General features: G+C 37.8%; 2 protein-coding genes and 3 long non-coding RNA genes across 14 annotated transcripts; 3 read left to right on the top strand and 2 right to left on the bottom strand.

Annotated features, from left to right (window-relative positions):
- Positions 41353-47043, bottom strand: LOC110255439. The gene is made up of 4 exons (XR_002335665.1): positions 46797-47043; positions 46085-46182; positions 45901-45975; positions 41353-41541 (listed from the first exon to the last, which is right to left on the bottom strand). It is a non-coding gene; the product is annotated as an uncharacterized LOC110255439 (long non-coding RNA).
- Positions 78364-142378, bottom strand: LOC106509137. 6 transcript variants are annotated; one of them, XR_002335667.1, is made up of 7 exons: positions 139324-142363; positions 101941-102005; positions 94317-94446; positions 93529-93585; positions 92565-92747; positions 90415-90544; positions 78364-78821 (listed from the first exon to the last, which is right to left on the bottom strand). It is a non-coding gene; the product is annotated as an uncharacterized LOC106509137 (long non-coding RNA). The 6 variants fall into 6 exon arrangements; XR_002335666.1 differs by lacking the exon at positions 78364-78821 and having other exon boundaries at positions 89912-90544; positions 139324-142366; XR_001306441.2 differs by lacking the exons at positions 78364-78821; positions 94317-94446; positions 101941-102005 and adding an exon at positions 94074-94189 and having other exon boundaries at positions 89912-90544; positions 139324-142365.
- On the top strand, positions 86130-104519 carry LOC106509136. 2 transcript variants are annotated; one of them, XR_002335676.1, is made up of 4 exons: positions 86130-86807; positions 97181-97224; positions 99159-99311; positions 100498-104519. It is a non-coding gene; the product is annotated as an uncharacterized LOC106509136 (long non-coding RNA). The 2 variants fall into 2 exon arrangements; XR_001306439.2 differs by lacking the exon at positions 100498-104519 and having other exon boundaries at positions 99159-99568.
- On the top strand, positions 126185-230815 carry CDKN2B (cyclin dependent kinase inhibitor 2B). 4 transcript variants are annotated; one of them, XR_301271.3, is made up of 4 exons: positions 127264-127342; positions 220539-221425; positions 223840-224506; positions 224683-230815. XR_301271.3 is itself a non-coding variant. In XM_021082816.1 (3 exons), exons 2-3 carry the CDS (start codon positions 221291-221293, stop codon positions 224098-224100), a joined length of 396 nt encoding a protein of 131 aa, XP_020938475.1. In that variant the 5' UTR covers positions 127264-127342; positions 220539-221290; the 3' UTR covers positions 224101-230738. The 4 variants fall into 4 exon arrangements, 3 of the variants coding, with proteins under 3 accessions (XP_020938481.1, XP_020938475.1, NP_999289.1); XM_021082816.1 differs by having other exon boundaries at positions 223840-230738; XM_021082822.1 differs by lacking the exon at positions 220539-221425 and having other exon boundaries at positions 126185-127342; positions 223840-230738.
- P14ARF (p14ARF protein) lies at positions 234431-259084 on the top strand. Its single transcript, NM_213735.2, is given in 4 exon segments — positions 234431-234683; positions 255970-256123; positions 256126-256275; positions 258741-259084. Coding segments are annotated over 3 exon segments (393 nt in total). The 5' UTR covers positions 234431-234493; the 3' UTR covers positions 256175-256275; positions 258741-259084.

The raw sequence follows: 288358 nt of genomic DNA on the forward strand, positions 1-288358 counted from the left end.
TCTCTCTGCATGCTTTCACTTGCCCTGGTCCTTGGTTTTGATCTCTGCTGCCTTTTATTGTGTACTTTCACCCTAAGTAGTGATGCAAATAGTGCCCCACTGAACCTCCCTGCCAAGTTGGCCTCCATTGCCTTGATCATTTGTCCTACCATATCTGCTCTGGTATGCTGAAACTCCTAATCCTGACTGCAGAGGGATAACTTTATGCTTCTGCTCTTAGGCTCTATGTGAAATCAGGACATGAAAGTGAACACCAATTTGAATCCAAAGTCTTTGCTGGATAAACAATACTTTGCCATACTTCTCAAATATTAGCCAACTAATTTATAAGTCAGCTCGATGGGAAACCAACAACACTGTGTCATTTGGCCAATTTACCGAGTCATTCATGCATCATTTACCTATTTAAGCACAACTGAAGATGAAAGAACCTACTGCAACCAGAGTAAGGGACCTCTCCTACTTTCTTCCTCCTTGTATCCACAATTCCTCCTGTTCTGGGCTCAAAACAGCCAGATACAGGAGAGAAAGCCTAGGGCTCAGATGCACGTGGAAGAAGGGAAAATCTCAAGGATACAAGGGAATGGTGTGGACTCATCTGATCCAGAAAGAAAGATCAAACCCTGTGAAAAGGGGGAACATAAAACAGAAATTTCAGAAGCATCAAAATAATAAGCACTAAGAGGCAAGAAAATGGGAGAGGGTACTGTGTGAAACAAAGAAGCTGTGTTTCTGCATAATAAACATTCAGGGATCACACAGATCAGCATTGTGAAGCTCTACATACTTTTTAGTGAATAAGAAGGAATTTGCTAGATAATCTGACCACTTTTTCATGTTAGTACCACCATTCCATTCTGATTTGAATTTTTTTACCGGGAACATTGAATAAATGGCCTGCCTGGGCAGGATCTCTGGAAGATGTTTCTACACACACTTTCACCACAGAATTACTCACGATAGCCAACAGGTGGAAGTAACCCAAATGTCTATTGATCAATGAATGGATAAAGAACATGTGGTACATATATATAATGAAATATTATTCAGCCTTAAAAAAGAAATCCTGGATTAACCTAGAGGACTTTATGCTAAGTGAAATAAGCTAGCCACAGTTTATGTGAGGTATCTAAAGCAATCAAACTCATAGAAACAAAGTAGAATTGTGGTTTCCAGGGGCTGAGGGAAGAGGGAAATGTGGAGTTGCTTTTCAATGGGTATAGAGTTTCAGTTTTATAGATAAACAAGTTTTGATGAACTTCTGCAAACATTATGAATATATTTAACATTACTAAACTGTTTTAAGGTGCTTAAGCATTTAACAATAGTTAAAATAGTACATTTTATGTTATGTTTTTAACCACAATTTTTTTTTAAAAAGAGCTGCTTGAATCTTCTTCCAGCATTTGTGTGTGGGTAAGGGTATGCTTTTGGCTGAGAGAAGTAAATCATAGTGCTCAACCACAACTATCCCAAGCAATAGCAGCCTGTCATGATACCTTTAATTAGGTGATGACAGGACAAGGGAATCACCCGTGGAGATAACCCAGCTGGAAGAAATGAAGGACAACCCTCCCCTTTCTCCCTCGCCAGAGACCTTACAATAGATGGCAGAACATAGGGGTGCCTCGTGCCAGGTTACAAGGATTAAAAGCATGTCCTACATAAGGTTTCAGCCCTCACATGTGAAACTGATTTGTAAATGATAGAGTAGTCTTATCTTTTACTATATTCTTCATCAGAGTTCAAGCTCCAATCTTTATAGAGCAGCCCATAGAAAGTTGAAGGTATCCATCTCCCCAAAGCTTCTCTCTCTCTCTCTTTCTCATCCCCACTTCTTTCTCCTTTTCTCCCTCACACACGGGCACACACACATGGGCACACACACACACACACACACACACACACACTCCCTATCTTATAATAAAGTTTAACATCTCAGGAAACTTGAAAAAATTCTAGTTCGCCATTGTGATTACATCACTGATAACTTTATAACTTTGGGACAGTTAATCTGAATAATGGCTCTGCCCATTTTTGGTGATGTTTTTGCTATCCATTCTAATGGTAAACATGCTTATACTCATTTAATGTAATGAGATGCATTCAATTTGCTCAACTTACATGTTTCTTTTTGAGTCAAGACAGCAGGCAAGAATTTAACTCATCATCAGTATAAATCACTAGTTGGAATCTTTGGAAATGCAAGTCTATTTTGTACATTTCTACTAGCTGAATTTTACTGTCTTTATAGAGTCTCAAGTGTAAACACTGATATTTTCTGACTCTCTTTTGGGACAAATTCCATTTGGGATTAATAATATCATAGCACATGGCAGCTTCATAAATTCTTCATAAATTATAGCTAAGTAGCAGGTATTCTGAAAAGCACTTTACAAACATTACATTTTTCATTTCTCAATGGAATTATTCCTCAATAATCCTACAATAAAGATATTATCATTATTAACCCTAATTTATGAATGATAAAATTAAGATGTAGAGAGATTAAATAGCCAGTCCAAATTTACACAGTAAATGATTATGACTCATCTGGCCACACACCCTGTGCTTAGTCACTGCTAACTGCCTATGTACCCAATATCCAAAACCCCAGATAACCCATTATTCATATGAATAACACATATGAATTCATATTCAATGAATAACCCATTATTCATTTTACCAAAACAACATTATAAATCCTCCATATATTTAAAATAGCCTGATGCATTCATTCATTTGTCCATTCACTCATTCATTCCTTTATTCATTCTATAAGCATTATTCCAGGTACCGGGTTACAGCTATGAACAAAGTCCCTACTTTCATAGAACTTATAGTCTAGTCCATGTTCAATGATATTTTAAAAATCTGCAGATGCGAAAAGGTTTCTCCCAGAGAGGGGCAGAGAACTCTCTATCTTCCACGCTAGGGACAGAGAGCTAGCACAAGACAGAAAGTCCACCACCTCACTGTGTAAAAAAGCAATCACTCTTTGTGAAGAACATTTCCTCTATTCCTCTTTGAATCAGGGTTTACAGACCCAATTTACCTAAGTTACATGAATTTTCACAAATATTCTCAAATATGTCCTATGACGTAGAATTAGTCGTGTGTGTGTGTGTGTGTGTGTGTGTGTGTGTGTGTGTGCGTGTGTTTGTGTCTAAACTTTCTCTTTAAAAAAATATACTCTGGAGTTCCTGCTGTGGTGCAGTGGGTTAAGAATCCAGTGTTGTCTCTGCAGTAGTGCAGGTTTGATCCTTGGCCTGGCACAATGGGTTAAGGATCTGGTTTTGCTACATTTGTGGCATAGGTTGCAGCTGTGGCTCAGACTTGATCCCTGGCTGAAGAACTTCCATGTGCCAAAGATGCAGCCAAAAACAAAAATAAAAATAAAAAAATGTACTCTGACTTCTCAACTATCTTCTGCAGCTGTGATTAAAACCTTAAAAATCATTATTCTAGGAGTATGGCTGAGATTTTTTTTTCCTAAGTGCTTCTCTTTTCATCTGCCCATTCATGAACTCAAAGATATTTCATACCCAGCAAATAGGCTTTCACAAAACATGTCACAATTAGAAACAAAGCCAAGATCTTGACTAATGGAGACTCATTTTCTCATCACAACAGTTTTTTTAAAAAAAAAAAAAAATAATAATTACAGTCCCCAAGTGGCAAAACCTGAAGAAGCATCACTCGTAAGTTCACAAGTCTTAAAGCTTAATTAAAACCGCCAACTGGGCAACTTGCATGCTCCATTTAATGTGCAGACTCAAAAATCTTGGATATACCCTTATTTTATTTAATAAGGGTTGATTAGCTTTGCAATTAAGCCATATAGTTTTTAGGCATTGCTCTGAAAGAGTACCCATCTACTTATTGTCACTTAAAAAGTCTTACTTTCAGTATAATAGCCTTTTCGGTTAGTTTCAATTGGAAAGAACAGACAATATCTCACAGCACCATTTAACACAAACTCAGTGTACGAGTACACCAAGGAACAAGCAACCCTCTCAGTTTGCAGTTAATGAATCAAAGTTTAAGGCGACAAATTGGCTCGCTGAGGCAAAATAGTTAATTAACTTTTAGTCAGAAATATTCATCCAGCTTTCCTGGCATAAACAAGTCTCATAAACTCTGTTTACTTACTCAAGTGTTTTTCTCCTCTCTTCCATTCCTAGGCATCATTCAGAGCTCTTAATATATCATGTCACAGTAGCTTCATAATTTTAATCCAATTTTTTATGTTTTCAGCCTCTAAGACAAAAAAAAAATTACATCTCTTCATCATTAATTTTGGTTCTGTAAACACTTGAGTATAAATTAGAAAAAGAAAGAAAGAAAGAAAAACCTCCAACATTAAATTCTGTACCCTCCATGACTTTGGATGCTAATTGAATCAGACTTTGTGTTTCTTGAAGTAAACACATTAGTTCTAAATTTTCGGTTAGCTCAGGCTGTTTAGCCTGTCAGGTAAGGCTTCAGATTAATGTTATAGCAGTAGCTGGTGTGTCCAATTAGCAAAGAGGTTTAATAGTAACCACTCCAGACCCTCTTGCCTCTGGTACTTTACAAATGCACCATTTCCTTAAAACAACATTTTAAATATTAGCTAATAAGAGAACTATGTCAACAGCTTTGATGAATATATACCTGAACAGCCATTACATTATGTACTCTCTAGCCACTCTTCCAAAGTCACCTTTGGCTAATTTTCCCCAATTATGATTTTTTTTTTTCTGGAGAGAACTGCCATACTTTCACTGAGGATGGAATCTATTTGTTATCTTCTGTCATTGGCTTGTATTTTCTAAAGGAAGACTGTCTGCTACAGTGAATGCTTCCATTTAACAGCTACTGACACTAAATGCAGTTTATATCTTGTTCTTTACAGTGTTGCCACAAAGCTTACTTTTTTCTAGCTCTGTGCCAGAAAGTCTTAAACCTCAGGTCATCATCGTTTTATGAGATGATTTTTCCAAAAACATATTACAAGTTCATGAATTAAGTAAGCGTTGGTGGAGAAATGGTGTTCATTTTGGGAAGTGATTCACTTGTGTGTTCATGAAAAGTCAGGTTAATGCCTCTCTACATACATTTAGGGATGGACATAGCATACTAGAGAAGGCAAGACTCAACTAAAAAATAAATTATTTTTGCAGTTTTTTCTAAGTTGACATATTGTCCCACAGGTGAGTTAAACATATTTTAATCTGTGTAATTGTTTAACTTATGTAAGTTAAGTATTTTTTCCCATGAAGCCAGTCTCAAACAAGATTGATGTCTAATTCAACAAAGCTGTACTGGGACTCTTACAAGCCATCAGGTGACCTTCCAAGAGCCAGGTGTATTCAGATGAATAAGAGAGTGCTGTCCTCAAGGTTTTGTAAAGTAACAAGACAGACTTTATTTTTATGGGAAATCCATTCATAGCTTTTCCTTGGAAGTCTACACATGTATCATTCTTCACTCTACTCCTGGACTCTTCATATCCCTGCACCTACCACCAGAACTAAGACTCTCCCAAGTATATAATTCCAATGCAGTGTGGTAAGTGCTTGGAATGTTAAGGAAGCAAAAAGGGTACTGATCCAAGATGGGGAAGGGTGATGAGGGTACAAATGAAAAGGAAGTCTTCCTGAAGGCGATGACAGCTCAGTTGAGTTACAAAGGAATTTAAGCCACTTTTTCTCAAACATGATCTGAAAACTTGTTAGAATTATTAATTATTGGTCTCCACCCCAGAGTGACTGAATCATAATCTCTGAGAGTGGGAATCAACCATCTGAGTTTTAAGAAGCCGTCAAGGTTTTTCTGATACATGGTAAGGCTTGAAAACCATTGTATTAAGACAAGTTTTCAGGTAGTGGGGCCGGTGGAGTGAAGCAAACATTTGGAGTAGTTGTAATACATCTCCCAGTTGCTCTGAGAATAGGTTGTTAAGAGCTCCAAGTTGCTTTATTCTGAGAATTGTTCTCAACCTAAGGGAAGTAGATCACCTAGGAAACCCTCGGAGTTACTACCCTTCCAAAAATGACCCTTAGCCAATGATAGACTGATATGGAGATAGAAAAGACCAGTCCCCTTACCTCAAGGTAGGAAATTTGTTGTATAATGCATGTTCCAGAGCTCCCAATAAGTTTAGCTGAACCCACAAATTACCCTGGCTTCTCTCCCTGTCCTACTCTGCTTTCCTCACTCCATTCCAGGCTTCTTCTAAAAGCACTTCCTTGGTAAAACCCTGGCACCAAAATCCCCATCTCAGGCTATTTCCAAGGAACCCAACCCAAGACAGTGGTACACAGCATCAGAGTGCCTGGAGAAATGTGGAGGGGTTGCACTGATGGAGCATAAAGGGTAAGTTCTGACTGGTGAGAAAGGAAGACAGAAGGGTAGGAGGAGTCTGTCTATGAGGTGCTTTGGGCAACAATTTATAAAAGCATCAAAACACACACACACACACACACACACACACACACACATTGAACTTCAATACATATAAATTATTGATGTGAGTAGAGAGAAGGGAAATCACTCAGAATACCACCTTGGAATGCAAAGAAACTATCTTCCCCATTGACAATGAATAATAATTTACATACTACCTCTCACCAGGCACCAGAAAAAGAGTCCTAGATCCAAGCCATAGATGTCAGGGGCTATGTGATCATTTTAGGGACTGATTCTTTTTTTTTTTTTTTTTTTGCTATTTCTTTGGGCCGCTCCCGCGGCATATGGAGGTTCCCAGGCTAGGGGTCCAATCGGAGCTGCAGCCACTGGCCTACGCCAGAGCCACAGCAACGCGGGATCCGAGCCGCGTCTGCAACCTACGCCACAGCTCACGGCAATGCCGGATCCTTAACCCACTGAGCAACGGCAGGGACGGAACCTGCAACCTCATGGTTCCTAGTCAGATTCGTTAACCACTGCGCCACGATGGGAACTTCCTTTTTTTTTTTTTCTTTTTTTTTTTTTTTTTTTTTTTGGGCGGGGGGGACTGATTCTTGGTGATACAGAAGAGAGAAAAGGACTGGCAAAGTGAAGAGCAGGGGTAACCCTCTAAGTGATGAAAAACTGTAAGGGAATAGACTCTGGGATGAACAGGGCAACCAAACGAATGATAAGGGCCAATTATGGGCTTTTTTTTTCCTTCTCTGTCTTCTTCAGCTTCTTCTTGCCTTGGCTCAGGGGACCCCTGTTTGTACAAACTGCTAGGGTCACATTTCCAATCTAGGGGAGTTTAATGGTTAAACATATCCTTTCTTCTAAGATCTTTGGCTTCCCTTTCAACTCCACCAGTGATTGCTTCTAACCAGGATCTCTTTCCAATCTTTCAAGTGCAGTATGGGATTCCATTCACCCCTTCTCCTGTCACTCAAATAAGCCACTTACCTTTACAGCATGTTTCTGTTAGAATAAAAAACAGCCCAGAGAGATGGCCCTAGATTATTATTTTGACATTTTGATTGTGTGCCTCCTCCAGCATCCATTTCCTCTTCTTATAGCAACAATCTTCAATTTTCCGTCAGGGAACTGCTTGTGCTCTGGATTCATTTGTCCTGACAGGATCTTCATTACTAGCTCCACCAAAGGAGGGAGCTCTGTCCTGAAAACAGGAAAGGATGGAGATTCTGTGGCTATTGTTCCCCCTCAAATAGAGAGAATCATCTTCTATACAAGAACTTTGAGCATAATGGTAACACTGGAGGTGGAGGAAAACTTTACTTGATCCCTGAGTTAAACAGTGTCTGAAGTCACATCTATCCTGGATTTCTCACCATTATGAAATATTAAGTTCTCCTTTTTTTGCTTTAAAACACTTTGAAACAGTTTTCCTATCCCTAACTGACATGTTTTCTATTTTTTCAGAAAGTAAGTACGACTAAATCTAATCTTTCTTCATTCTCCACTCTTGTTGAAAGACCTTTAAACATCTTCATCATTTTTCACTCATTTATACAGTATCCCAAAAATGTGTTCCAAGGAAAATTAGTTTGGGGTGTTGTTCCATACAAAATATAAAAGTAAAGAAAGGCTCCATGATTACATACATGTGGAAATTGCTTCCTTCTGCAAAGTTAAATGGACTTCTTTACTGCAAGACTTCTCAGAGCCTTTAACCTGTGACTTATGCGGAGTTCCCATTGTGGCTTAGTGGGTTAAGGACCCCACATAACATCCATGAGACACTTGGATCAGGTGTTTCTGTGGCTGTAGAATAGGCCTGCAGCTGCAGCTCCAATTTGACCTAGCCCAGGAGTTTCCATATGCTGTAGGCACAGTTATAAAAAGAAAAAAAATATATATATATATGACTTATGTGCTAAATCTCTAAGTGAGGGTCAAATGTGTCTAATTCCACCCATGTGTGTGGCTATAGAAATGTTATTTTATGGGGTAATTATGGGACAAGATTACATGAAATACACTTCAGAAAATGGGGATCCAGCTGGAATTCCAGGCTTTCTTCTATTCCAAATGGCTTAGCATTTAGGAGTCCTTTGACTCCCACCGGGCATTTGATCATTCCATCTGGTGAGCCCCAGCAGGGCTCTACATGAGAACAAGTTTGGCAGACAGGGTGAAGGAGAATGCTAAGCAAAGGAGGGGAAGAAATAACTGTGCTTCCCACCACCCCTGCGTGGAACAAGGTTTCATCACCTTCAGACAGGGAGAAGATTTTCAATGTACTATGGTCATTTTTATCTTCACCACTTCATGAGATGTCCCTTTGCTGAACTTAAGGAGAATATATCCATGGAAACTTCTAAAACACATTAACAAAAAAACCAAAAACAAAAAACAAAACGAAACAAAAACCTCTACCCAGAATATAAAATCTACTACCCCAGTTAATTATCTTGAATACATATGAGCAGAACAGATTTTAGAAAGTCACTCATAAGGTTTTGGCTGTACTTTCTAAAATGTTTTTGATGGGCTTTTAATGTTTTAAAAGTCTGACAGCTGCTCCTGAAAATGAAATACTGTTTGTCAGCAAGCTACAGTTAACTCATTTCAATAAATAGGTAATTTGTTCCCTTAGAAAACAGTTGAAAGCATTCACTAACATTTGAGCTAAAAGAAGAACTGGGTAAATTGCGGTGGGGGAGGATCAACTCTTACACATCATCTCATCCTATGCTCTCTGAAGGTAAGAGAGGGATTGGACACATGAGAGCAGACTTTTTTGGTGTTTCTAATGAAAGAGATCAAATTGCAAATGATTTTTTTTCACCCCCCTGACTTAGTGAAAAGAGACCACATTATGAAAGCCTGATTCCTTTGGGTGGCCTTTTGCATTTACTTTGAAGAGACCTATAATCTAAAGTGTGTCTCTGAACCTCAACCTTCCATGCATTACAAACTATTGTTTCTGCAGATAATGTGGAATTCAGACATTTTCTTCCAAGAGTTTCTTGGTCAATACAACACCTCAGCTAACAGACAGCAGTTTGCTGGACCAGATCAGAGACTGTTCTATTTTCCTCCAGCCTTTGCTGTTCCCAGTTGTCTGCCTATTCACTCCACAGTTAGACACACAAATACCCACAAACTATACCTGGTAGAAAAAAAAAAAAAAAAAAAAAACAGAAACCACTGTGACATTTCAAAATACAGAGGATTTAATGCAAGGAATTTGTTACAATGGGCTTGGATGACTAAAAGAGGAAAAACTGAGCTCTGAGGTAGCTCAGGCAGGAAGTAGTTACTAACTTAAGGCTGAAAGAAAAACAGGAAGAGGGTGGTTACAAGAACCTGAGCCTCAACCAGGAAGGAGCCTGTGAGGTTGGTGCTCAGACCACTAAGAAAGGGGGGCACCATTGGCCATGGCCGATATCCCTGGGTAGGTCTGAAGACACTGGTTCTTAGAGTGCTGAAAGTAATTAGAGGTTGGAACCGACTTTTGCTGCTAGGATGTCCTTCTGCTTTCCACTGCAGAAATGGGTGAAAAGGAAGAGAAGTCCTTTTCTTCCTCCCACTTTCCGGTTTCTGTCTATTGCCCCTAAAGGCAGATCCTAAAAGAGAAGCATCTTGGTAAAGAAGTCACAGAAGAGTTGACTTGCTATGTAAACAGTTGCTGGGGTACAGAAAATTCATGTTTTGTTTTTTGGAATTTTCTGGAATTAAAAAAAAAATTTAACTGAGAGTTTGAGGGTAGTAGATGCTACATTTAGAATGGATGGGCAATGAGGTCCTGCTGTATAGCACGGGGAACTGTGTCCAGCTTCTTAAGATCAAACATGATGGGGAATGGAGAAAAATAATGTGTGTATATGTGTGTGTGTGTGTGTGTGTGTGTGTGTGACTCGATCACTTTGCTGTATAGCAGAAATTGGCACAATGTTGTAAATCAACTATATTTTAATAAATAAATAAATATATATATATACATATATATATATATATATATATAAAAGAAGAGTTGACTTGGAGCTGAGAGAAAACAGGTAAATAGCCAGCTCTATAGCAGACTTCCTCTCCTCCATAGCTAGGTCCAGTCTCTATTCACTACCCTTTTGGTCTAAATATAAGCAAAAGAATAGGAGTTCCCACTGTGGTGCAATGGGATCAGCAGCATCACTGCAGTGCCAGGACACAGGTTCAATCACTGACCCTGGCACAGTGGATTAAAGGATCCTGCATTTCCACAGCTATGGCATAGGTAGAAACTGTAGCTGGGATCTCATCCCTGGCCAGGGAACTCCATATACTGCAGGGAGGCCAATAAATAAATAAATGAACCAAAAGAGTTGAAGTAAATAGAGTCTTCCTTAAGCACCAAACATTAAGTGACTTGTCCTAAGTCACAATCTGGTGTCATAGTCCTGACAAATTCCCCTAAGGAAAGGTGATTGATAGTCGAGCAAGTTGTATAAATTCACTGGCACTAGTTTCCTCTTCTGGGATAATTATATCTACTTTGGATGGTAGGAATAAGTATATAAATAGATAATCTGAATAAGGAGCTTAGTACAGAGCCTGTCCCATGATAGTGTCCAGTAAATATTAATTGACTTCTTTCTCTTCCTCCTTTATTTCCCATTCATCCTCGTGGAATAAAAGGCTTTGTACCTTTGACTGGAATCTCAGGCATCGGTAAACATCTGTAAGGTCATTGGCAGGGAAATATTTCCTCTTAGCCAGAGAGGTTTGACTAGTCTAGCAAGTCAGATTCTCAAGAGTTTCAAGGAAGAGATACACAAGTTGCCTCCAAGGATGAATTTGTTACAAGTATACATGGGAAATAGAAAGGGAGATCCTAGAAGAGCAATTTCCTGCTTAAAAATGTGTAGCGCACTTCATAAGACACCAGGAAAATTTGCCTGACTTTGCTAGGGCCAAGAACCTTTGTTTGAATGACCTGACTTTTCTTTGCTTAAAGGATATTTGTATTTCTCACACATTGTGAATTTAAATGGGTCCTTTTGCCCCTCTAGAGATAAAGCATTGCTACTGAGCACAGCCAAGTCTTCTCAAAGATTATTTACCTCTCAAACTCAGCGTACAAGTGGTAGATTCCAGCTCATGAACCATCCCCTATATAATCACTGAGCTAAGGTAGAAAGATTCAGACTGATCTGTGAAAGGCGCTCTCCTAATCCATTCACCACAAAGCAAAACATTATCTTGGCATTTTCCCACAAACTAGACCTCACTGGCTCTTTCCTTCTATCCTGATAGAAAGAAATATTTTCTACTCCTCCCTGATAATTACCCTGTCCCAGAAGTATTTCTCATGGAACAAGGCTTCATAAAGAACTGTAAGAAGAAATGCACCAAGAGTCCACCAAGATAAGTGAGATTTCTAGGAAAAAAAGATACATTGTCTTTCAACTACATCATTATATGGATCTCAGAAGTGGGGAACAAAGGAAAGGATTTCCAAACTGAAGGATTAAATGAATGAGGTATTATCAACTTTTAAGAGAAAACAGTGACAGGGCTTGCTGTGATGAGTGAGTTGTGGAAAAGTTGAAGAAGGTACTTGTGGAGTGTTCAAATACATGATTCAGAATGATATAGAGATAATAGCTTAAAATCAGAGAATGAAGGAGGGGTTTTCTGTCTTCTTTTGTATTTTAATGTAACGATTCTAAAATTTTGGTATCATATGTTATTACGAGCATCTAATGACAGCTATACACATTCAGGAAAAAAAAGCAAAGAAAAATATATAGATATTTTATAGCTAAAATTGTATACAGACTTTTATAAGATTTTCAGAACTTCCAGGTTAAGTTTCACCAACCCATCCATGTAATGAAAGTATATTAAAAAGTTAAAAGTCAAAGCCTGGAATCTGTACTGTATTAGAACGTAACATTTCTTCTTGTGGTTCACCTTCCTCATCCCCAAACAAGCTAAACTTCTGTGTATGCCAGATAGTTTCTTGCCTCACAATGCTTTTGAGAGATAATGAGAAACAAAGCAGAGCAACTCAATGATAAGAGTTTCTAACTGTTGCCAGCAAGAAAATGACCCAAGATGTTTATTTTCTCAATTACTGTAGTGCTCATTTTCTTGTTGGATGGCCAAGTGCTCCTGAGCAAATCTTGGGGCTAATTGTATACATCCTGGCATATAGAGTGTACTCCAAGCCCAGAGGCAGCAGCTAGTAATTATATTCCACTGATTAATGTGCAATCGTAAATTTACAGGCTTGATGGTCCAAAGAGGCTCCCTGCTATGTGAGATAATGAATAGGAAATTGTCAGAATATTTAGCCAAGTCAGACCTCGCAAGTCTACCTGTGAATTGAAAATAAAGAAACAAATAAACACAAGCCTGTCCTTCAACAGAATTAGAAATTAAAAGATGGGGTGTGAAGAAGGAGTGACATAGTCAAAATATGGTTTTTTGCTATTTTTGCTTCATTCAGTTCACTGGCCATATTGTCTGTACTGAATCCAGTGCAGTACCACTCAGAGCCCCCTTCAAGTTACCAGGACTTATTCCTCTTATTCCAGCCACTAGAAGTACTATTGGCTCTGCAGTCACCCTCTCCAGAATTTACCCCTTGGTAGAGTCAGCTGCCTTGGCCAAGGTCAGGCTATCATCCTAAGGAGGGAGCACGGAATCCCATATTCAATGACAGGCCAATGCCAGATTGTAAAGATCTGATCCCTCTTGTCAGAAGAAGAGACAACCCATTTTCAAAGCTCCCAAAGGGGTTGGCTGAAGCCTTGGTTAAGACTGCATTGTAGACCAACTTCTCCCTCTACCCACTCCTAGTTCTTCCCCTGAGAACACTCCCTAGTAAACTTCCTACATACCAGTTGCTATCTAAATATGCTTTTCAGAAAATCCAACATGGAGCACTGTTCAAGCACGTATCAGTGTCAGAATTACTACAAAGAAATGTCCTAAACAAGGAATGGTCTATTTAATTCCATTTAACAAATATTTTTGTATGCTTACTGTGGTGCAAGGCAAGTATACATCAAAATAAGTTTTTCCTTGAGAGTTTTCTCTTGAGAATTTTTTAATGTTTTTTGTTTATTTGTTGCTTTGGTGTTGTGAATTGAAAATACATAGACACTAACTTCTAAGGTGATTCTTCTGAGTAAATTTACCTGCTTCTGGAATATCTCACAGTTTCAACTAAAAAAAATACAGTCTTTAAAAATATAACAAAAGAGAAACTTTATGATGAAAGTCAATCACATTTCTGTTACATTTGAAGTACATAATTATGTGTACGGCTTGACTATAAATTCAAATAGATTAGAGGAAGGCATAAAAGAACTTTATAGATCATCTATAAAAGTGATATTTGATGTGAACATCATTATATATTGTCAACAAAATATAGACCACAATCTCTTAACTATAAAGACCAAGAGTGGTAAACTACATGGGTTATATGTGGTAAAGGATGACCCACTTGTCAAGTAATTTATGTATATAGTTTCAAATGATGCAGGAGGATACCACTTACAGCAAACCTGATATATGAAAACTTAGATTACTATAAAGGAGAGAAGTGATTTTTAAAAATAATTTGAGACTGGTGGGATTAAGATGGTGGAGTAGGGAGATTCTGAGCTCACCTCTCCCCATAAACACATCAAAAATACAGTTACATATAGAGAAACATTTTCTGAGAATGACCTGAAGACTAACAAAATGGCCCTCTTACAACCAAAGTGGAAGAAAGAACCACACAGAATACAGTAGAGGGGAAGAAAAGTGATCTAGTTAGGACCCATACCCCAAGAAGGTAAACCACAAGAGGAGGGGGATATCACACGCTCAAGGATCCTCCCTGGGGAGCAAGAGGTTTGTACCACATATTAGGCACCCCAGGCTGAGAGGGCTAACACCAGGAAGATCAGTCACTATAGCTGGTTTGAATACCAATAGGGCTTAACAAGGGACTGTGAGAAACCAAGATTCCAACCTCAACAAATGCATGTAGACTTGGATGCTCCCAGTCCCAGCCCAGAGGAAGCTGATTGAAAACTACCTGGTTCCCTGGCCAGCCTGTCAGGACCACCTTACATACCCTCCAGCCCACACCAGCCTCCAACTTCAGAACTTCCTGCTCTGGCATTCCTCCCCACTAAGGAGAAGGCCATCATAGCCAATGCATGTGCATGCATCAGAGATAGAGCAGAACCAGCTCAGGCTCCAGTCCTACCTCTAGCCAGGATAGAAACTGCCATTGCTGGCATGTACAAACACAACAAAGAAGTAGAAAAGCCAGTACAATGTGCAGCCCCAAGCTCCCTGTCCCTGGCCATGCTCCCAACTACAGCAGAGGCTGTGTTTGAGTCCTGAATAAGCCCTGGCTCTCACTCTAACCCCTACATCTCTAGCTATACCTTCTACCAACACACCAGCTGTCAGTGCATCCCAGGAGAATACACATCTTGTGCTCACTTCAGATCCAGCTCTCCCATCAAAGCCACTGGTAACACACAAACTGCATATTAATGCTCCCACACAAGGATATGCCTGCGAAAGCAGGAGAGGTAACTGTTTCAACTAATTTCATAGAGACAAACAGAGAAAGCTGAACAAAATGAGAAGACAGGGGAATATATTTTAAATGAAAGAACAGGATAAAACCACAGGAAAAGAACCCTAATGTAACAGAGATAAATGATCTACCCAATAAAGTGTTCAAAAAAATAATAATAAAAAATGCAAACTAAACTCTAGAATAGACAAAAAATTAGAACTTCAACAAAGAAGAGCAAAATATAAAAAAATAACCAGAGATGAATACAATAACTGAAATAAAAAAAAATACATTGGAAGGAATCAATAACAGATTAGATGATAAGAGAAGAACGTATAGATGGTCTGGAAGATAAAATAGTGAAAATCACCCAATCAGAACAGCAAAAAAAAAATTTGTTTTATGTATTTATTTTTCTTTTTCAGCTATATATTCCATATAGTATATGGAATTTCCTGGGCCAGGGATCAAATCTGAGCCCCAGCTGCAACCTATACCACAACTGTAGCAACACCAGATACTTCGCCTACTGCACCACAATAGGAAATCCAAGAAAATATAATTTTTGAATGAAGATAATCTAAGTCTTGATAAACTTTTAAAAATTGAAATCATATCAAGCATCTTTTCTGACCACAATAGTAAGAAAACAGAAATCAATTATAACAAGAAGAAAAATGGAAAAAAAAAAAAAACACAAACACATAGAGACTAAGCAACTTGCTACCAAAAAGCAATGGCTCAATAAAGAAATCAAACTAGAAAAAAGAAAATGTCTTGAGACAAAAATAAAACCAAAAATTTCCAGAATCTATGGGATGTAACCAAAGTGTTCTAAGAAAATTATTTATAGTAATACTTGTCTCCCTCAAGAAAAACAAACAACCTAACTTACTATATAAATTAATTAGAAAAAGTATAACAAACAAAGCCCAAAGTCAGCAGAAGTAAGGAAATAATAAAGAACAGAGTGGGGGAGTTCCCTTCATGGCTCAGCAGTTGACAAACCCAACTAGGATCCATAAAGATGTGGGTTTGATCTCTGGCCTCCCTCAGTGGGTTAAGGATCCAGCATTACCATGAGCTGTGGTGTAGGTTGCAGATGCAGCTTGGATCCCAGGTAGCTGTGGCTGCAGCATAGGCCAGTAGCTGGGAGATCTGATTAGACCCCCAGGTTGTGAACTTCCATATGTCTTGAATGCAGCCCTGAAAAGAAAAAAAAAATCCCAGAGTGGAAATTTATAAAATAAAGACCAGAAAAATAGAAAAGATCAATGAAAACAAGAGATAGTTTTTTAAAAAGATAAACAAAATTGACAAATTTTTAGCCAGGCTCATTAAACAGAGAGGACACAAATAAAATTAGAAATGAAAGAGATGTTACAACTAATATTACAAAATTCAAACAATCATAAGAGAATACTACAAGCAGTTATACATACCAAAAAAAATTGAACAACCTAGAAGAAATGGATAAATTTCTAGAAACATGTAATATTCAAGACTGAATAAGGAAGAAAGAGATAATCTGAAGAGACCAATTACTAGCATTGAAACTGAACCAGTAATCAAAAAAAACCCCAACAAACAAAATTCTAGGACCAGACAGCTTCCAGAGGGGAATTCTACCAAATATTTAAAAAACAGTTAATACCTAGTCTTCTCAAACTATTTCAAAAAACTGAAGAGAACAAAACACACCCAAACTCATTCTTTGAGGCCAGCATTACCCTGATACAAAAACCAAACAAAGATACAAAGATACTACAAAAAAAGAAAATTACTGGCCAGTATCTCTAATGAACATCGATGGGAAAAATCCTCAAAAAAATATTAGCAAAGCAAATCTAACAACATACAAAAAGAATCATACACCATGATCCAGGGGATTTATTCCAGGGATGCAAGGATGGTTCGGTATCTACAAATCAATCAATGGGATACCCACATTAACAAAAAGAAAATATAAAAATTACATAATCATCTCAATAGATGCAGGAAAAGCTTCTGACAAAATTCAACCCTAATTCATAATAAAAACTCCCAACAAAGTTGGTATAGAAGGAACATATCTCAATATAATAAATACCATTTATGGCAAACATACAGGTAAGTTCATACTCTAAGATTAGGAACAAGACAGGGATGATTGCTCTCACCATCTTAATATAGAATCAAGAGACCTAAAAGCAATCATACAATTAAAAGAAATAAAAGGCATCCAAATTAGAATGGAAGAAGTAAAATTCTCATTATTGCAGATGACATGATACCATATATAGAAAACCCTAAAGGCTCTCCAAAAAAAAAAAAAAAAAAAAAAAAAAAACTATTAAAACCGATAAATGATTCAGTAAATTTGCAGGATAAAAAAATTAATATGCAGAAAATTTTGCCTTTCTATACAGTAACAACAAACTATCATGAAGTGAAATTAAGGAAACAATCACATTTACAATCAAACTGAAAAGAATAAAATACCTAGCAATAAATTTAACCAAAGAAATGAAAGACCTATGCTCTAAAAATATTAATGAAATAAATTAAAGATGATAAAAATAAATAGAAAGCTATCCCCTGTTCAGGGACTGGAAGAATTAATATTGTTAAAATGCCCATACTATCTACAAGCAATTTGGATATTTAATGCTATCCCTACAAAAAGCCCATGATATTTTTCTCAGAAAAAAATTAGATAATCCTAAAATTTGTATGGAATCACAAAAGACTCCAAATAGCCAAAAAAAAAAAACAAAAAAGTCTTGAGAAAGAAGGATAGAGCTAGAGGAATCAGGCTCCCTGACTTCAGCCTATACTACAAAGCTATAGTAATCCAAACAACATGATACTGATACAAAAACAGACACAGAAATCAATGGAACAGAATAGAGAACTTGGAAATATACCCATGAATATATGGTCAATTAATCTACAACAAAGGATGCAAGAATATAAAACAGAGGAAAGACAGTGTCTTTAATAAGAAGTGTTGGGGAAAACTGGACAGCTACATGTAAAAGAAGGAAATTAAAGCATTCCCTTACACCATATACAGAAATAAACTCAAAATGGATTACATACCTATATGTAAGACCTAAAACCATAAAATTTCTACAAGAAAACATAGGTAGTGCACTCTTTTACACAGGTCTCAGCAATGTTTTCTTGGAATCTGTGTCCTCAGGTAAGGACCAAAAAAGAAAAAAAGAAAAAAAAAAGGGAGAAGCAAGAATAAACAAAAAGGACCTTATCAACTGCAAAAGCTTTTAATACAGTGAAGGAAATCATCAACAAAATGAAAAGAAAATATACTGAATGGGCAAGGGAATTTGCAAATTATATATCTATTAAGGGTTGATATACAAAATATTTAAAGAACTCATATATCTCAATTTAAAAAAAAAAAGGTTAAAAAATGGCCAGAGGACCTGAACAGGTATTTTTCTAAAGAAGATAGGCAGATGGCAAACAAGCACATGAAAAGATGCTTAACATCACAAATTATCAGGAAAATGAAAAGCAACCACAGTGAGATAAAATTTCCAAAAGATAGAAAATAACAAGTATTGGCAAGAATGTGGATAAAAGGGAATCCTAGTACACTGTTGGTGGAAATGTACAGGCCACTATTAAAAAAAAAAAACTATATAGAGGTTCCTCAAAAAATTAAAAATAAAACTACTGTGTGATCCAGCAATTTTACACCTGGGAAAGTGGAGTGAAACACTAATTTAAAAAGATATATGCACCTCAATGTTCATAGCAGCATATTTACAATAACCAAGATATGGAAGTAACCTAAGAGCTCATCAATAGGTGAATGTATAAAGAGGATGTGGAATATACAATGGAATATTATTTAGCCATAAAAAGAATGAAATTTTTCATTTACAACACACGAATGGACATGGAGTGTATTGTGCTTAGAAATAAGTCATACAAAGAAAGATAAATACTATATTATCTCATTTATACGTGTAATCTAAAAATCACAAAAAACTAATGAATATAGCAAAATAGAAACAAACTCACAGACATAGAGAACAAACTATTGGCAAGAGGGGTGGGGGCATAAAACAGAGGAAAGGGATTACAAGGTACAAACTAAGAGGTATAAAATAAGATATAGGGATCCAATGTACAGCACAGGGAATACAGCCAATATTTTATAATAATTGTGTATGGAATATAATCTATAAAAACATCAAATCACAATGTTGTGGACCTAAAACTAATACATCTTAAGTCAACTATTCTTCAATTTAAGAAAAAACTGCTAGAGAGTTTTTAAAACATTTCATTAAACCATGTCCCAAATTTTAAAATATATTTATATTCAAATTTTTATCAACATATCTTATAGATTTATCTTTTAGTATTTGAAATCCCTCTTTTGTCTCTATCTTACATAAATTATAAAATGTGTCACTGTTTTCATTTTTAATTGTGATATTATAATCTATTATAAGAAATACATATTTGATCTTTGTCCCCTTTTCTGGCAAAGAGCTCAGAATTTCCTACATGATGTGAGTAATAAAAGTATCTTTTGTTATGCTAATAAGGTAACATTGGTACACCCACCTAAGAATGGGGGCTGATTTAAAACATGGAAGCAACCTAAATTTCCACCAACAGAGGAATGGGAAAAGAAGATGTGGTACATATATATATATACAATATTAGCTATAGAAGAGAATAAAACAATGTCATTTGCAGCAACATGGATGGACCTAGAGATTATCATACTAAGTCAGACAGAGAAAGATAACGATCATACGATATCACTTATATGTGGGGAATCTAATTTTTAAAATAATACAAATGGTGTTTCTGCTGTGACACAGTAGGTTAAGGATCCTGTGTTTTCTCTTCTGTGATAGAGTGGGTCCAATCCTTGGCCCAGATCAGTGGGTGTGAGCCAAAAAAAAAAAAAAACTGAACTTATTGATAAAACAGAAACATACCCCAGATCTCCACATCAAATCTATGGTTAACAAAGATGGATCAAGATGGTGGAGGAGTTAAGATGTCACAGTCATCTTCTGCCACAAACACATCAAAAAAATGCATCTACATGTAAAATGACTCACACAGAACATCTACTGAAGCTGGCAAAAGAACTTAAACCTCCAAAAGGGGCAAGAAACCCTGGACATAACTGGATAGAACAAAAGAAAAAGAGAGAGAGAGAAAAAAGGAATCAGGAAGGATGGGACTAGCATTTCTGAGAGGGAGCTGTGAAGGAGCAAAAGAGCCACACCCTAGGAAGCCACCTAACTGACTGGGAGATCAGACAAGACAGAGGGACCTCAAAGTCACCAACAAAAGTGCAGCAGCTGGACCGAGGACAAAGTAGAGTGATAGCTGCACGGATCATCTGCACCACCTGCCTGGACACCGTAGCCTGAGATGCATGGGTGGGGGCTAGGCACTGAAACTTAGGCTCCAGAGGTCAGTCCCTGGGAGAGAACTAGGGTTGGCTGTGTCGGGACAACCTGAGGGGCTAAGGAGCAGTGTGACACAGACAGGGGAGTAGTGTGCTACAGGCTGGGGAGTGGAACACCATGGCAGAGGGAACCCGGGAGAAGGTCTGAGCCTGCAGGAGAAGCAAAGCATCATTGTTGGGGAGGGTGAGAGAAGGGGAGGACTGCCATAGGAATCTCCCTTCGCATCCAAGCTACAGCCCTCAGAGGGCAGGGTGGCTCTGGTGCAGGCTATGGCAGGGGAGAAGCCACTTGCTCTGGCTATGGGAGACCAGGCTCTTCTTGTGCAGGCTACATGTGGCTGGGAACCTCTTATGTGGGCTAAGGGCAGTGTGGGGCTAAGTGTGACATGGTGCCTCTTGTATGAGCTACACGCAGCAGGGATGGTAGTCATCTCATAGGCCAGAAGGAGGCATGGCCTCCCACCACTGGGGGCCTGTGAGTGGGCTCCACCTGTGGCCCCAGTCACCTCACAGATCGGCCAAAAAAAAAAAAAAAAAAAAAGGAGGGCACTGTAACCAAGCACCACATGTTGTTGCTCTCACCCTCCTGGGAACACACCTGCCCTGCAGCTGCCACTGCCAAATGCTCTGGGCAGAACCCAGATGTTTTATCACTGTTCTTTCCCAAGACCCTGCAACTAGAAGCAGCTGGTATAGCACCTTCTGTGTGGGCTAAGCAGGATGGGGTGCTTATTGCATGGTCTGCAGGTGGTAGGGGCAAACTGCCATATTTATCTCTGACTACAGTGGTGGGTGTGGCCCGCCACCACTAGGGGTCCATGAACATGCACCACTTGTGGCCCCAGTCACTTCAAGGGTACCACAGAGGAGAGCATTGTGACCAAACACCACCTGTTATTGCTCTCACACCACTGGGAGCACACTGGCCCTGTTGCTGCCAATGCCAAGTGCTCCAGGCAATGCTCACATGCTTAATCTCCGTCACTTCCGAGGATCCTGAAACTCGGTGTAGCCTGTGCAGCACCTCCTGTGTGGGCTAAGTGAGACAGGGTGCTTCTTCCATGGTCTGAAAGTGGTGGGGGCAAACCACCAGTTGTCTCTGACTCCAGAGGTGGGCATGGCACACCAACCCTAGGGGTCCATGAACAGGCACCAGTTGTGCTCCAATCACATCGGAGAAGGGAAGTACAATTGGACACTACCTGTTGTTGCTCTCACTCCCCTGGAAACTCACACACCCTGCTGCTGCCACAGCCAAATGCTCTGGGCACCTTGTAAATCTGCCTAGGCTCATTACCACTTCCCACAGCCCTGCAACTAGGAGTAGCCTGTGCCACCTTCCTGCAGGTCCTTGCTGTTGTTAAGAGCCCAACAACCAGGCACTGACTATTAGCCCTACCCACTGCCTCCTTCTCCCTGGAAACACACTCAGCACCCTGGAGATAACCGCTTTCTCACACTGAAGAAAGAAACAGCAAATATTCAAACTCCCACACCAAAAATAAATAGTAACCCCCCCCACCAAATACAAAGGGGTACAATTGCATAGAAGTAGCTCTCCAAGACTATAGCTTGGCTCACCTAAACTCACAGAAAAATGAATACATAGCAAGATGAAGAAGCTCAGGAACCACTCCCTGTTAAAAGAACAGAATTCACATAAAGCAGCAATGAAACAGACCTCTGCAGACAGAGTTCAAAAGGAAGATAGTGAAAATACTGAAGGAATGAAGGATGAATATCAAGCAATTAAGAACAGATATGAACAGTACTGCAGATTCCTTTAGAAAGGAACTAGAAAATATAAGGAGGAACATTGAAAATTCATTTGCAGAGATGCGAACTGAGCTAAAGTTACTAAAGAGCAGAATGAATAATGCAGAGGAACGAATTAGTGACTTGGAAGATAGAATAACGTAAATTACATCATCAGGATAGCAGACAGAAAACCAAATGAAAAACCACGAAAGCAATATAAGAGATCTGTGGGATAATATAAAGCAGGCCAATCTATGCATAATAGGAATTCTAGAGGAAAAGAAAAAGGTGATTGAAAATATATTTGAAGAAATCATGTCTGAAAACTTTCCAAATCTAAGGGAAAGTGATATCAAGATACAGGAATCAGAGAGGGCCCCAAACAAGTTGAACCCAAACAGGCCCATACGAAGACATATTATAATAAAAACGGCAAAAGTTGAAGATAAAGAGAGGATCCTAAAGGCAGCAAGAGGAAAACAAAGCATTAATTATAAGGGAATCCCCATAAGGCTATCAGCTGATTTCTCTACAGAAACACTACAAGCCAGAAGAGAGTGATAGATATAGTTAAAGTTCTGAAAGGGAAAAAAAAAAAAAAAACTGTAGCATAGAATACTTTATCCAGCAAGAATATCATTTAAAATAGAAGAGGAAACAAAGAATTTCTCCAACTAACAAAAGCTAAAAGAGTACAGCAATACTAAATCCATTCTAAAAGAAATACTGAAAGGGCTTCTCTAAATTAAAAAAAAAGAAAAAGAAAAAGAAATAGGATGGAGGAAAACACAATTGGAAAGCAATCACTTAAATAAAGCAGCATATAGATCTAAACATGAAGATGTGCAAAAAAAGAAAAAGGAAAAGAAAAAAGACTTCAAATCATAGAATGTGGGGAAGGAATATAAGAAAATATAGATTCTTTTTTTTTATTTTAATGATGTGTTTGAGTGTGTATGACTACCAGGCTAAAGCAAGCAGATAGAGGAAGGGGTTAATATACTTAAAAAACAGGGCAACCACAAATCAAAACCAAACATTACATTCACAAAAACTAAAAAGAAAAGTATTCAAGCATTAAATAAATGGAAATCATCCAACAAAAAAAAAAGAAAGAAAGGAAGAAAAGGGAAACATAGAATCGACTGAAAAACAAGGTTAAATTAGCAATAAAATATATCTATCAATAATTACCTTAAATGTCAATGGACTGAATGCTCCAATCAAAAGACACAGAGTGGCAATTGGATAAAAAAAAGCAAAAACCTTCAATCTGCTGTCTATGAGAGACTCACCTTAGAGCAAAGGACACATATAGATTGAAAGCGAGGTGATGGGAAAAGATATTTCATGGCAATGGACAAGACAGGAAAGCAAGAGTTGCAATACTCATAGAAATAATAGACTTTAAAATGAAGGCCATAAAGAAAGGCAAAGAAGGATCCTTAATGGTTCAAGGATCCATTCAAGAAGAGGATAATACAATCATCAATATATATGCTCCTAATATAGATGCACCCAGATACCTACAACAAATACTAACAGATATAAAAGGAGAAATCTATGGGAATACAATCATAGTAGGAGACTTTAACACTCCAGTCACATCAATGGACAGATCCCCTACACAGAAAATCAATAAGGCAATGGAGATCCTAAATGACACAATAGAAAAGATAGACTTCATCGACATTTTCAGGACATCACATCCAAAAAAATCAGAATATACATTCTTCTCAAGTGCACATGGAATATTCTCAAGAACTGATCATATATTGGGGCACAAAGCTAACCTCAACAAATTTAAGAATGTAGAAGTTATTTCGAGTATCTTCTCTGACCACAATGGCATCAAACTAGAAATCAACCACAGGAAAAGAAGTGAGAAAAAACTAACTGCATGGAAACTACACAACATGCTACTAAAAAAAAAAAAAAAAGAAAAAGAAAAAAAACAATGGGTCAATGAGGAAATCAAAAAGAAAATTAAAAAATACCTTGAGACAAATGATAAAGAAGACACAACCATTCAAAATCTACAAGATGTCGCAAAAGCAGTGCTCAGAGGGAAATTCATAGCAATACAGCCTTCCTCAAAAATGAAGAAAAATCTCAAATGGACAACTTAACCCAAAACCTAAATGAATTAGAAAAAGAACAAGCAAAACCTAAAGTCAACAGAAGGAAGGAAATCATAAAGATCAAAGAGCAAATCAATAAAATAGATATTCCAAAAACAATAGAAAAAAAAATCAATAAAACCAAGAGCTGGTTCTTTGAAAAGGTAAACAAAATTGACAAACTTATGGCCAGACTCACCAAGAATGGAGAGAAAAAACCCAAATAAAGAAAGTAAGAAATAAAAAAGGAGAAATCACAATGGATACTGCAGAAGTACAAAAAAAAAAAAAAGTGAGAGAATACTATGAACAATTGTATGCCAACAAATTCAACAACCTAGAAGAAATGAACAACTTTCTAGGGACTTACAGCCTGCCAAAACTGAATCAAGGAGAAATAGATCAACTGAACAGACTGATCACTAGAAATGAAATTGTATATGTCATAAAAACACTCCCTACAAATAAAAGTCCAGGACCAGATGGCTTCATAGACAAATTCTACAAAACATACAAAGAGGAACTTATACACATGCTCCTTAAACTTTTCCAAAAGGCTGAAGAAGGAACACTCCCAAAGATATCCTATGATGCCACCATCACCTAATTCCAAAACCAGGAGTTCCCATCGTGGCGCAGTGGTTAACGAATCCGACTAGGAACCATGAGGTTGCGGGTTCGGTCCCTGCGCTTGCTTAGTGGGTTAACGATCCGGCGTTGCCGTGTCCTGTGGTGTAGGTTGCAGATGCAGCTCGGATCTCGCGTTGCTGTGGCTCTGGCGTAGGCCGGAGACTACAGCTCCGATTGGACCCCTAGCCTGGGAACCTCCATATGCCGAGGGAGTGGCCCAAAGAAACAGCAAAAAGACAAAACAAAAACAAAAACAAAGACAAAACCAGAGAAAGATACCACCAAAAAAGAAAACTATCAGCCAGTGTCTTTGATGAATATAGAAGCAAAAATTCTCAACAAAATATTAGCCAACCAAATCCAAAAAGATATAAAAAAAGATCATATACCACGACCAAGTAGGATTCATACTAGGTTCTCAAGGGTTCAACATACGCAAATCCATCAACATTATACACCACATTAACAAAAGAAAAGTAAAAAACCACATGATCATCTCAATAGATGCAAAAAAAGCATTTGACAAAGTCCAACATCCATTCATGATCTAAACTCTTACCAAAGTGGGTATAGAGGGAACATTCCTGAACATAATCAAAGCCATTTATGACAAACCCACAGCAAATACAATACTCAATGGAGAAAAGCTGAAAGCCTTCCCACTAAAATCTGGAACAAGACAAGGATGCCCACTCTCACCACTGTTACTCAACATAGTATTGGAAGTCCTAGCCACAGCAGTCAAACAAACAAAAGAAATAAAAGGCATCCAAATAGGAAGAGAATAGGTAAAATTGTTACTGTATGCAGACAACATGATACTACATATAGAAAACTCTAAGAATTCACCCCAAAAACTACTTGAACTGATCAACAAATTCAGCAAAGTAGCAGGACATAAGACTAACATTCAGAAATCAGTCACGTTTCTATATACTAACAATGACATATTAGAAGAGTAATACAAAAATACAATACCTTTTAAAATTGCACCACAAAAAATCAAATACCTGGGAATATACCTGACCAAAGAGGTAAAAGACATATGCCGAGAACTCTAAAATACTAATCAAGGAAATTAAAGAGGATTCAAAGCAATGGAAAGATATTACATGCTCCTGGGTTAGAAGAATTAATATCATAAAAATAGCTATATTACACAAAGCAATCTACAGATTCAATGCAACCCCTATGAAATTATCCATATCATTTTTCACAATACTAGAACAAACAATCCAAAAATTTATATCGGACCACAAAAGACCCAGAAGTGCCAAAGAAATCCTGAGGAACAAAAACCAAGCAGGAGGCATCACTCTCCCAGACTTTAGGCAATATTGCAAAGCTACAGTAATCAAGACAGTGTGGTACTGGTACCAAAACAGACATGCACTCCAATGGAACAGAAGAGAGAACCCAAAAATAAACCTAGACACCTACAGTCAATTAATCTTTAACAAATGAGGCAAGAATATAAAATGGGAAAAAGACAATCTTTTCAGCAAGTGATGCTGGGAAAAGTGGACAGCCGCATGAAAATCAGTGAAACTGGAAACATCCTCACACCATGCACAAAAATAAACTCAAAATGGCTGAAAGACTTAAACATAAGAAAAAACACCATTAAACTCCTAGAAGAGAACATAGGCAAAACATTCTCTGATAGCAACTTTACAAATGTTTTCATAGGTCAGTCTCCCAAAGCGACAGAAATAAAAGCAAAAATAAACCAGTGGGACCTAATCAAACTAACAAGCTTTTGTACAGCAAAGGAAACCATTAAAAAAAAAGACAACCTATGAAATGGGAGAAAATAGTTTCAAATGATGCATCTGACAAGGGCTTAATCTCTAAAAAATACAAACAACTTACAGAACTCAACAGCAAAAAAGCCAACAAATGGGCAAAAGACCTGAACAGACGTTATTCCAAAGAAGATATATAGATGGCCAAACAAGCACATGAAACAATGCTCAACATCACTGATTATTAGAGAAGTGCAATTCAAAACTGCCATGAGTACCATCTCACACTGAGAGTATGGCCATCATTAATAAGTCCACAGATAACAAATGCTGGAGTGGGTATGGAGAAAAGGGAACCCTCCTGCACTGTTGGTGAGAATGTAAGCTGGTACAACCACTATGGAGATTAGTATGGAGGTACCTTAGAAATCTATACATAGAACTACCATATGACCCAGCAATCCCACTCTTGGGCATATATCTAGACAAAACTTTCCTTGAGAAAGACACATGCACCCCTATGTTCATTGCAGCACTATTCACAATAGCCAAGACATGGAAAAAACCTAAATGTCCATCGATAGATGATTGGATCAGGAATATACACAATGGAATACTACTCAGCCATAAAAAAAGAACAAAATAATGCCATTAGCAGCAACAGGAATGGAACTAGAGACTCTCATACTAAGTGAAATTAGTCAGAAAGGGAAAGACAAATACCATATGATATCACTTATATCTGGAATCTAATATATGGCACTAATGAACCTTTCCACAGAAAAGAAAATCATGGACTTGGAGAAGAGACTTTTGGTTGCCAAGGGGGAGGGAGTGCAATGGATTTGGAATTTGTGGTTAATAGTTGCAAACTATTGCCTTTGGAATGGATAAGCAATGAGATCCTGCTGTATAGCACTGGGAACTATGTCTAATCACTAATGATGGAGCATGATAATGTAAGAAAAAAGAATCTATACATGTACGTATAACTGGGTCACCCTGCTGTACAGTAAAAAACTGATAAAATCTGTAAACCAGTTATAATGCAAAAAATAAAAATCATTATAAATGAAAACAAATTATGGTTAGCAAAGGAGAAATAGGAGTCAGAGCGATAAATTAGGAGTTTGAAATTAACATATACACACCACTACATATAAAATATATAGGTAACAAAGACCTACTGTATAGCACAAGGTAATGCATTCATTACTGTGTAAAAACCTATATGGGAAAATAATCTGAAAAATAATGGATATTGTATATTTAAAATTGATTCACTTTGCTGTACACCTGAAGCTAACACAACATTGTAAATCAACTATACTCTAATAAAAATTTAAAAAAAAAGAATGGGGGCTGATTGCCAGGAGAATGTGTCAGGTAATTAGAGGGTTAGAACTTTCAGTCCCATCCCCCAACTCCTAGGATGAGAGAGGTGCTGGAGGTTGAATCAATCACCAACAGCCAATGATATCATCATTCATGTCTATGTCATAAATAAAGCCTCCATAAAAATCCAAAAAGACAATGTTTGGGTATCTTCCAGGTTGGTTCGCATGAGGAGATTTGGGGAGAGTGTACTCTGAGAGGGCACAGAAACTCTGAGCCCTTTGCCTATGCATCCTTTCCATCTGATGTTCCTGAATTACATTCCCTTTTGTAACAAACTGGTGATCTAGTAAGTAAAGTGTCTCCCTGAGTTCTATGAGCTGCTCTAGAAAATTTTTCTGAAGGAGAAGGTCACAGGACCCTCTGATTCATAGCCAGTTGTCAGAAGTACAGGTAACAGCTTGTTGTGTGACTACTGACTGAAGTGGGGGTTCAGGAGGGCAGTCTTGTAGGACTGAACCCTTAACCAATGGAACCTGATGCTATCTTTTCAGTAGAGTCAGAATCCTCAATGTAGGATTCTGCTGGTGCCCAATAATTGCTTGGTGGTTCATGAGGAAATGCCCAGCACACCCTACCACCACACACACACACACACATTGGAATTCAGTACAAGAATTTAAGAGATTAGCCTATACATAATATTCTCCTGGCTCCAGCAATGTGAACTTACAAGGGTATTTATCCAGGCAAAGTCTCAATTTCCTCTTCTGTAAAATGGAGTTGGAAATAGCTAGCTGAGAGCTGTTGAGAAAACCAAAAAGAAATATATGAAAAGATTCCTTACAGCCCTCACTGGTTTTTATATATTGTAATAATACATGTCAATGATGTAAAATGTTTGATAAAATTTTCTACACAGAGATTAAAAAGGAACATTCCAAAATAATATGGTGATTTAGGACACATTCAAATCCCTTATAATTTACATGATTATATATATTTTAACATAAAGACAGTACTTTTTTAAGATAAAGCTTTTAACTCTATATTTATAAATAATGCCCTTATTCAGAACAATTCATTATTCCTCTTTAAAACAGCCTAAAATAAAGAAAACTGCTTTCAGATTAAGAATGTCTACATGAGTTTGCTCTTCTCAAGCATTTAGTATTCCTTTTACATTATGGTGATGAGGAAAAAAATGTGACTTCATTAGAAGAGACAATAGCCTCACTAAGTACTCAAGTATTTTGTAATATAAGGATCTAGCAAGTGTAATAGGTCTTAAATAATCTTTCTAGAAGAAACTCTGTACTGTGTTTAGTAAATACTTTTGACTATTGGGATCATTTGCTTTAAAGCTGAATTTGTTGAAAAGCCTTGGGCACAATTTTAACAGTGTCCCAAAGCACTGTAATTGGGCAATTAGTGCTTAATGACATAGAAGAAGGGTGCAGCTCTATTCTACATAAAATTGAAAGATACTGCTTGAGCTGTTCAGACCATGGAGGTATGCACTTTACACTGTCAGCATTACAAGGTTTTTGTTGTTGTTTTTTAATGTTTAGCAACAAAAACATATTTACCTAAAGGAAATATTTAAAAGCAAAGATGAGCAAATAAGAAAAGAGAGGCTTTTATTTTCCTCTTCATTGAAAAGTTGAAGGTAGAGTACATTTATGTGTTTAGTAAGCTTTCATTTACTTTTTCCTGGTCCTGTTTCATACATGACATTAGGAATAAGTATGTTTTAGAGTTCTATAGTTTTAACACTTATCTAATGTAGGACTTTTCTCCTTTATGGAGGCCAAGATTTCTGTACAATTTAGGAACTTTGAGAAATGGTTTCTTAATTCAAATTTGATTTCCACAAGACCTAAGTGGTGACATTTTGAAATATTCGGTTATACAGACATTCACCCAGTACCATGCATGCACTCTCTGAAGCATTAGAAATGTAGAAATGACACCGTGTGTGAGCAAGAGGTATTCTCTCTGGCATTCTTGGCAATGGGCTTTTACCATAACTACAATCTTTTATACAACTAGTTCATACGAAATTAAGGTTATTCTTTAGTGAGGCTGATGTGAAATGACCTTTCATGGATGAATTGTTCTTCCAAAAAGTGACATCGAACAGAAGGAGTCATTCATTTAGAGATCATAAAAAACAAAAGAACTATTTTCTTCATGAGACAAACTGATTCAGAAGCAGAATTAAAAGTCCACCTAATCCACCCAAGGACTTATAGGATGGAAATACGGCCAAAAGTGAGCTACAAAAGTGATATTTAATCACAGTGATATTATTAAACAGCTATATGCTTAAAATAATTATTCAATTTATCAACATAAAGGAACAAAATGGATTTTTCTATTGTATTTAAGAGCTTAAACATCCAAATAAATGCCAAGAAGCCCACGGTGAAATCTCAGTTCTCATTTACTAACAGTATGTCTCAAGTGTTTGTAAGCTTCAATTTCCTTACCCATGAGTTTGACAGAGTAATGTCTGCCCTTTATTCAAAATACAGGCCATTAATATGAAAGCCTTTTATGAATTATAAATGCCTTACAAATGAAGGGAAGTAAATTGGCTGCTTTTAAGGGTATCTTCTTAGAAAACCACACGTATTTACTTTGAAATAATATAAAGTTCCCAGACACATAAGTCATCTTAGGAATGTACTCACTCTCAGTTCTGCTGAACCAAATTTCAGATGGTGCTGACTGTGCCCAGTGAAGAATAGAAATGTGTTGGATTTTTTAAAAAAATCAAAAAATTAAATGTCTGAACCTATTTTGAGGCAAAAAATAGACATTCAATTCTTGAGTTAGAGAATGTGTGCTTAGAAACAGAAAGTAACTAGAGAAGAAATGTACTACTTCCTTCTCTAATCCAAAACCTTCTTGTTCCTCTTCAAGTGGAGGGTTCAGGTGTTCATTATCCACCTGGGAGCTAGAAGGACGTTCATGGAAAAATATTCCATGGTGGTATGCTTCCAGAAGAGCCTTCTAAGGCCTATATCCAGCTCCCTAGAGAGTTTTTCTCCTCATTAATTAGATTTTTCCAAACTAATTTTGAACTGAAAGATTGCTTTGTATTCTGTGAATAACTAGGAGAAGAAATTATGGTTGGATATATCACATTGTGAAAGCCGATGTCTTCATCACACCAGCACTTGAAATCAATACCCTTTCAAACCAAACTGCAACATAGCTTCCTGTGATATCAGGGCTACACTAAGATCCAAAGCTAATTGTGTTTCCAGAGTTCCCATCGTGGCTCAGCAGGTTAAGAATCCTGCATAGTGTCCGTGAGAATGCAGGTTTGATCCCTGGCCTTGCTCAGTGGGTTAAGGATCTGGCATTGCCACAAGCTGTGGCATAGGTCGCAGATGCCGTTCGGATCCCATGTAGGCTGGTAGGTGCGTCTCCAATTGGATTCCTAGCCCGGGAACTTCCATATGCCAGAGGTATGGCCCTTAAAAAAGTAAATAACTGTCTTTCCAGGGACTGTCTCTGAGAAATGAACACCTAAGCCAGCAGTTCATTACCTAAAATCTATGGAGTTTGGAGGAGGAAACGTGTCAAGACTGCTTCAAAATAGTGTGTTAAATATTTGTAAATATGAGCATTTTTCTAGGGAGAGGATCCGCTCATGTCATTACTCTCTCAGGATGACATAAGACACACAAAAAGGGAAGAACTACCATCTTAGCCTAAACAAGAGTGAGCATTTTAGGCCTGTCGAAAATCCTATAGAAATTGCATTTTTATATGCCTTTTATCCTGTAAAGGACAAATTGGTAAACAATCAGCAAAAGCTGCTCTTTCCTTATGTAAGCTTTTTTTTTTTAAACTATGGCTTGGCTCTTTAATTTCAAGTGCTGATCAAAAATTATGCATTAAACTCAATCAGACAATAGTTCTCCAGCCAGTGTATACAACCTGGGCCCTAACTCCAGACATTGCTCATCCCAGGCCTTGTTGGCACAAAGAAATGAGTGTGAAGATTCTTTTTACCCCGTTTTTAATATTAAAATATTTTTAAATGACTTCTCTGATCAATGCTTACTGACATTTTAATGAATTTTTTAAAAAATATATAAGGTCCTTGCTTCCCTAGCAAAGAAAGCATGATTATAATACAAGAAGGCCATTAATAAATCTGTCTCTATTGCTTAAGCTTAACCCTATGAAACCATTTGTGAACTAAAGTTAAAATAAAATTCTCTAGAACTGCAGCAAATGAAGTCATTTCGGATCAGGAAAAATATTTTTCTCCCTTTCAAAGGCATTTCCTTCTTTGCCCATGCATGGAATTTCATAGAACCTGAAAATTATTATCATAACTCAAACCTATGAGTTTTAAAAAGAAAATATTTTCAAATTAAATTTGAGAAAAAGTAGCTCTACAATTTAATGTTTGTATTCAGAATGACAGACTGCAGTAGCAATGGTAGCAATAACTAACATTGATAAAGGACTTTCTTGTGGGAAAGTCTTTTTCAAAATTTTATTTCTACTCAAGGTTCATAATAACAATGTGATATTAATGCTATCCTTTATTTTACAAAGGAGAAATAGATTCCACCTGTGCTCTGATCCTACATCCTCAGAAAACTTTCACATTTGAATGTTTCTGTCACCAATAGCTTATTCCCCTCAGCAGTGATATAGTAAAATAATCAATTAGGAGACAGAGAGAGGAAGGGAGGGAGAGAGGGAGACAAGGAGGAGAAGGAGGAGAGGAGGAGGAAGAAGCAGCAGGGGAAGGGGAAAAAGGAAAAGAAAAAGAGGAGGAGGAAGGAGGAAGGGAGATGAAGCAAAGGAAGAAGAGGAGGAAGAGGAAAGAAAGAAGTAAAACAGAGTAAGAGGAGAGAAAAGGGAGGGGGAGGGATGAAAGAAGGAAGGAAAGAAGGGAGGGAACGGGAGCAAAGAAGGCAGAGTGAAGAGAAAAATCCTCCCTGGGCCAATGCTGCTTTAGAGTCCCTCCTATCTCTCTCCTAAGCTTCAACTTAAACTTTTTTATTAGAGTAATTAGTATCCATGGTTTCTTGGTTCTCCCATCTTACCCACCCATTAATTCACTCCATCATGGCTTCCATCCTCACCAGGCCATCCGGACTATTCTTACTAATGTAATCACCCATCTCTAACAAATTCATATGGAAATTTTCAGTCTTTTAGATGCCTGAGCTCTGTAAAATCTCACGGAAACCTCCCTAACATTTCCAACATTTGACTTATGTATTGCCATTTTTATGAAGATCTGATTGTTACTTTTGAGTCTTCTGTGAGATTCCTTCCTTACCCTTTTCCTTTAAATGTTTGCATAGATCAGGAATATACCCCTTAGCACTTGACTTTTCTCATTGATCTCTCTATACACTTTGAGTGATCTTATCTATTCTGATGGTTTCAGTCACTGTTTTTGATGACTCCCAAATCTTTATCTCCATCACAAAAATTTTCCTTAATTCCTATTCAAATGATAGCTGTAAATTAGACACTTTCATCTGTATGTTCTGTAGTCAATCTCAATATATCCAAAGTTGAATTCAATTACTTTCCTCATCATGCTCTCTACTCTTGCCACATTCCAAATCTTTTTGAAGCACACCAACTATCCAACCATTTGTCCCAGTAGGAAAGGTCTTGGACTCCTTCTCTCCCTTGCCTCACATTTAATCAGTCACTCAGTCCCATTAATTCTTAAATATATAACATCTTTCGTCTTACTTTCTGTCTTCGACTGTGGCAACATTACTATCACCAGTTACCTACCTATGTTTCACAACATTAACAGAGAGATCATTCAAAAAATATGTTCACATTTAAAATCCCTTAGTATCTTCCCCCCATTAATTTTAGGACAAATTCTTAAATCTTTAACATTATAAAAATTTTGCCTATCTTTCCAAATTCATTTCCCATGTTCCACAATACACCTTGAAAACTAAACATACTTTATTTCTCTAGTTTTATAATACTTGGCCCATCCTTATGTCTTTGCATATGCTGATTCCTCTGCCTAGAACTTTCTTCTACAAATAATAAAATTAAGAAAACCATCATTTTATAATCCCTAGTGAAATAACTGATTCAGGCAATGGTTATCAATGGATATTAAAACTATTAGGCATAAGATTAATGGGGAATAACATATTTTCACCATCTCTTTTTACAAATATACTAAAAATGAGACAACCAGACATTATTTGATCACAGTTGTGATGGAATATGAGGTCTTTAGCATTGCCTATGAAGAATTTTTGACCACTCTACCGGTTCCCAAGAAATACTAAATCAAAAACAAACAAAAAAACAAAAAATTGAGTTCTAACTCCCCTGCACACACAAACCCACACACATATCTATGTGTATAAATAAACTAATGAATTAAATGAAATCGTGAGAATTATTTAACCAAATTTAGATCATAGATAGCTTGGGTTGCCCTAAAAGAAGACATTGAGATAGTTTTATATTTTGTTTATGGTATACTCTTTGCAGAGAAATGAGAAAGCAAAACAAGCAAGGGAAGGGAAGGAAGCCACATAAAGGGGTATTACTGAACAGGTTACTGCCAAAGGTAACTGGGGTTCAGTCCCATTAAAGAACTCTGAAAGACAGAGTAGAAGCTATCTCAGGACTATCCCAAAGGTTAGGAAGCTGAATCCTTTATCCTCTCTCATCAGTCATTTGGTTGAAGCATATTCAGGGATTGTAGAGTGGGAGGAGGGTGCATGGCTAACAGTGGGAAGAGGCAAGAAAGCCCAAATGCCATGTCACAGTTAGCTGCTTTCTTTTGGAGGCTATTGGGTCAGAGTGCATGAGAAAAATGAGTGTCAAAGGAAAATGAGCAGAGTATTAATGTAGCATTGGCTACAATGAAATAATCTATAGGACAAAACTGATACTTCAACAAAACTGGAAAAGAGCATGAGGAAAAGCCACTATTCTAAATTAAAGGAGATTGTAAAAAGACTTCAGTCAAATATGCAAATCATCAAGTGGTTTATCTGGATCCTGTTTTGAACAATCCAAGGCATTTTAAATCAATTAGAGAACTCACAGATATTTCACAAGACATATTCAGGCAATTTAAGTCCCATTTTGCGACATAAAAAGTAAAGACTCGATGCCTAAAGTGAATGTAATATTATTGCAAAATTTTCTACAAGCAAGAACATTTCAGGATGAAATATTAACATTATAAGAGAGAAGATGAACTACAATCCTGTTGTGGAAAAAGAGAGAAAACCTGTTACTTTCATTGTGACTACATTCCCCTGGCATGATCACCATCTGGAGAAACTTGGGTTTCATTAGGAACTCATCTTTTGTTACTCATCTCCAAACACTAGGAAATGGAGTGAGTGCATTTGTTGCAAGAGACTAAACTTAGGACTCACATATTTGTTTTTAAATATGTCCCAGGACTCTGACTCTGAAGCAATTTTCAACTTCTGTCTCAGGTTAATAACAAAGGAAATCATCTCCTTATCGAAACTGCCAATGGAGATCATGTATAATTCTGTGATACCCTATAGTTACTAAGGAACCTATGAGATCCAAGCTCTCTGACCTTTATAGAAGCATAGTCTAAGGGGTTTTGCCATTTCCTGACTCCAGGCACAGAGGTGGGCCAGCTACTGTCTTCCAGCTAACCACCACAAATGACTTCCCCCTATGCCCAGCTTTGCTAAACGCCAATGATGGAGTCACATGATTATTGGAAAAAACTCTTTTAAAAAGGAAAAAATGAAAAAGAAAAGGAAAAACTCTGCACTGCTAGTCCAAAGCTTTTTTCCCCCACAATACATCATATCTTTGGTGTCTGTAACCACAATAACCAAAGTTATTGGTTTTTGTACCTTGGCTTCCAAGCCAGCCCCCAAATGACAAATAAACATTATAGATGATAGACAGCAACATGGTTATTAAACACTCTATCAAAAATTGTTGACTTGAAACATCATGCCATCTGGAAGGGTTTTCTGAGGAGAATCTCTTGCTTGGCTATGAATAAATAACAGCTGGTCAGATTATCACTCTACCTTACAGTACACAAAAGCCCTAATAATGTACATTGAGCTTCATCTCTCATCACACATACCTCCTCTCCAAACTTGCATTCTATCCTTTTGGAATTTCTGTCAATTATTTATATGGCTTGCTGCCTCTGACTATCACTTAGGCTGTTCTCCAGCCTCCTCACCAAATGGGTAGCTCTGATTAACTTTTCAGATCTCAACTTTGATGTCAACTCCTCCATGAAAACATCCATCTGTGCCCCCAACCCAAGTTGGATAAGTCTGGTCTTGCCTCATCACTTCCCCTCTCAGAGCACCCAGGATGCTCTTTGCTTGTCCTTCTATAATTCTGATGCCCACAAAAAGAGGCACCATACATAACTAACTTGCTCAACACCGCATCTACAATAATTAGCACAGTACCTAGAAGACAGTTGCCACTCAATTACTATTTATATGAATGAATCAGTGAATAATTAACTAATTTTAAAAATACAGAAGAGAAAATAAAATAGAATTTTGACCAAAAATTAAAATATGATCTGGAAATACTTGCCTTGATTTTACAGAATTTATGAGTTAAGTATTTCTTGAAAATGTTACATTTTGATGATGAGGGTGCTGGGGAGAGGTTGATGCATCACCTCTCCATCACCATCTAAGCACAGCATCAGGAGCATTGATTATAATAGTTCACACCATGGAAGATTTTCCAGGAAGTGCTCCAGGTGCTTTGTGCTTTGTGTATTCACATATCTGATCCTCACAACAACTTCATAACTAATATTACATACTAATATTACATCCTTGTACAGATGAGAAAAAAGAAGTACAGAGAAATTAATTAACTTATAAAAAGGTACAAACAGGAAGTAAGAATTTGAACTCAGTGATTAGATGACAATATAAGTCATTTCAATTAAATATAAGGAAAAAGATTTAGCATCAGGGGAATGGAAACGTGGGTGAATTATATCATGGTTTTGGTCCAGAATTGCCTTCCTCCATCATATTCAGAGTAGAAAACAGATCTACTTGGTCTACTGATAGCAGTCAAGAATTTTGGACATGAAAATCTCCCTCAGAATAGAAGAAACTATTTGTGTTGTTTAGGGTTTCCTTTGCTGTGCAGAAACTTTGAATTTTGATTAGATCCCATTTGTTTATTTTTCTTTTTATTGTCAATACTCCGATAGGTGGATCTGAGAAGATGTTGCTGTCGTTTATGTCAGAGAGTGTTTGGCCTATGTTTTCCTCTAGGAGTTTGATAGTGTCTGGTCTTATATCTAGGTCTTTAATCCATTTGGAGTTTATTTTTGTGTATGGTGTTAGAGGGTGTTCTAATTTCATTCTTTTCCATGTGGCTGTCCCGTTTTCCCAGCACCACTTACAGACAACCCACAGAATGGGAGAAAATCTTTGCAAGTGAAACGACTGACAAGGGATTAATCTCCAAAATTTATAAACAAACAAACTTCTGCAGCTCCATACCAAAAAAAAAAAAAAAAAAAAAAAAAAAAAAAAAAAAAAACCATCAAAAAATGGGCAGAAGATCTAAACAGACAGTTCTCCAAAGAAGACATACAGATGTACAAAAAACACATGATAAGATGTTCAATGTCACTCATTTTTAGAGAAATGCACATCAAAACCACTATGAGGTACCACCTTACACCAGCCAGAATGGCCATCATCAAAAAGTCTACAAACAATAAGTGCTGGAGAGGGTGTGGAGAAAAAGGAACCCTAGTACACTGCTGGTGGGATTATAAATTGGTGCAACCACTGTGGAAAACACTATGGAGATTCCTCAGAAAACTAAACATAGAACTCCCATTTGATCCACCAATCCCACTCCTGGGCATCTATCCAGAGAAAACCATGGCTCGCAAAGACACATGTACTCCAGTGTTCATTGCAGCACTATTTGCAATAGCCAAGACATGGAAACAACCACAATGTCCATCGACAGAGGAGTGACTAAAGAAGATGTGGTACATATACACAGTGGAATATTACTCAGCCATTAAAAAGAACGAAATATCAGCATTTTTTGCAACATGGATGGACCTAGAAACTATCACGCTAAGTGAAGTCAGCCATACAATGAGACACCAGCATCAAATGCTTTCACTGACATGTGGAATCTGAAAAAAGGACAGACGGAACTTCTTTGCAGAACAGATGCTGACTCACAGACATTGAAAAACTTATGGTCTCCGGAGGAGACAGTTTGGGGGGGTGGAGGGATGTGCCTGGGCTGTGGGATGGAAATCCTGTGAAATCAGATTGTTATGATCATTATACAACTACAGATGTGATAAATTCATTTGAGTAATAAAAAAATGGAAAAAAACGAAGTTAGCTACTTCAACAACAACAACAAAAAAAGAATAGAAGAAACTACACTTTAAAAATACAATTTTCAACTCTAATTTCACTTTTATTAATTACTAAGTAAATATATCCAAAGAGCACTTAAATTCTGAATGCTCTTTTTTGGTCCTGAGGATAAATATGGATACTGGCTATTATAAGAAATTAACACAAACACCTGCCTTGAAGAAAATGTTGAGAATAAGGGGTTCTCTTGTGGCTCAAAGGGTTAAGGATCTGGCGTTGACACCACTGTGGCTCAGGTTCTATCCCTGGCCCAGGAACATGTGTATGCTGTGGACACAGCCAAAAAATAATAATAATAATAAGAGAGAACAAGTGTAAAATATGTTCCATGAATTCCAAGCTTTGCACTATGGGAAGAAAAAAATCACAGAAATTTAGGGATACAATTAAGGTGAAAGTCAAACAAGAATGGATACTGCCAATGTTCTCAGAGCATTTAATATGCTATTCAATGTGAAATCCCATACATAATAGCCAGTGTTTTCTAAGCTATTTAATCATCAAATTATTTTCCTCAAGAATATTTTCAGGATTGGTGGTTCAAGAAACTTATTGGAGGAATTTTTGGCCTAGTAGATAGTATTATTCTTATTTATAAACACCTACAACACCTACAAGGTTAGCCATGGGAGGACTATCAGCTGATTTCTACCAATCAAGTATAATACCATATAAAATGGTATAAAAACCATCTATTAATTGCTATGAACATTGAAATTTGGAAAAGCTATTAGAACCAATTTGTTCCAACCTCCCACCTATGGTGAATATTATGAAAAGTTGAGGTTTGGTTCAACTTTCCCGTGTAACAATCTTACTGTGAAGGATAAAAGGAGATCTACAAGGAGATCATCACATATTCCACAGAAATAATTAGAGGCCACATCAGCTACCTCAATAAACTAATTATAAAGGGGAAAACCTAGGGTAACAATAAAATGAAATATGAATTTCTATTATTGTATTCTGTTAATTCTACTAAATAGGCTGAACAATAACTCTAAATCCTATAAGGAACTTATTCCAGGAAAGCAACAATTACTCAAGAAAATATAGAGGGCACATTTCAGTTCTCTAGCAGACCATTACTAATGAATGTTTACTAAAAACCATAATTAGCCAACATCTAAGAAAAGTTAAAAACATGTGCTAGACAAAGACACTGGAAAACAAGTCAATGACACAGCACAGGAGAATTTAGGGGAAACATTTATGAAAAATGAAAATATAAATGGTCTTTCAAGTAGATACTCATTTCTGCCATTTTACAGGTGAAAATAGTAAGACCCAAAGAGAACAGGTGACTCACCAAGGTCACAAAGCAAGTCAAGGCAGAACCATGACTTTGAACCAACTGCAGTTATTGGTATTTATTGTTTTTGAGCTACAGAGGGGGAGGGATTAAAAAAAAAAAGAAGAAGAAAGGAAAGCTTCTCACTTCTAGTCCAGGGCTTATTTTCATTAAAAAAAAAAAACAAAAAACAAAACAAAAAAAAAAACACCAGAGCTTTGGTGTCTGAAACAAAATTGCACTAAAGAAAGGAGGATTGAGAGTGTTGGGGCAGAGAAAGATCTGGGATGTTGGGTCTCAATTACCAAATAGAGACTTCACCTAAATATCGAAAATCGACTCAAGTATTAGGAAACTAGAGGAAATAAACTATAAGACTTTTCCATTTAAAAAATAAGATAATCAGTGGAGTAAAAAATGAATTGGAGAATGAATGCAATTAAACATCTGGCTCAAATAATGCTGCAGTTTGCAGATCTTAAAAAATAATAACCTTTAAAATTATTTTGAGCATAGTCTGAGAGTTGCTAACAGTCATTCAGGTTTCTTTTGCGTTTTCCTCCAAGGCTCCCTGGCGCCACCTAGTGCCAAGCAATCAAAAAATTACACAATACACATGACTTGGAATGTATAGCCTACATTGCCAGTTTCTTCTTTTCTTTAGGCAAACAACCTGGGGGATTACTAGCCTTTTCTCCACAAACAGAAGCTGTGAAGTGTTTTAACTCCTTGCAAACCTCAACATTTATGACAATCATATACGGCTGGATATATCTACACACTCATATCCTGGAAGAAACTCAGCCCCAATACACAATTCATTCTTTCATTCCACAGGCCTTATCAAGCACCTCCTTTGTACCAGGCACTGTACAATGGGTCAGGGATGGAAAACAAGACCTAACAGTCTGGTGGAGAAGAGAAATAAGGAATCAAACACAATCGAGTGTAATAGGTGTTTACTGACTGATTTACGGGAGGTACCCAAGAGAAGAACAAAGGGGAAAACAAGTCTTATAGCATTAGCAGACTTGTGATAGCTTGTAAGCAAAAACTGGGAGGCTTTCAGAGAACCGATTATAGTAGGAGGTTCTGAGAGGCCCAGTCATTAAGAAGCAGACTCAGAAGCCAGAATGGCCTGATTTAATCTTGACTCTACTACTTTACATGTCTGTGCCCTGGTTTTCACATTCCTTAACCTGGGATAATAACCTTATCTCTCACACAGGGTAATTGTGTGGGTAAAAGGAGCTGACACACATGGAATGCACATAAAAGAGCACCTGGCACAGAGCAAGTGCTCAGCGTTTTTTGGCTGCAACTATTTCAGCTGGAGTATAAGTGCTTATAGACTGGAAAGGGAGGCAGTCACCAAATCATGCACAAACGGGAGATGAGACTTTCTCTCCCACCACACAGGTTCTGTAGTGAAGCCAGCCCAGGGGTGCTCGTGAGCAGACATTTCCTTCCTTTATCTGAGGACCCTGTGTGGACGTCTAGAGAAGCAGGCACCTCAGGGACGATCACTTTCACCTTTCAACCCTAGTATGAGGGAAGAGGCTGCCAGAACCTCGCGATAGTCCTTAAAGTTACCAGGAGCTCAGTGGTTACATAAGACTAAGAGTCTAAGAGTGACGCCTCCCCTGTCAGGACAGAATATGGTTGACATAGTGGACAGAGACTGTGAGAGAAAGACCTTGGCTTACCAGCGGCATCTCATATCTGTCTGCCTTCTTCTGCTGAAGTGTCATGCATCTCTTGGTACTACATTCTCATCTTCTATCCACTGAGAGACTAAGGAGGAAGAGAAGAGGACAAAGAAGAAAGAAGAAGAAAAGAAGAAGGACAGAGACTAATGTTTAGTGAGTGCTTATGTCCTAAGCATCTTATATATATTTCTCATTTAATCAGCACAATGTCCTATGAGATGGTACATTATTATTCACATCTTACAAATAAGAAAATAAACTAAGGCCCAGGGAGATTAAATAAATAATGTACCCAAATGATCCCACATTGCTGTGGCTGTGATATAGGCCAGGAACTGCAGCTCCAATTCAACCCCTAGCCTGGGAACTTCCATATGCCGCAGGCATGGCCCTAAAAAGAATAAAAAATAAAAATAAAAAAATTTAAAAGTTATCGTTGTTTTGTGGCCACTGCTACACACTATGAGAGAAATCCCAGGCAGGCAATGACATCTCATTCTAAATTTAATTTGACTCATGTAGTGCATTTTCTATGTGTTTTCTCATTTCTCACTTCTGTTCAAATAGCCTGAGTCACTATTTTGATTTAAAATTTACAAAAGAAATGCTGTCTTCTGACACCTAGCAATTTGAGTTATTGATATTTTTATAGCTGTAGTTTCTTAAATAGAAATGCAATCTGTAGATGCCCAATGACTTGAGACAGAGCTGTTTTATAGCCTCATTTTCTTATAGACAAAAGGAGATTTGGGGGGGCTCCCTTAATATTAAACAAATATCTTTAAAGTATGCACTATGAAAAAAATTATGCTTGACTGTGAAATACAGGGATGAATAAGACATAATCTCTAAACTTGAAGAATCTGATGTCTAGTTGAGGAAATAAAACTCATTAATTTTATTGAACATGTATTATATTAAGACAATGAATGCTAAACAGTCCATGTTCCCTTGAGAAGCACTGTCTGAGGGGTGAGGAGATAACTGAAATTTATAACACAGTGTAGGCAATCTGGGAATGCGATGAAGGGAGGGGAAAGATCTAAATCTTAAAGCATTGGTGGGAGTTTGAAGTTTACTAGGTAAAGCAATAAGGAATTAACCAGATTTTTTTAAAAATGGGTAAAGGCAATTCAGAAAGTAGAAATAGCACAGAAATGAGTTGAAAATAACTGCCAGATATCTGAGAGATTCTGATAAATGCCATTGAAAATGTAACTCCAAAGACTATAAGAGTTCAAAAGATGGAGCAATTACTTCTGACTAGAAGGATCTGGGAAAGCTTTCCTTGAAATGTGGTATTTGAAGATGGGTAAGACCATGGATGTACAAACTAAAGGAATGAAGGCAGCAGTAAAAAGAAAATTCAGGGAAAATAAAGAACAGAGTTAATTTCAATTTTAGGTTCTGCAAATTGCAACTGCATCTTAGGCAGGGCATGGATTCCCAAAGCCCATATACTCACCTATTTCCACTTTCATTTATTGATTATAATAATAATAAATAAAAATAAAAACAAGGAAATATTCTATGTGCTAATTTGTGGTATTATGTAAGTAATGTATACATAATGTATTAATGTCTACAGTGAATCTATCAATAGGAGGACAAATAGTTAGTAGCAGCCTTGTGTACCCAGAAGCACAACCCCCTGGCTACCTCTGATTTCAGCCAAGCAGCAGGGGGACAACTTCATTCAAGTTTAGATGCAAGGCACCAGAAGCCCTGTGCATCTTCTCATTTTCTGCCCCAGAACCTTCACTAACTCTATGCTGAAAAGCCCAAACATGCCCTTAAGTCCCTGGGGTCAATCTTCAAATAAGAAAGGGTTATATACTGGGTGAACCTGGGAATCTGAGGAGGGTTTAGAATCACCGGAAGGCTTGCTTCAGCTGAAATTTGCAGGTTCTCAAGAGGTTTCAGGGGAATCTAGGGGCTCCGTCGATCACAGCAGCAACTCAATAGCATGCCCGAATATTGGGTTTCCCTCCTTCCCTGTCTCAATTTTGAAATCATGTCCCCAATAAACTACTTACACAAAAGTCTTTGTTTCAGGCTCTGCTTTCTGGGAAGCCAAAACAAGACAAAATGATTCATATTTTAATGACAACATATGCAAATCTTAAGGTCTAGTTGTTGAAAAATCGTAAGCTGAAAATCCTGGTGATCTAAATATACCTCCCTTCACACTATAGGGTTCACCAAACAATTCACAAGTCATACTGAGATTGATTAAGTTGTACAACAACTTCTAATTTTAAAAGAGCAATATTAATAAGAAATGAAATGTAAAATCAATGTCAAAACCATACTATGATGGGAGTTAGTATAGTGGCTCAGCGGTAATGAATCCGACTAGTATCCATGAGGATGCAAGTTTGATCCCTGGCACCACTCAGTGACTTAAGGATCTGACATGGCTATGAGCTTTGGTGTAGGTTGCAGATGAGCTCCGACCTGGAGTTGCTGTGGCTGTGGTGTAAGCCAGCAGTTGCAGCTCCAGTTTGACCCCTAGCCTGGGAACATCCATATGTCTTGGGTGTGCTTCCCCCCCAAAAAAAACCCAAACTATGATAACTAACAATATGTACTTGTGGAAATTCCAGTTACCCAGGAGCTTTGTAATTGCCAAAAAAAATGTGTCAGCCAAATACGTTCAAAGAAGTAGAAATTCAAATCCTGATGAATTTTATTAATACACTGGTGCTTGTAACACCAAATTTTAGAAATATCCTAATACCCCCCATAATAGTATGGCCTAGCCACATGTAAATAGTAAGAACTATAGAATTGTGTATTATTCACTAATGAACAGACTTGGATTTTTGGACTAGTTTTCAACCTACAAACTCAGGGCATGAAAAGTCTTTTCATTACACAAAGCTATCTGTTGTGATGGGAATTTTTCCCAGTGGAATTTGAGCTATTATAAGTTTACACAAAAGATATGTAATGAATATTAACTGAATTGCCTGTTTTAGGGAGAAAAAAATATCTTCTGAATGGTAAAAAGATAAAGATTCTTCCTAGAAAGCCTTCTTAGGAACAAATTTTTGTTCATTTGAAACTGTCAATAACCAAAGATAAACTCTGAAAAGGGGATTCCCCAGAAGCCTACTAAACAAAACAAGTACTTTGTCAAGGAAAATGTAGGGCAGGTTAGCATTTGGAAATAATCCAGGGACCTTCCTCATTAATAGAGTTGGTTTCATTCACTCAATAATGAGTGCCTTGCCTGAGCCAAAATCTTGCTAGGCACAGGAAGTAAAGGAAACAGGCATGTCCCTATTTTCACTGAGTATACATTTCTAGTGCAAACACAGACAATAAACAAATAAATTTAAATGCAAAACCACAGCTAGAAATTATGACAAGTGCTAGGAAGGAGAAGTATGAAAGAGAATACTGGAGGAGACCACATTTAGATTAGGTTCAGAAAAGAACTCTACAGGGAAGCCACATTTGTGTTGAATCTAAAAGAATGAGTAGCAAGGAGCTAGCCAAATAAAGAGCAGGACAATGAGGGGTCCAAAAAAAACACTCATGTGCTAATTTCACAAGGCAAAAAAGAGCTTACTTGGGGGTTCCCATTGTAGCTCAGCAGGCTAAGAACCCGATATAGTCTCTTTGAGGTCGCAGGTTTGATCCGGCCTTACTCAGTGGGTTAAGAATCTGGCATTGCCACAAGCTGGGGCATAGGTCATGGATGCAGCTCCCATCTGATGTTGCTGTGGCTGTGGCATAGGCCTCAGCTGCAGCTCTGATTCAACCCCTGGCCTGGGAAACTCAATATGCCACAGGTGCTGCCCTAAAAATAAAAAATTAAAAAAAAAATTTAAAAGAGCTCACCTGGTTTATGGAAGATTTTTAAAAACTAATGACTAGCAACATAATAAGCAAGGCCATGGGTGGCAGATGATGCAGCTGGACAGGTGAGTAGAGTCAGCTATGTGGCTCCCTACAGGCCATATTAAAATGTTTGGACTTGATAGTAAATGCAGTGAGGATTGCAGGAACCATCTTGTCTAAAGCCAAAAAAGGGTCAGGGAGGGGCATCAAAGGCTTTTAGCAAGGAGCTGATCACACCATCTCCTCTTGACTGTCAGGGAAGAGCCAGTCTTGATGCTAGATATCATACCCAACAGGATACTCTGCTTAGAGATTTAACTGTGTGTGATTTATCTATATCTAACAGGACAGGATTGTAAACTGGATCCAGGGCAAACCAGTAGATCTGTATTGCAAGTGAGAATCAAAGTGGTGAGACGTGGTTAGCTCCAGGGACTGAGATGGGGATAGATCAGAGTAGCACTGGCAGAATTCTGTAAAGCAGTGAATACTTCTAGCCAGAAGACAACTAGAAACCACAAGGACCATGCTGCAGGTCTGAAGTAAGGTGTGAACAGTAGAGAGGGAAGGACCTTAACAATTATTTAGTATCTACCTTATCTGAAGCGCTGTGCGAACTATCTGGCAATTTCTTGTATCTTCACAACCACTTTAAGAGCTCACTGCCATTCTACAGATGAGGAAAAGGAAAGTGGGATTAGGTCATCGATTCTGAGGAAGCAGCTGGGAAGAAGCACTTTGCTACCAGAAGTAAAGAGGTGGAAAGAATTCCCTCTTACCTAGATCTTTGCGGTATCTTTCTAACCCCCTCGAAATGCCAAAGCCAGCACTATGTTCCCCAGTTGATGAGTTGACCTGATTGTGGCCATTCTGCAGTCTTTTTTAAAAAAAAAAAAAAAAAGAAAGAAAGAAAAAAGGTCATTGGTGTCAAATAAACAATGAGCTCATTAGAAACCACTTGTGAAACAATTAGGCTGACAGGATTTTGTATGATAACCCTGCAAGGTGGGGGTGGGAAGTTGGCTGCAGAGCCTGGCAAGGGCTTTTATATCTTTCAGGGCCAGGGCAGTTTTGTCTTCAGGCTAAAACCAAGTCCTGGCTGTGTTGGGCGGGAAGGTGTTGAGAAAGATAGGCGTCCCCACCGTTACTACCATCGTTTAAGTTCCTTTCAGTTCACCTTTAAAGAACATAGACAATAAAGGGCCACTAGGTGTCCTCCAAGTAAAAATAATCACAGCTTTAAAAACATCGGCCCCTATAAGAACTACAGTGACTTCATTGTGCAGGTTATTTGACACTCGAGCACTAAAGGATAGAGTGATATTTAGTACTTAAATAGGAATATCTGATTGCTATAAACGTAGTTCTGTTAAGAGAAGGACATCTCAACTGCTGACTTTCATTACTAATTAGGATTTGTATTACTCTGCCTAGGAGAGGCAAGCCAGGGAGACCTCAAAAGTGAAGTGGAAAGCTGTTGCCCAAACCTACCAGTCTTCTGGAGAGCTCCGCAAAGTAGAAAACACCAGGGGGTTCCCTTCTTCTGGGCTCCCAACTCCTGAGCAACTGTAAAAGTAGAAAAGGCACTGGAAGATTTTTAACGTCAAAACCCTTAAAAATTTAAATTAGGTAAAGCCAGCGATTGCCTTTCCCTGAAGCAGCAGCTACAGTAGCCTTTGTCTTCTTTAGTTGCAGTTTGGCCAAATAGAAAAGCACAATTTAGCAAACTATGTCCCCAGTCAATCTTTTAAAGGAACACAGACTTCCCTTCTAACAATTGGTCTCTGCAGGTTTGGCATCTTCTTCCTTCTCCCCTCCCTCCTGCCCCTTCTTCCCAGTTCTTTTTTCCAACTCCACCTCTTCTGCCTCTCCTCTTCCATTTTCTCCCTCTTTTAATGATTTTTACACAAAAATATCAATTTCCTGATTATGATTTTTTATACATTCAGCATAAATAAGTATTTGGTTGTAAATGTCAGAAAAGGAAAAACAAAAACAGAAGAGGAAAGGAGGAAAAGAAGATTAGAAAACAAGTATCTGCACCTGTCCAAAACTTAAGAAGGAATATTAGGCTTCCAAGGAGTGGAGGTGTTGGCAGAAGCCATAGAGGGCTGCCCCTCTTCATTTTCCCTGTCTCAGATGCTGGGCTCCTATATCATGTTTTAGGAATTTCTAATCTGACCACAGTCAGATGACTCATACCCACTGACTGACTGTTTAGACTTCTACAAAACACCTGGAAAGAGAGAAAACAACCTCTCACTCCAGGTTAGCCTTTCAAGATGGGTAGGGGAATTTTCAGCATTCATTTCCATTTTGTTCACCAAAGACTCATAGGTCTTAATCTAAATTTCAGACATAGTTGTATCTGACAGTCAAAAACAATTTCCAAATCAAGTGATAGACTGGCATGGACTCAGGTTTGCTTCTGCCTGGGGAGGGAAACTGAAATGAGTCAAAGATGACCTTATTTGGTGCTAGGAAAAAAACCAAGGTTTCCAGGGGTGGTGGGGCCCTGTCTGTTAGTGGTAGCTGGCCCCTGGCTCCTCAGACCATCCCTCCCCTCACTGGCCCTCACTGGCCCAGGCTGCCTTTCAAGGACATGTCTTCTTCTCTGTCCCACTCAAAGGTGACTGAGATAATCTTTGTGACAGAAGTCTCTCTAAAAGCAAGCCAGAAGGGAAAGAGGAATTGGGGTCCACAGAGTCTAATTCAAAACTTAAATGTTAACTAAACCCATAAAAAACACCATATTCCAGCACACCTCTTCTTTTTATATAAGAATCAGAAGGGAAAAGGAATCAAGAAAATACTTTTCTGACTCAGGAGTCTTGAATTTAGAAACCCTAGATGTAGAAGTAAACCATACAAACAAACAAATAACTATCTGTTCAACTCTTGTCTCTAATATAACAGCTAACATTAATCAAGCACTTAAAATATATACTCTATACTAGGAGCTCTACAAACATTAATTTAATGCTTTCAACAACCCTACCAGGTGTATATCACTTTTGTAATTGAGACATAATTGACATATAACATTGCATAAGTTTATGTTGTACCACATAAATACATACACTTATGTACTGCAATATGACTGCCATCATATATCACTATTACATCCATTGCCAGATGGGAAAGCTGTTGCTCAGAGAGGTTTGAAACATTTTTTGTAGTAAACAGCAATTTCTTCTGAAATAATCTGCATGAGGCCCTCATGATGCTGGACAGCCTGAGGAACCTGGGAATTAAGAAAAACTGAATTAGACTTTAAGATGAGAAATTAAGACCATTTATTAATTTTTGAATCTTCATAAATGAAACTGATAATTCTCAGTATACAAAGGAGAGAAACATACTCTCTGACCATCCCCTGGTTTTGTCTTTCTCTTTTCTAGAAGAATATCCTATTCTTTCTCAGTAGACTCCCTTTCCCATTCAAAGTATCTAAGTGCATAGAGTTAGTGGGCAAAGACCCAGGATTTGAACCCAGGAAGATCCAGTCTACTAGGCTGACATACTACTGTTGACACTCCCTCATGCCACTGCCAAGTTCAAAGGATGGACTTGAGACTTTTAGAATAAATCTGAGTGCTCTTGTGTGAATGAAGGGGAACTACTGTGAAATAACAAAGGGATGGAAGAAAATTCACTTCTACAGCCAACGTCCATTAGAAACTAACTTGTCTGTAGTGCTATTTCCCATTCACAAGCCTTTCCCTAAGGTTATTTACTATCATGCTACTCAGTCTGCTCCAAGGACCTCTAAATGAGAAAAGAACAAAACTTGAGAGTGTGTATGAACTTTTGGTAGTAATCACATCATCCAAGAAAAAGATTCTATAAGTCCAAAAACATGCCTGCCTCAGATTGGAAAAAGAAGCAACTGGTAAGCCAAACCCATTTAAAAAGCATTAATTTATTCTGTTAGGATCTTGGTAAATGTCTTCATGTCTCCCTTATAAGGCTTAAGCATCATTCAGCAAAACCTAAGTTTATTGTCTCCTCTCCACCTAGAAGCTAAGTTACCCAAGTGCGAGACTTAGTTTTGTTCATTGCACTATCCCTAGTTCTTAGAACCCTGACTGTCTGTCGTTCAATGAATCTTTGTTAAATGACCAAAATACACTCATTTTCCAGTAGGAAATGCCCAAAGTCCTGAATTTAGCTGTTTAAAACAACAAACGGTTGTTTCAGTATGTCAGGAATCTAGAATCAGCTCAACAGAGAAGTTCTGGCTCAGGGTTTCATGAGGTTGTCATGATGCTATTGGCCAACGCTGTAGTCATTTAGAGCTTAACTAGTTCAACTAGCCATGATGTTATAAACATGCTAAACTTGTATATAGCTATTAATAGAGTCATATAACATATAAAGCAAAAAACAAAGTTGCAAGGAAAAGTTGGCAATGCACCATTAATGCAGGGGAAGGGTGGATTTTAACACACCTATAAGATGAATAGATAAATCAAACCACTATAGTCATAGAAATAAAGAAAATTTGACAACATAATTAATGATTTATGTAATGGGCACAACTTAAATCCTACAACAGGACAATCAGAGAATACACATTCTTTTCAAGCATGTATGGAACATTAATGAAACCTGGCCACGTCAGTCCATTAAAAAAAAATTTAGTAAATTTCAATGAGTATCATTCAAATCATGTTCCACATTTTCAATACAATTATATTTGGAATCAATAAAAATAATCATTAGAAGAAACTTTGTGAGGGAGTTCCCACTGTGGCATAGTGGGTTAGGAATCCAACTGTAGCAGCTCTGGTCCCTGTGGAGGAGCAGGTTTGATCCCTGGCCCGTTGCTGTAGGTTAAAGGATCTGTCTTTGCCACAACTGTGGAATGGGATGGGTCACAGCTGCAGCTCAGATTCAGCCTCTGGCCCAGGAACTTCCATACGTCATGGGTGCAGCCATTTAAAAAAAAAAAAGGAAATGTGATATTTTTATGAAACCCTTTAAGAATCTCATGTATATACAGAAAGTAATAAAATGAAAACTGGCTTAAAAACTAAAAAAAATAATTATTACAAGAAAGTACATTTTGTAAAACTTACAAACATACTTCATTCAACTAAAAGATCAAGGAAAAAAATCCTAATGAAAATTAGAAAAAAGCTAAATTGAACTGCAACATGTCTAAGGGCAAGAGTCATGTCTGTTTCTTTAATAACTATACATTCTGGTATTTAGCAGGGACCTCATTGATAACTGTCAAATAAATACATGAATAGATTTGAAACATGAAAGTCAAAAAGTATTTACAGGTAATTTTTTAAAAAACCCTTGTTGCTGCCTGCATTTTGCTGAGGTAATAAAATGTCCATTAGCAGTTCCTACATAATAAAATGTCCCTAGCTGAGCTCTTTAGAGTCTGCTTACTGGGAGATTGGTTAGGCTATTCTTTTTTTCTTCAGCTTTATTAAGGTGTAATTGGCAAATAAAAATTGTCTATATTTAAAATGTACAATTTGATGTTCTGATGCTCATATACATTGTAAAATGATCACCACATCATGCAATTAACATATTCATTACCTCATAGTTAATTTTTCTAAATTTATTGTGAGAACACTTCTGATCTAGCAAATTATAAGTATACAGTATACAATGCAATATTTTTTGTCTGTTTTTTTCCTAGGGCCACACCCGCAGCATGTGGAGGTTCCCAGGCTAGGGGTTTAATTGGAGCTGTAGCTGCTGGCCTACACCATAGCCACAGCAAAGCCATATCTGAGCCGCATTTGAGACCTACACCACAGCTCACGGCAACTCTGGATCCTTAAACCACTGAACCAGGCCAGGCATCTAACCCGCAACCTCATGGTTCCTCGTCAGATTCGTTAACCGCTGTGCGCAACAGGAACTCACTACTATGCAATATTGTTAACCATAGTCACTATGTTGTAAATTAGATCTCCAGAACTTATTCATCTTGCATAACAGAAATTTTGCACTTTTGACCAAATTCTCCCCATTTCTCCCATTCCCCAACCCCTGGTAACCACCTTCTATTCAGCGTTCCTCTGAATTCAACTTTTAGATTCTACACGTATAAGTGTAGAATCTAAATCATGCAGCATTTGTCTGGTGTATCTGGCCTATGTCACCTCACATAATGTCCTCCAGATTTTGTCCATTTTATTGCAAAATGCAGGATTTCCTTCTTTTTTTTTTTTTTTTTTTTTTTTTTTTTTTTTTTTTTTTTTTGTCTTTTTAGGGCCATACCAGCAGCATACGGAGGTTCCCAGAGGATCCCAGGCTAGGAGTCCAACCAGAGCTATAGCCGCCAGCCTACGCCACAGCAACGCTAGCTCTGAGCTGTGTCTACAACCTATACCACAGCTCACACCACAAGGCCGGATACTTAACTCACTGAGGGAGGCCAGTGATCGAACCCACATCATCGTGGATACTAGTCTGGTTCATTAACAACTGAGCCATGACAGGACCTCCAGTATTTCCTTCTTTTAAAAGGCTGAATGATATTCCATTATATAATCCCACGCATGTAAATTTTTAAATTACCAAAAAAGGTTGAAGCAACCATTTTCATGAAATTCATTTGTAATTAGAAGAAAGAAAAAATGTTAGTTTTAAAAATAAAGGAAAAATAGGAAGCAACCTATTTTTTCTCCTGGATAAAACTACCCACATAAAAGCACTATTGTCTCAGAAAGTGACTCATTATGTCATAGCAAGTTAAATGGTATGGAAATATCATATTCAGTCAAATTCCCACTCTACACCTAAAACAAATAAGAGAGTGTTAATTGTCTTTCCTAGGATATTAAGCCCCTTATTCTTCATAATTTCTACCATTTTTATCTGCTTTCAAGGAAACATTGGTACAAATATTTCAGAATTACTTACCTATGTGGTCAGGAGACAAAATAGAATACGAGAAGTAGGTAATGAGCATCTATTTCAAATATTTCTGAAGTCCTGAGCACTGGGTTGTGTTTTCTCAAATTTCTTTCCATAGATTTATAGTTACACTGTGAGATATGATATGCAACATACATTCAGCCCTCCTCCCAAGCTCAGTTTCAAAACTGTCTGTCCCGTTCTCCCACCAACTTTGGAAGTGCCTCTGTGAACATGCAGTTTGAGTTCAGAAAGACTGTTTAGGAGTCCATTTGTTTATGGAAAAGAAATTTTCTAAGGATCAGGAGAGGTGCTACATTTTGAGTATATCAGTACTCAGCATGTCAGAAGAACTCTTTCAGGATTAGGAAGGTGATTTCATTTTCAAAATTTTACATTATTTTTGAAACACATCTTTTTTCATGTTTCTAAGATCTATTTACATGCAAAAAATCTAATCTATTTTTTTTTTTTTTTTTGGTTTTTAGGGCCACGCTTGTGGCATATGGAAGTTTCCAGGCCAGGGCTTGAATCAGAGCACAGCTGCCAGCCTATGCCACAGCCGCAGCAACACGGGATCTGTCCAAGCCACATCTGTAACCTACACCACAGCTTAGGGCAATGCCAGATCCTAGACCCACTGAAAGGGGCCAGGGATTTAACCCCTATCCTCAGGGATACTAGTTGGATTTGTTTCCACTGCCCCACAATGGGAATTCCCTGAGAACTTTTAGGTGTCACCAATTATCTATGTCTAAAAGTCCCCATCTTTCTTCTTTAAGAAATTAACATTTCCTCACTGCAAACTGATGGGAGGTAATAGCTGGTACCTGAATTTATTTCATTATTGTAAGATTCTATGTTCCCCAAATCAAATCCTTTTATATCTATTTTAGTGCACATATGGTTACAACATGCTAAGAATAAAAGAATTTTAAATAGTTGTCTTCAAGATAAGACTATATCAAATGATTACAACAATGAGATAGATCACAAGAAGTTATTTCAACCTCTGATTTTACTATGGTCAACTAACTTCAGGGGAAAAAAATCTTGCCCCTGGGAGCAATATCAACTTTCCAGTCTTATGGATTAATTGACTTACCCATTCATGTAACCATTTCTTCATTTTTAAAAGTATGTATTAAGTGCTCACATGTAGGTGCAGGCACACATGTAGGTACTAGAGAAACAGAGCTATAAACAATAAGAGGTTCCTCTCACACCACCATCCCATCCCATTGGGTTTACATTCTAACAGAGAAAAAAAAAGTAGGTAAATAAATGAATGTGTAAGTACTGTCCAGTTTTATGATGAAAATAACAGCAAGGCTAGAGTTGGGGGATGTGATACTATAAATGAGGTGCAGAGTAAGGTGTCTCTAAGGTGGTGACACTTGAATAGAGTCCTGAAAGTAGTGAAGGAACAAGTCACGGCAATATCTCAGAGAAAGGATTCTGGATGGAAGGAATGACAAGAGCAGAGATCCTGAAACAGGAGTATAAATGATGTGTCAGGCTATTTTTTAGGGGACATAATCCTTTCTGTTTTTAGTAATATTTTGTGTACCTAATCTTACATTTTTAACCCAGGATTGATGCATAAATCCAAAAGATTGTCACAGAGCACCTACTATGCCAATACCAGGCCGATTACTCCAAAGATGCAGTCTCTGTTTGAAGGAACTTAATGGTACTCTCTGTAAATTGGAAGAAATCTTAGGATTTGAGTTCAGTCACTCAACCTTAGTCTTTGAAACTGGGCAAAAATGCGCTATATTTTGCATTGTGTAATCTAAGCTGAATTTTTTTAAGGAACAGCAGGGATATCACTTGCAAAACAGAAATTGAAGTTTATCTTTCACAGTCTAAAGTATTCCAGTAAGTCATAAATCAACTTGTCATTTCTCTATTTAATGATTTACCATCTTATCAAAGTCATCTCCTTGTTAGTTTTCTTATGAGGCTTATCATCTAGAACCAGCCTCAAAATTAGAGGCTAATAAATGATTAGCTACATGTCTAGAAGTCCAACAGCTGACTGAGGAGTAATAAAAGATCCCTCCCATCTTACCATTTAGCTGGATGATTTGTCTGTGTCCACAGGCACAATCCTGTAAAGATCTGGAAATCACTCAGCTAATATGTTCAATACAGGCAGCTGGGGGGAAAGCCTCTTTGAAGTGGCTTTGAAGAAGCTCAGTAATATAATTTGACAGCTTATACTGATCACATTTAGAAGTCTCAAATCCCTACCTCCCTTTGCCATCTGATTACAGAGAGTGGCAGATGTTTATATTTTGATTTTTATTTATAATTCAAAAAATCATAGGCTTTTCAAATATGCTGTCAAATTTTACCCATCTTGATGCAGACTCCACTAATTTTGGAAGTCCAGGTAATGCTAACAATAGCTGCAAAAAGGTAATATATTTAAAGCAAATCCTTTCTTTCCTGGTAAAGTTACAGGCAAGTTATCTAAAAATATTTGTAAGGGGCAAAGACATTTTATATTCCATTAGAAAATAAAAGTTTCATGCACTTCAGAAGTATCCTTTCTAGCTCAATCTAGATATGTAAGTATGTCCTGCCTTGGAAGATGATAGATAGATAGAGAGGTAGAGAGATAGATAGATCAGATAGATAGAAGGAAAGGAGGGGATAGAACAGAAAGGAGAAGAGGAAAGGAAGGACTCTACAGATCAATAGCATCTAGGACCTACTGCTTAGTTTTGCAGGTCTAGAAACATGACCTGCTTGATTTTCTCAGGATCGATGAGCCTCTTGGAAGCTGAATAATTATAACAATCTCACACCCAAGAATATATATTAAAAGTTTAAATTGAGTCATTTTAAAATTTCCCTGGAAGAAATCTCCCTGACCGAGATCTTAAGCCAATCACCTGCCTTCCTATGAAAAGATGCATAAGATGTATTCAACAATAAAGTTTGGTTGGTGGAGAGAGAATTTGAACCAAAAGAGTTGGTATTTTCTAGCAAAGGTCACCATTGTCACTATAGAAAGAGCAGAAAACAAAGCTGCTAAAGTAAGTGAGCTGACAGCTGAAGCAGAGGATACAAACATACCTACATTTATAGGGTCGTCACATGCAAGATTCAGTCCACAGATCTGAAAGTGCAGAAGTTCGATGCAGATGGTACAAACACTGAAGATTTATCAAAGAAAGAATAATGCTTGTTAATGTAATTCACAATACATATGTGTATATGCTAGTTATAAGCACTCTTTACAAAATAATCCTGGCTCTCCACTTTTCTGGTACATGGTAGAAATGCATTTCCCCACTCCATTGATATTAGGCATGCTCATTATTTTAGCCAAAAAAAAAAAAAAAAAAAAAAAAGGATTGAAGTGAAACGTGTCCCTTTCAGGCTGAAGCTCTAAGGCAATATACAACTTGCCACTTCCTCTGTTGTGAGTGTCATGGACAAACAGGTTTTAATGACAGCAGTGACCATGCCCCATGACAACTTTTGTCCGGCACATGCATAAGAAAGAAAGAAATGATTGTTGGGTTAAGCCACCAAGATGCTGGGGTTGTTTACTACAGAAATATAACCCAACCTATGCTTTCCGTTGTGGTATACAGCCCAGAATTTTAAACTATTTTAAATTAAGGCATATCTTCTTGGAGTCAAGGTGTATTGACAACCCAGCTAATAGGAGTAAGTTGACTTGTTTCTATAATTAGAACAAAGAGAACTGAGTGTTGTGAAATGCTTGCAAAAGCACAATGAACATAGTACTGCACTGTAATAGAGCATCTTTTTGGTGATTGCATTAGATCTGCCTGCCAAACACCACAGCTCATTCATTCATTCAATCATTCACTCAACAAATACATAGAGAGTGCTCACTAAACATCAGACATTGTACTGGATCCTGAGGATACAACCATGAAAAGACTGAGACAGTCTCAGCCCTTGTAGCTGTACTTATTATCCTAGCCTCTTTCTCCCCTTCTAGATTCCACAAAGACCATGTACTTTTCAGTACATGGTATAACATAACTGCTTAGGCTGCCACTTACTTGTTCTAAAGATATGCTGTCTATCAGTTCTTCTCAAACTATCCAATTTCTTTCCTAATCCATTCTAGGCTAATACTTTTGTAAAATATAGGGGAAAAATACAATAAAAATAAGTTACTAGAAATATATTTCATAAGTTTGGATGTCAAAGTAGTGTCAATGAGCTATGAAAGTTTCTAAGTGATTTCTTGTAATTTCTCTACTTATCTCCTTCCCTATGCACAAACAGTTCTCAGACATTTGCTCATCTGTGGACTACACTTTGAGGAGGACTGCTCTGAACAAGCAGGTAAGACTTAAGTTAGCTATGTTTTCTATATTCATCTGTGAAAGCTTCTTTCTTTTACCAAAGTTATTAAGATTTATATGCTGTGTAACTGCTTCAAGTCAGTCTCCTACTCCCCATTCAGTACACCACTTGTATTATTATTTAGTTAATATTTTGAAAATCAGCTCACTTATTTTTGGCTGTGCCCTTGACATACAGAAGTTCCTGGGCCAGGGATCAAACCAGCACCACAGCAATGGCAATGCTAGATTCTTAATCTGCTGTGCCACCAGAGAACTCCCATGAACTCACTTTTTTATGTGGTTACATTTTTTAACGTCTGCTCCACCTAAATGGAAAACAAATTTCACTTGCCATAAATAAAATGTAACTGTACAAAAAAGTGCTATGAATAAGGAGTTATTCAAGTCTAGGGAGATATGATTGCCTGCTCTGAGAAGATTTAAAATCTCACTAATGCCAAACTGAACCTCCCTATTTGACATAATCAGAAAAGTGAGAGGAAATTAAAAAGAGGGCATTTACTCTTATATATTTCAATGCCCTGTTTATGTTCCATCTAAAACCATTTTAAGGACAAAACAGTAGTCTCTCTTTACTTCAAAGAACAAGGCATTGGAATTCTCACTGTGGCACACTGGGTTAGGAATCCAGCTACATGGCTCAGGTTGCAGCTGCAGCTTGGATTCTATCCCTGGCCCTGAAGCTTCCATATGCCTCAGTGCAGCCATAAAAAAAAAAAAAAAAAAAAAAAAAAAAAAAAAAAACAAAACCCAAGGCATTATTTTAACTCTCTCAATTTGAGGACCAGCTCCCAGTTGTCCTCCATGACTATGTCTGCCTGCAGTCACCAATCAGGTGGTCATAACCAAATGGATAACTGTGACTGAACACGACACTGAACATGTCAAATGTTACCCTTCCTTTTCTTGTACCCCTGTCTGTCTCATGGACCACGGATTCTGTAGACCATAGACTCATTCAACTTTTAAAAACAATATTTTCCCCAGATGTAAATAGTCTTTAGGAGACTTTTTGGTGTCCTATTGCAGCATCTGGTGCAACATAAGTGCCCAGTGAACTTGTATTTCCTTCCTTCTTCCACTACACTAAATCAGTTTCTTTTCCTGATTAAAATATATGTGTGTGTGTGTATAATGACTGAAATTCCCCCTTAGGCTCCCTTGTAGCTACAAGGAGAAAAACAAATTGTTACCCACTTATTTTTTTAACTGTTATAATTATTTAGTCATAGTCCACAATTATAATATTGATGATATTATCCAACAGACCTCGGGGGTTTGGCTTGGTCACTGTTTTCATTTATATCCACAAGTCTATCCAACTGAGAGCATTACTTTCACTCATATTAAGGAGCAGGGACTCCAAGGTCAGGGGAAGAGTCATTCAGTTAGTTGTTTATTCTCTGCGAATCACCCCCAACTAAATGCAAGATCAGGGCTTCTGCATGCAGTAGGTCAAGCTCTGACTATGCACAGGCTGGGGAATTAAATCTGTGTGATATTCTCAGAGATGTGGAAATGAACTGAATATTTATAACAACAGAAAAACCCTTTCTCAGGCCTTTCTTACCTAATGTTGAACTTTTATCAAATAATTTTTTTCCAACTAGCTGTTTCAAATAAATGCTAACCATACAGTGTCTCTTCTCTCCCTTCAGGATATACAAACCACAGAATTCCGATGACTCACCCCAAAATAGCTTATGAATATGCCAGGGGCGGAAGGGCATGCTGTTTGGTTCTTTAAAACTTCCTGTCAAACTGAAGAAACTGAGAAACTGAACATACACAGATATTTGGGGACAAACTGTGAGTAATAATGAGAATTTAATCCCTTTTAGTCTTTTGGGTTAGCAACAGCTTGCCTAACATGTCCGGTTACATCCTGTTTGCTACACGTGACTCCCCCCCAAAAATAATATTAATAGCACAATGTTTCATTGTTAAGATTGCTGTTATCTATGTCAATGGTTCCCAAACATTTGGCACCATTTGTAGGTTAAGGTCATATCTCAGAAGAACTACAAATGAATGGCTTTATGGAACAAATCTGTTATCACTGTAACTTTGAAATTAAAAAAAAAAAAAAGGATTCAGTGTATGGAAGTTTAAGGCAGCATAAGCCCTTAAAAAGGAAAGGCAGTAGAGCATTTGATTAAAATCTGGGGTTTGAATCCCAGTCCTTACACCAGCTAGGCCACCTTTAGCAGTCACTGGCCCTCTCCAAGTCCTAATTTCCCCACATGTAAATGAGGATAATAATAGTATGATTATGCCTAGGGTTAGAACCCTATGTTGTAGGGTGAGGATTAAACAAAGACATGTATGTAAATAAGGGGTACTGCTAAGTAAATGAATTAGCTAGTGCTTATACTGATCTGAAGACCACAGGCATTAAGGGACCTAAGAACGGTCACACGATCATCAGTCCAGTGCCACGATAGAGCATTTCAAGGCTGTGGTTAAAAACAGCCTCTGGAGCCATTCAGTCCAAATTCAAGCCCCAGTTTTCCTACTTCCTAGCTGTACCACTTTGGGCAGGTCACTTAATTTTTCTGTGCTTCAGTACTCTTATCTACACTACTAAGATAATAATAGTCCTTTTATCTCAGGGGTTGTTGTGACAGCATAAAAATAATACATGTTAAAAGTGCCTGGTACATAATAAGTAATCAATGGAGATCCTGTCGTGGCATAGGGGAAACCAATGTGACTAGGAACCATGAGGTTGCGGGTTCGATCCCTGGCCTTGCTCAGTGGGTTAAGGATCCGGTGTTGCCGTGAGCTGTGGTGTAGGTCGCAGACGCAGCTTGGACCTGGTGTTGCTGTGGCTCTGGCGTAGGCTGGAGGCTGCAGCTCCGATTGGACCCTTATCCTGAGAAACTCCATATGCCATGGGTGCAGCCCTAAAAAGACCAAAAGACAAAAAAAAAAATAAAATAAAATAAGTAATCAACAAATACTGCTACCCCCAAACTGGGAAGTTCTGATTTCTTCCAAAAAATTTTTGTTATGTAAAATAAATAAACAGTGATAGACTTCTTAAAACACTAAACCCAGAATAGCAACACAAATTTTAAAAAAATTAGAATATTTACAGATGTCTTTTCAAATCAAGGTACACATCTTCTTCAACCCTGTTGATGTGTCATATTTCCCTTTTCCTATAGAGGAAGGATACAAAACAATTTAAAAATATTTCAAACAACAACCCCCATTGCTGAAGAATCACTTGAATTGGAGTTTTAAAAGAATGCCAACATCCAGCTGCCCTTGACATTTGTGGAAGAAGCATAGTGCCATGGGAAGAGTACTGGACTCCTTTTCCAGTCCAGGTTCCTCCACTTGCCCACTACAGGTTCTAAGTTGCTATCTGTAAAATGCAGGCAGTAGACAGTGCCTAAAATAAAATGTAACATAGTCTAGTCATATTAGGCCACTGTTATGTCACTTTGACTAGTTTATTCAGAGCTATTCTGGAACAGTTAACAGTCATAAATATACTTTCTTTTTCTTTGATTATTAAATACTTAAAAGACAGAGAGAGAGACTCTCACTTTAAGAAGCAGTAGAGAAACAGGAAAAAAAACTTCAAATCTCAGAGAAAGAAAGAAATAATTTGAAACTTGCCAATCTTGACATGATAAAAAGATGTGCAAGACTACATATTTTTACATTTCTTGTAAAGAATTAGTACAGAACCCACACACATAGTAGGTTCTTGAGACATATTTGTTTAAATAGTAAATAAGATACAACTTAAAAGACTTTAGAATTTATTGTGTCTAGCACCTAACTGACACCACTGTATCCCACCAATTAGTACCTAATTTGAAAATCACTGATCTAGGCCCAGGCATTGATGGCCTCCAAGAGTTAAATGCCTGTAATTGCTAACACCTTAATAAAAAGGTTTACCTTTTATTAATACACAATATTGGTGGGAATATAAATTAATAAAATCACTATGGAAAATAGTATTCCTTAGAAAACTAAAAATAGAATTGCCATATGATGCAGTAATCCCACTCCTGGTCATTTATCAAGACAAAACTATAATTCAAAAAGACACAGGCATTCCTGTGTTCATTGTGCACTATTCACAATAGTCAAGACATGGAAGTAACCTAAATGTCCATTGATAGATGAATGGATTAAAAAGATGTTGTGTATGTGTGTGTATATATATATATATAATGAAATACAACTCAGTCATAAAAAAGAATAAAATAATGGCATCCACAGCAACATATATGCTACTAGATTCTCATACTAATTGAAGTAAGTCATAAAGAAAAAGACAAATACCATATGATATCACTTAAATGTGGAATCTAAAATACGGGAAAATGAATCTATCTACAAAACAGAAACAGACTTAGAGACATAGAGAACAGACTTGTGTTTGTCGAGGAGTGGGGAGGGAGGAGGGAGTAGGATGGACTGGAAGTTTGGGGTTAGCAGATACAAACTGTTAGATTTAGAATGGATAAGCAATGAGGTCTGACTGTATAGCAGTCTAATCTAATCTCCTGGGGTAGAATATGATGGAAAATAATGTTCTAAAAAAGAATGTGTGTGTGTGTATACACATACGCACATTATAATATATATAGTATGTATTTTATATATATTACTGAGTCACCTTTCTGTACAGCAGAAATTGGCACAACATTGTAAATCAGCTATACTATAAATAAATAAATTTTTTAAAAAGAAAAAAATATAAAAAGGTTTAACTGGGGCAGTGGTATAGATAAAAAACTTCTCCCCAACCCATTGTTTATTTTTCAAGTAATAGAGTACCTTCATATTGTCTTGAAGTTCTGCAAGTGATTCCAACCGCAAACTGAAATCAAGTGGTCAGAGGACCTTAGAAACTATACTCCCTACCCTCAATAAACATCATTTCCAAAAATAAGAGAAAAAAATCTTTACATGGCCTTTGTACTCCATGCATCCTTAAAGCACCCTGAGAAACAAATGGGAATGTTTTGTGGTTTGGGAGTGGGATGTGAGTTTGGACAGGTATGGCCCCTCACAGCTCTGCACACCTTCCAGGTGTAGATAAAGAAATAAAGAGTGAGAGAAGAGAGAATCGGGTACCTTTTTAAAATTAAAGGACTTTGTTACTTTAGCTGCAAAGCTAAAACATCATTACCTCAGCTCTAAGCTAGCCTGGAAGTTTACAGATGTGACTTTGTAAATGTACTGTTTTTCTTTGTTGTGATGTCATTTTATTTTTTTTCTTTGAAAACTTCTGTCATATAAAATAAAATGTAAATTTCTGACAAACATAGTAGTAATGATGCTTTTAATACAAGTGACCCATGATATGCAAAAGAGAGAGAAAATCCAGGGCATGCTAGAGGGAGACCGAGAAAGCTCTGGCAATTGACATTCTCAGCAAGTGGCCTTGGGGTACAAGCCTCAGCAGTGAGGAAGCAGAGTGAGCAGGATGTGCCTCCAGGCTGCACACACTACAGAGGGCTCTTCTTTGGGGCACTGCCCCACCTGGAGAGGCCTATGCACTGGGCCATGCAGGGGGCTGAGGGCACATCCAGTTCCACCCTGCTGTTGCTTCTGGCTGAGGGAGAAGAGAGACCGTAGGCACAACCAAAGATCAGGTGGAGATTGTTCTTCAGGGCTGCACATGTTTGCTGGCGCTGCACTCTCAGAGTCAGAGCCTCACCTGACACTGACTCATTATTGGATAAAAAGCCAAGGCCTTATAGTGTTGGTCATATGTAACTTGCCACTTCCAGCTTAGTACTCCAAGCCCTTTCAGAAATAGTCCACCAACTTGCTTCCCCACTATACCCTGAAATACTTCTATGAACAAAACCACCACAGACTCCTGAATTCTCTTGCCACCATGAATTTACTCTGGTCTCTTCTGATGGCTCTCCTTCCCCATCACAGCCATCTTTTGAATCAAACCTAATGTGGACGTAGGGAGGCTCTTCTTTGTGGGCTCTCAATAAATATTTATTCAACTGAATGCAGTCACACTAGGAGATAACAGATAGCAAGGATTGCCAGATTTACTAAATGCATCTGAAACGCATTACCTGGAGTCAGGGTGATAGGGGGTTGTTTCCTTACAGAAAAACCAATTTTCTCAAATGTACTGCATTAAGCCTTACTACAGAAACTGTGTCTTATTCAAGCTTTATAAAAAATTCAACATGCCTGTCATTGCAGCTTAAGGCTCCAAGGCAGAAAATCCAAATCAATAACAAAATTTTCCCAAAGTAATAGATGGTCCACAGACATCAGAGAAAGAGTTAAACCCATCATGAAATACATATTGGGCAAAAATAGCATAGAATCAGTTCTTGTTTTTTAATATATCGAAAATGACCTTCCATCTCCCATGGTAGATTCCCTGTCTTATTAGTCTGTATACACCCCGTGCCTGCAAAGTGCTAAAAATGTAAATACATATTTTGGTTTTTTGATACAGAAATAAAAATTAATTAATATGGGGCTACAAAAGAGGAAGTGAAAAAGGAAGCAAACAAAATAAAACAAAACCTGTGGCTAATCAACCTTTATTCCATGAACGTAAGCACTTTAGTATATTTTTGTGTGTATTAACAACTTAAATCTAAAAATGAGCCTCTGAAGCCCAATTCTATGCTCAACCTGGATAAAGCTAAACTCTTATCTCTCCTCTGCACCTGTAACCGTTTGACTTATAAATAGTTTGCCCTTTTATTTTTCTTCACAGTCAGCTGCACAACAGAAGGAACGCCTGAGATCACGTTGCTGTTGTGACTAATTCGTACAAATAATAGTGCGGAAGATGAAAGGGAAACCACCTCCAAAGCCCTCAAAACCAGGGGCAGGGAGCCCACCAGGGTAATGTGGAGAGTCCTGATGGAGGGGCATCATGATGTGACTTGCCAGAAGAAAAAAAAAAACAAAAAATAATGTCAATGAAAAGGATTTGGGCCACATGGACAGAGATAGTACAAGAAAAGAAAATAATTGGCCAGTTTCTTAGAATGTTTGTACTTAGAAGACAGATAGTGTCTTAGTATAATGTTTCCAATACATTGCCCCAATTAATCAACTCATTAGTGTGTTATACAGTCTCAAAAATCATCACTATGAATTTTATATGGTAACATAAAAATTCACCTGTTCATCTGATGAATATTTATTGACCTTCTTCTATGTGCCAGCTTTGCTTTAGATGCTGAGTGTATATGAAAGGGCAAAACAAACATCTCTTCCAGAATGGACCTAACATTCTAGTATCATGCGCATGATATAATGCTATGTCAAGGCACAGTGTAAAATCCAGGGTGGCAAAAAGGAAAAAACATGAAGTTTGATGGCCTGGCAGATATAGTTTTAAATCTCAGTTCTGCCACTGACCTGCTATATAATGTAGCCAGTTCGTAGCTGTCACTGATTCTTTTTTCTACATTTATAATGAAGGGAGACATAAGAGCCATCTCATAGTATTGTTGTAAAGATTAAATAAAATAAAAGGTCAATCAGAACCAAATCTGGAGTTCCTGTTGTGGTTCAGCAGCTTAGGAACCCAATTAGTGTCCATGGGGATGTGGGTTCAATCCCTGGCCTTGTTCAGTGGGTTAAGGATCCAGTGTTCCCATGAGCTGCTGCATAGGTCACAGATGTGGCTCGGATCCCGAGTTGCTGTGGCTGTGGCATAGTCCGGCAGATGTAGCTCCAATTTGATCCCTAGCCTGGGCACTTCCATATGCTGCAGGTGCGGCCACAAAAAGAAAAAAAAAAAAAAAAGACAATACAGTATTCTTTTGTTTACTTGTTTGTTTTTTGATGGGGGGTGGGGGTTGGGAGGGTTTGCTGCACATACACATATGGAAGTTTCCAGGCCAGGGGTCAAATCAGAGCTGCAGCTGCTGGCCTTTGCCACAGCAATGAAGGATCTGAGCCATGTCTGCTACTTACACCATAGCTCACTGCAACACCAGATCCTTAACCCACTAAGCAGGGCCAGGGATCGAACCCGCATCCTCATGGATACTATTAGGGTTCGTTACCCCTGAGCCACAACATGAATTCAGCAGTATTCCAGATTTCCAAAGAAATCCTTCCAGTGGAGAATCCCTCTCTCTCTTTCTCTCCACCCACGCCCCCCTGCCCCCCGCTGCCACCTCACACGCACACACAGCTTTATGAAGTAATTTTTAAAAATCAATGCATGACTGAGTATGCATAAGGTCAGGGAAATCCGCAGAGGCCAGAAACAAGAAGAAAACACATATGCAAAGAGGGAAGCAGGTGCTTGGGACAGCATTTTTCTTATGAGCATCTGTTACCCCACAGTGGACCTATGATCAGGGAGCCAGTAAGGTGGGGGGTGGGGGGTGACCTAAATCCAAGATTCTCAAAAGATCACACCTTCAAAGGAGCATTGAGATATTTCCCATCTTGGAGTTCCCACTGTGTCACGATGGGATTGGTGACATCTCTGCAGCTCCAGAATGCAAACTTGATCCTCAGCCCGGCAGAGTGAAAGGATCCTGTGTTGCCATAGCTGTGGTGTAGGTAGCAAATGTGGCCCAGATCTGATCCCTGGTCTGGAAACTCCACGTGCCAAACGGTGAACAAAAAAAGAAGAAAAAAGAGAGAAAGGGAGAAAGAGAGAGAGAGATTTCCTGTCCTACACTTAGATCTGGGTGAAAAAAATATATCCACTCAGAAAGATAACTGGCCATAACCCTGAATGCACACAGGTTTAGGACCTTCTGGTCACAAAACCGTGTGGACCTTAAAAATCAAAATAAAGCTGAACATTTAATTTACAAGAGTCCTGTGCAAGTGATACCTCTCTTCCCTCCTCCCCCTCCACCTGCACATGACAGAAGTAAATATAAATTCTTTCTAGGAAAGCACTTTAAACTCAGGCCTCAAAGAGTTCTCACAGATATGGTGGCAAGGCCTCTAGTGTTTACACACAATAAAATCAGGCAGTATAAATGAAAGTCAGTAGAAATAATAAATTTTAACAAGTAGTCAAAATATTAAGCATTTAAAGAAATAAATATAAACATATATCTAAGGAAATGAGATATAAAAATTACCAGGCAGATTTTTTTTTAAGTAAAATTCCTAGAAGGGAAAAATATAATAATTGAAATGAGAAATGGGCCAGGAGAAGTGGCCAGTGTTTATTTGTGTAGGATTGTATTGTTGATCCATACTTTTTAAAATTGTTATTGTTAACAGCTTTCTTAAGGTATAATTGGCTTATACAGAAATGCACATATTTAATGCTGTACAATTTGATGAGCCTGGTGATATGTAATTACTACAATCATAGGGAAGAGACGTATCCAACACCTCCTAGATTTTTCTCAATTCTTCTTTACTTTTCTTTCCTTTTTTCTTTTTTCTTCTTTGTTTTTTTGTGGTAAGAACACTTAACATGAGATCTACTGGCGTAATAAATTTTGAAGGACACAATACTGTACTGTTTAGTATAGGTACTCCGTGGTACAGCATATCTTTAGAACGTATACATCTTTCATAACTGAAACTTGCTACACATTGGACAATAAATAACTGCTTATTTTCCCCACTCCATCCTCAGACCCTGGAAACCACTATTGCATTTTCTGCCTCTGTAAGTTTGACTAATAGATTCCCCATATAAGTGGAATCAGGTAGTATTTGTTCTTCCATGACTAGGTGATTTCCCTTAGCATGATGTCCTCCAACTTCACCCATGATGTCACAGGTTGCAGAATTTCTCTTTTTTTATGACTGAATGATATCCATCATATGTATATACCACATTTTCTTTATCCATTCATCTGTTGATAGACACATTGGTTTTTTTCCATATCTTTGCTATTCTGAGTAATGCTGTGATGCACATGGAAGTGTGATTCCCTCCTTTTTCTTTTTTTTTCCTTTTTTAAAAATTTTGTTGAAGTATAGCTGACTTACAATGTGGTGTTAATTTCTGCTATACAGCAAACTGAGTCAGTTATATATATATATTCTTTTTCATATCCTTTTCTGTTATGGTTTAATCACAGGATATTGAATATAGTTCCCTGTGCTACACAGTAGGACCTTGCTGTTTATGCATCCTACCTATAATAGTTTGCCTTTGCTAATCCCAAAATCCCAAGGAAGTGTTGAGGGAAAGGAAAGATTGGGGTCCCCTACTTTTTCTATTGCAATATCATAAAATATAATGATTCCTTAGAGCAAGAGTTCTAAAGTGGGGCCCATAAATCATAGAATTCAGGGAGTCTGTGAACTTGAATAGGAAAAATTTACATATTTACTTTCATTAACTGGAATCTAGCATTTAGTTCAGTTTTTAGTGTACACAAAAAAACATGGTAGTGATAACAATAACGTTGGCTTTATACTCATATATCTACGATATCTTCATTATCACATACATAATAGTTGTTGCATCTATCACAAGATGTTATTTATATTCATCTTAGCAGATTCATAATACCCATTATAATGAGCCTAAACACTTCCCTGTTATTTAATGAATAAATTTTAGAGTGATTTATATTACTATGTCACAATTTTTATATATTTTATATATATTGTTTAATTTAATTGGCTCCTTTTGTAATCTTTCACATTTTATCCTATCCATTTCAAAATCATTATTTAGGAGCTCCCATCGTGGCTCAGTAGTAATGAACCCGACTAGTATCCATGAGGATGAGTGTTTGATCCCTCCATATGCTGCGTGGGTGCAGCCCTAAAAAGCAAAAATAAATAAATTAATAAATAATAAAAATCATTATTTAATGTGAGAAAAAGAATATATATATATATATTTTTTTTGACTGGATCACATTGCCGTACAGGAGAAATTGACAGAACATTATAAATCAACTATAATAAAAAAAACTTTAAAAAGATAAAAATCATTTAGAAAAATCCCTAAATTTCACCTGCCAGACAAATATGTCCATGGCACAAGCAAAGTCAGAGCAATACTGCAAAAAGAAACTCAGAAAAAATAATGTTATGACCATGTGTAAATTTAAATTAAAATTAATTCCCTTTACATTTTTAACTCTAAAAATGGCCCCTAAATATAGCCCTTTGACAAACTTTACTAAGTGTATTTTGTTTTGGTTTTCAAGGCTTTGTTTGTTTGTTTGTTTTGCTTTTTGTCTTTTTAGGGCCACATGTGGGGCATATGGAAGTTCCCAAATAGGGGTCAAATTGGAGCTAGAACTGCAGACCTACACCACAGCCACAGCAACTCAGGATTCATGTGAGCTGCATCTGTGACCTACACCACAGCTCACAGCAACTACGGATCCTGATTTTCAAGTTTAATGTAGATGTTTGTCACAATTTTAATAGTGAAAAAGGAAAGGAGTGAAGAAAGAAGTGAAAGAATTGTTTTGCAATTTATCAAGCTACACACTCCTACTTCCTATCTTACCAAAAGAGAATCTTTGAATGCCTCTACATTCTCTTACTTATTTTCAAAACACTCATCTAAGAATTTATACTGGAAACTAAGCATATTTTCAATCTATTGAGGAAGTAAATTATTTACATTTGCTACCTCACATTTAAAATATCATTTAGTTTTCAAATGTTTCTACACAAGAGTCTGAGCTTGGATATTCTGGGGGTTTTTTGGTTTGTTTGTTTGTTTCCAGCAACCCCACTCTTGATCATATATCTGGACAAATTTTTTCTTAAAAAAGACACATGCACCTTCATGCTCATTGCAGCTCTATTCACAATAGCCTGACATGGATACAACCCAAATGTCCATTGACAGATGATTGGATTAGTACGATGTGGGGTATATATACACAATGGAATACTACTTAGCCATTAGGAAGAACAAAATAATGCCATTTGCAGCAACATGGATGGAACTAGAGACTCTCATCCTGAGTGAAGTAAGTCAGAAAGAGAAAGACAAATTCCATATGAGTCCATTCCTTATATCTGGAATCTAATATATGGCACAAATGAACCATTCCATAGAAAAGAAAATCGTGGACTTGGAGAAAAGACTTGTGATTGCCAAGGGGGAGGGAGGATGGAGTGGGATGGATTGTGAGCTTGGGGTTAGTAGTAATGAAGTTGGTTACCTACAAGGAGTGAGGGGAACAGAGTGGAAGGGATATGCAAGGTAGTGTCCTTCACCTGTGAATTTCTATTTTTTCAGTTTTGACTTGAAATTATGTTAATATTCTACATACTCAAAGAATGAACATATTTTTTAAAAGAATAAGAAGAAAAAAAACTAAAATTGAAAGCAAACTGAAACAAAAGAACCTAATGTTACTCAAAAGAAAAACCTAACACTATAGGAGTGGGATGGCAATGAAAGAACTACTCCAAGAAAGTTATGATCACAGTATTTGACCCTCAGCCTTAGGCAAGGCTTAATGCAGAGGGTGAAGAAAAGTACACACATTTTGAAATTGTTTTCAATAGTTTGGTATGGGCAAAGTAATTCTGAAATTATTTTATACCTGTTAAATGATTTGGCAAATAAAAGAAATGTATCAAGGTTGTTGGCAGCCATGGTCTTCTCACTGTTGAAGAAGGAAACAAACTTTAATACAGAACAGAAAAGACAAAACCCTTTGAGGATGGGTCTAAAATGTGTCAGCATGGACTCAATATGTCTAAAATATATGTATTTGTATATGCATGTATATGTGTCTGTATAGATGTTTATGTGTCTGTACATACATACACATGTAGCCTGGACATAGATATCTCTAAACCTGCACACGTGTCTTAGCTATGTTCACAGAAAGGCTTAAAGGCAAAGTTTATCATAACAGCATTGAACTCCCCAAGTGCTCAGATGTTAGTCTCTAATACAGTTCCCCACTAAAGAGAACCAGGAATTCTAGTTTCCTGGACACCAGATTTCACTCAACCACTCAAACTAAACCTTTTTACTTAACCTTAAAAATTAAAGAACAGTTATCATTAATGATTAAAAATTTCCAAATGTTCTTTCTGTTCTTTTGAAAGGTATATAAGGACTCTCAGCCTTTAATGTTTTTAAATCAAATACAATTCCTGAAGTACATTGGCAAATAACATGCTCAAATCTTTAAAGAACACTATTTCATAACTTAAAACATAAATGACCTGTTGATATGAGTTTACTGGGTTTGGAAATAACAAAAATGTCAGTGTGCTTAGAGACATACTACCCTGTCTATACCCATGTCACCAAAGAAACTACTTAGGAAATTAACTGGTAAATAGAATAGTCTTAATGTGGAAAACACACCTATCTTTTGCTCTGACAAACTTTTCCTAGATTAGGTAGATGTTATCTCAGATCTATGGGTTAAACCAAAGTATATCATTAATGCTTTTTCTGATTTCCTTGAGAATAACTAAGTGAACTTCTTTTTTTCTTGATACGAGAAAGTTGACCCTATAAGGAGGTCCCAGTTGCACACTTTTTGTTCACCCCAGGCAACCTTATGTTTTGTATCCTATCTCATATGACTTAACTTTTTGGCACCAAACTTATAGTTTCTTTGTCAAAAATAGCAGCCTTAGTAGGCCAGTATGTTTTGAAGAGTGGCTTCTTATAAAGGGAAAAATTGTATGGCCTTAGCCTGTTCTTTTCATACTGAGGTGTGACTATGAGTTCCTTCCTGGGACTTAGGTTCAGATGGTATCTACAAGGAGCTCTGTGAACCCCTACTAACCCATCAGCAAATGACTCACCCTGCTTCCTATTGATAAGGTCAATGAAGAAGGGAAAGCCAAAGCCCCAAGGGGGAAAACCTCCAGTAGGAAGCCAAGGCACCATCCTAGGCAGTTAAAACTGTATTCAACCTAGGATCTGACTATAACCAGCTTCCCAACAGTTCAGCAAGCGTGGGTGTCCTGAAAACTCAAAACAGGAAAGAGACCTGGATGTCATTCAGGTATTCATTCTTCAGAGATCAAAAGTGAGGTTGCTCAAATGAATTGCTCAAGACAAAACAGTGGCACACCTAGTTCTATTAGGCACACCTAATCTTTGGTCTAAATTCTAGAATTTCCTCTGAAACAGAATTTGTGTGGTGATTTATTTTTAATTTCAGATGCTTTAATCAGCTAATGGGTATAATGCACACAAGTTATTAAATGTATACAAAGAAATTGCTGAAATAAATTTCCCAATTTATGAACATCATTACAGATGACAATAGATGGAAGTGATGTGTTGTAATGAAAATGAAGAAAAAATTTGAAAGCATAGCATGTTAGCTTTGAAAGAACACTGGGGGTTATCTGCTTCAGTGATTTTACAAGGCAGTTTTTTTGTTGTTGAGTTTTCTGAGGTTTTATTTTCTGGCAGGGAGGGTAGAGGGGGAAGTGTTTTGTTGTTGCTTTGGTTTGGTTTTGTTTGTTTAGATTGTTTTTAAACAGCGCCCCCGAGTTTCATTCCAAGGAAGTCAATCACAGTTTGAAATCTTCCACCTATTTCAGTTCTCCTGTTACTTAATGGGAACTGCAGACCAGACGCCATGATGTCTTGGTCGCTGGATAAAAAGCAAAGACATTACTTCATGAAATAACAAAACAAAAAGACTTTCTGAATACATTATTACTATGCTGCAAAGGAAGGCTGAGAGAAGGGTGAGAAAGGGGAGGAAGTCGGGGAAGGGGTCCATCCCCTGCTCCCTGCACCGAGCCCTTGGCTGGGCGTTTAGCACCTGACCCAAGCCAGCGAGCCTGGACAGAGCTTGGTGAAGAGCGGCCCCCACCAAGCGGAAGAGAACAGTGACCCAGCGGGGCCTTCTTGGCCTTCTTGGCCTTCAGGGAGGTGGCTGCAAAGCCTGAGTTCGTGGCTCTGCTCCTGGTCGGTCGGGAGGAGGGCAGCAAGACGCGGTCTCCAAGGAGCAAGCAACTATACAACTACAGATGTGATAAATTCATTTGAGTAATAAAATAAATAAATAAATAAATAAATAAAGCAAATGCACTACAACAAGAGGTTGCAAAAGCAAGAGAAGATCTGGACTCCTCGGGGGATGGAGTTTATAGCGGAGTTAGGATGGAAATCCTGCTGGATTGACAAAACAGTGTGAAATCTTCAAAGGTGTTATGTAAAAAGTGTCTTTTGACACTTTTTGAGAAATAACAGGTGGGGTTCATCACAATTGTTCAGAAGAACGATGAATTCAAATGCCTTGAATCCCTTATATTTATACGTATAACTGATTCACTTTGCTGTATGCCAGAAACTCATACAACATAGAAAGTCAACTAGACTCTAATAAAATTTTTAAAAATAAAATAAAAAATGAATGCCACATGAAAAATTGGCAGAGAAATCTTAATGCTAAAATGTTGATGTAAAAAAAATTAAAATGTTTGAAGTAAACAAATTTTTTTTAAAAAATCACATGCAATGCTCTTGGTTATTGAAGATAAAATATTGTTTTCTAAATATGAAATATATATATACATATATATATATATATATAAAGAAGAATTAATCACCCTATGATCCTTTACAAAAAAAAAAAAAAAGCTTTGGATCCAAATGTTAACCCTGAATCCGGGGACCATAAACTAATTTGGTGCTCTGACGCGGAAAGTGACTGTGTCCATAAGAAAGAATCATGAACTGGAGGCTTAATTAAAGACCTGTCAGGCCCAGTGCCCTTTTTTCCAGAAGTTAAATATTTAAATCAGCCGCAATAGACATTTGTTTATCTTAGAGTTAATACTTTGCCAGGTATATTAATGACATTAATTGTTTATTTCATACAACAAATTTTTTATTGACTACCATGTTCAAGGCACTGTAGAGATACAAAAGACTACAAAGAGGGTCCTCCAACAGTCTACTAGGGAAAGGTAGTGTATAAAGAGATGATTCACTCATAAATCAATGCACTATTATGTGCCAATATGAACATGAAAGTTTAGTATGTGATAGTCAAAAATTAGGAAGGAAAGGAAAGGTTATCTTTTATATGATATGGAAATGAAATTACTGAAAAAAGTCTTGTCAGTGTCTCCCATTACACCATCCTTCTAAAATCAATTCAGGAAGAATAAAGAATTAAGTATTTTTAAAAATCATAAATCAACATAAAGCAAATTTAGGTGTATATTTATTATCTTAGAATGGGAAGGACTTTCTAAGTAAAGTTTTTGAAAGAAATAACAATAAAAATATTGATAGGCTTGACAGTAAAAATGTAAAACTTCATTAGGAAAAAACAAGTGAAATTAGAAGAAAAAGCCAGGAAAATATTTAACAACCTGAGACACACAAAAAGTTTATATCTTTACTACAGACAAAGTTTTTACAAATCAATAAAGTAAGCCTTCAAATAGAAAGTTGGTCAAACATCATAGAATAAAATTTGAAAAAGAACTTTTTTTAAAAAATCAAAAAATAATTCATTCTCACAAAAAGTTAAAGAAAAAAATGCAGTATTTCAAACATCAATTTATTTTTAAAGTTACATGTTAATATTTTGTATCAATGAAGTTAAATTAAAAGAAATATTTATATTCTGGAAATTAAATTGGAAAATAATTTCTTAAGGATAATTAAGCAATAGATTCTAAAAATCTTACAGGTATCCTTACTCTTGTACACAATTATTCAATTTAAACTTTATGAAAATTAAAAAGCGAAAACTTTGAAATTAACTTCCTAAAATATTATGCAATTAAAACTAAAAATTTTTGCAACTCGATCCCAGAGACAATAAATATTTTTATGATAATAGATCACAAATCTTTCATCATTATCATTATCAAAACATTATCATTAGCATGAATGTTTCTTCAAATGTCTTTTATGATTTCCAGTGATAGCTCAGATTTTTGCTTAATTATAATAGAGGTGTAACTTTAAATGTCTGAGACAAGTACATTTGAATATGGATTTAATATTAAAAATTGTTTTTGGAGTTCCCATCACGGCTCAGTGGAAACGAATCTGACTAGCATCCATGAGGATGCAGGTTCGATACCTGGCCCTGCTCAGTGAGTTAGCCATCCAGTGTTGCAGTGAGCCGAGCCATGGTGTAAATTGCAGTGGCGTCTAGGATCCCATGCTGCATGTGGCTGTGGTGTAGGCCAGCGGGAACCTCCATATGCTGGGGGTGCAGCCCTAAAAAGGCAAAAAAAAAAATTGTTAATTTTGTAAGTTGTGATAATGACATGGTTGGTACATAAAACTTTTTTTTTTTTTGGCGTTCCTGCTGTGGCTTAGTGGTAAAGAACCTGTCTAGTACCCATGAGGACACAGGTTCCATCCCTGGCCCCACTATGTGGGTTAAGGATGCAGCCTTGCTGTGAGCTGTGGTTTAGGTCACAGACACAGCTTGAATCCCATGTTGCTGTGGCTCTGGCTTAGGCTGCAGCTCTGATTCCACCCCTAACCTGGGAACTTCCATATGCTGCAGGTGTGGCCCTGAAAAGAAAATATTTTATTCAGTTAGTGATACATAATGAAATATTTACAGATGAAATGAGACGATGTCTGGAATTTGCTTAAATACTCACTCCCCTCCAAAAAGTGAGAGTCTAAATGAAACAAAGTTGGAAAAATATTGACAATTCTTGAATCTGGATGATAGGTTCATGAGAATTTATTATACTTTTTCCCTCTACTTTTGTGTATGCTTTAGATTTTTCACAATAAAAATATTTTAAACATCAGTGGAATGGTTTTGGCAGCTACTAATAAATATATTTTACAAAGAGAAAAGCATTGTCCAAGAGAAATCATACAGAATGTCAACTTCTAAGGCACGAAAATTTTTTCTCAGTACCCCTTATCTTGTTAAAGTGTAAAATATCTATGGCTTTTGAGTTATCTCCTTTCCTCTGGACACCTTACACATCTAATAACGGTGCATGTCGACTGCATGAATACTAGAAGTAGGTCTAGAACCATGATGAAAATTATTCTTAAAATCTCAATAGAGACCTGCTGTATAGCACAGTGAACTCTACCCAACATTCTGTGATAATATATATTGGAAAATTCTTTGAGATTTGAGATGGGAGGCAGTAATATAATAGATGAAACCCCTTGCTCACGAAAACATCTCCTCAATTCAGAAGTACTATGAAATTTGTGCTTACTTATGGCAAGCATTTTCTCCATTAGTAATCTGCCTTGTCCTAGAGTCACCCTTAAGCTAGTTGGCCTGGTTTAGTGGTGGATTTGCCATGCATGATTTGCAAATATAATGGGATTTGAGGCCATCAGCCTTGTTTGATTCTTACACATCCTCACGGTCCTTACTCTGCTCTAAACTTTTAGCTCTATGACCAAGCCTCCTCCATCCTTGCCTGTACCTCCACAGGTATGGACATTTACAAGTTCCTTCCCTATTGTTTGTACCTTCAATTTCTTCCAGCAGACCTTGGTTTATTATGCATTCTTTCAGGTACTCTGCTGTCCTTTCACCTGCTTCCAATAAATTCTACACTGTCACTACCCCAGTCTTTCCAGCCTCTTCCTTCAGGCCCCTCCTCCAGCACTCTAACCACAACCCAGTAGAGATCAAGAGATCAACATGGGTATCTGATGTGCCCAAGGTTACAGAGCTGTGATAGTTCATCTACCAGCTCTAAACAAATGATTTTCACAATGGTGTCATTTGGGAAAGATTTATAAAATAAATACCGACAATTTGCATTTTCTGTGCTGTCTTTACCATCACCTTGGCCAGAAGGAAAGGATGTGGGCTTCATGTACAGCTGTGGGGTCTATGAATCACCTTTAGAATTTGGTGCATTTCGAAAGTATGGCTTCCCTCTCACCCACTAAGTTCAGATATTGCTTCTTGGTAATAGGGGAAATGAGTAAAACTTAAACCTGAAGCTAAAGTCAAAGTCTTCACTTCAGTTAATGATTTCTAACATTGCCATAACCAAATATCACACTAGAAAAAGACCGAATTTTAAAAAATTTAAATTGTAAATTTGAATTTGAATTACTTATTTCCCCCAGGCTCAAATCCAAACATTGTGTAACTACAAATATTTTCTTTTCAACTACTCACCTCTTCCATGAAATGTGTTCTCCTTGTGGCCTAACAACTCTGTTCAATTCAGCAAATATTTCCTAGACATCAGGTCTGTTCAAAATATTGGAAATGTAAATACATCATAATAATCATAGCTAACAGTTCTTAAGTGTTTACTCTGTGCTAGAAGAACAATTGTCATGTATTATTTTATTTAATCCTCACAGCAATTCTATGAAGTGGAGGGGTTAGTATTTCAACTGCCAAGCAAAAAATTTCTTCTAAAATTACAAAATCTTAGACATATAAATTTGATGTATTTTCTGAATTTTTTTATTAAAGTATAGTTGATTTTCAATGTTGTGCCAATTTCTGATATACAGTATAGTGACCCATTCATACATATATATTCATATATATATTCATATATATTCATATAGTTTTTCTCATACTATCTTCCATCATGTTCTATCCCAAGAGAGTGGATATAATTTCCTGTGCTGTACATATATTTTAAAGTGTTATAAAAAATATATTTATTAAACTAATAAATGACATGTAAAACACAAATATGCAAATATTTAATCTTAGAGGAAAATGTGCAGAAGACTAGCTCTCACTTATTCAGAGTTTGAATTCATGAATTGTCCTTGCTATTGATGTCCTACTATTGATATTTCATTGTTAGCATTTCTTCCATGAGTTGGAAAAGCATGAGGGTAGAGAAGAAAAGAAAGACTAAAAGAATTCATAATTTTTCCTCAGCTACATGCTATGGTGAGAAATTAGTTAAGGGATAATTGGAAGTGAAAGATTCAACGAAGATTCTGAATTCCCTCTCTCTCCAAGATCTAGATTTTACATAATGAATTTGGAAACTGAACTAGAAAACACTCACAATTTTTGATCACTTATAAACGCTAAAGCGTTTCTGTGTATTATTCCATTTAATAGTCACAACTATGTGACACAGTAGATATTCATATCCCTATTTTATAGATAAAGAAACCAAGATTCACAAAGCTAAAGTAATGTGTTGAAGATATCAAAGTTGTGATATCTTAGGGGAAGATAGCAGAGAACCCTTAAGGAAAGATTGAGTTTTGAAGTCAGGTTCAAATTAGAGCTCTCCTGCTATGTAATCTTGGACCAGTTCCTTAACCTTTCTGAATTCTCCTTCCTTAAGTAACTATAGTACCTATTACATAGACTTGCTGTAATAATTATGAGATAATATGCATTCAGTAGCTTCTCAATAAATGGTAGTTCTTCACATTCCTACCCACTGTGATTAGTGCAATAAGGGAAAATCCAAGTCTGCCTCAATTGGGCCAAGAATCTTCTTCAAATGGCAATCATTATACCCTAGAGGCAAAATTTAGTGAATAATAGAAAAGAGAGGTATAGGCAGAATAGGGAGGGCCAGAGACGACTATTCATATTAAATGCTACAATATCAGGGATTCTTCGGTTTTAAAAAACATAAACCACATTTTTAAAGGGTTTTATTGGCAAGACACAGGATGAAATAGCTCACAAAATCAAAGGAAACTAACTTATTACAGGACAAGAAAGTCGGAAGCAGGACCTGTCCAGACAGGTTGAATTATCTCTTTGGGACACGACCATGAAAATGAAGCCTCCAATCATTTTTCTTCCTGAGACACTCTAAGATCCAAAATCCTAAGAGAGAGTGTCAGATAACCTATCTTGTTTCACATACTTGCCCCCTTGGTTAAAAGATCCAGTCACCTTAAATGACAGTGTGGTATACCTCAAATGACAGGTCATAGTTGGGAAGGTTTCACTAGGAAAAGTTGAGATCTTGTAAAAGAAGGAGTAAGGAGAGCCGAGCAGGCAAAAACAATAGGGTCCATGACAAATTAGATGTGGGTAATATGGGAAAAGGTACAGGAGAAAACACAATTCTCTGCAAACAACTTTTATGCCAATGATCGAAGTGTTTTACAAGTAAGTGTTCTTTTATCTCAGTCTCCAATGACATTTGAGAACTTGAGGCAGGAGATGACTTTGCATGTTTGTCCTCAATTCCTGTCACATAGGGGGCTCTTTGCAAATCTTAAACACATGAAAATTTTCCATTTCACAACACAATATTGTTGCAATGAAACCATTAGGGGTTAGGTCCCATAAATAAAGGACAAATAGTCACTTACATGAATCCTGCATATAGATAAGTAAAATCCAGGATTAGATGAAAACTCAATTTACCCATACCTCTTGCCAATTCTCTTAGTGAGTAAGGACATATTTTAGAGGTTTAGAGGTACAGTCTAAAACATTGGGGTGTATTCTAAAACATGGGCCTTAAAACCAAATGGCTCATGTGGGACTCAAACTTATATCAATTATTGTTGGACACTAACAATTGATAACACCCTTCATGATATTTGTTTTGTTAAAATCTGATGTAAGCTTTAAAGTCACAGTTTAAAGAAAATTTATGGAAGATTTTAAAAAATTGTTATGACTTTTTATTTTGTATAATTGATCACAAAATAACCTTTAAACTTTAGGCAATTAAATATTGAGTTTCTAAGAAGTTAGAATTTCCTTATCAACCTTAGATGATATAACATGTACTCCAATGTTCATTGTAGCACTATATACAGTAGCCAAAGACATGGAAGCAACCTAAATGTGCATTGAAAGAGGAGTGGATAAAGAAGATGTGGTACATATGCACAAGGAGATATTACTCAGCAATAAAAAGGAATGAAATAATGGCATTTGCAGCAACATGAATGGACTTAGAAATTATCATGCTAGGTGAAGTTAGTCAGACAGTGAGACACAAAGGTCATATGCCATTACTTACATGTGGAATCTAAAAAAGGGATACAATGAACTTCTTTGCAGAACAGAAACTGACTGACAGACTTTGAAAAATTTATGGTTACCAAAAGAGAAAAGTTGTGGGGGGAAGGATGGGCTGTGTGTTTGGGATTGAAACGTAAAGTTGGGCTGTAACAAAGGTTGTAAAATTATAAATATAATAAAATTCATTGGGAAAAAAAAAAACCTTACATGATACATAATGAGCTTGGGACTATATATATGTTTCTCTTTGGTTAGTATATTTATCACCATGGCTCCAAAATTTGTAAGGAAAGACTTTTTAAACCAGAAAGTAGGAAGGAAACTCTTTTCCGTCATCAAACAAAATTGTTAACAACCTTCCAGAACCCCATTCCAGTGTCCTTTTTCATCTTCTTCAAACATGGTCCTTAGGGTTTTGTAAATAGTCCTTCCTAAGGGGGGAAAAAAGGTTGTTCATTAGAAGTGAAGACATTTGTTTTAAGGTGAAAAATTCCAGTTAATTTTTAAAAAATCAATTAGCGGTTTTCCACAGTGTCAAAAATGAAGCTAAAGTCATTAGTCCTTATCATATAGTTGTCAACAAAAGGATTGAGTGATATTGGGACAAAAAGGGAAGTGTTCAGGAGTTCCCGTCGTGGCGCAGTGGTTAACGAATCCGACTAGGAACCATGAGGTTGCGGGTTCGATCCCTGCCCTTGCTCAGTGGGTTAAGGATCCGGCATTGCCGTGAGCTGTGGTGTAGGTTGCAGACGCAGTTCGGATCCCGCGTTGCTGTGGCTCTGGTGTAGGCCGGTGGCTACAGCTCCAATTAGACCCCTAGCCTGGGAACCTCCATATGCCGCGGGAGCGGCCCAAGAAATGGCAAAAAGACAAAAAAAAAAAAAAAAAAAAAAAAAGGGAAGTGTTCAAATAATGGTACTTATCACCTTGGATTTCTAGGAGAGTATAAAATTCTCCAGCTACCTTATATCTCCACTTACAAGTGTGAAGCAGATAAGAAGCCCTCTCTCTTACTGATTGCAGGCCTAAAGCAAGAATGGTCAACTGACTTTCCTAGGCTAATAAAGTCACCTCTAAATTAAAGGTAACATCATAAATTCTTTATTATCTTCAATGGTTAATTTTATGTGTCAACTTGGCTAAATGCTTGTGCCTAGTTTTTGGGCCAAACACCTGTCTAGATGTTGCTATGAAGCTGGTTTTTTAGGTGTGATTAACATTTAATCAGTAGAGGTTGAATAAAACAGGCGGCCCTCCTGATATGAATGAGTTCTAGCCCATCAGTTGAAGGCCTTAAGAGCAAAGACAGCTTTCCTGAATAGAAAGGACTTTCCCTTGGGATGGCAACCTGGAAATTCTGCCTCAGTCTCCAGACTGCTGCTCTGTAGAATTCAGATACAAGAATGTAACATCAACTCTTATCTGAACTTTCAGCCTGCTGGCTTGCCCCTCACAATCATAAGAGCCAATTCATTCACACACACACACACACACACACACACATACACATACATACATATATATCCTCATATGAAATATATATTATTTATTTCTATTATCTGTTTCTCTGAAGAACCTTGGCTAATACACAGTCTTAGAGTGTTTCTAAAGTTTTCATGAATGGAAAGCAAGTGACTCTTTTTAATTTAAAATAAATAAAGTAGATGATTTTTCTGATTTCCCTATTTTATAGACATATAAATAGTGCCACATATTCTCCCACTTCCTTGTTTAAAACCCACAAATGGCTTCACAGCCCCCAAATCCTTACCATGGCCCACAAGGCCCTGTGTTTTCTGCCCCAGATAGAAGATTCATCTAACAAGATTACCAACATTAGAGTTCCCGTCGTGGCGCAGTGGTTAACAAATCCGACTAGGAACCATGAGGTTGTGGGTTCAATCCCTGGTCTTGCTCAGTGGGTTAAGGATCTGGCATTGCCATGAGCTGTGGTGTAGGTTGCAGACGCGGCTCGGATCCTGCGTTGCTGTGGCTCTGGTGTAAGCCAGCATCTGCAGCTCCGATTGGACTCCTAGCCTGGGAATCTCCATATACCATGGGAGCGGCTCTAGAAAAGGCAAGAAAAGACAAAAAAAAAAAAAGATTACCAGCATCAAGTATTGACACAAATCACTCCTACTGTTGGGTATGAATAGTTAGTGGGGGAAAAAACAAACACCCCCTCTATGCCCCTGGGATGACAGAATTAAATCAGCTGGGAAAAGATGCTCTTAGTAGTTTCAGAAGAATAGGTAATTGGGTTGTTCCATCCCTTACTAGCTATCTCTGTCCAGGCAATGGATCCTGCCCTCAGGATCAGGTTACTTTGTACTCTGAGAACTGCTGGCTGCCTAGTGAGAAGGCTTTACTCACTGGTGCTCAATTCCCCAAACTCCATTTCATAATACGATCTGTTTTGATAATACAAGATTCCCATAGGTGTGTTGAAATACTACTGTCCTGTTCTCATAGGTACACACCCTGAACACTCTGATGCAACTTGAGAAACACCCTGGTGCCTGTGAATAAATAGAAAAGACATCTTGGTCTCACTGAGAGCACAATTAAAAATTATTTCTTGGGTTACTGCCACAGAGGGTATATTACACCTACTTTGGATCTATTTTTATCTTCTTCAGTTTGAATGGGAAATGTTTTCTTATACAGTCTCTGTGTCTGAGAATAATGCTTCCATTTGGGATCAGTGCTCCCTGTGCACTGCTTTGGTCATCCTATTCCTGAATAATTTGGCCCTGTGATTTGACCCTCTGAGTTATTCAGCACCCTCTCCTAAACTTAATAACCCTCTGTTCCCAACACATTTGAAAGAACTTAGTTTACTTCATTCCCTCTCCGCCCCCACCAAGCAAAGTGCATTGTTTACATTTTGAGAGAGATACTAATAACATGTCCCATAACAGAAGAAAAAAAATCTGTAGAAATTTCCTAGCAAAAGACTAGTCATAAAATGGATGTGTGGAAAGTTGCAGCTACATGAAATTCTATCAGGGTGATTGTACCACTGTATCTCAAGACCAACACATACACACACACACATACCACCTACACAGGACAACCACCATCACCACCACTACTATCACAACAACGAGTTAAAGGGACAAGGCAAACAGGATAAACCTCACAGAATTCTAGTCAATTACAATCCCAGGAGGAAACCTTGACCTGATTAAGTAAAATCTGGATTGTGTGGCGGTTTTACATGTGTCAACAGAAGAAAAAAGGTCTGTATAAGGCCTAGAAAAAGAGAAGTAAAAAGTAAGAAGTGGTCAGTGTATCTCACGCATTATCCAAGGAGGAAGTGCCTTGAATCTTGAACTTGGAAATTCCATTCCTCTAAGACAGATAAGTATCATAGCTAACACCGTATAGTTCCCAGTCTGTGGCAGAAAAGGTTCTAAGCACTCTGCATTTACTAATTCATTTGATATGCATAGCAGACTATAAGTAGGTACTATTATTATCCATATTTTCATATAAGGAAATTGAGACACAAAACTTTCATTTATATCAATTGCCCAAAGCCAGGAGAGGAGCTGGGCTTGAATCTAAAGAGCCTTACCCCAGGATCTGCTCTCTAATATTATAATACAGTAAAAGTGGAAAAGACAGCTTCCCTTTCTCTTTGGGAAGAGAGAAGAGAAAACTAGCATTTGTTAAGCATATGTTAATTGCTAAGGATTGTGCCAGCAGTTTTACATACATTGTGCTGGAAACAACCCTATGAGTCAAACCATCTGATCTGCATTTTACAGAGGTAGAAGAAACTAGACCTCAGGGAGGTTCCTGTAGAATCAAGGATTTTCTTGAGGATCACTGAGAACTTGTTAAAATCAAAGCCAGTGTGTTGGTTCCCTTTCACTCATCTTGAAACTAAGCAGCAAATTTAGTATGTTAAACAGGTCTTCACAAGAAATGCAGTCTTGAGATTGTGGTCCATCTGTTCACCTGATAGGGACCAAGAGACCACTCTCTCTCTCTCTCTCTCTCTCTCTCTCTCTCTCTCTCTCTCTCTCTCTCTCTCTCTCTCTCTCTCTCTCTCACACACACACACACACACACACACACACGCACACACTATGGGAAAGAAACAGAAACAGGAAATTCAGTTTTGTTGCCTTCTGAACTGATCAAATTGAGTTGAGCATGACTCAGTTTACTAGCCCCCATTCTACTGATTGTGTGAGACAACAGGGAGTGTTATGTTTAATGGAAATAGAAGTCTCCAAGTCTAAGGAAGGGAACCCATTTAAAATCTCTGCAATTGAATAGTTAGCACCATACAAATTCATTTAGATGTAGAAAAGAAGGTGCAAAGTTAAAACAGAATTCAAAGCTGAAGCTAAGATCACCCTGTACCAGCCCCTTTGAGTATGACTTATCCAGAGGCCTTTCCTTTAAACAAATTTACATTTTCCTTTAATGTTAAAAGTAACATATTTATAGGAAGTCCAACAAATAAAATTTCAAGACACTAAAACTCACTATCCTATGACAATCCTAACATCTGAGGCTGAGACAGGATTTTACAGTGTATGTATGTAGATAATATTTTGATGACAATATATGCATATTTCTGTGTCTTTTTTCACTTTATATTTTATTTGAAATATTTTTCTATGCTATTTAATATTCTCTTAAATTTAAAGACTGCACAGTATTTATAGCATAAATACATCACAGGATATCTTCTATTACTGGTCATTTATGTAGTTTCCAGATTGTACCATTATAAACCAATGAGACAGAGGTAGCAAGGGCACTAACACATTACTCTGAAAAACTCATAAATAAGCAAAAGAATCAAGCATGTATCATGACTTTCCTGCATGAATTATCTTAGGGTAACCAAATTGTTAGGAAAGTTTTTTGTTTATAGAAAAATTCCAGTTAATCAACAAAAATAATTGGCAGAATTAGAAAATTATCATTTTAGACCATTGGGGTGCATGTATCTTTAGAAAAAAAACTAAAGGTTACTGGGAGAGAGAGAAGGGGGATGGGCAAATTCATAGTATAGGATTAAGATACAATCTACTATGCATAAAATAGACAAGCAACAAGAATATATTGTATAGCACAGGGAATTATAGCCATTACTTTGTAATAACTTTTAATAGAGTATGAGCTATAAGAATACTGAGTCATTACACTATACCCTTGAAGCTAATATAATATTCTAAATCATAGTTCTTCAATAAAAAATTCTAATGAAGTAATGGATGTAAACAATGATCATTAGTGAATGTTATAACTAGCAATTATGTAAAAAGTCAAGAGAGAACTTGGTAAAAAGGGTTCACCAGAACCTACAAACTGATCTTAGCATCATTAAAAGTAGGGCAACCAGAAATGTGTGCTCTGGCATGATACAACAGGAAATACAAAACAACACACATACAGTATTCTTGCCAAAAAATAAAAATAAAAATGAACCTGACTCTAATCAAGCCTCATTCTAAGTACACATTTACAGGAAATAAGAGGGATAGAAAAAAAAATGAATGAAACCATGAAGCAGGTATCAGCTATATCTAAAATGTAGGACATTCTACAGGACAGATGACCTAGTTTATTTATCAAATAACACAGGAAAGATAAAAGGGGAACTGTTTTATATTAGAAGAAATTTAAGAAACATAACATCAACATATGTAATGTGCAGACCTCTTTTGGATTCTAATGTGAACAAAACAATAATAAAAAGACGTTCCTGAAACAATGAGGAAATATGAACATAAATCTATTCGATTCTCTTAGACTTAATAATGGCCTTTGTATACTTGTAAAGCTTTTATAATACTGAAATATTTAGAAATAAAACAATAAGATGTCTTGGATTTTCTTTAAAATACTCCTGGGGGCAGAGAGAGAGACAGAGAGCAAGCAAGAAAATGAAATAAGACTAGGAAAACATTAATAATTGTTAAAGCTGGATGATGTGTACATAGAGATTCATTGTAATATTGTCTCTACTTTTACAGTGGTACAAGATTTTCCATAATAAAAATTTGTCCTAAAATACTGAAATAAAAATCTTCATGTGTGTGTATATCTTTGTTGGAGATCTTTGCTAAAACCACAGAGTATTTTCCTAGAAAGAGAATTATGAAGTTAAAAGGCATGAGCTTCTTCGAGGTTCTTTGAAATATTTTTAAGTGCTCTACAGAAAGTTCATACCAGTTTATAACCCCACCAATAGACATGTGTCCGTCTCACGAGACCATCACCAAAACTGAATACATATTTTGGAAGCTTCATTCCATTTGGTGGAAAAAGGGTACCTTGTTTTAATTAACACTTTTCTTAAAAAATGGGTTGAGAGCTTTTAATTTAAATGAGTCATTTATATTTCTTCTTCACTAACTTGTCTGGTTATATCCTTTGTCCATTTTTTGTTGCAGTCTTAGTGATTTTGTCTTTAATTTGTAAGAGCTTTTTATATATTAAAAATAACAGCCCTTCTTAATCTGATGCCAAATATTTTCTCTTATTTTGATTTTTGTTTTGTTTATGTTCTGAATATTCAGAAGTAAATTTTTGTGAAATCAAATCTATAGACATTTGTCTGTGCTTCTTTTATTGTCTTGATACTTAAAAATCCTTGTCCTCTCACGCAATGAGGTAAGTTCATGTTCATACAGTTTTTTTAAAATGGCTTTTTACTTTTACTTCTTATTTTTAATTTATCTGGCTTTCACCTTGGTATATAGCTTATGGGGTCAATCAGGATGTTTCTTTATTATTTTCCAAATAGTAAGCCACTCATTTTTTCTTCTTTTTCATTTTTTCTTTTTCAGGTTTAATATATAGCTGACATGGAATAGTTTATCTTTTCATATCATGCACTTGTGTGTTTCTGACTTTCTTGATAACATGGCTTCCTCTTACTGTTGAATTTTTTGCCTCAGTCGTGTTATTATGATTTTATACCTGGTGAATAGACTTGTTAAACAAACTAGGATAGGAAATGAGAGGAACATGGAGAGGTCAAAAGATTATTACAATATGGAAAGTAGATTCACTTCATATATAGTATATAATCTATATTACCCAATATTTTGTGAGCATCTACACAAAAGCTGTGTGCTCTAGAAAAGAGAGCAAAAACACTGGAGTCATTGTACAAAGATTCAGAATCTAGTTTTACATGTTTACTGGCTGTGTGTTCTCAAAGCACTTAATTTCTCTGATCCTATCTCCTCCAGAGCAAAATGAAGGTAATAACATCTATATCATGAGGTTATTATAAGATTCAAATGTAGATGAGAGGTAGCTGAGAAATTCTCAGAAAATATAAAACAGTGTATTTTTTATGTTTTTAGTTAAATGTTGATAATGTCCAGGATACGAAAGAGAGAGAGAGAAAGAAAGAGGTAAAAGTAACAATAAATTCATTGGGAAGATGCAGAAAATGTTTGCCATGTCTTTTTTAGTAATTTCTGCAGTAAAGATGTCCACTTTTAGGACAGATGAGTATTATCAATCTACAGCTCTACTGAAGTGAGTTTAAAAACACACAAAAGCTTTTGCGAGCACTGCATCATTAATAGAATTTTGCAGTTAAGGGAGTTCACATCATGGCTCAGTGGTTAATGAATCCGACTAGGAACCATGAGGTTGCGGGTTCGATCCCTGGCCTCGCTCAGTGGGTTAAGGATTGGATCCCACATTGCTGTGGCTCTGGCATAGCCTGGTGGCTACAGCTCCGAATGAACCCCTAGCCTGGGAACCTCCATATGCCATGGGTACAGCCCTAGAAAACACACAAAAAAATAAATAATAAATAATTTTGCAATTAAGTTCAATTCTTTGTGATCAGTTTGACTGAAGCATGTGATAGACCAAATCAAACTTGATTGACTTTATGCCCTTTGACAACTACCACCTTGGCTTCACCTGTGTAATGAGGAATTGTGAGTAGAAGAGAAAAAAATCCCCCCCGCCCACAGTTCTAAACAAATGGAGCAGATATTGTCCTTAAAGTGATCCCTTAAAAGTACTTTCGAGTGAGCTCTGTATAAACTCTCTTCACTGGTATCAGAAGCTGTGATCTGTGCCTTTAAAAAGACGGAGGGGCTTGTGCCTCAGTGCTACAAGGAGGGATGAAACACAGCTGGGACTTGGGGAAGTAGCCAAGCTTCCAGCAGCATTTTAGAGAGCTTGCCCTCCCTCCTCCTGTGTTAACAATTTTGCAGCTACCTCCAGCTGAGCACCCTGCTCTCATAATTATCAATCCTCAATTTTACCCACGTTGGCTTCTCCTCTCTTCTGCACAACCGGGCACTGATCCTAGCTGGCTGCCAAACTTCTGCTGTCCTCGCTTGATATGGCCAGCTTCCTCCCTTGTGTCAACAAATATCAGCATGTGGAACACAAGTAAGAGCAAACTCTATTTGGTAAGTAGAACCGAATTTCAAATGGATAGCAGGAAAACTGCTACTAAAAAAGTGAAAAAAGCCAAACTTAGGAGTCCTCTGGTGGCCTAGCAGGTTAAGGGTCTGGTGTTGTCACTATTGTGGCTCGGTCACTGCTCTGGCACAGGTTTGATCTCTGGACTTGCAACTTCTGCACACCATAGGCACGGCCAAAAAAAAAAAAAAAAAAAAGATATGCCAAACATAAAGTGGAATAACGCAGCCACAGCCGGTAAGATTTATGAAGGTTGAATCATAGTGGAACATAAATTTCCTAACTGCTCACATATCATTTCTCTCAGATCAGAGAAAAGTTTAAGCAAAAAGAATATGTGCTAAAATAAAGCAGGTACAAATAACTTTTCAGCTCAGCTTGGCTTTTTTCACTTTTAGTAGTGAAAGCTCCAAAAGGATTTATTATGAGAGTCTCAATATGAAAGCAATTAAAAGGAGAGAATAATTGTGGAAAGATTATATACCTTTAGATATGAACTGTCATGGAAAACTATATACCATCCCATACTTAAATTTAATTCATTCAATGTATGCCTTGTTGATTTAACTAGATTCATACTTAAATGCATAAAATTGAGTTGAATATAAACAAAATAATCGTGTGTATTCTATGCTAAAACCACCAAGCATAGACCAGAGTTTCAACAGACTACAATCCAAATTTTAAAAACCATACTCTTTATTCCTATGTTTAAGTCTTGAAACTAGAAGTGTTTCTTAATTATATTTTCATCTAATTTCTCAAACCCCTATTAAATACCTACCATATGATAAACATAACTAGGCTTTGCCCATGCATTTTTCTCATTTAAATCATATAATAACTCTGGAAAGTTGGTATTATCATTTTGAATTCACCAAAGAACATTAGGCTGAGAGAGATCAGGCAGCTATAAAGAGCAGAACTGAAAATTTAACTTAGGTCTTCTAATTCTAAGATCTTTCCATAGCTTAGCATTCCTTTCCTCAACTTCTTGCTAAATTCAGTTAAGAACTCTGGATGTAAAGTATTATCATTACCAATATTAATAACAGTAAGCACACAATGAGAAAGTATCATTATAGAATACACTTTAATATATAAGATACTATTTTCCCTCATGGACTTTAAAATTGGATCATGGACTTTCAAGTAGAAAAAACTCCAAATCCAACCATTCTCATCATCATGTGAAAGCAGAGTAAAGGCAAAAGCCTAGCAACAGGGATAGACTCTAAAAATAAATAGATGTTGCTGAGAGCAAAATCTGGCTCTGATTTTATTCACACTCTCTAGATTGTTTCTCTGGATAAGTCACTTCACCTCCTAGAACCTCAGTCTCTTTATATATAAAACGGAAAAAATCATTTCTCCCACAGAGTATTGACTCAAGGATTAAATAAAATTGCACATAAATTTCCCCTAGAACATGCCCAGAAAATCATAGCTGATACGATAAACTTTCCATTTTTTAGGAGCACATTAACTGATTGGCAGAATAAAGATGGATCAAGTTAAAAACACACATATACTAGATGTGTGTTTATAATGTGTGTATATGTGTATAAATTAGGAGAATGCACACCATATTTGTAGAATATGGTGAGAATTGCTGCCCCAGGGTGAAATACGAAGTACATTGACCTACAACTCCAACCACACCCACCAGTTGCTGCTTTGTTTGCTCAGCCAGCTCCTCTTCCTTCAGTCTTGCTATCCTCCACCCCCACTGCACGCTCTCTACCAATCGTGGTTAAGATTTCTCCTCTCCCGCTTTTATAATTGCAGCTGTCTAATTTGCCAGTTATACAGGTCATCTCCAGAGGTGATTAGAGTCCAAGCCACCTCGGCAGCCACCAGAAGTTCATTTGCACCCACATGATACAGAGCTAATATGGTTACATTTAGAGGTTATTTGGAGTTATTTGTGACCTTCTAACACCTCACCTACTCTAAGCCCTCATACATGAATTCACTTTTCTCTGGGTTAATTTATATTTGAGCCCTTTTTACACCGTGCCTTCCAAGTGGCCCTTCAGCTATGTCTCTAGACACTTAATGACAGGGAAATAATTTCCTCTTGATTCATTCTATTTTGATAACTGAAAATTTCCTTACTAAGCCAAACTCTCCTTTTGGATAATATTAATCTGATCTTTTCTTCCCTTTAATGATCCTTAAAAAAACTCTCCTCTAATCCCTTTTCCATGAAGTCAGCTCTTCAGATAGGATTCTGTAAATATCAGGTTGTATCACAAAGCATTATGCTAAGTGAAAGGTGTCAGTCTCATAAAATCACATACAATATTATCTCATTTATATGACATTCTGAAAAAAGGCAAAACCATAGGAACAGAAAACACATCAGTGGTAGCCAGGGATTAGGGTCTGGGAGATGGAGATTAGCACTAGTGTCTGCCTACAAACAGGCAGCAGAGGGGAATTCTTTGAGGGTATTCAAATTATTCTGTATCCTATTGCATTGGCGTATTGGTAGTTATAGTAATCTATGTATATATTAAAACTCATAGAACTATATCCCAGAAAGACATGAATATGACTGTGTGTAAATTTTGAACTCTATTGATCTTTTACAATGTGCCAAGGGCTTATCATGATTCATTTTAATCTTCATAATAATGCCACAAGATTAGTAATATTATGATCATCCCCGTTTTACAAATAAACTGAAACACAGAGAGGTTAACCAAATTGCCCAAGGTCACAAAATTTGATAGAGACAGAGTTGTGCTTTTAGCCAAAGTAATCTGAAGGCAGAACTGAATATCCTTACCACTGTCATATGCTAGCCCTGCAAAGAGAGTAAAGGGCCATCCTCTGTCGATGGAACTACATGAGCTATTTGACAAGTAGGACATGAGATAGGACTATGTAAACACCATCAGCTTTCAAATGGAGCAGAACAGCCGTTCCTGTCATGGCTCAGCAGAAACAAATCTGACTAGGATCCATGAGGATGCAATTTTGATCCTCACTCAGTGGGTTAAGGATCTGGCGTTGCTGTGAGCCGTAGTGTAGATCACAGACACGGCCTATATCTGCTGTTCCTGTGGCTGTGGTGCAGGCCAGCAGCTACAGCTCTGATTTGACCCCTAGCCTAGGAACCTCCATGTGCTGTGGGTGTGGCCCTAAAAAGACCAGAAAAAAAAAAAATGGAGCAGAACACATGCTACCAAGACAAATGTATTTCTGGGCCCCAAAAAGTCCTAATTGCTTTTTTAATAACTAATATTTAAACTTTCTAATTTCCAATTTTCTTTCAAATAAACTGCCTTTTTGTTTACATACTAAATAAATTTCAAAAGCAACTTTTTCATGCCTATGTACACTGGTATGAAAATCTTTCTTTAATTGTCCCTGAAGAAACACTGATTCTGATGTGAAGAAAATAGAATATATCAATTGGAAGCTCAAATAAGCTGTTTAAAAATTCAAAGATCTTTATTCCACTCCTTCTCCCTCCCCACTTCCCCTAAACTAAATCCTTCCGGATATTTTTTGGAACTAAAACCTCTTAGTAATGAGACAAACGGATAAATACACCCACGCCTGGTGCCTTGTGGTCATTCTTACACATTCATTTAGATCTTTCTGTGCCTGCAGTCTACATCCCCACAAGTTTCATTCCATGCACTTTGCAAAAATAAACTATCCACTGCAGGAGTTATGCATGGCAAGCCTCATAATTCAGAAGTAGCAGCAGCTGGAAAGAGAAAACAAAGAGAAAAAATTATGACGGCTTATAAATACCAAGAGTTACAAGGAATGCCTAATTTGATAAGCACAATCTTGAGATAATAAAGGTTGTTTAGTTTTGATGCAAAGAGTTGGTTGAAGAAATTTTGCTTCTGGATTTTTAATGTTCAGTGCTTATTCCTGATGGATTTAATCATTTCAATACTGTGGCCAAGACAAATTATATACATAGTCATGTACACATTCTGCATATCCAGGTAAGAATGATCTGAGGTATGTGTGACATTTCTGCCTTGGATATACCTTCCCTGAAATGTTTAAGAGTTTAATGGAGCTGTTCTAAGCCCACTATCATCATCCTCCAAACACTTTTAGCCTGAACCCCCTTAATATTCAGTGGCAGTTCTAATAAATTCTACTATACTTTATGTAACCTACAATTAAATTTCTTGCAGAGTAACATCAAAAAGGGAACCAAAAAGAGAGATCGGGGCAACAACACAGGATAACCTTATTTGAATTCTCTGGTCTTCTATTAAATTGTTTCAGTTATATTTACCTTTCAGGGGTACCACTTAAAAGAAATAAGATGATGCTGACCTAACAGAGTTCGTGCCATGGAACTAGGCTCTCTATAAGTGGTAGTTGTAATTACAATCTAGGAAAGAAATCCCGCAGATGGAACAGTGTTCATCTATGGCTATTTGCAGCTTGATTTCACAATATTTCCTTAGGCAAATTTCTCTACTCCTTGCCTCAATATCAGGTTTGATCTTGTTATAAACTCATGGGCTTTTCAGTGTTAATTATTAGTTACTAGCACATCTCCTATGGAATACAATGGCTCTTGGTTTATGAAATTAGGCTTGCTGGAGAAATACTTGAGATGTGAAATGACTTTGCAACTTGATGCAGCTAGCAGGGAGATTGCACAATCTTAATTCACAGGCGCAAGCACACACACCCACACACCCAGGAAGTGTGGGGGGTCTTGTGGAAATCAGTAGCTTATCTATTATGTGCACTCCGGGGCTGTAAACAAGACCATGTGAGGACTCAGCTAGAATGCTTCCTCTGAGTCAGTATTAAACAAACTTCCGAAATGTTAGAGAAGGAAATAAAGCCACTGTACCCCAAAGACACGGAGGACAGAGAGCCAGGGACATAGAAGTTGTGTTCAACATTCTGTTAGAGACTGATGCATTAAAGTTTTAATTTTAAAAAATGCTGCTTAATAATCAGTCACTAACATGAATTGTAACAGGTTATAATCTCCATATGGAGTACCCTATCAAAACTTTTCATGACTTAATGTGTGGAACAGCAATTTTTTTTTAATCTTTGGTATTTTATTCTATGAGAATGCTAGCACAACTTTCTATTTGTCAATAAGAACATTAGTGTAATGGTCTCTGATTTTGGTTCAGAATGAATCAGAGGCAAAAATATTGTCAAGATACGAAAAAAAATAGAACACCGGAAGATCACAGATTTTCACAAAGAGCATAGCATAGTGCCATGGAAAAGTCACAGGCTTTGAAATCAGAAGTGCTTCTAACTCTACATTTTCAAATTTTATGATCTTGCACAAGTTACACCTCCTTACTGAGATTCTATTTTCTCATCTATAAGATCATGCCATTCATGAGGTTCTTATTAAGATCATATTAGCTGAATAAGCACTTTGACAAATTTGAAGAGCTCTACAAACAGAAGATATTGTGATCTACCGCTTTAACCTATAAATGTCCTGAGGTCAACAAAACAGAGTTAAAAAGAAATCAAGTTTAGAAAACCCTGAAATTGTTTTTTCTTGAGGTAGATAATGAGTTCTATAAAACTTACGTCCATTTTGACCTGCAGTACCCTTTGGTTTTTAGGAAGGAAGAGAGACATCACCTATAACTGAAAATCTGAATATAGAGAACACAGCTCCTACTTACATATAATTTTATTTAAGTCTTCTTAAATATAGAAATCATGGATTACAAAGTACAAGGAAATAGATAAAGCACTTAAATCCTTACCAATGTCCACAAAGTAGGATGTTTCATTAAGTGCTGTCTGGGTGCTCAGACAGTAAAGGACATTACCATTTCCGGCAACCCAAGGCTTGACCTCACACTTGGACTTCTGAAGGTAAACTTACGGAGAGGAAATTAAATACAGAGAACCTCTTCCAGTTTGGAATACCAATTCTGCCAAAAAAACTTTAAGAAACATGTAGACTAAATTACTTTTTAAAATTTTACCCTAAAAATACTAAAGTCAACAGAAAGGTCAGTGTTGTTTTTTTTTTTTTTTTTTTAGTTTATTTAGAACAGGAAGTGTAATAAAAATTAAATTGTCCAAAATGTTTTTTTTCTCCTTACCTATGTCCCTGTAAAAATATGCTCTATAAGTAAGATGAGTTCCTCCTTCCCTCTCTACAGTATTTTTACTTAAACCCTAATCTCCAAGCCTTAAAAATGAAAACACTCAACTGAGAGGAAAAGTAAGAAGAACTGTAACCATCATAGTTTACATATACGACATAGGTAAATCAAATTAAACATGAAATTTATTCACCCTATTTTCATATCACAAGCTACCCACAGTAATTCAAGCTTACTTCCTTCTCAAAGGTGTATGTGCCTTCTGAGTTCAGTGGATACTCTGAAAGGTCAAACAGAGTCCATCCTTCAGGCAGATGAGATGCTGTTCTATTTTTAAACGACCACTAGAGAAGGAAATTCCACAAGCTTCCCCAGTTACACATTCCAGTGTCTATCAAATCTCACTGTCTGAAAATTTTTCCTTTTCTCTTATCTAAATCCCTCATACTGTAACCTAAATCTGGTGCCTCCTGTCTGGTCCCTAATGGAGATGGTCATCACCCTTTGTAGATCAGCCTCCTCACATAAGTAAGTCTCTTTCCAAATTCTGCAACCTGGAAACCACTTGATTTATAACTCTCTTTATCACAGCTCTTTAATCATTGTTGTTACTCACCTATCATTTTCTTCCAAGTTTTCTTCCTCCTCCAACATTGTATTCATTTTGCATATCCTTTAAAATGTTTTTTTGAAAAAGCAAAAAAAAAAATATAAAGATTATTCGGTAACTTTATTACACTAAAACAACCTATTTTAATTTTTTTGTTCTTGTCCCATGTACACATATATACATCATTGTAACCATAATGTGTATTTTATTGTATTTATTCCAAGTTTTTAAATTACTCCTTTAGTTCCACATCCCAAAACATGCCTAGAATGAGCCAGCTTATCATTGTAGCCTTGATGACATTAGTATAAAGTTCAGGATTTGAAGAATTTCTTTTTTTATTCAGTAGAATTAAATGATTGATTACCAAGTCCAGAAGCACTCTGTTAGGTCCTAAGGAGTCAAAGCATTTAACTTTCAGTCCTTGCCCACAAGCAGGTCATAACAAGACACAGCCAAATAATTAAAGTGAAAAAGATCCTGTATAGCTATTCCTGCCTCTGTCTACATGGTGTATACCTATACTATACAAACTTATGGGATCAACGCACCTTGGGGGAGGGTTGACCCTGCAGAAGGCAGGATGGAGGAGTCACCCAGCAGGTGATCTGGAGGAGCAGGACCTGTGGGTAAATTGCCACAGCTTCCACCATCTGGATTAGAGTACCTAGGAGAGAATGCTTAGTGCTATCTAGAGCTTAACTGGACCTTTGTGGGATAATATTTGGTGCAAGACTGAACTCAGTGGCAGCTGCTTCCCCCAAATCTTTTGTAATTATAAGAACTTTGATTACCAGAATGAAATGGCAAGTTTGTGCAACTGGAAAAAAAAATTAAGGGTCAGGTGTCTCCGGGGTTAAGTCTGACTTGAGGATTAACTTAATAGTTGATGAAACACTCTAATATCATCAAGACAGCAGAAATCTGAAGGACAAAACGGTTGTCATACGGTAGTACCCTTGGACAATCACTCTTCAGAGCTGATCCTCAGTTTCTTTACCTGTAAAAATAGATGTTTTTTTAATCTATTTTTCAGATTCCAAGAAATAGCAAATATTAAAAATAATGTTTGTGTTTCTGAAAACCAAACATACAATTACTTCTTGAAAGAAAAAACATTGATGCCAATTTTCACCATATCTTAGGCTTAGATTTTAAAAATGAAACAAAAGACTATGCTCTCAAGAAGTTTAGTTCTTTAAGAAGTTTTAAACCTGGAATCCTAGTTTAAAAATATTAAAGGAGCTTGCAGCTTCATAGATTCTGTTTATAGAACAAAAATGTCCCATCATTCATTCATGCAGCAAAAAGATACTGATCATTACCTATACCAGGCTCTGGGTTAAGTACTGCCAATACCATGAAGAACAAAGTTCAAGGTCCCAGAAAGGAGTTGGGGTCCTTGAAACAGATAATTAAAGAGTTAAATGAAGGGTCTCTTTGTAAATGATGTGGGCAGCATTAGCGAAAACAAGCATCCTGGGACTAACAACAGCTAGGAATAGAAGCCAGGTAGCCAAACTTTACCACCCATGCCTAAATCTTCAGAGAGAAGAATTGGTGATAAATCTAAGAGCTGTAGGAAAGGACTGCCTGAAAGGAGCTGTGACCTTTGGTAGGAAAACACAGATACCACTAAAACTTTCCCTCTGCCCTCTGGTCTCCATTTAAATGAATTCAATAGAAAGCCAAAGGGCTGGGAAACTCAGTTGATGCAGCTTTTAGAAGTCAGCCTCCCAGGACATTGAGCAGGTTAAAGAATATACAGCGCACCCCTGCTTATAAAAATAATATGGTTCTGGAGTTTGCCTTGTGACTCAGTGGTTTAAGGACCTAACATTGTCTCTGAGGATACAGGTTTGATCCCTTGCCCAGTGGGTTAAGAATCCAGCATTGCCGCAGGCTACAGCATGGTAGCCTATGCAGCTCAGATCTGGTGTTGCCATGGCTGTGGATTAGGCCACAGCCACAGCTCTGAACTGACCCTTGCCCCAGGAACTTCCATATACTGTAGGTGTGGCCATAAAAAGAAGAAAATAAAGAATATGGTTCTGGTGGGAGAGAGATATCAAATAAGTAAATAAAATAATTTGAGATAATCAAAGTGATCTGAACAATTTAAAGTGACCATCTGACTGAGGAGGTGAAGGTCCCTCTCAGGAGATGATATTTTTCCTAAGAAATTAAAGATAAGAAGCAGCCAACTATAAAGACTAGGAGGCGAGTACTCTAGGCAGAGGGAATAGCAAATGTAAAGGTCCTATGGAAGAGGAACTCTTGGAGTGTTTGAGAACTGAGAAAAAGGCTTAACATCTGAAGCACATTAAGGCAGAAAAAAAGCATAAAAAATGAGGTCAGGATAGTAGGCAGTGCCCATAACTGGAGGTATGTCCAGGTGGTGGAGGAGGTCATGGCAAGGAGTTCAGGTTTTATTTTTAGTGCCATGGGCAGCTACTGAATGATTGTGTGCAAGGGAGCAACGTCATCTTGTTTACATATTCCAAAGATCACTTGGGCTGTGGAGTGAAAACTGATGTTTAAGCGTACAAGAATAGAAGCAGGGGAACTAGTTATAAGGGCATTTCAGAAATCCATTGCAAGTTGGTGGTGATTTGGACTAAGATGGTAACATGGGAATTAAGGAGAAGGAAATGTACTTTCAGAAGAATTTGACATAGAGAATGAAGAAAAAAGGATGACTTCAGATTTTTTCCATTCACCCACAATACACTTTTTGCAAGTTATATAAATAATTTGCATTTCTCTAAGCATGCAATATTCATGCTTACTTACCTGCCTACACATTTATAGTTTTCTCTTTAAGGAATGTTCCTCCTTCATTGTTCAAGACTCAGGTCTAGGAATATTTGACTCAAGGAGCTGTCCCTAATACTCTAGTCTGAGTTTGTCTTCCCTCTTCAGAGCTTCTCCCCACAGCAACTTCTGCATACAGTACTTATCACATTCTGATTGACTTGGGTTTCTCTATCACCTTATGAAGAGGTTTCTCATGGATAGAGATTGTGTTTTATCCATCTTTTATTTATTTATTTTTTCTTTTTAGGGCTGCACCTGTGCCATATGGAAGTTCCTAGGCTAGGGGTCGAATCAGAGCTGCAGCTGCCGGCCTACACCACAGCCACAGCAACACCAGGTTTGAGCTGCATTTGCAACCTACACCACAGCTTGGGGAAACACCAGATCCTTAAGCCACTGAGTGAGGCCAGGGATTGAACCCGCATCCTCATAGGCACTATGTAGGATTCTTAACTCACTGAGCCACAACAAGAAGTCCTGTTTTATCCATCTTTTAAACCTCTGCGCTCATTATGGCTTATGACACTTGCATGGCTTATTAAATGAATGGAATAATGAACTATAAGAAAATAAAAAGATAGTTTAGTGGGAAATGATGTCACTTCAAACTGGGAGATAAGGATGGCTTTCACGGACCAGTTGACATTTGAGTTAGATCCAGAAAGACAGTCAAGATTTGGACATACAAATATAGGAGAAATGCTATTCTAAGGAGCTATATGGGAAAGGAGAACAGTGAAAAGAATGTGTGGAGACCAGTTCAGTTTGGCTAGAATATGGGTCTATTGTGGGGAAATTTTTTTAAACAGTCCAGTCTAACAAATCTATTTTTATTCTATAGACAAGGAAGACCCACTGAAGTTTTTTAAAGAGATACATGACAAGGTAAGAGCTTTATAATAGTAGAATCTGCTTCTAGGAATGGCTGAATGCCTGTATTAACCCTCAAATTCTGAACCATGTATAACTGAATCACTTTGTTGTAGAACAGAAATTATTACAAGCTTATAAATCAACTATACTTCAATAAAACTTTTTTTAAAAGCCCTGAACCAGAATAAAAACAATTACATAAAGATATTTGAGTAGAGCCAAATGGAGTCCAAAATGGAGATTCTTCAACCCTTGAATGAAGGCAGTTTCATTGGGTCGAGATTTACTTTTATAAAACTTTTCTTCTGAGGATATTTCTCAGTCCATGTAGTATAAGATGGCTGAAATTCATAAAGAAAGGCATTGTCTTTCTGACTTAAGGAGTCAGGGAAGGAATTGAGGGATGCCACAGTGACTGGATATCAAACAGAGAAAGCCCTAAAAGGGAGAAACCACAGAGAAAGCCCCAAAATCTCCATATAAACTCCTTTCAAATCCTTGGCTAACCACTTAACTATACACACATGGAGTAGATTCCAAATAACCCAGCAGAGAGCAACTGTTGAAAGACTGAAAAATTGAGCAGAGATTTCAGCTAATGTTGCCCTTTCACAATAAAATCAACATTCTTGTTGACAAAGGTAAAGATCTAAAATCTCTACAACAAATTATCTTCAATGCATTGTATATAATTTAAAAATGCTGGAGAGTTCACACTGTGGCTCAGCATAGCGAATCTGATTAGTATCCATGAGGTTGTGGGTTCAATCGCTCGCCTCGCTCAGTGGGTTAAGGATCCAGTGTTGCCATGAGTTATGGTGTAGGTTGTAGACACGACTCGGATCTGGTGTTGCTATGGTTGTGGTGTAGGCTGGCAGCTAGAGCTCCAATTCGACCTCTAGGCTGGGAATTTCTATATGCTGTGGGTATAGCCCTAAAAATAAAAAAGCTAGAAATTAGGGGAAAAAAAGGAAAATGTGACCTATAGTCAAGATACAAAGTGGTTAAGACAAAGCAATTTTTTTGAAATGACTCACATGTCATAATTAGCAGAAAAGGATATTCATAATATGTTCATAAATATGCTCAAAAATTAAGAGAAATTATGACTGTAAAGACTGAACAAATACGGAATAGCAAATAAAAAATAAAAGCTACTTTAAAAGAACAAAATGAAAATTCTAGAACTATGTCATATAATATCTGAAGTGAAAAATTTCTGAATGAATTTAAAAACATATTGAAGATTTGAGGTGTAAAATGTGGATCAGCATCGAAAACTTTAGGATCAATTTATTTTTAAAAAATTGAAAAAAACTGAACAAGACCTTCATGACTATGATTTAATATCAGAAGTCTATGTCCATATAATTGAAGTCTTCCATTAAAAGGAGAGAGAGAATGAGGTAGAAAATATTTGAAGAAATACTGGCCTAAAATTTACAAATATTAATATGTCTTTAAAATATTAACCGACATATCCAAGAATCTCGGTGAACATTAAGCAAGATGAATATAAAGAAAACTATATCTAAGCACATCATAATCAAACTACTGAAAACCAAACCAAACATAAATCTTGATGGCAGCTAAATGGAAAATTAAAAATTACATACAGAAGAAGAAGAATACAAATAATGCCTGACTTTTCATTAGACACAATGAAACAAACACAATAGAATATATATAAACATGGGGATCTTTTTAAACAAAAAAATATATCAAAACAACATTATATGTTAAGTGAACATAGCCTTTGAAAATGAACTTTTTGAGATGAGTGGAAATAAAATTTACTACCCAGTAAGTCTGCCCTGCAAGAAGTTATTCAAGTTGAAGAAAATGACCTCAGATGGAAACTCATATTTATAGGAAAGAATGAAGAGCAATAGAAGTATTAAACATGAGTAAATATAGACTATCTCTTTTCTTTCTTCTTCTTTTAGTTTATTTAAAAGACAATTGAATAATTTAAAGCTTTCTGAGGATTACCAAACATCTGTGGAAATGAGATCAGAACCAAACAACAGACCTTCATCAAGTCACTTGAAATTTCAGATCATGGGAATTAAAGAAGATTCTATAAGCTTCCAGAGAAGGTAAAAAATAACATATAAAGGATTCTAAACAAAACTGCTTTGGAATTTTTCAATAATAACACTGAATATGAGAAGACATTGCCTTCAAATATTTGAAGAAAATAATTTCTAGCCTGTAATTCCATGTCTCTTTAATTGTGTAGAAGAAAAAAAAATTAGGAGTTCCTGTTGTGGCGCAGTGGTTAACGAATCCGACTAGGAACCATGAGGTTGCGGGTTCGGTCCCTGCCCTTGCTCAGTGGGTTAACGATCCGGTGTTACCGTGAGCTGTGGTGTAGGTTGCAGACGCGGCTGGGATCCCGCGTTGCTGTGGCTCTGGCGTAGGCCGGTGGCTACAGCTCCGATTGGACCCCTAGCCTGGGAACCTCCATATGCCGCAGGAGCGGCCCAAGATATAGCAACAACAACAACAAAGACAAAAAAAAAAAAAATTAAAGGTTTCTTCAGAGGGTCAAGGATGAGAAAAAAAAGGAGCTACCTCCTATGAATCCTTTTTAAGATTATTGAAGAAGTGCTCCAAGAAAGAAAGTGTGAAGTGTAAGAAATAGATGTTTCGGCACATGAGGATAATAAAAAAAACCCTCAGGACGACAGCTGTATACCAGATGTAGAGATAAAAACAGACTTTTCATGGAGAAAAAACTTCAAAACAATCTATTTTTAACCATTTTCTGGGTTACTCAGTGGACCCTTGCAATTGACAGCTTAAGTCCTTGTGGAAACTCTATTCAGTTTGTTGAATAAATGATATTCAGTTTGTTCTGTTTGTTGATGGTCCCTCCCTTCTACTTATCCATTTATTTCTTCGGCATATAAGAGAGAAGCAGCAAGGAAAAGCAATATTTAAAAAGGAGTAGAAAAATGAAGGTTAGAGACATATTGGAATTTCAAGACTTTTTTTTTAGCTTGAGTTTTCCCAAAGGTAGTGCCTCAGGTAAGAACTTATAAACATGGAACACAAATGAGGGGCTGGGAAGAATGAGGAAAATGAAAAAGCAAACACAGATATGCATTACTAAAATCACTATTGCAGACAACTAGCACTGAGTCCTTCCTAGAATCTTCTAAAGAGGATGTAGAATACTTAAGAATTATTTCCCTGAGGGTTGGTGATTTTTATCTATAGCTCATAACCTACATTAATTGAGATTTACTTTGGGGTAAATAAATTCCTATATACCTCCAGACTAAGCATGCCTGCTTGAACAGAAGGCTTCCCAAAAGCAACTGTGGCACTGGAAAAATCTGAAGGCAAAAGTGCAAAACATCCAGTGATTGAAGAAAGATGTCAACCTAAGGTAAACCAAACTCCCCACCACATATGTTCTGACATCAGAGACAAGGCTAAGAGGATATGAGTCTAGAATCCAGAAGCAATTCAGTCTATAACTTTGTAACACTAGATATACCTATGCCCTAGAATAAGTGGCATCTGCCTCTAAGTCTTCAAGGTGATGGTCAGTCACAATCTCTACATGTGATCAATAGATAGAAATTAATACAGTAAGCTGAAGTCTTCATTGATGAAACTGATCTTGAAGTTATAAAACCTACTTGTCTAGGTTTATAGACCTGGGGGATGAAGCAGACATTCATCCCAGAGTAGGTTAAGCCCCTGGAGATCTTGCTATTATCAGGCCACTGTTGCTGTAATTGTCATTCACCATTATCACTGAGCATGTGAATGCCAAGAAATGCCCATGATTGACCTACACTTTGCCAGTACCCTAGCTATCTCAAATTGCCCAAAGCTTCATGCTAATTCACCCCTAGTGAGAGTCCAGTACTATATACGTCTTAGCTTTGGTTGTGCCAAAAAGCAAAGCCTCCGTCAAGGAGATAATAATCCCAGAGTATAAGTGGGGGACCAGAGAAAATGGGGAAGGGGAAAATGTCTATAAAAATCTGTTTTTTAAATATCCCAGCTTTGACATACTCTGGCTTAATTTTTGTGTCTGGGAAGCACAGAACATCTCAGAGCTAGCTGCTAGAACAACTGAGGGAAGAATTTACCAATAGGTTTCATCCCTCAGTGGCTGAGGATTTCCCTCAGAGTTAACTTTCATAAATGTGAGGGCTCCCCTTGTGAACTTAACAAGTAGGGTACCATTCCTAGTTGTGGCATTGGAGAAGTCCTAGAGTGAAAAGTGAAAAATGCATCATGTTCGTTTGAGATGAGGTTCTGTTGAAAGGAGGCAAATCCAAATGCCTATTGCATCCAGGCTGGAATCAGAGGTGAGGTTAAGAAGATGTGAGTTAGGGTCCCAAATGCTCTGGTACAGCCTTAAGAGCTTCTCAAGGAATTTGGACTTAAGTTGGTAAAACATAGCAAATATCAAAGCCTTTTAAGCAGAAGAGAAACACAATTTAGGTTTGTACTGCAGGAAGCTGACACTGGAGATACTGAGGAGGATGAATTAGGCAGAGGATGGGATGGTGAAGTACAGGAAACCATTTTGGAGACTTCACACATAGCTGATTGTACCCTAACACAGTGTCAGTGGGGATGAGAGACAGGAAGAATGAACGGCTATTTGAGATAGTGGAGAAATTGGAGGAAAATCTTCATGTTGATAACTGGCTCAAAGATATTATCATAACAAAGTATCAGTTTTTAGCCATTACTTACCAGTTAGTAGTTTGTGGATGGAATCAATGTGGCATCAAACTTAGGCCAATGAATGGATCAGGAGGCTAGTCATTGTATGTGCATGGGGAAAAAAGAAAAAAATGACTCATGCTAACTGTGGTAATATCCAAGGAGGTAGGGAAAGAAGGAGTTGATGTAATTTTTCACTTTTATTTTTAAAATTATTATCTTTGTGGCATTTTTATCTCTCAAAACGAAATGATAGTCAATATTAGGTTCTAAAATCAGGGGCAGGGGAAAGGAAGACACCGAAAAGAAAAAGAAATAGAACCATTTCCCTATACACACACGTATGCCAAAAAAAAAAAAAAAAAAAAAAAAAAAAAAAGAAAAACAGAAAATCTTTTATCTTACACCAAGAAAGTTTGATGTTATACACTTGAAAAGGGAAGGAGGTTGAAAAAAAATGACATAAAAGGAAGATAAAAATAACTAATGACTAGAACTTCTGCAGGAATGAACCAAATGTCACTGAAATATTGAAAGAGCCTAAATTTGTCACTTCATATGATGGTGAGAAGGGAAATGAACATATAAAACCCTTTAGTTTCTGGGTTTATCTGATGTGATTTTGTGCTATCCTGAATCTCTTTATTTATTATTTGAACACTTATCAAGCTGTATACTTACCTTTTTTTTTCTTCTGTAGAATTTGTGTTCCTCCAAATACCTGGCACGTCTTTCCTTTTCTTTTCTTTTCTTGCTCAATGATATTTAATAGCAGCTATTATGTACCATTATGCTAGTACTGCTGAGACTATCATTAGGATCATAGACAGGGTACTTGCCCTTCTGATGAGTAAGGTCTAGGTTTGTGTCTGACTTTAGCATTTAACAATATAACTTCAAGTAATTCTTTATCTTTTTGAGCCTCAACCTTCTCATTGTTAAAGGGAGAGAGGACTATTATACATACAGGATTGTGCTGAGATAGATAGATATTATTTACCTACTCTTTAACTCAATAAACACTAAGTTCTCTCTGTGTCTAATATGCATGTGCTTTGTGAATCAAAAATAATGTCAACAGTGTGACATATGTGTGCATGAACTGAGCTGGCATTTTTTGTTTATTGGCTTGTTTATTTTGTTTAATAAGTTTTTCAGCCATTGTATTCTATAAAGTCAAGCATCAAAATATCATTTTCTACTTGAAGCGTAGTAACTACCTTAATGTCTAAATTCAGTGAGTTGTTTGTGAATCTGATGAAGACCATTTACTTCTAAATGGTCAAATAGACACTCAGCCAACAAAGTTAGAAACCAAATTGAAGCAAGAAAAACAATGAGTAATGAGAACATAGTGAAAAGCAGAACATTTGGGGGGATGATTTTGACATGTGCTCTGTCAGAATCTCATACACTTACTTTTCTCTCCTATTATTTTTAATGTGAGAACTATCTCAAGAAAGCCAGATACTTCCTTGATAGTGTAACTGTTGATTCGAGTTCTGTGGAGCATTTCATAAGATGACAGCATGAGATGTCTGTGATATTTATGTTTTGATATTTGTATTACCTGATTTTTGAGACTGAATCCCACACATATCTTTACATCACATTATGTAATTTAAGCAATAGCCATGGCAGAAGGTTAGTGGTACAGAAGTTATACTCATTTTGCTGAGAATACTAAATTTAAAAGAAGAGAAATATTTTAAAGCCCATGACTTCCATCCAACTTTACTTCTTTACATGTATTGGTAGGATTTATCATTCATAAACATTTTTCCTACCATTTGTTATCTGAAATCTAATATTGGGTTTTCTGCTTTATTAAGTCTTTATTATAAATATAACCACATGCATATTTTATGACCTCAAGAAATTTGAAATTCTCTCACATATACCACCTGTTCTTTTTATTACCATGTCAATTTCATGACTGACAACCAAGAACAGGAAGTAAATATGGATAGAATATGCAATAGAATAAGAGTTAAAAATCAATGGACAGACAAAATAACTTTTGAATGAGTGGAGTCTCTAGGACTCGAAGTGAAAGGTATCCCACAAAAACACTCTAGTTATTAAGGTTTTTTTCCATAGGGATACTGAATTAACAATCTGATACTGCTCTACTTGTATGGTGGAATTGGCAGATGGTAGGAGCAAGGTTTCTCACTGTTGGAGTGGCAACATACAGATTAGGAAGAGGAAGCTAGAACTGTACATGGGATAATGGATTAGAGTTGGTAACATAAACATGAACTCATGTTTAGGTTACTTTTGATACCAGTGATTACATATAGAAATACTTATATATGTGTATATTTGCCACTTATTAGACACCCATACTTTACCTCGCTCTGTCAGTTGAGAAATTCTAAAAGCAACTGCACCTAGTAGCAATAAGTATGCCTAGTGGCCAGATCTTGGTTTCTGAGTAAAGGAAACTAACTACAGGAATCAGGGCTCCTTGGAAAGATGGCTGATTCTGGTACCAAGGAACAAAACATGCAAGATAATCTTGGAGCTTCTCATAGTATCAGGAACTAAGACAGTTATTAAAAAAAAAAAAAAACAACCCTATATTGATAGAGGTCAAAGACATACAACAGCCAACTGAAAAAGCTCCTAATGGCCAAATCTGGAACAATTGGAGCAACCAAATAAATAGAAGTTTTTGATTATAACCCTAAGTACAAAATAAATATCCATGAGTACATACTGATATATAAGAAATGAATGAATAAGTAAGTGAGTGAGTTCCCGTCGTGGCGCAGTGGTTAACGAATCTGACTAGGAACCATGAGGTTGCGGGTTCGGTCCCTGCCCTTGCTCAGTGGGTTAACGATCCAGCATTGCTGTGAGCTGTGGTGTAGGTTGCAGACGCGGCTCGGATCCCACGTTGCTGTGGCTCTGGCGTAGGCTAGTGGCTACAGCTCCGATTCAACCCCTAGCCTGGGAACCTCTATATGCCGCGGGAGCAGTCTAAGAAATAGCAAAAAAACAAAAAAACAAAACAACAACAACAAAAAAAAGTAAATAAGGAAATAGAGAAAAATCTCCCATGCAAAAGAATTCCAAATAATCTATGCTCATTACTCCACCCTCAAGGAGGGGGAGAATAACTCCCCATGTCTTTTTAGTTAATCTTTTGATATGTTTTGGGTTTTTTTAATTTCACCTTTTTGAGGTAAAACTGACATCTTAAACTGTAAGATATTTCAAGTATGCATCATAATGATTTAATATATCTATACATTGTGAAAGGATTCCTCTCACCTAGTTAATTAATACATCCACCATCTCAGGTATTTATCTTTTTCTGTTTGGGATGAGAATATTTATGTACCACTTTCTTAGCAAATTTCAGTTATACAATATAGTACTACCAACCATAGTCAAGTCACAAATTTTACATTAAAGCTTCAAATCTTACTCATCTTATAGCCGAAAGTTTGTAACCTTTTACCAATCTCTCTCTATGACCCCATCCCCCAGTCCCTGGCAACTATGTTGTTGCTGTTGTTTAAGTTTTATTGAGTGTAATTAATTTAAAAGGCTTGATAATTTCTGATCTACAGCAAAGACCAAGTCATACATATACACATATCCATTCTCTCTCATTCTTTTCCCACATAGATTATCACAGAATACTGGATATACCTCTCTGTGCTATACAGCAGGTCCCTGTTGGCCAATTGTTCCATATATCTCAGTGTGCATGTGCCCATCTCAAAACCTCAATCCATCCCTACCACCCCTGCACCTGTCCCCTTCGGTAACCATAAGTTTTTCAAAGTCTTTAAGTCTGTTTCTGTTCTGCAAATAAGTTCCTTTGTATCTTTTTTTTAGATTCCACATCTAAAATCACCTTCCACACATGTGATATCATATTATATTTGTCTTTAACTGCCTAACTTCACTTAGTATGATAATTTCTAGGACCATCCATGTTGCTGCAAATGGCATTATTTTGTTCTTTTTTATGGCTGAGTAATATTCCATTGTATATATGTACCACATCGTCTTCATCCATTCCTCTGTTGATGGACATTTAGGGTGCTTCCATGTCTTGGCTACTGTAAATAGAATGAACATTGGGGTGCATGTATCTTTCTGAATTATGGTTTTCTCTGGATAGTTGCCCAGGAGTGGTATTGCTGGATTGTATGGTAGTTCTATCTTTAGTTTTTTGGGGAACCTCCATACAATTTTCCATAGTGGTTGCATCAATGTATATTTCTACCAACAATGTAAGAGGGTTCCCTTTCCTCCACATCCTCTCCAGCATTTATTATTTGTAAATTTTTTGATGATGGCCATTCTGGATAGTGTAAGGTGGTACCTCATAGTAGTTTCAATTTGCATTACTCTAATAATTAGTGATACTGAGCAGATTTTCATGTGTTTTTTGACCATCCATATGTCTTCTATGAAGAAATGTACATTTAGATCTTCTACCCATTTCTTATTGGGTTACCTCCTGCAGCTCAACATAAAAAAAAAAAGCAACCCTGCCAACTATTTTTCTACTCTCTGCTTCTATGAGTTTGACTTTTTTTTTCCTATTCCTTAAATGTGGACTGCACATAGTGATTTATTTCCAAATAGTACAATATGGAAAGGGGGAGAAAAAGAGTAACTTTACAGTGGACAAACCTGACAGACACTACTATAGCCAGGTAATCAAGGTCCACATCAATAGTGATACATCATCTGATAGTGTGTACTGTTGATATGATGTGATGAAAATGGTACTTTATTTCTGTGGTCTTCCTCCCAAATCCCATACCTCAGTCCAGCCCTGAAAAAAACACCAGACCAATTCTAACAGAGAGGCATTCTGTAAAATAACTAATCAGTACTCCTTAAAACTGTCAAAATCAAGGAAAGTGTGACAAACTGCCACAGCTAAGAAGAATCAAAGAAACTTAACAACTAAATGTGATGTGTCATTCTGGGAGTTCCCATTGTGGCTCAGTGGTATGAAACTGACTAGTATACATGAAGATGTAGGTTCCATCCCTTGCCTCAGTCTGTGGGTTAAGCATCTGGTATTGCTGTGGCAGTGGTGTGGGCTGGCAGCTGCAGCTCAGATTCGACCCCTAGCCTGAGAACTTCCATGTGCCACTGGTGTGGCCCTAGAAAGCAAAAAAAAAAGTAATGTGTCATTCTGGATGAGACCCTGAAATGTAAAAAAGATATTAGGTAAAAACTAAAGGAAGCAAACAAAATATGGATTTTACAATATTGGTTCATTATTATAATAAATGTACAATTCTAATTTGATATTAATAATAGGAGAAACTGAGTGTGGGGGTTATGGGAACTCTTTATACTATCATCTTGATTTTTCTGTAAGCCTAAAACTGTTTCTGAAAAGTATCTATTTAAAAAAAAAATCAACAGATACCAAAAAAGGCATTTGATAAATTTAAGTATCAATCCCTTTTTACTTAAAAAATAATTTTATTTAAAATAAAAAAAGGAGTTTCCTGAACATAATATACTGGAGAAAAGTAAAATGCAGAAGCTTGAAAGAATCCACAGAAAAAAAAAATTTATGTAGATTAAATAACTTACAAGTTTCAAAATAGATTTCCCAAAGGGAAAAAAAATAAAACCTTAAAAAGACATATTCAGAATTCTAATAATCTGTCCTCAGGGCTGGCCAACTGTTTCTGGAAAGGGCCAGAGAGAAATATTTTAGGCTTTGGGAGCCCCATTGGCTCTGTTGCAGATATTCAATTCTGCCCCTGTAGCGTGACAGCACCCATAGACAGTTTGGCAAGTGAGTGAGTGTGGCCGTGTTCTGCTAAAACAGACAGTGAGCCAGATTGGGTCCATTGTTTGTCACCGGGTGATCTCTCCTAAGGAATAACGAAAGTGAAAGAAAACGCGTGAAACAAAACTGCATGTATCTTACGAGTTCAAATATGTAAAGAAGCATTTGGTATAAAAACGTTAGCAGAAACAACATTAAAATGTTCACCAGGTTTTTCTCTGGAGAGTGGAATAAGGACTTTTTCCCATCTTTATTCCACAATTGCGCTGTTTTATGTATTAAAAATAGGAAAAACCCTAAAGGCTTTTTCTTTGAATTTGTATTTGATCAGTAAACTAGAGATTCCCAGACCAGCTTAAGATTTGAAAGTAGTCTTATTTGTGTTATCTATGTACATTCAAAAAAATATTCTGGTTAATCTTCATCCAATTCTCCATAATCATGGACTTTTTGTGGACACTCAGAAATTACTTTTTTTTTTTTTTTTTTTTGCCTTTTCTAGGGCCGCTCCCACGGCATATGGAGGTTCCCAGGCTAGGGGTCCAATCGGAGCTGTAGCCACCGGCCTACGCCAGAGCCACAGCAACGCGGGATCCGAGCCGCGTCTGCAACCTACACCACAGCTCACGGCAACGCTGGATCCTTAACCCACTGAGCAAGGGCAGGGACCGAACCTGCAACCTCATGGTTCCTAGTCAGATTTGTTAACCACTGAGCCACAACGGGAACTCCAGAAATTACATTTTAAAATATTATTCATGTCTCATCAATTCAGATTATGATTCTGAATCCACTGTAATTATTCACGAAATGCTTCACTTCTTCCGGAGCTGCTGATACTTTATGGAGATCACCTAAAGCCACAATATTGGAAAATGTTGCCTGTTTTTCTAAAGCTCTTTTTAATGACTTGTGTTCTAATAACCTCTGTTTAAGTGACAAAAGAACCACTGTTGTTAGGAGGGATGTACAGTGCATTACACAAGTTTACCCTGGCAAGCCACAGGCCCTGATCTGCAATTCTGTGTCAGCACTTTTCAGTCCCACTAATATGGATACAGATGGGTGTGTGAGCTGCTCCAGGCTTCTCATGGGGCCAACAAAAACATGGAAAACAAAGGCCTTTATGAGCACAGTACTGACCACAGTCCCTACAGTATTGCTAAAAATCACATTTTTCTCTTGACTTTCCATATACAGAATACCTCTCACCTGAGAGAAATCAGATTTCATTCACAGCCAAGGATCTAAGTTTGTTGTTCTAGTGAGGGTAAGTAATTGCTCCCTTTGGGAAAGGGAAAATGAAGCTTTTTGCAGCCTTTCTCTACCAACTTGCAGAACAACTCAATAGCCCTCTGAACACACAGGATGCAAACTGTGGACAGCTAGTTAGCTAGAGCAAAGGCACACAGTTGGGCTGACATGACATAAATTTAGAAAAATGAAAAAATGAAACCATTATCTGAGACCATTCAAGCGAGAGAAAGATGTGCTTGCTCAGCTCCACCAGCACCTCCACAAGCCCTACCCTGGCCTCCACCAATGTCATCATCTCCTGTCCTTCACCCCACCCATTATTTACTCTCAGAAGGACATATGTGCTATTATAAGAGTTTGACATTATATTAGGTTTAAATTTACTTGTTTTTGTCTGCTTCTCCCACTAGAAATATGTTCTTTGTGAAGGCAGAGACCACATTTTGGGTTTCATTGTTGTGATTGTCATTGTGTCCTGTTTTCCACAGTAAATGTATGATAAATATGTGATAAATGCATAGGTGAATAGCAGACTAATTTGATATAAACATCAGATTATTAAGGATTATTGGATTACAGACCATGTGTGTTCTAGTCTAGCTGGCTCATCAACTAGTTATTCATGAGGTTCCCACTGTGACAAGGCTGTATAACACCCACCCCAAATCTCAGTTACCTACATTAGAAAGCATTTGGTTTGCTTACAAGTCTGCAAGTTTCTGGGCTGTACTAGGCTTGCTTACAGTCAGATTGGGGTCAGCTTGGCTTCATATATCTCTTCATTCTGGCACCAGCATCTCCTTGGAGTCTGCTTTCCCAGCAAACGGCAAAAGCAGAAAGAGGATGCTGCTTTCTGTGCTTCTTTCAACTTATCATTCTGTGTCTTTCACAGTCGCCCACATTATGCTCTGCCTCACACCAGCCCACACAGGGTGACTCACCATCTTGCTCTACTGTCTTTCATAGAACAGTTTCAGCCTCTAAAGAAAAACCCCTCTGGCTACTACTACCACCCTTTTGGTCTGCAGTGCATTGCCCCGAAGGTGATTTTTCATCCCAGGCACTCCAGAAACTCACATGAACTCCAAGATCTGGTATCAATGGTCTTGCCCCATATTTCCATCTCTGCTTTAGGAAATTTCCTTAATAAACTCTTCACAATGTATGATTGCTTAGACAGAATTTTCAGTCCCTTCTAACCTATCTTCCAGTTTACAACTATAAAAACAGTGTATTGTCTCAAATCAATTCTTAGACTACTTGGCACTTCCCTTATTTTAACCAAAACTTTTCTATCTATATAATCTAGCTCTTGGCAACTTCTCTAATCTCCATCTCACAGCACTCTCTCCTTTGCTCACTATCCTCCAAATCCACTTCTTTTTGTTCTTTCATTGTGCCAAGGCCTTTTATTTTTTAACATCCAGGCCATTCCACTAGGTTCTTCCAGTTCCTCAACTGTCTGCTCATCCTCAAACTGCATCCTCACTCTCCAATATCACTTTTCAGAGATGTTTTCTCTGGCCAACCCATCCAAAACAACTTCCTCCCATTCTCAGACTTATCATGCTCTTTATTTTCTTCTAGAGTCATTTGTCCATTTCTACATTTACTGATTTATTGTATGTCTCCTTTAAAAAGAGATAATATGTCTGCCTAGTTCAGTAATAGTCTCTGCTGCTCCTATAGTGCTTAATAATTAGTAACTGTCTAAAAAATATGAACTGAATGAAAAAAATAAAACTTTGGGTGCGGGCCTTCTAAAATCCTCAGAAGTTTGGACTCTAAGCAGGAAACATTAGAAACACTTTAGTTGCCTGTTAGTGTTTGTCTCCTTGGCCCCTTGTTCTGTAACCTAAATTTTTTGCCTGGGTTGAGAATATTGACACAATATTCTAAAGTCTCTTATCTTGGACATTTGACTTCACTCCAAAGTTCTGGATTTCATACTCTGTTTTCAAGAAACAGGAACCTAGAGTATCAATTGGTATTTCTGAACTTGACCTTTTGTGAGCAATGATATTTATCTTACCTGCTTTAGATAACAAACACAGAATTGACTCCAGATCTGCCAAAGTCCTCCTTGTCTGATTGAACTCCTGTCCATTTTATTTCTTAACCCTGTCTTTCTACTCTAAATCTTTCTTCTTCTCTTTCTACCCTCATGTGGCATGACCATAGGTATAAGGAAGGGGTTAATGTGACACATTTATAAAAGCCCTCCAATTTTCCCAACTCACAGTACCCTCTCTATTAAAGGCTTATGCAAAACTCCTAGTATATTTGTCTCACTGGATACAATAAACCTCTATACCAACAATTAGGATTTGTGCATTTGCCAACTCTAATGTAGATAGGAGCTACATCTGCAACATTTCAGTTTTAGGTGCTTTCAAACAATTTTTAGATACAATTGAGACCATTTATGGCATTGACAATAGGAATGCCTTGAAGACTCTTCTCTGTACACCTAATTTTACCACTTTTCTTAAAAATCTAGTGTCCGTAAAACATTTAAGAAAAACTACTGTGAGTTGCCTGGATATTTTCCAAGCTCTGGATGCCATAGTTAGTCACATGGAATGTGGAATGGGCTAGACATCTTGGAATTGTTCTTGTTAAACTGGTGTAAGCGATTGACCCAACAGCTTTAATAATCACTATTTGTTTAACGAGTTCCTGTGAAGAAAGCTATGCAGTTGTCTTGTGAAGTAGCTTCTTAAAAGGCTTTTATTTTGTCTGGATATGATAAGGATCATTACATGGTATGTCTAACTGATGACTTAGTGCTCTTTCAGTGCATAGAAACTTCTATGGGAAAAAGAATTAGACAATAAGTACCAATGACTTAATACATGCCATGTTTCCAATTCAATTTGCTTTGATAAAAATCAAATAATCTCCAGGAACACAAATATTTATCTACAGCATTGGACAGTCTGTTAAAATTGGCATTTTAGGTCCCTCCAAAACATTCATTTGTCCTTTATACGACCCACACATTGTCAGGAGGTTAATAATGTTGAAAAATTCCTGCGGTGTTCTTAGTTTCTGTGCTATCTGGCAGAGAAACATCAGAATCTTTAATTTTCTTTTCAACACAGCATGTTCTTTATTCACAATCAGTGTTCCTCTGTCTTAATCAACAAAGTGGGAACAGATTTTAAAATTAAAAGCACTATAAGTTCATAGCATTTTTCCTTTGAAGTAAAATGTTTTATAGGACTACAAAGAAACATGAAAAGAATTCATATGATCAGAAGGCTTAACAATTAAAAGCTTAATAATCTGTCCTCTGTGGAATATTCCAAAATTTTAAAGGCAAACAGGTATTATTAAAGAGTTTGGTAAAGTGATTTTTGAATGTACTACTTTTTATATTATAGAATATATTTCAAAATACGATTCAACTCTAAATATAATTATATGCCACACTTCCTACATGCAAAGATTATTCTTTCCTGTTTAGACATTGTTTCTAAGTATTAACATTTACCATGGTATCAATTACCCTGGCACCAAGGTAAAAATGTACTTGAAAAAAAGATAAGTTATCTGCTATTATAAAACCATAGCAGATAAACCCTTTTATTGAAAAGTTAAGTACATGTTAAATGATAAAATGTCATAGGACTAACTATAGAGGACACCTTCATACTTTCACAGTTATTATCTTTATACACATACCTAATGTGCTTTCAAACAAGACTTTGAAAAAGGAAAATTTATAAATTTTAAGACATAGCAATTAATATTAGTCACCAAAGTCAAGAGAATAGGTGTGTTTCACTTTCTTCAATAAGTGTCAGGTGCTTAGAAGAAAAGCACAACAGGAAGAAAATCTCTCAGATCATAACCTCAGGAAAGAAAGTTAGAACAATTCTAACCCATCAAGGAGATAGAAGCCTCTGTAAATGGAGTACTATATAGATTCCCATTAGTCTGTAGGATAAGAATGGTGTTACTAAAAAGTAAAGTAATAGAGCACCATTTTTCTCAAAGTGACTCACAGCTTAGAGATGTTTCCATTGTCATCTCTTGTCCTCAACTTCTTTCTTGGACCTTGAACCCCCTCCACCACATTTTTCTAGTTTATCCCAACCACTCTTCCTCTCCTCCCTACTACAATTTTCCCATCTCCTTTGCCTCCTTCAACTTGGTCTTGCCCAGTTTGTCCATCCTGATTAACCCAACCAACCTTGCTTACATCTAACCCTAGGCAAGCACTCCAGCTTCACTCTCACACACTGCTCCTCTACGCAAAGATATTTTGGCTTGGGTCTCTATTCGGCAGTTGTTCTATGGGTGTTTAAGAGCTTGGGTTCTGGAGTCACTCTGCCTGTGCTCAAATCCCAACTCTGCCCTAACTACTGTGAGGTAGGTAGAGTGACCCCATTAAGCCTCAAATGAGATAATGTAAGTAAAGCACTCAAAACAGTGCTCACAGAGAGTAAATACATAATACTGATTATTATTATTCTTGTTGTATTTATTATTTCACCAACACAGAGGCAATTCTCTTCAGTGCAAAGGCCAAGTATTTTGTTACTTTGTATCATCCTGTAAATACAGTGACTGCACTCTTTGAACTGAAATCTAGACAAATGATCCCACAAATCACCTGCACTTATGTGGCAAAAGAATAGAAGCATTGAAATAAGAACAGTACCAGTGGATTCAGGATGGGAAAATCACTGTGTATATAAATCTTGTGATTTGCTTTTTTAATAGATTGAGTCCTCAGATAAGAACATGCCAGGTCTACACAAGTGAAATACAGGGCCGATTTGTTTGGGGTGGGATTGTGAATTTACAGGCATGTTAAGACAAGCTGCTTTCCTTCCATCTTGGGGAACATAAATACAGACACTTGTGCAATGTATTAGATTATTGCTCTTAAAGAAAATCTTATCCTCACTTCTTACAATTTACTGTGAGGACAATATCAGGAGAAAAACCTTCCCAGTTCCAGGTGGGAGGGGCCAGCAGACAAAACAGGGGGAAAGCAGATTTACAATCATGTAAAAATGAATCTGGAGGGATATTGTTGATAGAACTGAAACCCCTGTTGACACAGAAAATGGTGCATCAGGGCTATGGTGTCTGATGTCTTCAGGAATTTTGTGAGGACTGATTTGACACGTGCTTTCAAGTGTGTTAACTGGTTGTTTTGGAAAATCCGAGCTTAACTCTTAGCATCTCATCTATTTAGTTGCACTGTCGTCAATATTTTAAATCTGTTTTTATAGTATATAAGGACCGGGACCTTTTAAAACCTTATCATTAAGGTAACACAAGGGAGAGAGACAAACAGACAGGACAGAGAGAGACAGAGAGGGGCATGTAGCTGAAGGGAACAAGAAAGCAGCTCCAACAGGGCCTGCTTGTAGTAGAATGGCCCCCTGTGTTCTCTAAAGGGAATTGCCAGATAGACACATCCCCTAGACAAGTGTAAGTACAGCAGTACATTCCAAGGTCAAATATAAGTGCTTTTTATTATCTTCTATCTTTTGTAATCCAGGCCAGTGGTGGATTATTGAAAAATGACAGCATAACAAATGTCTTTCCTTGAGTATTCATTTCTCTCAGGGCATATGAGTTACAATACCCAAGGCAGGCACTCCATGTAGCCAAGGACAGTTGTGTCTTTCAGGTAATCCAGTGGTCTTATCCTGAGGGTTGTGCCCTTTTACTGTCCTTCCCAACCTTGAATGAAACCAATACGCATGCACTCTTGGGAACAGAATGGGTACAAATGGTCTTTTGTTTTCACATTCCTAATCCTCATAATCTTCACACCCTCCTCCTGATTTAGTTTTCAAGGTGAAATATTTATATCCCTATTGTATCTTATTCTGATAGCAAAGGTTTTATTATCTCTCACATTGTGCTTTTAAATAAAATGTCCCTGCTAGGAATTCCCACTGTGGTGCAGCAGAAATGAATTCAACTAGTATCATTGAGGATGTGGGTTTGATCGCTGGCCTGGCTCAGTGGGTTGGGGATCCAACATTGCCATGAACTGTAGTGTAGGTCACAGACACAACTCAGATCCCTTGTTGTGGCTGTGGTGTAGGCCGGCTGTGGTGTAGCTCCGATTCACCCCCAGTCTGGGAACTTCCATATGCTGTGGATGCGGCCCTAAAACGCAAAAAAAATAAAATATAAAATTTCCCTACTGGTTGGTTAGTAACCAGTTAAGACTTGGTGTTGGAAGAAAAATAGCCATCCTGTACCTGGGGGAGAACCAGGGAATAAAAGATAAAAGTATATGGTTTGTTATCTACTTATCACCAAATATAGACACACCATAATTTATGGCAGTATTATACAGAGCATAAAATTAGGGCAGATATTATTGGAGCTGGGTCTAGGTACCCAGTTTTTTTATTATGCTACTTTCTTTACTTGAGTGTATGCTTGAAGTTTTCCATCGTAAAAAAGCTTTAAAAATGTATAAGAGATCAGAGGAACAATCTCAGAAAGGGGAAAAAGGGATCTGAATGATGCCCTCTGATTTCAGATTACTAGGCAGCACTCCTAGGCTTAGCAGAGCTCCTGTGTTCCTCCCTTCAACCTTGGGAGGCTCATGGGAGGAAGAGGGGTGTTTATTTTTAGTGTGAGTTACTTCAGTGAGAAAGTGCCCAATTGTTTTGTTGAGATGGTCCAAATATGCAATGCTATATATTTGATTTTTATACTAGATGGAGGCAAGGCAATGAAAAGTATGGAGGCATTGGTGTTAGACAGACTAGATTCAAATCATCCTATCTGTACAATTTAAGGGAAATTACTGTCTTTTTATGCCTTGTAAAGTGGAGTTAGTATCAGCCTCACAAAGTTATTACATGTAAAGTGCATACTGATATGTCTGGCAAATAATAGATTCTTCATGTTTATTTCCTTCCTTCCTGCCATAGTTTCAGTTGCTTATCATATAACATGTTAAAGAAACTCCAAAGGCTTTCTAGATATAACATTGAAAAATATTTTCAGTTCTCCAAAACACCAGTAAGAACGAGACATATCCAGTCACTGAACATTATTAATAGAAGGGCTATTAATAGATGAGAGACAATGTCTTTAGACAGATTTGATACCAGATTGTGTGATATAATGGGAAGGACAATGAACTCTCTGTTAAGAACCTCAATTAGCATCTCCATTCTCTCATGACGAAGCTGTTGCCTTGGAAAGAACACCTAACCATCTCCAACATTTGGAAAAGGAATTTTTCAAAAATCTTTTTTTTTTAATTTTTAATTGACATATAGTTGATTTAAAATGTTGTATTAATATCTGCTGTACAGAAAAGTGACTCAGTTATACATATATTATGTTCTTTTTCATATTCTTTTCTATTATGGTTTATCACAAGATATTGAATATATTTGCCTGTGCTATACAGTAGGATCTTATTTATCCATCTTATATATAATTGTTTGCATCTGCTAAACCCAACCTCCCAGTCCACCCTTCCCCCAACCTCCTCCTCCTTGGCAACCACAAGTCTGTTCTCTGTCTGTGAGTCTGTTTCTGTTTTGTAGATTTGTGTCATATTTTAGATTCCATATATAAGTGATACCATATGGTATTTGTCTTTCTCTTTCTGACTTACTTCGCTTAGTGTCCATCTGTGTTGCCACAAATGGCATTATTTCATTCTTTTTAATGGTTGAGTAATATTCCAGTGTGTGTATATATACACACACACAGCACATCTTATTTATCTATTCATTTGATGGTAGACATTTAGGTTGTTTCCATGTCTTGACTATTGTAAATAGTGTCAAAAAGCATTTTTAAGTTCTCCACTTTCTAAAACATAAAGAATGATGGGCATAGAGACTGACTAAAATATGTGAAATTAATAATTTGTTGTGTTACTATATTAAACCGAAATAAGTTTAGTTTTCCTCAGACGTGAAAACTTCCCTTGTTGGAGTTTGACAAAGTAAAAGCACTATACACATGTGAGGTTTCAATTCTGACTCAATAGCTTAGTCAGAAACCACTGCAAATTGTCATGTTATGTGATTACTACAGCTTTTACTATGATGAAACTAAGATCATGAATTTAGTGCTGTGCATTGAACAGCTGAAAATTAGCTAAAAACCAGCATGGAGAATAATTAAGAGTGTAGGATCTCAGGTGTCAGAGATAGCAAGCCCCTGGCCCAGCTCTGCACCTTACCATGGCCTTGGCAAGCTACTTCACATTGCAGAATCCCAGGTGCCTAGTCTCTTAGATAAGATATATCTGTATTTAAAAGTTGTTAAAGTTAAATGAGAAAAATGCAGGTTAAATGTTCCTGGCATTTAGAAAGTGCTTAAGAATCTATTTTCTTCCTGAATTTCCACTTTTAGAAATATACCAATTCTTATCAATAACATTGACTTTTCTTCTTATCAATAACATCGATTTTTCTTGGAGTTAAAATTTGAACTTATACATTTCATGTTTATGGAGTCACTCATCGGTGTGTCTCTATGTGTGCATATGAAAGATAGAGAGAGATTTACTCATTTATATGGCTTTAAAAATGGGAAAATCTTAACAAAATATCAAGAGGACAGTATTCAGTATGGCTGAGGAGTCATAGAGGCAACATGAGATTCAAGAACAAACTAAAGAGATTTGAAGATAGGTGACTCTCAGTAGGAAACTTTTCTTTCATCAAAAGCCACAGACGTCTTTAAAGCCCTTCCCAATATAGACCTGGTCACAGCCAACATGTGTGTGGACATTGGCTGAGACAATTTATTCATCCTTGAATAACAGGAACCACACCTCCGGCATATTCCATATCTAGGAGATTCAAATATAAGATCAGAAATAGCCTGAACAGGGAGTTTCCTTCGCGGCTCAGCAGTTAACAAAACTGACTAGGGTCCATTAGGATGCAGGTTCAATCCCTGGCCTCACTCAGTGGGTTAAGGAACCAGCGTTGCCATGAGCTATGGTGTAGGTCATGGGTGAGGATTGGATCCCATGTTGCTATGGCTGTGGTGTAGGCTGGTGGCTGTAGCTTCCATTCGACCCCTAGCCTGGGAACTTCCATATGCCTCCCTAAAAAGCCAAAGGAAGGAAGGAAGGAAGGAAGGAAGGAAGGAAGGAAGGAGGGAAGGAGGGAAGGCAGGGAGGAAGGGAGGGAGGGAGGAAGGAAGGAAGGAAGGAAGGAAGGAAGGAAGGAAGGAAGGAAGAAAGAAAGAAAGAAAGAAAGAAAGAAAGAAAGAAAGAAAGAAAGAAAGAAAGAAAGAAAGAAAGAAAGAAAAAGAAAAGAAAAGAAAAGAAAAAGCCTGCACAATACATGTAAGTACAGCTGAAGAGTCTGAACTTGAGATGCTACATTTGGCACAATTGCCAAAGGCAATTCTCTTAAGTGGAAAATTCAGCATTGATTCAAGAAAGTGACCCCTAAAACCTGTGACCCAGTACTGTGACTCTGACACAGATCAGCAGGCGAATCAAAACCCAGGTGACAGGAAGAAACAAACCCATGCCCAGAATAACCCAGATCAAGCATTCCCCAGACCACATTTACCACCATCCTAGTAGAGTGAAACAGAGGACACAATGTTGTTAGTGTCTAAAGCATTTTATAGTGTGTGCTGGCTTTACTATATGTCAATTAAATGTGCAAATAAATATGTTTTTCCATTATTTCAATTGAATATATCTCAAAGATGGCCTGTGGTTTTGTTAAGAACAAGCAAGCAAATTGGTGTGGTACCACACAACATTTACAGAGAAACACACCCATAACAAAAGACGGCCAGGACAGGTCTTAATCCTCTGAGGGCACCACCTCATATATATACACTACAAGTATTGATTCTGGATATTATAATTTTCAAGTCTCTCAGCACAAAACTGGATTTAGAACAGTTGTGTGAATTGGCTATCTTTATTTAGAGATTCAGTATAATCATCGGTGTTCCCAGAGCAGAACAGACACTAGAGCTGTATTGATTTACAGAGAAAAGATTTTCTTACTGTCCCCATGCCAAATTGAAAAAGTGAATTATCTACATTTATGCTCCATCTATCTCACAAGGCTTCCTCAGTGTTTAACTTCTTATGTTTTTTCTTTCCTTATGTCCTGTTTCTTTCCTTAAAAGCTATTCATCTTTTCCTTACCTCATATGAACAAGGAAATCATTTAACTGATGAAACTGGTTGCCCCAGTTTACTATTTTGTTTAAAGACAGACTTTCCCCACAACGGAATCCGTGCTAGAAAGACAGCTCCAGAGCCACCCCTACCTCCTCATCCTCAGAGTAAGAAAACCCAGACATTTATCTGGAACTGCCACTGCCCTTGACTGAGAAACATGAACTTCTGAGACAAAAGAGGAAATGCTGTAGACAATAGCAGAAGCTGCACAGTCCACAAATGCTCAACTTTTCACCACACCCATTGGTGGAATTTGTTACCAGTAAACACACTTTGCTCTCAGCGCCATTATTTATTACACATGAAAGAGAAAAATCATCTGCTTTTAAAGTCAGCTTAGCTCCAAACAGGAGCCATATGAAAAGTGAACTGTTTTCTTTCTCATTGTCTGAACTAGAAACTAGAAAGGAGAGCTCTTTGGTACCTTGAGCACAATTTCTCTCTTGAAATGCCAAGATGGACAGTAATTTCAAATCATATTATAATATAACGAGGGCAGGGAACATGATGGAAAACCCATGGAACACTGGAAATCTTAAAATTCTCTATGGAATATACGTACGAATGAAATTTTAGTGTATAATATTAACCTTCCTAAGCAACAAGAAATATTTAACATCTAATCTAGGTAAAACAATATTGAAAAGTATAGTGAAGAGTAAGGAAAAAGACCAATGTCCAGCCACACTCCACATCCTGAAGAGGTCTGTCCTGTCTTACCTTAGCCTGCCTCCCGGTTGGAAATTCGCTCAGAATCCCTGTTCCAGGATATCTCTCAACTCAGTCCAATAGCCATATATCTGCCCATTTCTCGCTCCTGTCTAATCATGAGCAGACCATTCGGTCTTCCCAGCTCTCAAATAGAGTTCACCTTCCCAGTCTGTAAGGCTCCCCTTGTTTCATGCTCTGTTGCCTGTAGATCAAACTAATGACCCTCCCTGTCACTCTGGAACCTGCTCCTTTGCCTTATGCCTCCAGTTATTCGGAAGAGAGAGTCAAACTTGACCTCCCTGCTTATTCCTTGCTTAACCTCTCTGAGCTTCAGTTTTCTCTTTTATAAAATGGGCTCAACCTATTAATTGAAATGGTTATTAGGTTTAGAAACATTTCATATAGAATATTTAAAGCAAAGTTTAAAACACATTAGATAAATAATACTCCAAAAACAATTATACTTTATTGGAAGTAAACAATGATGTATTGTGAAGCATGTGCTAACTCCAAAAACAAAAAGTTGTTCCCCTATTGCAAAATATGTAGCCAATAAAATTTATTAAAATTTTAAGTATTATATCTAATCTTTACAAATAGCCCATGAGGTAATATGATTAGCATTTTCCAAATGAGGAAACAGAAGCATGAAAGGATTAAAAAATTCACCCAAGGCTAACCATTTGTCTTGTCTTAACCCTTTTCTGAACCCAGTTCTCTCTGAGCCCATGCTCTTATTTCACCATACTCTTTCCCTTAGACTGAGACAGTTGCCTTTGTTTCAGTACTAGAGAAATAGACAAAAGCCTTCTGCTATCAAAAGCCAGCCCAGTTTAGCTTGAACTGCCCTAAAGATTGTTTTCTTAGTTCAACCTCTCAGTGAATCAACAATCCTTTCCCTCCACCCTTGTTAAAATCATGATGAGGTCAAAATTGATCTTTTGGATCCTCCTACCTCCCTTTCCCTACCCAACATCCTCAGTGGACCTAGGAAGAAAACTAAATGCCCTCAAAGTCCCCCCGAAACACAAAAATGACCCCCAAATCATCCTCTCCTCTAAAAGTATCCCCCTTCTTCCCTCATTAAAGTTCTGATAAACTCAGCCTCTCACTACTCTAACTGCTGCAAGAAAGGGGGTCAATTTAATGAAACTAATTCATCCCTAAGAATTATTTGATAAAAAGGTCCCAAGCATACTTACATTACTTAAAAACAAAAACATTTAGCATTGAAAGACTAATAATTAGTCGTGTCCAAAAATAAATATTTTTTGTTTTGTTTAGTTTTGAAACAAAAGAGGTCTGACAGACCTCTTTGAAAGACAGATTTGATACAGAATATCATTCTTCTAGGCTCAGTACTTAAGCTTCAAATAAAAAGCTATGACTTCCTTCATATTCTGGTTTGATCACTGTTTTCACTACTTCCCAGAACTCATAACTTCCTTCCCCACCCAAGTATACCTGTAGAACAAGAATCAAAAATTTTGTTTGCCACTTCTGAAAGAAGATCAGATCTTGTTCTCAACCATACCTTAATTAATACATTCATCCACTGTGTATTTTATATTTTAAAATTGTTTTTAGTGTTTTGAAAAGAATATAAGGACACAATAAAAAATTAAGCACACAGGATAGTATATAGTAAAAAGTTGTTTTCTCACCTGTAATAGGTGAGAAAATTTTATTTTATCCCCCCAATGTAACTGCCATCACATTTTGTCATGCACTACTTATCATGTATATGATGCAATTTTTTCTAAATTGAGAAATATGAACAGTTTTTTTGCTTGGCTTTTTCCTTTGACAGTATATGTTTTGTAGATCTGTATACATAAGCTATTTTATTTTTTCAGTTACTGTATCTTATCCTGTTCTTCAAATATACCATACTTTATTGATCAGTTTCCCTATTGGTAGACATTTGGTTTGCTCTTACTATTTTTTTTTTGTTACAAACAATAGCACAAGGAACATAATTTGCATATATGTTTGTATATATTTGTGAACATATCATAGAACACAAGTTTAATTATCAAATCATAATTACTGAGTAGACTAGTAAGTGCATTTTGAATTTTTATATTTTCAACTTACTTTCCCAAAGTTTTCCCAATGTATACTTCCTCCAATGAGTGTATAAATGTGACTGTTTTTTCATACCTTCACCAACACAGTATTTACCATAGATTTTCCTTACCTTTGGATGTGGAACTCTTGGTCATGTATTCAGTGCAAGGAGCAACAGCAGAGTAGTAACCATAAATTAGGAATCAAGTGGTACCATAAAAAGTATACCAAACAAGTTGGAATATAAAGTGGGTCTCATCTGTTCTCATTTTATAAACATTTTAGTAATTAGACGTTTAGATAATATTCTTCAAAATAGGATTATCATTTCTCTCAAGCTAAGGTCATTCTCTCAAACTAAGGATACTACCAGTATCTCAAATATCTTTGTAAACCTCCATGGTCAGGACCACATTATTATTTTTTTTTACCTCTTCAGTGGTAACACTTAGTCTTTCATGATGAATTTGATTTTTCTAATCGTTAGAGGCATTCACAGCCAGTCCTCTGGGAAATAAAATTTTGGATCAAGCAAGATAAAACATGTTTTTTTGGTTAAAAATAAAGTGTACCTTTAAAATGTGTGTGTGTGTGTGTGTGTGTGTGTGTGTGTGTGTGTGTGGAGAGAGAGAGAGAGAGAAACTGAGTCCAAAGGATGTTTCCAGTGAAGAGTTTAAGTATGTTTTATTCTAATATATAAAATTTTGCCAAGGTCACAGCTCTAAAGGACATTTTGCATTTGGATGTAGACATTATGGTATGTTTGCTTTAAAAGATTATTTTATAGCTACGACCCATAAAGTTGGTGATTGTAAAACACCTCTCCATTGGAGGCAGACCACAGTTGTTGTGTAAATAATGGTGTCATGTTCAACCTCAGCTAAGAGCACTTCTGGCCCTAACACTACTAAACTCCACTGCACCCAAGTAGCCTGGACCCCTTCTCTTAGCACATAACAAATATGACTTATAGCTTACATAGAAAAGTAAAAGGGGAAATTATTCTTTTATTTCAAAAGAATAAGTACCGTTAAAAGAAGTTACTAAAAATATAGCTTTAAAGATAGAAATAACCACAATATTGGCATGTGGACATTTTTGTGTGTTATAAAGGACTTTAAAATTAATGAGAGAGAAAAAAAATTAAAGAGACTACACTCTATCTTAATTCCATTTCTGCTACTTGCCAGGATGACCACACCCTGGCTGCTGTTTCTAACAGCCCTGCTTTGTCGCAATTCAGTTCCAACTGACTTAACTGCCCCCTTTGTCACTTTGTAGTTATACTCTCCAAATCTGCTATTTGCTGTTTTATAAGCTCCTAATCTCCTAAAACATAGTATTCTATACCTACTACCGCCACATTTTGCCTACTCATTCCCTTCTTTTTTTAAATTTTTTGTTAAAGTATAGTTGATTTACAATGTTCCTTCAACTCCTTCCCTTCTTTATCCTGTAAAATGTGGAATTGTGGGGTTTTAAATTTAAAAGAAAAAAGATTAACCTTTAAATCAGAGAAGGATTTAAACCTTTGCATTTAGTCGTGATCTCAGTAAATATAATTAACCTTCGTAAGCTTCCCAAATTAAAAAAAAAAAAATTATTGTAGGTTCTAAATTATTTATGTTCATAAAAATGAAAAAATAACTATACAAGGTAAGGGTTTATGAGTTCAGTGTATTTTATATGCTTATAATACATGTATAAATTTTATAAAACTGAAACAGTCTGCAGTTTGCTTCATCTCCCTTTACAACATTACCTGTAATCCAGCCTCTGCTTATACACCAACCTACTGACCAGGAGTTACATGATTGCAAAAGTAGTCCTTTTTGTCCTTGCTGCTGTTGCACCACATTGCAGATGATTTTGGAACGTTCTTCTCCATTTTGGTTTAAAATTTTCCACCTTCCCCTTGCATACATTTGCCCTACCTCTGTCCTCTAGAACAACCTAGATATTCTAATCCCCTTGCCACATGACAGCTATAAAGTACTAAAAGTCAGCCTTCATATCTCACTCTTTTCTTCTCCAACTTAAGCAGGATTTTTCAAAATTTCTTATTCATTTCTCATCTGACATTATTTCTTGGTCATCCTAGCAATAGCACATGCCGACTCTCTAGCTTCTCCCACCTCTTGAGGTTTCTCTTTGTCTCATCTCTAACCTGAAACCCTTACCTCCTCAGTGCAAAATCATTTCTCTTCCCCAACTTCTACTAGACTTTACTTCCTTTTCATTTCTCTCCTCAACTAGACCACAGAAGATATGTCTTATAATTCTTTTGGAACAAACCTCCTATCCACTCTTCACCTCTGTCATCATCAGCCTCATAGAAGAGTTCTCAAAGTTATCTTTAAATTGGTTTGGTTGATGTTAGCAGCTATTTCCTTGTTTTATGTAACCAGTACATTTTGTGTGCATTGTTTTCATCTTTAAAACATTCTCAAGAGCTAACTAATAAATAAGAATGTGTTATGGGGTGCAAAAAGAAAGAATAAAACATAAAAGAGAACTGTATTCATCATCTAAGCCCATTTTTATTTTTAAAGGTGTATGTGTATAACGTAGTTGTCAAAATGGTTACTCTGGAGTCAGACTGCTAAGGTTCAGATCCCAGCCTCTTAGTAGCTGTGGGATCTTTCTGTGCTTCTGCTTCATCATTTCTAAGATGGGGATAATATTCACCACCTCATAAGGTTGTTATGAAGATTGCCAGTTACCAGAGTTACTGGTTATACATGTAATGTGTCTAGATCAATAGTTGGCACTAAGCAAGCACTATGTTTGCTGCTATGAGGATGAGGGTGATATATGTGCTTGGGAAAATCACTTTTTGTCTTTCTTGATCTCCATTTCCTAACCTGTAAAATGAGAAGGAAAAGTAATTAGTGGTGACAATAATAATACCACTACAAAATCCTGGAGCCCTCAACATTTTACAAAGCACTTCCATATTCAGTAGTTCATTAGGAAACACTTGTTAGCATCTCCCAGGCTCTCCAGCTGATTTGCTGAAACAGCTGCCCAATGTGCTGCAAAACACAAATACTGACTCTGGCCCCTGACCTCTATTTAGCAGAAAGTTTCAAAGTTCTCAAATAGCTTATGCTTCCTTCAGGGCCTGACATGCTATATGCAAAAAAAAAAAAAAAATAGGCCTGTAAAAACTAGTCTCCCAAGTGTCACTAAGAGACTGGGGAAAAGAGACAGGGAAAGAATAAAGCAAAGACATTCATTTTGTTGAGCACCTATGATATAGATCACTATAGTGTCAATCTCACTGAGTCCTCACTACCACTTAAGGGGAAGGTTTTACTGCCCATATTTCTGAAATAATTTCCTCATAGAGTTCAATACAGTGCCAAGGTCATATAGCTAACTTTCAACCGGGATTTGAATGAACTGACTGAGCCCAAAGCTTGAGCTCATGCTTAAGTTCATGCTGCCTCACAAAGATTTACAATCTGCTGGAATTGGGATGTTGGTTATCATTTTAACTTCTCTCTAAATCTCAAGCCCCCTTAAGAGCTCTGCTCCACAAAGGTCCAAAGAACATGGTGAGGTGAGGTAAGGGAATTTTTTTTTTTATTATTAACAACTAGTCTGCAGATAGCTCTATCTTTTAATCCTGACTGATCCAGTCTGGCACCTGTCATGAAAGCTTCCATGGACAAATGACACCGTATTTTGAAGGCACGCTGAGATAGCTGTACCTCAAAAAACTACCTGAAAAGTGACCAAGACAGCTATGAGCAATGATATTTCCTTCATATTTACAGTAGAACAGAGAACAAACTCTTCTGAGGAATGATCATTGTATAATAAATATTGCCAGTGAATAAGCTCCTGACATTTTTTTGTCCTTGTTCTTCCTCATTTATTTCCCAGCAACACACTTCTTTGTTCCCATGATTTGTTGATGGTGATAGCCTGAGGGCACATGAGGGTGAAGTCAGCATAACATAGATTGCCGAAAAGTATTGAGTCATTAGCAGGGACTTAGCCTGTTCAAAGGAAGTAGCGTTAAAATGAGGGAGCAGTGATGCCAGTCTTGAAAGCCACAGAGACTTCATTATGTTTGGCAAACTTGATTAAATTAAAATATGTGGCCTTGAATAAACAAAATCACATGTTAAGATACATCTGCATTATCTTTTTTGCCATTTTAACAAACAATGTCTAGTTGCCAGGCAAGGTATACTATATATTTCACACTTAGACTTCACAAAAATCCTATGAGTAGGCACAGTTATTATACCCATATTTAATGAGGAAACTGAGGCACAGAAATGTTATGTAACTTTCCCATTGTCAGAGAGTGAAACAATAGTAGCCTGAGGATTCATACTCCAGCAGCCTGCTTGTACCACCCACGCTTTCTCAAAGCAAGTTACTGATTAAGATGGTTAGATATACCCATAAACAGGAACTGTTTAGGTTAATGGTTTTCATGAGATTTCTCAATCTACTTAATTCACTACTTAGTAAGCAGCTGGTGTGAAGAAAATGAACACAACAATATGTATGTGCTAAGAAAGCCAAAGCCACCATGACCACATGAATTTCCTCAGTGGGATCACTTACCTGTTGGATCACAGACCACACTTGACCTGGAATTACACTGACAATTTTGGTATGGTTGGAGCTACCCCTGTGGTAAAGATACTTAAGGGATTACATTATACTCTTAATTTTACTTTTCCTCTAAGTCTCTGGCAATGAGATACATAGCTACTAGAAAGGAAAGGTGAGGAGGAAACTGTCAGCTGATAGAGCAGCTCATCACTGATTTGTTTTAGAGCCTAGAGTGCACTCACCTCAGCCCCTCCTCCTTTTTCCTCCACAAAGGTCCCTCTCCTTCCAGAAAATTCCTCCTCCCCAAGCCAAGGACTGATAAGGAATGAGGCCAGAACAGCTGGTGCCTTGTTGTCTCAAGTGGATTTTTGACATGGTTAAGATTTTTCAGCCTGGGTAACACTCATTGAGCTTATTATGCCCCTCATAACAATAAGCCTCTTTAGGTACCTTCTCCCTGTTAAGAGGAGTGGGGTAGGGTGAGGTGGGGAACATATAATAAGAATCAGGTTCTCTCTCTCTCTGTCTCTATTTCTCTCTATCTATCCCCTCTCCCATCTTCAAGTTTAATGTGGCTCAACCTATGTTAGACAGGGCATGACTCCATTCCAGGAGCTAAATGAAGGAAGCCATGTGGTACAACTAAAAGGCAAAGAGAAAAGAACAGCTTATGATGGGGGAGCTAAGAGACCCCACCCCGGGCAACACTCCTCTGTGTTATAAACATCTATCTGCCAAGGAGCCATGATGAATGGAAGATGGAGTCAGAAGGTCCAGATCCAAGTGCTGCTCACTTCATGGTCCTGGGAAAGCTCCTTCTCCTGTTGGGACCCCAGTTGTCTCCCTCTTATAAGGTAAAGGGTCAGAGGGTTGGAGCAACTGATGAGATCTCATAAAGACAAATTCGTACTAAGTCACTCTAGGGTCCTGGGTCGAATGCTGCTTGTGAGTTGATGTTTCAGTCTGCCCTTGCCTCTTACTCTAACCAGGGGCTTGTCCTTGATCCTTGAACCTCTTGCCAAGCCCAGTAGAGGTAAACCTCTGATATTACCTTGGGTGTGACCCCAGGCAGGCTTATTAACAAACAACACTTCCTGTTTCTCCCACAGTGAGAAAGGAGGGGGGAGGCAAGGTCTGAAGAGAGCAGCAGGGGCCACACAGAGCACAGCCCTCGGCAGGGACAGTAAAAGCTCACTCAAGCTGAGTCAGTCCCTGTTTTTTCCTGTAAAATGATTCACATGCTGAGGCAACTGGGCTTGAGAAGTACTAACTCTACTCTGCCTTTCATGAGCTTCCAAATGAGTTGGTGATTTTTGTTTTTGTTTTTCCTATTTGACTTCTCTTTCCTTGGGAACATGATTGCAGTGTTTTCCATGTCAGGTTAAAACCCCTCCCCCTCCCCCATTTAATACCCTGAGGAAGAGGGTGATCAAATCAAAGAAACGCTGTGCTGATACTCTTGATTTTGAATCTATTTACATGGCTGTTTTAAATGTTATTCAGATTTCTTCAACTTCCTTGTGATTTTGACTCAAGTAGGTTAAAATATAAATAAACAAAATTTCCTAACGTATTATATACCATGTTATATAAGAAGTCTGACCTCTTTAGAGATCAAGCTCTAGGTGTGTGAATTTTCCATGTATCTTAAAAGGTTTTTAACTGTAAACATCCTAGACTTTTTTCAATTATTTTGAATGGGAATTCCTTTGGGGATGTACATAACATTTTTCTTCATAATAAAACTCAACCTTTCCTTCATTATTTATAGTCATTCTTAGATCTTGTAAACACTGCTAGCTACCACTTTGTCCTCTTCTTGTGTTGAAGTGAGGTCAGTTTTAGTTGAGGCCCATGTTCTTCCATGTTATGCTTAATCTTCATGCATATCCATAGCCATAATATCCTTTTTAGCCAAGTAACTCAGAAACAGATGGTTTTATTATCTGGATAATCTGGGTAGTGATGACATTCCCCTGCTAAGACCCTCCAGTAAATTCTCACTGTAGTTAGAATATTAGCTAAAGTCCTTTCGATGACCAACAGAGCCCCATGTGGCTAAGCCCCTGCTTTTCTCACCAGCCAATATCCCCTTCATCCACTGTGATCCACACACAGGCTTCTTCTCTATTCCTCCCAAGGCCCAAATTGTCTCTTATTCTTTGCACTTGCCATTGCTACTTCCTGAAAGATTCGTCCCTAATTTTCATCTGACTGCCTCCTCCTCCTTATTTAGATCTAAGATCAAATATCACTTCCTCAGAGAAGCCATAATTGTCTCCTACACCAAGGAGGCTAGAACCATTTCCTGCTTTATTTTCATCCCATCAGTTAAAGTTATTGGATGCTTTAATTTATTTTTACTATTTATTAGTTGGTATCAACATTCATTCTCTTTCAGGTTTGTTATGCTCCATGAGAGAAAGGCATTTACTTGTTTTGCTCACTGCTATGTCACAGTTTCCAAAACAGCTGCCAGAACATAGGAGGCACTCAATGAATACTGTTGAAGGAATAAGTCTTGGCTCATCTCCATCTATCATGGGGAGTTCTGGCTGCCTTTGTCTTATTGCACATTGAGTAATCAGGACTGAATTATCAGTTACAGTGGTATTCTCAGATGACTGTTCAAACAATAAAAAGCTGGTAATGTCCAATGCCATTTGATCCAATTTTGAAAAGAGACAAAAAGAGCTAAGAGAATGTTAAGGACACACTCTAATTTCTTGGGTAGATCTTTCCAAACTTTTCCAGCAAGATATAACTAATAACCTGGAAGAGTGAATAATAATACTTAGAGGAAGATCTAATCAAGAGTATGAAGTGCCCCCCAAAGACCGTATATCTTTGAAGTCTCACAATTTCTTTTTTAAATCCAGATGACTTTTGCATTCTAATCCATTAGTATATATCTGAGTCTGATTTAATATAAATGAAATTTACTCTCAAATTGGGGGGAAAAAAAGTGCCTCCAAGATGTGTGTTGTTTACCCTGGAAAACAAACAATTATCCTCAAGTATGTATGGTCCAAGCTGAAAATCATCTGGAAATTCTCCTGGAGAAGCCCTGAAGAGAGCATAGCCCCCACTCACCTGCCCCCACCTTCGCCCCAGGGAGGAAGAGCTTTGGAGTAAATACACCTAAGTGAACCAGGAGTCCTAAGAGGTATCATGTTTTGAGAAGGAAAAAAGTCTAGAAATTCCACCTTTCTGCATCACTCTTTTTGCAAACGATTCTTTTAAATCATTGTGCAGCTACCTTTCTTATCATGTGCTTGGTGAGGTAAGAGGTACAAGTTCCCCTCACTCCTCAGGGGAGAGACCCTAAAGTGACCATATAACACAGTTTTCTCAGGACCATCCTGGTTATGATTGTGGTTCTGGCAATATTAATAGTGCTCCTTTTTCAAATGTACAGTATACAGTCACTTGAAAGGATGCCTTCCCTATTCTTCCCCTCTCTTAAAAGAACAAAAAGGAGTCATACACAGAAGCTGTAAGTCTTCTTCCAGGCCAATGTCAGGCCACAAAAGAAAAGGAGTCCTTGTGACTCAGATCAGTTGTCCATTTCATACATTAAGGGAATCTCAAAAGCATTCAGGATCCAAACGCTGGTTCATCGTAATGAAGTGTTTTGTCTGATGTATTTGTGCAGTTAGAAATCTATTATCAGGGAGTTCCTATTGTGGCTCAGTGGTAACAAACCTGACCAGTATCCATGAAGAGGCAGGTTTGATCCCTGGCCTCTCTCAGTGGGTTAAGGATCTGGCGTTACTGTGAGCTGTGGCATAGGTCACAGTAGCAGCTCAGATCCCACATTGTTGTGGCTGTGACAGAGGAGCAGTTGTAGCTCTGATTGGACCCCTAGCCTGGGAACTTCCATATGCTGCACATGCAGCCCAAAAAAAAAAAAAGAAAAAAAAGAAAAAAGAAATCTATTATCACTACTACAAGGTCACTGAGGATTAAAGGTTGAAGATCCAGGCCACAGGGCAGGTCTTACAACAGTAATATTTATAAGGAGAAGACAGAGGAAGCAACCAGGATGATAAGGGTGAATTGAATTCATTAGTAAAAGTATTTTTAAATAAAATAAAAATATGATGAATGTAAACTATCCAGCCAGAGATGCCACATGAATTTGAATAATCAGCCCCTTCAGTGACCTAGCTTTTGAGGGATGAAAGAGGAGAACATTATACCATGTATATACTGAAAAACAGATTTCTGGGATAGTAATTATAGTGACCACTGTGGGAATCATAATAGACTAATGATTCTGGCTCCTGCTCTCTGAAATCCATCACCTCATTTGTTCTGAGGCCATGCTTTCCGTGGCTGCTTCCAGCCATGGTTAAGCACAGCAGGACTGCTAATGCAGATCCATTCCTAGAAGATGCAGGTGTCCTCTGAGAGGCAACTTTAGCTTGAAGACTCCCAGTTAGCCTTGCCAAAACTTTCTCAGAGTTGAAATCTTAAGGTCTTTATTCCTCCCCTCTCTCCTTCACAGGGATCAGTCCTGCACTGTGGTCTAACAGTCCTCTCAGCCTCCTCCTGCTCCACTCCACTTTTTTGCCACAAGTTCTCTTTCAGCAAATATCTTGCAAATCTAATCTCATCTTAGTACCTGCTTCTCTGAGGACCTGAGATCCAAGTAGGGACCTATCTAAGGAACAGGAAGAATTAGACCATTTAATGCATTTAGGGTAATTTGATCCAATATAAATAATAAAAGCAGTAATGCATTATCATAAAGAACTTTGACTAAATTTAAGAGAGAACTTTCTGAGACCTGGTAATGACATAAGGAGTTGTGATGGTAGGGGTAGAGGTGAGAATTATGAGGGTCTAAAGTTATTCATTTGCAAATGTAATACTATACTAAGACCAAAAGCCAATTTGAGAATTTGAAGAAATTTCATTGTTTTTTGGCAACATGGATAGTTTTGTTCATATATGTGGACTGGAGCCCTTTTAAAATAACTACTGTTTTTGGATTTTTTTTTTTTTTTTTTGGCTTTGGCTTTGGAGTGTCTTGCTTACAGTAATTGTGATTACAAAGTTTTACATAATTCAAAAACATTAATCAGTTAATTCTTTGCATCAGATATGAAATATTTCAGAATTTATTATAAAAACAATAACTTATATTTCCATAGTCCTTCTATGTCTTCAAGTGTATGGAACTTTGTAGCCTCAATGACATATGGTAATGTTTGTACAACTGAATCGAAAATTGTTTGGCATCCACTCTTACATTTAAGCCTAACATATGTCATATGAGGTAAGTAGGGGCAGTAGCATTAAAGCTCACTTTTACCAAACATAAAACTGAGGCTCAGGGAAGTTAAATAGGTAATTCATGGTAAAGTCCAACCCAGAAACCAGGTTGTAGTAGACAGAATTTCTGGGAATGAATGCTAAGATTCCACACCACAATACCTACAATGTGTGAATGTGATGAGGTATTACTCCTTCTCATGATTGTGCTGTGTCTGTCATGGTTGGCCTTTAAAAAAAGATTATTCGGGTAGACCTAATCTAGTCACATGTACCCTTACAGGCCTCTCCTGCCAGTGGTAGAAGAGAAATCAGGGAGAGGGATGTCAGAATGTGGAAGTCAGAGAGATTCAAATATACTATTGTTGGCTTAAAGATGGAAGGACTCATGTGGAAGGCAGGAGAAGGAAATGAATTCTGCTTACAACTAGTGAGCTTGGAAGGGGATCAAGCTCCAGGTGAGAGCTGCAGTCCCTTGACTTTGATACCTTGACTTTGAACTTGTGAGACTCTAGGCAGAGAACCCAGCTGAGCCACATTGTGCCCAGACTTATGACCCCCAAGAATTGTGAGATAATAAATGGCATTTTTTAAGCCCTAAGTTTGTAGTGATTTGTTACACAACAGAAAATGAACACATGAGTTTTCTGATTCTATATTTTACAGCACCCTTCCTCTTAGCCAATGCTAATAGAAATATATGAGTAAACTGGAAAAGGGAAGTAACAACTTGCTAGTTTGCTAATTTAATTTTGATTAAAATTTTAGCTTTCTTGGAGTTCCCCTCATGGCTCAATGGTAATAAACCCAACTATTATCCGTGAGGATGTGGGTTGGATCCCTGGCCTAGCTCAGTGGGTTAAAGATCCAGCATTGCTGTAAGCAGTGGTATAAATTGCAGAAGCAGCCCAGATCCCACATTGCTGTGGCTGTGGTGTAGGCCAGAGCTGTAGCTCTGATTCGACCCCTAGCCTGGAAACTTCCATATGCTGAGGGTACAGCTCCAAAAAGCAAAAATTAAATAAATACTTAAATACATAAATTAATACATAAATAAATAAAAATTAGCCATTAGAGAGATTTATTTTAAGCCTAGCCTCGTGTCCTTTAGTTCTGAGTTATGGGCTTAATAAACTCATCAAGAAGACAGAATATCCATTTCTTCATGTTGATTGCTCACCTAATAATTCAAGTAGATTATGAATAAAATAATCCAAGAAGAAAATATTGTAAGATTAAATTTGCTGTTGTGGTTTGGGAACATTTTTTAAAAAGCTCTCTTTATAAAATACTGAAAATATATGGGGATTGTTTGAACTAGTGAAGAACTATACTTTTACCTGTCCAGTGTACCTCTTTCTGTAAAACTTACTCCCATTCTTATGGAAATGCTCTTCCCCCAGTCAAACCAAGTGGTTCTGAGAAAATGTCTGTGTTTAGATATAACTCCACTCCCCTCCCCCAGAGAACAGTAAATTGGTCTAGAGAGGGACAAAATCTCCTAACTGAAGCAACAACATCTCCCTCCCCTGGTACTTTTTAACCTTTCACCAAAGAAAGTGTGGTTTAATCCATCACCCATGGTAGAAGTTGCAGGATATAGAACTCAGGAAAGTATTGACAGCAATGTTCCTTGCCATGGTGAAGAAACCAATTTCCAGTGGAAGAGAAGTGAGCCATCAAAGAGAAAGAAACAGAAACAAGAGTTGGAAAGAGGCCTCAGTAGGGTTTGACCAGTTGTTCCAGTTTTTCTGGAAGTCCATCTGCACCCCTGAAGTTCCCATGGTTTGATTGTTCTGTTCTTCATGACATTTCATGAATCAGCATTTCTCATTTTACCTAAACAAGTTCAAGATGGGTTCACTTGCAGCTAAGACAGATGTGACTCATACAAGGGAGAAATTTCATTTCATTCTCTCTTGAAAATTATTTATTACCATGTAGTGGGAAAAACATCTAGCAAAGAAACTCATTCAAGTGTTTCCAAGAGGCTGGTGATTCAGCAGGGCTTACATTTTGATTCCTTTCATGTCCCAACTGCCACACTCACTTGGTTGTTTTTGCTCACCACACCAAATGCTCCTTCCCAAGTGCTTTGCACATATGAAAAAACTTTTAAGTTATTACTGCTATCTTGATTACAGCAGCCTATATTCTGCCAGTCACATCATAAGCATTTATTGGACTTGTGTCTCACTTGTATAACATATGTACTTTGGAATATTTTTTACAACTGCTACATATTGCTAAAGAGATTTGGCAAGCTGAGAGAGAAAGAGGGAGGGAGGGAGGCAGGGGGAGGAAGAGAAGGAGGGAGAGGGAAAGAGAGAGAGATCGCTAGTCCACTATAAAAAAATGCTTTTCTTTTCATTTCTATTTCTATTTTTAAGGGGAAAAATAATAATTCTATGTCAAATTTATATGGATAATAAGAAATTATATTTTTACATTTTGATATCTGCTCACTTGTAAAGAGATAAGGGTGCCAAGTATAATCTCATTTATTTGTGATTGGTTAATGTTTCACAAATAGAATCATAATATGTGCTTTAGATGATAAAGAAATAATGAAAGGTTTTAGGGTGACCTTTGTTGAATCCCCACTCTTTGGGCAAGTAATTTAAAAATTCTCCATGGCTTAAGGATCCAACATTGCCACTGTAGCATTTTGGGTCACAGTTGTGGCACAGTTTTAATCCCTGGCCTGGGGACTTCCACATGCTGCAGGCACAGCCAAAATATATATATATTCATGGCTTCTTCTCTAAAATGGGGATCCAAGGAGTTTTGTGTTTAAGGATGCCAACTCTGACAACAGATTTCTGGTTCAGACTTTGACCTTACCACTTTGACCTTAAATGAGTTCTTTGGAAATTCTGGGCCTGGGTTTTCTAGTGTATCCTAAGATAGACAGACATATACATATACATAAGTATGTGTACATATATATGTATGTGTGCATGTACATACACACACCAGGCATGTATAAGAATATTCAAAGCCACATTGTTCATAACACAAAAAATAAAATGAAAACAATCCAAATATCCACCAGCATAGAATAAATTATTGGAGCAAAATCATTCAATGGAATGTTAAACAGTAAATAAACTACAGCTGCGCACATCAATGATAATAAATCTCAAAATAAGATATTGAGAAACTAGTAAGATATGGAAGAATTCACTTTGTAGGAGTCTATTTTCATTGAGTTCTGAAACAAGAACAAATAAACCATGTATTATCTAGGGATACATACAGGGATGGAAAACTAAAAAAAAAAAAATGTTTTATACAAAATTTAGAATAGTGGTTGCTTCTAAAGGGAAGAGGGGGTTGTGACTGAAGAGGGCGTACAGGGACATCTGAGGACTGATAAGGCTGTAATTCTCTATCTGGGAAGTGTTTATAGGGTGTTTGCTTTCTAATTCTACAAACTGTACATATATATGTATATGGTATGCACTTACATATGATAATTTCAAAACAAAAATCATAATTATGAAAAATACCACATTTTGAGAACTAAGTAAAATTACAAATGTTTAGCAACAGTGTCTAGCATATAGTGAGCTCTCAATAGTGATAGGTACCATTATGATGATGTTAAGACATGGAGATGTGTGTACCAGTTAGAAGAAGAAAACACTGAAAAGTATGTCTTCATCTGTTTACACTATTGTACTCCAAAGTGCCTAAAAATCTATGTTTGAACCTAAAAATCTATGTTTGAACCACAGTCCTATTAAAGAATGAAATCTAATGGCTTTCAACCTTCAATAATTCAAGGGATATTACCAGAAAGATTCTTAGATTCTCAGCCACAGATAAGAATTCTACTTGGTTAAATATCAGTCACCTAATGGATATCCACACTGATGAATATGAGTTTTTAATTTCCTAATATCAGAGAATCAAACCCAACCTTTAAAGAAAAGTGATTAATATCTGCATCTTAGTAAAGGATCAAGTATCTAATTTAAGCTATTATAACTAAAGTCTAGTCACATAATAGAATCATAGAATTAGTAAAGTCACTTTGACCATCACTTAATTCAATTATTTACTTTACAGCTGAAGAAGCTAAAGCTCAGGGAGGTTAGTTGACTTTTTCAAGGTCAACAAAGAGTTTATGACCCAGTCAAAACTTGAACACAAGTTAGAATGGAACTTCCAGAAAATGTTCTACTATTGGTGTTCACCAGACCAAATAGAAAGGAGGATAGAGGAGGATGGGTGTAGAAGAGAAAGGAAGTGAGATCAGAAATACTCAGTTCCTTTCAAAAGAGCATAGGCACTGGAATCCATTGACACTTCCCTGGGACACCAGCCCAACAACGATTTTTTGTGTTACACCTATGAATGAACTCCTTTTGGGCCAAATTTGTGGGAAGAAGACAGACTCATCTCATTCTAATAACAGATAACATCCCATATGCAATTTCAAAGAACTCTAACACCCTCAATCTTACCCTTATCTCCATCAGCAGCAACTGATCCATTTTATGGGCATGCAATACAGTACTTGATCTTACTTAATCATTCTTCTCTTGCATCAATGTTTATCCCAAACCAATTACCAATCTAAAGCTAAATTTATAATTGTTTTCTTCAATAAATACTCACAGGAAACCTGTTAGGGATAAAGGCTCTGTACTGGGTACCAGAAATTTGATTAAAAGTGTTTACCCAAACTCCATTTACCTTGTCCCCTCAGGGGAGACAGTAATTTATTCAAAAGAAAAATAGGCAAACCAGAAGTAACTCTGTACAGACTAACCCCCAATCCTTATATCACAAGGACAATTAAATAAAAGCTCATAAAGAATCTTTGCTTGCTTCAGGACCTTATCAGCTTGAGCCAGCTGATAGGGAAAGTAGGTCTTATGGTTGAACTCTTGAACCAGGAAAGGATCAGTCCAAAGTTTCTGCCAGGTGACGTGACCTACAAAAGTATTCCCATTCCTTGGCTTATCTTTATGACTGATGAATGATTGCTTCTTATTTGCTCTATATGCTTGGAAAATGTGCTTAAATTGCTGGGCTGTCACAAGGAAGAGGTCTCCTTCTTGGAAAAGAAGAAAAATAATCCCCTAAGTGGCAAGGTTTAATTAATAGGAAAGTAGATTAGATTATCACACTGTCATTTTTTGTTTGTTTGTTTGTTTGTTTTTGTCTGATGTTTGGTGGTTTGGGAGCTTTTTTAACAAGCAAAAAAACTTCTAAAACCAGACACTTCCTTAAATTTGTTATTCTAATCTGTTGCTACTTTATAGTGCTCAATTAACAAGAAAGTATGACCTTATCAGTTGTTCACTCATTTTCATTCACTAATTTAGAAATTTCCATTTAAGGGAAATGTCCTAATCATAAAACAGCTGATAAAGTTCTTTATAAATGAAAAAACTGTTGAAGTGTATTCAAGGTACAGTGGGTGATTTCTCTAAAGGCATCATTTGGTGGGCAAAGCCAAGTTTAAACCTCCATGATGATTAAGGGAAGAGAGGTCTGAGATCCTAAAGCAGTTCTGTGTCCAAACTGGGAGTGCCTAGTAACCTCATGTACTGGTATAAGTGAACTAGCTTATATCTTCAGAGACTAACAGGGAAAGGCATAATTAATAACGGCCAAGCAACATGCACAGACAAGTGTTCAAACATTGAGAGTAGTAATCTCTCCTCAGGTGATTTATTGTCTGAATCAGGGAGTTAAATGGATCTCCCACTATTATCTAAAGGCACCAGTAGGTGGACAAAAATTGTTCAATCAAATGCCAACCTCATATGTATGACTGGGTCACTGTGCTATACAGCAGAAATTGACATAACACTGTAAAATCAACTATACTCTAATTTTTTAAAAAAGAATGTTTATTCCTTAAAAAAAAATGCCAACCTCCATAGTCCATTGAGGGAGACAGTAATTTATTAAAAATGCAGCATCAGAATAAAATTACTTTTCAGAAATTTGAAATAGAGAAGGAAAACAGAAGGTACAAACAAGTAAATAATAGTCAATAAATCCACCAGATAAAATCACAACCATGTTTTTAATTTCAGAAATTATTCCAATTTAAAGAAAATAATTTGAAAAGACAAATATTTTCATAGAGCAAAACTAGGTATAGGGGGTTGCCCGTTGGTTTCTTCACTTGTTTTAGTTAACTTTTTCATCAAGGGCCAGTTTATTTCTCAGACCTTGACCCAGAAATAGATTAAAGTCTTTACGGCCACATGTAAAAGAATGAAATTAGAACACTTCCTAACACCATACACAAAAATAAACTCAAAATGGATTAAAGACCTAGATATAAGACCACATACTATAAAACTCTTAGAGGAAAACATAGGCCAAACACTCTCTGACATAAACACAGCAACATCTTCTCATATCCACCTCTTAGAGTAATGACAGTAGAAACAAAAATAAACAAATGGGACTTAATTAAACTTAAAAGTTTCTGCACAGCAAAAGAAACCCTAAACAAAACAAAAGACAACCCACAGAATGAGAGAAAATCTTTGCAAATGAGTTGACTGACAAGGGATTAATCTCCAAAATTTATAAACACCTTCTGCAGCTCCATACCAAAAAAAACAAACAACCCCATCCAAAAATGGGCAAAAGATCTAAACAGACAGTTCTCCAAAGAAGACATATGGATGGCCAAAAAACACATGAAAAGATGTTCAACATCACTCATTATTAGAGAAATGCAAATCAAAACCACGATGAGGTACCACCTTACACCAACCAGAATGGCCATCATCAAAAAGTCTACAAACAGTAAGTGCTGGAGAGGGTGTGGAGAAAAAGGAACCCTAGTACACTGTTGGTGGGATTGTGAATTGGTTCAACCACTGTGGAAAGCAGTATGGAGATTCCTCAGAAAACTAAACATAGAACTACCATTTGATCCAGCAATCCCACACCTGGGCATCTATCCAGAGAAAACCACAACTCGCAAAGACACATGTACTCCGATGTTCATCGCAGCACTATTTGCAATAGCTAAGACTTGGAAACAACCTAAATGTCCATCGACAGAGGAGTGACTAAAGAAGATGTGGTACATATACACAATGGAATATTACTCAGCCATTAAAAGGAATGAAATACCAGCATTTTTTGCAACATGGATGGACCTAGAAATTATCATTCTAAGTGAAGTTAGTCAGACAATGAGATACCAGCATCAAATGCTGTCACTTACATGTGGAATCTGAAAAAAGGACAGACTGAACTTCTTTGCAGAACAGATGCTGACTCACAGACTTTGAAAAACCTATGGTTTCCAAAAGAGACAGTTCAGGGGGTGGGGGATGCTGAGGGTTTGGGATGGAAATGCTATATCATTGTACAACTATAAATGTAATAAAATCATTGAGTAATAAAAAAAGACAACATTGTTATTTAAAAAAAATAGATTAAAGTTCTAAATCAAAGATATGGAATGTCTTATCTAATGACAAATATTCATTCTCTGTCCTTCAAAGAGCATACTGGCCCTCCAAAGGGAATTTGCATGAACCTAAATGACACAACCAATAAGTACCTCATTTGGAGATCCCTTGGCTTCCTGAAGACCACATCACAGCATCAGTCAGCATCCTTTATAAGAACCAACAGATTGCATGTTGTTACAATACTGGATAGAGGAAGTAAGGACGGGAGAGAGCAGCCTTAGTTCATCGTTCCAAGGCCCCTGATGTGGAAGGAATAGTCACCTAGTACACACAAATGATCATTGTAATCCACAGGACAAGGGCTTGGCGTGTGGGAAAGGAAACTAGGCGTGGAATTCAAAAGCTAGAATTGCAAGGTGAGAGATCTGAGAGCTTCAAGAGGAGTCTGCTTTGTTTGTTTTCAGTCTAGACTGAGAGTGCATGGACTTAGGAAATATGCTTTAGGTTAGAAGGCACCCCAGGGGGTTGTTTTCTTTCTCTACTTAGATCCCTGAGTAATAATGCACATGCCAGTGCCTGCACTCAAAGCGAACTAGTGATGATGGAAATTCCCTCTCTTTCTTTCCACATCCAATCAAAAATCAAGGATGGGTGCCACTACTTTCTTAGACCCTCCTTCTCTACTTGTGTCTCCCACACTATATCTAGGTTCAATATTTCAGATGTCTCAATATTTCTCATTTAGATCAGAGCCATCATCTCCTAACTGCTCTCCTCACTACCAGCCCCTAATCTGTTTTCCACAATGCCTTCTAAAGAGCAAGTTTGACCATAAGACTGCCCAGTTTAAATTTTTTTAGTAGCTTTGTATAGCCTTCAGGTTAAAATCCAAACTATGGTAGTATAGGCTCTGCTAATACAATCACCTTGATTTATATCCTGTCTTTGCTACTTACCAACTTATGAAAGTTTTTTAACCTCTTTGATCCTGATTTCCTCATCTATAAAGTGGGATAACAATAATCCTTCTTCATAGGTTTGTTGTGAAGATTTAGGGAAATACTCCTTTGAAAGAGCTTGGCACTGTGCCTAGTTTTCAGTAACTTTTGGCTATTATTGCTATTATGATTTCACCAACTTCCTATTAGCTATGAAACCCCTCCCACAACGGGGCCTCATCTCCCTCTCCAATTATCTCTCTTTCTGTTAGCAAACCAATAATCCTATGTCTTATGAAGTAACTATTTTGTCCCAGTCTCCAGTGCCAAAGGATTTACATGTATTTTTTTAATCATTAACAATTCTAACTACTAGCATCCTTATTTTACAAATTAAAAAAATGAGACTTCAAACAGTTAAGCCACTTGGCCAAAGTAACTCAGCTACTAAGTGGTGGAACCCATTATTGAAATCAAAGCCTGTCATACTCCAAATCTCTTTTTTATGATGACAGTATGCTGCCTTTATCTTACTTTATTTCCCAAAAAAAAAAATGATGCCACAGTATTTCTGATCCCTACATGCCTTTCCAGAATCTTGATACTCTGTTAAGAACTAAAATCTATGTCTTCTCCACTTGAACTTGGGCAAAGGACCTTTTGACTGCCTCAACTAATTGAGTCTGGCACAAGTCAAGCTATGTAACTTCTGAGGCTAGGTCATAAAAGGAAATGTGTCCTCTGTCCAGCAATCTCTTTAGGAGCACTGGTGCTTTGTTATGCACCAATAGAAAACCAGATCACCCACAGAAACCTCCCACACTGTTTAATCACTTTCATTTCCCCTGACAGCACACCTTCCATGGTCTTCAAATATGCAGCTTTCTCTGCCTACAAATCGCCACCAGCACCATGATGCTCTAACCGGTTACCCATATTCTCACTTAGAGAATTATTTTTCTTTCAAGAGTCATTGCAGGTGGTTTTTATTGTAGTTTTAGTTATATTTCCTAGGTGGTTAAGGATTCAAACTTCAAGTCAAAATGTCTAAGCTTAAATTTTTGTTGTTCACTGCTTCCAAGCTGTAGGACTTCATCTCTTCAACCTCTGTTCCTCCAAAAAAGAGTAATAGCCAAATCCATATCTTGGTATTGTATGGGTTTATTTATAGCTCTGAGAAAAGTTCCTGATATTTAATAAGAATTCAATACAGGTTGCAGTTACTACAGCACTAATTATATTGAACTGCAATTATGTTTTTCTTTCTGTGTCCTCTTCTGAACAAGAAGTAGCCTCTTGCTTGGAACCTAGGCTATGAAAAAAAATAAAAATTAAATAAAATATTTTTAGTCACTGAACATATGAATGAAAGATGGACAAACTAATGGATGAGTGGATGGATAAATGAATGAATGAATATGTATATATAATCTAGCCTTCCTTCAACTCTTTTTGTGCAGCATGTAGGAGAAGATGATTGAGATCTCCAGTCCTAGGGGAAGCAGTCCTAGTGCTGGCTGCATGCTTTTCCTCATGTCCAATTCTCTCTTTTCCTAGTGGTGCTATAGTACCACAGGCATGCAGAGAGCATCCTCACTTGGCCTAGTGAACCTTTTTAGTCTTGACAATCCAAACTAGATGGCGGGACTGTAAGGAAAGCCAATGCCAAAATTTCAGGTAGCCTCCAACTACAGACTCCCTTTCCTCTTTTAACCATTTTATAGCATTTTATAGCCTGCCATCGAGATACCTGACCTTGCCAAGTAAAACCAGTTAATCTTTTACAATGTCAGTCCCTTTTATGGGCTTCACGATATGGCAGTGCCATATGGTAGCAGTATTATAGAAGGACTCTGCTTTTACCTGACAAGCAGGTTTGTGTTGCACTAAGCAAATAATTTACCTCTTGCCTCGTGATGATATTTCCCCACTGACTTCTGCTCAATAGAAGAAATTGAGAGACATTATTAAACAGGCAACACAAACTTGATTAATAAAATGAGATGTGTGTACTTTTCATTTTCACCATAGAATCTACACATATGCATATTTATAATTCTCATTATAACAGCTAAAAAAATCTAGATATGCTGGCTGAGTTCCAACAACTGCCAGTGGAACTTAGTGCTATTCTAGGATGTCTGTGTCATATATGTATCTCAATTTTAATATCCAGAAAACCCCGAAGCACTAGTGAGTCTTTCAGTATGCCCCCTTGCCTCAGCATAAAAGAAAAAGTTTAAGCTTTTTTTTTTTTGGTTTTTTTTTTTTTTTGGATTTTTTGTCTTTTTATGGCCGCATCTACAGCATATGGAAGTTCCCAGGCTAGGGGTTGAATCAGAGCTGTACCTGCCAGCCTACATCACAGCCACAGCAATGCCAGTTCTGAGCTCCATTTGCAGCCTACACTGCAGCTCACAGCAATGCTGGATCCTTAACCCACTGAGCAAGGTCAGGGATTGAACCCACGCCCTCATGGATACTAATCGGGTTTGTTACTACAGAGTCATGAAGGGAACTCCTAAGAATTTTTTTAAAATAAGTGAAGTCCAGGATGCAAGTTGTCTACAGTCCTAAATTCCTTTAAAATTTAATGTGGAATTTATGTTTTTATTATTGAAGAGTCTGGGCTTCTTACAAGTTTAATCATCTCGGCATTCTTTTTCTGGAAGGAGCTATTTGAAGGCTGCAGAATGCTGAGGGGTAGAAAAAATTTTGAGGTGTGGCACCACTGTCTCTGATTGGGCAGCACGTCTCGAACGATGTGAGCTTTTTGCTGTTGACTCACCAGAGGGCAGCAGCTTTGCAGCTTGATGTCAGCAGGCAAGAATGTTAGACACTTCTCTCTGCCAGCCACTCCCCCCCACCCCCAGCAGTAGCCCAAAATTAAGCAAAGTTGTTTGGGTTAGCCTCTGACCAGCCTCCAGGCTGGGCTTCTTGCTGCCCTGGTTACCATGCTCCAGCAAAGAAAATCCCCATCAGATATCCACAGGGGAATGCTAAACTCTTCCAGCTCTGTGTCTCTGGGGACACCAATATAATTGCCCAATTAAGGTGTAGATTTGGGGGGGACAGAGTATGGTTTTCTAGGCACCCCTCTTCAACACACACACACACACACACACACACACACACACACACACTTCTCTAGAAGGAAAACACCAAAATGCCAAAAGAAATCTATAAACAGGCACTAGAAAAATTTCTAGGTTCTAAATGGATTGTGTGCTGTTTGTACTCCTCATATTTGATCTGCCTCAATTTCCCCCACATTTCTGACTGTTCTAACTAAAGCCTCAGATGGGGGCTTGAACTATCCCCAAGGCCTTTTCTGACCTAATTTACTAAGATCCCATGAAATTAGACAACAACAAAAAAATCTCAGGATTTTTCTGAGAGGACTGACTTCCTGGTGCCCATGAGACATGGCAGCATTGCCTGCCTCATAATAGCTAGTCCTGGCTCCGTGAGTACTTATTTTTATTTATTACCTAGTTTCAATCTCCTCTCCTACCATCCTTCTGTTTAGCAGAAAAGAGAGTCTTATTTGTAAGTTAATTAAAACGTTCACATTTGTTGTAGCTTTTAGATGATTCTGGTAGTTTTAGGCAACTGAAAGCTTGCACAGACAGTATATTATATATCATTGCCAAAGTCAAGCAACCAGTTAAACCAGTATAGTTAAGCCAAGGAGAAACTGAATCACAGAAACTTAGTGTGCCCTAATTCAGCTTTCCAAAGTGTGGGTATCCCAGATTTAAAACTGTTTGATTCCCTTGGTACACTACAATATGAGGCAAAAATGCTCTCTAAGGTCTTGTCCTCGGTCCATTTCTTTTTCCTGATGGATGGTACCAGCCTCAACTTCTCATTCTGTTTGAATGCCCTCCAGAATTGTCTAGTTTGGTTATTCTAGTGAGCTAAGTTATGATCCCTAAAAAGATATGTCCATGTCCTAATCTCCAGAACCTGGGAATATGAGCTTATCTGAAAAAAAAATTAAGATCTGGAGATGAGATTTTCCTGGGTGATCCGGGTGAGCCCTTAATCCAATGATGAGCATCCTTATAAGAAACATTCGGAGGAGGGACACAGGGAGAAAAGGACAGGCCCTATAAAGATGGAGGCAGAAATGGAGAGATGCAGCTACAAGCCAAGAAATTCCCGGAGCCACCAGAAGCTGGAAGAGGTGAGGAATAGATTCTCCTCTGGAGCCTCTGCTGGGAACACAACCCTGCTGATACTTGAATTGCAGACTTCCTGCCTCCAGAATTGTGAATACATTTCTGTTGTTTTAAAGGAACCAAGTTTATGGTAATTTGTCACGGCAGCCATAGAAAACCAATGCATTTACTAACTCAAATGTCTTATAGAAATCATACAAGTAATGAAATGAGCAAGCAGTCTAGATAGGGAAATTCTAGTTTGAGCAACCCATATAGCTTTTCATCTCAAAGCAAGGAAACAACAGAAAGTGCAAGTGGTCTGTAATAAATGTAAGAACAACCATCTTCCCAAAAGAAGTACCCACCACTCAGATCCAACCAATTGTTACTGTGGGAAAACATGAACCCAGTATGGCCAGATCTTTCCATTTCTATTGCATTTTTATTTTCAATCTCCTGCACTTTCAGTGTTTGTTCAAAAATCAAACAGGCCAACTGCACTCTGTGAGACCAAACCCAATATGTTTGAGGTCTGAATTATGACAACATGTGACCAGTTGCAGCCTCTGGAGCCAACTGACCCTTCTGACAGTATTTAAGGTATATGCCTCAGACTTTTCATGACAGAACTAAGAATAGGACCTTTTTTCTTCCTACTTCACCCAGTTTGTCAGCCCAGGCCATTTACATTCAAAATCTCTCCCCTGCTTGGTGTAGGCAGAGAGATTTTTGGACCCTTGACCATTTAGAATCTAGAAGGTGGGGAGTTCCCGTCGTGGCGCAGTGGTTAACGAATCCGACTAGGAACCATAAGGTTGCGGGTTCGGTCCCTGCCCTTGCTCAGTGGGTTAAGGATCCGGTGTTGCTGTGAGCTGTGGTGTAGGTTGCAGACGCGGCTCAGATCCCGCGTTGCTGTGGCTCTGGCGTAGGCCAGGGGCTACAGCTCCGATTCAACCCCTAGCCTGGGAACCTCCACATGCCGCAGGAGCGGCCCAAGAAATGGAAAAAAAAAAAAAAAAAAAAAAAAAAATCTAGAAGGTTTGTGTGTGAGTTTGTGTGCATGTGATTTGAAGAGGATCGGGGTAGAGACTGAAATGCAATGTCTGATTACTTTAGAAAGACAAATTTATTCACCAGGGAGAATTAAAAATCAAAAGGCATTTTTCTGTGTTTATTTTATCACAAAGCATTAAAATATATTGTACTGAAAGGACTGATATTTAAATCAGATAAAATATAAGGTAAAAAACAGATATAATTTAATGTTGACACAGTTTCTGAGTCTAGTTTATTAGAAGTCACTATTTCTGTGATAATTTATCACATCTCTAGAGCTACCCACTTCCTAATTCCAGACAGTAAATGTCCTTTGAAACACTACGAAGTAAAACAGAGCTCAACTAGATTGAATTTTTCAGTCTGATTATAAAGATGATTAGGAAGATAGTCATGATCTTTGCAAGTACTACAAAAATGAAAGTAATACAAAAATATATTATAGCTCTTATTGAGTTTGCAGTGAGGAAAGAAAATTGTGATCATTTTTTCCTGTGTTTTCCTTGAAATGCTCTGAAAATAATTAGGGGAAGTTTTTGAAGGGTCACTCTAAAGGGTATAGGAATTGAAGATGTTCAGGAATAGATAGAGAAATGAGTCTCCTTACTGAGAGGTGGAGTCTCCTTACTCCTTAGTCATATTAAAGTTAAGGATACAAAGAATTTTAACAACTCAGCAAGAAGAAAACAACCCAGTTTTAAAATGAGCAAAAGATTTAAATATACATTTAACAAAAGAAGACATATAAATGCCTGATAAGCATGTGAAAATGTTCTCAACATCATTAGTCACTAGGGAAATGCAGATCAAACCCGTAATGAGGTATCACTTCATACCCACTAGGATCATGTCTATCAAAAAGACAGGCAATGAGTAGTATTGACAAGGATGTGAAGAAGCTGGAAACCTGGTACATTGTTGGTGAGGATGTAAAATTATACAGCCACTTTGGAAAACAGTTTGACAGTTTCTTAAAAGTTAAATATTAATTTTCCATTCAATATAGCAATGCTGCTCCTAGATGTCTACCCAAGAGAAACGAAACAATATTTTCACATAAGACTTGAACATGAATGTTCAAAACAGCTTTATTAGGAATTCCCACCATGGCACAGTGGGTTAAGAATCCTATGACTGCTTGGAGTTCCCGTTGTGGCTCAGTGGTTAACGTATCAGACTAGGAACCATGAGGTTGCAGGTTCGCTCCCTGGCCTTACTCAGTGGGTTGAGGATCTGGTGTTGCCGTGAGCTGTGTTGTAGGTTGCAGATGCTGCTAGGATCCTGCATTGCTGTGGCTCTGGCTTAGGCTTGGCAGCTACTGCTCCAATTGGACCCCTAGCCTGGGAACCTCCACATGCCATGGGTGCGGCCCCAGAAAAGGCAAAAAGACAAAAAAAAAGTAAAAAAGAAAAAAAAGAATCCTTTGACTGCAGCGATTCAGGTTGCTGTAAATGTTTGTGTTCAATCCCCAGCCTGACACAGTGGGTCGAAGGATTTGACGCTCCTATAGCTGCAGTGTAGGTCACAGCCGTGGCTCAGATTTAATCCCTGGCCTGGGAAGATCTAGATCCCATTGGTGTGGTCATAAAATTTTAAAAAAAAAAGCCTCATTAAATCATAGCCAAAAAGTAAAAACAACCAAAATATCCACCTACTGGTGAATGTATAAACAAAATGTAGTATTTCCATACAATAGCATATTATTCAGGCTTAAAAAGAAATGACATATATCTAATATATGTGACAACATTTATAAACCTAAAAAACATTATACTAAGTGAAACAAGTCAGACACAGAACACTGTGTATTATATGATTTCATTTATAGGAAATGTCCAAAATAGGTAATGCCATGAAATCATGACGTTGGTGTTTGCCTGGGACTGGGTAGGGAATAGGGATTAATTACACAGGCAGGGGGATGAAAATGTTCTAAAACTGTTGTGGAAATGGTTATATACCTCAGTGAGCTTATTAAAAATCATTGCATTGTGCACTTAAAATGGATGAATTTGACAATCTTTTGCACAGCAAAGTAAACAAAAAAAGATGAAAAAGACAACTTACAAAGTGGGAGAAAATAATTTCAAATGATGCAACTGACAAGGGCTTAATCTCTAAAACAGACAAACAATGCATACAACTCAACAGCAAAAAAGCCAAAAACCCAATGGAAAAATGGGCAAAAGGCCTAAACAGACATTTCTCCAAAGAAGATATACAGATGGCCACAAGCACATGAAAAAAATGCTCAATATCACTGACGATGAGAGAAATGCAAATCAAAACTACCACGAGATACCACCTCACACCATTCAGAATGGCCATCATTAAGTCCACAAATAACAAATGCTGGAGAGGATGTGGAGAAAAGAGAACCCTCCTGCACTCTTGTGGGAATGTAAGCTGGTACAACCACTATGGAGAACAGTATGAAGGTACCTTAGAAAACTATATGTAGAACTACCATATGACCCAGCAATCCCACTCTTGGGCATATATCCAGACAAAACTTTCCTTGAAAAAGACACATGTACATTCATGTTGATTCTCAATAGCCAGGACATGAAAACAACTCAAATGTCCATTACATATGATTAGATTAAGAAGATGTGGTATATATACACACAATGGAATACTACTCAGCCATAAAAAATAACAAAATAACGCCATTTGCAGTAATAGGAATGGAATTAGAGACTCTCATACTGAATGAAGCAAGTCAGAAAGAGAAAGACAAATACCATATGATATCACTTATATCTGGAATCTAATATACAGCACAAATGAACCTTTCCACAGAAAAGAAAATCTTGGACTTGGAGAATAGACTTGTGGTTGCCAAGGGGAGGGGAAGGGAGTGGGGTGGATGGGGATCTTGGGGTTAATAGATGCAGAGTATTCCCTTTGGAATGGATTAGCAATGAATGAGATCCTACTGTGTAGCACTGGGAACTATGCCCAGTCACATATGATGGAGCATGATAATATGAGAAAAAAGAATGTATACATGTATGTGTAACTGGGTCACCATACTGTACAGTAGAAATTTGACAGAACACTCTAAACCAACTATAATGGAAAAAATAAAATCATTATATATAAAAAATTAAAATTAAAATTAAAAAGAAATTTAAAAGAAAATAAAATGGGTGAATTTAAGTTATGTAAACATACCTCAATAAAGTTGTTTGAAAGATTAAAGCTAGAAAATCATTTTTAAAAAGCATAACATGTTTTAAAAAACATGACATATGTCATGACATATATCACATCATATATCTCTTTTATCTCATAACCAATCTGTAAAAAAATTCATCAACTTTTCAACCAAACACCTCCTGTTTCTTTTTAATATTTCAAGTGCATAATGCATATAGTTCAAAATACATATACAAAATAGAACACAATGGAAATTTTTTCTTCTGTTCTCGCTCAACCACCCAGCTCCTCTCCCTGGAAGCAATCAATGTTATCAGTTTCTCTTGTATCATTCTAGAGATAGTTTATGCATTTTCAGAAATATATGTGTGTGTGTATTCTAACCCCCTAACAGACACATACACACAAACACACACACACACCTTTTATTCCACAACTTTTAGTGTTCTGCACATTAACTTCTTCCTTGGAAATCAGTACCATAACAGAATTTAAACATCACTCAAATCTTTCCCTCTTAACTATCCCATTGCCAGGATACTGGGTAGGACCCTAGACCATAGTATTTCATCTAATTTGAAATTCTATCAATTATAGATACAGTGGTGTTTGGGGGCTATTAAGAGAGAAAATAATACTGCCAATAAAATTAGGACATGCCATTGATCATTAGATGCATCCCAATTTTAGAAAACATATTAAAATATATATATGTATATCCATCTAGAAACAATAAAATATGGTATAATTCTCCCAACCAGTTCTCCAGTATAACACCTTGCCCCTTTTCAATTCATAGTCTCCAGAGAGACAAAAAGGATTTGCTATATAGCACAAGGAACTATATTCAATACCTTGTAATTAACTATAATGGAAAAAAAACAAAAAAGAATATAGAAATATACATACATATATATAACCAAATCATTTTGCTATATGCCTGAAACTAATACAATATTGTAAATCAGTTATACTTGAGTTTTTTTAAATGATCAATTCATAGACTCCTATCTTTTTCTAAGCTCTAGGTTTAATCTTTTCATTCCTTTATTTTAAAAAATTTTATGATCTCCCATTGCTACATGATGAATTTTAAAGAACTTAGAGTGACTTATAAGATCCTCCTGTTTCTGGCCTCATTTCTCTCCACTATTCTATGCTCTAGACATGCCCAACTATTGACTATTCCTCAAAAATGTAGTGCTCTTTCAAAACATTGTGCTTTTGTACATGTTGTTCCCTCTGCCTAGAATATACTTCACCCTGTTTCCTCCTAGCTAAATACCATTTGTCCTCTAAGACTCATCTCTGGGAAAACTGCCATGAACTTCTCCAATTCAATTAAATGATCTTTTTGTGCTGCCACCCTCTGTGCTTAATTCCATCATAAGCACTTCTTCCCTGGTATTAGGCTTCATTGTTTCTTTGTCTGTCTTCACTACTCTTGTTTTTCTCAAATCACAAGAGATTGCCACAGCGCCTAGTCCATGGAAAGCATTTAATATGTATTTATTGAATGTGTGTGTACTTTGGCCCTTGGATATAATCAGCACATCTGCAATAATGGAGGTGTGGTCAGGTTTGTATAGGGGAAAGTGCACTGGGTCTGAAGTCAGAAGATGCCAGTTATAGGTTCTGAACTTTCTAACTCTCTGATCATTGTTTAGTCAGTTAATGTTTCTGAGGCTTGGTTTCCTCATCTAAAAACATGAACAGTATTGGCTACCAGGGACTGCTGAAGGGATTAAATGAGGGAAGCATCTAAAGGCACTGGCACAGAGTTGGTGTTCTCAACATAGCAACTTTTATTAGAGTGATTGGAATATTGTACACTTCCAAACATATATAATATATCCTGAAAACAAACACTACAAACATGTGTTGCAATACTGAACAGACTTTGTTTTCCTATTTTTTAAATTCATTTGTTGTTTTTTTTATTTATTTGTTCGTTTGTGGGTTTTTTTGTCTTCTTGCCTTTTCTAGGGCTGCTCCTGCGGCATATGGAGGTTCCCAGGCTAGGGGTCTTATCAGAGCCGCAGCCACCAGCCTACGCCAGAGCCACAGCAATGCAGGATCCGAGCTGTGTCTGCAACCTACCCCACAGCTCACGGCAACGCCAGATTCCTAACCCACTGAGCAAGGCCAGGGATCGAACCTGCAACCTCATGGTTCCTAGTCAGATTCGTTAACCACTGCGTCACAACAGGAACTCCTAAATTTATTTGTTTTTAAAAAGGTGATATAAACCATGTTTCAGAAATCAAGGTGATAAACACACACACACACACCCAATCCTTTCATAGCATTACCTCTAACCCCTGTAGGTAATCACTTTTAAGAGTTTTAGATTCTTCCTGTTTTATTCTTAACACAAATGCAAGCACATATGAAGACATATTATATTCCCTTCTTTTTTGACACAAAATGGACCGTGTTATTAACACATACACTGTTCTGAATGTTATTTTTTTCACTTAATAACTAAAGGTGCTTTGTGACCTACTAAGTTTGCCCAGAATTCTAATCAAGGAGACAAGTATGTGGAAGGAGGGATTTTTTTAATTCTTCGAATCATAATTCTGAACTCTAACCAAAAGGTAAAATCTTCGATTCATAGCCTCGCCTCCTAAAGGGGCTCAGAAATACTACATATCTAAACCTGAAAGACTAACCACAAGCAAAGACATTGCAATCAGACTGAAAGATCTGCAAAGTTCTCAGTATAGTACCTGGAAATTAACAGCTGCAAATAGCAGACTAGAAAGGCTTCAGCACAACTATCGGTTTGCTATCGGTTTGTCATCGTATGATTGATATACTCCCTAGCGATCCTTCACTTTTCAATAAAATGATTACTCTCAGAATTGCAGACAGTTTCCATTTTAGGGCTACAGTACAGGTGCAAAACAAGATTTGCATTTTTTTTTAAGACTGTGTCTGTTTAGAAGTCAAGAGCTAGTAGTTATAGGAGATAGTTTGGGCTTTAGTTACTATTCTTTCAGTTCTGTTGATCACATAAATGATAAGGTTATAAGTACAAGGTTATCAAAATTTGGTCTAATTTGGATATTAGAAAAATAGACCTTTGTTTCATTGGCAAGTTTAATTACAACCCAGATTGCCCATGTCCTCTCTTCCCTTTCTCATCTATCACCTGAGTTGGTGACCTGAAGTCCTTAAACTCTCCTATGAATGGCCCCAGTTTAATGACTTTGCTCCCCACTCCTAAGCACCTTATCTGCTCACTGCCTTTACTGAAGCTATCCACTTGAGCAGGAAAACAGACTAATTAGGAGACATCCAATGAGTCAGTAGTCACAGACAGCAAATTCACCACTCATGCCCAGGAAATTAGTGTCATTCTGATGCCATCTGTCATGTATACACAGTGCAGAAAATTTAGCAGGAAGATGAAGAATGAGCAGGGAAGAGAACAGAAACTCCTGATGGTCTTTGATGGGGCTAGGAGAACAGGATTGTGTCTGACCACATAAGCCTAGTGAGCTGGAAGTCTGAGTCAGCTCTCTACACTATACCAGCCACAAACACTGCAAACCCTGCAGGCAAAGAAAAATAAATGCGAAGAGTTATGGGAGCCAGCAAGCAAAGGCACCAAATCTAACAAAGGAGGACAGGGAGGAGGGAGAGTTATTAAAGCATTCAGGTAAAGCCCATTAACAACCCATTTCTCAACAAACCAATATATTTACTATTTGGTGCTTGAGCCAAAGTAGTGGCATAGTCTGATGAATGAGCTGGAGATGGCCAATGGAGAAGAGCAAAGATTGCATAACACAGAAAAAAAATCAAGGCTCTAAGTCATGAAATAACAGGACATTTTAATAACTCCAGACAGTTTCCTGTGACTGGAGATGGAAAACAAGGATGACAGGACCAGGAGTTCCCGTCGTGGCACAGTGGTTAACGAATCTGACCAGGAACCATGAGGTTGCAGGTTCGATCCCTGCCCTTGCTCAGGGGGTTAAGGATCCAGCGTTGCCGTGAGCTGTGGTGTAGGTTGCAGATGCGGCTCGGATCTCGTGTTACTGTGGCTCTGGCGTAGGCCGGCGGCTACAGCTCCACTCCTGTTAGACCCCTAGCCTGGGAAACTCCACATGCCGCCGGAGCGGCCCTAGAAATGGCAAAAAGACAACAACAACAACAACAACAACAAAGGATGACAGGACCAGCATCACGGTGAGAGATGAGATGAGCCTGGAGAAAATGGCCACAGCCAGATGGTGAAGGATCCTATAAGACATGCTGTGGATATTAGATTTTGACCTAAAGGATCAAAATCTGGGAGCCACTGCAGGATTTTAAACAAAGAATAAGAAGATCAGGTTTAAGTTGTGGGAACGTCACTCATAGCATTTAGATCATAGATTGCAGTACTTCTTCAATAGCATCTACTGTACTATATTGTAATAGACATTCATCTGTCTCCACTCAAAACTATAACCTCAGTGAGAGCAGAAACATGTCTGCTTTCTCATTATTAGATCTCCAGTACCTAGCATAATGTCTAGCACATAGCTAGCTAGGCATGGCTGGATGGATGGATGGTGGTTATCCAATCTTATCTTTTTTTCTCCTATGCTTATGTGGTACTTAGCACAATGTAGGTAACTGATAAAGGTCTGCTGAATAAATGAATGAAGGCTAACTTCTGCCTCACTCTTCAGACTCACTTCCCAACACTCCCTAAGACTTCGTATAGTTTATCCAAATTCCCTCTCATACACTATTCCCTCTGATTAGGAACTCGCTATCCTTATCTCCTACACATCATGTGGATTCCAATTGGAACTCAGCTTAGATTTTACCTTCATGGGGGGGGCCTTTTGTAATGCTTCCCACCACCATGTGGACCCATGTAAGATTCCTCCTGACTCACTCTTTGGTTTTCATTGTGTACCTTCTCATTTAGGTGGTTTTTTTATTGCATTTAATTCATTTTATATTATAATGTATTTACATACAGCTCTAGACTTTGAGCTTCTAGAGGACAAGGACTGTCGCATTTTGCTTCCTAAACACCCATCCTGAGCCTTGATCGTAAAGAATACTCAAATAATAATGTCTTCTGTAACTTAATTATTTTTTGAACTACTTATATTTTATCACCTCTAGAGTTTCTTAGCTTCATGGTTTACTCTCCATTGCATTAAGCAGTTCTTCCTTTTCATCCTAAAGTCATCTTGGGCTACCTTCAGCAAAAGCCCTAAGAGTTGGTAAATAATTCAGTGTCTGTAGAATCCATCACCTTTGTGATTTCCTCTTATCCTCCCACCTTTCATGTCTGCAGATTGAAGGGTCCTAAGTCCGATGAGGCATTCCCTTAATCATCTTTTTTTTTAATTTGCCCTTCAGATCCTATCTTTATCCCAACTATCCTGTAGGAAGCTTACAGAGGCCAGAACTATACAGTATTCTAGGGACAAACATAAATTTCCTATTGTTATATAAATGAAGGGTAAGTTATTTTTGCCTCATTTTTAAAATTTTTCCAGTGATGATCATTATTTTGGTGGTTTCTGAAGTAAAAGCAGTAGATCAAATCAAAATCTTTGCAATGACCTCTCACTAAGAGCTCAAAGCCCAATACACTGTCCTCTATCAAGTGTCTTTTCCAGGATTGTAATCAGGGCCACCCATCCTCCTCATCCATACCATTATTATCCCAGTCTTACAAAGGAAGAAACTGAGGCATAGAGAAATTGTTATTTATCAGTAACACATATTCCAAAGCCAGTATGTGGCAGGGTAGAGATCTTAACCTGTGCAATCTGACTCTCAGCCTAGAGCTAGTGTTTGGTGGAAAGGTAAAGAAAGAGAACAGACAGAGTTATATCTGAGCCTCTACTCTATTAGCAGAGACTTTGGGTAAATATTAAAATTTATTGAGTCTCTGTTTTGACATCTGTACTGTGAAAATGGAAATAGACACCTCATGGTTTATTGAGAGTAGTAAATATAACCATGCACGTAAAATATCTGGCTGATAGAAAGTATCATTTCTCTCTCTCCTCCACCCAGTTAGTTCTGTTTTTCAGGTTATCACAACTACTTGAAAGCCACTATTAGAAACAATATGGTGTACTTCCCAGCCCTATCTTGTACCAACTGTATGAACTGAAGCCCCATTTCCTTAACTATAAACTGGCAATTGTAAAATCCATCTAAGATTAAATGAGATTATGTTTGAAAGGCAATTAAAACAGTGCCTGGCATATGGTAAATGTTCAATAAATGATAGCAGCTATAATGATGGGAACAGGAGGGAATTATTAAGGATTATGATGATGATATTTCCAGCTCAATTCTTCCTCTTCACCTAAAAAGCAAAAAACAAACAAACAAACAAAATGCTATCTACCCTCGAGTACTATAAAGAAATAAAAAAGCTTGTCCCTGTTACTTCCCTGATGGAGAGAAATTACTTGAGCCCCCAGAGACCATACTCAAGCTCAATAGTCCCAACCTTCTAAAGTATAAAATCATCTGGAATACTTATTAAAATTTCAGATAGCAGGGGTCACCAAGTAATTCTAGTCAATAGGAAGGTCATGGAGTGCTGAGACCCAGAGATTTACAGTTTGAACCAGCTCTCTGATGACTTTGGGTTGGTAGGCCCTGGGAGCACACGAAAAAAAAAAAAAAAAAATGCTGCCCTGGAATTAAATTAGCATATTTATTGCCTTGAGCCAAGATTATTTCTAGTGAAATTTTTAGTGAGAGTTAAGATTGATTTTACTTTAAGGGGATTATTTATTGGTAAATATTTATCCAGGCTTTGCCACAGCTGAGGCATAGGTCACAGCTGTGGCTCAGATTCAATTCCTGGCCAGGGAACTTCCATATGCTGCAAGTGCAGCCACTTAAAAACAAAAACAAAAAACAAAAACAAAAAAAACAAATAGCATTCCAAATTTAAAGAAAAAAACTAAGAAATCTAGTTTGTGATTTCAAAACCCATTAAAATATGTTCGAAAAACTATTCTGGGTCTTATTAAAATGGTCTGTTTCATCTTGTTGTTTATCCTATGCCTTCTAAAGTTAGAATATTTAGCTGGGAAAAATGGTGGGAGGTATTTTTAAGGACTGATGGGCCATCATAAAATAGAATCATGTGAGACCTTTGCTCAGTTGACAGTGTAAGAAATGACAGCCTGTTAGGTTTCTCTTTGGTTTAACAAGCAGGTGTGTGGTTTGCTGCTCTTACTGATCCATCCAGATACTCAAGTTCAGACAAAGGCAATGTGAAGTTCTTGTCATTTTTTTTTATCTAAGGAGCTCTTGTGACTCCACCCAAGTCTGGGAGTCTGCTTGCCCAAAGACAATTTTACTTGGTACAGTCAGTGGTGTTTCAAACTTCAGAAGGATGACTTTATAGAATTGGCTGATACTCTTTTGATAGAACCTGACCTCATCTGTTGTAGCCTCCTGGAAGGCAGTATTAGTGTAATCTATGACTATTCAAAGCAGATGTTTAAGGGAAAGTAAGTCTCCAGTTCAGTGCATTTAAATTACCCTATTGCTCTTACTCATTGATAGACATATTCAGAAAACCATGTTTTGAACTCGACCGCAGTTTTCATTGAACTGAAGCACCCGGTGAGCTGTAGGAGGACATGTGTGAAAAATAGGGAATGAAGGTTCTTAGCCTAGAGTCTGTGGACCTTCTGATCACCTCTGAAAATTGCACGTGTGTGTGCAATTTTGCATTTTCCTGAGTAGAAGAACCATAGTTTTCCAAAAATTTTCAACAGGGCATCTGACTGTGAAAACCTAAACAAACACTGACATGAAAAGAATAATAAACAGTTACTTGTCTTTACTTTAGTAGCACTTATAAAAAAACATTGCAACATTGGCTTCTTATGACCTTTCATAATCACCACAATCAAAGGCTGATTCTTAGTCATTTCTCCCTTGCCTTAAGGTTCCCATGATCCTCAGTACAATGGGTATTTTTCAGGGGCCAGGCCCCTGAAAGAGCTCTCTGCCAAGTCAGTTTTAGGGGCATTCAGAGCAGTGGGAACACCAGGTGACTTTTTGATGGCACAGGCATGACATTTAGACAAATTCAAACAGTAGCAGATACCCTCCTTAACATTCTCTATTAGTTTCTCTGGTTATGGCAAGGAAATAGTGCCAGTTGGCACTGGGATTACTTTACCACTCTGTAACTCTCCCGAGTGTCTACTTTCAACAGAAATCACAGGCCTCCAGCTCAGTCTTCACAGGAAACTATATCTGGCAAGAATTTAACAAGATTATTTATCTAATGTTATTTCTTTTTATAATTATCTTCTATTTTATGATTATTTTCAAATGATCTTGGTTTTCACTTTTAGTTAGAAAGTTTATTTTTTTGCCCCCCCCAGTTTATTTTTCAAATAAATGTATTTAATATTAAAAGAAGAAAACAAAACTATTTTTATTAGTACAGATGAAACAAAGATATGACAAAATCATGAAACTGGAATGTAAATAATAATAGAAATTTGAGAAACACCAGAATAAGCAAATGCCAATCAAGTCATACTTTTATTTTTAGAGAGATCAGCAGTATTTTAGAAAATTCAATCTATTTAGGAAAAATCTTATAACAAGCACTAGAAATTTCTAGTAAGCATTTCTGAAAAACAAATGTAAATTGTGACAGATACCTTTAACATTAATTACTTAGGATGCTTTTACATGCTTATAATAGAAAACACAACAAAATGTGACTAATTTCTAGTGGTTGATGTCTCAGTGAGTCAGAAACATCAAAAATCTTACCATATTTTCCTCTGCCATTCTTAGCATTTCAGTTTTGTCCTCATTTGTTTCCTCATGACATCAAGAGAGCATCCATGGGACCCATCCTCGTCCAACAATGACCAGATTCAGGAAAGCATGAACCTTTTGTCCATTTCAAGAGCAAAGAAAACCCAGATGTTCCTTTATTTGCCTTCATACTTTTTTTAATTTCTATTTTTTTTATTTTTTACTACTGTTGATTTACAATGTTCTGTTAATTTCTGCTGCACAGCAAAGTGACCCAGTTACACATATACATACATTCCTCACACTTCTTAAGCAAGATTGCACCAATATTAAAGCAAAAATTGCCAAGAAGAGAAGTAATTACACCAGAATTGCATTAACTTAATCCTCATTCACTCACCGGGGCTAAGGAGGGACCAATGAACATCATGGGCCTAGTTACTCAATCAACAGTATTGGGGTCTTGGCAAGGAATTATGAGAGGAATGGCTATTGGGTATCCAGTCCACCCCATTTGCTTGAGTTTCCATTAACCCAAGATTTTAACAAGTCAGGGCATGCAGACAGGCTAAGGATTAATGTTGGAGAGAAATCTTCAGCATCACAAAAAATGGAAGCCTGAGACAAACTGACAAAATACACACAAATGATGGTAGTTTGGAAGCTAACAGCTTTTTTTAAGAGTCCAAATAAACATTTTCTCTCAGGGATTTAAAAACATTAATTGGTGGAGTTCCCAATGTGGCTCAGTGGTAGTATCCAGCTAGTATCCATGAGGATGCAGGTTCGATCCCTGACCTCTCCAAGTAGGTTAAAGATCTGGCATTGACACAAGCTGTGGTGTAGGTATGGGGTGTGGCTTGGATCCCACGTTACTATGGCTGTGACGTAGGCCAGCAGCTGAGGCTCCAATTCAACCTCTAGTCTGGGAACTATGCCACAGGTGCAGCCCTAAAAAAGCAAAAAAACAAAACAGTGACAAATAAAAACACTCATCGACTGGTTGATCCTTCTCCCCTATCCACCTCCACTTCAGATATTGTGAGCAGAAAAGGCCTGCAAGGGCAACCCCAGGACAATTTTTTAAAATAGATGTTGTCGTTATTGTTTTTAAGAATTTGATATTTTTTAAAAGCTGCTGAGGAATCATTGTGGAGTGAAAATGAGAACATTACTAAACTTTGTTAAATATTTTTATTTTTTTTAATTTTAACTTACATGCGGAATATGTGGAGGGGCATCTTTATCTTACATGTGCATAGGCCTCATCAATGTTCTAATCTGTCCCTGACAAATAACTTTAGCACCAGTAAATGAAATGATTTATAAACCTCCAACCCAACCTCTCTCAAGTTGCTTTTTTATAGTGCCTTCTAAGCATAAATCTTGGCTTTATTCCCTACTCCAGAATGAATGGAACCAAATAAATGACTGAAGCAGGGTCTGGACTGAGACATAAGGAGACAGGAAATGGCCGTGGAACACATAATGAAATATTCAATGAACAACTAAAGAGTGCCAAGTTCTTGATATTTATTCTGGTTTTAACCCCCAACAATAACTCTACAATACAAATATTTTTAACTCCAATTATCATGAGGTAAAATTGAGGGCCAGAGAAAGCAAGCGATTTCTTAGAGATTACAAAACTGGTTAAATTCTGAACAAAGATTTGACCTTGAGTCTTTCTGATCCCACATCCCATCTTCTTTCAACTGAACTATCCTGAGGGTCTGTGCAACTGAATTCCAGAGCACAAAATCAAGAGGTTATGAAATGAGATCAAAGACAGAGGCTAAGAGATGTAGAGGAATAGAAAAATGAGTCAAAACCAAACCTAGGCAACAAATATATTTAACACCTACTGTGTGCCCGTTGTGGACTAGAAGAGAGGTGGGATTCTTGTCTAGACACGATGGAAGAGGGGAAGTAGGTCAAGATAGTGACTCCAAGATACTCTGACGTCTAAAGGGAGGGGCCTTTTAATATATTTTTTGATGTGGGGCCAGAATAGGGAGTAGGTGTGTCTGGGACTTGGGGATAAACAGGCACACCTGGGCAAAAGGAATGCACTTGGCTGGGTGGGGTTGGGGAAAACAAACTTTATGGTCAGGTTGCCTTTTCACAGCTAGGTGAGATTTCCCTACCTTACACTTTTGTGGATCTGGGGGCCAGTTCTAGCTACCTAACTCTTAATTAACTGACATACTTTTTCTACTTGATAGTAGCCCAAATATTTCCATATTTTAAATACTGGTAGTTTTTTTCACCTTGAATTTTAGTAACCAGAGTTTATTGGAGATTATTAAAACTATAATAATGCTACCATATTTGAGATCCCTCTGAAAAAATAATTGCTTCTGTTCTCATTCCAAAAAAACTGGCCTATTGTTGCCTGAGCTGTCATTCAGTATAGTGTTATCTTAGACATCTGTCACTTATGGAGACTAAATATCATGATTATGGTTGTTGGCCCAGAAGATACCACACAGTTTCACCTGTATGTATGACTCATCTTGTGGAAAAGAATGTAATTTCTTTTAGTGTATCAACTCTAACCTGCCAATCATCATTTTTAAAAATGCATATTTTTTTTACAAGGCCTTCTCATATTTACTAGTGCTACCAGGAGGATGTGGTAAATGTCTGTATTTAACCAAATCTAAGGAAAAACAGTATTAGTGCTGAGACATTTTCAACTTGAGTTTACCAAGAGCCCATTTTAGTTTCAACCCAAAGTTGGATATACAACACAAAGCAAGTGGGAAAATCCTAGAAGGCCAAACAATGCAACAGAATTTCCTGAGACATAAAACCAATGCCATACCCCTCCTCAGTCTTTCTCTGAAAGTACAGGAAAGGTAGACTATTCCACGTGCTATTGGACACAGGTCAATAGGTACTTTAATCAATTCAATCCTACTGATCCCAGGAAATGAAACATAAACTCATTTTTCTAAGTATAATTTACTAAGCATCCAATATCTCAAAAAGCACTGAACTCATTTTTTCTAAATGTATTTTTCCTGATCTAGGAACAGCTCTATTGTGAAATAGGCAAAAAGCTCTGAAGATGGAGTAAGAAAGGTTCTTAGGCTCAAATCCTGACTCAACCATTTGATTCTGCATTACTTTGGGCAAGTTACACAACCTCCTTAACTCTCTTCATCTAAAACATAGGGATCATAAATTTTACATTAACAAGTTGTTGGTTTGAATACAATGAGATGATGCAAATAAGTAGTGCACGACTCTGAAGGAACTATAAAGGAGTAGATAGACTCAGTCAAGGGTCAGAAAGGGAATATATTTAAAATGTAGAGTGACTATTTGATTATTGAAAGAAAATGGAAGGTTTTGGGTATTTCAAAGATGCTGTGTAAAATACACAGCAAACCACCCTCCAAATACCAATGACCTCCATATCCAAATTTGCAGCCTTGACACCTCCTCCAAGCTTTAGACTCTGATATCCAACTCTACACAGGACTGGACATCTTAACATGTCCAAAACTGAACTCAGCATCTTATCCTTCTAAAATATTGTTATTTCCTAACTTAGTGGAGCTTGCCCATAATTCACTCACTCACAAAATTTCTGAATTTGGATGTCATCCCAGAATCCTCCATCTGTCATGTTCCATCCCAAACATCAGGGTCAACTGAGCAGTGGTTCTTGATCCTGGGGGAACTACAGAACTAGGGTGCTTTGTAAAAAAATACCAATCCCTGCCCTAAAGATTCTGATTAAGAAGGCCTGAGGTATGCTGTGGAAATATACATTTAAAAAAATAAATATATAAAACTTCCACAAAGAATCTGATATTCATTGAGATTTGGATGCCACTATTGTAGTGTACCTTCTTATCAGATTTCATATCCATGCCTTCCTCTCTATACCTACTGCAGTCCCTTCTTTTAGATGCTCATATCTCTCCTGAATCCTGAAATCACTCCTTAAGTGGCCATCCTGTACCCCTAGCCCCTACCCCCGTTTAATCTATCCTTCCCAGTGCTCCCAAATCTATTTATCTGAACCTAAACTTTAGAGAAAAACAGATCTAAAGTCAAACCCCCACTTTGCTAATTACTAAGTCTATAACTTTGAGCAAGTTAGTTCATCACTCTAGGCTTCAATTTTCTCATCAGGAAAATGAGAATGATACTAATATCTATTAAATGAGATGTGGATGGATAACATATGTAAATTTCTTGGTATAGGGACTGGCATATAGCAAGCTATTAGAATTATTGAGCTGAGGGAGTTCCCGTCGTGGCGCAGTGGTTAACGAATCCGACTGGAACCATAGGGTTGCAGGTTCTATCCCTGCCCTTGCTCAGTGGGTTAACGATCCGGCGTTGCCGTGAGCTGTGGTGTAGGTTGCAGACGCGGCTCGGATCCCGTGTTGCTGTGGCCCTGGCGTAGGCTTGGCAGCTACAGCTCCGATTGACCCTTAGCCTGGGAACCTCCCATATGCCGCGGGAGCGGCCCAAGAAATGGCAAAAAGACAAAAAAAAAAAAAAAAAAAAAAAAAAAAAAAAAGAATTATTGAGCTGATATAGTTGTTGTTTTTGCTATTTTGACACAAATCTAGTTATGTCATTCCTATTTCACATTCTTCTCCTGCACCTAGTCTCCTTTTCAGTGAATAAATCCTGCAGTTAGGGCTTCTTCATCCCAACTGCCTTTCTCCAACCTGGACCTCTGATAATTACCAATCATAAAGCATCCTCTGATAATTTCACTTGTCTTTGCAGACTTATTCCCATGACTCAAACCTGAGCACCGCCCCCCCCCCCAGATTCTACAGCTTACCAAGTGGGAATATCTGGTTTGTGTAATTTGGTTCATCCACTGCCCAGGCCTGAATTATCCAACTACCACCTAACCAGAGTTGTGTATCCTGACTCTAAATAAAGTTAATAAACACAATTCTCTATAAGTTCTGTATAGTGCCCAACTTACCACAGATATATGGTATATATAACTGGACATTCCTCTCTAAACATAAAGTTCTTACACATAAAGTTTAAGCTAAACAGAAGTAAAGAAAGGTAGAAGCTAGGGTAAGCTCAGGTAGAAGTAAAGGGAATCAGTCTGGAGAGATTCATTTTCTGGAGGTGGGTGAGTCTGGTGGTCATCAGCTAGAGTGCCAATATTCTTTATGAGGAGGTGAAACATCCTGATTCCAGAAAACCTGTGGCTTTGAAGGCCAGGGGGAGGCAGAGTGAAGCCCTTGGGCAAGAAAGCAGCAGGACAAAACAACAACGATGATGATGATGATGGCTAACTTTTATTGAATATCCATTATGGATTGGGTGCTGTATTAATTCTTTTACAAACATTTTCTCTAATTGTTACAAGAAAAGGAGTACCAGATGGAAAAACTGAGTCTCAGGTTGGGGGCAGGGAAGAGGCTTGCCCAAGAGTACACAGCTAGTAAACAAACCCGCTCCCGCCATCTGATCCCCAACAGGAGCCTAATTATAAGAACCCTTGAAGGAGGGATTTCAACTCACTGAGCACAGGCCTGTCCCAGGGGCTCTCATGCATCAATTTGCATACTGCACTCAGAAGAGCAACTACTTCCTGTTTCTTTAAGATCCCCTTTCATACCAGCCTAGACAATACTACCCTCTTAAATATCATAAGAATTCACTTATAAATCCACTAGACACTGCCCATCACAGAAAAGTAAATAACCTCCCTAAGAATGAGTTGTGAGGAATTAATCCAAAATATTTAAGACACATGGCCTTTACAAGACAAAAATAAATAAATAAATAAATAAATAAATAAATAAATACAAGCCTAATAGCATCAGAATAAATAAGTAATTTTGGGCACAAACCTACAAAAGCATCCATTAAAACTTACATGACAGGGAGTTCCCGTCGTGGCTCAGTGGCTAACGAATACGACTGAGGTTGAGGGTTTGGTCCCTGGCCTTGCCCAGTGGGTTAAGGATCCAGTGTTGCTGTGAGCTGTGGGTAGGTCGCAGACATGGCTCGGATCCCGAGTTGCTGTGGCTGTGGCGAAGACCAGCGGCTACAACTCTGCTCCGATTAGACCCCTAGCCTGGAAACCTCCATATGCCACAGGTGCAGCCCTAGAAAAGGCAAAAAGACAAAACAAAAACAAACAAAAAAAAAACTTACATGACAAACTGTGCTTGCCAACTTTGAAACAAGACAAAATAGACTTTGATAAGCTAAAATTTCAAAGGAGTCAAAATTATATCTACCATATGGACACAATTATGATTTTGTTCAAAGCATATAAAACAAAACAATAACAAAAATATTGCACCACAGTGTAGGGTTTGACTCTAGGTGGTGGAAGCAGAAATTATACTGCTTAGTTTTCTGCTTATTGACATTTTATGACATTTTTTAATGAGCATAGGTTAATATCCAATGCAAAAAGAAATTTAATAAAAAGAACTAGCCTCCTGGAAAATCATAGTGCATTTTGGAATTGTTTCTGAGTCTGGCTCAGCCCACCTCCTATTTTCTTCGTCATACAGCCATGATCCCATGACCCAACAGCCTGGTGGCCTGTGGTAATCAGAGCTGTTAAGTAACTTCCCTGAAATGTTGAGGGTTTTGCCATTTTCGCCACTACCTTATAAAGAGTTTTCAACAGGTTTTTGGCTTCATAAATTATCAGAAATTCAGTCCATTTCAATAGAATGATGTGGTGAAACACAGGACCACACAAGCAAGGGCTGGTTTTAATTCTTAAACATTCCTGTTGTGTTTGGTTTCTTTCTGCTCCCTGATGGGCTCCACTAAAACTCATCTGTAAACTGCTTTTCCTTAAGGATTCCCAATTCAAATAAGGTTTTTCCCCACCCACCCCTACAGTGTATCCTGAACAGAAGTAGTCAAGTCACAAGCCTGTATCAAACAATGATATCTCACAGTCCTTACCTAAGAAGAAAATGAATGCCAAGTGATCGTTATGAACATAAAAAATGCCAAAGGATCCTTGTTGCTGTCTTCCAGGGTTTGGTACATTTTTAGGTTCTGTTCCAAATACCTTGGCAGCCATTTTACTCCAGGGGAAAGTCTGTTCTTGCGACGTCACCAAAAGCTTGGGGAAAACCCAGTCCTTTCACATACAAACAGGGCTGGGTACATTTGATTGCATAGATCCAGCCAAGCTGGGACTCCTTAACAGCTCATGCCTTTGGCAAGTTATTCACTCATACGGCCTCCAATATTTAGTAGCCAGCAGAAAACACTCCAGTGGGCTCCTTTCAGTAATGTAAGTGTGAAGGACACCTGGTTTTTCTCACCTCCTGTCTATCTTGCTTTGGTGAACAGAAAGTTTCAGTCAAATTCATTTCCATAAAGCAATGCTGCTCTATATGACTCTACCAAAACCACATTAAAGGTATTGGGTGAGGGCTATCTGTATTACTAGAAAGACACTTTGATAAACAGTAGATTTTCAAAGAAATGTGACAAATGCTGTACAAGGTTAGATGAACCCAAGAAGAAGAAAAAAAAAAGTTACAAAGAAGGGACAGGGGCATCAAAGAGAAATGTAGATCTAGAGATAATTAAAAAAAAAAAAAACTGGAGCAAACTGAAGGAAAAATAAAAACTTTTTAACCACACTTTGGGTCTGCATCTGAGAATATAAATGATATGGAGGGAGCCCCAAACTGTCCAATAGAACTGAATTCACTTTTCCAGAATTTTTCCCTACCTAGGACAGGAATCATCATACCCTCTTTCAGCCTTCCTCTCTCTTCCACTCTCCAATGAAATTAAATGATCTCCACTATTTGTTTTGCATTATTTATTTTTAATTTTGAAAGACTGAATTAGAACTGAGGAAATTAAAAATGGAATCTGAAGGAGTTCCTATTGTGATTCAGTGGTAATGAACCTAGTTAGCATCCATGAGGATGAGGGTTCAACCCCTGGCCTTGCTCAGCAGGATAAGGATAAGGATCGGTCATTGCCGTGAGCTGTGGTGTAGGTAGCAGACTTGGCTCTGATCTCACATTGCTGGGCTGTGGCTGTAGGCCAGCAGCTGTAGCTCTGATTCAACTCCTAGCCTGGGATCTTCCATTTGCTGAGGGTGTGGCCCTAAAAAGAAAAACAAAGTAAAATCTTGGACCCTACCCTAGATCTCCTGAATCAGATTTAGCATTTTAACAAGATCCCCAATACAGATATGAATTTGAAAGTCACTTCCCTAAGACCTCTCAAGCCCCTTTACACTCACCTGTTCAAATGTAATGCAATATAGCTTAAAATGTTGAATGGGTAAGAAAAGATATAAATGGTGCAGAGGCAAGATCAGCTGTTGTGTTTTTGTTTTAAGCATTTCAGAAGCATTTCAGAAAGTGCAACAAAATTAAATAAGTACAGGAAGAGGGAACATGGGGGTTTCAGTTACTGATAAGCTTGATAAAAGTCAAGTGACTGGCTACCAAAAAGAAAAAAAATTGAAAAGCAAGCAATTACAAAAGCTGGTGACCGAAATAGTAGAAGCATGAGATATAGATCAGGAAGATGACTGCCCTGCTCTACCTTACACTTGGTCAAGTCTTACCTTAAGTACATTCGGTTCAAGATAGTACAATTAAGAAAAAAATAGAGACAAACAACAACATGTTCAATTGATAAGAACCATGAAGTGAAATTAAAATCATGACCTGCAAGGAGGTGGGAGGCTAGAGAGATTGTTGAAGGAATTAGAGTTGGCAAATTCAATTAAGAAAAGTTGAAAAAGTAGTTCCCATAGTGGCTCAGTGGTTAATGAATCTTACTAGGAACCATGAGGTTGCGGGTTCGATCCCTGGCCTTGCTCAGTGGGTTAAGGATCCAGTGTTGCCATGAGCTGTGGTATAGGTCAAGGACACAGCTCGGATCCTGCGTTGCTGTGGCTCTGGCGTAGGCTGGCAGCTACAGCTCCAGTTTGACCCCTCTCCTGGGAACCTCCATATACGGCAGGAGCGGCCCAATAAAATGGTAAAAAGACAAAAAAAGAAAAAAGAAAGAAAGAAAAGAAATGGAGTTCCCGACATGGCACAGCAGAAACAAATCCAACTAAGAACCATGAGGTTGCAGGTTCAATCCCTGGGCTCTTTCAGTGGGTTAAGGATCCAGCATTGCCAGGAGCTGTGGTGTAGTTCAAAGACGTGGCCGGAATCTGATGTTACTGTGACTATGGCTTAGGCAGGCAGCAGTTGTTTCGATTTGACCCCTAGCCCAGGAACCTCCATATGCTGTGAGTGCAGCCCTAAAAAGAAAGGAAGGAAGGAAGGAAGAGGGAGGGAGGAAGGAAGAAAGAAAGAATAAAGTTGAAAAGTTTAGGTGAAAAGAAAAAAGCTTAAAAATATGAAGTTATCACGTGGGACAAAAACTTGGTCTATAGACAAGCATTTGAGAAACATTCTTATCATTCAAACCATTGATAAGATATTTGAGGATCATTCAAACCCCAGAAATCTGCTATTTATGGACTTCATTAGATCTTTAAAGCATCTTCTGGAAAAAAAAAAAAAAAAAAGGAAAAAAAAAAACACCAAGGCAAAGAAAAAGGCAAAACAGGTATCCTTCTCAAATTACAGGAGAGCATGATTAGTGACAAAGCCTCTTCTAGAACAAAGCTTTCTGAACCTTTGTCAAATGTGCTTTCATTACTCAGCTTGCCATGAAATCCTTCACTGGTTATCGTTACAGAAGAAAGGGAACTAAAAGTAACCAAGAAAAATGATTTTTTTTTCCTTTATCCTGTGATCCAAATACAGTTTCCACTAGCCTTACGTGCAGTTGTATACCTGCAAACATGCCTAGTGGAACTGGGGACCTGAAATGTTGTTTTCATTTAACTTAATTGAAATAATAAATATAATTATTTTATATTAAACTAATATTTACTTCCATTATTGGAAAACTTTAAGCACTGTTGAGACATTTTTGATATTTACCTATTGGAAAATTTGTAAATTTTGGAAAACATAATTTTCAACATTATAAAATTCAAATATTATTTTGAATGACAGTTTAACATCCTGAATGACATGTGCTTTAAATGGAAAAATATGCCCCAGATATCAAATAGTTACACGAAAAGGAATGCAAAATATTTCAGTATTTGTTATATTTAAGTGCTTCAGTGCTCAGTGCTTCAGATATACTGAGTTAAAACAGAAAATATTATTAAAATTAATTTTATCTCTTCATTTTTACTTTAATAAGGTGTCTACTAAAAATTTTTCATGATCTATGTGGTTCACATTATATTTCTATTAGACATCCCTCTTCTATGTCATTCTCAAAAGTCAAGAAGGAACTCAAAACTCTCTCTCGAAGCTAAGGCTGCCTGTAGTGGACTTTTCTATCAAACATGCCTGACTTAAGAAGAAAAGACACAAACTCTGCTGAGAAGAACAAGATCTCCAGCATTGCTCCCCCTCACCCCTCCAAGTACTGCAGAGATTTGAGCAGAGCCCCATTTGTAGAAAGGCAGTTTCCCTGCTGTAAGACACTCCCAGATAATGAACTGGGATATTTCTAGGATGTATTAAGTACAGGGAGAAATTCTTTCTCAGTGCTGCTCCTTTATTTCAGGGGAGTGGTTGTCCCCTAGGAGGTCCACCTCTGTTGCTGTTGCTGGGTCTGCCCTTGAGTGGGACTGGTCATATAGGAGGCCATTGCACTCTTCCATTCTCTGCAGGAGAAGCAGTAAAAATAAAGATACATACACTTGAATGTCTAAGTTAGGAATGAAGTTACAGATAGCCTGGTCCTTGCCACCTCCCCCAAACTCAACTGGGAGTTGTGGCTTAAGAAATGAACTGGAAATGCATCATTCCTTTCCTCTTCTTCACCTGGCTAGCTCCTGCTCATCCCAATGAAGGCTTCTTTCTTTGTGTTTCTAAACCCCAGCTGCTGATTTTCAAGGTCCTTTTCTTTATTTCTCTCATACCCTGTAGCTCCTTTCATATTTATCACCACTCTCTACTATAAGGATCTCCTATAATCTCCTGAGGTATATTTCTTCATTATTGCCTGACATTCTTTTTTTTTTTTTTTTTCCCCTATATCCACCACACCCGCAGGCATATGGAAGTTCCTCCACCAGGGATCAGATCCAAGCTGGAGCAGCAACCTACACCACAGTTACAGCAATTCTGGATCCTTAACCCACTGCACCAGGCCAGAGATTGAACTCCCAACACCACAGAAACAAGCCAAGCCGGATCACTAACTCACTGTGCCACAGCAAGAACTCCTCAGCCCAGCACAGTGGGGTAAAGGATCCAGCATTTCCACCAGCGTTGCTGCAGCTGTGACATAGATCCAAGCTGTGGCTTAGATTCAGTCCCTGGCCCCAGAACTTCCATATGCCATGGGTGCAGCCACGACATTTAAAAAATTAAAAAATAAGCAGCACGTTCTGTATCCCAAAGTGACCAGAGGCTCTCTCAAGTGCTTCTCTGCCTCCCTCCCAGGCACCTTCTCCATCAAAGCCTTTTTTCAGTGATAGTTTCATCCTCCTTAAACCAGGCTCTGCAGATAAAATTAATTCAGCTTGACTTTTTCTTCTAAGTCCTCTTACTTACTTGGGAATTACTTTTTACCAGCACAATATAGTTGCTCTTGGTCCATGCACATGAAATGAAACAAAACTTCTCCCTTTGGAAAATGATCTTAAAATTCTAGGAATTCAAATTTCATTAAAATACCCTCTGTGCATATAGTGACTTCAGATCTAGACTACATTGCAGTTTTATGTCATGATCTATTTCAACCAACTCTCAAATAGAAAAAAAAAAAGAACACTGGAATAAAAAAAAAACTAAATAAAATAAACATGGATTTTACATTATATATCCATAAGGATTTAGGCAATTAGGATGGCAAAGAAAAAGAGTTTCTGGTAGCTAAATGGGTAGGCAACAAGCAATTTCCTTCACACCCAATAAATCTAAGGGTGCTGCAAAGAGGTTATTTTGAAGGCAGATTTCCACGAACTGTCAATCAGTTAACAGAAAATTACACCCATATATTCTTAGAAATCTTTCATTTCTGTTCTAACTACATCATACTAGGGTAGTGATGTTCCTCTTTGAGGTGGTATATTAAATACATGTGGCTTGATGTGAAAATGCTGGGGGATTTTTACATACTTTGTGAGACTAGATGCTCTTAGAAATATTTTGCAGAGGTAAGTAAGGTTTGACAGAAAATCTTTCTGAATAGCGAAAATTTTGCTCTAAAAATTAATACATCTTTAGAGGGAAGGGATTATTTTTCTTGGTAGAAAAAATATATGTATTGATAATAGCTATTTTCAATGTGAATAGCTATTCCCTTTTAACTCTTTTTGCTGAAACACCTGACAAGTATTGTTTTTCTAGGACCCTTTACAAAGTGTGAAGGCAATATTAGTTAGCCTCACAGAAATTAATAAGCAGAGAAAATAATATTTTAATAAGTAGTAGGGGCCAATACAGAAATAAAACAATTGAGGCCAAAAAAGGAATGATCTGTAATAATATTGAATTTTAATGTAATTGTACTAGAGCAGCATGAACTTTCAATTCATGTTTTCTCTCATACAGACTTTCATATTTATTATCTTCTTTCAGTTTCTATGAAATAAGATAGCAACAGTATCCTCAATTTAACTGTGAATAAATAGAAGTCTAGAAAAGTTAAATAATTTTCCCTAAGTTACAAAGTGAGATACTAGTTAACTAGGATAAATCCTACAACTTTATCTTCTGATCAAATGAAATTATCAAACCATGGCATATCTTCATACAATGTATCAACCTTCCAAGTAAGGGTGTCTTGTGCTTCTGCCATTTTTCTTCTTTGGAATTTAAAATACATCACTTGAACACAGTTGGAAGAAAAACCTCACCAATACCATATTATCTAACAACATTTATTCAGACGATGCTGTAAATAATCACTGTGTTGGGCAGTCCTTTGAAGCAGTTATCTTTCTCACTTGACCTGTGACAAAACTAAGGCTTAGAGAGCTTAAGTCATGTGTGCAAGATCACACAGGCAAGAATGGCTAGAGAGGAAGTGTAATCTGGCTCTAGCAAACTTCAGGGCTCCATCTTTGTCCCTCCCCGAGACTCCTCAAGGGAAGCTGTAGAGCTCCAGTGTCATTTTCCAGCCAATGGAATTGCTCAAATGTGGACAGGCTAGGAGACAGACCAAAACTGGTCTTTATCTGAGAATACACAAGTAAATAAGCAAAACTGATTATAAATAATCATTTTCTTTTGCAACACCTAGCCCATAACTTGTGTCAGTGAGTATCTGTTGAAACTGAACCCAATAATATCAAAACAGTTCCAAAGGAAGATATTCCTAAGGTATAGAACCATATGTAAGATCCACAGCAGGGAGTTCCCGTCGTGGCGCAGTGGTTAACGAATCCGACTAGGACCCATGAGGTTGCGGGTTCGGTCCCTGCCCTTGCTCAGTGGGTTAACGATCCGGCGTTGCCGTGAGCTGTGGTGTAGGTTGCAGATGCGGCTCGGATCCAGCGTTGCTGTGGCTCTGGTGTAGGCCAGTGGCTACAGCTCCGATTTGACCCCTAGCCTGGGAACCTCCATATGCTGTGGGAGCAGCCCAAAGAAATAGCAAAAAGACAAAAAAAAAAAAAAAAAAAAAAAAAAGATCCACAGCAGATAATTGAAAACCAGGTATACTTATGCTTAGAATCATAAACATGGAAGAGGATTTAGAGATAATTACATCCCATGAACAACTAAGGCCCAGAGATAGAGACACAAAGGTAATTAGTGGCAAAGTGGGCCATGGACCAATAATGCCAGAGCCTTAGTTGAATGCTCTTTTTAAAACATTGTCATGTAGAAATGTATTTTTAAAATAAATTCGATCACACTCTCAAATATATGGTTACTGCAAAACAGATTTCTAGGTACGTGTACAGTTAGACCCTGACAAGCAGATAATTTTTAAATGCTGGATATTCCTATACCCAGTCTGAGTCAAGAAACTTGAGTGCAAGCCTCAATTTTTTTTCTCTGGCTGCCCCACAGCATGTGGAGTTCCCAGGCCAGGGATCAGATCCAAGCCACAGTTGTGACCTACACCACAGCTGCTGCAATGCCCAATCCTTTAACCCACTGTGCCAGGCCTGGTAATCAAACCTGCATCCTGGTGCCGCAAAGACACCTCTGATCCCATTGCACCACAGTGGGAATTCCTCAAGTCTCAACTAAGTGCTTGATAGCAAGTCACTTTGAGATATTGGATATTAGTCTCCTGAACAGTAAAATGAAGAGGTCACATATATCTGTTAGGTTACCAAAAAAAATTTAAAAATAAAAGTGATTTAAGCAAAAAATTCAAACTGACCTAACCTTTTATAATTGAAGAGTCCAGAAGTAGACACGCTTCGATGTGTCTTAATCCAAGGCTTGAGGCATGTCACCAGGATCTAATTCTCTCCCATCTGTCTGATAGGTTCCTCTATATTGGCTATTCTTTCAGGCCCCATGTGTCACAAGATGGCTTCCAGCTACTTTAGGCCTATATCCTCCCAAACTCAAGTTATCTTAATCAGGCAAAATCAATCACTACACTAGACAAAATGCCTTTAGGGTCACTAGCCCTTTGCATTGATTTCTGGTTCTCTGAGCTACTATTAGTTTCTATCTTAGCTTGTAAGAATATAGGAAATGTTTGCAGGCAACTTGGTACATGTCTGTGCCCCCAAAGGAAGGCATTTGTTACATTTTCCTGTGCCATGGCCATCACATAACTAGCACTTTGTGTGCCCCACAATTCAGCTCCTCCTATTGTGGTTTCCTCCATGTCCTCTATTGTCAAATGTCGCTTTGCCTTTGTAAACACTCTTCCTTCTCTCTGGGATGCCCATTCTTCCTTGTCTGTCTGAAAGTGCTTGCTCACTGAACCAAACATCACTTTCCCTGGGAAATCTTCCCTGATTACAATCCTGACCTCAACTAAAATTGACCACTCAGTTGTATTGCAACCTTCCTACATACCTGCACTGGAATACATATTATATTGTATAATGTTCATTTATTTACATATCTTCTCCAAGAACTACTAACATTTGTAGGTGAGGAACCAAGCTTTATTCATCTTTATGTCCTCAGGGCCAAATACAGTGCCTGAAACATAGCAGTCATTCAAAAAAAAAAAATTGATGAATCAAATCCAGTTCCTCTGAACTAGAACATTACTGATTCCCATTCTAAAACGCACTTTAAAATAATGTATCTTCCTCCCACACCCAACTCCAACCCTCTGACAATAACAAATGATTCTGCATTTTTATATGTTCATAAAGCAGAGTTAATCCTGCTTTCTAAGCATTTACAGGACAAATGTTTATTGGGTTTTCACAAATAAATGAGATTTCACCACCACTATATCTGAGGCATCTAGGCATTAGAAAAGGTTCTCCCCAGTACCTGTACAATTATATATGAATATCTGTGTGCTTACCACTGTGGGCTGTGTACTTTAAAAGAGATGCTTTATCCTGCCATCATATCTCAGCTTTTCTTTCACATCCTTCCTAGATGCATAGCTGCTTGTGTTGGTGTGTTTATCCTTTTGGTTTTCCTTTTAAATCAGCATTTTGTAATTGCAGTAACACATTTTCTGCTGTGTTGGGTGACGAAGCTAAGATAGTTGCTTACATGACTCAACCAAGTTTATGTTCTCCTAAGTTTCTTTTGTTTGACATTCCATCCTCCCTTTGACCACACTGCCTTGGCAGCACCACCAAGTACCAAAGATGACAATGATTAAGTCCTGGCTTCTAACAGAAGATACAGTACAGATTTCTTACAGTAATAAAAATAATGCTAGTCTCCATCTGAATATTAGAGCCTGTGAAATTCTACAAAGAACACTCATGTATTAAATTTCCACTGGCCTACCAAAAAAAAAAGGAAGATGATCAAAAAATGTGTTTATGCTTGACGGTTGGAGTTTTTCTTCCAGAAGCTGGCTCTGGAGGGTGGCAGTGGGGAGGACTGCTTAAAAAAAAAAAGCCCTCTCTTCCCTATGCTTTGATGAGGACACCCATGGAACTTGGATGTGATTAAAGATCAGCATAGGGTTTGGGAAATTCTCAGAAATTCAGGAAAGTAGCTATTACTGAGACAGAAAATGTAAGTTGAACAAGAATTTTAAACAAATTAATGTTTGCTTAGTAAATGTCAACTCTTCATCACCCAGATGGTGCTAATTCTAGAGATGCAAAAGAACTTGTGGTTGACTTAAATGGATCAAATAAGAAAGCTGGCAGGAACTCAGTTATGAGCTATCACAGAAAGAAGGCACTGGCAGTAATCTGCCTTCCAGGGGAAGAAGTTAAAGCCTGAAAAAAAAAAAAAAAATCAGTTACAGTTCAGAGAACTGTGTCCAGAGGGTGCTCCTGAGGCAGTTTATACATGAAGCCCAAAAAAATGACCCTTTTAATAATATTTTTTAATTGTCCTTTTTCCCAGGATAAAGTATTGGGGTCTAGACAGATGCTGGATAGAAGAATACCTTCTCTTCTTTTTCAATTCTTTGGAATGTTGTAAACTACACGAGTAAAGGAAATACATAGCTTAGTTTTTTCTCCCAAGACTGACTCGTATTTTACTAAAAATAATTTGTGTGCCCCCTATTAGTTGACCAAGTGTGTTATACTGCACTGAACAGTCAAGATGGGTGTGCCCCATTCATCCATTTGCTGAACAGTCTCCGTATTCCAAGCCATGAAAGAGAAAAATTCACTGTCAGTAGAAAAGTGATGATAGAACAAAGCTAACGAATCTACCTGGAATTACAGCCCCCTCCTCAAAAAAAAGTCTATTCTGTCTCAAGAGCATGTCTCCCCTTCCAAGAAAATCTAACATCTAAAAACTCAAGTACAGTCTCAGTTAAATTTCAAAGGGAGGTAGAATGTATTAATAAAGGAATGCCTTTTTCTTGGTTAGGATCATATCTGCCTCTCTCCAAGAAAATCTAGAAGACTTTGGACATTGCAAAACTGCAGTTCTCAGAGTCTAGTACCGCTTTCCCATGGATGCCTTTCTGTCAAATCATCAAGGAGTACCTGGAAAACTAGACTAGATTGGCATCCCTTGCTTAGGGCGTGTCAGTCAGCTCTATTCTGCAAATGAGCCAGGAGCTGGAGGCATCCTTAAGATTGGAGTGAAGAACTTGGTGGGTGGCCTAGAAGGGAATCTGGGCTTTGTAATAGAAAGACACAGTGATGGTGCTTCTGGCCATGAGAATCTACTGAAGAAGATACTCAGAAACCAGGGAAAGACGCCAGTCCACATCAAGACTATGTAAACACTAAAAACAATCAGCCCAGCTGCCGGCCTAACACTATATATAAAGAATCTTGGCTCTGTCAGAGGCAAGCCCTCATTATCTTAGGGAATACGTTATAGATACATGGAAAAGCACAAAGAGAAATACATCAGAGATATGTGGTAACAATAAAAATTAGCATATCTATAGCAATTACAGCTGTTTGTGCATTGAACATTCACAACTCCAGGGATGGAAGGAAGGCAAATATATCATTATCATTATTTTATTAATCTTTATTGCTGTGCCCAGCTTTCAGGTTTATGGTGAGGCTAAAAATGAAATGTTAAATGACAACTCTTCTGCTGTGTCCACTCAGCACATCTTGAGACCTCCTCAGGGAAAAGAGGCTTGATCCTCCATCCTGCACACAGGACAGGTCTCATGTTCAGATCCTTCATGACCCCAGTTCCCACACAGTAAGCTCACCCACACATGACTGGGCCAGATCCTACCTCAGACCCTCAGACATCTTTGTTACCAAATGACTCACTCCATCTTTGGAATGTCTGTGGTCAATTAGTTCCAATTAAGTCTTCCATTCCTATAACCCTCATATACCAAGAGGAAGTCAATTTACTTCTCCTGTTTTTAACCCCTTAATGCTCTTGTACTTCTCTTTGGCTTCTCTCTTCAAACCACTAGACCCTCTGGACTCTTCTTCCTTTACATAAAAGATAAATAACCAATAAACACAACACCTCCCCCTATTATGCTGTATATTTTACCTTCCACAGAACTAAGGTAGGGGTGACAATGTATTCACTCTTTAATGACACTTTAGAACAACCACATTTCTATCCTGGTTACATATGTCATCTGACAACACCACTATGTACAATTCTGTTTCTATCATCTACTGACCTCCAGGTCACACTCTGTAAGACATAACACTTCCAGGAGTTCCTATTATGGCACAGCAGAAATGAATACAACTAATATCCATGAGGATGCAGGTTCAATCCCTGGCCTCACTCAACGGGTAAGGGATCCAGCGTTGCTGTGAGCTGTGATGTAGGTCGCAGAGGCAGCTCAGATCCTGAGTTGTTATGGCTATGGTGTAGGCTGGCAGCTGTAGCTCCAATTGGACCCCTAGCTATATGCCACGGGTGCAGCCCTGGAAAAAAAAAGACATAACATTCCTCTTCTCTCCTCAAACCCAACTTCTCCCTTTGTTCTAGAAAACTTCTGTGTCTTTGGGAGTAATCCATCCAGTACCTTCCATCTTCTATTCCTTGACCTCAAATACACAATAACAATTCTCACCTCCACCCAACTTAGATTCCCCCAAACTGCCAGGGTACATCCTAAAACTTGCCTTTGTCCAGAATGCTTCCATGCCAAAAATTTTAGCTATAAACACCATGTTCTCTGACCCAGCTGTTTTTCCCCTAGTGCTCTCAGGACCCTCACTTGAACATACCTTTTCTTCAAATTCATTGAGTCTTCTAACTCCTGGATATTCATTTCCACATAGTTCATCACCCTTCCCCTAAACAGACTAGTAGTAGTTGGTTATCTGAACTACTCACCACCAGCACCTTCAAATCCATATATGTCTCTTCCTGTATTGCTCTCACTGCCAATGCCCAACACAGGGTCAATGCCATCTTGGTACCAAGAAGGCTGAGCACTTCTAAGTAAAATATTAAACTGTTCAGATTATTGTTACAACAAACATATGGTCTCTGATCTTGAGACTTCAATACACTTCAATCTTTTTACCCAATCAACATTCCTTCCTAATCTCTTAAATAATTATTTTAAGGCTGTACATCTCTATTGAGGAACACTACCAAAGCCTCCCCCGCCCACTCTAAGTAGACAGCATAATCTTTTTCTTCATTGAAAAAAAAAATTGATGTCCACAGAGATAAGAGGAAAAGGAGGGAGTGTGCTGTCATAAAAGCTAACTTTTATTAAAGAATCCTCTATTCTCTCTACAGACCATTAAATAGAGAAGTTCCTAGGGTGAATTCCAGGCTCTCTTCTCTGCTCATTTTTAGAAGTATATCTCATCTACTCCTATAGCTTCAATTATCTTCTTTATGCAAAGGACTTTGAAATCTCTGTTATCAGTCCAGACCACTCTCCTATGTACCATTAAATTTTCAAGCCAACTTTTCCACTTACATATCTAGAAAGTATCTCCAATCCTCATAGCCTACACTGATATTTCTCTCTCTCTCTCTCTCTCTCTCTCTCTCTCTCTCTCTCACACACACACACACACACACACACATACATATATATACACATATTGCTTCTCTTATCTCCTCCTCAGTAAAAGGCATCACCACCCAGTTGTTCAAGATAGAAACCTGGTAGTCATCCTTGCCTCCTCCCTCTGCCTCACCCAATTCATCAACAATTTCTGCTAATATTATCTCCTGGCTTTCTCTCAAATCCAATCACTTTTCCCTGTTCAAATAATGAACAACAGCCCTGTTCAAATGAGGAAACTAAAGTGGAGAAAGGTTAAGACATTGCACAATGTCACACAACTAGTAAGTGGCAAAGCCAACTCAGACTCCCATCTGCTTCCAAAGCCCATGCTTGAAATTCAAGAACACTGCCTCATTGGGAGGGAGACAAGATATCTCTAAGAAGCACAAATTAGACTATTATAACTGCAGGATGGCCTAAAACCAAAGGAAAGAAAGAAGGCAATGGAGTTCCCATTTTGCCTCAGTAGGTTAAGAACCTGACATGGCATAGTCTCTGTGAGAAGGTGGGTTCGATCCCTGGCCTCACTCAGTGAGTTATGGATCTGGCTTTGCCACAAGCTACAGCATAGGTTACAAATGCAGCTCAGATCTGGTGTTGCTATATGGCTGTGGCATAGGCCACAGCTGCATCTCCGATTCAAACCCTAGCCCGGGAATTTTCGTATGACTCAGGTATGGTCATAAATATAAAAAAAAAAGAAAAAGAAAAAAGACATTGGGGGTAATCAGCCTTCCAGGGAAGCATTTAAAGCCCCAAACAAAATCGATGATCATTCAAAGAACTTCTTTGTCTGGGGTCTTCTTCTGAGGCAGTTTCTATATGAAGATGAAAAATGGCCCTTGTGCTCAGAATGAAAAATTGAGGTACAAAGAGATGCTGGAGGATATATCACAGAACATGACCACTGATGGGGATATGTCATGAACGAGAATAATCTTTTGTTTTAAAGTCACCAAAATTTCGAAGTTGTTTGCTAATATAGCATAACCTAGTTTATCCTGACTGATTCACTCTTATTTCTGTTTTCATTCAGCCTTATATGGTACTCACTCGGTCAAATTCAGAAAGAAATAAAGGTTTGATGGCTGCAGGGACTCTTCTTCCTCTGTAAAACTTTTCTAATAATTCCTTTTATCCTCTTGTTACGTTCATGCTTCTCCCTTGTATCTCTCTTTACACTTTTGATGTCAGTGAAAGTATCCATTGGAGGTACTGAGAAGAGATGAATGTTAGAGGGGAAGAAACTAATGAATGGAAATTTTTCAGCCTCCCCCAGAATGAAATTACCTTGAAAATTATGTAAAAATAGACCATGAGACCTATGGAGAGGTGACGTAAATTGGTCTATTTTTTATACTATATCACCTTTCTAGGGCTTATCTTCCTAAGTGTGGAAGCCAAAATATTCTTGAAACTAGAAGCTGCATCCACCTCTCTTCAGCAGCTCAGAATTTTAAATTACTTTTGGTTAAAAGCACGGGCTTTGAGTTTGGCAGAAATGGGTCCACGTCCTACTTCTCTGCCACTTCCCAACTGTGTGATCTGGACAGGTCTGAGATGAGGACAATAATAGTAACATCTTCTAGTATCACCGTGAGGTTTAAACTATTAGTGAATATACAGTGCTTATTGCAGTGCCTGTAGGGCTTAATAGGTGCTAATTATTAATGGTATTAGTAATACTCTCATGTTCATCATTACTGTTATTTTTCCCATGTAACAGATGTAAGGGACATGTATTTGTGTGTCTAATCCATAGCAGCTGGGTCTGAAAAGCAAAAAATATGAATGCTATTTTAGATGAGAAAAATAAATCTTAATATACACACAAACTAAAGAATACATGGCTTCTCTGGGTAACTTATGATCTAATTCCTAGAACGCAATCAAGAAAACAATCTCTGTAAGAGTAATATTTAAATTTAACGTTTATTTTTATCAAGATAATTCATCGGAGGCAAGTCTTATGACCATAAAATTTATAACAAAAAATAATAGTCACTTGTTTGGGGTAGGGTAGAAGTGAACTCAAAATACTTATTATATTGGAGTTGCCATCTTGGCTCAGCAGAAACAAATCCGACTAGGAACTATGAGGTTGTGGGTTCAATCCCTGGCCTCACTCAGTGGGTTAAGTTTAAGGATCCGGTGTTGCTGTGAGCCATGGTGTAAGTCGCAGAGGCGGCTCGGATCTGGCATTACCATGGCTCTGTTGTAGGCTGGCGGCTACAGTTCCAATTCAACCCCTAGCCTGGGAACCTCCATATGCCGCAGGTATGGCCCTAAAAAAAAAAAAAAAAAAAAAAACTTATTATATGGTAAGAGTGAGAGAAAAGGTTATATCTACAATAACTCCTAGTTTGTAGGTTGGGGGTTGGGGGAGCTAAGCAACTAGGTGGATGGCAGGCCCATTAACTAAGATGGAGAAGACTGGCGAACAAGCAGGATATCGGCAGAGGTGGCAGGCAAAGAACCAAGAGTTTAAACCTGATATTTAGCCATCAAAAGTGATGATGTTGAGCAGATAATTTGATAAAGAGTCTAGAGGTCAGGGCGTGGGTCATGAGGAAAGTTACTGATTTGGAGGTTATTGGCAGGTAGATGTCAAATATTTAATATTTAAATGATAGCAATTTAGGTGAAGAAAGCTAAAAAAAAACTGATGCTGAAGCCCTTCAACATGTAGAGCTCAGACTGAGGCAGAGCAACTGGGAAAGTTGACTGAGAAGCAATGGCCAGTAAGATTGTCAAAGAGCTAGGAAGGTGCTGTTACCCTGGTATAAACAGTGGTTCAAGAAAGAGGGGCAGGAGTTCCCATTGTGGCGGAAATGAATCTGACTAGTAACCATGAGGTTGCGGGTTCAATCCCTGGCCTTACTCTGTGGGTTAAGGATCCGGAGTTGTGTGGTATAGGTTGCAGACACGGCTTGGATCCTGAGTTGCCGTGGCTGTGGTGTAGGCCAGCAGCTGTAGCTCCCATTCCACCCCTAGCCTGGGAACCTCCATATGCTGCAGGTTCAGACATTAAAAAAAAAAAAAAAAGGAAGAGGGGCAAGGACAACTGTGTGCATGCAGCCTAGTAATCACAGTATAAACCCAGCCACTTTTTATTTCCCTGCTTCTACCCTCAGTGGACCACTGTGCTTTTGCTATTATTATTCTCTTGCATTAGAAGGCCTCCTCCCTGCCAAAATCCTGCATGCCCTTCATGACCCAGAAGGAATGTCATCACCTTGGTAATGCATTTACTAATTCTAGTAATAAAAGTGCTCTTTTCCTCCATGATATTCCATAGCCCATTGTATATTATAGTTCATTCTGCTTTGTTCTATAAGAACATGTATTCTCTCTCATCCTTCCTGTATTCCAACTGGACTAGAGCATAGTTTCCCATACCCTATAATGCAGCATAGTGTTTGACCTGTAGTAGGTATTCAGTAAAGATTTTCCCTGAGTAAAATACAAAAATACAGAACTCAAGCCTGGAACAATCTCCTTTAACACTTTAGATTTCTGCACCCAAGCCCAGAAATTATTTATACATTTTCCCTACCCTCTATAGAAAAATAATGGGAAGAATCATTCCCCCAAAATAAGTTTTGTAATGACATATTATTTTCGTTTTTTTGTTTTTCTTGTCTTTTTAGGGCTGAACCCACGGCATATGGATGTTCCCAGGCTAGGGATCTAATCAGAGCTATAGCTGCCGGCCTACACCACAGCCACAGCAACGCCAGATCCGAGTCTGCAACCTATACCACAGCTCACGTCAACACCAGATCCTTAAACTTAACCCACTGAGCGAGGCCAGGGATCAAACCCGAAACCTCATGGTTCCTAGTCAGATTCATTTCTGCTGTACCCCTACGGGAACTCCTATAATGACATTTTAAAAAGAAACTATGTTACCAAAAAAATAGGTAACATAGTGTGAGCAAAGCTCCTGTCACACATCTTTGGCTGCATCTCTCCCGAGCTAATGGCTGTTTTAAAAACCATTTAGACTAAAATTTCCCCCAGATCTCAGGTCTGAAAATGGATGACACAACATTTGTGATCCCTGAATTTCATACTGAAAAACTAAAAAGACTATACTAATCCAAACCTTGGGTTAGTAGGCAGCGATTCTTCTTGCTTCAAACATCAGCATGTGCTTGCATCCTCTTATACTGAGGAGGAGGAGAATGGTAAAAGAATTATAGTTCTAGCTAAGAGTTGGAGGAAGAGGATAGAGAAAAACAGGTTATCAATAATAAACAGAGTCAAAGTCAATGCTTTATAAACCAGATAGAATTTCTACAGGCCTAATGATGAAGAATTATTTGCCAAGCTGCCATGTGCAACATGCTGTAAAAACAATTGGAACTTAATGGCAAGAATGTTAATTCTTATGATTTCCTTATCTTCTCCTCTGTTTTGCACAATAGCACAAAATGATTGTTGAAACGAATCATTCTTTTGTGGTCAGTGGTGATTTACAAATTAGATCCTCAAATTTTTGCTAAAATATTTAGGCCTTTACATAGATTCGTAAATAAACAAATAGCCTAGCAATGAAAGGTCTACATTCTTTTTATTTTCATCTTCCAGATCTACTACATATTTGTGATCATCCAAACTGGGCATTTTTATGTTAAGATTCCTACTTTCTGCACTTTCAGACCCACATATTCAGAGTTAGAAAACTTGTTGAGAATACAAGGTGACGACTCTTGCAGACACCCAGCAATAGACTACACAAGCCTAAATAATCAACCTAGCCTCCCTTTGCTGCTACACTAAAAAGTCCAGTAACCTCTTTTTCTTAATGGTGGCGCCAGTTCAACCACACTCTGGAAGGTATTGCTTTCCTTAAGTACAATGTGGAACCATCAGAATAAAAGGGCAGCATGAGGAAAAACGACAGCGTGGGACTTTGTGGTCTATAAATTTAGTTGCTCATACAAGAACCTGGGAGGGGGGAACCCCCAAAAGATTAGTCACTTTGTTTTGTGTTGCAGAACTCAATTCAGGTTAACAAAGCATTTGCCAACAAAGGAGATGGGAGAATGGCAGCATTCACTTGCTCTGGTCTGAATAAATAAATGTGGGATTTGTGGGCTGACTAATGTCCTGGGATAAACCAGGCAGTCAGCCAAATTCTAGGAGTTTTGATGAAAGAGAGCAAGCCCACACTTTTCTTCATAGAAAGTGCTCCGTGGGAGTATCAATGTCCACAAGGGCAGCCTGGGTCTTCAACTTGCCTTAAAGATTCACCCGTATTCAGCCACAGGGAATTCTCGATGTTTCTGTAATCAAAAACCTAGATCAAGTGATAGAAGTGGAATTCCTTCTTCTTGGGAAGTGTTAAATATGCCATTCATTTCCTTTTAGAAATGCGCTGTCACTATCTCTTTTTAAATACTAACTACATTACCCTAAAAATACATAATTGGGTCACTAAAATATGACTCTGTTTCTTTCCTTTCTTTCATTTGTTGAGTGCTTTTTGTATGCTCAAGGCATAAGGCTTTATGGATAAAACAGAGATTGAGTCAGACCCAGACCAGCCCTTGGGGAGCCTCTGGGCAGGCTTTGACAACTTCAAGGGCACTGGAGGAGTATTACAATCTTATAATTTTATTTTTGGTTAGAGGAAAGTATTAAAATTTGTAATTTTTTTAGTTGGAGAAGCAATTAGCCCTTCAATTCAGGTCACAGTAGGAGTTCCTATTGTGGCTCAGTGGGTTAAGGACCCAATATAATTTCTGTGAGGATGTGAGTTCTATCCCTGGCCTCTCTCAGTGAGTTAAGGATCCAGCACTGCTACAAGCTGCAGTGTAGGTCCCAGAAGATACCGAGATCCAGCATTGCTGTGTCTATGGCTTAGGTCTCAGCTGCAGCTTAGATTCTACCCCTAGCCTCAGAACTGCATATGCTACAGGTGCGGCTGTAAAAAGAGTCACAACATAAGTTTGTGGGGAAGTCAAAAATAAAAGTAAGGGGTTTTCCTTTATTTGGCTATCAGGGACTCCCATCATGCTGTGTGGGCCATAGTCATCACTTTACCCTACTAAAGTAGATTTTATTACAAATGACAGTGAAATATCAAGGACTATTTTCACAAGTTCTTAACAAAGTCAAGAAAAACTTCTCAGTAGCAGCTGATGCAAAAGCTTTTAAATCTGTAAGACTGGTTTATCTACTCAGATCAGAAAAATACATGGGAGTTTCCATTGTAGCTCAGAAGGTTAAGGACTTGACGTTGTCTCTGTGAGGATAGAGGTTCAATCCATGGCCTTGCTCAGTGGATTAAGGATCTGGTGTTGCTGTGGTATAGGTCACAGAAGCATCTTGGATCCAGTGTGGCTGTGGAGTAGGCTTAAGCAGCAGCTCCAATTCAACCCCTATCCTGGGAGCTTCCATATGCCTCAAGTGTGGCCCTAAAAATAAAAGAAAAAAAGAAAAAAAGAAACATGCTTGGTATATGTAGGCTAAAAGAAAATCTCTGGAATGATTCAATGTAAATATAATATAAACTAGAGGGAAAACTCACTGTGGTAACTGATATAAAGGGAGTATTTTATGGGTCTCCAAAAAAACCTCCAACCTTCCTTATAATGCAGGGTCTTCTTACATAGCATTCACCTACATTGGAGCCTTCATATTTCCCGTATGAAGACCTAATCCCCACAACTTATTAACCCTCGAGACTCCCAGAAGGAGCCTGCTAAATTGTAAATTTTGAAAATTCATTTTAAGAGGCACTGTATATAAGTGCCTTTAGAAGGCAATTCGAGCAGACTAGCAGAGATTTCAGGTGAGCTCTTTCACAAAAAAATGAAAACAAAACAAAAACTGTTAAGGAACCTGGGGTTTATGAAGTCATCGAGTCTGTACTGAGTTTACCATATTTAGGTTACCCTCATGAACGTAACTCTTTAGGAATAAAGGTATTACAAAGTCAAGGTCTGGAAAAGGTGCATAACCCCTGCTTATTACCATGGAGAGAGGAGTGAAAGCTATAGACACCTGGAAAAGAGATATTTGGGGTATAAAAGACAGGGAAAGAAAACCTGAGCTTGGGATTGAATGATAAGCAGATAGCAGAAGTCACCACAGAAACTCTGTTTGACCAGTGGCTCAGAGCTCGCCTTGAAGAAATCAAGATGAAGTGCACAGCCCACAAACCAGAGGAAGCCTGCACAGGAAGCGGAGAGGAAGATAGAGGGTTATGGACTTGGGGACAGGATAAAGCCAGTCCATGTGAGGTTCAAGAAAACCAAGTAGGCAATACAAGCATCAGAGTGTTTCCTTGTGTCATTAACTCAGGACCACAACCTGATTTCAAAACACCATGGAACCACTGATGGGAAAACAGTGCAAACTGGGGCCATTTTTTTACAACTTCTCTCTGCCATCTGCTTGTCGGAGATGATCAGAACCCAATAGGATTTTAACTTTTAACTGGATTTCAGCCTTGCTATTTCCTTTGGTTACCTATCAGCTGAAACTTCCTTAGCAGCCAACTTATAGTGCATTTCCATGGTCATCAGAACAGACAAAGGAAGAAAACCTGGAAAGGGGTCAGAATGCTTCAGCTCTGTCCCTAATCAGCTGCAAGGCCTGTAGCCTAGCCAGCCTAGCCAAGTTGCTTCCTTTTTCCTTTAATCATAAAATAGGATAATATAAAACCTACCTCATAGAGTTATAGGTGAGAACAGATGAGCAAATCATTATAGAATGTATATTTATATATAATTCTTGTGTGTGTGTACTTACATTTTATTTTTTTATTTTTAATGATTTCTATTTTTTCCATTATAGCTGGTTTACAGTGTTCTGTCAGTTTTCTACTGTACAGCAAGGTGATCCAGTCACACATACATATTATATATACATTCTTTTTTCTCACATTATTATGCTCCATCATAACTGCCTAGATATAGTTCCCAGTGCTATATAGCAGGATCTCTTTGCTTACCCATTCCAAAGACAATAGTTTGCATCTATTAACCCCAAATTCCCAGTACATCCCACTCCCACCCCTTGGCAACCACGAGTCTGTTCTCCATGTCCATGATTTTCTTTTCTGTGGAAAGGTTGATTTGATTCCAGATATAAGTGATATCATATGGTATTTTTAAAATGTTTTCTAATTGCATAAAAGTGAGCTGTAAATCTGGCAAGTACCTGGTAAGTAAAGTGACATGGATAATCTGGATATTTAGAAACAAAAACACCTCCCTTCATTTCAAGGGAAAAGACAATTAATTATCTCAATTGTTCAGACTGTTTTTCTTTTCCAAGTCCTAATCATGGAATCTTTCTAAGACAGACATCCATGATTGCTGGCAGACAAAATATCTTAAGGAGAAAATAATAATATCTACTGATTATTAAATGTTTACTAAATGCTGACCAATCTATGTGAAGCACTTTATTATTTTACTTCCTCTTCATTACAATCTTGTGAAATATGTATTATTTAATGCCATTATACAATGTGCTTAAATCTATGAAGAAATTTATTGCTTGAACTAATATTTAAATTCAGGTCCTCTGTCTTACTGGCCCTTCAACTTAATCAAAAAGAAACTATGTTTCTCTTTGCCCCAACTTTTCCCAGTTGCTATTAAAAGTTGGCTCATGTGCTCTGGATGATTGGCTAGCCAGTCTTTGTGTGGCCCTTTGTGTAAGAGCCAATGGTTACTGGAGGTCCATGTAGAGGGAGTGGTGTAAGGGAAGAGTTCTAAAAGGAGAGGGCAAAGAAGCTTCAGGAGTAAAGGATCTGTGGAACTTATACTCAGTTCTGAAAAGCTGCCCTTCTTGGGTAAAAGCCACAGAGGTTTGTGTCAAACAGAACAGGAAGGAGTCCCAAAAACAAACCACACTTGTATGATCAATTAACCTACAACAGAGGAGGCAAGATTACATATACAATGGAGAAAAGACAACCTCTTTAATAAGTGATGTTAGAAAAACTGGACCACTACATGTAAAAAAAAGAAACTGGACTACTTTTTCACACCATATAAAAAAATAAACTCAAAATGGCTTGAAGGCAAATATAAGATCTAAAACTATAAAATTACTAGGAGAAGGGGAAAACATAGGCTATATAGTTTTTGACATTGGTCTTAGCAATATTTTTTTGGATCTGTCTCAGGCAAGGGAAACAAAAGCAAAAATAAACAAATAGGACTACATGAAACTAAAAAGGTTTTACTCAGCAAAGGAAACCATCAACAAAATGAAAAGGCCACCTGCTTAATGAGATAAGAAATTTGCAAACAATATGTCCAATATGGGGTTAATATTCATACAACTCGATAGCAAAATAACAAACAACCCAATTTAAAAAAATGGGCGTAGGATCTAAATAAACATTTTTCCAAAGCAGACATACAGATGGTATATGACAATATGCTCAACATCACTGATCGTCAGTGAAAAGTAAATCGAAACCATTATGAGATTTCACCTCACACCTGTCAGAATGGCTTTTATCAAAAAGACAAAAGATAGCAAGTGTTGGTGAGGATGTAGAGAAAAGCAAACTTGAGCACTGTTGGTGGCATTGTTACCTGTTGTAACCACTATGGAAAATAGTATAGAAGTTCTTCAAAAAAATGAAAATAAAACTACCATATGGCCCACCAATTCCACTTCTGGATATTTACCCAAAGAAAACAAAAACACTAATTCGAGACCATAACATGCACCCCTATGTTCATTGCAGCATTATTTACAATAGCCAAGATATGTAACTAACCTAAGCGTCCAACAATAAATGAATGGATAAAGAAGATGCGATGTGTACACACAGAGAGAAATATTACTCAGCCATAAAAAATGAAGCATTGCCATTTGCAACAAGGATGGATCTAGAAGGTACTATCCTAAGAGAACACCTATGAATAAATATTTTTAAAAGAGCAGGAAGGAGTTCCCATTGTGGTTTGGCAGGTTAAGAATCTGGCTAGTATTCATGAAGATGCAGGTTTGATCCCTGGCTTCATTCAGTGGGTTAAAGATCCAGGGTTACTGCAAGCTGCAGCACAGGTTGCAAATGCAGCCTGGATCCCTTGTTGCTGTGCCTGTGGTATAGGCCGGCAGCAGCAGCAGCAGCAGCTCTGATTCGACCCCTAGCCTGGGAACTTCCATATGCTGCAGGTGCAGCCATTAAAGTAAATAAATAAATAAATAAATAAATAAATAAATAAATAAAATAAGAGCAGGAAAGAGCTTTTACTATATGATCTAGTGATTCCCATTTAGCCTGGGAACTTCCATATGCTGCAGGTGCAGCCATTAAAGTAAATAAATAAATAAATAAATAAAATAAGAGCAGGAAAGAGCTTTTACTATATGATCTAGTGATTCCCATTTAGGCCAAAACTGTTCTTCAGATGTGGCAATGAGCTGTTCACAAATTTTATTCAATTAGGTTGTCTAAAATTTTTTGTATTCTATCTCCTACCTGTTACCTCAGATATTTTCTCTGTAGTTAAATACTTCCCAAATAGGTATCCCAATTTTGTCCTCAAAAATAGTACTGTCTGAGGAAAGGTTTCTAATACCCTTCACCATATTGTTTGAACCCTAGAAGAATCACATATCATATTAGTCTAATTATTAGATTTCATTTTAAAATGGTGAGTGGGAAAGATTTGAACAGTAGGATTTCATAATTGAGAGTAATAAAAATAGCTGAAGAGCTGATATTTGTTGAGACCTTCTAGAATAGAAAGCATAGTGCCACACTTCCTTTGTAAATTATTTCATTTGAATCTTGCAATATCCCTAAAAGTTTAACACTGTTAGGATTTTCATTTTCAAATAAGACTAGAGTTGTCATCAATATTTCTTAGGGTCCAAATGGCCACCAAAATGACAAAAGGGTAGAGTTGGGACAAGTTAGAGTTGGGAGTTAACAGAACATTGAAACATATTTCCCCCCCAAACTCCCCATCTTTCCAGTGTTCTCTCATATATCTTATTCCATCACCAGAGGTGGATCAGAATCCATTTATTTGTCCTATTACTTCCCTGACATGGATTGGTTACTAGGTATAAACAAAAAAGTCATCCAGGAAATAAAAGAGTAGAACCTTGAAAGAGGCAATTAAAGACATTTAACTTTTTAACAACCTGAGAATGAACTATGACTCCAAGGAAAAAAAAGTATATGCAAATTATGAAACCATGAAAGCTAAAAATTCAGTGGCGAACCCTAATTGCCAAACTAGCCCCATGAACAGACTCTTCCATGTAATTCAATAGAAATGATTCCACTGGAGGTATGCAAAAGAGAAGGAGAAACAGAAATCTCTTGAGAAGTGCAGGATCAGGAGAGTTAGGCCAATATAATGAGGCGCTTTGATTGTTATGCACCCTTTGGCCAGCTCCCTCCATCCAAGAAAAGGCTGCAGCTGAGAGATTTCTTACAGAGGCACATGACTGCCTAAGGCAATGAGGTTGGCACAGAAAGACATTTACAGGATGACAATGACAAGCTAGTTGTTGATGAAATCCAGTTCTAAAATATACCCAATTACTTACATCATCCTTGGAGTTTCCAGCTTAGTATTTTCTCATCCAGTGTCTAACCGCAGAAAAGCTCCATCTCAAAATCTTCTTAAAGGGAAAACATTTAGGAAGGAGTTACAAAGTAGGTCCTTGTTTCTATTTTTATGGTTGTTGTTATCATTAGCTATGATTTACAATATTTCTTCTTCTTTTTTTTTTTTTTTCCTATTTTACAGCCACACCCATGGCATATGGAAATTCCTGGGCTAGAGGTTGAATCAGAGCTGCAGCTGCATGTCTACGCAACATGGGATCTCAGCCGCATCTGCCTAGCAGCTTACAGCAACGCCTGGTCTTTATCCCACTAAGAGAGGTCAGGGATCAAATCTGCATCCTCAGAGAGATAATGTTGGGTCCTTAACCTGCTCTGCCATAATAGGAACTCCCTAAAATATATTTTCTTTAACAGAGATGGTGCGAATCCTAAAATGATATAAGAAATTTTGTACAACAATATAAACTTGAGCTATAAGAATCATAATAAAAGTAATTATTGTAGTACATTTTAGCACTTGTAATGTAATATTGTGTTATATACTAGTGTTATATACTGCTCATTTTAGTCTTTCTCTTGATTAGTCCATCACAAGTGATAAATTCTTCAACTCACCGTTTCTTGGAAGCATAGGATTGCAACAGTGGTGAAAGGGTATTTCTTTAGCCCTCAAGTCAAAGGTAAAATAAGTGCTTCTTTTTGACTAATCCACAAGCCTCCAGACTTTCCCTCTAAAACTTGTGAGGATGAAACACTTATATTAGTATATAAATGGATGCAAAGAATCAGTGTCTCCTTTATACATGGCTACAATAACAATATTCATATACAGAACTCCAGGGCTTGTTGGAGTTCCTTGTCAGCCTAGCAGTTAAGAATTCAGTGTTTTCACTGATGTAGCTCTGGTTTACAGCTGTGGCACGGGTTCAATCCCTGGCCCAAGAACTTCCGCATACCGTGGGCACAGCCAAAAGAGAAAACAAAGAAAACTAGGGCTTGTGAAAAACTGCTGGGTACTGAAAAAAAAATAAGAAGAAAAAAAAAAAAAGAAAAGGGGAGGAGAGGAGAGGGGAGGGGAAAGGAGAGAAGGAAAGGAAAGGAAGAGCAGAGCTCAGGCAAATACAGGAGATAGAAAGACTTCATTTGCTTTATGTCCTGTAATGTCATGAGTTTATCTGTATTACATGCAGTATATCTTTATCATAACTCTAGAGGTAATTTGAATCACCCTCACTCTTCAGAAAAAAAAAAAAAAGAAGAAAAAAACATGCTCAAAGAAGTAAAGTAGGCTGTTACTAAAAACAGTCAACTCCAGGATTTGATCCTAGATTTCCATGATTTTAAAAATACCCTTTCTCTTTCATTTTATCTCATTACCTTTCTTCCCAAGAGAATGTTCCTTTGATGTGTACACTTTCAATTCTGTAAGTACAGATAACATATATCTGGTGACAAGTAGACAGCAGTCTTTTCATTGATCCAGGATGAGGTTATCTTCTTCTCATCAAAAGAGAGACTGGATGTGGGAGCAAGAAGAAGCAAGTGTTCATCATTTGGTTCTGACCTAAACATGGAAGATATTTCCTAATCCCTCTTCCTTCCTAGGCCCCTTTATCACCTGGACAGCGTGTGAGTAGAGAAATACATTAAATACGGTATACCTCCACTCAGTACCTAGAATACAATCATTCCATCTTTCAATTTTAGCAATTTCAGCTAGTTTAAACCTATGCACCAGATCTTCTTGCCTTTTTCCTCTCTTGAAGCAACTATATACAGTCAAGTCTCTGTAAAAAAAAAAAAAAAAAAAAAAAAAAAAAAAAAACTTAGTAATTCCTTGAGAGGGTAGGCAGACATTCTAGTAGTTAAGTCCATGGGGTTTGACATCATATCCAGGCTTAAATTCAAGTTCCATCAAGGATGTGACTCTGGGACAAATTACTTCTCTGATCTTTCTGTGGCTTCTCAGTCTCTAAAATTGGAATAATAATATTGCATGGAGTTGCTATGAAAATTTTAAAAAATGATGTGCATAATGTTCCTAGCATAGTACATAGATACAGAGAGTCTATATATTTTTCTTGTTATTTCTCTGATCTAGCTCAATCAGCTGTCAAGGAGACAAATTACAATATTCTGAGGTAGCTTTAATGTATAGGGAGTTATTCCAATGTCTTCCATTTGCTACAGGGAAATTTATCTGGAGGAGAAGAAGCTGTTCAAAAAGCTTTTTCAAGAGATCTGATTTTTTTCCTATGTTCCACGTCTAGTGCAAACCAAATTGCTCTCTGTTAAATATGTAATATCTGATATAGCCAATGAATTTGTTTTAGGTCCAATTTGTAACACTGCAGTATGGTATTGTATTATATAATGCATACATTGCAACATATACAGATACATACACACAAAAAAAACCATTACATACATATAATATTGTTTAATGAATGTGCATGGTGATTTATGAGGATTTTAAAGAGCACTGACCACAGTTTTGAGCAACTTACATCATAGCAAAATTTTATATCTTCTCATAGTAGAAGTGTCATATCTTCACTTTTACAGCATACTGCTGAGTCTTTATGGCTTAGTTTTTCAGATCTTGGTGAAGGATACAACTCCCAAGGACAACATTAGACTTTAAATGATCTACTTGTTGACCTGTACTGCAGCAAAGAGCAAGGACAGCCTGTGTATTTTACTACATCCTCCATCAAAACCGCAATTGCCCCCAGTACCCAACAATTACTGTTCCTCCAACCTATTCCACTTCTTAAGCACTGACATTTGGAAAAAATATTGACTAATTTAATTAAGTGAAGTTATTTGTACATTTGCTGAGACAGTACTGTAAATTACCATTATCAATAATAAACTCCTCGGAGTTCCCGTCGTGGCGCAGTGGTTAACGAACCCGACTAGGAACCATGAGGTTGCGGGTTCGATCCCTGCCCTTGCTTGGTGGGTTAACGATCTGGCATTGCTGTGAGCTGTGGTGTAGGTTGCAGACGCGGCTTAAATCCCACGTTGCTATGGCTCTGGTGTAGGCCGGTGGCTACAGCTCCAATTCGACCCCTAGCCAGGGAAACTCCATGTGCCGGGGGAGCGGCCCTAGAAAAGGCAAAAAGACAATAATAATAATAATAATAATAATAATAAACTCCTATGCCAAAAGCAAGCTGTAGAAGTTGTAGTGGCGAATCTGGGTGAGACTACCAGAGATTCAAAGCCCATCTCCACCACTAATTAACATCACGGAACTGAATAAATTAATCTAAGCCTCAATTTCTACATCTACAAAATCTAAACATATTCAAAACAGTAATTATTCCATTAGATTGCACTAGATATTTTTATTAGATTGTGTTATGTTTTATACACAATAAATGTTCAACAGGCAGTAGTTACTGTATTCTAGAATACAATCAATTCATTTTCAACTTATAATTCTACCCCTGTTTCCCCTCTCCTTTTTGGAAAATCTACATATTTTTCCTTTCCACCTTTTATCCTAAAGTACTACTATTTGTGTTTGTGAAACGTCTTTAAATCTTTTGTGGAGGGAGACTAGGTATTAAGAAAAAAATGCATGCAGACAATAACATTTTTCTCTTTCTTTCTTCAAAGAAAAACGTTCTAACATGAGTATTGATCTTTTGATTTCAAGATCTTGTGATTTTTTTGCACAGTAGCAGATCATATGGTACTTTCTTTTTTTTTTTTTTTTCCCACTGTACAGCAAGGGGGTCAGGTTATCTTTACATGTATACATTACAATTACATTTTTCCCCCACCCTTTGTTCTGTTGCTACATGAGTATCTAGACATAGTTCTCAATGCTATTCAGCAGGATCTCCTTGTAAATCTATTCTAAGTTGTGTCTGATAAGCCCAAGCTCCCGATCCCTCCCACTCCCTCCCCCTCCCATCAGGCAGCCACAAGTCTCTTCTCCAAGTCCATGATTTTCTTTTCTGAGGAGATGTTCATTTGTGCTGGATATTAGATTCCAGTTATGTGATATCATATGGTATTTGTCTTTGTCTTTCTGGCTCATTTCACTCAGGATGAGATTCTCTAGTTCCATCCATGTTGCTGCAAATGGCATTATGTCATTCTTTTTTATGGCTGAGTAGTATTCCATTGTGTATATATACCACATCTTCCTAATCCAATAGTCTGTCGATGGACATTTAGGTTGTTTCCATGTCTTGGCTATTGTGAATAGTGCTGCAATGAACATGCGGGTGCACGTGTCTCATATGGTACTTTCTAACTTAAATAAAAAGGGACCCTAGGAGAGGGTCTGGAGGGTTGTATGAGCACCCTAATGAAGCATATTCAGGCATCTTTGCCTTCAAAACTCTCTTTTCAGGAATTCCTATCATGGTACAACGGAAATGAATCCGACTAGGAACCATGAGATTGTGGGTTTGATCCTTGGCCTCACTCAGTGGGTTAAGGATCCAGCATTGCCATGAACTGTGTTGTAGGCCAGCAGCTATAGTTCTGATTGGACCCCTAGCCTGGGAACCTGCATATGCCATGGGTGGGGCCCTAAAAAAGCAAAAAAAAAAAAAAAAACCTCTCTTTCCAGCCAAGATAGAAAATGTGGGTTAAATATTTCCATTCTAACAGACTCATTTGGCAGAAAAAGAAATCCATGTGCCAAGAGGAATAGAAAAAAAAAAAAAATGGGGGAAAAAGTCAAGGGAAGAAGGGGGAGGTAGGAAAAGCATGACGTATTCCGCCAAGCTATTAAAAAAATTTTTTTTTGAGGATTAAAAAGGAAGATGCATCAACCTTCACAGGTTAAAAACAAGGTTCTGGAAATACAACACTTCTTAAAGTGCATTTCACACCAAAGTATCTCTCAAATACACTATCTTTAACACTTTTATAGTGAAGATAAATAATGGAATAAGGTTTAAGTATATAGAAAGTTTATGTCAAAGAAAAAATAAAAGGTAGGTTTTACAGAGTATATTATTCCATTTAGTTAATCAAAAAAGCAATTATTTAGCATCAACTAAGTACAAGGCATTTTGCTGAAAATGCAGGTGAGAAAACAAACAAGGCATGGTTTGTGCCTGGAGTTCACCACATAGTGGAAGCAAAATTCAAGTACGGAGTTCCCATTGTGACGCAGCAGAAACAAATCTGACTAGTATCCATGAGGATGCGGGTTCAACCCCTGGTCTCACTCAGTAGGTTGGAGATGCAGCATTGCAGAGAGCTATGGTGTAGGTCACAGACACAGCTCAGATCATGGGTTGCTGTGGCTGTAGCATAGGCCAGCAGCTGTAGCTCTGATTTGATCCCTAGCCTGGAAACTTCCATATGCCATGGATGCAGCCCTAAAAATAGCAAAAAAAAAAAAAAAAAAGAAAAGAAAATAAAAGAAAAAAATTCACATATGAAAATAAAAACATGTGCATGTTATAAACTTTATGATAGAAATACCAATTATGCAAACATGGGGAAATTTTTTTCTTGTTAGGTTGGAACTTTTTTTCCTCTGTAAAGTTTTCATAGGCCTCGCAGGTCTTTTCCAACCTTAATATTTTGTGATACTATGTTTATAAAAATACTTATTTCACTATATTTTGGCAAAGAGCTAGAAGAGTTTTGTCTTTAATAAATTAAGTGCTTCTGCCAGAGAATGAAGAAGCTTTTGAAAAATGCCTTGGTTCAGTAGGATAAGATATTCTCACTGATTAGCTACTAGGAAAACAGAAAACCATTAGTCAAAAAAAAAAAGAAAGAGAAAAAGAGAAAGAGTTTTATCTGATTTCTCCCACTCAATCCTGCATTCCTAGAATGAGTTTAATTGACACTAATATCCTTTTTCTGAGATTACTATTCTGTTTGACTAACAGCAAATATATTTGATAAAAAGTGTTTTAGCCTGCCACCATCACGTTCCAATTTTCATAAAACAATCAAGTCTGAAATCTCAGCTAACTCAAGAATAAATACTAAAATAGTATTATGTGTGTGTATCAGTTACATCTGCTCTAGGCAAAATGAAGTTTCACTTCCACTGTTCCCTTTTTCTTGCCCTTTTGCCTCACATTGTGATAGACATGCCTGTGAGAGTTGCAAAGATTAAATAAGATAAAATTAAATCACACATGTAAAGCCTTCAATAAATAATAGCTCTTGTTACCATTATTATGGTTATTATCATTTCTTACACATTTTTTCTGCCACCCCTCACTTTTAAAGGTAACTCCTACATGGAAAGCTTCCCAAAGTGTGGTGTGTGTGGTACTAAGGGCACTTGAGAAGATTTGGGGATGCACACAGACACACATAAAAATATTTAATTTAGAAGTCATGTATTTATAGTGAAATATATTTGAAAATTTTATAGCTAGCCCATTAACCTAGCAATATTAGTACTACTGCTTGTATTAGATAAATTTAATTAAGTTAAAAGTAGTAGTATATTTTGTGTATACTACATATGTATTATGTATATCGTGTAGTATATATGTATAAATATAGTATATTTACAGAAGTACAATAGAACAGATGGTATGTGAATATAACAAAAATTAAGAAGATGGTACAAGAGAAACTGAAGCCTGGAAAAATCAATAGAGCATAAACAATTGCTTTCACAGTCTAAGGAGCGGGGAAGGAGTATCACATTTTGAAAGAGGCAAATCTCCCACCTACTAAACTATGAATTTCTTGAGAAAAAGTTCAGTGTTTGTCTAGGTCAGTATGTAACAGGTACTCAGTGACAGAATGCTACCAAAATTTGAAGATAATTAAAATTCTGTGTGTGTGTGTCTTCAATCAGGACTTATTATCTACCTTATCCAGATAGCTCTTTTTTTTTCTTTTGTCTTTTTAGGGCAGCACCTGTGCATATGGAGGTTCCCATTCCAGGAATTGAATCAGAGCTGTAGCTGCCTGCCTACACCACAGCCACAGCAATACGGGATCGGAGCCGCATCTGCAACCTACACCACAGCTCATGGCAATGCCAGATCCTTAACCCACTGAGAGAGGCGAAGGATCAAACCCACAACCTCATTGTTACTAGTTGGGTTTGTTAACCACTGAGCCATGACGGGAACTCCCAGATAGCTCTTAATGGAAAAAAATATAAAGGCAACAAATATGGAAAAGTTTTAAACTGTAATTCACACCTTAACATCAATGATTTCTTACTATTGAGTAAAACCTAGGACTAGGAGACAGTCTTTATCAATATTTAAAATGCATAGAATTATTTTAATTTTTTTAATTTATAATATATGTGGGAAAACTTAACCACTCACTCTTCACAGCAATGGAAAAGTCCAAGCACAGATTAGCATTCAATAATTTTTCATTGAATGAATGATTGATATGGATATTGTACTTATAAACAAACTAAAGGTTCACAATCATATAAAGTACAGATCTGATAGTCCATTACAATTGGAGGAGGGGGAATTCCCCCTGTGGCTCAGCAGAAATGAATCCAACTAGTATCCATGAGGATGCAGGTTCAATCCCCGGCCTTTCTCAGTGGGTTAAGGATCTGGCCTTGCCATGAGGTGTGGTGTAGGTTGCAGACACGGCTTGGATCCCGAATTGCTATAGCTGTGGTGTATAGGCTGGCAGCTGATTTGACCCCTACCTGGGAACTTCCATATGTATGCCCTAAAAAGCAAAAAAAAAAAGGGGGAGGGGAGGGGAGATGTTAAAAATGAAAAGAAACAAATGGAATTAAGATTCCTGTCAAAACAATGCTAGAATGGTGTTACAGTGACAGCCTATTAATAGGTGTGTCATAAAAACTATTGTAAATAGGTTTTTTCAAAGCATGTGTGTGTGTATGTGTGTGTGTATGTATATATATATATATATATGTTTTGGCTGTACCTGCAGCATGCAGAAGTTCCTGGACCAAGGATTGAACCAGAGCCACGCAGTGAAAATGCCAAATCCTTAGCCACTAGGCCACAAGGGAACTCCTTAAATCATGTACACACTTCATAAGCAAGGCAACATATTACCTTATCATAAATATTACAAACAATTTATTAGGAGAATTTAAACCTATCATTTAACATCAATCATTCTTGTATGATTATGCGATGAAAGAGAACTCAGAGACTTTTGCTGAAACATAAGGGCTTTTTGAGAGGTTCAGTCATATCTGTCTTTCTTTAACATGATAAGGCCAAGGTGACTCTTATGGTAAAATGTTTTATCTTAATACTGGGTTTGAGTACTTTTGAGACAACACCCCGAAGACATTCAAAGACAGTGTGGATTGAGACCCTTAAAGGTGGTGATTCCAGCAAGGCTTCAGTGTGGCCTTTGGCCAAGGCAGAGCTGGGGTGCATCAGGGAGGTTGGAGTTTACTTTGCACTCACAGTGAAGCAGATGCACAGGTCTTCACCCACCCATGAATTTGACATTTTCAAATCTATATAAAACTCATTTTCATGCCATACCTTCCCAAAAAGCATTTGTGCCACTTTCTTTTTAGGACAGCAATGATAAAGACTTGGATTATTGAGCTCTGTGAATGGTAACATTTTTCACTGAGTATTATAATTATTCATTTATAAATCCTTGAAGGCAAGAAATGTCTGGTTCACTATGATATTTCTAGAGCTTGGGTTTGTACCTGACACATTATAGGTATTCAGTAAATATTTGTTGAATGAATGAATGAATGAGTTTATAAATGAATATTTCAGTCTCTGGAGAGTTAACAGAAGAAAGACTTTGGGAAAGAAAATAGGAAAGAGGTTTTCTGAAATCTGAAGTCAGGCCCTTTACTTTGTGGCTTCTTCCACCTACAAGGCCCAACAAGGAGAGAGCCAGGCAGTGATCTCACCTGTAGAACCTGCTGGGCTAGTCCAGTCAGCAAAGTGAGGTGAGTCCAACCACTCATGTCAAACACAGTAAACTTGGCTAATAGATTCCCAGAAGTACAGTGTAACTGCTCTCTCCATCCAAATCTGCCTGCTAAGCTAGGTCTAATTATCAGCCATGGAATTGGGCCAGTTACACTGAGATTATGGTATGTTGAGAAACTTGAACTTTAACCGCACGTAAATAAAAGCATGGGGATTGGGCCATTGCTTCTGGGTGATTTTCGAATACTTTTTTCAAAAAGAAAACAGTTGCTTTGGAGTCTGTGAGTTGAAACCAGAAGGAAATACAAGTCAAACTGATCCAGTTTTTAATTGTAAACTGTCTTCAAATTCTTTATTAAAACAACAATTTATAATAATATCTGGAATCTAAATAAAATACAGCACTCTTTATTAATCATCAAAAAATGCATTAGGTGCAGAGAAAAATACAAAATAAGATACAATCTCTGATGCTGCCTTTTCCAGTAAGATTTCAATTGACATAGTTCAAAACCCTAAGAAAATGCTCTCCTTCCCCCCTCAACAACAGATGCAGAAAGGTTAAGTCTTTCAAATTTACAGCAGAAGGTCATCGTGCACATGTCACATGTCCCTGAAGTAAAATTAAACAATTTTAATATTTCTCTTTAAGCATATTTTCCTGGTAAATAAAATTTGTCTCAGGGTTATGATCGTGTGGTGTTCTCAAGCTTTCTGGGTAGAGCTGGGCAAAGTCCTCTCCATAAACAAACTAGTGGTTGATCAGAGTTTTCTTCATTTTGAAAAAATGGTTTCCAGTAGGATCCCAATGGCTAGATAATTTCCACAGTTACACTTTTGTTTGCCTTATATGCAGCTCTTCAGGATCATACCTGTTGAAGAGGTTCAAGTGTATGTCTAACATTTGCTTTTTTCACTACTTCAGAACTGACTCAGAAACTTTAATTTTCTCTTTTCCTTTCCTCCCAATATATCCTTTTCTCTTTTGCAGTAATGGATATCATTTTGCCACATGCTTTCTCCTTATCTCTGTTTTATCTCTTATACTGTCCACCTCTCATACATTTGCTTTCTGTTTTCAAGGGAATTTCTGCCTTGCCTGAGAGCTATTTAATGACAAGGAGGGAAGGATATAAAATCATAGGAGTGACCAAGAAAAGTTAGAGAAAGCAAAGCCAGTTCTACTGACAGTGAGAAATGATAGAAAGAATGCTGGATTGACTTCAGAAAACCCACAATTGGTTCTGGCACCAAAGGATTACCTCCAGCCTTTGAATTCAGGAACCTCTTGTATTTCAGTTTCCTCATTTACATAACCAGTAGGCTAACTCTGGCTGTCTACCTGACAGAAAAGACAATAAAATTGAGTCCAACTGCAGAAGAATTTTATGTTGCATTAATTTTAAATTGTCTATCCCTATATTACAGGAGATGTGGCTGTGGATAATGTTAAACACCCAGCTGCAAAGGGAGCACTCATGCACACTGACTGTCCCAGCCTTCTGTTACTCTTGCTTAGACTACACTAATTCCGGGGTATTTAAGAGTTCATTCCTTAGGGTACAAGGGATACATATGTATGAGCAATCCTACCACCTTTAGTATTACCCTGTCTAGTTGGTTGGCTTCATAAACTTCTCTCAGCTTGCTTTATTGACAGTCTGATCCTGGCCATGATCTTTTTACAACCCATAAGTGCTTCCAGCTCCCTCAGGTGTAATCTGGTTGTTTGTAAGCACCTGCATTGCACTAGAATTGAGCAGGGTGAGGTCACTCTGGAGTCCGATTGGCTTGCATTCAAACACTGGCACTACAATGAAATAGCTGTGACACCTTAAATTTGTTATTTAATTTTTCTGGGGCTACATTTCCTAATTGTATAGGGGAGCCATATTTGTAAAGGGAAGCCATATAATTAGCATCTACACTGTAGATATTACAGTGGGATAAATAAAAAACAATAAGATTTATTATAGCCCAAGAGCTAAGTGCAGTATACATTACAAATATGCATCTTTGGAATTGCTCAAATACTTGAATTACAGTCTTAAAAAATAAAAGATTTTAGAGACAAGTGATTAAAGTAAGATACACTTTGTAGTTTCTTTTAGCTCATAGCTCTTGAGTAGATTATCAAATCTGCACTGGAACAATAATTAAGCCTAGTAGGTACTTAATTTTTTGATAAATTAAATGAGTAAATAATGAATGAATGAAAGAATAAATGAATTCCATGGAAGTTAAGTTTGGAGAAATGTTGAATTTCATTTCTCTCCTCTAGGTGGCGAACCAATACTTCCTACAATATCACATTTCCTTGTCTCAACAACTGACATGAAAATTGTACTTAAAAATCTATAATTTTATGTCAGTCCTAGTGTAGACAACCATAAAAGTATTTTCTTCCAAAGTTATCTCTTTATTTGTACATATTTAATCTTTTTGTCCAAAAAAAGTTTATATGAAATCATTCAGAAATATGATTGTGTGGGTACTATAAAGAAATTGAATAGTGCAGGAGACTTTTCAAAGCACTTATACAAGATTTCTTTGGGCACTTTCAATTTTCATGGAGTACTTACTCTTAGGAAAACATTGTTTTGTCCAAAGTCATTATTTTCTAGGGAATTCATTTTTCCATAAATAAAAATAAATAAATAAAATTGGGGAAGAGGAGGGAGTGGAATGAACTGGAACTTTGGGGGTAGTAGATGCAAACTATTGCATTTGGAGTGGATAAGCAATGAGATACTGCTGTATAACATAGGGAACTATATCTAATTACTTGTGATGGAACATGATTGAGGATAATGTGAGAAAAATAATTTATATGTATGTATAATTGGGTCACTTTGCTGTACAACAGAAATTGACAAAACATTGTAAATCAACTATAATAAAAAAATTTTTAAATAAAAGCAATTTACTAAAAATGATTTTTTAAAAATTAGCCCTAAATATATTTTTCCTGTAGTTTCATTGTGATAGGAACAAATAAAATTGAATAAGAGCTGAATTAGGAGTTCCCGTCATGGCGCAGTGGTTAACGAATCCGACTAGGAACCATGAGGTTGCGGGTTCGGTCCCTGCCCTTGCTCAGTGGGTTAACGATCCAGCGTTGCCGTGAGCTGTGGTGTAGGTTGCAGACTCCGCTGGGATCCAGCGTTGCTGTGGCTCTGGCGTAGGCCAGTGGCTACAGCTCCGATTTGACCCCTAGCCTGGGAACCTCCATATGCCGCGGGAGCAGCCCAAAGAAATAGCAAAAAGACAAAAAAAAAAGCTGAATTAATTACTCTGTAATTTGAATATAGAACAATTAAATGAGCTAAATTAATCCAAATACCTTGCTTTAATTTTCCTTCAAGCCAAGATATGAGTTCCCTGAATGATTTAAATAATGTCCCCCAGTTTCCATTTCCCTTTATGATGAAATAGCCTATATTTTTTTATACAAGAAATATGACTGGAAAATATCTTGGAGTGCCATGAATGCTAAAAGACAAAGCCAAAAGCCACCTAAGAGCACACCAAACAGGAACAGCAGGAACTGAAGATGCTTACCTGTTTCCAAATACAAGGGGAGAGGATGTGTAAAGAGAACAATGACATGTTATAGCCCAAGAGCTAAAAGTAAATGCATGTAAACAATTCTTGTTGAAACTAGAAGCCAATGTAGATTAGGCAAACCAGGTACAGAGTTCTTTCCTGTCAAAACATGCCAGGCTAAGAGTCACCTAGCATTGAGATGTGGCTAGTGATACAAGTGAGGTTACACTTGAAAACCACAGAGGATTCTGAACCTGTGTGGCAACTCTTAAATTCTGCATTAAAGTATAGGTTGTACCTAAAGCCTGTATTTCTTCTTTATCCCACCCCAAAAGCTGAAAGCCAGTTCAGATACGGAAATCTGAATGAGAATTTCTAGCTGAGTATAATTATTTCTCTAACACACACTTCTTGAGTAACCACTCTGGGCCAGGCCCTGTGGTTGTCTTAATATTTTTGAAACTTTCAAAAATATTAAGACAAATAAGACATGGTCCTTACCCTTAGAGAAGTGAAGAAGCCAGACATGTATACAAATAATTATATGACAGCAGTCACAAAAAAGGTAGAGAAAGTGAGGAGCTAAGGCCAAATTGGTATGTTGATGTGAGAATGTGGAGGAGTCACCTTTAAATCCCACTCCACAGGTGAGTTAGTAGCAACTTGTCTGACCAGAGTCCAACCATAGTATTAGTTTTCACCAAATTTCAAATGAAACCTACACTACTGGGTCTCTGATGGAGCTAAATCACGGAAATAGATCTGAAGTAGATATAAATATATATATAACCCCTTTCTAAAAGCATTTCGGGTTTGTTTCATAAGATCATTCTCAAAGGTATGCAAAAGGTCAGGAATTATGGAAGAAATACCCTCCATTAAATTTTAACATAAGATTTCTAATTTTATCACAAGAAAAAGTAAAATGAGAAGCAAGTAAATATAAATTAATAGGGGAATATAAGTAAATCATAGAATAGCTCATACAGTTATATTTTATTTTTTAATTAATTAACTAATTTGTACTTAAAGTATAGTTGATTTCCACTGTTGTGCCAATTTCTGCTGTACAGCATAGGGACCCAGTCATATATATGTGTGTGTGTGTGTGTGTATGTATACATATTTTTTTCTTTTTCTCATACTCTTCCATCATGTTCTATACCAAAAGATTGGATATAGTTCCCCTCATACAGTGATTTTAAAAGAATGAGGTAATTTGGCATAGAAACATGTCTACACATATATAAGTGGAGGAAAACAATCAGAAGGAAATAATTTAGGTTATAAAGTTGCCTTGTTATTTGATGCAACTTAAACCTTCTTTCCAAAGGTTAAGTAAAGGCAGAAAAATGGCACAAACATGTTAAAATGATATAAATCATGCACTCTTTACTTTTTACTATAATGTTATTAATCTCTAGAATTATAGGGATTTAGAGTAAATTTTTGATATAAAAAATTATTGTGGTTGGATTAGTCATTTTACCTACCAAAAAAATGTCTTAAAGTTTAGTTTGTGAAGACTTTTAACATTATTCTTAAATATTAATAGGTTGTTTTAGACCCTTTCTCTGTAGCCACTTTTGCAAGCTTTATCTTCATCAATGTTTTAAAGCCTTCAATCTAATTACCTGTACACACTATCATTTCAATTCAGAAAAAGTGAACTTTGACCCAATTCATGCTACCAAGTGGATATCTTGCCTCCATACCAACCCAGAGCACATTTGTCATCATGTGTCTTCCTCTTCATTGTAAGAAAAGAGAAATAAAAGGAGAGGAGGGGGAAAGGTTCAAGAAAAAAAGAGAAAAGAACTGACCATCTTTTCAATAGCAAGAATTGAAAGTCATCTGTTAAGTGCAGTCTTTATAGTCAAAAACCTAGGCCCCATTCTATACCTTCTGTTTTGCTGTGATTAGTATAATCTTCTTTAACAAAAATTTCTCTTTGAGTAAGTTCATGTCTATAATGACTCAAGACCCTCAGATGTGATCATAGCCTTCTCTCCTTCTAGGGAAATTTCATAAAGGTGAAAAGCTAAAGTCTTACTTTTATGAGCCAAACTAACCTCTAGAAATGAGACAGCATGCCACCGAAAGAAAGCCAGTATAGCATGCACAGGATGTGCTCAGCCCAGCAGCTCAATGCAGCCAGCAACTTTTCTCAGATAAGACAAAGGCAAATACACAGAGAAGCAGCTCCTACACTGATGCCAATGTTACACAAGTAAAACAGGTGCATCCACCATCTCCTGGTGCCACAGCCCAAGCCAGACACACCCAGGCTTTCCCATTCACATGGCCACTAGGGCTGGTCTGAACTCAAGTCAATAGAAACTTATGGTATGGGGAGAGATGAGAGCTACTTTGATGCAAATCAACATATGCATCATTACTCAACAAGGAAAGTAAAGAAGTAAAGCAACACCTGAACCCATTTCTATACAACTCTTTTTCAAAGGACTTGAGGTAGAGAAACTGGAACTAAGAAACAATTAGGTTAGTAAGTATGAAATAAGCACCAGCACTCTCTGAAGTAATTTCCAATTCCAGTAGAAGAATTTTCAGGGATGAACCAGCAAAACACAGTTCCAGCTGTCCTTAACAGCACTTACTGGTTTGCTGTAAATACATTAGTTAGAATACTGAAACAACTGAAAAATCTAAGAGAAATTAAAATAATAATAATAATAATAATAATAATATGATAATAATAATAGTTACTATTGAGAAGCACCTATTTGATGCAGTTTGCTATATTTAGCTACTAGCTCAATCTTCATAGCAGACTGTGAAGTATGCTTTAGTATCCCCATTTTACAGATAAAGAGGCTACCTCATATCTAAACTTAGTATCTTTCCTAAGAATATTAGCTAGAAGGAAAGAGCTGTAATCAGGAGTTCCTGTCATAGCTTAGCAGTTAACAAATCCAACTAGTATCTATGAGGATGCAGATTCTATCCCTGGCCTCACTCAGTGGGTTAAAGATCTGGCATTGCTGTGAGCTGTGGTGTAGGTTGCAGATGCGGCTCGGATCCCATGTTGATGTGGCTGGGGCTACTCGTGGGCCGAGGGCTACAGCTCCAATTTGATCCCCAGCCTGGGAATTTCCATATGCCACGGGTGAAGCCTAAAAATACAAAAAGAATAAATAAATAGATTTTTAAAAAGAGCTATAATCAAACTCCAACTGAACAGTTTCCACTATACCAGGGGTCAGCAAATTATGACCCTTATGTCAAATCTGTACTGCTGCCTGTTTTTATAAGTCGTACTGGACTGCAGACATTCTCATTCATTTATGATATATGGCTGCTTTGGTGCTACAATAGCAGAATTGAGTAATTGGGACAAAAACCATATGGCCCACAAAAGGCAAACAGTTTACTGTCTGGCCCTTTAGAGAAAGTTTGCCAACTTCTGCAATGCAGTATGCCATTTAGAATTTAAACTCTAAGAAAAGGGAGTTCACTACAACCAATTTCATTGTTAATATCTACCCTAAGAACATTCTGCCTGTGCTCAGAGCTTCCTTCCACTCCTTAAAAACTCAGTTGGGGAAAGAATATTTGAGTTTCAGAAAATTAGAACCTGAATTTTATTGACTAATTCTTTTGTCTCCTTCCCAGTCCTACTTCCAGCTTCTTCTCACCTCAGGTTCTCACAGGATATCTCACCAAACTAGGCACCTAAAAGAGAAAGAGATGGAGGAACACAATGAAAATGCAGTGCTACAGTTTCATGGAACCTCCATTCCATTCTTAGACCCTGACCACCTGCGACAAGTGGACTCCAAAGGAACAACATGCCAAGTCTCAGGGTTTACTTAGTTTATGCTTGTCAGATTGGTGTACCTAGGTGGATAATTTAGAGACTAGAATAGTAGAGTTTTAATATGGAAGTCACATTAGTTAATAACCAATCAGTTTGAAAAACAAAAAAGAAAAACAAGAACCCAGCTAAGCTGGGTGACTTGTCCAAGGTTAAAAATGTAGTAACAGAGAGAAGGCCTCTCTTATCCATTCTGCCACACATTCAGTAGGGTCTTGTGTAAGGCCTCAATTGTATCCTATTCACCAGCATCCATATAGTTACTAATTTCATGTCCTTTATTAAGGCCACAACTTTGATGGCAAAGAGCACTCTTGGGGAATCAGCCAGGCTTGGGTCCAAGCCCTGATCTGGTCACTTACTACTTATATAAATCTAGGAAAATCAGTAAACCACTTTAAGCCTCTTGTTTTTATAAGGAAAATATAATTAATTATTGCCTGACTTTAAAGAAAATCAAACGAGATAGCACATTCAGTGCCTAACAATGTATCTGGCACATAGTAGGAACTTGCTCAATATAGGGCAAACACTAGCATTATACTTACAAGACATATAAAACTGCATCACTTCAGTATCCTCTTAGACCAAGATCAGCAGCAGCTGGACCTGGTAGCATCTCACTGTTCAAGTATAGATGATAACCTGCCAGCTGCACATGGTAGAGGTAAAGAATTTACCTGAGAAACCTAACTTTTAACTTTCTAATGAAGTCTTGTACCAGTTGCATGTAATTGTTATTATATGTTATAATTTATGGACAACCCTGTTTTTAATTACAAGGTTTTTATTGGAGAGACAGGTTTCGGGGTGAGTCTGCCATCTGACTTGCCAGCACTTGTTAAAAGTTTTTATAGCATGACTCATTTACATGTGTGTGTGTGTGTGTTTAGGAGCGCTATTATTAAATTTTGCTGGCATATAGTGAGGAATCTGTGATTCAAATTTGTCCACATATACTCCTCCCCCCCGCCACTCACTCTATCCTTTCACACACCCTCACCCTCCCCTGTTTATCAAGGGCTAGTCTCAGATTATTTGCAAGGATTTATACAGAGAGACTCACTTGAAACGATCCTTGACTAATTATCTTTAGCTACTTGTGCATGTGAAATAGAAGCAAACACTGTTCAAAATTGAAACTCTTTTATGTAATATAGCGAATGGAAAAACCAGGGGGAATTAGTAAGACAATGTAAAGCATGGATGTTATTTCCTCATATTCAATATTGTTAAGAGGGAATAGCTGCAGGAAAAACCATCTTCGTATCGAAGTCAGCAAGTCATACTGATAGATCAGTGCTATGAATTGCCTGCAGAGGAAAAGAGAAAACATCTTTATACAAAGCACCCAAAGGAATAAAGGCACTCTCACAAATATAAAAATGAAAACAAAATGAAACTGACAGCAATAAAGCAACTCAATGATGATTAAATAATACCAACAGCCAAACTACTGTTAAGTGCCTCCCACAAATGCACATGAATACTACGTATGAGGTCCAGGGCAGGGCATTGTGGAAATGTATAAATGATAATTTTTTACAGATGCAGGAGTTTTCCATTGTATTGCTATTGACTTTAAGTTTCCAACTGCTCTACTATTAAAGTTATAGGAAATAATAGAAGTGAAGAGAAGGAGGGAATGAGAGAGAGAGAAAGAAGAAAGGAATGGAGAATAAGAGAGAAAGAAAAAGTGTCCACTGTTAGATACCACGTCCATTAGGACAGCAGGCACCTGGGGCCCATGTACATCCATGTTCACTTGATCCCATCTCCCTCTGAATCACTTCTGAAAATGAACCCTGTGGATTCATTATACATTGCTGAATAACAAATTAAATCACCCCCTCAAAAAAAAAAAAAAAAAAAGAATGGCTTAAGACACCTGTGGATCAGGTTCTGAAGATGGCAAAACCAGGTCTCTAGCTTCAGTCTCTTACCAGGCTGCCATGAAAGCACCCATCAGTTCTGGGGTCTCTCACTAGCTCACCTAGGGCAGAAGCTGTTTCCAAACTAACACATGTGATTACGGTCAGGATTCATTTCCTTGAGGGGTGTTGAACTAAGAGCTTCAGTTCCCTGCCACTTTTGGCTAGGGGCTTCCACCATATCCTCTCTTCTATGGCCGCTTTGCTTCATCAAAATCAGCAGGAGAGAGAATCTTCTTGCAAAGTAGAAGTGACAATCTTTTGTAAACTAATCAGGGAAATGTTCCCATTATGGCTCGGTGGAAACGAATCTGACTAGCATCCATGAGGACGCAGGATGTAACTAATTCTCACAATAGTTCAAACTTTTGCATAATTATTATATTTATTATGGTTATCTGTCATAAGTTGTCTCTGGTATTCCTGTTCTAATTGTTTGAGGGCATCACAAACTGTGCCCACATAAAGCGGGAAAGCTTAATAGATAAATGGGTCCTGAAGGCTCCACCAACATGCTCTTCCCTGTCTCTCTCTCTCCCCCCTCAGGCCTCCCTATTCACTGAGACACAACTATATTCAAATTAGACCAATTAATCTTCCCACAATAGCCACTAAGTGTTAAAGTGAAAGGAAGAGTCACATCTCTCACTTTAAACCAAAATCTAAAAATGATTAAACTTAATGAGGAAGGCATGTTGAAAGCCAAGATAGGCCAAAAGCTAGGCCTCTTGCACCAATTAGTCAACTTGTGAAAGAAAAGGAAAAGTTCTTGAAGGAAATTTAAAGTGCTATTCCAGTGAAGACATGAATTATATGAAAGCAAAACAGTCTTGTTGCTGATATGGAGAAAGTTTTAGAGGTCTGATCAAAACAGCCACAACATTCCGCTAAAAAACTTAACCCAGAACAAAGCCCTCACTCTCTTCAAGCCACCTGAGAGAGGTGAGGAAGCTGCAGAAGAAAATTTGAAGCTAGCAGAAGTTGGTTCATCAAGTTTATGTTTCCATAACATAAAAGTGTAAGGTGAAGTATCAAATGCTGGCATAGAAGCTGCAGCAAGATCTCCAGAGATTTGGCTAAGATAATTAACAAAGGCAGCTATATTAAACAACAGACTTTCAATGTACTAGAGGCCGTGTACTAGAAGAAGATTCCACCTACGACTTTCATAGCTAAAGAGGAGAAGTCAATGGCTGGCTTCAAATCTTCAAAGGACAGACTGACACTCTTGTCAGGAACTAATGCAGCTGATGACTTTAAGTTGATAGCAATGGTTACTCACCATTCCAAAAATCCTAAGGCTCTTAAGAATTATGCTAAGTCTACTCTGCCTGGACTCTATAAGTGGAAAAATAAAGCCTGTATGACAGCATTTGTATTTATGACATAGTTTATTGAATATTTTAAGCCTGCTGCTGAGAACTCAGGAAAAAAAGACACTTTTTAAAATATTATTGTTCAGGAGTTCCCGTCATGGTACAGCAGAAACAAATCTGACTAGGAACCATGACGTTGCGGGTTTGATCTCTGGCATCGCTCAATGGGTTAAGGATTCGTAGATGCAGTGAGCGGTGGTGTATGTTGCAGACACTGCTTGGATCCCATGTTGCTGTAGCTGTGTGTGGGCTGGAAAGCTATAGCTCTGATTGGACCCCTATCCTGGGAACCTCCATATGCCATGGGTGCAACCCAAAAAATAAATTAATTAATTAAATAAAATAAAATATCATTGTTCATTGGTAACTCACTCAGTCACTCAAGAGCTCTGATGGAAATGTACAAGATTAAGTTTGTTTTCATGCCCTCTAAGACATTTATTCTGCAGCCCATGGATCAAGGAGTAATTTTGACTTGCAAGCCTTATTTAAGAAATATATTTTGTAAGGCTATAGTTACCATAGTTTGTGACTCTTCTGATGTATCTAGGCAAAGTCAATTGAAAACCTTCTGGAAAGGATTCACCATTCTGGATGCCATTAAGAAATTCATAGTTTATGAGAAGAGGTCATAATATCAACATTAACAAGAGTTTGGAAGAAATTGATACAAACCCTCATGGACGACTTTGAGGGGTTCAAGAATTCAGTGGAAGAAGTAACGTGCAGATTTAGTAGAAATCGCAAGAGAACTAGAATTAGAAACGGAACCTGAAAATGTAACTGAATTGCTGCAATCTCATGATGAAACAGATGAGTTGCTCTTTATGGATGAGAAAAGAAAGTGGTCTCGTGGCATGGAACCTACTCCTAATGAAGATGCTGTGAAGACCATTTAAATGACAACAAAGAATTTAGAATATTACATCAACTAGTTGATGAAGTAGGGTTTGAGAAGACTGACTCCAATTTTGAAAGAAATTCTGTGGGCAAAATGCTGTCAAACTGCATTTCATCTACAGAGAAATCTTCCATGAAAGGACTCAATGGATGTGGCAAACTTCACTGTTGTCTTATTTTAAGAAATTATCACATCTACTCCAGCCTTCAGCAGCCACCACCTGATCAGTCAGCAGTCATCAATATGTATGTAAAACTCTCCACCAGCAAAAAGATGGCTTTCTGAAGTCTCAGGGGATGGTTAGCACTTTTTAGCAATGAAGTATTTTTAATTAAGGTATGCACTTTGTTTTAAAGATATAATGCTATTTAAAAAAATAATAAAGATATAATGCTATTTAGTACTTAATAGACTACATTCTAATGTAAACATAACTTTAATAGGCACTGGGAAACCAAAAAAATTGTTACTTGCTTTATTGCCATATTCGCTTTACTGAAGTGATCTACAACTAAACCTAAAATGTCTCTGAAGTATGCCTGTATATTTATATCTTGGGTACTGGTCCTTATATATAAACAGTCAAAGAGAATGTCAAGCTTACAATTTTTAAAATTAAAAAGAAAACATTAACAATGTAAAGAAATGTAAAAAATATCTTCAGAATGATTAAATTTAGGGACAGAGGAGGTAGTATCAACATATTTTATCAGATATCTTTTGCTGAAAAAGTTTCAGAGCTAATTACTATTATTTCCACTATTCTTTTCTTAAACAAATGTTCCAAACTAAAATTTTGAGAGACTATTACATTTGTCATACAAATTAGTCTACGTTAAAAATTTGTACTCTTCTCTGAGCTCCAGGCCCATCTTTCTAATACTGAACATCTCTACCCTGGACATAACACCATGTCTTAAGTTCAAGCTCTCTCTCTCTGAATTCAAACTTGTGATCTTTACCTCAAACCGCATCCTCATCCAGTGTTCCCTATTTTGATAACCATAGTCACCAACCTCTTCAGTTGTACAAATTGGCCTCATATTTTCCTCCTCCATTATCTGCTATCTCAAATTTATTGCTAAGCTCTGTTGAAGTTGTTCCCTAAATATATCTTAAAGTCTTCAAATTCTCCCCATCCTGGTACAAACCCTTTAGTTCAAACTACCTTAATCTAGCCTCTGAACTCCCAGCCCACCAGTATCCACTCTTGCTTCTCCTCAAAACCATACTCCAAAGTACACCTAAAGTGTTTTCTTTTTTTATTTAACTGAAAATATGATCACATCCTCACTCTACTTAAACACATCAATGTCTTCTCCTTTTCTTAAGATAAAAATTCTTAGCATGGCCTCCATTGCCCTACAAGATTTTGCTGTGCTTATATCTCCAACCACAGCTAGCCATAACTCTCCTCCTCCATCCCTATGCTTGACCATCACTCCTTCAATATGTCCACATTTTTACCTACTTCAGAGCCTGCTACATGCAGTTCCTTCAGTTTGGGATGTTCCTTTTTGCAACTACTGCCCCATTCCTTTGATTAATTAATACCAACATAATCCTGCTGATCTCAACTCAAGTATCCCTTAATTTCCTTGACCACTAGAGCAGATCAGCTCCCTCACTATGCATTCATATAGCATCCAGGACTTTTACTTAATGGAATTTTCCATGTTTTATAGTTAACACTCTCTGATTTGCTCATCACACATATCTAGCACATAGAATGATATTTAGCAGGGACTTGATAAGAGGGTGAATTGGAGCTTTAGCTGAGGGCTTATGCCACAGCCATAGCGACAAAGTATCGAGCCAAATCTGTGACTTATGTCACAGCTTGTGACAATGCTGGATCCTTAACCCACTGAGTGAGACCAGATCAAACTCACAACCTCATGGCTATTATTTGGGTTCCTAACCTGCTGAGCCAAAGTGGAAACTGCCCAAACTTCCAAATTTTTAACATGAGCTCAGACCTCTCTGATAAATTCTAGACTTGAATGTACAACTTTCTACCTTATTAAATTCCTCAAGACTAAACTCACGATATCTACCGCCAAACCAGACCTTCTCACAATCTAAGAATCAATAAAATCAATCTTTCTAAAATCAAAAAAAAACTTTTTAATGAACGAGTAAAGATTTTACAGACAACAAATAGTTCAATATTTTATTTTAGCAGTTACTAACATTTTTGATGAATGAAATATAGATTAATAATATATTTTTAGGTGGGAGTTCCCTCATGGCCTAGTGGTTAGGACTTGGTACTTTCACCACTGTGGTCCAGGTTTAATCCCTGGTCTGGAGACTGAAATTCCACATCAAGCCACTGCATGCAGTGACAAAAAAAAAAAAAAAAAAAAAAAAAGGAATATATTTTCAAGAGGATATGAACATGTTGCTATTTAAATCACACACATGACATATGTTATTGGTAATACATGAGAGGATGGTTTCATGAGAGGCAAGAACGTTAAAGCAGCAAGAGTTAATCAGTATCCAAAGCTTCAGAAAGAACCCACAGTTAGATGAAGACTGAGATTACTGGATCTAGCAACAAGAAAATGATTGATTACCTTGACAACTGGTTACCCACATTCTGAATAAAAGCCAGATTACAGAAGATTGGGAAGCAAAAGGAAATAGAGATAACATTCTTCTCCCGAGGATCTTAAATTCTGAATACAAGTAGCTTCTCTAGCAATGCAAAAGGTAATTATTTGATTGTGTCTGTGCTATGTTATTAGATCTATAAGAGCAACAGTTTCAGATGAGAAAAAATCTACTTTCCATTTCACAATAACTCATAAGGAAGGAGGCTTGAGTGTAGGGCTGGATCCACATCATATCAATCAAAACTTCAAGCCAATTCATTCTGCTGAGATATGTATACATGTGCTTGTATATGCACATGCATTTTCTAACAAAGAAGCCTCATAAATTTTTTAAAATATTTTTTAATTACCACATTTTATAGAGTTTTATGCCAAGAGACCTGGGGGAAAAATATATGTTATCAGAAATGTATGAGTTATCCCTAATGAAAAATTAGCACTGAACATAAAACCATAAACTAAATATGTAATTTATCCTAAATGACAATCTTCAAAAAAAAATGAATCTAAAGTAAAATTCTCAATTCATTGATCTTTTTGAGAATATTTCAAGAAAATTAGCAACAATCTCCACTTCGAGAAAATGTTTTCAACTAAGCCTCTCATTCTCCCTCCTTATATTCCGTCTATAATAGTAAGAACTGTGAAATGCACTAGATCCTAATGTTAAAACTAGACATCCAATATAAAAGTGAAAAAGAGAGAAGTCTGGATATACAGCATCATTTCACATATAATTATTGACTCCTGTATCGCTGTATTATTGAACATGTCTAACTTGAGCAGTAAGTCCCCTGAACATTCATGTAGGTTAAAATAGGTGTAAATATTCTGAGCCAAGAAACTAATTATGTTTCATGCATGAACATAAAGGCCTAGAAATACAAAAACCAACTGGGTAGCAAAAAGACCCGTAGCACCAGGTGGTACCATTTTTTTTTTTTTAATGGCTACGCCTGTGGCATATGGAAGTTCACAGGCTAGGCGTCAAATCAGAGCTGCAGCTACAGGCCTAAATCACAGCCATAGCAACATCATATCTGAGCCACATCTGTGACCTATGGTGCAGTTTGTAGCCGCACTGGATCCTTAACCCACTGAGCACTGAGCAAGGCCAGGATGGAAACAGTATCCTCAGAGAGGCAGTGTCAGGTTCTTAAGCCACTGAGCTACAATGGGAACTCCTAGGTGGTGCTTTTTAAATACCATTTCCCACTAAAAAAAAATAATCAGTGTTTCTATGAGGAATGGTTGATTATAGTGCATGAAATATACGAGAAAAAATTGAAATATATTGTCATACAAGAAATAAAGGATTCTGTCAAGACTAAAGGATTCTGTCAAAGTCATGTTAAAAAGACTCAGGACCCATTTGCAGGAGTTCCCAGTGGCTGAAGATAGGGCTTGAGCATTAATAGTGCTTATAAATATAGTGATGTTTAATTGCATACATTTTCAGTAATTTAAAAATCAGTAATCATCTTTGGCAGAGGCTAGGAATTCAACTCATCATTTTAAAAACTTGAAAATAAAGGATTTATTCTGTCTTTTATGTGTACCTGAGGGCAACCAAGTACATAAAAAATAAAATTTTCTTTTTATAGAAATATTCCAGCTAATAGATGGAGAAGGGTTGATAGGATTAAAATAATAACATTTTGCAAACCCTAAGGAAATAATAGAGCTAAGAAATAATTATTGATGGCTATTGAAATCATAGAAAGAGACAATCAGATTATGTGCCTCTTGGTGGAAGTTTAGAATTCTTCTTATGCAGCACTTTTGCCAAAATATCAAACCTGAGTCACATCCAAACTCTATGTCTAAATGACAAATTTTAAGAAATACAAGTGACAAAGAAAAACATTAAATGTCATCATGAAGAAGCATTCTGCGAAGTCCAGACTTCAGCAAACTATAGAACCAGCAACCCAATTCCTGCAACAAATAAATTGAAAGGAAAAAAAGAAGAAGAAAGAAAAGGGGGACTTACAAATTAAAAGAGACACAAGAGACTGATAAAAATTTCAACCAATTTCAATTTATTGATTTTATTTTCATCTTATTCAAATAATTGACAACAGTTTAAAAAAAAAACAATGAAAGTGATATGTGTAAAAATTGGAAGAGACTCCATATGGACTGAATTGTGTCCCTCAAAATTCACATGTTCAATCTCTAACCCCCAGTATCTCTGAATGACTGTATATGATATTATGGCATTAAGGTGATCATGTTAAAATGAGACTGTAGGGGTTGCACTTAATCCAATCTGACTAGTGTCTTTATAGAAAGAAGAAATTTGGACCCACAGAAGAGATACCAGGGGCTTACATGCACACAGGATAACTATATAAAGTAGCAGCAGAAGAGAGCCCCTGATTATTTTTTTAGTGGAAAATAAACAAAATCCTTTACTTTTGTATGACAATATATTTCAATTTTATCTTGTACATTTCATGCACTGTAAGCCAAGGAGAGAGATACAAAACTTAGAAAATAAAATTCTGTTGTTAAAGCCAGTCTGTGGAATTTTGTTATGGCAGTCCTAGAAAACTAGTACAGATACTGAAATGTGTGTGTCCATCATTCAATTAAACTTAGAAACATATGTGGGGCTACAGAAGGAGATATTCTGTGGGTCCTGGAGCAACAAATATCAATGGTTGAAACAGAGAAAGTCAAGCCTCCTGGTGAGATATGGATCATACGAAGCTTGGAAAAGCAACAAAATGATTGGATTTCTTTCTCTCCACTCTTAGAATCACTGTCTTAGATCCAACCAAATGCCAAAAAAAAAAAAAATCTTAAGTGGAGGACATGGTTATGTCATTACTTCTCTTAGTCATTAAACTGATTTTATTCACACTTTATAGTGAGTTCCTATATAGTTTCACCAGCTAGAATATAAACATTATGACTAGGGATCCAAAATTATTTATAATATTGGAACTGATTCTATTCCTTCCCTTCTATTTACCTCCAAAAGTCTATGCCAATTTACTCTTTACTTTCTCTCTCTTCTCACTTGTAAATAACCCACCCTATTAAAAGGTAGAGCTGTGTCAATTCCAAATTTCAAGTGCCACTATGTTCCCATTCATTTCATCTCTTAAATGTATTTAAACCATTGACAACAGGTTGTGTTTCATCCTAGAGACAGCTGGGTTTCAGGGAGAGGTAAAATGTTTCCTTATCTCACTCTGTTGTCCAAGACAAAGGTGCTATTGTTTTACCTATGAAATGTCATCTTTGAAGACTATTACAGATGTGCTGTGAGTTGAGCTATCTGAAAAACACAATTTAGACTGAAAAATAATTATAAACCAGTTTATTATGCTTTTCTTCCAAGTTAAGCATATTGTGACAGCTGCTAAAACCTTACGTAGTATAAATGGTAAAGACTGAAACCACATGTGTTAGGCCATACCTCCAACAATGATAAGCTAGTATGCAAGTTACTTAACTACTCTTTTGTTTTGCCTGTAAAAGTGAGATATGAGTGCATGTTGCATAGGACTTTTTTATGAGGATTAAATAACAGTTGTAAATCACTTGGAACAGAGTAAACAATAAATGTAATTCCTCCTCTCTTAAGTATAGGGGATAATTAATATTCTTTACATAGAGAATATTGTAATCCAATGATATTTGGAAAACAAGTGGAGTTGATTGGTTTTGTAAAGAAGTCTATTGAGCGTTCATGTGGTTGCTTTAAATTTCAGGGGTGAAAATAGCTTTGGAAGATTGAATTTGAAGCTTCCTTAGGAATTCCCAATCTGGAGTGGGTTAGGACCACCCAGATTTTACTTACTAGGGAAGCGCTGTCCATGGTGCTAGTAACCATGCATACCCAGGCAATATTTTCCCTGCCCAAAGCTCTTTTTCAGTTTCTCACGGCATATTTAATACTTGCATATTTGCCTCTGGGAAGATTATCAGTCATTCTGCTCTTTGTTTTTGTTTTTGTTTTCCTATTTAACATTTTTATCTATGTAACCTAAACAACAACAAAAATTCTCTTCTGGAGTTCCCTTCGTGGTTCAGTGGTTAACAAATCAGACTAGGAACCACGAGGTCGCGGGTTCAATCCCTGGCCTTGCTCAGTGGGTTAAGGATCCAGCATTGCCATGAGCTGTGGTGTAGGTTGCAGACTTGGCTTCGATCCCACATTGCTGTGGCTCTGGCGTAGGCCAGTGGCTATAGCTCCGATTCGACCCCTTGCCTGGGAACCTCCATATGCCATGGGAGTTGCTCTAGAAAAAGGCAAAAAGACAAAAAAAAAAAAAAATTCTCTTCCATCGTATCAACTTCAATTTTTTTTTTTAGTTTTCAGACACTTTGCCACTTAAAAAATGTGACTCAAAAACTGTCTCAGCCTTTATTTTACTAACTTTTTTGTTAACTTTTAGAGAAATCCAAGGCTCCAAGCAAGAGCACAGGAAACAGTTAACTTCCAATGCATTTTTTAAAGATTCTCTTCAGCTACAACACCTCTAAGAAAATTCTCTGCACTTCCATCTTAAGTTCCCCTCTTCCTTATTCCTAAGGTACCCTATACATACATCTCTCAGTAAATTTATCGCATTAAATTGAAACTCTCCATTAGTTTTGAGCATCACTAGAAAGAATTTCCTAAAATCTAGAACCTTTTTCATTTTTAAGCACCAGCTCACTTGTACCCATTCTACTCTTCCTCTCTTCTCCACCATGTCACATCTACCTTTACTGATGAAGCAGGCAGTTTCAGAAGACTAGGCCAAGGAAGTTCATTTCAGTTTAAGGAACATTCATGATCTTATCTTTTGTGCTCAGCTGGGTGTATAATTTTTGCAGCCATATTTTTATGCAGTCATTTAACTATCCATTTTAGAATAAAGTTATATACTTATACAGTAGTAGCAATAGTCATAGTATTGGTAGTATGTTCAAGCACTATTTTCATCCATCCCTACATTTACCTTTTCAAAAATGAAATCTGCAGGTAATCTGTTGTTTGACATCTGAGTTCTTGAGTACCTTGTTTATCCATTCCTCAATCCTAATGCTTCTGACACTGTTCCTTGTCATAAGACAGAACTCTCATGAGAGTAAATTCTACCCTGAAGTCATTGTAATTGGGAAACTTTGCCTCAATTTCCTCTGTTGTTCTATTCATGAACTAGGATTCTTTTTCATCTTGGATGGTCCTCCCCTGACATTGCTACCTGTGTGTCCATTGATAGAAGTGGCTCAATTTACCATATTTTTAAATTCACATGAAGAATTTATATTTTCATTTCTTACAATTCTAACATCTGTGGCCTGGAAATCTTGGTTCATAGAGAGAGAACAATTTCACCGTAAGATGCTGGAAGAGTCCCATTTAAGCTCCAGATGCTGCCCAATAACTTTAGGCTCTTCATCCTAAGATACCAGATAAGAAGGAAAGGAGTCATCTTTCCTAAATGGTGTAATTTATCACATTTATCAGGAGAAAATAGGGCTTCTGAATCTAAGAAAGGAAAAAAGCATTTGATATCCAGGTAATACACTGGGATATTTATCTGCCCAGTTATGACAGTAAATGGACAAGAATAGCATCCATGGTCTGAGAAGGACATGGTGACTAGCTCTCAACTCTCAGGAATAGGGTCTATTTCACCTACCAAATTAGACGTTTAGATTACTAGATGTGCTAAGAGTGAGGGAATCTAAAATGAGTAGTTGAAGAGGGAGAGGAGAATTATTAGCAGTAGCTTTGCAGCCAGCTGTGGCAGTAGAGATTATCATTTGTCCTAACTTCACAAGAATTCTGACTTGCTGAAGGGATGAACTAGACTTCAAACATGAGAATATATTAAAGGAGAAATTATAAAGCTGAGAAAGAGGATGTTGTTACAATAAAGTGGGAAATACAATGTTTTACATTTATTTAAGTAATTTATTTAAACTAAAAAAAAAATACACCTATTTTTCATACACCCCCTTCCCCACATCTGACAAAAAACAATCTGTTTTCTTCACTAATGAACATGATTATTTTTGTTTTGTCTATTGAGGGGAAAATTGGTTTTCTTTCTGTTTTAGATTCCACATGTAATAGAGAACATATGGTATTTGTCTTCCTGTCTGATTTAATTCACTTAGCATAATGCCCTTGAGGTCCATTCATATTGTCAAAAATGGCAAGATTTCATTCTTTTTATGGCTGAAATATATATATGACAGGTTCTTTATCCATTCATCCATCAGACACACTTACGTTGTTTCTATTTCTTGACTATTGCAAATAATTCTGGAGTGAATATAAGGATTTATTTTGGGGGGGGGGTCACCTTAAGATAAATACACAGAAATGGAGTTGCTGGCTCATTTAGTGGTTATTTTTAATTGAGGACTCTCCATACTGTTTTCCATGGTGGTTTTATCAATTTACATCCCACCAACAGTACACAGCAGTTGTCTTTTCCCCACATCCTCATGAACACTTATTATTTCTAGTCTTTCTGATGATTCTAACAGGTATGAGATGATATCTCATGGCGGTTTTGATTTACATTTCCCTCAGGATTAGTAATGTTGAGCATCTTTTCACATATCTGTTGGCCATCTGTATGTCTTCTTTGGGAAAATGTCTATCCAGATCTTCTGCCAATTTTCTAGTTGAGTTGTTTGGATTTTTCACTACTAAGTTGTATAAATTCTTTAAATATTTTGGATATATCAGATATGGTTTTTTCCCATTCATATGTCTTTATTTTGTTGATTATTTCCCTTTCTGTGAAGAAGATTTTTAATATGATATAGTCTCACTTAGTTATTTTTGCCTTTATTGTCAGAGTCCAAAAATCAATGCCAAGTCCTATGTGGAGGAGATTACTGCCTATGTTTTCTTCCAGTAGTTTTATGGTGTAAGGTCTTACATTTAACTCTTTAATTAATTTTGAGTTAATTTTTTTGTATGGTATAACATTGTGGTCAAGTTTCATTATTTTGCATGTGGTTGTCCAGTTTTCCCAACACTATTTATTGAAGAGACTGTCCTTTCTACATTGTATATTCTTGGCTCCTTTGTCATAAACTAACTGATCAGATATTTGTGGGTCTATTTCTAGGCTCTTAATTCTGGTCTATGTCTGTGTTTATAGCAATACCATACTGTTTTAATAACTGTAGCTTTGTAATATACTTTAAAATCCCACCATGTGATACCTCCAGATTTGTTCTTTCTCAATATTGCTTTGCTATTTTGGGGGTTTGTTGTCCTGTGGAAATTTTGGCATTATTTGTTTTTTTTTTTTTTCTCTTTGAAAAATGTCATTGGAATTTTCATAGGGATTGTATTGAATCTATTTGTTGGTTTGAATGTCACAAGGGAGAGTTTCTTAAAATCTAGGACCCATATCTTATTCAACTGTGAACACCTGTAATATAGAATATGCTGTACCAAGTTTCATTGAACTAAATTTAATTACTGAATCCATTATAGGGTAGATCCAAAAACACTCCTTTAAAAGGTAACCTGCCTTGTTACATTTGGCTGTGCACTAAATTTCAGAGTAATTAGGCTGTTCTGATGAAGATATTCTTGACTGAGCACATTTGCCACCACACCCACTGATGTCAGTCTGGTGGCTCAGCCCTTCAAGGTAACTGACAAATAAGCAATGCCATTCATTTCAAAGACTCTGACTTGCTACTATCCATCTTTCTTCTTCCTTCTCCCATTCAACATGCAAACTTGTAATTCCCAATACACTGTGCATGGGAACTGGCCACCAAAACTAGACAAGAACATCTCATCCATGCTGTTCATCCAGCAGTGGACTTCGTTCATCTGGCCAGACCAAAGAATGGACTCATCATCAAAAAATTTAAAAACAAGTCTTTTTTTCAGATAAGAGTGGAGATTCAAATATGAGTGAAAGTAGAGGAATTAAGAAACTGAAAACTAAGAAATGGTGTGATACGAGAGAGAAATTGTTATTAATGCTGCCCCCTTCGCTTCCCATCATGGTGAATTTCAACTCTGTTGAGACAAAGTCAACAGATCTTTAGCTCTAACCACCACTTCCATGCCACACACCCCTGCTCCACCACAACCCTGGTCTATAAAGAGCTCTTCTTTCTTCTACAGTGGATTGTGAGGAGGGAAGTCCAAGTTAAGCTATGCTAGAAGAAACATGTGGAGTTTCCCATTTGTGAGTAAGCAAGCTACTGCCCTCCCTTTAGGACCGTGTTCCTCTGCACTCTAAACCAAAAATAAGGTTATAGATAAGAGTTGTTAAGTGTTCATTCTCATGTAGCTCCTCACCAAAGTTTTCAAGCAACAGATACATAACTTATAGTTCTTTTCCTGTTTCAATAGAGCATCGGCTGTAATTTTTTAAATCCTAAAAGCAACGCATATGTTAGTACAAACTCACCTAGAAAGATTAGAAAGAAAAGCAAAGCACTTGGCCTTTAAATCTTCAGAAGTGGATTTAATGACAGGTTCAGCCTGTTTAATGACAGGCCCAGTACCACACCCCTGTTTTATTATGTTTCATTATTACTGCATAATTTCTTTTATTACTCATGATAAATGTAAATCGAATACTTGCTGAGGTGGGTTTAAATAGGTAAGAGTGCAAACAAAAATAGGCCGTTCAAATATCATGAAACTGGGATCTCAGATTATTAAAATATATATTTATATTTTTTAAGTCTGATGTGTACCAGGTTGCAACTCTCAATCTCAAACTAGCTGGGGGCGGGGGTGTGTGTGTAAGGATTGTATACTTAATTTGAAGATGAAAATAATAAAAAGCACATTCAAAACAAGAATCTCAGGTCACTGAGACTGATTTTTGGCTGATTCAAATAGAAAGATTCCCCCCCACCCCCCAACAGATTACTATAGTTGATTCAAGATATGAAGCTAGTAAAGTTCAAGTTTCTGCCTGAGGATGACTTTAACCTGCATGACAGGTGAGAGTTGTCACTTTTAGACATCTAAAGAGAGATGATTTTATTTTAATAAATGCCTTTTTCTCAGCCTTTTGATTATACAGGGAGCTACTAAAGTCTCCAAATGAAACCAGCTAGTCCATGGCTGAAGGAATAGAAATCTTTTGCTCCGCCTGCTGGAGGGAGATTATTAGAAGCTGAGTGCATTGGTTCAGCCTTTCCAAAAAGCTTAGCCTAGGATTGCTGGACACGCCGCTACGAGTTGCACAGAGGGCTCTGATCTGCGGTGCCTGGCGCATGCGTCCCAGCACGGTCCGGCTCAGGCCCCACGCCCCTACCCTTGTCTTCCTGCAGCCTGCCAGGCCTCCCAGCCAGCGCAGTGGGACTTGGTCGCGCCAGCCGGATGGACAGGGGGCGGAGCCTAAGGAGGTGGGGAGAGCCCAGCCCCGCAGCCCCAGCTGGGAACCGTTTCAGCTCCAGCCCTCTCCACTCCGCCAGACTGAAGCTCGGCGGAGAGGACTTTACAACGCGCCCGCACTCTGAGGACAGAGCCGATTCGCGGGAGGTTGCGGCTGCGCGAGGCGCCTTTTCCTGGGCGCCACCGGGAAAAGCCCCACTTAACTACAGGCCACTCAGCCATTGTACGCCTTCCCTCCCCCCTCCCTCCTCAGCTCGCGGAAAGGGAACTGAAGCTTAGTTGAGCTCTTCCCGAGTGGGGAGAGCGGGCTAGAGAGAGGTGGGAAGAAAGCAGGAAGGGTGTTGCGAAGCTCACGGCGAGCGGAGGATTATCGGGGACAGTTTGCGTCTGGGGGCTGCAAAGTGAGCGAGGAGGACAAGGGCATGCTCAGTGGCGGCGGTGGAGATGCGGGCCTGGCCAACGCCGCGGCTCGGGGGCAAGTGGAGACCGTGCGTCAACTTCTGGAAGCCGGTGCGGATCCCAATGGACTCAACCACTTCGGGAGGCGCCCGATCCAGGTAGCTGGGGCTCTCGGACCTCGCCGACAGGGGGCGCACGACAGGTCCCTCCGTGGAATGCGGCTGGGACTGAGATCTCCCAGGCGGTGTGTCTCTCGCTGGAGTGTGGAGCTTAGGTGTAAAGCAGGTTTTCACCATCCAAAAAATTCTAAAGAAAGGGATTGGGAAACCCACTACTTCAATTTGGTTTTCTTTTAAATGGGAGGAAAAAGGACCAATATTTTCTCTCCCGTCGGAGATGCAAGGGATAGATTCAGTTGGGGAAGAAAGTGGGAAAGGAGAGGTTATTTGGCAAGAACTATTTGTCTTATGTTTGTCTTTCACCAAACAGCGCTCAACTTTCAATGACAGAGGTAATTAAATTACAAGTTACGCAATTTTGATTGGATTTAAGGAATCATACAAAATCATCATACATGAAAAAAATCACCCTGAACACTGTAATTTTTAAGCTATGATATGAATTTTTTTATTATTTCCTCATACAGGCGAATTGAATACAAAGAAATGACAGGATTCTTCAACTGCAGTACTTAATTCCTTCTTGTTAGCAGTATCTCTTGAGTGTTACATTAGACAAACTATATGTCTATCGATTTTTATTATCGTAATGAATGCTTGGATTACATAAGCTTCCCTGAAACTTTTAAATGGCAAAGGCCTCTTCATCGTTAATATTCATTTACTCAGTATGTTTAATTATTAATCCCGCTTTAGTGCTGATTTTTTTTATTTCTTTAAAATCTAAGGTAATGTTTTGTGCTTTACTGTTAACTATGATGGTCATATTTAGTATTTACCTCACTCACCTTCCAGAACCAAGCCATTATTAAGAAATCTTGTTAATTGTGTAGCTTTTAAAGAAAGTGTGTTTGTTCATTTTGAATTCATAGAAAGTGTTAAAGAAAATGAGGGACGGGTTAAAACAGCAAAAAATATTTAAAGTAGTTCTTAAAGACTTCAAATTATATTAGTAATTGTAAAAAGAGGTGTCTTTGTCATTTTAATTCACCATATTCTGGGATATTAAGAACCACTTTTCCCCCCTTCTCTATAGCTGAAATGCTCTTTACATCATGAGTAGAAATGATATAATTTTTAAAGGGAAGACATGGATATTTTTAATATTCATGAAACAAACAAAAATAACATTCCTTGGTACATTTTCAAACAAACTCATAAGAACAAACAACTCCATTTGAATATCAAAAATTGTTTATTGTTAAAATAAATGCTCGCATAATGTGCATATATACAAATGGATACTATAGGAGTATTTTTCCCAAATTATCCTTTTTCTAGATTATGCGTTGCTCTGATTTGACTAAGATCTTTTCATATAGCAAAATATTTACTACCTTTATAAAATCCCAGCACATTATAAACTCCTGTTTAATGTAAATAGTGTTTACATTACATCAAATATATTAATCTCTAAACTTGAGCGTTTATCTGTAATGCTAGATATTAAAAGTGGTGAACCATTCATTAAAAACTGTTTTCATCATCTTATAAAACTGCACCACTTTATTTACTTTTTCCCTTCAACCTCCAATTTTGGCTCTTATTATAGGACTATATTCCCTTTATGAGCACAGACATATATAACAGCTAAAAGCAAAAGCTTTTCACAGGGGATTTACTACAAGAACTAAACAAAGTAAACCTTTTTTTAAACGTAGTTGTTTATTTTCTCTCCTAAAGCATTACTCTACTTTCTAAAAAATATATATCAGCTGGTAAATATTTTTGGATTGGGACTACAGCTGGGGTAGAGGGGAGAGCAAGGGGAATAATTTCAGACTTTAAAAGTCTTTAGGAGTTCCCTTAGTGGCACAGCGGAAAGGGATCCAACTAGGAACCATGAGTTTTCTGGGTTCGATCCCTGGCCTCGCTCAGTGGGTTAAGGATCCCAAATTGCCATGAGCTGTGGTGTAGGTCCCAGGTGGGGCTTGGATCTGATGTTGCTGTGGCTCTGGCATAGGCCAGCAGCTGTAGCTCCCATTGGACCCCTAGCCTGGGAACCTCCATATATGCCGCGGATGAGGCCCTAAAAAGCAAATGATAATAATAGAAGTCTTTAAACTTCTCTCATAAATCATTTAACAAAATCTACTCCCCTCTTTCAATGTAAATTTTAAAATCTCCACACCGGCGATAAGCACTTTATCATCAGCTCTTTCTGGTCTTCCCGTCTTCCCACGTTTGGAGAATAAAATGGAACTAATTAGGGCTGAGTAGAGTATAACTGGGGCGGAGCCGGGCGGAGCAGTATTGAGTCCTCAAACGAAGCTTTACCAGACTCCAGAGGCTTTAAGCGCCTCTGTCAGACGGATACTTCTAGAATAGGTATTTCTTTGAAAAGACTTCACCTGCCCCTACCAGCATCTTGACCACTCTACTCTCTCCCGCAGGTCATGATGATGGGCAGCGCACGTGTGGCGGAGCTGCTGCTGCTCCATGGCGCGGACCCCAACTGCGCGGACCCTGCCACCCTCACCCGACCGGTGCACGACGCCGCCCGGGAGGGCTTCCTGGACACTTTGGTGGCTCTCCGCCGAGCCGGGGCGCGGCTGGACGTGCAAGACGCCTGGGGCCGCCTGCCGGTGGATCTGGCTGAGGAGAGGGGCCACCGTGACGTTGCCCGGTTTCTGCGCGCGGCAGCGGGAGACTGATGGCGCAAGCACACAACCGCCCACAACGACTTTTCTTTCTAGTTCCCCACCCCTAGTTCAATGAGGGCTGCAAACATGGAGCGTGGGAAGTCTTCCTGAGCAACTGGATTCCCCGCAGGGAAGGAGGGGCAGACAGGGAAAAAAATGCCTTTTTTTTTTTTTTTTTTTTTTGCTTTTCCTCTAGTTGCACCCCTAGACACTCACTGTGAAGACAAACCAGAGAGGGGCAAATGGATTTCAAGGAAGATCTAGGAGCGGAATGTGGAACTCTTAGTTTACTTTTCAGGATTTTCTGGAGAAAAGCGGCATGTGAAGAAATCAACGAACGACCCCAGATGCGGCGAGTTTTACACAGAAAATGCTGGAGCAGAGTAGGAGGCGGCGGTAATATGCGTTCGGGTGAGAGGTAGGTGATAACGTTCGCCATGTTGACCTCAATGACCCCTCAGTAAGCCCCCACTACGGGAGTTAGGTCCTGGGGGTATGAGGGAAAAAAGCTGAAGACCGAGGACCAAATAAGGACAACGGTTGATGAGGGCGTCAGTGGACACCCAACACTTTCTTTTTGTGCTGTGCGGCTAGGAAAAGTCACGTGCAAAACTGCTACTTACTGGAAACCTGGAGACTCGCGTCCAGCTCCACCGGAGAGTGACTGGGAAGAGAGGATCCTGGAACTTCGAATTTGCCCACTTATTCTTAAGTTTCCATGGTCGAGGTGGTGCTAAACAGCTCTCCAGAGAACTGTTTGCTGTTTTTCAATCCTGGTGAAATTCCTGTGCTTTCCAGAGGTCCGCGCGCAGACTGAAGTGGATTGTAGCGAGAGCAACTGTTGACAGACTGTTAACTGCAAAGATTTGTTTTATCTATATAGGATAGGATACAGAAAGCCGCCTGTGAATTACCACTTGAAAAGATTTCATGATATTTTGTAAATTGTTCTTCAGTAACAGTTTTACCTAATATTTAAGACTTACTTAAGACTTTAAATAACAAAGTAACTTGTGGCCCTGTGGGAAAGAGGGGAGGACGAACTACAGCTTTTATATGAAGATATGTCACAGTGCCAACGCCCAGATTACTTTCATCCTTAACCTATTTATTTCTTTGTTAAATTTTCTCTTTCCTTTACTAGAGTATCTCAGTATAAAAGAAATATGAAACATTACAAACGTATTTTAGAAAATCGATGCACTTACCCTGTAAATTATCTTGCGATATTTCCAAAGAGTTGCTGAAAGAGTAAATTGAATATAAAACTGTTGAAAAAAGATGATGGTTCATTGAATATCATAATATTTGCTGGAAAAACTAAAGGCACACTGTTTGGAAATTTAATTTCCAGTGTTGCTTGATTCATTACAGCATTGTAATGAGTCATTCTTCACTGCTTTCATTTTTTTCTTTATGGCCATGCCCTTGGCAAATGGAAGTTTCCAGGCCAGTCAGGGACTGAATTATACATGTGTGTGTGTGTATACATACATACTAGGACATTACATTATCATTAAACATATATACATATATAACAGTACATTATACATTATACATTATTGGAAGTTAAATAGCACCTGGTTGCACTGAAATAGTAATTTATGTGTGCATGTAAAAGTAAATTCAGATTTCAAATCCACCTGGTAGGCAGGTTTGACTGGTGTGTTTTATCAGCAGCACAAGTATATATACTGTTAAATTTGTTAAAGATTTCACTTTGAAGTACACATGCAAATAAATACAGTTCTATATACATGAGTCCTTCTTCTGGCTCCATTGTACAAATACAAGAAATACATACATATTAATTTCTGTATCTAAGTCTAAAATATTACCAAGGTTTGTAGAAATCTTACAACCTGATCATTGCAAGATCTGGAAGTGAGATAAACTCAGAATTCAATAATATATTCATTTGGCCTCACTTTCATATTTTCTTTTTCAGCTGAGAGAATGGATGAGAAAACAAGGATGATTTACTATGAAAGTGTAATCCATTTAAAATGTTCTGTGTTCCAATGGCTAAAGTTAGTAATTTCAGATATAAGAAATGAAATAGGCTCAAACAGAGAGCTCAAGATTCATGCAGCTCCAGGAAGTTGTGTTCATAGGAATGCATTTATATTTTATTTCTGCATTATGACAAAAACAATAGGAATGTGGTGTCCAGGACCAAATTAGTTCATTTTATGAAGCTAGGTAACTGACCATCAGCAAATAAATAAAACCAATTTAACTTACACTTATGCTGAGATTCTATATTACCCTTCCTTTATGGGAAATGTTAAAAACAAACAACATGTATGTTAATAAGCAATAGCCAATAGGGATTTTTTTTAACCACCTCTGTAATTCTCTCTCAGTTGTTTCAAAAAACAAAAGATATGCTTTTTTTCCTTTTATGCTTTGCCAGAGGATGATTATTTTTATAAGGTATAATTTTTGCCACTCTAAACCCCCCCAAAAATGCAAAAATGATAAAAATCATCTTGGAAGCACTCTTGTGGATTACCTTCTGAAACATGCAAAAGCTGGTGTCATCTACAGTATATAAGGTCTGCTTTCATGTTGATGTCAGCTGCTAACCAAAATCTAACATGATCACTAGGTTTTCACTATTAGCAAACTATTTCATTATCTTGTGAAAACTTGAAGGATTAATTTTAGTCTGGTGTAATTTCACAGTGTTCAATTACCAAGCTAAAAATTAAGACAGGAGGTGAAGAGAACACACATAGGAAAATAAGAACATTTTAATTTTAGAAATTACTTGAAGGAGCAGCAAGTTGAATCACAATACTTCCAATATCTTCTCCTGTTGTATTTTTAATCCCAGGGAAGAAAGAATGAGGAAGGAGAAATTAAGACAATTAAAAGGTAGAAGACCTGTGTTCTGGTATTGGCTCTTCAGCTAATTCAATATATGACCTAAGTTATGTGACATTGATTAGCTTCAATTTCCTCATCTATAAAAGATGGGAATTGGTCTAGATTATTTTTAAGTCCCTACTATCACTAAAGTTTTATCCCTTTATAAATTCATTACACACATGACTTGTAAGGGGGTCTTATATTTTCTTGGTAATGATTTTGTCATGGTCTGAGCCAAGAAAAGCTACTTTATGGAATGGGGAGAAGGGATTCTGTAGCCCAGTTAGTTGAAAAATTACCGACAAGTTTGTTATAACTAGCACAGAAAAGATGCTTTGCAAAATAGTTTAAAGTTCTTTCTTACTTCATCTTTCCTCTGATTTTTTTTCCATTGCATTTTGCATTTCTCTCATGTCACTCAGAGCCACTAAAAGAATACACTTCTTTAAGTGAGAGAAATGAGTAGACCCAATGAATTTATTAAAACAATACTGAAGTAGGTAATTACAAACTAAAATAAATTCTCTGAAAGAAATGTTTTTTAAGTAAGCATATAACATATGGTTCTGACCTAAATGAGGCTTGCATAGGAAATAGAACTAGTTGGGGATAGTAGATGTAAGAGAACTTGCAAAGGCATGAGAATGCTAAAATATGTAGAAAAGTCATTAGAAGATGAATAACTCTGTAAATAGCTATTGTGGATTCTACAGACCCATTTCAAAAGGTCTGTACTTTCTGGTTTGTTTCTATTGAATTCTGTGAAATTTTAGGTCCCTAAATGTTGCCTGGGTGATAGTAGGAACCAGCTGGTCAGGAAAGAGCTCTGTACCACCTAAATATATACAAGTCAGCCATTTCAGGAAAGCAGAGAATGAGATGAAAAGAAAGCAACTTTGCTATAAAACAGAAATTGTCAAAACATTGTAAATCAACTATAATAAATTTTAAAAAAGAAGAAAGCAACAAGAATAGAAGGAGAAGCATGGTGTTTTGTGGAAGACAAAACAATAGTTCAATGGAATTAATCAAATCAAACCAAAACAGTTTACCGTCTACATGCTGGTAGTATTTGTGAAATATTTCCAGGCCTAAAATAATGGGAATCTGCTTATTTCCTACTGTCTCAATTTTCTGTAATACTTTTCTTAAAATCAGCCTTTACAAATGGTAGGAGTCCCTTTTGGCCTCTTGAATTCCTCACTCAGACTTTAATATCATTCCTTGCATAAAGAAAGAGAATACTTTATGGACATGATAACTTTTATATCATTCCTTTATTAATTACATAATAAAGGAAATTTTGCTTTGAAGCCAGTGCTGCTAATGAAATAATATGTAACTGGCATGGATTACATATTGAGCACAGTAAAATTAATCAACATATATGTCATAACTAAGCACCCAATCCCGATTTTCTAATTTGAAGTTTGAAATCAATATAAACCAAAGAATTTTTGGGGAGAGGGGAACTATGAGAGATCATCTCATGCTAACTTACAGACATCTACATTTTACTGGAAGTTTACAAAGGAACCCCAAACATCTAATCCTCTACCCATTTAGAAGCCCCTGACATTAGACCTCCAATAGATCTATAGAGTCAATGCTGGTATATAAAATATTTTACAACAGAGTAAAAGTGAAAACTTTAAGACCAATAACAGTAATTGAACCATGCTTCATTTCCCTTTCAAATTTGGCCTCCTCCCAAAATTAATAATCTTTGTCTATCTTCTCCTAATTATACTTTATATTATGACAGGGTTGGTGCTACTTTCTTTGAAACTCTTCTTGTGCGACCTCTGTGTCTCCATTTCATTTTAAATAAACTTCTACTTTCTTATTCCTTCACAAAGGTTTTCACCCCTTTACCTTAGCTGAAAAATGGGTCCCTCTCAGAATTCCACTTTCATTATGGTCTATCCCAGGAGATTGGCTCTAGTTTCCTGTGCTACACTGTAGGACCTTACTGTCTATCTATTCTAAGTGTAATATTTTGCATCTATTAACCCCAAACTCCCCAAACATCTCTCTCCCTTCCCCCTCTCCCTTGGCAACCACAATCTGTTTTCCATGTCTGAGTCTTTAAATGGAAGAATATAATGTCATCCCCTTTCCAGGGAAAAATTACATGACATTTCATTTTACATTCTCCTACAGGCATTTACTATATCTATACAATGATGGTGCTGTCCCCACCAGTCATTTGTGACCAGCATATAAGGAAGTGGTTCTCAACCCTGACTCTCAATCACTCCTGTTCTAAATATTGAATTCACTGACCAAATTCAGGACTACAAAATTAGAATCTCTAGATTTGGAGCCCAAAATTTCTGTAGTTCTTACTTTAAAATTCATATGCATGGTAAACTTTCAAATAGTACAGAAAATAAACAGAATTACAGAAAAATCTCCTGAAAACTCCCTACCCATTATTGTCACTATCCAGGAGTAACCACTATTTTTTTAATTTTAAAATTTCCATAAATATAGGTATATATAATTGTAAACGCCCCTGCCCCAACACACACATTGAGAAAACAAATAGGATTATGCTACTCTGCAACTTGTTTCCCTTGGTAGTACATCTTTGACAACTTGCATTAGGACATACAGATGTGTTTAATTTTTTGTATAACTGCATAGTTTTATATTTTATGGATGAACTCCAATTTTTAAAAACCAGTCTCCTATTGACAAACATGTAAATTATTTCCATTTTTTCCCCTTTTGCTACTACATATGATGCTATAAAGAACCTTTTTTTCATCCTTATATAAGCAATCTGTAGCAATTTACAGGAGTGACATTGTTCAGGCTAAAGGCACGTCTCTTTCTCTCACACACAAAACACACACATACAATGTATGTCTGCACATATCTATGTATGTAAAATTTTTCCATACTTATGCGTGTATATCTTCAATAACATATCCACATATGGAAGCACTAGTCCAGGCACTGGGAACAGAGACATGAAAGGTTCTATTTCAGAAATTTGGTTTCCAAACCTCTGCTCTGCCCACAGAGTCAGGGGCATGTTTTCATACTTACATAATTCCACTTATAGGAGTGGAATTGCTGAGTCGAAGGGTAATGCATACATGCATACATATGTAATATTCATTGCTATACATATATATATGCACACACTGCATATATAATATATATTTCCATACATATATTTATGTGTGTATATATTTGCATAATTATGTAGGTTCTAGGAGTGGAATTGCTGAGTCAAAGGGTATGTATACGCACATACAGTTTTGATAAGTACTGCAAAGTTGCCTCTCAAAATGAATGCCCCAAGTTACAATAGTATATAAGAATGATTATTTTCTCACAACTTTGCTAATGTTATCACTCCTTTTATTTTTGCCACACATATAGGTATATGTCAGCATTTTTTGTTACATTTCTTTACTAATGAGTAAAACAATATATTTTCCTAATTTTGGCCATTTGACTATTTGTATATCACTTAGCCATCATATTATTTGCTAATTTTTCCAAAAGGTATTTTTTTCTCATTTATGTATTTATTTACATATTCTAGAGGTTGATGTTTTGTTATATATGTCCAAATAATAGTTTATTTATCTTACAGTGTCTTTTGTCTTATACCTTTGGAGCTTTCAGTTTGAGCATGTGCAATATTTAAGGAAATTTCTCACAGAATTTTGATAATCAAGGGATATCTGAAGGAAAAAGCCAATGTCCTGGAATGTCAGGGCTGGAGGTTGGGTGGGGTGGCACAGACAAGGAATGTTAAAAAAAAATGCCCTCTCCTGTCTCTGCCTGAGGGATGAATTTGCTGATCCAAAATAGAAAATCATTTTAAAAAACAGAAAATCATTTTCCTCCATTCTCTGAGTCAGTTTTTAGGCCAAAGGAAGAGAACAAAGAAAAGCTCCAATATTCAGTGATCTTCTGTCTGCACAAATGACCCATCAATAGCTCACTCCCTATTGACTCTGGTCTTTAGTAAAACAGAAAGAGCACAAGACTTGTAGTTCAAAGACCCTCTTAGTGATTCCAGTCCTGGCACCTGCTGGCCATAAAGTATCCAAGATATGAGTTCCTCTAGGCCTCAGTTTTCTCACCTGTAAAATAGAGTAGTAATCCCAAATCAGCCATGGTGATGAGAAAATAATACAAGTGAAAGTGCGCACAAATAACACAGTTCTTGATCACACTGTTTTTGAAGAGCACATAGCCAAAAGTCATTTGGAATTACAAATGTCTTTGGCATGCCACGAATTAGTTGTGTTGCTAAAGATTCATCTTCATAATTGTATTTTGCTTAGTCTAATATTAAAATTAGATAGAATTCCCCTGCATACCACAACTAACAAAAGACAGGTGTTGGGCAGTAGGGGAAAACCAAAATGGAATTAAGTTTTAAATTTTATATTCATTGAACACAGAGCTTACTTTATAGTAATCTTAATGCTCTTACTTAAATAGCAGTCCTCTGAAGTAGGCAACTCCCCTTATCCCCAGAAGAAGTTTGAGTGGAAAGGAAATGGTTATAGGTTAAGCTATACAGACCTAATCAATACAGACAGATCTCTTAATTTAAACTTCACTGGTAAACTGAGGCTCAACAGACCTTTCAGGCATAAAGGGATAATGAGATGTTTAATTTTATGTTTCAACTGGGCTAGACTAAGGAACCCAATTGTTTGGTCAAATACTATTCAAGATAGTGTTATGAAGTTAATTTTAAGACATAATTAACATTTAAATCCATAGACTTTGAATAAAGTAGATTATCCTCCATAATATATGTGGGCCTCATCCAATCAGTTGAAGGCTTGAAATGAAAAGAGGTTGCCAAGAAAGAAAAATCATATCTTCAAGCTGGCTTTTGACTCAGAACTGCAACACTAGCTCTTCCCTGGGTCTCCAGCTTGTCTACCTGTTTTGCAGACTTCAGACTTGCCAGCCCCCATAACCAGGTAAGCCAACTCCTTAAAATAAATTATACACTCATACACACACACACACACACACACACACACACACACACACACTATTAGTTCTGTCTTTCTGGAGAACCTTGACTAATAATTTAAAGAAATATGTAATATAAGTCTTTTCACCCTCACTCACCATGGTTTATTGCTTTGACTAATTACCCTGCCTGGGTCCAGGAATCCCTTCACGCTTCCATTTCTCCAAGGTCCTTAAATGATACTATGCTACAATTGGGCAGCTTTTTCCTCCAGGATGCTTCCTCTGATCTCCCACCTCCTAAAGTACCCCTCCTCGCTTTGCCACAAAATGAAATCCTTTCATTATAATGGTATATTTTTATTACTTCATCTCTCCTATGAGATTTTCTTTGGTGGGGTGGGGGTGGGGAATGAGCGTAATGCAAGATAGAGCAAGATCACCCTTCCATGGAGTTTACCTACTAACTACGGAGAAACAAACGAGTGACCTATTACTTATGATAACGTCTGTACGGTAAGTGCCTTAGGGGAAACAAAACCAAAAACGGTAATATAATGATGCCTGAGAGGAGAAGAATTTCTGAGCCGGCAAATCTGAGAAGAGACCTGAAAAAGGAGCTAGCCTTGCAGAGAGCGAGAAAGTTCATTTGTTCCGCCAAGGAGGTGTGGCAAGTAGTCTCACCATGGAGCCTGGTGTTTGGTAAATTCTGATGGAGTTCTATTAGGAGAAGGGAGAGGTGCATTTGTTAAAGATATTTAAAATGGTTCTTAAGCCTGGTCCCTAAGTCTCACTGCAACCAGTCGTAGAGGCTACTTAAATCCACCGCCGAGATGAGGGAGGAGAGTGGAGGCCGCCTGCTTGCCTCTGGACCTGGTTTCTCAGTTCCAGTTCGGTGGCTTGTACTATCATTTGACTCCTCCAAATGTGAGGGGCTTAGTGTCTGATCCATAGGACCTAGCGTCTCTCTCGCTACGGATCCACTTCTATAGCTCAGCCACTAGGGTCGGGCACATGTAAAATAAGCCACTTCCAGGCAGGCCACCTTTCAGCTGCGAAGGCTGGGCCTAGTCTCCACATCCTCCCTCACAGGCCCGGCGGGCCAGGCCGCGCCTCCAGCCCTCGAAGCTCTGGGTCGATCAAGATTGACTTCAGACCCCAGGAAATTGGGGCACCCGGTCAGCGTCGCCCGCCTTAAAGCGGCGTCCTGGGCTCGACCGCCCGCCTTCGGGGAGCAGGCGAGTCCGCGTCAGAGCTCCATCCAGCCAGAGAGCCGAGGACCCGACAGACTGTGCTCTGGAACCCGGCTCCCGCGAGTCCTAAGGCCGCCTCGGTGTCCTTAACTCACCCTTTCTTTGTACGTCTCTTTCTTTTTTCTTCCCTGGCTTTTCCTGTGCCGAGTGGACCACAGTGGCGCAGGGAGGAGGGGGGTGTCCAGAAAGAAAGGATTAGTGATATGGAAAAAAAAAGAGGGGGGGAGAGGAAGAAGGGGGAGGAGAGCGGAGAGGGACCACATTGAGGAGGAGTCTGGCAGTCAGAGAGAAGGGAGGAGGACGAGGCGGCGGCGACCGCTACGGGAGGAACGGCCAGCGGACTAGGGGACACCAGGGGAGTGGGGAGCAGCCGTGGGGGAGGGGAGCACCGAGGGAGGAGGAAAGAGGAAGAAGCGTTCAGATGCTTCGCCGCGCGGGAGGTTAAAACCGAAAATAAAAATTGCCTGGTGAATGGACTGTTGGCCTAACCCAGAGCCCTCCGCTGCTTGAGAGCAGGGTGGGGAAGGGGCGCCCCGACCCAGCAGGGGCTGAGGTTCGGCTCCGCCTACCTGGTCCGGCGCTGTGCCCGCTGCTCCAGCGGCGCCAGCGCCACTCAGTGTCCAGATGTCGCAGCAATTTTCTTTAATTTCGCTCGTTTCCCAAATCTAGAAGTGGAGAATAGCGCCGTTTCTTTCAAAACTGACATCCAGCCTCCTGAATGGCGGTTAGAGCAATGAGATGGACTTTTTTCTTTCTTTCTTTCTTTTACTCTTTTAAATAATCCGGTTTGGAGAAATGGAGGACCCTTGGCGAGGGGCGCGAGAAATAAAGAAAGGGGGACAGGCAAGCAGGGAGGCGAGCGGGACTGCGGCGGTTCCTGATCTGGCAGGGTCAGGTGACGGATGTTGCGAGGGGCGGGCTGCCTGGAGATGAGTGTGGCGTAAGGACCTTGAGCTGTCACCGCGTGGGGCGCCCGCGCGGAGGGTGGGAAGGTGGCGGGGGGAGCGCAGACAGGGCGGGAAAAAGGAGGTGACGGGGAAGGAAAGAAACCTAGACTCTAGCCTGCCCGCGCGCGCGCCGCTGGGCGCCTGAGCAGTTCTTTCCCGCGCACGCTGGGCGCAGAACGGTTCTGAGCTCTGAGGAGGTCGGGGGCGAGCGGGCGCGCGCAAAGAAGGCGGGGGCGCGCCTGTGGGGGCGGGGATGGGCAGGGGGCGGTGCGTGGGTCTCGGTTTGCGATCGGGGGGCGGGCGTGCAGTTGCCTACCTCTGAAGTCAAAAGGCAGCGCAGCGCCCTCCGAGCTCCGCGGCGGCAAGAATATGGTGCGCCGTCTCTTGATTACTGTGCGGATTCGGCGCTCGTGCGGCCCGCCGCGAGTCAGGGCTTTCGTGGTGCAGATCGCGCGGCCAGCGGGTGAGTGGGCAGCGCCGGGTGTGAGGGCCGCTGCGGCCCGCGTGCTGTTGCTAGTGAGGAGCCAGCGCAGAGCGCAGCAGCCGCATCCTAGACCAGGTAGGAAAGGCCTCGAAAATCCCGGGCGCAATCGGCCCTTGGATGATTTGTTTGATGTAATCTAATACACAGATAAATCTTCTTCCGGACGAGGTTGGAGGGGGTTGTTACCGAGGGTGGAGGCTCCTTCCACTTTCTCCCCATACGGATTACAGTTACTTAGAGGTGCAGTTCTTCCAATATGTTGAGCCCGGAGCCCCCTTCACACACCTCCTGAATCCCCTGAGACTCTAGAGAAAACCGGGATATTCTAAACCCACTTTAGAAGTCAGTCACTCCTGAATTTCCTGGGTAGGAGTCAGTAAACACATACGCACATACATACATACACACACACACACACACACACAAGGTGTGTTTCTAAGACACTTTATTGCGCCCTGGAGGAAAGTATTACTAACGGTCTTAGTTTGCTGGAGGCCGCCTTTTTTCTCCCCAGCCTTCCTGAGGGGTCAATCCTCCCTCCTTCCAGTCGTGGAGGACGTTTGAATTTGGGGGCTCACACACAGTTTGACTTCCCAAAATAGTAACAATGATCGGAGGATCAGTAACTGCTAAAAGGAGCAAACACTTGCCTTTGCAGTCAGTAGAGAGAATGGCTTTCGTGGTGGGATGGAGGTTTCTTCTTAGCGGCCTGGTATTTTCAAAGCACACGGGACAATTCCCGTATTTTCAGCAGACAGGACTACAGTGGGGAGTCTGAGGATCACACCGGCCATAGTTTAGCCATCTCAAATCTCAATTAACACTTAAAAAAAAAAAAATGAGGCCTACTTCTTGAAAAAAGAATTCTAGGTAGTTTTGTCCTCACCCTAGATAAATCTTTACGAAGTCGATGTAATTTCCTATGACCAGAATAATTGAAATATATATACTACAGATAAAATATGCAGAATCCTAATTAGACCTTGTATTACAAATCCAAAAAAATTTAATGAGGCTTCACTTTTGTGACCATCCCTGTCGCATTATTTCCGGAGAATAAATGTCTTGAAAAAGCAAAGGCGGGCAGAGGGGTTTTTTTTTAAATTATTGTTGTAACGTTAATAGACTTTTTGACATGTAAATTTTAACTAAGTTTTAACTATTAAAATTATTAGTGTTTAATCGGGTGCCTCAATTTCTATTCGCAAAATCAACAATTTATAGGGAAAATACACATTTTCATATTACTATGAAAGTTCAGGGTTTTTTTTAAGAATTACTAGAAGGACCTTGTAAAGAATTTCATGGCGTGTTGCTGGCTTTGATTTTAGTTCATTTTAAGGATAAGCAGGATCCTTTTGTCAAAAAAAATGGTGTTTATGAATACAGGCAAGCATTGAGCCACTATGACTTTTTTTAATGTCTTAGTTTTTACTTATTCGCTCTTTATTTAAATTATTAGATTGCATCTAAACATCTATAGTAAAAAACTAGAAGAATTTAATCTATGTAAATAGGGTATGTATTTTCTGTTTTAGGGAATACACAATATAATATTGTGATTACTTAGAGACATATTGATTTTATAATACATTGTACAAAGTGTTAAAAACAAAAAAATGACAAGTTCATTGAAAATAGTCCCTTATTTCTTGTTATTAAAGTATAACTTTTCAGGAATGATGTGAAAGCTATTTAAAAATGCTATGACTATGAAAGCCCAATTTTCAGCAAATATCTGAAGACAGAACTAATGACTTGAATAGAGTAAAATGTTTTGAAAATATGTGCAATTTTCCAACTTGATATGTGAACTAATACACACACATAAACATCTGGAAATATTATGAATCACATGTAACTATGTATCTCACCTTAATATATGTCTATGGTTATATTGATTTTAAAATGTGTATGGATGGTAATTATATTGGGATTCATACAATTCCTTGAGAGCCAAAGTGCTGAAAAAAATAACTTCTATAAATTATCTAATATTAATGCAGACCTGTAAGGTGTTATTATTTTAACATATTTTTAAAATTTCTGCAAATATGGTCATTATGATTTTTCATATGACTAGAAACTGTATACAATAAAATTCCACATTACTGGTTTCTTATCCACATATGCCTGATGAATTACATTAATTGATTCATTACTTCTACTTTGATGTGTTTCCAAAATAGTCATATTTTTATGAAATTAAATATTTATTTGTTTACTGCTGTCTGGGAACTCTTAGGGGTTTTCCCCTCCTTTAACAGCATGGCGTCCTCTCAAGGCAAGCACTGTACAGCTAGTATAAACCATTATTCCCAGTCTGTACCTGATCCCTAGCTTGTATTATGTTCTAATGAACAATAATTCTTTCAGAAATCACAGCTTAATATTCATGTACTTCTTTGGGGTCTCTTGGATTTTAAAAAGTCTGTTCCCATCCTAAGGTAACAATGATCAAGCCAGTTGCTGTCTATGTCCATAATATTTTACAGGTCTGCTATTTATATATTAGTTCATCACTGGTAACAACTATAGTAGAGTTAAACAATTTTCTCAACATGTGAGAAAAGTGATCCACATCATCTCAAAAATACTTTCTTAAAGAAAGGCTGAACATTCGACCCAGCGTTTTTGCTGTTTTAAAATCTTTAGTCCTTTTTGAGAAGCATGACAATCTCACTTGCCCCCATTCTATCCTAAAATACCCTAGGCCTGAAGAAACATCTGTCTGCTCCAAAATCCAATCTGATAAAAAGTTTTTGTGGTGTTTTATTTCTACAGTTTAAATTATGTAAATAATAGGTATAGTTTCATTTTCTAAATATAAAATTATAATATTAAATAGCTTTAAGAAAAATTATAGCTCTCTAAATTCTGATTTTCACATACTTGGTGACTAATATTGTGTCTGTTTATTGACTGAAGATCAATGCACTTTCCTAAACATCTCACTGGCAAGAAATTTTTATGGTATATTTCAAGAACTTGTAAAATATCTATACACATTTATTCAGTTTTTCTATATGTAAGCATTATCTTAAGAAAGATTCTGGCAAAGATCAATATAGACAGATACATAGAACTAAAAAGTTGAAAATTCCATGAAGTTCTGGGAATCAGGTTGTTAAATTATGGTATACCTATACTCTGGAATTATGATCTGATGTATTTCAGATCTGCAACATTATAAACAAGCATTTTTTTGAAGTATATTTAATAGAATGTAAAATTATTACATTATAAAGTTAGGTGACTTTTTAAAAAGCAAGATTCAAAATAGTAAACAATTCTTATTCTTGCTTTTCCTCTCCCTCTCTACACACACGCATACACACACACACACAACTAAAATATTTATAGTGGCTTCCTCAGGATAGTTGGTGATCTTTTATTTTATCCTTATATTTTTGAATTTTCCAAAGTGCTATTACAAATCACCAGTAAATTTTTTTTCAAAGCCTTTGAAAGGACTATGGTAGTATGGATGAACTAAGAGCTTGCTGAACATTAGTTGGGGAAGCAGTGAGAAAGGGTGAGGAAAATGAGTTGAATAAGTATCCTATATAAAAAGGTGGCTTTAAGGTCTGAAGAAAGCCTTGAGGGTTCTGACTTCAGACTCTAGTGCACGCTGCGCCTATTCACAACGTAGTTAGTTTTCAAAGAAATGATAAATGGGTGGCTATACCCTTTCTAAGGCTCCTGTGTGTTAGGCCTCTCCCGTCCCAGCAGATGTCCCCTTCTCAGTATTCCTTACCCAAGTCCTATCCAGATGACTTCAGAGTAGGGCTGGACACCATAGTTGGACTGGGTTGAAACGGGTGTCCCCAGGACCCCAAAATAGGAAGTGAAACTTAAGAAGTTCAGACCTCCCTTCTCCCACCTCCCAGCTCCAACCACCCTCCTTGACTCATCTCCCCACCCTTTCAATTCTTAGAGATGCTTTGGGTGCCCATTTTATTGGGCGCTGGGGTAGGACCCTCCAGGAAGAGTTAACACTGGCCCACTTAACTCCCCACTCTGCAAACGTAGCCCTTCTACATTTAGCCTCCTGGGCCTTGCCCCTCATCCCAAGCATTTCCCCTCCCCCCCACCGGGGTAAGATTTCCTCAGAGTAATGGAGCCCAGCAGGGGTTAAATGAAGAGTAGAATGGGGCTGCGCAGGGGTTGGGGGCAGGCAGATTTAGTGGGTTTCTTTGGCTTCAGGAGGGGTGTAGGGAATGACAGGGTACTATCAGGGTCACCTCCCCCGCTTGGAACTGGTTACGCCTTTTTTTCTGGAAGGGAGGGGCCAAGTAGGTCAGGTTCACTCTGAGGGTCGAGGGTTAAGGGATCCTGAGGAAAATGAACTTCTAAGACTCAGGGCTCTTTTATTCCCTTCCAGGCCAGGTGGCGACCGGAGCGTGGAAAGGCCTCATCCTCTTTGTTCCTCTGTCTAGGGTGCAATTTGGTGTGGCGATAATGTCCCTCAACAACTTTCTTCTTATACTGAAGTTTTCCTCATGTTTGAAAACTTTCTCCCTCATTTAAGACATTTCAATTGAAGTCATTTATTAGAATGAAAAGAAAGTCAGTAAGTATTGAAATAAGGTCAATTTTTATGTCAGCAAGCCAACCATTGGAGAAAATCTTGAGAATAAAGACTTCATGCAGTTAGGAAAATGAAGGTTCTTTTAAAGACTCTGCTCTATCTTAAAAACTTGCCTACCAATTTGGGACCTCTCTAGTCACCATATCCTAATTCATGGTATTTCACTGTATGTTCAGCAATCTCATGTGTATTAACAATTGTTGAATTTACTAAGTACCAATAACATTTGTGTATGTATGTGTGTTTGTTTAAAGGGAAGATTGAAGAAAATCTCTGCTTGTCAGTGCAGTTTTTTATTTCACAAACCCTGGAATGATTGTTGCAGTTAGGCACAACAGTGTAATCAGAGAGAAGTAATAAAGGGGGAAAAATTAAAAACGTCAACTACAAGACTTAAAATGACAGTGCCTCAGCGGTCCTTTGAAAAGAATAAGTTGATTTTTACTTTTTATCACAAATGACTTTTTAATTCTTCTTCGGCTAGCTCTGTTTTTCCCTTTACCTTCAAAAAAATCACAGAACTCATTTAAATGGTTGCGAAGCCAATTTTATTTTGTTTTTCTTCAGGGAAGAAAAGTTTTATAGATCGTAGAGATTCAGAACTATATGAACAAAGATATGTAGTCTATTAAATAAATTGAAACTAATTAATTTATGCACTCAGAGTGGTGAAAATAAATATGCCCTAACTGTCCTAATTTAAGCATGAAGATAACAAGAAGTAAAGCAAAGGTTATCAACAGCATCATTACATGGGCTTCTGTTTAAAATACACATTTCTGGGGTGCACTCTCAGATTATCTGACTCAGTAGATTGGCTGTGGATCCCAAGAATCTGCATTTTTAAAGTATTTGAGAGGGATTCTGTTACAGGTGGCTCATTGGGACAAACATGGCTGACATTGCTTCTTTAACCTTATTTTTGCTTATGTATTTTAAAATTGAGTTTCAGGCTTCTAGATAAGATTTAAAATTTTAGAGTCAGTCGGTCACACTTTGAGTCCCTGGAAGGACACTGAGAGTCCAAATAAATCATTGGAGGAGATACTATCAGAACACATTTTGGTTGAAAGATATAACAGGATATACTTGTGCATTAAAGTTCATAGCACCAGACAGAAAATTTCCACAAAAGACATTTTTTAATATCTTTTTGAAACATTATATATACTTACCCCTGTTTACATAGGATGTATGGTGCCAGATAGACAGGTACAGAGTAATAAGTAGTAAGGTATTTCTTTCATTTTCCAAACAAGAAACCAGGCAGTAAACATACAACCTAAAATTATGTAAGAGAAGAAAAACATAGAAATATTTCTCAGGTTTAAATTATATTCATTTAAGATAAGACAATATTGCAGTAAACTGTAGCCATAACAGAATAAAACACTTATAGACAAAATGATCAGGTTTTATGTCTGTAAAATCTCATTGATGAGGGAGAAAAATATCTATGAATAATGTAAGCTAAAAGTAATTTGCAATTATAAGAAAACTAAAGTATTATGCCTTCCAATTATCATCATAACTTTTCTGCTTTTAAACTATATTTTTCTGTGTTACACCTATTAGTTAGCTGAAATATTAGGGGGAAACCTTATGTTTTACTTTCTTTTTTTGAGTGCCACCATTTTCTTGCTCTGAATCTCTCAGGCTGCCAGATCATCTGACTCAGCAACTGTACAACTCTTTCACTCAATTTAAAGAAACAGCAACTATCCAAAGAACAATGAATCCCCCCATTTGCACAGCTTTCCCAATCTGGAGAACAAACAGTATATTTTAACTCTGAAATAACTGTTAACTGTGCATACAACACACAGCACTTTGAATTTTACTTCATTCGGTTTATGCTGAATATTGAAGCTGAATATATTTTATGTAACACAATTTTTTAAAAGAAGCTTATTGAAACTTTCTTCCAAAAACATATGGCCAAGTTTGCTTTCTCTTTTCCTTCAAAATAATTATAAGGAGCTTATATAAAGCATGTCAGCTTACATTATCTCATTTAGTTGTCACATTATCCTTATTTTTCAGGGATTTTATTCTCTCATTTCATAGACTGGAGATTGAAGCTTGGATAGGTTGCATGGTCTGTCAAAAGTCATTGACTAGTAACTCTAAATGTGTTCCTTGCCCCAAATGCCCTCACTTAGCACTTTATAACTGCCTCTTGAGTGAATATATTATGTATGTATATATGTAAATATATAAATAACACACATATATATGGTATATATATATATATATATATATACATATATATAGTTTCAATTCCATCTCATAGTTAGTTAATTATTATTTTGTAAGTTGCTTAACTCCCTTAGATCTCTGTTTTATCAGCATCAGCCACATATATTCCAGTAAATGTATATTGATTGGGCGAATGAAAAAGTTCTGAAAAAATAAGGCTGTATAATAACTGAAGTCCTTATAGGCTCTAAAAGCCATTGAATCTCATAATGAAACAAGATTGATTTTTTTTTTCAGAAATATATTTCTTCCACAGAATAGATTTAATTCAAAACTTCTTATAAATTAAATATAAATAACTCACTTCCATTTCAATTTAAGGGTAATAAATGTACCAGCATAGGAGTCACTTGAAGAACAAAGTAGAAATGTCACTTTCTTGGGACATATGATCTGTGTTTATATTCTGTTTCCTTTACTTACTAGTTATGTGATATTAGGACTAAATATTTAAAGCCTCAGTGTTTCCATTTTCGCATCTGTAAACCTGAGGTGGTACTCTATAATACCTAGTAAAAACTAGATAAAGAAATATATGTAAGATACATTGTTAACACTTTTATTATAAACTTTGATTCATCACATATATTTGTCAATTATTGTTAAAGTGTCTTATTAAACCACATCCTTAAAAACACATTAGTTTACTTTTACATTAAATGCCTTCTCACTTATAATATAGAGTAGCTAGAAATTACAGAACTTCTTTTTAAAGAATATACATATTATAATAACAATATTTAATATATTCAAATCCTTGGCTTATGAAAAAGTGTCAAGTAAAAAAATCAGTATAAATTTGAACAGAAGCCCTATATGATGGCCTTTACAGTGACTCCAAACTTTTCTAGTATTCATAATTATTAAATAGATATTAAACAATATTCATGAACCTCCATTTTCTAAGATAAGAAATTAAATTAGTTTTAGAAAACTGAAAAAATGATTTCCCTTCAATTTATCAAAAAATTTAATAACTCAAAATAATTTCTGGAGGAACCACTGAGGTAATGGGCTCTTGATTATTTCAGAATAGTTTGCTGCATTCTGAGTATCTGAATAAATATTTTCAGGGCAGAATTTTCTAAAAATTCTTTAGTATAAAAAGTATGTGTGAGAGAGAGAGAGAAAGAGTGTGTGTGTTTGTGTGTGTGTGTGTGTGTGTGTGTGTGTGTGTATGGTGGAAGGAAAGAGGGGCAGAAACATTTAAGTCATCCTCAAAACCTTCAGAATATCTTCCCTGGAAAGTGACCTCCAACTATTCTTTTTTCATTTACAGAGTATCAAAGAGACAAAATACATTAAATATACTTTCTTAGGCAAAACTGGCTTAGTTATATAACACTAGAGCAGAATAAACAAAGTAATTCTGTTATTGCCTTTTAAAAATAAAGTCTGGGAGTTATCCTAATCATAAGAAAGAGAAGTATAAAACTATACCCTCAACCCAGAGACTCAAAGGAAAACATGAGTGGAAACATTAAATCTGTAAGTGAAAGGTGCTAAAATATGAATAGGAAGCATTTTCTGATTTATTCAGTTTTGTTGTATATCATCATAAAATTGATTCCTTCCAGAGGAGTTTAATCACATATTGGGTAAGAATGTGACTCCAAGAAGAGTGATCCAACACAAAATTTTCTTATGATTTTTTTATAATATTAGGGGATAGTTGGCTTCAGAAGTGCAGGAAAGGGGGAAGGAAGAAAGGGAGGAAGGGAAAAAGGAAGGAAGAGGGAGGGAGGAAGGGAGGAGGGAATTAAAGATAACCATTAGATTCTAGAACCCCAAGAAGGCAGGCTACTCTTAAAGGATAGTTGTAGGGAAGGGGCCAACTATGTCTCCCTTTGAAGGGGAAAGCTTCAATATAGATGATTTTCCTGAATTAGAGTATCATAAATTATCCTTAAACCCAGTCAGTCAGCCATGAATACTCAACTCTCACCAAGAGAGAAAACTGAACAAAATATTACTTCTCTGTGAGTTTCCTTTTCTCAAATCAATAACAGCACATACATGTAAGCAGAGGTAGAATATTATGTGTGTTCAAGGCTAGCAATTAAGAGGATGATACATGTTTGAAAGGAGAAAATCTATCCCATCAAGGAGGGATAGAGGGAGGAAAAAGAGGGAGGTTAGGAATAAACGTTTAGAGAAGGTAAACTTTACATTTTCTCTATTTTACCTATAGTTTCCCCATTGTACTTTCTATTTGAACTGCACTCCAAGAGCTAGTAGTGGTTGACAATGAATGCAGAGGGAACACTGAACATAGTGACATACTCCATTGTCACTACCCATGATTTAGTGGAAGTTTTTGTAGAAGTACTTTTATTATATAACACAGCCAACTTTAGTATAAAGAAGCTTTTGTTTTCATGGGGTTAGAATTCGAAGAAGAGAGAATTAATCACACCTTTTGGAAGGGAGTTTGCTTGTTCAAACCACAGATACCTGCCAGAACATACAGTAATAAGAAAAAAAATACCCAAGAGGAAATTGACTTTGATGGCCTAAATGAATAAAATGATAGTAAATGTCATATCCTTTAAGGGTTTCCCTGGTGGGAACATTCCCTTAGTGGTTAAGGATTCAGCATTGTCACTGGTATGGCTCAGGTTTGATCCCTGGCCTGGGAATGTTTGTATGCCACTGGCACAGCCAAAAAATAAAAATAAAAATAAATAAATTAAAGAGATAGTATCATGTTTTGAGAGCTTAATGTGTGCCTAGATTTTTGTATATCTGACATTCTTTATTCCTTATAATAAATTTACTCAAGTCTTCAGAACTGGTAAATGAAGGATAAGGTCTACCTGAGTATAAAGACTTAGATTTTCCTGTTACCCATGCTGCATTTGTGTCTCCTCCAAGATTGCTGTTGAAGGATGTAGTTATCCTCACCAATCATATCTGTCCCAGTCAGAGTAAGTAGCTGTAGCCCTAGAAGGAATATGAAGAAAAAATTGAGTTTAAGGTCTTCAGGGAAATTTTATTTACTGGGTAACAATGGCAGTGCACTACCCCTCCATTTTCTTGCAACAAATCAAAGGGGATAGCTTTTTGAAAAGCAATTTTGCAATATATGTTACAAGCCTTAGATTCTTTGAAAACCTGCAATACTCTTTGTTGTAGCAATTAGAAACACTTTAAATATCTGACAACAAGGGCATCAATAAATAAACTGTAACTTCCTCCTGACCCCCACTAGAGTGTATTGTGGCTATTAAAAGTGGTGTTCATAAAGCGATTTTGAAGAATTTGAAAAAATGCTCTAATAGTGAGAGGAAAAGATCATTTCAAAATTGTATTATACCCATAAGAACTGAGCAAAGAAAATGACAGGAAGGAAATATTTCAAAATACTAGGTTATTGTTACTGTGTAGTATAATTTTGCATTTCTTTATGAAGCTCATTTACATTTTTTACGTGTGTGAAGTATAATCAGCAAAAAGTCATTCAAAAATGAGAGGACTGGGTTAAGTGACTTTGAGGGGATGTAAAGATCCAAATTTCTATCAGTATATATTATTATTCAAAAATAATGGCTCAGAAGCACAGTAATTTCCAAATGTGGAGATCCTGTCACCTTGGTCTAGAATTTACAATCTGCTTGAGGGATAGACTGGGAGTTTGGGATTGGCATATGCACAATGAGGTATATGGAGTGATTGTCCAGCGGGGACCTGCTCTATAGCACAAAGAACTCTACCCAGTATTCTGTGATAATCTATGTGTAAAAAGAATCTGAAAGAGAATGGATAGATGTATATGTATGACTGATCACTTTGTTGTACAGCAGAAATTATCAAAACCTTGTAAATCAACTATACTTCAATAAAACTAAAAAAGGGGGCACAGTTCTCAAAGAAAGGGAAGCATTGCTGAGTTGTCCACCATGTACTGTGTAAATCAATCAGCAGGGAACCATAGTGGGTAGAGTGTTCATCTCTCAGACAGAACTGGAAACCTTGAGTTTGAACTCATCTCCTTGTGCATTGTGACTTAAGCGCTCTGGGCTTCCTGTAGGATAGATAATAATCCATCCTATAGGAGGGTTGCAAGACTAGAAATGATATATGGAAAGCTACTTAATGCTTGTCACATAGTCAGGATTCGGTAAATGGTAGCTATTATGATTTTCTTGGCAACTTGAAATGAATTTTCTATTGATTCTATTTCTGTCTCTCCTCTAATTATGTGCTTCACTTATTTTGTCCCTCAGGATTAGGCTAATTCTAATCCTCCATATCTGTGTATGTATACCAATTATGCATGTATGCACACGTGTACATATATGTGTGTATATACATATATGTATGCGTGTATATGTATATAGAAAGAGAGAGAGAGAAAGATACATGTATGTATATGTACATAGAAAGAGAGAGAGAGAAAGATACATATACTAACAGAGAATGCCAATCTTTTAGTTTTTTCCACTGGCTGGGTAGTTACTGATAAGCATAAGTAATTCAACAAAGGATATTTCTCAACAAACGCAGTCTGATATTTACAAAATATCAAACAGTTGAGTTAGAGAGTGGTTGTTTTCATGAGCTGCAAAGATTCCTCACTTCACAGGAGTCCACTCTAGAGATATTTTTAAAAGTAAACTCCTTACATAGATTTAAAAGCTCATTTGTTTTGCACACAATTTAGAAACAACATCTGTCATATAACATGTAATACACTTCTAAATTATCCTCAAAATAATCTTGGGAAGATGATGATAAATACTACAGATTCTATACCCAGTTGATATTTTGGAAACTAAGATTGAAAATTTGACTTGCCTATATTTACGTACCAGGTTTATAATAAGATACTTTGAGTTTTGTGCTCTTTGCCCAAGTCCTATTTGAACAGAAAAATAAATTTTTACAATAATTCAGAGTGAGAGTGAAAAGAGATGTTAGAGAGTTCCTAAAAGAGTTACTTATTCATAGCAGATATGCAATAACTGTGCTGTATTGAATTTAATTAGAGAATAGCAAAAAGAAGAAAACATCCTCGATCTTGAATTTTCCAAAGATCTAATCCCTGAGACCACATTCCCTTTTTTTAACTAACCTGTTACAGAATTCTCCTCTTTTTCTCAGGGGTCTCCTTTTCATGCTAAAGTTATATTTTCTTCTTGTGGAAAAATAATTAAAAGCAAACTTTGTATTCTTTGCCATTTTTCACCCAAGAAAGTCCTTCTTTCCCATTTGAAATATCCAGATTGGACAGTAAACCTTCAGAATTCTTACCCAGAGGCACTTTGAGGGGCACTTTTCTTGAGTGGATAACGATCTTTTGAGGCACAGTTGTTATTATGCCTACTTTGCAGAATACAGTATTACTTTCTCAAGGTAATGAAGTTGGTGGTGGAACTAGGCCTGAGGTCTTCTTTTCCTGACTTTATTAACTCATTCTAAATTGAAAGGGTGAATGAAGTTATTCTTCCACTGCTTTGGTCTTCAAATAATCCTCTACTGCACACAGAATTCAACCCTAGAGACCATCTGTTCAGGCTTAACCCAGGTATGTCCAGAAGCTCCATTAAGAGAACATACCTGCTTTAATAAGCTATTTTCTAAGGAGATCTCCCTAATTATGGGATCCTCGCCAAACTCTGAAACAGAACATCTTTTGCCTGGTCACACAGGTCTGGGGTATCAGTTGTCAGAGTGTATCTTCCTTCTCCTGTACTGTTAATATAGACTCCCCAAAAGAGAGCATCCTATTTCCAGACCACCTCCCTCTTCCAGAGAATCAAAACATGTTAATATTTGGTACCAATTTACCCTCTTGACTAAGGGCCCCTCTTTTTTTTTTTGAACCCACAACTTAAGGCCAAATGCCTGGCATATAGTATGAACTCAGCTACTCTTTTTGTCAAATAAAGTTATGAATGATAGTTTTCAGAAAAACAATGCTCATGTATTATGTTTCGCTAACTAGATGGCTAATGTACACATATAGTAAAAAATGCCAACTATACTTGTTGCAGAATGTGAAAAGAAAAGCACATGCCCATCCCAGTTCCCTATTTCTTCTCCCCACAGTTAACAGACTTTTCCGTATTTGGCCAGAGATATTCTATGCATATTTTGTTTTTAACTTCAAACTATATTTTAAAATAATTCTTTTATGACAGTACTAATATTGAATATGGTAAAGATAAGTGTGATTTTAAAATAGCTTCTGTGTGTATTGCTTCATTTGACATAATAACCTCATGAGATACAAAGGATAGAACAAAATAAAGTCCATTTTAATTTCACGTGGAAATTGAAGCTAAGAATAGTCTAGAGGGATTTCACAGTCAAAAAAAGCTTTCCATTAGATAGTCAAATCAGGACTGTCCTTTGGTCCCAATTCAGAGCTATTTCTCCAACACTCCATATTTTTCTGATACAATAATGTTATCATAAGATATGTTTGCATATCATGCATATCATACTGCAGTGTCTTATCAGAACCAGACCCTAATTTCAGACTACTTTCTCAAATATCTTTCTCATTCTGGTGATGTATCAAATTAATGCTTACATTAGAATTTCTCTTCTTTGATTTGTATAGTCACTGGAGTACCATCATTTTAAGACTTTCTTTAATTTAAAAAAAATAGATAATTGCTCCTTTAGTGTCACCTACCCTCAACTGGGTTCCCCAGGCTGATGAAAAGGATTCTCTTTCTAAGTCCTACTGTAGCCCATCTGTCTTTCTTCATAACATATATTCTAAAACCTTTGCCACTCTCACTTCCTAACCCACCATCCTATCATTGCTGCAAACAAGCCAGCTTCTTTGTTCACGGAAGGAAGTTGAAACACTTCAACTTTTTCTCCCTTCTCAAATCTAGCTGAATCTCCTGCTTCCAAATTTATGACCACTCTCTGTGCATTGTGTTCCATTGCTTCATGACTTTTTAGGGACCTCAGGTCCTCCACATAACTCTTATCTTACCTATGTCCTCAATTTCTCTTTTTTTCTCTCCTAACTGTCCTTCCTGTCACCTGGCACTTTTCCTTGAGGGTACACGTATATTGAGGCCCTTCCAACTTCCCTCTGCCTCCCTTTACCACACAATGCCTTGAGCTATCACAGCCAATCTGTGAAAGAGTAGCTCCCCACTTCCTTGACATCCTGTTAACTCCTGGTTTTCCTTCTGACAATCTGAGCAGCACTTAGCAGACTCTTTTGTAGCCTCTTCTTCTAGAAGTTTATTTTTCCAGCTTCTCACCATGCATCCCAGGAAATTACTTTCAGTTTTCCCAAATTTCTATGATTTTGCACATGCTCTCACCTCTGCTTAGAACATCCTTCTTCTCCTCCTTCTCCTCCTCCCCTTCCTCTCCCTTCTCTTCCCCCTCTTCTTCTTCTCCTTTTTTCTTTCTTTCCCCCCTCCCCCCTCCTCCTCCCCGTCCTTTCCCTCTCTTCCCTCTACTCCTCCTCTCCCTTCTTCTTCTGTTCTCCTTCTCCTCTCCTCCTTCTTCTTCATCTTCTTCTCCTTCTCCTTCCTCTCCTTCATCTTCTTGCCATGCCTGAGACATGTGCAAGTTCCTGGGCTAGGGATCAAACTGGCACCATCGCAGTGACAATGCTGGATCCTTAACCTGCTGAGCCACAAAGGAAATGCTCTTTCTTCTTCTTTTCATCTTTGTCCTCTTACACTTTTCGAGATTAGAGTCAGCTTTCAACATCCATGGAGACCTTGCCTAAGCCACCATAACAAGTTTGGTTCCGTTTTCACTTTCTTGTGTTATCTCTTGCTTCCCTATGCTCTTCTACACACATTACATATAATATTTCATTTCATCCCTGTGACCGTTTAAGGTAAGTACTGTAATCTCAGTTACACAGATGAAAAAACTGAGGTCCAGGTACATTAAGTTACTTTGTTATAGAGCAATTATATGAAAAGTCTAGGTTTGAACACGGGCAGTCCAACTCAAGCCCATATGTTTAACACCTCCTCTCCCACCCCACCCTCCCATACTTAATACCCTTACTTAGCTTATTGGATAAATACTCATTTTTTAAAAATGAATAATCTTTTTTAAAAAAAATGATCACAATTGAGACAAATTTTAATTTCACAGTATAGATTTCAAAAGTGCCCACACAGCACAAACCTAAACAGGGCCATGACATTCTCAGGGAAGAAAAGAAGGAAGTTTGAGGATGGCAATAGCAATAACCAAGAAGCTAGAATTTAAGAAGCTCTTTGACATATATCATCTTATTTGATCAATCCATGAAATATATTATGACTCCATTTTACATATGGGGAATATGAGATTGGCATAACCAGCACCAGAATCCTGGGCTTTAGGTCTTTTGAGGTTTTTCCTCTCAGGTCAGAGGTTATTTCCATGAGTAAATTGGGAGTTTGGTAGTTTCTTTAAAAGAAAAACTAGAAAAGCTTTCAGATTTTTAAAAAATTTAACAACTTATTTATGCAAGATTTCTAATGTAGTACGGGGTTAATTTCCAGAACAAAGAAGTCACACTCAAGGATGCCATAATCTTTGGGGAGCTCTACTGTAAGTGCTAGAGGTAATACATACATGTCTAAAACCTGTTCTTAAGAAAGTCAACCTCCATGTTGTATCCAAGGATGGTTTTGTTTTTTGTTTTTTGTTTTTTGTTTGGTCTTTTTAGGGCCACACCCAAGGCGTATGGAGGTTCCCAGGCTAGGGGTCCAATCAGAGCTATAGTTGCTGGCCACAGCCACAGCAACCTGGGATCCAAGCCCCGTCTGTGACCTACACCACAGCTCAGGACAATGCTGGATGCTTAACCCACTGAGTGAGGCCAGGATCGAACCTGCGTCCTCAAGGATACTAGCCAGATTCATTTCTGCTGAGCCACTACAGGAACTCTTCCAAGGGATGTTTTTATATGGTTCCATCACCTATTTCCTTCGACAACTGTCCAGGATATTGCATGAGAGTTTAAAGAGTTCTTGATGTCAGAGTCTATAGGTGAGTGTTCGAGGAATTTCTGAATTCCCTAAAAGTTATATGTGCCAGTGAACACACTTTTTAAATGAAATTGTATACTTTATTTTTTGAGGAGAAGGTATATAGCTTTCAATAGGTTTTCCAAGGGTCCTACTCTCTCTGCCCCAAGATTAAGAGACATTATTTTAGAGATGGGAACTAATTATGATATTAGTCTAAAAAGTGAGACATAATACAAGGGAATTCTGTTCCATTCATCCCATCACCACAACTGCCATTCTCCCCTTCTCATCATACAATACATTAAAAGAATGTTATTATCTCTACCACAGTTTGAATTTTCCACACCATTGTTGCCCTAATAATTGAGAGGTGACTGGAGGTAAATAGAGATGGCACAGTTATGCATTGTGGGTTTTTATAATGGATTTGCCATCCCACGAGTGTTTTAACAAGCATCATTTAAAACTTCATAAGGTGCCTGAGCTAACTGTGACTCAAAGTACAGTCAGATATTCTGGGTCTTCAAGAGGAATCAACTAGGGCTTGAAACATAACTTTTAAATAGAGCTGGGTTATCTAGTTGACAGATTAAGTAGGTGCTTAAGGCATCTGGAAAGTCTGAGAAATCCAATTTATATATATGTATACACACATATACATATATATGTATGTGTGTAATAACCACAGGGTAAATTAGAACCTTGTTGGATTTTCTTTCACTTATTATCCCCTAATTTCTGTTAAACTTTTCATTAAATATGTCAGTTGTTGGGGAGAATGTCCATCATCGTTTCAGTGATTATGGTCTTCTTGCCTTCCATTTATATAATATTGATAATTCTATCCAAAGCATTTTCTTCTCTGTGCCTCATAACAAGATTGCAAGAGAATTCTCAAAAGAATCATTTAAGAGGTAATTGGTATTAGTTTAGGATGTGTGGTGCTCTTCTAAATGCTTGTATGTATATCAATTCATTTAAAATTCAGAACAGTCCTATGAAGTAAGGACCACGTTTATCCCCTCATTCTAGAACTAAGAAAATTGTATGGTTTTTCCAGTAGTGAGGAGAGCTGGAGCAGGGGGCGAGAAGAGGAGACCCCAGGACAGTGTGTGAGCCTGGTCTCTGTATCAGTTCTGAATGCAATTCTGCCTCTAGAGCTCTGAGCACTTTTTCTGGTTTAGGAGGAAGTATTTATTAAAAACAGAATCTGTCAGCCCAGTGACTCTCTTGCCACTTTCCTATCTGCTTATAGGCAGAAATCTCCACTGTCCTTGTTAAATAAACATCTTCTGGGAGCCAGCCCGTATACTGGGCACGAGAACCAGTCATTGTGCATGGAAACGCTCTCCCCCAACGTCCGTTGAACACGTGTGTGAAGGGAGGGAGGCATAGGCTGGCGGGCGAGCAGACTCTTCAAAATGAACGTTTGAGTTAGGATTTCTGGCAAAGAAAAAGCGCCAGGTGCTGAGTGTTGGGGGGGTGGGGTGGGGATGTGTGGCCTAAAAGAAGGGCAGCCTCATAGTGGTACGGGTGATACCGATCCTGGTAGGGACTCTTACCGAGAGGACAGGCTGGCCATTTCTTCTGATTAAAAGAGGAAGCAATACTTTGCCTATGACACCAAACACACTGGTTCAAACTTGGCCGTTAGGAATCCTATGCAACTCTCTAATGCCAGGAGGGTGTGCATAGGAGGAATTTCGTTTTGGTGGCGTAAACACGCTGGGAGCCGCGCCTGCGCCAGTGGGGAGTGGGGGCTCTGAGCAGGGAGGAAGGCTGCCCGGCGGCGGCCGCGTGGGTTCGGGGAGGGGGCGGGGGCGGGGGCGGGGGGGGCAGGTAGGACAGCTCAAGCCCCCGCCCCCACCAACCCCTCGGCTTCTTCACTCTCCAGACCGCTTCCTGCCCGGGCTCGGGGCCAGCGGTGGACCCGTGACTGAGGACGCCTAGCGTGGGGCGACCCCAGGGTGTTTCATTCGCAGCACTTTGGAAGCAAAGGGCGCTTCCTGTAAGATCGCGTGGAGGGCGCTCCTCCGGGTGGAAAGATACCGCGGGAGTCGAGGGACGGAGTCTGGGGGCTGCTTCCGCCGACCTCGGAGGAGGAAAGAGGGAGGGGCGGGCTGCTCCTGAAAGCTCCCGGCGGGCCGCGCCGCTCCACAGTGGCGGGAGGGAGGAAGGGAGGGAGCGAAGGGGCGTGCTTTGGGGAGCAGTATGGAACCCTCGGCCGACTGGCTAGCCTCCGCCGCAGCCCGGGGCCGGGAGGGCGAGGTGCGGGCCCTGCTCGAGGCCGGGGCGCTGGCCAACGCACCGAACCGTTACGGTCGGACCCCGATCCAGGTGGGTTGACCAGTCAGCTGTGGGAAGGGGAGGGGGCGACCTTGGAGTAAAAGGTTGGCCAGGGAGTCCGAACGAGGTGAGACTTCCTGAGGAGTCTTTAGACCGAGTTTTGAGTTGGAGCCCTCCTCTTGACGACATCCAGGGAGCTCAGAAATCCGTCGGAGGACAAGAGGAGGCCCTTGGGATTCAGATCTCTAAAATGATGTAAAGATCTAAAGGGGAGAGCCTATTTGTGTTAATATAGACTGAGAAGTGTTCTTTATCAGATGTAAAATTTACGAATGTTTGGGGTAAGAGTTTAAAGAAATCTAAGACTTGCTGGGCCGCTTAACCCCGAACTCGCTGACTTGAACCGAGGAGATCGTCTTCTTTGTTGACGGTGGGGGAGATTTCAGTGAAAATCTACTGCTGAGTATGTTGGAATAAAGGTCGATTGAAATTATTCAGAAGTAAATGTATATCTTTTTTTTAACTGAGTAGGGAAAATATATGCTTAAGAATTTAGGAAATAGACATAGATTTAAAAAAAATTATTGTGACCTTGCAGAAATAATGCTGTCAATTTAGTTACCATTTGGGGAGTATTTCCTATTATTTTTGTCATTTTAAGTTTACTTGAGATAGATTAATTTATTTGGGAGTTTTTAATTCCTCATTGTTGGAAAATGTCTTTTCTCTCCTCCCGGCGCCAATTGTGTGTATGTGCGAGGGTGTGTTGTGAATTTGTTTTTCTTGTTGGTTTTCACCTTCACTGACTTTCTGAATCTGAGGCTAAAGTCGAATTCTTCCTGACAGTCACTACCCTAATGTTAGTCCCAGTTTCGACAATGATTTCTGATTCTGAAAAATAAAATTTATATGAAACAAATGCACACTGCAAAAACTCCAGCATAACAAATAACTATACTTGGAACTGGATAAATTTCACAAGTGAATCTTCTTTTCCTGAAACTATGCTACATAGGATAAATTTTATACACTTTTAGATACAAATATAAAAATAAAACTAAAATGCCTTCAAACTTGAGATTTTTGGGGGTTTGAAATGTGGAGAGATTTTAGGATAGAAAGGTTGTAGAAGAGAAGTATGAGTCCTTTTTAAAAATGCATGCATGATTCATAATTTGCTATCTCTAAAATTTTTCCACCAGCTAGCAAATTTTCAGTTCTGGAATATGTTAGATGAGACCTTATTCGTTTAAATACAAAAGTAAAGTTGGATACTTTAATTTAAATTTTTTTTAATGGAGAGGATAAGAGCATTACCAAAAGGGGGTATGATTTTGGTTTAGAACCCTAACCAAATTTGTGCTTATTATAAAAATATTTAGTTTATAGAAAAAATTATTTGTCTTATCAAATTGACTTAAGCACCCTATAAATATTTGTTTAATTTACTTTTTTTTTTTTTGCTTTGGATTCCTATTATGGTTTAACTATTTAAATGTTCTGTCACTTTTGAACCTTTAATAATGTAAAATATTATAAAAGCATTTAAAATCAGTTTTATGATTAAGATGGACTGAATTTATCCAATTAATCTATTGTATTTTCACCTGAATTTTATACAGGCATGGAAGTAGACATACATATACTAGCTCTGGCAATTGTAGGAGAGCTCCCAAAATATTATGGCATCACTTTTTTTCTCAAAATTGATCCATAATCTATTAGAAATCTAATAGTGTAAATAAGTAGTTTTAATAATGTGAAAGTTTCTTCAGTTTTTCTTTTAAAACAGTACATTCTTCTAATGCACTGCAATAGATTTTCTTTCTTTTTGTAGCTATAATTTGATGCACTTATATTTTCTCACTGTCTTTTTGAAAATTAAATCAGTTTCATTTTTCCTAAGACAGGAACCAACAAGCATAGTATAACTTGTTATGACTCCTTGATTGGAAAAAATTTATGTTTAATACAGAATGTAACTAAAGATTAGTAATTCCTCTTTATTATGGTCTAGCTAATATAACAAAATAATGGTTACCCTAAAAAAGAATGATCTACCACCACCACCCACTCAAAGTGTAAGATAGTTGTGATTGCAAACACTATTTTTAAATTCCTCTCTGGTAATGGTTTTGCATCAAAGATGATTGGGGAACCAAATGAGGTGACCATCTCCTTTTCAGTGAATTCTCCGAGTGGAATCTTGGAAAAGGTCTTAGTTTTCTCTTCCTGCTATTAAAAATTACCACAAATTTTGTAGCCTCAACCAACATAAATCTATTATCTTATGGTTCTGGAAGTTAGAAGTCTAAAATGGATCCAAAGGGCTGCACACCTTTTGGAAGTTCTAGAAAAGAATCCATTTCCTTGCCTTTTCCAACTTCCAGTGATGTCACCATTCTTGGCTCTTGGCCCCTGCATCGTCTCTTTGACAACTGCTTCCATTCTTATATCTTCTCTCTCTGATACTGACGGTTTTTTTTTTTTTTTCCTTACTACCTCCCCCCCCCCACTGTACAGCAAGGGGATCAAGTTATCCCTACATGTATACATTTTCCCCCACCCTTTGTTCTGTTGCAATATGAGTATCCTGACCTTTTTTTATAAGGAAATTTGTTATTAAATTGGGCCCACCTGACAATCCAGGTTAACCTCTCTCAAAATCCTTAATTTAACCACATCTGCAAAGTCCATGTTGCCACATAAAGTAATATAGTCACAGTTCTTGAGTATCTTTGGAAGGCATTATTTAGCTTACCAAAGGAAGGAATTTTAGGACTTGATAGACAAACTTTCTCATTTTATACTTAACGAAATTGAAGTGCAACGTTCAGGGTAACTTAAAACAAGGGTAGCTTAAAAGGTTTTCAAGAATTAAGTTGAGGTTTTTGTTTGTTTGTTTGTTTTGCCACTTAATTACCACGTTCTGCGCTCAGATATACAGCTGAACCATACAAAATCTCTGGGCCTTACATAATTTCATATCAAAATGAAGAAAATACAGGAGGTTAGGCTGCAGTAAAAGCCAATTTGTTCCTCACACTTTTGCTGTCTGTGACTCTAACAGTATTTTTTGTGTGGCTGGAACTCCACAAAAGTTTGGAAAATATAACAGAATGTGTTCAGAAAAGAAAAATGGAATACTTAGAAGAACTGGCTACATGAGTAGGTAACTGAAAGAAGATAGTAACTAGACTGTGGCTTGTAAGGGCATCCGCATGGGGTGGAGGCTTCACAGTCCTGACCACTCTGCTCTCTCTCTCAGGTCATGATGATGGGCAGCACCCGCGTGGCGGAGCTGCTGCTGCTCCACGGCGCAGACCCCAACTGCGAGGACCCCGCCACCCTCACCCGACCGGTACACGACGCCGCCAGGGAGGGCTTCCTGGACACTTTGGTGGTCCTGCACCGAGCCGGGGCCGGTTAGACGTGCGAGACGCCTGGGGCCGCCTGCCCGTCGACCTGGCTGAGGAGAGGGGCCACCGTGACGTCGCCGGGTACCTGCGCGCGAACGCAGGGAGGACCGAAGGCGGTAGCCACGCTCGCTCAAACTCTGGAGAAGATCCCGCAGGTGAGCTGGCCCATTCAGCTAAAACAGCTCAACGCATTCGTTTCTCAGAAGAGAAAGTTGGGGCCAGAATGGTAGAGTATTTGGTCTTACCTTAGCTCACTCTGCAAACCCATGGGATAACTCCAGTTGCGCTGCCTCCTTACGGGAGCAGACTGGAAATAGCCCAAGATAGACTTCCGCGTGTTAAAGCCCATTCGATAAACATGCTCCACCCCCACCCCCAAACACTCGTGCCACAGCTCAAGGACCAGACTGTGGCGAATTGAACACTTAGGAGGCTAGAGGTCTAGTGGCCCCTCCTCCTGCAGATTAACTGGCCAGCCTCATCCATTTAATGGCCCCCAGTTTCCTTATGAGCTTACCCAGGAAGCTGAACCAACCCTGGAATTTACAAAGCCAAGTGCGCATGGCACCGTCTGGCAGAGAACTATCATTCTCGGCTCTTTCGCAAAATTCTGCTAAATCGAACTCTCGCTCTATGCTGTGGAGTTTTCCAGAGCTCCCCCAGGAGGTTTCCAGGGCTACTGGAATAGAGACCTCACCGACACTCAAGTCTGCACCATGGAATTTGCTATGGGATTTCCTGCACTCTCTGAGAAACTGAGACCCTCTCTTAAGCTTATGTGGTCCTCCTTGCCTTTTCCTATGACTGCAAGGACTTTTTATCCTTGGCCTCATTCCCCTACCTCACTCCTACCTGCCTAAAAAGTACCAGCTATACTCTGATTTTTTTCTGAAGGGGGAATCAATATGAAGCAATATACAAAATTAACACGAAAATTTAAGGTAGACTATGTCTTTGAAGAGACTGATATTAAACCTATTTTGGCTCTGAACTGGGGCATCAGGCTCTGTGTGCCTTAGAGGAGCCTAGGAATATAGAGTGGAGAGGCTCACTCTGGACCTTTAACTGGGACATGTCTGAAGTGTAGCGTGCCTTGGGTGTGAGAGGCATGAATGTCTCCTTCCTGTCTACTCTCTCTCTCCTCCAATTGAAGCTTGAGCTTGGGACCCTGGTAGGACTAGGAATCAAGCACAGGGCTGTTGGGCCTTGAAAGAACTGGGAGGAGCTGAAGAGAAGGATTTAGAAGTGAGCCAAGCAAATGAATAGAGTAAGCCTTTATAGTCAAACCTAAGGTATTTAACCCAAGTACCTATGATCTTTCTCCCTTCTTTACTTCCTTCCTGCCCAGCATACCTAGCTGCCGGCTTCCCTTCCTGCCTGCCTTCCTTAAGTTCCTACTGTGATAAGCCCCATTCTATGTAGGACACAAAAGTGAACAAGACATAACAGGAGTCCTGCCCTCACAAAGCTTAGGTTCTGGTAAATAGACTTCAAGGAATGTAACGATGTATTTCAAAGAATGAGTTTTTGATGTAAAACAAATATGGTGGAGAAGAGTGAAGTGTTAATGGGGGGAGGCTGTCTTAGAGTGGTCAGAGAACCTAACCTATGAGAAGAGATTAGCTATTGGAGGCAGAGAAACTCTCAAGTGCAAAGACTGCCTTAAAAAAAAAAAGAAGAAGAACGTCGTGGATTAGCAGGATGGAGGTGAGCTGGAGCGAGTTGCACAGTGAGATCAAAGAGGAGGGCCGAGATCAGATAGCATAGTGGCTTGTAAGTCAAAGAAAGGATGTTAGAGCAAAACATGTATTTTGTGCTAGAAACGTTAGAGAGCCTGTTTGGGAGAGGGAATCTGGGAAAGAAGACGGTAGAACTGGAACCGAAAAGCCGCATACTTCGGAGTGCGCCTGAGCTCGAGGTGCCCTCTGGTTACATGAGTTTGCTGAATCTCCCCAGTTCATGTGCAAGAGATACTTGGGGACTTGCGAAGAGCGAGGCGACACCTTCACGTCCAGTCGCCTAGCGTTATGTATGGCAAATAACTTGGCATTCGTTGTATACCCGATTTCTTCTTGCAACCCCTCGGGCTGAGCCGTTGCTCTCTCCCGGCCCTCCTCGAGCGGGTCCGGAGCGGGAGCGGCTGGCGAGCAGGAAGCAGACCAGCTGAACAGGCTCCGGAGTGCCTCGGCTGCTGAGAGGGTCCAGACTCGCTAGAGGGTTGGTGGATGTTAAGAAGAGGTGTCGGAATTCCCGCCGTGGCTCAGTGCTTTACGAATCCGACTAGGAACCATGAGGTTTCGGGTTCGATCCCTGGCCTCACTCAGTGGGTTAAGGATCCTGCGTTGCCCTGAGCTGTGGTGTAGGTTGCAGACGCGGCTCGGATCCCGCCTTGCTGTGGCTCTGGCGTAGGCCGGCAGCTGTAGCTCTGATTAGACCCCTAGCCTGGGAAACTCCATATGGGAGCGGCCTTAGAAAAGGCAAAAAGACAAAAAAAAAAAAAAAAAAAAAAAGGAAAGAAAAAAAGGTGTCCGCATAACCAGTGGGGGACTGCAAGAGAGGAGGGAGGGAGGGCTCACAGGGCTTCGAATTCAGGTTTCTAATGTCCTTTTTCTTTCTACAGACATTTCCAACCTTCAAAATCATTGAAACCCAGAGATACTGCAACTATGTGAAAATTTGAAAAAAAGAAGCACACCACCACCACCACACCAAATTCTTCCCTGGGTTGCCTTTTAGAAAACTTGGAACTGCTGGTGTTCCCCTATGGCGCCACGGGTTAAGGATCTGACATTGTTATTTCAGCGGGTGGGGTTCATGCTGGGGGGTGGGTTCGAGATTCCTGGCCGGGAACTTCCACATATACAGCGGGCAAGGCTAATGGGGAACAAAAAATTGTCATATAGATTTGCTTTCCCCTTCCTTCGAATTTACATTCATAAAAGGGTTAAAAAAAAAAAAAAAAAAGCCAACACTCTTCTTGTCTTTTCATCAGGTTGAATTTTCTGGATCGAGTGAGTATTCAGGCCCTGGGAACACATCTATGTGGGCACTTCCTCTTTCGAGCTTCACACCCGCCAGGCATGGGGTTATAACAGCCATTTTGTGAACTAGGAAAACGAATCTTAAGTGGATTACACTGTCTTTCTTGTGTCAATCTGCCAGCAAGTGGTGGAGCCAAGGCTCAAAACAAATTAAAACTAATAGTGTTTTTTCTTTCACTCATTCAGTCAACATTGACGGAGCATCGATTTTGGCACCATGCCAGGGATATAGGTGGGCTGGGGTGGAGTATTACATCAATTAACCAACACACAAACATGTAACTAGAAATTTTAATGCCTATTTCATTGAATTGCAGATATAGCGTAGACTCACTGTTTTTTCCTGAACCGCTTGGAAGAAAAACACTGCATAAGCACACACCATGGATTGTAAGGCACATCTGGATTTCCCATGATAAAAGGTTAAAAGCTGGGTCTTAAGATATGAAATGGGGTAAAAAGTGATAAATGGAAACTCCGGAGAGACCTCAGATTGACCCTTGGCTTTCCCTTATGTGGCTCCAGGATCTGCCAATAATTGGCAGAGCCTGCAGGACATGGTCCGCAGGGTTCTGCACTAAAGGCCTGCATGAGCTCTCCTCCATGCCCGCCCAGTACTCTGGGACTCTCCAGCAGCGGTGAGATTGCAGCTGTGATCACCACCCAAACCAAAAGCAGCTCCACGCTTCTCTGCCAGAGCAGGGATGCTGCAGGAACAAGGCCTCAACTTCAGCTGGTGCTGCCTTGGCTTCCTTGCTTATATTTATTTTTGAGGTGAAATTCACATAAAATAAAATTAAAATTTTAAAGTATATAATTCACTGGTATTCAGCAACCATCGCCATTTATCTTGTTCCAAAACATTTTCATCTCCGAAGGAGACCCCATTCACATTAAGCATACTTGTTAGAACTTCCCTGTCCCCAGGTCCTGGCAACTACTAATCTATTATCTCTATGGATTTACCTATTCTGGACATTTCATATGAAAGGAATCATTCAATATATTTCCTCTTGTGACTCTTCTTTCACTTAGCCTAATATTTTTTCAGTTCATCCGTGTTGTAGCATGTATCAATACTTTCACTCCTTTTTATGGCTAAATATTAATCCATTATTTATTCCTTCATCTGGTGATGAACATCTGGGTTGTTTCCACCTTTTGGCTTTTTTGAATAGTGCTATGAATATTCATATACAAGTATTTGAACACTTTTTTTTTTCAATTCTTTGGGATAGACCCAGGAGTGGAATTGCTAGGTTATATAATAATACTGTTTAACTTTTTGTGAAATTGCCAAACTGTTTTCTATGGTGGCTGCACCATTAAACATTCCACCAGCAACGTACAAGAATTACAATTATTTCTATATCCTCAATAACACTTATTATTTTCTGGGGTGTTTTCTATAAGCCATCCTAGTGGGTATGAAGTGGTAATTGGGTTTGATTTACATTTCCTTAATGACTACAGATGTTGAGCATCTTTTCATGGGTTTAGTAGTCATGTGCATATTTTCTTAGAAGAACTGTCCCTTCAATTCCTTTGCCCATTTTTATTATTATTATTTATTTATTATTATTATTATTTTTTTGTCTTTTTGCTATTTCTTTGGCCACTCCCGTGGCATATGGAGGTTCCCAGGCTAGGGGTCGAATCGGAGCTGTAGCCACCTGCCCCTTTGCCCATTTTTAAATTGATTTGTTTCTCTTTTTGCTGTTAAGTTGTAAGAGACCTTTATATATTATAGATACTAGATCCTTATCCGATATACATAAATATTTTCTCATTCTATCTGTTGTCATTTCACTTTCTTGATAGTGTCCTTTGATGCACAAAAGACTTTAGTTTTGGTGAAGTCTAATGAATTTTGCTTTTCATTTGTCACCTCTGCTTTTGGTGTCATACCTAATATTCCATTACCAAATCCAAAGTCATAAAGATTTACCTCTGTTTTCTTTTATGACTTGTGGAATTTTATGTTGCACACTTAGTCTTTAATGCATTTTGACTTTTTTTTTTTTGCATATGGTGTAAGGTAAGGGTCTCACTTTATTCTCTTGCAAGTGGATGTCCAGTTGTTCCAGCATAATTTGTTAATGAGACTATCCTTTGCAAACTGAATGGTCTGGGATCCTTGTCAAAAATCAATTAAGTATGGATGTATTGTTTTATTTATGGACTCTCAATTAGACTTTGCAGTGTGTTTTGAAATTAGGAATGTGAATACCTCATCTCTGTTCTTTTAAAAATTATTTTGATCTGTTTCAAGTTTGTATCTGGGGCCTATTGCAATTCCTTGGAAGTCTCAGATCAATTTTTATATTGCTACCAAAAAATGGCCATTGAGATTTTCATAGGGATTGCACTGGTTATGTAACTTTAGATACTATTGCCATCTTAACAATATTAAGTCTTCTAATGCATCAACACAGGATGTCTTTCCATTCATTTAGGTCTTCTTCAATTCAGCAGTGTTTTGTAATTTTCAGTGTATAATATTGCACCTACTGGGTTAAATTTATTTCTAAGCATTTTATTCTTTTTGATGCTACTGAAAATTGATTTGTTTTTGTAATTTCCCATCTGGATTGCTCATTGCTAGTGTTTAGAAATACAAGTGATTTTCATGTGTTGATCTTTTATACTCCAGCTTCATTGATTTTTTTTATTAGCCCTATTTTTTTTGTGTGTGTGGATTCTTTAGGATTTTCTGTATAAGATCATACCATCTACAAAAAGGGATAATTTTAGTTGTTTCTTTCCAACTTGGATGGCTCTAATTTCTTTTTTCTTCCCTTATTGCTCAAGTTAGAACTTTCAGGACAATGTTGCTTATACAGTTTTGAATAGAAGGAGCAAAAGCAGGCATTTTTTGGGTTGTTTCTGATCTTAGGGGGAAATCTTTCAGAGTTTCACTATTGAATTTGATGTGTGTGTGTATATGTGTCAGATTAATCCTTAATCAGAGAAAGTTCTCTTTATTCCTAGCTTGTTGAACGTTTTTATCATGAAAAAGTATTGGCTTTTGTCGAATTGTTTTTCTGCATCAGTTGAGATGATCATAAATTTTTTCCTTCACTCTATTAATATGGTATATTACATTGATTGATTTTCATATGTTGAACCCATCCTGAGATAAATATCATTTGGTCATAGTGAAATTATTTTTAACATTCTACTGGATTCAATTTGCAAGGATTTTGTTGACAAGTTTTTTGCATCTATACTCATAGGGGATATTGGTCTGCGATTTATTTTCTTGCGATGTCCCTGGTTTGAGTATCAGGTAATGTTGGCCCCATCAAATGGATTAAGTATCATTCACTACTTTTCTATTCCTAGAAGAATTTGAAAAGGATTGGTGTTAGTTGTTCTTTAAAAACTTGATACAGTTCACTAGTGAAATCATCTGGTCCTGGGATTTTCTTTGTCAGAAGTTCCCTGCCCACACACAGATTCAGTCTCTCTGAATGGACTTTTTATGAGTTCATTCAGATTGTTTTTTTCTTGAATCAGTTTTGATGGTTTGTGTGTTCTAGGAATTTGTCCATTTTATCTAGGTTACCCAATTTGTTAGTGTATGTTGTTCATGGTTTTCTCTTATAATGCTTTTTATTCCCTAAAATTTGCTAGTAATGTCCCCATTATGCTGTATTGAATCATTTTTTTTCCTTAGGATTCACTTGGATTCTATAAACCGTCAGCTATTTTCCAGAGTTCCCACAAAATCAATTATTAATTTTTTAAAATCTCACTGGTTTATGAAACCTTGAAAAAATTACATTTGATCGCCTTTCTCAGTGACAGGTTTTACATTCTAATTTATCACTTGGACCCTAAGCTTGTTTTGTTTTATTATTTTTCAAATGATTTTTATTTTTTCCATTATAGCTGTTTTACAGTGTTCTGTCAATTTTCTGCTGTACATCAAAGTGACCCAGACACACATACACATATACGTTCTTTTTCCCATATTATCCTCAACAAAGTCAATTCTGACACCTATCTTCTTAGTGTTTGCGTGTAGGGATGGGCCCTTGTAGCTTCCTATTCTGCCATTTCCACTATCCTTTGTTTTGTTTTGCTGTCGAACAGAATGGCTGGCGAAATGCCTCTGATGTGTTAAGTTCCTTCCTGCATCTATCCCCAATGACTGGGAACCAGTCCTCCATAGCCCACCTTCCTACTCTCTGAGTTACCTGTCCCCTCTGGTTCTGTGAATCCCCCTCTGGTTCTAACTCCCCTCCAAATATTCCCCACTACCCCCTTTGCACTTTTAGCATTCTAAGATCTTTTTCGCACTCTAAGATCTTTTTCGCACGCTAAGAGCTGGCTCTTCTCCTTTCTTCAACTCTCTCTCCCTCCACCCTCCTTCCTCCTCCTCCCCCCCTTCCTTCTTCCTCCTCGTCCCCACCACGTCTCTTTCTCTCTCCTCCTTCAGAGATTCAGAGCTACTTCACAGTCATTCCCCTGCCGCTTGCCCCAGACTACGCGCCCTGAACCTGGGCAAGGGAGGCGGGAGGGGTGGAACAGGCAGTCACTTGAAGACCCTAGGGCCTCCCGCCCGGATTAGTTTGTTTTGGGCTGTTGCAGAACAGGGCGTGCACGTGCGCATCTCAGGAACCCGCAGAGCGCGGGCCCCGCCCCCGCCGCCGCCGCCGCCGCCGCCGCCGCCGCCAGGATGTGGATGTGAAATGCGCGACTGCGCCCGGGCCCCTTGCGCGGGCCGAGAAACTGGAGAGGGGTGTTCTCTGTTTAAAAAAAAAAAAAAAAAAAAACCCCAAAAAAACAAAAAACAAAAACCAGAAACGAGCTAGCGAGAAAGAAGGAAGAGGAGAGAAAGGATGAGAAATTATAACCAAGGTTATAGGGGCCCAGAAGCTGGAAGGAAGGCTTCGGGACCTCCGCTCGGCTCTGAGGCCGGAGGAGGGGCTTTTCCGTAATAACGGACGAAACTTTGGAGCCAGCCAGCCGTTAAGGAAAGCAAAAAAAGGTACTGTTGGACTGAGGCACATTCCAGCTTCAGTGGGGAGCGCCCCGAGCGCGGCGAGCTGGGAACCCGAGGCCCGGAGAAGAGCCTTAAGATTCGGGCCTCCTCTACCAGGTGACCGCGTCTCCCAGCTGCCCGGGCAGCGCCGGCGCGAAGGGCGGCCGGCGCCTGCTGCCAGATCTCACGTACTCGATTTAAGCAATAATGTTCAAGCTATAAGCAGACTTACATATTTTTAAATGAATGTTATTATTCCCTTTTTTCTATTTGAACTTTTCTTGGAGTGAATTTCTTACAATAATTTAGTCGTTTTCTGACTTGTCTCAGTTGTCTTTTCCTTAAATAGCTGACTTAATTATTGGCTGTTACCACGGGTTCTATCTGTAGACGGCTTGGTCTTAAAGAATTGTTTCCCCTGAGGGGTCGCAGCCAAGGAACAAGGCTTTCTATGGACCCCTCTCTGAAATTATTTACGTTATCCCCTGTGTTTACTAATATTTTTAAGGTATTTCGGAGCAAATTGAGAATAATATTCTCTAACCTCTGTCTCTGTTCAGGTGGATAATGTAGCTGTCCCAGATTCTGTTTGCACTCCATTTACTATAAAAATATATGTGAGATCTGGGGGAGAATGTGAAGAGTTCTGCCTCCGTAAGTAATTTTCTTTTCTTTGATTCACTCAAGAAATATTCAGCACCTCTTGTATGCCACGCAGTGTGCTACGCAATAAGAGTACAGGACTCACCGTCTCTAAGGAAAGATAAAACAAGACAGAAAGTACTGGTGGTGGTCGTAAATCTTTCAGTGTTCTGTTCTAAAGCTACCTTCTTAGGAAATCTTTCCCTTTATACAAAGACAAATGTCTTAACATACTGAAACCACACTTGTTTTCCTACCAAGCCAAACACCCTTAATTTGGTAAAGATTGTCAAAAAGATTTTATAATAAATAAAACAACGAATCAACATGTAAACTCTACCTAGAAGCTACTGGTAGTATTTTTTCTTTATTGGAACTGAGGAGGGAGAGAGAAAGAGAAATCGTGCTCCCCTCATTATGAATCATGTAATGAAATGACTTTTGTTGTTGTTAACTCAGATGAGAAAGCTCTTGTTACACATAAAATTTGAAGTTAGCAATCCATGAGGCAAATCTCAGGATTCTTCTACCTGCCAACTTCTAAATCACCATTAGTTGGCATATAATTTTAAAGCTGCTTTAACATGTAAACCGTTTTTTATTAGTTGCCATACTTTCAAGCCTTATATAGGAATAGTAAGACAAAACAGATTTGGCCTTAGAAATTAAGGAGTCTGTCTTTGTAGGGGGGAAGGGGAAACTAGTTTGCACAAAGCTGAATAATGAGATAATGTGTTTTCCTAAGGACAATTGAGATGTGATTGATAAAAGGAGGGAAGAGAGAAATGGGGACAGTGTGTTACTTTTTTGCCAGGAAAAGTACCTCAAGTAAATAGTTCCCAGGAAGGGGAAGTAAACCTAACCCTAACCCACAGAGTCAAAGGAGGATATTTCTGGAAAGTGCAATCAGAAAGTGACCCAGTGTTGTCAGGGGTTGATCAGCTTGAAAGAAGAATTATCTTTGAAACAGAAGAGCAGAATTAATATTTTCCATGCCCAGTCCTATATGAAGTAGATTAATCAGGTATAAAGTAAAAAAGAGGGGAATAGGTTTCACAGTTTCAGTTGAAAAGTAGTACTCTTCCAGAAAATAGGTGGTGATGGAACTGCAACTTGCCCCTGGGCAAGATTGGAAAACTACCTTTGGGTGCAAATGCAAGTGGTATTGATCTTTTCTTTTTTCTGTATTTTCCCTTTTGTATAAGAAAATGTTATCAAGTGTTGAGGAGGTGTGAATAAACATTACTGAGGAAAGAGTAAAATTGTGTAAAATTTACAGAGGAAAGTTATCAGTATCCATGAAAAATTTAAAGGGACATTCTTTGACTCAGCAGTTGCATCTCTAGAAATTAATCTCCAGATATACTTGCACATGTGTCAAATGGACCATGTATAAGAATAGCCGCTGTAACTTTGTAGTAATAAAAGATGAGAGGCAGTTTCAGTGGTCATAAATAAGGAAGGATTGATTAAATTATGAAGTTTCCTTAAAATTAATAATGTATAGCTACTAACCAAAATGCAGCAGCTCTAGAAAATATGTAATGATTTCCAAGACACATTGTTGAGTGATATAAGAGAGGTACAGGTCAATGTATGTAAAAAACTTCAAATTAAAATTTAGAAATATCTGTGTATATTCTTATATATAGATATGGAGTATTTCTGGAAAGACATACAAAAAGTCATTGACTATTGTCTCAAGGGAGGGCAGTGGATGACTATAGGCTGTGTGGAGGGAGATTTCCTTTGTACTGAATACAATTTACTACCAGTTTTAAAAACAAATATATGGACTGTCTAAAACAAGTAAAATAAATAGCTAATAAAGTAAGTCAAGTACTAGTAGAAGGAAGTTTTGTTTTTCTTGAACTGACCACATTCTGTTTTCTAAGAATTCTGCAACTGTCAAAATTGCATTTACAGGAAGAGAACAAAGAAAATTTGAGGGTAGGTTTCAGTTAGTCCTTATCTAAGCCTTGATTTCCTCATTTGTAAAATGGGTACACAGGTGCACTTTGCAGTGTTATTGTCTGGGTTAGACATAAAGAGTATACATTATTATGCATAATAGTACACTCACTCACTCATTCATTTACTTCTGGCTCATGCCTCCAGTTTCTCCAGTGCACTTCCCAATTGAAGATCAATCTGGGCCACAAGAAGGAAGAATTTGGGTATAACCACGGCATTTTCTCACTAGCACAGGATTTACCATTAACAACAAGTCCCATTCTCTTGGATTTTATTCACTAAATAAACATTACCTGTCGAGTACTGTGCTTTGATACTTGGAAACAATGATGAGCAAGACAAAATTGTGCTTTAAGAAATATTAGGTAGTTTATCCATGAGTATGTCTGCATTCAAATAATATAGAACAAAATTAAAGTTTCTTTTTGCTGCTACTCCTCTCCCCAGAGGCAACTGCTAATATCCTTATAAAGATGGGGGAAATCCTCTGTGACTTAGGGTTTTGTTTGGTGCATATTTTTTCTCCCCCTTAAAGTAGCATCATATAGTACATACTGTATGAATAAATGTACCATATTTATTCTATTGGTGGACATTTAAATTGTTTTCTGTTTTTACTGGTATAAAGTGGGTCATTAGGAGTTCCCATCCTGGCTCAGTGGTTAATGAATCCGACTAGGAACCATGAGGTTGCAGGTTCGATCCCTGGCCTTGCTCAGTGGGTTAAGGATTCGGCATTGCCGGGAGCTGTGGTGTAGGTTGCAGACGTGGCTCGGATCCCGTATTGCTGTGGCTCTGGTGTAGGCCAGCAGCTATAGCTCCGATTCGACCCCTAGCCTGGGAACCTCCATATGCTGTGGGAGCGGCCCAAGAAATGGCAAAAAGACAAAATAATAATAGTAATAATAAAAAATAAAATGGGTCATTAATCCTTGGTTATATATGTTACAAATGTTTTCTGTGAGCTTGTTACTTGTATTATTACTTTATATGAGGTATTATTTAGCCTACAGAATTTTAAAACTTTGATGGAAAATGTATCAATTTTTTAAAAAGATGTTTTAACAACTTTATCTCAAGATCTTTTACACACCCAAGATTATAAACATATTCTCCTACATTGTCTGTTAATATTTTACATTTACATATTTTGTCAACCTGAGCTTTATTTTCAGTGTGTGTGAAGTTGAGGTAGGCAGTATAATGTCCTTTCCCCCACGACGGCCATGTTTTAATCCCTGGAAACTAAATATGTTAAGGTACAAGGCAAAATGGAATGTACGTTTCACATGAAATTAAAGTAGGTAATCAGTAGACCTTGAGATGGTGTATTAGTTTCTGATTGTTACAAATTTAGTGGCTTAAAACAACATACATTTATTCTCTTACACTTCTTGATGTTAGAAGGCCAAGATCACTTTCACTGGGCTAACGTCAAAATGTTTTCAGGGCTGGTTCTTTCTGGAGTCTCTGAATGGAAAGTCCCCCTTTTTGCTTTTTTCCTCTTCTAGTGGCCACTTGTATTTCTTGGTTTGGGGCCTCTTCCTCTATCTTAAAAGCATATCTATAATCTCTGTTTCTGTCATATCTCCTTCACTTCTCTGTCCTCAACCTCCTTCTACTTGTAAGGACACTTGTAATTATATTTAGAGTTCACTCAGATAATCAAGGATAATCTCCCCATTTCAAAATCCTTAATTTAATTACATATACAAAAGTCTCTTTTTCCATAGATGGTAACAATCATAGGTTCTAGGAATTCAGGCCTGGATATCTTTGGAGGACATTATTCACTCTGCCATGTACAGAGAGGTTATTCTGCATTATCCAGATGGTCCCAATGTAATTATAATTCTTATAAATGGAAGAAAGAGGCATAACAAGGAAACCAGAGAGCTGGCAGTATGAAAAAGACTTAGTCTGATGTTGTTGGCTCTGATGATGAAAAGAGAGGGCAATAAACCAAGCAATATGGGAGGCCTCTGGAGAGTGGAAAAGGCAAGAAACATATTATCCCTTAGAGCCTCAGAAAGCAACAGCCGTATTACTATATTGTTTTAACCCAATGAAACCCATTTCAGAATTCCTTTTAAAATTTTTAATTTAATTTCAGTAAGAACACTATACATGAGATTTACCCTCTTAACAATTTTTAAAGTGTGCAATACAGTATTGCTGACTATAGGGTAGGTAGAGTATTGTAGGGCAGATCTCTAGAACTTATTCATCTTGCTTAACTGAAACTTTCTGCCTGTTGATTAATGATTCACATGTCCCCTCTCTCCAGTTCCTAGCAAATACCATTATTCATTTTGACTCTATGAATTTGACAATTTTAAATACTTTGGGCAAGTGAAATCATGCAATATTTATCTTTTTGTGACTGGTTTATTTCACTTAGTATTATATCTTCAAAGTTCATCCATGTTGTTACACATTGCAGAGTTTCCCTCTTTTTTTTTTTTTTTTTTTTTTTTTTTTTTTTTTTTTTTTTTGCTTTTTTAGGGCTGCACCTGTGGCACGTGGAGGTTCCCAGGCTAGGGGTCGAATTGGAGCTATAGCTGCTGGCCTACACCAGAGCCATAGCAACACAGGATCTGAGCCGCGTCTGCAACCTACACCACAGCTCACAGCAACGCCGTATCCTTGACCCACTGAGCGAGGCCAGGGATAGAACCCACAACTTCTTGGTTCCTAGTCAGATTCATTTCCGCTGCGCCACGTCGGGAACTCCAAGGTTTTTTTTTTTTTTGTTTTGTTTTGTTTTTTTTTTGAGTTTCCCTCTTTTTAAAGGCTGAAAATAGTTCATTGTATGTGTGTACCACTATTTCTTTATTCATCTGTTGATAGGCATTTATGTTGTTTTCACATCTTGGCTATCATGAATGGTACTGTAATAAATATGAGAGTGCTAATGCTTTGTTGAGGTCTTGATTTCAGTTCTTTATGATAAATACCTCAAATTGGGATTGCTTGATCATATGATAGTTCCATTTTTAATTTTTGAGGAACCTGCATACGATTTATCATAGTGGCTATACCATTTTGCTTTCCCAACAATAATGCATATTCTCACTCACATATCAACATTTGTGGCCTTTTTTTTTTTTCAGATGTGAAATGATATTTTGTTGTGGCTTTGATTTGTATTTCCCTGATGATTAGAGACCTTGATGCATTTTTCACATACCTAATAGCCAATTATATGTCTTTGAAGAACTGCTTACTCAAGTCCTTAGCTCACTTTAAAATCAGGCTTTGGTTTTTGGCTATTGTGTCATAGGAGTTCCTTATATATTTTGGATATTAACCCCTTGTCCAAAGCATTTGCAGATATTTTCTCTAATGCCATAGGTTGCCTTTTCACTCTGGTCATCGTTTCCATTGCTATAAAGAAGTTTTAGTTTGATGTAGTCCCGATTGACTGTCTTGCTTTCATTGACTGGGATCTTGGTATCATATTAAAAAAAAACATTATCAAGACCAATACTGTGAAGCTTTCCCCTACATTTTCTTCTAGGATTTATGCTCTCAGATCTCTCTCTCTCTCTTTTTTTTTTTTTTTTTTTTTTTTGCCTTTTCCAGGGCTGCACCCACGGCATATGGAGGATCCCAGGCTAGAGGTCTAATCAGAGCTGTAGCCAGAGCCACAGCAATGCAGGGTCTGAGGCACGTCTGTGACCTACACCACAGCTCACAGCAACGCTGAATCCTTAACTCACTGAGCAAGTCCGGGGATTGAACCCGAAACCTCATGGTTCCTAGTCAGATTCACTAACCACTGAGCCACAACGGGAACTCCCAGATCTCTTTAAATGTTAACTCATTTTGAGTTGATTTCTGTGTATGGTATAAGGTACGGGTACAATTTCATTCTTTTGCATATGGATATCCAGTTTTCACAACACCGTTTGTTGACAAGACCATCCTTCCCTCACTGTGTATTCTTGGCACTTTTGTCAAAGGTTAGTTGACCATTTATGCATATGTTTATTTCTGGCTTCATTATTCTGTTCCATTGGTCTAAATGTCTGTCTTTATGCCAGTAAAGTACTATTTTGACTACTGTACCTCTGTAATGTATTTTGAAATCAGGAAGTGTGCTTGAAAGCTTCCAGCTTTGCAAGATTGCTTTGGCTATTCTGGTTCTTTGGTGGCTCCATATGAGTTTAAGGGTTGTTTTTCTACTTCTGTGAAAAAAATGCCATTGGAATCTGTAGATCACTTTGAGCAGTATGGACATTTTAACAATATTAATTCTTCAATTCATTAACATGGGATATTTTTCCATTTGTTTGTATCTTTGTCGACATCTTAATAGTTTTTAGTGTGCAGGTCTTTCATCTTGTTTAAATTTATTCCTAAATATGCTATTGTTTTTTATGCTATTGTGAATGAGATTTTTTAAATTTTGTTTTCAGGTAGTATATTATTTTTATGTAGAAATGCAACTGATCTTTGTATGTTGATTTTGTATCCTGCAACTTTACTGAATTACTAGTTCTAATAGATTTTTGGTGTTTAGGATTTTCTATATATAAGATCATGTCATTTGCAAACGTGGACAATTTTATGTCTTCCTTTCCAATTTGGATGCCTTGTATTTCTTTTTCTTGCCTAAGTGCTCTAGCTACAACTTCTAATACTATGTTAAGTATAAGTAGCAAGACAAGTTTTCCTTGTCTGTTGCTGATTAGGAGGAAAGGCTTTCAGTTTTTTACCATTTAATATGACGTTGGCTGTGGTGTTGTCATATCTGGCCTTTATTATGTTGAGGTACTTTCCTTGTTTTCCTAGTTTATTGAGTTTTTTTAATCATGAAAGCATATTGAATTTTATCAAATGCTTTTAGTGCATCTATTGAGTTGGTTATGTAATTTTTATTCATTCTGGTTTTGTGATGGATCATATTTATTGATTTGCATATGTTAAACAATCCTCACATCCCAGGGATAAATCCCACTTGGTCATGATCTGTGATCCTTTTAAAATGCTGTTGAATGTGGTTTGCTAATATTTTGTCTAGGATTTTTGCATCTGTATTCATCTGGGATATTGGCCTGTTGTTTTCTTTTCTCGAAGTGTCTTTTTCTGGCTTTTTTTTTTTTTTTTTTTTGTCTTTTTGCCATTTCTTGGGCCGCTCCCACGGCATATGGAGGTTCCCAGGCTAGGGGTCTAATCGGAGCTGTAGCTGCCAGCGTATGCCAGAGCCACAGCAACGTGGGATCCGAGCCGCGTCTGCAACCTACAGCACAGCTCACGGCAACGCCGGATCGTCAACCCACTGAGCAAGGGCAGGGATTGAAGCCACAACCTCATGGTTCCTAGTTGGATTCGTTAACCACTGCGCCACGACGGGAACTCCCTTTTTTTTTTTTAAATCAGGTTAATGCTGACCTCATAAGTGAGTTTGGAAGTGTATACTCCTCTTCAAGTTTTGAAAGATGTTGAGATAGATTTGCATTAATTCTTTTAAAATGTTTGGTAGAATTCACCAGCAAAGCCATCTAGTCCTGAGCTTTTCTTTCTTGGGAGATTTTTGATTATTGATTCTATCTGCATACAACTTATATGTGTGGTAGACTTTTTCTTTTCCTTTGTGATTCAGTCTTAAAGTTCCCTGGTGGCCTAGAAGTTAAAAGATCTGGCATTATCATTGCCATTGTTCAGGTCACTGCTGTGGCATGGTTTCATCCCTGGCCTAGGAACTTCTACATGCCATTGGCAAAGCCAAAAAAATGATTCAGTCTTGGTAGGTTGTGTGTTTCTTGGAATTTATCCATTATTGCTGGATTATCTGTTTTGTTGGTATATAATTGTTCATACTGATCACTTATATTCCTTTTTATTTTTATGGCATCATTTTTAGTTTTTTCTCATTCATTTTTAATTTTAAGTCATCTCTTTTTTTCTTGGTCTAAGAGTTTGTCAATTTTATTTTTCTTTTCAAAATATTAACTCTTAGTTTCATTTTTTTTTCCCATTGTTTTTCTCTTTTCTATTTCATGTATTTCTGTTCTAATCTTTCTTATTCCTAGTCTTTGATAAGTTTAGGCTTAATTTTTTCTTCTTACTAGCTTCTCTTGGTGTAAAGTTAGGTTGTTTGAGTTTTTTTCCTTTTTTAATATTTGCATTTATGACAATAAACGTCCCTCTTAGTTCTACTTTTGTTGTATCTCATGTGTTTTGATATTTTTTTGGTTTATCTTCAGGTATTTTCTTTTTTTCCAGGATCAAACCTGTGCCACAGCAGTGACAATGCTAGATTCTTAACTAGCAGACCACTAGGGAACACCTCAAGGTATTTTCTAATTCCCACTTTTTTTTTTTTTTTGCCGCATCTGTGGCATATGGAAGTTCCTAAGCCAAAACTGGATCCTTAACCCATTGTACCAGGGTGGCAATTGAACCCGTGTCTCAGAAGCAACCTGAGCTGCCGCAGAGGCAATGATGGATCCTTAGCTCATTGTGCCACAGCAGGAACTCATCTAATTTCCTTTTTAATCTAGTCCTTGTTCAGGATTATTGTTGTTGAATTTCCACATTTATGAATTTTCCATTTTTTCATTTGTTGACTGCTAGTTTCCTTCCCTTGTGATCTGAAAATATACTTGATATAATTTCGGTTTTATTAAATTTTTTAAGACTTGTTTTGTGACCTAAATGTGAGCTATACTGGAGAATGTTCCACGTACACTTGAAAAGAATGGATATTCTTCTGCTATTGGGTGGAATGTTCTGTATATGTCTGTTAGGTCCATTTGTTCTATAGTTTTGTTCAAGTCCTCTACCTCATTTTGCATTTTCTGTCTGCATATTCTATCCATTATTGAGAATGAAATCTCTTACTATTACTGTTTTGTATTGTTTATTTCACCCTTCAGACGGTCAATGTTTGCTTTATATATTTAGGTGCTCTAATGTTGTGTGTAATAGTATGTATATTTATAACTCTTGTGTCTTGCTGGTAGATTGGCACTTTTATCATTGGAATGTCCTTCTGTCTCTTATGATGATTTTCTATTTATATTCTGTATTGTATAATATAAGTGATATAGCCACCCCTGCTCTATTTTGATTACCATTTTCATGGAATACATTTTTCCACCTCTTCACTTTCAACCTGTGTGTCCTTTTAATTTTTTAAAATAAAAAAATTTTTTTGGCCACACACCGGAAGTTCCCTGGCTAGGGATCAAACTTATGCCATAGTGAACTGAGCCACTGCAGTGATGCTGGATCCTTAACCCACCGAGCCACACGGAAACTAACCTGTGTGTCCTTTTAGACAGCGTATAGGCTAGTCTGTTTTTTTAATCCATCCACTCTTTGTATTTTGACTAAACAATTTCATATTTTTTCATTTAATGTAATTATTAACAGAAAAAGATTTGCTCTCGCCATTTTGTTCATTGTTTTCTGTTAGTCTTTTAATTATTTTGTCTGCCTTTTCCTTTCTTGATATCTTCCTTTGTGTTTTGTTGATTTTTTTTTGTATAGATGTGCTTCAATTCCTCTTTCTTTTGTGTAGTTGCTATAGTTTTCTTTCTTTTTTTTATTATGGTAAAGTATACATAACATAATTACAATCTTAACCATTTTTAGATATGGCTCAGTGGTATTAAATACATTCCTATAATTTTTTCATCTTATAAAACTGAAACGCTATACCCATTAAACAATGATTCCCCATTCTCCCCTCCCTGCAGCTCCTGGCAACCTCATTTCTACTTTCTACCTGTATAATATTGACAGCTCTAAGTGTCTCACATAAATGGAATCATACAGCATTTGTCTTTTTGTGACTGACTTATTTCATTTAGCATAATGCCCTCAAGGCTCATCAGTATTGTGGTATACTACAGAATTTCCTTCCTTTTTAAGGCTGAATAATGTTCCATTGTATGTATATACTGCATGTAGCTTATCCATTCATCCATCCCTGGACAGATAGGTTACTTTCACATTTTAGCTATTGCGAATAATGCTGCTATGAATATGGGTGTATAGATACCTCTTTGAGACCCTGGTTTTCATTTTTTTGGGTATATAACCAGAAGTGAAATCACTGTATCATATGGTATATCTATTTTTAATTTTTTGAGGAACTGCCATGCAATTTCCACAGCCATTATGCCATTATATATTCTTACCAACAGTGTATAAGAGTTCCAGTTTTTCCACATCCTCACTGAAACTTGCTTTCTGTTTTTTGATAGTAGCCATCCTAGTGGGTTTAAGGCTATAGATATTTTTATGTGGCTACCTTCAGGCTTACATACAATATCTTATAGCTGGAACAGTCTATTTTAAGACTGATAACTTATATTCAGTCACATACAAAACTGCTACATTTTAACATCCCAAACACTTTATATTATTATTGTCACATTTTATATCTGTTCATATTGCATGTCTTTTTATACATTTAAAATTATAATTATTTTCAATACTTTTTTAACTTTTATATTAGAATTAAAAGTGACTTACCATGATTAAAATAATACAGTATTCTATATTTGTCTATATGTTTACCTTTAAATGACAGATTTCATACTACGAGCCCAAGTCACCATCTTGACTCTCCTCCAGGTGGCTAGATTTTGCTGGACATGCTAGAGCTCCAACACAAGCAAGAGAGAGGCCAGTCCTCTGATGCACTCCGTCAGAAAAGTTGGGACTTTAGACATATAACCAACTCTCCTTCTCCCCTTGGAGAAGCTGGGAGCCAGGGAATCTCTTCCTATCATATGGTTCTGTGCCAGGGTAGGGGTTCTGGCTAGAGAGTGTCCTGAATCTCCCTACTAACTTGGGTGAATCTGATTTCCTGTTTACTTGGCACAGGAGCCCTTCAGTTAGTTTCTGAATTTCTCATGAAGGGAACGTGTCTGTGAATTATTGCTGAATCATTGTGTTTGTTGGAGGAAAGTGGGTCCAGTGCCTCCTGCTCCATCATTTTGGTGAAATCACTCCCATCTTACCTCTCTTCTTACCTCCAGAACTGTAAGACAATAACTTTGCATTGGTCACTAATGGTTGAAGTAATTTGTTATAGTGGCAATAAGAAACTAATACAGATGTAAAGAAGGCAGGTATGGTAGTCGTTATTCTAAAAATGACTCTCCAATGACCTGCTCATATCATTTTCTCCCCTTTGAGTGTGTATGGCACATCAAAGGTCATCAAGGAATTGAAAATGGAAACAAGAGTAAGATACCACTACATGCTTACGAGAATGATTAAAATCCAAAACACTGACAGCGCTGGTGGGGATGTAGAACAAGTGGCTCGGAGAAAGAGAGAGAGCCTGAGAGAATAACTGCTTTTGTTCTAATGACTTTCTTTTTTCTGGTTTTAGTATCTTTTTAATAAACTTTATTTTTTGCCTAATCTTCAAAGCACCACTTGACCCCTTAAAATGTGTTTTTTGAAAATCTTCCCCAAGAGATAAGAAAGCTGGCTTAGTCTTCCCCAGCATCTTTAAAATGGAGACATAAGCTTTATAAATGCAGTCATTGTAATAAAATCCCACTGTTACTTAAATAGCTGTGAATCAGCTCCAGCTGAAGTTGATCTGTAGCAGGAATGAGGAAGAGTAAGACACATCTCCTGTCTTTAAAGGCACCTGCATCTGGTAGGGGAGATAAAGCATGAATTCTTGAAAGGTCTATGCAGGCAACAAGTCATCATCTATAACCAGCTACACACAGTTGTGTGCTACATGCTGAATAAATTGACATGTAGATGCCAGTGCCACATGCTTTGAGCATGGAAATAGTGCTCAGTTTTGAGTCATGGCAGCAGTACTGAATACGTGAGTCCTATAATCATTAAAACTAAATTTAAGCTGTTAATAAAAGATTTTATACAGAAATATTCATTGCATTTGTTGTTGTTTTAATGAATTCTGTGTGAGAAACTGAAACCAACATCACTAAGTATTTTAACACGTTCACTCTGGTTAAGTCCTTTTTTTTTTTTAATTGTTAAGCCTGACATACATACAGCAAAATGCATAAGATATAAGCATTCAGTTTTGTGAATTATTACAAAGAAAATACTCATATTCCAACCAAGTCAAGAAATAGAATATTTCAAACTCCACAAGTTCCCAAAATGACTTTTTTTCCCCTAGGTCCTCACCCGCAGCATATGGAGGTTCCCAAGCTAGGGGTCTAATAGGAGCTGTAGCCGCTGGCCTATGCCAGAGCCATAGCATCGCAGGATCTGCGCCACATCTGCAACCTATACCACAGCTCATGGCAACAACAGATCCTTAATCCACTGAGCAAGGCCAGGGTTTGAACCTGCAACCTCATGGTTCCTAGTCAGATTCATTAACCACTGAGCCATGATGGGAACGCCCCAAAATGACTTTTCTTGATATGAGCCCTCCCTTTTCCCTAAATGTAACCTCTGTACTGACCTTTGTAATAGTTACTTCCTTGTTTTTCTTTATAGCTTTCCACCTATATATTTACCCCTAAAATATTGTTTTATTTCTCCTATTTCATCTATATATAGAGTTATGCTGTATGTATTTGTTTCTTCCTTTGCCCAACTTTTTTTTTTTTGAGGTGCATCACATTCTTCTCACTCTTCAGTAGCATTCTATTTTAGATACCACAGTTTATCATATTGTTGATATGCATTTGAGTTTGTCTCCAGTTTTAGACTTTTATGCTCACTATTGCTAGAAGACATTCTTGTAAATATATCCTGGAACACATTTTCACAAGCTTATAATATCTGAAGCCTTTTTGAGTCTTTTTCTTTATCTGTAGTTTCTGTGGATTCTCTCACATAGAATCTTTATCTTGTACTTGCTTATTTTTGTAAACTGATTATTATCCTTGAAAATCATTTGCAAAAATAATTTGAGTTCTGGTATGAAGGTGCTTGCCTCCAAGGAAGACATTTTTATTTTGCCAAGCAGCATTGGACAGTTTAGGTTAGAACTAACTTAAACCAAATTTCTGGCCTAAGTTCCATGGCCAATTTAGGCAATGTGACCCTAGGTTGCAAATCTGTGGATAGGTCAGTTAATTTCTAATTCCTTTGTACCTTCAAAGTATTACCTCTTGAGTACTCTAAACTGGAGAAATGTGGAAAAATCTTAGACACTGAACCTCGAACATTTCTTGTCTTTTGTTTCTATTCCCCTACTTTTGCAAGATCATTAAGATAAAAGTGAATTTTCTCTGATCAGCAAGTGTTCTCAGGACAAAAGAAGCTTTTGTGGTTGCTTCTCTCTCTGGGTTTCTATTTTCCCCTTAGTCTTTGGCCTTACTGGCTTGTTAGTTTGCCAGTGCATTTAAAATGATTTTTAAAATGTATTCAAAAATTTTAGCTACTCTCTTGGAGGAGCATTGCTTCAAGTTACCCAGTTTCACTTTCTGAAAACAAAATTTCCAGGCTAAATCATAATGAAATAATTCCAGAACCTGCTGTAAAGAATAGGGTAAAACTGGATTTGGCTTTCTGCAATCTTGGCATGGAGCTCACAGCTTTACTAGCCAATATTCTTGCCTTTTGTTAGATTCCGGTTTTATTCTGACCATGTTGTTCTGTAAGAGATACCCCAAATCCTTCTATCTAGAAAAATATTGTCTTGACTTCCAGTGGTATATTCTTCATTTCCTTCTCTAACTCAAGAGTTGCTATGGCCTTTTTTTTTTTTTCGCCTTACCCATGGCATATGGAAGTACTCAGGCCAGGGATCAAATATGAACCACAGCTGTAGCCTATGCCATGGCTGCAGAAACACTGGACCCTTAACCCACTGTGCTGGAGATCAAACCCAGACCACCTCAGAGACAATACCAGATCCTTAACCTATGGTACTACATCAGGAGTTCTAGTATCTAGCATCTTAATTCTCTTCATTCTTTTCTAAAAAGCCAGACTTGTAGCTTGTGCCAGAGACCAAAACCTTGCTACACAAATGTCTGTGTTCTTAACCATCCCTTTCTTGGTTTTTAATCAATTAAATATTAGTGTTTTCTGGTTCTCTAGCATATCTGTGATCATCCTTCATTTTAATAGCAGAAAATTTGGACTATTGACTACTTCTGTATGAAGACAGTGGTGAGACAATTTTTCATTCTTCAATTTGCATATAAACATCTTTGTTTTTCTCAGTTCTCTTAAAACTTAAAAATATCTAGGAGTTCTCATTGTGGCTCAGCAGTAACAAACCTGACTAGTAACCGTGAAGATGTGGATTCGATCCCTGGGCCCCCTCAGTGGGGTTAAAGGATCCAGCATTGCCATGAGCTATGGTGTAGGTCACAGATACAGCTTGGCTCGGATCCCACGTTCCTGTGGCTGTGTTGTAGGTCGATGGCTATGGCTCCAATTCAACCCCTAGCCTGGGAAGTTCTATGTGCTGTGGGTGTGGCTCTTAAAAAAAATTCTAGTCATTTAAAAAAAAAATTCTAGGGGTCACCATAGTCTGTTACCAGTTATTTTATGCTTTCCACTGTGTATTAGAAACATATAGGGCTGGGGAGGAAAATTATAGAGGTAAAGTGCCATTTTTAGCATGTCATAAAAGAGTACATACTAACAGCATGGCTTAGTTGGTGTTGTCTCTGATCGTCTTGCTGTGGCAGTCCTTGTCAGGTTTTTTCACCACAGATTATACTCTTATTTCCCCTTTCTATACTATACTTCTTGGAAGAAGGTCACTCTGCATGGCCCACACTTAAATACTGGGGAGTCATGCTTCATCCCTTTTAAGGTGGAATATCTGAATAAATTATTTGGAATTCTTTTGCATGGAAAAGTGTCTCTTCTCCTCCTTTCCTTTATTTATTTATTCATTCATTTATTTGGATTAGTATAAACAGGGTTATTTCTTTTACAGCTTGGGTTATAATTCAATGCTACTTTGTTTTGTTGCTCAGGTATAATTCAATGCTACTTTGTTTTGTTGCTCAGGTGTTCCATATTTGACAGTCCTCTCCTTGCCAGCAATTGGTATTCTCAGTTTTATATTTTTTTGTATATTAACCATTCTGATAGATATGTAGTAACATTTCAGAGTTGTTTTAATTTGTGATTTCTTTTTTTTTCCAGTCTTAAATAGTTTCTTTGCTTTTATGGGAGTTCTTAGTGCAGCAGGTCCCCATTAGCCAATCATTCCATATTCCTCAGTGTGCATATGCCAATCCCAACACCGCAATCCATCGCTCCCACCCCTCCATCTGTCCCCTTTGGTAAACATAAATTTTTCAAAGTCTGTGAGCTTGTTTCTGCTTTAGAAAAAAGTTCATTTGTATCCTTTTTTTTTTTTTTTTTTAGATTCCATGTGATGTTTGTCTTTCACTGTCTAGCTTCACTTGGTATGATAGGTTCTAGGTCCATCAAAGTTGCTGCAAATGGCATTATTCATTCTTTTTTATGGCTTAGTAATATTACATTTTATATAGGTACCACATCTCCTTTATCCATTTCTCTGTTGATGAATATTTAGGTTGCTTCCATGTCTTGGCTATTGTAAATAGTGCTGCAGTGAACATTGTGGTGCATGTATCTTTTTGAATTATGGTTTTCTCTGGATAGATGCCCAGGAGTGGAATTGCTGGATTGTATGATAGTTCTACTTTTGTTTTTTTGGGGAACCCCCCATACAGCTTTTCGTAGTGATTAAACCAATGAACATTCCCACCAGTAGTGTAGGAAGGTTCCCTTTTCTCCACACCCTCTCCAATATTTATTATTTGTAGACTTTTTGATGATGGGCATTCTGGTTGGTACAAGGTGTTACCTCATAGTAGTTTTGATTTATATTTCCCTAATAATTTGTGAAGTTCAGCATCTTTTCTTTTTTTTTTTTTGCCATCCATATGTCTTCTTTGGAGAAAGATCTGTTTAGATCCTTGGCCATTTTTTGCTTTGGTTGTTTGTTTTTTGATATTGAGCTGCAGGAGGTGTTTGTATATTTTGGAGATTAATCCTTTTTCAGTTGGCTCATTTGCAAATATTTTCTCCCATTCTGTGGGTTGCCTTTTCATTTTTTTTAGGGTTTCCTTTGCTGTGCCAAAAAAAAGAACTTTTAAGTTTAAGTCCCATTTGTTTATTTTTGTTTTTATGGTCATTATTCTAGAAGGTGGATCTAAGAAGATATCATTGCAGTTTATGTCAGAATGTTTGACCTATGTTTTCCTCTAAGAATTTTATAGTATCCAGTCTTACATTTAGGTCTTTAATCCATTTTGAGTTTATTTTTGTGTGTGGCATTAGAGAATGTTCTAATTTCACTCTTTCGTATGTAACCATCTAGTTTTCCCAGCACCACTTATTGAAGAGACTGTCTTTTCTCCATTGTATATTCTTGCCTCCTTTGTCATAGATTAATTGACCATGGGTGCTTGGGTTTATTTCTGGGCTTTCTATCCTATTCCATTTATCTATATTTCTGTTTTTTGCCAGTGCTATAATGTTTTGATGACCCTACCTTTGTAGCATAGTCTAACGTCAGGGAAATTGATTCCTCCAGTTCCATTTTCCTTTTTCAATATGGCTTTGCTATTCTGGGTCTTCTTGTTTCCATATAAATATTAAAATATTTTGTTCTAGTTCTGTGAAGAATGTCCTTGGTATTTTGATAGAGATTTCATTGAATCTGTAGATTGCCTTGGGTGGTATAGTCATTTTGACCATATTGATTCTTCCAATCCAAAAGCATGGTATATCTTTCCATCTGTTTGCATCATCTTCAATTTCTTTCACCAGCATCTTATAGTTTTCAGAGTATATAGGTCTTTTGTTTCTTTAGGTAGGTTTATTCCTAGGTATTTTATTCTTTTTGTTATTATGGTAGATGGGATAGTTTCTCTAATTTCTTTTTCTGATCTTTTGTTGTTATTATATAGAAATGCAGTTGATTTCTGTGTATTAATTTTGTATCCTGCAACTTTTCCAAATTCATCGATGAGCTCTAACAGTTTTCTGGTAGTGTCCTTAGGATTTTCTAGGTTATAGTCTCATGTCATCTGCAAATAGTGGTAGTTTTACTTCTTTTCTTCCAATCTGGATTCCCTTTATTTCCTTTTTTTCTCTGATTGCTGTGACTACTACTTCCAAAGAAAGTGGACATCCTTGTCTTGTTCCTGATCTTAGTGGAAATGTCTGCAGCTTTTTATCATTGAGAATGATGTTAGCTGCCAGTTTGTCACACATGGCTTTTATTATGTTGAGATTGGTTCCCTCTATGCCCACTTTCTGTAGAATTTTTATCAGAAATAGCTGTTGAAATTTGTTCATAGCCTTTTCTGCCTCTATTGAGGTGATCATGTGGTTTTTATTCTTCAGTTTGTTAATATGGTATCTCACACTGATTTGAGGATAGATATTGAAGAATTCTTGAATCCCTGGGAAAAATCCCACCTGATTGTGGTGTATGATTCTTTTAATATATAGTTGTATTCAGTTTGCTAATATTTTGTTGAGGATTTTTGCATCTATGTTCATCAGTGATATTTGGCCTCTAATTTTCTTTTTGGGGTATCCTTGTTTGGTTTTGGTATCAGGGTGATGGTGGCCTCATAGAATAAATTTGGGAGTGTTCCTTCTTTTGCAAAATTTTGGAAGAGTTTCAGAAAAATAGGTATTAACTCTTCTCTGAATGTTTGATAGAATTCCCTGTGTAGCCGTCAGGTCCTGGACTCTTGTTTTTTGGAAGTTTTAAAATTACAATTTCAATTTCAATACTTGTGATTGGTCTATTCATATTTTCTATTTCTTCCTGGTTCAGTCTTGGTAGGTTATACCTTTATAAAGATTTATCCATTTTTTTCTACATTGTCCATTTTATTGGCATATAGTTGCTTATAGTATTTCTCTTATAATCCTTTGTATTTCTCTGGTATTAGTTGTAACATATCACTTTTTCATTTCTTTTCTTTTTTTTTTTCTTTTTTCTTTTTAGAGCCACACCCATGGCATGTGGAGGTTCCCAGCCTAGGGGTCAAATCAGAGCTACAGCTACCCACCTACGTCTCAGACACAGCAACACAGGATCCGAACCATGTCTGTGACCTACACCACAGCTCACAACAACACCAGATCCTTGACCCACTGAGCAAGGCCAGGGACCAAACCCGCAACCTCATAGTTCCTAATCAGATTTGTTTCCGCTGTGCCATGACAGGAACTCCATTTTTCATTCCTAATTTTATTGATTTGAACCTTCTCCCTTTTTTTCTTGATGACTGGCTGAAGATTTATCTATTTTGTTGATCTTTTCAAAGAACCAACATTGATCTTCTCCGTTGTTTTCTTTGTCTCTGGTTTATTTCTGGTCTAATCTTTTTTTTTTTAATATTTATTTTATTTATTTTTTTTTTTGTCTTTTGTCTTTTTGTTGTTGTTGTTGTTGTTGTTGCTATTTCTTGGGCCACTCCCGCGGCATATGGAGGTTCCCAGGCTAGGGGTTGAATCGGAGCTGTAGCCACCGGCCTACGCCAGAGCCACAGCAACGCGGGATCCGAGCCGCATCTGCAACCTACACCACAGCTCACGGCAACGCTGGATCGTTAACCCACTGAGCAAGGCAGGGACCGAACCCGCAACCTCATGGTTCCTAGTCGGATTCGTTAACCACCGCGCCACGACGGGAGCTCCTTCTGGTCTAATCTTAATGATCTCTTTCCTTCTACGAATTTTGGGCTTTGCTCTTCCTTTGCTAAATGTTTTAGGTTTAAACTTAGATTGTTTATTTGAGTTTTTTCTTGTTTCCTGAGCTAAGATTTTATTGCTAATAAGCTTCCCCCTCAGAACTGCTTTTGCCGTGTCCCATAGGTTTTAGATTGATGCATCTTTGTTGTCATTTGTCTCTAAGAAGCTTTTGATTTCCTCTTTGATTGTTTTCAATGATCCATTGGTTGTTTAGTAGCATATTGTTTAGCTTCCAGGAGTTTGTGTTTTTTTGCTGTTTTATTCTTGTAGTTGATTTCTTGGTCAGAGAAAATTCTTGAAATAATTTCAGCTTTCTCAAAATTTACCACGGCTTGATCTGTGGCCCAAGATGTGATCTATCCTGGAGAATGTTCCATGTGCACTTGAGAAGAATGTATATTCTGCTGCTTAGGGATGGGATGTTTTAAAAATATCAGTAAAATCTATCTGGTCTAGGGTGTCATTTAAAGCCTGTGTTTCCATTCAGTGTGATTATGCATAAATATGTACTTATTGCCATTTTCTTAATTGTTATAGATTGTTGCTTTGGGTCTTCTTTTTCTTCCCCTCTACTTTTGGTGTCCGTGATTTGCTGACTGTATTTAATGTTGTGTTTGGATTTTTTTTTTATTTTTTATGTTTGTTCATTATAGTTTTTTGGTTTGTGGTTCCCATTAGGTTTTGATGTAACTATCTGTACATGTACAGAATTGTCTTTGATTGCTGGTCTTTTAATTTCAAATGCATTTTCATTGTTATGCATTTGTCCTCACCTCCTCTCATGCTTGCTAGTTTTGATACCATATTTGTCAGTGGGTAATTTCCTACTTTTATATTATCTTGGTCTTTACACAGTGAGCTTTTTCATTTGTAATATTCTTGTTTCTAATTGTGGCATTTCCTTTTTTGCTTAGAGAAATTCCTTTAGTAACTAATTGTTGTAGAGCTGGTTTGGAGGTGCTGAGTTCTCTTAGCTTTTGCTTGTCTGAAATTTTTTGATCTCTCCATCAATTCTGAATGAGAGCCTTGCTGAGTATTCTTGGTTCTAAGTTCCTCTCCCTCATCACCTTAAATACATCTTGGCATTCCCTTCTAGCTTGAAGAGTTTCTACTGAAAAACCAGCTGTGATCCTTGTGAGGGTTTCCTTCTGTTATTGTTGCTTTTCTCTGTGACTTTTAATATTTTTTCTTTGCATTTAATTTTGGTCAGTTTGATTATTATGTGTCTCACTGTGTTTCTCCTTGAGTTTATCCTGTATGGGATTCTCTGCTTCTTCAACATGAGTGTTTCCCATGTTAGGGAAGTTTTTGGCTATAATGTCTTTAAATATTTCCTCTGGATCTTTCTCTCTCTCTCTTCTTCTAGATCCCCTATGATTTGACTGTTGGTACTTTTAATGTTGTCCCAAAAGTCCCTTAGATTCTCCTCAGTTCTTTTCATTCTTTTTCTTTATTTCTGAGGCAGTGATTTCCACAGCTGTCTTACATCTCATTTATTCATTCTTCTGCCTCCATCATCCTGCTATTGATTCCTTCTAGTGTATTTTTCTTTCTTTCTTTTTTTTTTTTTTTGGCTTTTTGGCTTTTTAGGGCTGCACCCATGGCATATGGAGGTTCCCAGGCTAGGGATCCAATCAAAACTCTAGCTGCCAGCCTACACCGTAGCCATAGCAATGCAGGATCCAAGCTGCGTGTGCGGCCTACACCACAGCTCATGGCAATGCTGGATCCTTAACCCACTGAGCGAGGCTGGGGATTGAACCTGTAACCTTGTGGTTGCTAGTCAGGGTCATTAACCACTGAGCCATGATGGGAACTCATGTTCTAGTGTATTTTTCATTTCAGATATTGTGTGATTCATCATAGTTTGTTTGTTATTTATATCTTCTAGCTTTTTGTTTAACATTTTCTGTAACTTCTCATTTTTTGTGTGACTTATTCTGTGCTTCCATTCTTTTCCGAGATTTTGGATCATCTTTACTATTATCAGCTGAATTCTTTTTCAGGTAGATTGCCCATCTCCTTTTCATTTAGTTGTTTTTGTATGTCTTGTTCCTTTATCTGAAAGCTATTTCTTTGTCATCTGTGCTTATCATCCACTTGAGGGCAGGTGTGTAGATAGAGCAGCTGGTGTCCATCCTGGAGTTCTTTTCTCAAGAGTGGCAATGGCTCATGTGTACCCAGAGCATGCGGTGGGAGCAGTGGTATCACACTACCTCCCATGGAGCCAGGTGGATGCTAGTAATAGGATCTGTGAGAGAGGTGGCAATGATTCATGGTTCACAGTATTGCTTTTATAGTGGGGGAAGCAGTGGCTCCTGTGACCCATTCCTTCTACCAGGTAATTCTCAGGACCATTTCCTGTAACTGGCAACATCAGCAGCTACTCCTGAAGTCCCTCCCTTTGGTGGTGAGGCTTTTGGGACTGCTCTGTGTAGCTTCAGGGGCAAATGCATTTCTGCATTCACTCCCTTTTTTTGGCCACTGGAGGGAATGGGGCCTGCTCCCTAACTGTTGCTAAAAGACTCTCTCTGTAGCTATAAGACGTGTGCTGTTCCTGTAGTCCCTCCCCCTGCTGGGCTGATGGCAGAGTGCTCCCTGTAGCTGCAACAGAGCAGAATGTGCACCAGTGGGTCTTTTACCACTCCTTTGGCCAACGGCACGATGTATACCTCTGCTGTGGTCCTCTGCCTGATCAATGGCCAGGATCATGAAGGCTGTGCCATTCCCAGTATCACTCCACCAACCTGCTGGGCCATTTGTGGCTCTTGGGGACGTTTGCATTGTTTCTGCCAGCACTCTGACCTCTACCTGCCCTTCATCCCCGTATTACTCTACACTCTCTTGTCCTTAACCCAAACCTCTCCCATCTCTAAAACTTTCCACTGTCTTCCCTGGTACTGTTCCTCCATAATCAGCCAATGCCCTTTAACCTCAGTGTCTTAGTTTCTGCTGCCTTCTTGGTATAAATGCAATCCAATTCTCCCTTGAGAACACTGAATTTCCTGATGGCCTCTGAAGTGAAAGATTTTATTCTCTCTTATGAACAACCCAACTGAAGTCAGGAGGTGAATTTGAGACCATTCTTGCTTCCTAGTGTATCTTTCCCAATTGTTGTGGATATAATTTTTTACATGCAAAATACATATGTTGAAGTGCTAGCCGATAGTACTTCAAAATGTGATTTAATTTTGAAATAGGATTGATGAAGATATAATTAGTTAAGATAAAGGGTTAAGGTGAACCCCTAACTTAATATGACTGGTATCCTATAAAGAGGGGAAAATTAGGCATAGACTTGCATATAGGGAAAATGATGTTTGAAGATGAAGTAGAAAATCTGCCAGCCAAGTAACATTGAAGATTGCTAGCAAACTACCAGTATTTGGGGCAGAGAAAGGGAACAGATTCTCCTTCACCACTCTCAGAAGGAACCAATTTTACTGATATATTGACTTATAGATTTTAGAACTGTGAGACAATAAATTTGTTTAAGCCACCTTAAACAAAGTATCACCTAGTTTGTGACACTTTGTTATGTCAGCAGCTAGTAGTAAAGTAATACCCAGCTCTCTGGTAAAAATCCTGTTTCATTTTAAGGCTCAGACCATTCAACCTAACTAATCCTTAAGATCTCAGCTTAATGGTGTTTCTTCCGGGATACTTCTTTGATCAGATGCCTTGGTATAAACTCTTGCAGAATGATTTCCTTTCTTTTTGGAATCTTATTTACCTCAGTTTGCAATTGCACAAATCATATCCACAGTGTAGATGCTCAGCAAATATTTGTGGAATAAAGTAAAACATTCCATTGTTTTAGAAGTTAATTCATTTCTAAAATACAAATAACCTTTGGCAAATATAATCTACCAACCCTTATCAGTTAACTGATATTTAATATGTACATGAAGGTTAGGTCTATGAGGGCTCTGAGTTTTATGTTATCAGATAATTGCTTCCTAAATGACACTTGGCTTCTTTTTGAGTCCTATTTCTTGCTCCTGTTTACTTTGATGATGACTTTATTGACTTTTTTATGGCTTATTTGAATTTCTTAATTGACAGTCCTATGGTCTCCAGGGTCGTCTTTATAGTCTTTTAGGAGCCTCAGATACTTTGGGGGTATTTCTTGGGAACTGTTGTTATATTTTAATTTGTTTTAGCCATTACATGGCAAATTGGCGATATTCCTACATTTAGCCATGTTTGTCTTCCAGATAAGATTTAATTTAATTAATTTATTTATTTTTGTCTTTTTAGGGCCGCACCTGTGGTATATGGAGGTTCCCAGGCTAGGGGTCTAATCAGAGCTGTAGCCGCCAGCCTACACCACAGCCATGCGGTATCCTAGCTTCAACCTACAGCACAGCTCACAGCAACACTGGATCCTTAACCCACTGAGCGAGGCCAGGGATCAAACCTGCAACCTCATGGTTCCTAGTTAGATTCATTATCCACTGAGCCACTATGGGAATTCCCCCAGTTAAGATTTTAGAATATTAACAGGTAGATGACTTATCATTATTTTTAGCCCCAGATAGAGGAAACTTGCTCTTTCTCAAATAACGGTAACAAATAGCTAGTGCTATCAGCCAAGGATACACCATTTTGTAACTTGGAGCAGACAATGCCTTGGGATTAAGTGTGGATCCAAGAGAGTGACAACCTGTGAGGTCTTTCTTGGATTTTAAAATAGGTATCTCTCCCAGTTGAATCTTAGTTGTACAGGTATTTCAGACGTGATGATGGATTAAAACATAAAGTAAAACATGGGAAATATTAGATTTAGCTAGATAACCAGTACATTCTAAAATTTTGGTTCTTATTCTACTTATGGTATTAAAAAATCAAATGTTACTATATGGTATGGTGGTGTAATAAATATATTTTGTCTTTGCTGTTCCTACC

Source organism: Sus scrofa, chromosome 1, assembly GCF_000003025.6.
Source record: "Sus scrofa isolate TJ Tabasco breed Duroc chromosome 1, Sscrofa11.1, whole genome shotgun sequence".
NCBI classification, from domain to species: Eukaryota; Metazoa; Chordata; class Mammalia; order Artiodactyla; family Suidae; genus Sus; species Sus scrofa.

Excerpts from the sequence above, each read along its gene's own strand:
- CDKN2B (XM_021082816.1), top strand. The coding sequence starts at position 221,291 with ATGCTCAGTGGCGGCGGTGGAGATGCGGGCCTGGCCAACGCCGCGGCT. Across the intron at positions 221,426-223,839 it reads TCGGGAGGCGCCCGATCCAG|GTCATGATGATGGGCAGCGC; the intron begins GTAGCTGGGGCT and ends TCTCTCCCGCAG.